Here is a 267,239-nt window from a genome sequence, read left to right as displayed (position 1 = left end):
GCCTACCTCTCTGAATTTAGCCTCTGTGTGTTAATCCAGAAACTAGTGGATTTAAGATAAGATAACTGGATTTATGCCTAAGTATGTCATGATTGCAATAGCCATTGGCCAGCCAGCCACCAGTAACACTGGATCTCTCATCTCTCTCTCCCCCAGTGGCAAATACCTAGGCTGACTTTCAACGCTGGGTATCTTTCAGGTGTGGTTACCCAGTGGTGGTCCAGAGTACGGGAACTCTCCATTTGAGGGACTCTGATGTCAAGTGTGCATGCATCAGTGGGAGTCTGCAGTCTCAGCATTAAATCGGCACCCAAAGACCCTGTGCAAATAGCATCCCCACCCCCAAACAGCAGAGTTTGATCCTGACCTCGACTCTGCAAGTTCTCTATATGACCATCCAGGTTCCCGTCAGGAGCTCCAGGTTCCTCCCAAAGAAGGATTGAGAGATTACTTGGCCACCGTAACACACCCCTTAAAGGCAGAAGAATTGAATCACGTGCATATGATGGGCATGTGAGAGGGATAAGTTGCTGGTCTCCAGGAGGGTGGGAATTGTGGAATTTCCCTCCCTGGAACCAGCTGAATCACTTTCTTCTGTGCCCTGATGAATAAACAAACTTCTCCACCTCTCTCCCTCATTGAAGTCGAAATCAGCCAATCTTTTGTTCATCTAATCCCAGATCTGGTGGCTTGCCACCATTTCCTCCCGTGGGGTTTGAGTTTGGGTGTGTTGGTTTAGACCTGGGTTCACGTGTCCTGGAGTTTCAAAGAGACCCGGTAATGTTCATTGATTTTCAGAGGTCATAGGGTCGTGCAGCACAGAAATGGGCCCTTCTGCCCATCATGCCCATGTTCATCTGCACTAATCCTATTTACCTGCATTAGGACTGTATCCTACAAACAGGCACGGTAGTGTAGCAGTTGGCATAATGCTATTACAGCGCCAGTGACCTGCGTTCAATTCCGGTCACTGTCTGTAAGGAGTTTGTATGTCCTCCCCGTGACTGCGTGGGTTTCCTCCGGGTTCTCCAGTTTCCTCCCACATTCCAAAGACGTACGGGTTAGGAAGTTGTGGGCGTGCTATGTTGGCGCCGGAAACGTGGTGACACTTGTGGGCTGCCCCCAGAACACTCTACGCAAAAGATGCATTTCACTGTGTGTTTCGATGTACATGTGACTAATAAAGATATCTTATCTTAAGCGTCTGTCTAAATGCCCCTTGAATGCAGTGACTATACCTGACTCCACCACCTCCCCTGGCAGCATATTCCAGAGATCAACCACTCTCTGTGTGTAAATACAACCTACCCCTCAGATCCCCTTTAAAACTCCTACCTCTCAGATCGAGCCTGGAGTTTCCCAGAGACCTGGTAATTGTCAGAGGTCTTGGCTCAAGTTGGAGCAATTCGAGGTGTGGCAGCTATGGTGCCTCTGCTCCCAGGGCTAGCTACCTCAGCTAACAAGGAAAGAGAACCAGAAATGCGACCTTGAGACCTGTATGACTCAGTTATCTACGGAGATCGCACTGGGGATCCTCTTGGAGCAAGAGCATCATTGCTGTGTCAGCAGCTTACTGGCTCCCATTTGCTGCCTCGAACTAATGGAATAATTGGCATGCTCACTGAACATTTATACTTTTTTTTCTTCAACCTCATTCATCAGACATAAATGTTACAACTCCAAGCATTTCCTGCATGTACACATCAAGGTGAAGATGTGGTGGCAGAGATTGGCACCCATGGCGGGTTTTGCACCGCCTGTGGTGAGACATTGCCCAAACAGGTGTGGCCGTCCAGTGGAACAGTTGCTGCTTCCATGGCCACAATTAGTCTTGGGCTGTCTGAATGGGACCGAGGCCTTTTTCAAATATGTTCCAGCACTTTTTGTCTCCTGATAGAAATTTTCTGAGAGATTTGACAAAGTGACGCATGCAAACCAGACTCCCAGAAACAAAATCAACAATGGCGTCACAGGTAGACAGGGTGGTGAAGGAGGCGTTTGGCACGCTGGCCTTCATCAGTTAGGGCATTGAATGTACAAGTTGGGACGTTATGTTGCAGTCATACAGGACATTGGTGAGACTGCACTGTGCAGTTTTGGTTACCCTGTTGTAGGAAAGACGTCACTAAGCTGGAAAGAGTGCAAAGAAGATTTACAAAAATGTTGACAGGACTTGAGGGCCTGAGTTATAAGGAAAGTTCGAGCAGGCTTGGATGTTATTGCTTGGAATGCAGGAGACAGAGGGGTGACCTTATAGAGGTGTATTAAACCATGAGGAGCATAGATAGGATGAAGGTCTTTTTCCCAGGGAAAGGGAATCATAAACTAGAGGCATAGGTTTAAGGTGAAAGATTTAAAAGGGACCTGAGGGGCAACTTCTTTACACAGAGGGTGATGCGTATGTGGAATGAGCTGCCAGAGGAAGTAGCTGAGGCAGGTACAACAGTAACTTTCAAATGACACTCAGACAGGTACATGGATGGGAAAGGTATAGAGGTATATGGGCCAAACGCAGGCAAATGGGATTAACTTAGATGGGCATCTTTGTCGGCATGGACAAGCTGGGCTGAAGGGCCTGTTTCTGTGCTGTATTACTCTACAACTCTATTTATGGGGCACCTTTAACATAGAACAGGATCACCAGGTTCACTCTATTCTCATACACCGAATAACATTATAGAAGACAGATGACCAGAGGCTTGGTCAGAGAGGCAGAGATGTTTTGAGAGACAATTCCAGAGCCAAGGGTGTTGGCTGTCAGATGTCACTGCCACTGGTGAATTGATTCATTCAAGGGTGAGCTAGGTGGTAGACTTTCAGATTACAGATACCGTGGAAGGCAGAAGCAGATTAGAAAGGACAGATTTCTAACCAACTCCATCACCATTCCCTTTACTGGGTGGGTCTAAAAGTTCCCATGGATCAAAGACTCCTTCAGGGTGACTGACTTGCTTTCATTGCATTTACCTTCACCAGGATGGATATTTAGTTACTGTGGAGTTAAATATCTATAAGAGATCACAGGACCTTTTTAAAGCAAACTTTAAAAAAATGTCTGTGAGGTAAACAAGCCAAGTCCTTTTCGATACAAACAAAATTAACCCAAGACCTATCTGCAGTACTTGCATAGAATAAACACAATTTATCCAGGTGCTGCTGAGCTCAGAGCTCTTCCCATCAAAGCAACATATCAGTGAAAGTTGATGACACAGGCTATTTGGATTAATTGGGCTAAACTGCAGCTGTCAATAAGGAATACACTTAGCATGATAAGGAGAATCATAAAGGGAGGGGTTTGCACCAATTGGTTGTCCCAGACATGATTCTTTTGTGCTCTGAAAAGGGGGCTTGAGGGTATATCTGGCCAACTAGCAAGGAAAATGTGAGAGTTCTGAGCTGTAAACAAGGGGAAACCAACTATTTTGTTAATCACTGGGGCAAGTTGTATCTAAAAACAGAACATATTACATGGGAGATGAAGTTACTGTTAAAGGTTAAACATTGTTGAAGATTGTGAGAGGACAAAGGCCACAGCAGTGATGTAGGAGGTAGGCTGAATTCATAGTGTAATGCTTCAAATTTATTAGTTTAAACACACATGCATCTATTCTGTCTTGGTCATAACATTATATGATTGCAGTGCATATTTAGAATTATAAACAATGGCATTATTTAATGACTATGGAGATCAGGAAATGGAATATGATATTCAATCAACTCAAAAATGATACTAATTACAGAGAGGAACTGAAGCAGGCATGTGTACAAATTGTGAAGATCAGAAAACGGGTGAAGGAATCGTTCTCAAAACAAGGGAATTTGGAGTTAGAGAACAAGGGAATTAGAAACTGTATCACTGGAGCAAGGGCATTTGTGGTAAAGTTTGAGGCTGGTAATGTGAAAAGCCCACATCTGGGGTAGGTAAGTCTGAGGAAGGAAGGGTACGGTGGTAAGAAATAAAACATGGATGTTCTATTGAGTGGAGAGATAAGATGCAAATAGTTTGTTATACAGGAGAAAAGATGCCTTGCTCTACTTCCTCAGGAGGCTAAGGAAATTCGGTATGTCCCCTTTGACACTCACCAACTTTTATCGATGCACCATAGAAAGCATCCTGTCTGGATGCGTCACGGCTTGGTTTGCAAACTGCTCTGCCCAGGACCACAAGAAACTGCAGGGAGTTGTGGACACAGCCCAGCGCATCACGGAAACCAGCCTCCCCTCCTTGGACTCTGTCTTTACCTCTCACTGCCTTGGTGAAGCAGCCAACATAATCAAAGACCTCACCCACCTGGGTCATTCTCTCTTCTCTCCTCTCCCATCAGGCAGAAGATACAGGCGCCTGAGGGCACGTACCACCAGACTTAAGGACAGCTTCTACCCCACAGTGATTAGACTATTAAACGGTTCCCTTATACAATGAGATGGACTCTGACCTCACGATCTACCTTGCTGTGACCTTGCACCTTATTGTCTACCTGCACTGCACTTCCTCTGCAGCTGTGACACTTTACTCTGTACTGTTATTGTTTTTACCTGTACTACTTCAATGCACTCTGTACTAACTCAATGTAACTGCACTGTGTAATGAATTGACCTGTACAATCAGTATGCAAGACAAGTTTTTCACTGTACGTCAGTACAAGTGACAATAATAAACCAATACCAATACCATACTTGGTGAGACCCCATCCACCGTATCATGTGCCATCTTGCTGTCTTTGTCTGGGGAAGGATACTCTTGCCATGGAGGGAGTGCAATGGAGGTTTACCTGCAGTGGGGAGTGTGGCGGAGCAGACTCGATGGGCTGAATGGCCTATTTCTGCTCCTATATTGTGTGGTCTACATTTTTTGGTGTTACTAGACTGATCCTGGGAAAGCAGAACTGATGTTTGAGGAGGGATTGGATCAGTTACGCCTTTATTCACCAGAGTTTAGAAGAATGAGAGGGGCTCTCGTAGAACCCTTAAAATTCTAATAGGACTAGACACAGGGAGAACGTTCCTGATGGCTGGACATTCCAGATTCAGGGACCACAGCCTCACCATTCAGAACAAAGAATAGGAGAAATGTCTTCACACAGAGGGTTGTGCACCTGTGGACTTCTAGCATAGATTTCTGTGTCATATAATTCTTTCATAGTTTCTTGTAATATCTTGTATAGCTCAGTGGTTAGATCACTGGTCTTGTAAAACCAGGGGTCATGAGTTCGATCCTCGCTGGGGCCTCCTTGAATAGGGGCAGGCATAGTAGTGTAGCGGTTAGCGTAACGCTATTACAGCACCATCAACCTGGGTTCAATTCTGGCCACTGTCTGTAAGGAGTTTGTACGTTCTCCCCGTGTCTGCGTGGGTTTCCTCCAGGTGCTCCGGTTTCCTCCCACATTCCAAAGACGTACGGGTTAGGAAGTTGCGGGCATGCTATGTTGGCACTGGAAGCGTGGCGACACTTGCGGGCTGCCCCCAGAACACTGTATGCAAAGATGCATTTCACTGTGTGTTTTGATGTACACATGACCAATAAAGATACCTTATCTTGTCTTATATGTAGTATTTTAATTTCTAAACTCTTAATAAGAATTTTAGGCTGCTCTGTCTCTTAACTAGTTGTTCAGGGCTGACAGGTCCAGGGCTGAACACAGATGATGGGAACCAAGTAAACTGACTGCGAATTGAACATTTTCAATGGAAATTGTTTGGTTTTGTGTCATTCCTTTAAAATAATAATGGTGGCTTGACTGGGAAAGGTACTCCATAAAGATAATGTATGAGAGATCCAAGTGTCAACGTTATTGCAGGCGTTTAAGGCATTCATGGAGATTGAAGAGGGACTGCTGTTGCATGCTTTAGTTTTATTTTATAAAAATATTATTTGTAAAATAGAAATACAATCAGTGCATATCTTGCTTTACATTTATTGTGCCATCAAATCAATACATTCTATTTACAATACATCAGTTGTGTGCAGTTCTGGTCACCCCATTACAGGAAGGACGTGGAGGCTTTGGAGAGGGTACAGAAGAGGTTCACCAGGATGCTGCCTGGATTAGAGGGTATGAGCTATAAACAGAGGTTGGAAAAACTTGGGTTGTTTTCTCTGGAGTGTCGCAGGCTGAGGGGAGACCTGATAGAGGTTTCTAAAATTATGAGAGGCACTTATGAGAAGATAGAGTCTTTTTCCAAGGGTAGCGATGGCAAGTACTAGAGGACATAGATTTAGGGTGAGAGGGGGAAAGTTTAAAGGCGGTGTGTGAGGTAAGTATTTTTACACAGAGAGTGGTGGGTGACTGGAACGTACTGCCGGGGTGGCGTTTAAGAGGAACTTAAGCACATGAACATACAGGGAATGGAGGAATATAGACTATGTGCAAGCTGATAGGTTTAGTTTAATTTGGCATCCTGGCTGGCACAGACATCATGAGCTGAAGGGCCTGATCCTGTGCTGTACTGTTCTAAGTTCTACTGCCACTTAAATAAAATGGTCACATGCAGCACTGAGACAGGCCACACCCCAGAGCAAAACGACTCAGTTGCAGTTATACAAATCATTGGTGAGGCTGCACTTGGAGTACTCTGTACAGTTTTGGTCACTCTGTTATAGGAAAAGTGTTACTAAACTAGAAAGAGTGCAGGAAATATTTACCAGGATGTTGCCTGGACTTGAGGAGAGTTACAAGGAGAGGTCACGTGGACTAGGACTTTAGTCCCTGGAACGTAGGAGATTGAGGGGTGACCTGATAGAGGTGTATAAGATCATGAGAGGCACAGGCATGGTGGAAGCACACAGTCTTTTTCCCAGGGAGGAGGTGATAACAACATAAGGGCATAGGTTTAGGATCAGGTGAGAGATTTAAAAGGGACATCAGGGGCAGCTTCTTCACACAAAGGGTGGTGCGTATTTGGAATGAGCTGCCAGAAATAGTGGTTGAGGCAGGCACATTAGCAACATTGAAGATTGGAATTGGTTTATTATTGTCACATGTACTGAGCTACAGTGAAAAACTTGTTTTGCATACCGTCCGTAAGATCAATTCATTACACAGTACATTGAGGTAGTACGAGATAGTACAATACAGAGTGCAGAATAAGGTGTAACAGCTACAGAGAAAGTGCAGTGCAGGTAAACAGTAAGGTGCAAGGTCATAACGAAGTGGATTGTGAGGTCAAGAGTCCATCTCATCGTACTAGGGAACTGTTCATTAGTCTTATAACAGCGGGATAGAAGCTGTCCTTGAGCCTGGTGGTACGTGCTTTCAGACTTTTGTATCTTCTGCTTGATGGGAGAAGGGAAAAGAGAGAACGTCCAGGGTAGGTGAGGCCTTCGATTATGCTGGCTGCTTTTCCTAGGCAGCGAGAAGTGTAGACAGAGTCCATGGAGGGGAGGCTGGTTTCCGTGATGTGCTGGGCTGTGTCCACAACTCTCTGCAATTTCTTGCAGTCCCGGGCAGAGCAGTTGTCATACCAAGCCATGATGCATCCAAATAGGATGCTTTCTATGGTGCATCAATAAAAATTAGTGAGGGTCAACGTGGACGTGACAAATTTCCTTAGTCTCCTGAGGAAGTAGAAGCTCTGGTGAGCTTTCTTGGCCGTGGCAGCTACATGGTTGGACCAGGACAGGCTATTGGAGATGTTCACTCCTACGAACTTGAAGTTCCTGACCCTCTCGACCTCAGCACTGTTGATGAAGATAAGTACATGGACAGGAGAGGTTTAGAGGGCTATGGGCCAAACAGATGGGACTAGCTCGCTGGGCAACACAGTCAGCATGGCCGAGTTGGGCCAAAGGGCCTGTTTCAATGCTATGACTCTAAAAGAATCGGAATCAGGTTTATTATCACTGTGTTATATTTTGTGAAATTTGTTGTTTTGCATCAGCAGTGCTGTGGAAAGACATAAAATTACTATATATTACAAAATAAATAATGCAAAAACAAGGAATAATGAGGTAGTGTTCATGGGTTCATGGACTATTCAGAAATCTGATGGCGGAGGGGAAGAAGCTGTTCCTGAAATGTTGAGTGTGGGTCTTCAGGCTCCTGTACCTCCTCCCCGATGGTAGTAACAAAAAGAGGGCACGTCCCGGCTGGTGAGGGTCCTTGGTGATGGATGCCGCCTTCCTGAGGTAACGCCTCTTGAAAATGTCCTCGATGGCAGGGACGGTTGTGCCCGTGAAGGAGCTGGCTGAGTCTGCAACCCTCTGCAGCCTCCTGTGATTCTGTACACTGGAGCCTCCATACCAGGCTGTGATGCAACCAGTCAGAATGCTCTCCACCGTGCATCTGTAGAAATTTGTAAGAGTCTTTGGTGACATACCAAATCTCCTCAAACTCCTAACGAAGTAGAGCCACTAGCCTTCTTCATGATTGCATCAACGTGCTGGGCTCAGGATAGATCCTCTGAGATGTTGACGCCCAGGGACTTGAAGCTGCTCACCCTTTCCACCGCTGACCCCTCAATGAGGACTGGTGTGTGTTCTCCCGACTTCCCCTTCCTGAAGTCCACAATCAGTTCCTTGGTCTTGCTGACGTTGAGTGTGAGGTTGTTGTTGCGACATCACTCAAACAGCCGATCTATCTCACTCCCGTACGCCTCCTCGTCGCCATCTGAGATTCTACCAACAACAGTGGTGTCACTGGTGAATTTATAGATGGCATTTGAGCTGTGCTTGGCCACACAGTCATGAGTGTTGAGAGAGTAAAGCAGTGGGCTAAGCACGCATCCTTGAGGTGCACCTGTGTTGACTGTCAGTGAGGAGGAGATGTTACTACCAATCTGCACTGACTGTGGTCTCCTGATAAGGAAATTGAGGATCCAGTCGCAGAGGGAGGTACAGAGGCTCAGGGCTTGAAGCTTGTTGATTAATACAATACAAGGTTAATGGCAGGACTCAGCAGTATGGAGGGACAGAGGGATCTTGAGGTCCACGTCCATAGATCCCTCAAGGTTGCCGCGCAGGTTGATAGGGTTGTTAAGAAGGTGTATGGTGTGTTGGCCTTCATTAGTCAGGGTATTGAGTTCAAGAGCCACCAGGTAATGTTACATCTCTATAGAACTCTGGTTAGACCACACTTGGAGTATTGTGTTCAGTTCTGGTCGCCTCATTATAGGAAGGATGTGGAAGCTTTCGGAAGGGTGCGGAGGAGATTTACCAGGATGTTGCCTGGATTGGAGAACATGTCTTATGAGGATAGGTTGAGTGAGCTAGGGCTTTTCTCTTTGGAGAGGAGGAGGATGAGAGGTGACTTGATAGAGGTGTACAAGATGATAAGAGGCATAGATCGAGTGGACAGTCAGAGACTTTTTCCCAGGGCAACAATGGCTAACACAAGGGGACATAATTTTAAGGTGATTGGAGGAAGGTATAAGGAGGGATGTCAGTGGTAAGTTTTTTACACAGAGAGTGGTGGGTGTGTGGAACGCACTGCTGGCAGAGGTTGTGGGGGCAGATTCATTGGGGACATTTAAGAGACTCTTAGATAGTCATATAATGATAGAGAAATGGGGGCTATGTGGGAGGGAAGGGTTCAATAGATCTTAGAGCAGGATAAAATGTCAGCACAACATTGTGGGCCAAAGGGCCTGTACTGTGCTGTAATGTTCTACGTTCTATGTTCCAATACTGAGGGGATGATGGTGTTGAATGCTGAGCTGTACAAGCATATCATTTCTGATTTTTCAAACATCACGCCCTTGCAAGCACAAGGTGGGGAGAAACAGATGATCAATTAAACCTTTATGTAGCTCTCATGTTTAGTGGACTTGCATAATTCTGCTATGTGTCACTCTTTATTACTGTGAATCACTGGGAACGTAAAATGGCAGAGCTGATTGTTTACAAAAAAAAGGTGTGGAAAAATTGTAAAACAATACCTTCCCAAACCTTTAAGGTTCCACATAGTTTCTCAGCAATCTGCAGGATTTGGTAAAAAAAAATTATACTTCAGTTGATGTGGACTACTTGTGCTCATTAAGGTTCGACGCAGGGTTTCCTGCACAAGTGGCCGCAGCTATCAGTTGTTACGGACTCAGTGAAAGTCCCTTTAAGATAGAGAGTGTGTGTGTATGTGTGTGTGGGGCGTGCTTACGTCAGTAGAAGATAAAGGACGTAATGACGTTGTTGAAGAAGTAAGAAGAAGAAGAAGGAGAGAGAGAGAGAGAGAGAAGGGAGAGAGACACCAGCCTGCTTGTTTTCTCTATCGATGGATGAGAAACAATAACTGTGTTTGCCACTGAAATCCATGTATGGAAGTTGGAAGTAATCCGGTGGAGTTCACTTTGTTGCTGACCTGTAGAAGGAAACAGGTATTTGTGTGTGTGGACGACCACGGTTCGGATGCTTTTCGGGGTGAGGAAGTCACTACCGAGTAAACACTGAAGTGTCGTTTGGGTTCCATCGTGGAACATTTGGATTTCGTATGTACTCTCTCTATGTTTTTTCTACATCTACATCTTATCTTCAGACAACGGTGGTTGTTGAAGAAGCCCTTGCTCATGTTACACCTTATGGCTTGCGGAACTGAACTTTAAGAACCATTCAGGAACTGGGAGTTTTGGACTTTGTCACACACACACACGAAGAGTTTAGTTTTGGGGTTAACGTTCGAGGTTTAACATTTTTGAATTCTAACATACTAACATTTTTACTTTTATTTTACGTATTATCATAAGTAGTGATTAATAAAATAGTTTTTAACACTGAATCATGCTCAGTGTGTTTCTTTTGTTGCTGGTTTGTGACAAAATTGGGGGCTCGTCCGGGACAGTTCCCAAGGTTAACGAGATTCGTCCGGGATAGTTCCCAAGGTTAACGAGATTTGTTCGGGATTCAATCCAAAGATTTTTGAGGGAGGTCTGATAAATTCTTTTTAATTGGCTTGTGTGTGTGGAAACCAGCAGCAATGGATATTAAGGCATTTTTGGAATCACCAACCCAAAAGGGATTGGAGGTGGCGAAAAAGGATGATTTGATAAAGATTGCTACAAGGTTAAACCTTACAGAAGTAAAGCAGTCTATGAGAAAGGCAGATATTCAGAGACTGATAGCTGGCCATTATGTGGAAAAGAAGGTGTTTGAGGAGGAAGTGTTAAAACAGTTTCCTGGCAGTGAAATAGCAATTTCTGAGGCACAGGTGCAGATAGCAAAGATGGAGTTAGAACAAACACGACTGAAGTTCGAGTTGGGACAAAAGAAATTAGAGGCCGAACGAGAACAGACCCAGTTAAAGATAGAGGCCGAACAAAAGCTAACTCAGATGAAGATAGAGGCTGATCTAGCAATGAAGCAGATGGAATTGAAGAGGATGGAGCTGGATAGTGAGGAGAAGGAAAAACAGAGGCAGCATGAGTTACAAATGAAGCGTAGGAGTTTGGAATCTGATTCTGATGATGGTTTTTCAGCCAGCAGGGAGGTTCGATTCGTCCCTCCTTTTGAGGAAGATCAGGTTGATCAGTATTTCCAACATTTTGAAAAGGTTGCTGTGAGTTCAAACTGGCCAAGGAAAGTATGGGCTCTTATGGTACAGAGTGTGATTAAAGGTAAAGCTCAAAAAGCTTATTCTGCTTTGTCTGCTGAGGATGCAGCTGATTATACCAAGGTAAAACAAGCTATATTGAAGGCCTATGAATTGGTACCTGAAGCTTATAGACAAAAATTTAGAGACTTGAGGAAATCTGCAGATCAGACTTATATGGAATTTGCCAATGGAAAGAGAATATGTTTTGAACGATGGTGCCTGGCTAAAAAATGTAGATGGGGATTATGATAAATTGACAGAATTGATACTGGTGGAAGACTTTAAAAGATGTGTTCCAGCTGAATTAACAACATATTTAAATGAAAAGGCAGTGGAAACTTTACAAGAAACTGCTAGGTTGGCAGATGATTATGCTTTAACCCATAAATCCAAATGGGGACAACCTACAACCTTTCAAAGAGTTACAAAGACAATCCAGGTAAACCGGAGATTAAATTGGGAGGTAATCAAAAAGGAAAAGATGAAAAGAAGCCAGGGCTGGAGAAACCTGTTGAGCGTACTTGTTATTACTGTAGGAAACCTGGCCACGTGATATCTAATTGTGCCCTTTTGAAGAAAAAGAAGGAAGCTGGGCCCAATGCTTGCTTTCAGGCAATTAAAAATCAAAAAGGTTTAGGAGATGCTGTTAAAGATCAGTCCTTGCAAGAGGGAAAAGCGGAAAAGTTGGAGGAGGTGAGAAAAGAATTCCGTTCGTATGTATCAGAGGGTTTTGTTTCACTGAATGATGAGTCACCCCAGGTGCCAGTGAAAATTCTTAGAGATACTGGGGCTAGTCAATCTCTCTTGCTGGACAGTGTTTTAAATTTTGGTGAAGAAAGTGACACTGGTGAGGTAAATCTAGTACGAGGCGTTACAGATGACACCATGTCTGTCCCTTTACACAGGGTGATTTTAAAGTCAAAGTTCGTAGAAGGACCAGTCGAGATAGGGATAAGACCTAGTTTGCCAGTGGAAGGAGTTTCTTTGTTATTGGGAAATGACCTTGCAGATGGAGAAAGTGATCCTGTGGTACAGTTAACGACCAAACCAAGGATTGATGAGTCTGAGAATGATCCAGATGTTTATCCATCATGTGCGGTGACTCGAGCTAGAGCTAGAGAATTAGCCAAGACAGACAGTCCGGTGCAGTCTGATGTGGTTCCTTGTGACAGTCCTAAACAGGAAGAAAATTATGATGCCTTATCTGAGACTTTTCTGTCTTCACTGGAGGATCAACATCCTTACAGTGAGCCTGAATTTAAAAGATTTGTCTTTGTCGAGGAAGGATTTTATGGTGGAACAGACAAAGGACCCTGAGTTGACAGAATTGAAAGAAAAAGCTCTCTCATGTGAGGAGATTGAGAAAGTGCCAACTGGATATTATGTCAAAAATTTTTCAACAAATAGTCTATGAGCTGGGAGCAAAGCAGATTGTATCATCTGCATATCACCCAGAATCTCAAGGAGCTCTGGAGAGATTTCATTCTACTCTCAAAAATATGCTGAAGACTTATTGCTTTGAAAACACCAAGGATTGGGACGAAGGTATCCATTACTTTTGTTTGCCGTTAGAGAATCGATCCAGGAGTCAATAGGATTTAGTCCGTTTGAGCTTGTGTTTGGACATAGGGTGAGAGGACCTTTGGAGTTGTTGAGAGAGCAATGGGTTAATGAGGAAGTTCACTTGAGTCTGTTGGACTATGTCCAAAAATTTAAAACTCGGTTGGAGAGAGTCTACCAGCTAGCGAGAGAGAATCTGAAAACAAGCCAGATAAGAATGAAGACATATTTTGATAGACGTGCTCGGCCTAGGACATTCGCAGTGGGGCAAAAGGTGTTGGTATTTTTCCCTAGCCAAAATAATCCCTTGCAATCTCGTTTTTCTGGACCCTATGTTATTGAATCTCGAGTGACTGATTTAATATATATAATCAAAACACCAGATAGATGCAAGAAAACACAACTCTGTCATGTAAATATGCTAAAACCTTATTATGAGAGGGATTCAGTTGTGGCCTTGGTGGATGATGTAAAGGTTGTTTCTAGAATGCCTGATGTTGATGTTGAGGAAGGCCAATTTAGACCAAATATTGTTCCATCGAAACTAAAAAACCAAAATATCATGGAGAACCTTGAAACGAAGTTGGACCATTTACAAGTTTCACAAAAACAACAGATGAGAGAATTAATTTTAAAATTTAAAAATCTGTTCCCAGATGTTCCAAACAGAACATCGATAATTACCCATGATGTGATGTTAGGGATGCAAAACCAATCAAACAACACCCATATCGAATGAATGTGGAAAAAAGTAAACTTGTTGATCAGGAAATAAAATACATGTTGGCAAATGATATTATTAGACATTCTACTTCAAATTGGAGTTCGCCCTGTGTTATTGTACCTAAACCTGATGGAACTGTTAGATTTTGCACAGATTACAGGAAAGTGAATGCTGTAACAAAGTCAGATGCTTACCCTATTCCTAGGGTGGATGATTGCATAGACAGAGTGGGAAAGGCAAAATTTCTTACAAAGATTGACCTATTAAAGGGTACTGGTGTGTTCCATTAACAGATAGAGGAAGGGAGATTTCAGCCTTTGTAACCCTTCTGGATTGTATGAATACAATGTTTTGCCATTTGGAATGAAAATTGCTCCGGCAACATTTCAAAGAATGATTAATTCAGTGATTCATGGGTTAAAACATACAGATGCCTACATTGACGGACTTAGTGACTGGGAATGATACTTGGGAAGATCACATCTCTGCGTTAGAAAGGTTGTTTGAAAAGCCTTTCCAAGGCTAACTTACAGTTAACTTGGCTAAAAGTGAATTTGGCCGTGCCACTGTGACGTATCTTGGTCATGTTGTAGATCAAGGCAAGCAAGCTCCTGTTCAGGCAAAGTTCAAGCAATATCTGAGTTCCCTATTCCCACAGGTACGAGGACTGGTTAGAAGATTTTTGGGAATGGTTGGATATTATCGAAATTTTGTAAAAATTTTTGCTGATATTGCTCTTCCCCTAACTAATCTTCTGAAGAAGGGAGTAAAGTTTGTTTGGACAGATTCTTGTCAAGAAGCATTTGAGAAGCTGAAAGCATTTTATGCTACCATCCTGTGCTCAAACACCTGACTTTGAAAAAGCCATTTTCATTAGCAGTAGATGCCAGTGATGAAGCTGCAGGAGCTGTGTTGTTGCAGAAGGGTGACCTTGATGATATTGACCATCCTGTAGCTTACTTTTCAAAGAAATTTAATGAGCATCAAAAGAATTATTGCACCATAGAGAAAGAATTACTGTCGCTTATTTTAGCCTTGCAACATTTCAGTGTATATGTTTGCACCGCTCAGAAACCATTGACTGTGTATACAGATCATAACCCATTGGTGTTTCTGAGCCGAGTCAAAAACAAGAACAGAAGGCTGTTAAACTGGAGTTTAATTTTGCAAGAGTTTGATCTCATGATAACTCACATTAAAGGCAAAGATAATGTGATTGCTGATTGTCTTTCTCGATGTTAAATGGGAAACATGTATCTGTACTAATCTGATAGTCTGTAGTTGTGTAGCATGATAATTATTAACATTACTAACTGTATGCGCGGTTAAAATTTTCTTGGGAAAATTTTTTTTTTAGGTGGGAGGTGTTACGGACTCAGTGAAAGTCCCTTAAGATAGAGAGTGTGTGTGTATGTGTGTGTGGGGCGTGCTTACGTCAATAGAAGATAAAGGACGTAATGACGTTGTTGAAGAAGTAAGAAGAAGAAGAAGGAGAGAGAGAGAGAGAGAGAAGGGAGAGAGACACCAGCCTGCTTGTTTTCTCTATCGATGGATGAGAAACAATAACTGTGTTTGCCACTGAAATCCATGTATGGAAGTTGGAAGTAATCCGGTGGAGTTCACTTTGTTGCTGACCTGTAGAAGGAAACAGGTATTTGTGTGTGGACGACCACGGTTCGGATGCTTTTCGGGGTGAGGAAGTCACTACCGAGTAAACACTGAAGTGTCGTTTGGGTTCCATCGTGGAACATTTGGATTTCGTATGTACTCTCTCTATGTTTTTCTACATCTACATCTTATCTTCAGACAACGGTGGTTGTTGAAGAAGCCCTTGCTCATGTTACACCTTATGGCTTGCGGAACTGAACTTTAAGAACCATTCAGGAACTGGGAGTTTTGGACTTTGTCACACACACACACGAAGAGTTTAGTTTTGGGGTTAACGTTCGAGGTTTAACATTTTTGAATTCTAACATACTAACATTTTTACTTTTATTTTACGTATATCATAAGTAGTGATTAATAAAATAGTTTTTAACACTGAATCATGCTCAGTGTGTTTCTTTTGTTGCTGGTTTGTGACACAGTAGAAAAACAAGCCCTTCTGGTGTTACGTGAGAGGTTGCAAACTGGCCCCGGGAGTATGTTGGGTATGGCAGCAGTGTGTAGACTGTCCTCTGCCACTGATGTCAAGTGACTGTATGTGAATCAATATGCTGGCCAGGTGTGTGGCAAACCTGCTGCACGTGAATGGATGTCAGATGTCAAGGTAATCCAAAGGTGCTGAGCATCTTCAACGTTTATTTCCTACTGCCAGTACTTATAAGCGCAGGTGATGTTGAGTCTGCGAAGCCGGGTAGTTGTCAGGGAAAGGGTGGACTCTGCTCTTGTGGAATATACTTCCAAACACAGCTTGCCATTTGAGCAGGGTTGTTTATCGAAGTGTCTGCGTGCGAACAACGTGCGTCGCAACCTCTACGGTATGCATGAGGAAGCGTGATCCACGAAGAATGGAGCTGTGGAAGAACGGGGCAGAGGTAGATGGCACAGTGGGAATCTTAAACTCCTTAAGTGCACGTGGTGTTGGGTCTGTGAGCAGAAATGTGGACAAGAAAGCCCACCAGTGCCTCTACTTCCTCAAGGGGCTAAAGAAATTTGGCATGTCCCCTTTGACGCTCACCAGGATTTATCAATGTACCATAGAAAGCATCCTATCCGGATGCGTCACGGCTTAGTATGGCAACTGCTCTGCCTGAGACTACAAGATACTACAGAGAGTTGTGGACACAGTTCAGCACATCACAGAAACCAGCCTCCCCTCCACGGACCCTGTTTACATTTCTCGCTGCTCTGCTGAAACAACTAACATAATCAAAGACCCCACCCACCCTGGACATTCTCTCTTCTGCCCCCCTCTGATCAGGCAGAAGATACAAAAGCCTGAAAGCACATACCACCAGACTCAAGGACAGCTTCTGTCCCACTGTTATAAGACTATTGAATGGTCCTCTAGTGCAATAAGATGGACTCTTGACCTCCCAATCTACCCTGTTATGACCTTGCACCTTATGGTCTGCCTGCACTACACTTTCTCTGTGACTGTAACACTTTATTCTGCATCCTTTGTACTACCTCAATTTACTGATGAGAGGGAAAAATAAATCAGTCATGATCGACTGGTGGTAAATTGATGGGCCGAATGGCCTGATTCTGCTCCTATGTCTTATGATGAAATGACTTGTAAGGATGGTGTGTTTTTCACTGCACCTCGGCACAAGTGACAATAATAAACCAATTTACCAAGTCTCAATCAATCGTTTATGAGCCTGACTGCAACAACTGTGAACTTATTTACCTGCCAAAGCCAATGAATAATGGATAATTCGGTGTGCAATGAAGAGAATTTGGGCAGAAATTCAACCTCAAAGGTATGAGCCAAAGGCACAATGTAGCAGCAGGTGCCAGTTATGTTTCATTTGCAAAATTCAGCTTCTTTGCATTTAGTACCCAAGAAGTTTGAAATGGAGTCAACTGATCTCTGAAGAAATTAACTCTTATTTACAGAGAGAGGGATTAAAAGAAACCAGTTCGGAGAGACACGTGAATGGGGAGCACAGTGGTACAGTGAGCAGAGCTCCTGTGACCCAGCTTCAATCTTCACCTCCGCTGCTGTCTGTGTGGAGTTTACACGTTCAGCCTGTGACCCCCTTAGGTTTCTGTGTGCTTTGGCTTCCTCCCACATACGTGCAGGTTGATAGGTTAATTGGCTGCTGTAAATTGCCCCTGCCCTGGTGTGGTGGAATCTGAGGGAGTTGATGGGGATGTGGGGAAAGTAAAAGGGTTGCTTTGCAGGACGTTTGTAGCTCTCAGCGCATGGCCTCAATACTATCCCAACTGCTCCTTCTCCACGCTGGGTGGTTATGGAACCGAGATTCCCAGGAATCAGTGGGGATGTTGCACTTCTTCAAGGAGGCTTTGAGCACATTTTTCCTCCATCCATTTGGTAATTTCTTCCTGTGACAGTGCAGGGAATAGAGGGCATGTTTCGGGAATCTGGTGATGGGCAGAATCTTAAAGATATCTTTAAGATATCTTTATTAGTCACATGTACATCGAAACACACAGTGAAATGCATCTTTGCGTAGAGTGTTCTGGGGGCAGCCCGCAAGTGTCGCCACGCTTCCGGCGCCAACATAGCATGTCCGCAACTTCCTAACCCGTATGTCTTTGGAATGTGGGAGGAAACCGGAGCACCCGGAGGAAACCCACGCAGACACGGGGAGAACGTACAAACTCCTTACAGACAGGGGCCGGATTTGAACCCGGGTTGCTGGCACTGTAAAGCGTTACGCTTTACAGTGCCTGTGAATGACTCAGACTCCACTGTCGGCCTCAGAGAGGACACTTATCTTTTGAGTGAATTTGCAGACACACCTTTGGTGTTTTTATTCCAAATCCTTGAGATGCCCACTAAATGTCCTCCAGAACTCAGAAACATGCCTAACGGCAGGGGTCACTGATGCCCAGTAAACCATGAATCTTCAGGTCTTGGTCTTAAAAATACCCCTTTCCTCAATCAAACAAAGGCAATGCTGGTGCATTGAAGGTGCTGGTGAATTCCATCACTGATGTCTACCTTTGCCACGGACCCACTCCCCAACATATGGGAAGCAATGGGTATTTTCCAAGGCCTTGCTGTGAACCTTCATTGTTGGAGAGTGGTATGGTGCAGCAGGGGCAGGTTAGGAGAGGACCTGGGTCGGTTGGATGTTGACTGTATGGCTCATTTTCTGGCAGGCTTTAGCAAAAGTGTCAACAATAGTTTGGAGTTCAGCCTCTGGGTGCGCAGAAACATCTCGCCGCCTCAGTAAAGCAGGCAACATAATCAAAGACCCTACCCACCGCAGACATTCTCTCTTCTCCCCTCTCCCTTTAGGCAGAAGATACAAAAGCCTGAAAGCATGTACCACCAGGCTCAAGGACAGCTTCTATCCCGCTGTTATAAGACTATTGAATGGTCCCCTAGTACAATAAGGTGGACTCTTGACTTCACAATCTACCTCGTTATGACCTTGCACCTTATTGTCTGCCTGTATTGCACTTCCTCTGTAACTGTAACACTTTATTCTGCACTCTGTTATCGTTTTACCTTGTACTATCTCAATGCCCTGTTGTAATGATTCAAGATAAGCTTTTCACATGTGACAATAATAAACCAATTAAAAAAAAACTTGAGCATCATCTACACATTGCAGCTCAACTATTGAGGTTTGAGTATCCTTGGTGTTGGAGGGCAGTTGCTGTGGGTTACAGAGCTCCCAATTAATTCTGAAGATCAGCCCCACTCATATAACAAGTTTGCTGGAGGTGAAATGTAACACTGAGGCAAGAAGTATTGGAACAATTTGCTACCAGTCTTCATTGCACTGGGGAGTCCTAGTTGCCCCAGGAGTGACCAACAGTGATTTCTCCTGGTGCAATTTAGTCCAAATTGCAAAAGGAATGATACGGGGGGGGGGTAGTGATGTCATCATGACTCTGAAGTTGTGTCAGCGTGTGAGGGTGAATCAGGCTTGAATGTTCCAGGTTGAATTTCTGGAGTGAACTGATCATTACCGCATTTCAACACAAAACCCTGGAGGAATTCAGTGGGTCAGGCAGCATCTGTAGAGGGAAGAGGACAGGCGACAATTCAGGTCAAGACCCTTCATCTGCACTGAAAGATAGAAGGGGAATGGCCTGCATATAAAAAAAAAGGTGGAGCAAGAGCTGGCTGGCGATAAGTGGATCCAGGTGAGCGGAGGGGGGAATAGGCAGATGGAGGAGGGGAGAGTGGAGATAGCGGCAGAGTCTGGAGATAGCGATCAGTGGAGGCGACAAAGATGGATTCTGGAGCATGGAATCAAGTGAGGGAGGTTGGGAGGGCAGGTAGAGCAGTGTGTAGGTGGTGATCCACTCTGGGAGAAAAATCAACTTCCAATTGTGTAATGCTAAAGGAAATGGCTTTGCACAGAAGAACTTAAACGCATAGTCTTGGCCTGCTCCATCATTAAATAAGGATCTTGGCCTTGACGACACTTTCCCGCTGGTCCCCGTAACCCTTGACTCCACCGTACCAAAGATAAATTCTGTCTCAGCTTTAAATGTGTTAAATGATTCAGCATCCACTGGTCTGGAGAGCAGAGAATTCCTAAGATTAATCATCTGGAACGCAAGAGACTGCAGATGCTGGAATCTGGATCAGCAAACAATCTGCTGGAGGAACTCAGCGGGTCGAGCAGCGTCTGTGGGAGGAAAGGAATTGTCGACGTTTTCAGGGTTTTGACCCAAAGCGTCGACAATTCCTTCCCTCCCACAGACGCTGCTCGACCAGCTGAGTTCCTCCAGCAGATTGCTTGTTGCCTAAGGTTAATAGAAGCTCTTCCTTATCTCCATCTTAAATAAATGCGACTCCTGCAGAAATTGTGCTCCAGAATTCAGATCCCCCCCAGTATCATCTCAGCAATCACCTTGTCAAACCCCCTTCATGATTGCGGATGTTTCAATCAGATCACTTCTCAATTTCATTGAGAATGGGTCCAAACTGCTCAACCTTTCGTCACAAGAAACCCCTACATCACTTGAACTTCTCTGTGCTATCTTCAATGCAAATACATCCTTCCTAAAATAAGATCAAAGTTGTACATAGTGCCCCAGTGTAGTCTCACTATTGCTCTTTACAGTTGTAGCAAGACTTTCCTACATTTACATTTTACTTCTCTTGCAATGAATGCAAACATTTTAGGTCTTACTAATTACTTGTTGTACCAACTTGCTAGCTTTCTGAGTTGTGTGTACAATACCCAATTCCTTTGTTACAGCAACATTTTGAAGTCTGTCTCTCTATTTAAGCAATGTTTTGCTTTTCTATTCTTCTTACCAAAAAGGATAATCTTCCATTTCCTTGTGTTATGTTCCATCTGCCAAATTCCTTCCAGTCACTTAACCTATTTATATCCCTTTGGTAGACTGTGTATTTGGAGGCCAGCGTTTCTTTTAAGACAAGTCCCCTGCAAGTTAAGTTTCACTGACGCTTATCTTCCATGTTTCTTACCAACAGGGAGTAAACCTGGTTCAAGAGTGTACACCAGTAATGTTGTACGGCACAGGCACAGCCAAGGAAGATGATTAAACTCCTCGAATTATTAAAAGAAACTTACAAATGATAACCTGTTCCCCACCAGACACACTCATGTTTGCAAAGTTCAGTTGGTAAATAATTCTGAACTGTTTACGTACACTGTTGTAACTGGTGGTGTATTCTACACATTGTAAATTCTTCAGGTCAAGATAAAAACCATTGCTGTCTAATCAAACTGATTTTTTTTATAATTTGATCTCTTCCCCATTGACTCCATCCATTTCCTGTCATTGTTCAGAAAAAAAGTTTTGTGTTCTAGATGGCATTTTTCCACAGAGGTTGTTATCGACCCTTCTCTCTCTGAGTCACTTCCTAGTTCTTCTTTCCCCCAATTAGTGTTGAAACCATAATGCCTTGTAGATTTGTGACTAAAACTGGGCACGTCGTCACTGGACACAGCATTGAACAATTTTAGCACACGTTCTCAAATTACCAGATACAAATTTAGACTCCGTGCATTCATTAAGAAGTCCTGTGAATGTTATACCACCCAGATATCTGACTGATCCAACTTAATTTCCATTGCAAATCAAAATGGGAATGGGCCTTAGGACAAAAGTTGTTAGTAGATCTGCAAACTGAGTTTCTTGGGGCTGTGGGGGATACGTGCATTGGTTTTAAGTAATCGCATTAAGCAAGACATTTCTACACAGGGGTTAAAACAAAATTTTCTACTAGAAGTTGCCTGTAAGCTTACTTTCACTTGCTCAAAAGCTCTTCTCCAATTTGAATCACATCTTTAGCAGTAGGAAAAATCCTTGTTACTTACAGAGTCAGCTGAAAGTGCTGTGGTCTAAAGCGCTCTCCAATGTAATCCAGGGGACACACAACTTCATGTCTCACAGCACATGGCCTTCTCTCTGTCAGCTGTAATCTACATTGCTCTCCTGCAAAAGCTGTTCTGATAAAAGCCAGAGCTGCCTATTATACAAACATGCCAGGTCCTTGGCCAATGTAATCAACACGATATCTGAAACGTGCTACTCTCTTTTACTTTACGTACCAACTGTTGCCATAATAGTATCTTAGACACTGCATGCCTTTCCTGGCTTTGTAATATCTCTAAAGGAAGTGAAGCTGTTTGGCTCACTTAAAGGCACAGTTCCTTTCAAACTCAATGCTGAAGTTGATAACTTGCTACAGTAACCACCCCACCAGGGCACTGTTCTATACATCAGCAACAAGCCTTTCTGATCTGAAGTTCAACTTGAACAATTGGAGAACTACTGCAAGCCCCCTGTGCAATAGATTCCGTCAAATTAAAAAGCTGCAGTGCAGTGAGTCCTGCGGTTTGTTGTGTTTGTTTGCCTGGGGCTGCTAGAGTCTGGTTTAGAGGTGGTTAACTGGCAAGGGGAGGAAGGAGAAAAAAGTAAAGATGGCTGCACATAAACGAACAGCGCATCTCTGTGTCATCATACCGAAAGTTGTCACTCCTACAGTTCCTTTCAAAGGCACAGTCGTTTTTGTTGTCGCCAAGCAGTAGAAGGCAAAAAGTATTTAGATTAGACACTTCCTCATAGAGTCATACAGTGCAGAAACAGGCTCTTTGGCCCAACCCACCCATTCCGATCTAAGCTAGTCCCACCTCCCCACGTTTGGCCCATGTCCTTCTAAACCCCTCCTATCCATGTACTTATCCAAATGTCATTTAAATGTTGTTACAGTATTGTATCTGCCTCAACCACTTCCTCTGGCAGTTCGTTCCATATGCGGACCACCCCCTGCGTTAAAAAAATTGCCCCTCAGGTTTCTAGTACATCTTTTCCCCTCACCTTAAACCTATGCCCTCTAGTTCTTGATTCCCAACCAGGGGGAAAAGACTGTGCGCATTCACCCTGTCTATGCCCCTCATGGTTTTATACACCTCTATAAGGTCACCCCTCAGTCTCCTACCCTCCAAGGAATAAAGTCCTAGCCTGTCCAACCTCTCCTCCTATGCTACTCAGTTTTATTTCATAGTCCTTCAGGATCAACTAATTATATTGAAGCGTGTGACAGTTATTAGCACATAGTAAGATTCCACATTTTTTTTACAAAATAAACTTTATTCATAATAAAAGACAAACTATATTCAATTACAAAACAGTGCAAACCTTTACATTCTTGTACAAATCATGCATTAGTGTTACCTTTTTATATAGAAAACAGCACTGATGCCACACGTGGCTCCCTGGAAGCTACCCGGTCCCGTATTTACAATATTTAGGGGCTTTCTCCCCTGTCCCTGCCCCCTCCCTCTCCAGTGGCAGAAGAACCCTAAACTGTAGTCCTTCCCCACCGAGCCTTTGCGTTGACTGCGCCCAGCTTCAGTGCGTCCCTCAGCACGTACTCCTGCAGCCTGGGATGTGCCAGCCGGCAGCATTCCCCTACAGACATCTCGCAGTGCTGGAAGACCAACAAGTTTCGGGCAGACCAAAGAGCATCTTCCACCGAGTTGATGACCTTCCAGCAGCAGTTGATGTCCGTCTCTGTGTGTGTCCCCGGGAACAGCCCGTAGATCAGAGAATCCTCTGTTATGCAGCTGCTGGGGATGAACCATGACAAGGACCCTTGCATCTTTCACCACACCCTCTTCACAAACCTACAGCCCGCAAAGAGGTGGGTGACCGTCTCGTCCCCAGCGCAGTCCTCCCGGGGGCAACGCGCGCTGGGAGTGAGGTTCCAACCATACGGGAAGGATCTGACTGGGAGGGCCCCTCTCACCGCCAGCCAAGCGAGGTCTTGGTGCTTGTTGGTGAGTTCCGGCGATGAGACATTTTGCCAGATGGTCTGGACAGTCTGCTCAGGGAACCACCCCACAGTGTCCATCGAGTCCTTCTCCTGCAGTGCCTGCAGGATGTTCCGTGCTGACCACTGCCTGATGGACTTGTGGTCAAAGGTATTGGTCTGGAAGAACTTTTCCACGAAGGACAGGTAGCATGGCAGCGTCCAGCTGACTGGGACGCCGTGTGGCCGTGGGGCCAGGCCTTCCCTTCGCGACACCGGGGACAGGTAGAACCTTGGCACGTAGTGACACTTGGTGCCCACATACTTGGGTTCTACGCACAGCCTGATGCAGCCACAGATGAAGGTGGTCATCAGGAGGAGGGCGACATTGGGGACACCTTTACCCCCATTGTCCAGGTGAACTTGTGCATGGTGGCCCGTCGGACCCGCTCCATCTTGGGTCCCCAGATGAACCGGAAGATGTTTGACTACAGTCCTTTGCTGGAAGTTAATGAAACATTAATAGCAGCTACCTGAGGTCTCTCTCACCTTAAGGTAAGGGTAATTGGTGCATGGGGAGACCAGTCCCTCCACATTCCCTATTGTGTCACACAATAGCAGTTTGGATATATGTTGCCTGTTCCTCCACGGACACCTTATCTAAATCCTGGAACTCCCTCCCCAACAGCACTACGGCAATGGCATTAATAAGTGGATTGCAGTGGTTGGAGAAAGTGACTCATCACCGCACTCTCAGACATGACTAAGAACAATGAGTAAATGCTGGCCTTAACTGGATATGTTCACGAGTTAAGGATGAATAAAAGGAAAACTTGAACACTCGACTCTGTTGAATAATTTCAGGAAACCTTGAATTTTCCGCAGAACATTTAGCCTGGGCTTCAGCTTAATAATTCACAGAAAGGAGGTACTCTCAATAGCTAGACCTTTCTGCTCAGGTGCTGGTGTGTAGAAGGAATACACAACCATCTGACACAAAGACAAGGCTCCAACCAACTAAGCCATGAAGTCCAAAATCACATTGTTGCAATAGTATTAAAGCCTTGCTAAGTTTAAAAAAAAAGCAGAAAATGCTGGAAATACTCTGCAGGTCAGGCAGTATCTGTAGAAAGAGAAACAAATTTCAGGTCCGGGACCTTCGCTAGAACTAGAAAAGAGAGTAAACAAGTTGGTTTTCAGCAGGAGAGAAGGTGGAACAGAACAAAGAGAAAACCTCTGATAGGGTGAGACTAAATAAGTGAATGTTCGGTTGCAGTTAGGATCAGATGTAAAGGGGTCACAAAGGGATAGAGACTGGGTAAGTTATAAGACAAGAAACACCGAAAAGTTACAGCATGGAGGGAGGCCATTTGGCCCATCATGTATGTGCCTGCTCCTTTTTAGCAGCGATCCAGATGGCTCCACTTAGCTATTCTCTCCTCACAGCCCTGCAAGTTCTTATCTTTTGGATTCTTCCCCAGCTCCCTGTTGGATGCTTTACTTGAATTTAGTTCCACTGCTCTCTCTGGCAGAGGTCATCGCGAGAGGACTAGAATATAAAAGCAAGGATGTACCGTTGAGGCTTTATAAAGTGATGGTCAGACTGCATTTAAAATATTGTGAGCAATTTTGGGCTGCATATCTAAGGAAGGAGGTGCTAGCCCTGGAGAGGGTCCGGAGGAGGCTCACAAGAATAATCCCAGGAATGAAAGGTTTAACATATGAGGAGTGTTTGATGGCTCTGGGCCTGTACCCAATGGAGTTCAGAAGGATGAGGGGGGGAATCTCATTGAAACCCACCAGATACTGAAAGGCCTGGATCGAGTGGACGTGGAGAGGATGTTTCCATTGGTAGAAGAGTCTAGGATCTGAAGCACAGCCTCAGAATAAAGGGACGTCCCTTTAAAACTTGAGGTGAGAAGGAATTTCTTTGGCCAGAGAATGGTGAAGCTGTGGAATTCGTTGCCACAGAGGGCTGTGGAGGCCAAGATATTGGGTGTATTTAAGGCAGAAACTGATAGGTTCTTGATTGGTAAGGGGGTTAGGGTGAGAAGGCAGGAGAACAGGGTTAGAAAATATCAGCCGTAATTGAATAGCGGAACAGACTCGATGGGACGAATGGCCTAATTCTGCTCATATATCTTACAATTTTATGAAAGAGAGAGACAGAAGATGGCAAGCGTGGAGAGATGGGAAATTATTGCTTTAGTTGGGTGGATAGAAAAGGTGAATTTTTTTGAACGCAGAGGGACAAATAAAAGTCAAGATATTGAGCAATGGGTGACCTTGTGCATTAAGGTCAGAAAGTGCAGCAAGCAAGTAGGAAGTAGCATAGGATTAAAAGAGCAAAAAACATAGAAAACAAACAACTTTATAAAATTCTGGTTAGACTGCATCTGGAGTATGGCATTCTATTCTGGTCGCCCCATTACAGGAAGGATGTGGAGGCATTGGAGAGGGCGCAGAAGAGGTTTACCAGGATGCTGCCTGGATTAGAGGGCATGTGCTGTAAGGAGAGATTGGACAAACCTGGGTTGTTTTCTCTGGAGCTGAGTGGGGACCTGATAGAGGTTTATAAGATTATGAGAGGCACAGACAGAGTAGACAGCCGGTATCTTTCTCCATGGTCAAAATATCTAATCCTAGAGGATATTTGAGAAGGGGTTAAGTTCAAAGGAGAAGTGCGGGGCAAGTTTTACACAGAGAGTGGTGGGTGCCTAGAATGTGCTGCCAGGGGTGGTGGTGGAGGCAAATACAATAGAGGTGTTTAAGAGGCTCTTAGATAGACACATAATATACAGAGAATGGAAGGATATGGATATTGCGTAGGCAGAAGGGATTAATATAGTTAAGCTTTTCATTACTAGATTAATTAGTTCGGCACAAGATTGTGGGCCAAAGGGCCTGTTCCTGTGCTGGACTGTTCTGTATTCTGTATAAGGGAGCCCATCAGGTCGGTGCAGGTTCTTGCAAAGATCCCTCTAGTTTGTCCCACTTTGTGCAATTTTTCTCCTTGAACTAATTATTTGGTTTGAAGGGTCTATCACTCCATCAGTGTCCGTCACTCTTTCAGGCTGAGCATTTCGAAGCTGAACCACTCTTGTTATCAAACAGTTAGGCATTGGGAGCAACTTCTCTTCGTTTACTTTAATTACACCTTCCAGGGGTTTGAATGCCTCCATCAAATCTCCTCTTAACCTTCCCTGCCTTAAAAGGAACAACCTCAGTTTAACCGCACATCAGTAACTCCTCATCCCGAGGAATCTCTTCTGTACCTTCTCCAAAACTTGTGTGTTCCCTCCTAAAGTGTGTGGTGTCCAGAGGAGGGGTACGGATGCTGAGCTGTTAAGTGTGCCGAGGCAGTAGCAGGGTCAAGGGTTTTGGGGATCAGGAGGGTGAGTGGATCTGAGGCCCAGGATCAGATTGGCTGTGATCTCACTGAATGGTGGAGCAGGCTGAGTGGACAATGTGGTCTTCTCTGCTCTCTAACTCTCCTCTGCTCTCTAACTCTCCTCTGCTCTCTAACTCTTCTCTGCTCTCTAACTCTCCTCTGCTCTCTAACTCTCCTCTGCTCTCTAACTCTTCTCTGCTCTCTAACTCTCCTCTGCTCTCTAACTCTCCTCTGCTCTCTAACTCTTCTCTGCTCTCTAACTCTCCTCTGCTCTCTAACTCTCCTCTGCTCTCTAACTCTTCTCTGCTCTCTAACTCTCCTCTGCTTTCCTTCCTTCACTCCCTTTGTTTTCCCTCATTCCTGTGACCTCTTCTCTTCCCCTTCCCCCACCCTCACGACCTGCCCACCTTCCCTTTATTCCATGGCCTACTGTCCTCTCCTATCAGATTCCTTCTTCTTCAGCCCTTTGCTCTCTTCTATCACCTCCCAACCTCATATTATTCCCTTTTACCGCCCCCCCCCAACAACCTACCCACCCCCCATCACCTGCCAGCTTGTGCTCCTCCCCCTCCCCTTATATTCTGGCTTCTGCCCTCTTCCTTTCCAGTCCTGATGAAGGGTCTCAGCCCGACTGTTCATTTCCCTCCACGGATGCTGCCTGACCTGCTGAGTTCCTCCAGCACTTTGTGTCCGTTGCCCCTGTGCTTCTCTAGTCTTTGTATAATAGAGGCCTGATCTGTGCAGAGTACTCAGCTGGGTATTTGTTTCAAACCAACAACTTTCACCATTTCTTTCTGGTTACTGTCCAAAAATGTGTCTAATTTGACAACATTCTGCTTAAAAGCAAAGTATCCCAGCTGCTGGAAACCCAAAATAAAAACAGAAAATGTGTGAAACACTCCTCAGGCCAGGCAGCACCTGATTCAGCGCTGTTCTGGAAACAGTAACAGAATAAATAAAGTGAGGATCTGGAGGTTTTGGCACTTATCTTGCATTTGTTCCAATACCAGAAAAGTCAATGCAGAACAATGTAAACTCAGTGGGTAGGGTTTGTATTCATACACTGTCTTGTGCATTGCCAGCTGGATATGTACCAGTATTCTCCCCACCCTTAATGGACGGTAATACTTATCAAGGTGCTATTCAACTGGACTATGCTCTGGAATAATGCAGTTATTTCAGGAGGTTCAGATTATTAGAAGTTGGAGAAAATACTGTGCTATCAAACAAACCCCTCTTGCTTTTAATTGTGAATAGTTGTAAAGCTGTAATTAGAAGGTTCAATGAAATGCATAGTTACGTTTTAAGGGTTAAAGAATTGTGCAGCGAGGATGCAAACTGTACACCCAATGGTTTTTGTTTATTCATTTTCAACATTTAACAATGCCAGCATTTATTGTCCATTCCTAACTGCCATTGAGAAGGTGGTGGCGAGGCACCTTCTTGACCTGCTGCAATCCTTCTGGGGAAGGTGATTCCACAATGCTTTGAGCAGGAAGTTCCGGGATTTCGATCCAGACAAGGTGAAGGACCGGCGATATATTTGCAAGTCAGAATGATGATGGACTCGGAAAGGGAAGGTCTTCCCGTCTGTCTGCTGCCCTTGTCCTACTTGGTGGTAGAGATGCTGGGTTTGGAAGGTATTGTTGGGAGTATCCTGGGCAATTACCTGAAATGACTTTGGTTAATTGTCACGTGTACCGAGATACAGTGAAAAGCTGTTTTGCGTGCCATCCAGATCATGCCGTACATAATTACATCAAGGATGCAGAATGCAGAATATTGTGTTTCAGTTACCAAGAAAGTGCAGTGGAAGTAGACGAAGTACAAGGGCCACAAGGAGGTAGAACTGAGAGATCAAGAGTTCATGGCATGAACATTACTTGCCAACTATCAGCCCATGTTTGAGTCTGGGTCTTCCTGCATGCAGGTACGGGCTGCTGCATTTGCTACAAAGTGGCAAATGGAATTGAATATCGTGCAATCATCAGTGAACACCCGACTTCTGACCTCAAAATAAAAGGTGATTGACCAAAACATTGGTTCTGTTTCTCTCACCACAGATGCTGCTTAACTTGATGAGTGTTTCAAATACTTTGTTTTTGTTTCAGATTTTGCTTTAAAAGTGCTGGTAATTTTGGTACTTCAGGAGTTCTGCATCGGGGGCAAGAAAAACATTTTGTTGATTTTGTTGGAAGGGAAACTTAGGCAAGAGTTTTGGAACTTAAAAATGCTTCAAATTTTATTTTTGAATCTTAAGATATTGTTTAAATGTTGTTAACATTTTTGAATGCATTTTAATGTCTTAAAAATATTCAATGTTTTCAGAAAGATTTAAGGCTCTTTTGGTGAGGTCTGATGATCCCACGGTCAAATTTTCTTCTGGTTTCCAAGGCTGGGCCTTATTTTGGCTGCTCCTTGTGATTCTCCTTCTGACAAGCAGGGTCCTTATAATGGAGAATGCCCCTTCACAAAGAATCCTCCGAAGGACTACATGTGTGCTAATACAGACTTTCATAAACTGTGGGATCGAGTTTAAGAGCTGCGAAGTAATGATGGAGCTTTACAAAACTCTGGTTAGACCACACTTGGAGTACTGTGTCCAGTTCTGGTCGCCTCATTATAGGAAGGATGTGGAGGCGATGGAGAAGCTGCAGAGGAGATTTACCAGGATGCTGCCTGGATTGGAGAGTATGCATTATGAGGAGAGACTAAAGGATCTGGGCTTTAGTCACTGGAGAGAAAGGGGATGAGGGGAGACATGATAGAGGTATACAAAATATTAAGAGGAATAGATAGAGTGGACAGCCAGCGCCTCTTTCCCAGGGCACCAATGCTCAATACAAGAGGGCATGGCTTTAAGGTAATGGGGGGGGGGGAGAGGAGTTCAAGGGAGACGTCAGAGGGAGGTTTTTCACCCAGAGAGTGGTTGGTGCATGGAATGCGCTGCCTGGGGTGGTGGTGGAGGCTGATACATTGGTCAAGTTCAAGAGATTGTTAGATAAGCATATGGAGGAATTTAAGATAGAGGGATATGTGGGAGGAAGGGGTTAGATAGTCTTAGGTGTGGTTTGAAGGGTGGCACAACATGGTGGGCCGAAGGGCCTGTATTGTGCTGTATTGTTCTATGGTTCTAATACAGCAGAACAGCACACAATAGACAGACCTTACAACCAATGGATCAGATTGGAACTCTGCATCCTACCACTTCCAGTCATGAATGGTGATGGAGGATTAAACAGCTAATGGGGGGAGGGGGGTGGAGAGAGGAGGCTCCAAGCACATGCCCATTCTCCATGATGGTGCAGCAAGCATATTAGTGCTAAAGTGAAGGCTGAAGCATTCACAGCCACATTTAGCACAAAGAATCCAGCAGTTTAGGTGCTGCTGGGGGGGGGGGGGGGGGGGTTGACAAATGGAAATCAAGTGACCATAGTTGTCAGCGGCGATGGGCGGGTAGGTGGATCGTTTGTGAGGTACTCTCCTCCTCCTGCTGTTTATATAGTGCTTCCCAGTACATGCACTTGAAGCCCACAATACCATCCCAAATGTCATGGGACAGAGATGATGAAATTGATGATGAAATTCAGCACTACCTTCAATGTGCTTTGGTTGATTAAGAAAAAAGTTTTTGAAGATCAAGACCTCAGGCCTGCCACATAACTCATGGTCTAATCCCTGCCATCCTATATGCTTCTGAGACCTGGACTACCTGCATTTCAAGGCATTGGAAAGATATAGCCACCTTTGTCGTTTCTCTGTGTTACATCCTCCACTTTATGCTGATGCCAGTGAAGAGAAAATCCCATATGTAGAGAAAATCTTCATTGACTAGTGTTTCTTTGTATTGGGTGCAACTTAACAAGTCTGTTGTGTTTATGACCAATACATCTGTACCTAAAGTGGTTTGTTGCATTAATGAACAAGTGCCATGAGGAAGGTCAAATTCAGTAAGCATTGGCAATTCTTCGACAAAAACCTGGTAAATGGAGTTGAATGTCAGGAAATATAAGGTCGCACACTTGGTTAAGAGGAATCAAAGGCAGATATTACCCAAATGAAGAGAAATTACAGAGTTCAGCAGAATCTCAAAAAAGTTAGCAGGGAGGTCCAACAAGGAGTTAAGAAGGAAATGGTACATTGGCCTTCATTGCAAAAGGGTTGGAGCTTAAAAACTGGGAGGTTTTGTTACAGTTCTACAGGGTGTAGGACTACCCTGGAATACTGTGCACGGTTTTGGACTCCTTACCCAAATAAAATGCAGTAGCATTGGAGGCAGTTTAAAGGAGATTCACCAGGATAATCCTGGAACGAGAGGGTTGTCCTCTCAATTGAGTCTGCATCCCTTGGTATTTATAGGAATGAGGGGTGACCTTATTCAAATGTATAAGATCCTAAGGGGGCTTGTTGAGATGTTTCCACTAGTGGGAGAGTCATGAACAAAGGGACCACTGCAATAGATGGAGATGGATGAATTGGTGGTTATGGGGAAGTGGCACAGAAGAGGAGTTGAGCCCAGCACAGATCAGCCATGATCCTGTTGAATGGCAGGGCAGGCTTGAAAGGCTGGGTGGCCTATTCCTGCTGCTAGTTTCTTTACCTCTTTTTCTTTCCAGCTTCTCCTGAAAAACTGCACCATGCTCCTGCTCCATATTCCCAATGACTCAGAATCTTTGACTGGTGATCGACAAGAGGAAACATTCTCTCCACCTCCACCCTGCCAGGCCCCTCAGGATCTTGCATGTTTTGGACAAGTTCCCATTCACTCCAAATTCCAACAGATACAAGCCTACCTTGTCCAACCTTTCTCAATAAGACATCCCACCATTTCGGGTATCTTCTCTAAAGTGCTTCAAATGTATTAACATCCTTTGTTAATCGAGGATACCAATACTATACACAGTTCTCTGCATGTGGTCTTGCCAGTGCCCTGTATAACTGAAGAATAACCTCCATAATTATGTTTTCAATTCTCCTTATAAGGAAATATATTCCATTAGTTTTCCTAATTACTTGTGGTACTTTTATACCATCTTTTCTTAAATAATAAGACCAATACTGTATCAATGATGCCTATATAACCAAATCATAACTTCTCTACTTTTGCAGTCAGTCCCCTTAGCAATAAACAATAACAGGCACGGTAGTGCAGCGGTTAGCTTAACACTATTACAGCGCCAGCAACCCAAGTTCAATCCCGGCTGCTGTCTGTAAGGAGTTTGTACGTTCTCCCTGTGACTGCGTGGGTTTCCTCCGGGTGCTCCGGTTTCCTCCCACATTCCAAAGACGTACGGGTTAGGAAGTTGTGGGCATGCTATGTTGGCGCAAGAAGCGTGGCATTACTTGCGGGCTGCCCCCAGAACACTCTACACAAAAGATACATTTCACCGTGTGTTTCGATGTACATGTGACTAATAAAGAAATCTTCTATTCTGTTAACTTTTCTATTTACCACGCCTGTAAACTAGGCTTTTCTGAATTAAACATCATGACATCCAGATCCCCTGGAGTCTCAGAGCTCTGCAATCTCTCATCATTTACATACTTTTGTAAAATTGTTCTAGTCTCATCTTCCACATTATACCCCATTTACCAAATCTTTGCCCACTCACTTAACCTACTTTTATCCCCTTGTACTCTCATGTCCTCTTTGTATCTTACTTTCCTCGCTATCTTTGTGTTATCAGCAAATTTAAAAACCATACCTTCATTCACATCTTCCAAGTCATTTATACAAAAAGGCCCCAGCAGCAAAAACTGTGACACATTGCACATTCCTTCTTACCAATCAGAAAGAGACTCATTTATGCCTGCTGTTTCCTGTGAGCCATTGTTTATCTCCTACATCATGTGCCTTTATTTTCCCACAGTAGCCTTTGATACAACACTTTTTCAAACGCCTTCTGAAAATTCAAGTTCGTACATCCATCTATTCTTTATCTGCAGCACATGGTCCATCAAAGAACGCCAATTAAATGATCAAACATAATTGCACTTTCACAAAACCATGTTGACTTTGCCTGATTACCCTGAATATTTCTACTGCTATAATGGCACCAATAGCTTCTAATATTTTCCTTATGACAGATGTTAAGCTAACTGCAGATTCCTATTGTCCTCTCCTCTTCACCAGAACAGTTGAACAAAAGGTGCTTTCTCTTCTGATATTCATTGAACAAAGTTAATACTTAACTTTCCTCATATGGCCTGGTTGCTAATATCTAGGGAGTATCTGGCCTCTCTAGCTTCTGGACGCTGCAAAATGCCATCTACAATCCCAGGTGAGGTAAAAGCAAAACCAAAGCAGCAAATACATTTGGCAGATTACACAACAGGCAACCAGTATAATTTACTTCCTTGGAAACAGAATTTCCATCTCATTTGTATTAGGCGAGCTCTGCACTTTGCAATTGCTGGATGCCCTACCCACACGCCTGTTGTTACTGGAGTAACCGTCAGTCAATGCCTTTGTTTCCAGAGGAGAGGCAGCCAAATCAGCAGACTGACTGCTACTCGCTGAGCAAGCCACCTACAAGACTGCCACTGGCCGGCAGAACCAGTCCCTCATAGTGCCTCTGGGAAGTGGAATCTCTTGGCTTTTACAACTGCAGTCAAACCCCTGCCATTTGGTGATCTGGCACTGCTGAGATTTTCTGGCACACCTGGGCGATTGAGTGGTGAGAAGCCCTGAGCTGGGACGGACCCTGGCAATTCTGGGACCTCTGACTGAGCCTGGGGTTCCAGGGGAGCGGTGGGTGGAGGAGAAACCTGGGAGGATTGGGGGAAAAGTGAATTTGGGGAAGTGGAGTCCCTGTAACCAACAACCCAACTCCCCATTCACCAACAATCCAATACTTCTTCCACACCATCATAGCATTAAGTAAACTTGAACTGATCCTGGACAAAGTAGCCTACTTGACTGGAACCGCCATACAATCTGACATTTTTGCAGCACGTACCTTCAACAGCACCTTCCAAACCTGCAAACTTTTGTTCCCTAAAAGAACAAAGGACGGTATAGGTGAACCAACACTGGAATTTACCTCCAAGTCACATCCCAGCATGATTTGGAGATTCACTCCCATTCATGCATTGACATCAATTCAAAATCCAGCTGGAGTACATGTATAGCATGGTCTACAATGGTTTAATCTGTGCTCATCACTTCTTCTCTGGAGCACTTATCAATGGGTGCTGTCTTGTGAATAAAAGACGACAAATGCAAAGGTTGTAACAGGTCTCTTTTCATTGTATGGAGGGAATTCATCGACCGTTCAGGGCAATATCTGTGTAATTTATTTCCATTCCTACCAGGGAACGTGTTCCTTGCTTAATCCTCATTGTCAAGCATCACCCATGGTTGCACTCACACCTCTGAGTCAGCAAGTAGTGAATTCAATTCCACTCAGAAATTTTGAGAATCAAAATCTTGACCAACATTCAATGCAGCACTGACGAAGATGCCACAGAGTTGTACAATATAGAAACAGGTCATCACATCTATGCCGACCATGTATATCAATACTAATCCCACTTGCCTGCTTTAATTTCATATCCCCCTATGTCTTACTCACTCAAGTACCTGCCCGGATGCCTCGAAAAATGCTCAGTTGACGTTTTGGGTCAAGAGCCTTTGTCTGGACTGTCTACAAATCCAGATGAAGGGTCTCGACCCGAAACATTGACTGTCTATTCCCCTCCACAGATGCTGATCGACCCGCTGAGTTCCTCCAGCAGTTTGTTTGTTGCTCCACGTATCAACTCTTGTATCAACTGTTCCTGCCTCCACCACTTCCTCTGGCAGCTCATTCCTGCCTGTGTGAAAAATGTACCTCTTATGACCCCTGTAAGCCTCCTCCCTCTCACCTTAAACCTATGCCCCCTAGTTTTAGATAACCCTACCATGGGAAACAGACACTGGCTATCTACCCTATCTATGCCTCTCGTAATCTTATATACCTCTATCATGTCACTGCTTGGGCTCCTTTGCTCCAGGGAAAACAGACCCAGCCTACCTAACCTCTCCCTATAACTCAGGCCCTCCAGTCCAGGCAATGTCCTTATGAATCCTTTCTGCACCCATTCTAGATTAATCAAAACTTTCCCGTGGTGCAGCGATATCAGATGAAATGCTGAAGTGAACCACCACTTGCTCTCCACGACTGCTTGCACTGTTCTGAGCGGCAGGAAAGAAGCACCCCAACCCCCTTCTGTCCTCCTCATCTCCCCCCACCACTTTTACCTGCCCAACATTTAAAAGATAATCAATTCATTATCATGTTGTATTTTGTGGAATCCTCCTGTGTGTAAAACGGCCACTGCATTTCCCTCATTATAACAGTAAGCACACTTCAAAAGTACACAGCTTAGTGGGAAGTGTCTTGGGGCATCCAGAGAGTACAAAAACATTTAAAGCAACCCTCCATTCTTTCAGTATGATCAAGTCAGCTGACGCCCTTGACACTGTGGATATGCCAACTTGCTATCTATTGCTGCTCGTTGCGCCTGCAGCTGCTGATTTCAGGAGCAAGACACGGTATCACAGTTGGTTAGGTATGACGGCGATGAGAAGCAGGAGGAAAAGGGTTCATATCAACTGCAACATATGTCATTTCTTTAGTAACACTTACATCGGCTTGGTGCTGAGTTCCTTGATACATTCTCCAATCAAAGTGTGTCATTTAATTACAGGAGGGGCTGTACAATACTGAAACCTGTTGACTTTTTTTTATATAAATTTCATCATGCTCCACTTTACAGCTAACATACAAAACAAAGACTGCAAATTGAGAAAATATTACAGTAGATAATGTAGAAAAATAAAAACCATTTTTTCTTTAAAAAGATTGTTTAGATAAACATATAATGCCTGATTTGGACAACTGAACTACAGTATGATTACTGATTGAAAACAAAAGTTATTCTGTTGCTACTCTGTTGACATCCTCACAAATGGATCACGCTTGTGCAGGTCACATGTACAACCCAACGGACTGAATGCTCCTTGTGTGATGGTTTTGCTGCCCAGGATTACAATGCCCTCTCCTATACACAGGCCTCCAATGTTCACTTTCCAAGGAGCTGTTTCCTCTGCTGTTCGAGCAGGGCTTCCAGATGGTCTGCTCTCTTAAGTGTTGCCTAATACATAAAAATGATGGACAATTAAAAGTAGCATCAACAAATGTCTGAAAAATGTCAGGACAACAATAAACACTAACATTTGACAACTGCCATTTTAATTTTTGCAACTCTAGACAATGATTAATATTGCTATATTGAATGAGTGAAATCTTTATGTTGAATTTTAGTCTAAAATTTCAAGTATGCAAGATATATTGCTATGTAAGCACACTTTATGCAAACAAACATCTATAAAATACCTGCTAATTTCACTGTAACCACTCACAGCAATAATAAAAACAGAAAATGCTGTAAATACTGTGGGAGGGGAAACAGCGTTGATGTTTCAGGTGGGAGGCCCTTTGTCAGTACGAACCTTATTCTTCTGGCTTCCTTACAAATGGATCACACTTGTGCAGATCACGTGTACAATCCAATAGAGTGAACGGTCTGACAAAGAGTCTTTGACGTAAAATGTTAACCATGCCTCTCTTCCCATAGATGCAGCCTGACATTGAGTATTTCCAGTATCTTCTGCTTTTTATTTTAAAATCATCGCTCCAGTCAATAAGCAGACTCAAATTCCAATTATCACATGCCTCCAGCAGCTTTAAAAGATAATACAGGTACCTGCTCCTTTTGGGAGGAGAATGAATAGTACGTGCAGAAATGTTAGGCACCTTACTTTATTGATAAATTCCATTTAAAACCATCATTTGCTTTTAGTGGGAGACCAGCCTCACAATCTACCTCATTATGGCCTTGCACCTTATGGTCTGCCTGCGCTGCACTTTCTCTGTAACTGTAACACTTTATTCTGCATTCTGTTATTGTTTACCCTTGTACTACCTCAATGCACTGATGTGATGAAACGAGAAACAAAGGACTGCAGATACTGGAATCTAGATGAAAAAAACAAGATACCAGAGGAACTCAGCAGGCCAGGTAGCATCTGTGGAGAAAAGCAGGCAGTCAACGTTTCCGGTCAGGACCCTTCTTCAGGACTGGGCAGATGGTCAATGTTTCAAGTCGGGACCCTTCGTCAGGACGCAGCAGAGAGTCAACGTTGAGTCAGGACCCTTCTTCAGGACAGGTCCTGACTCGAAACGTTGACCATCTGTTTTTCTCCACAGATGCTACCTGGCCTGCTGAGTTCCTCCAGCATCTTGTTGTAATGAAATGATCTGTATGGATGGCATGCAAAATAAAGTTTTTCACTGTACCTTGGTACTTGTGACAATTATAAACCAATTTACAGCTACTTAACATCAGTTATTAGGAAGCAGCTTCATTGGAGCCAACACTCAGTGATCTTCCTTCTCCCAGTGCTATCGGGTTCGGTACCACAAAGTCTGATGACCAGTCTGAGGTAAATTTGCCAAGCTCATCAAGAAAGATCAGGGGTTGAAGAAGTCCTTTGGAAATGCAGCAGTTTTAGTCAGTGGATGTGATGGGCTGCATGAGACCTTGTTATCTGAAACCAGTGGTTCTAGTCCCTCATTATGCCTAATACTAAAACATTTTTTAAAAGTTTGCTTCATTTTTTATTACTGGACCATAATAGTGGTGTATTTAGAAACAAAATGAAATCAAGGCCTACTATGTGCAGAATGTAAACTGGGAGCTTAGGCATGATGAGATAACTCTAATTATTTTCTTAGTGGTATAGTGGATATTTATTCTGGAATAGGAAAATGGAGGCAAGTATTTAAAAGTAGAATTATTGTACACTCATATTAAGTATTCACTTAACTAGACTTTCACTTTTATAAAGCCTCACAATTATGAGCCTAGACCAGCAACAGATTGATTTAATGATATTCATAATGCAATACAAATATAATTGAGCATCATGGATACTCTATGTTGAAATTTAAGAAGGCAGAGTCAAGTGAGGTCCTTAGCCGACTTCAACTCACCTCGTATTGTTTGCGAAGATTATTCACAGTCTCCTCTTTCTTCACAATTGCTGCTTTTACACTAAATAGACAAAAAAGTTTTGTGGTTATTCTGATACATGGTGAATCAGTTACAAGTGACGATGTGCTACAGAACTAAAAGGTTCTGAAGAAGAATTCCATCTCTCATATTAATCTTCCAATTTCATGTGTTGCCTGATCTGCTGTTAATTCAATTACACAGTGCAGAAATAGGTCATTTGCCTCAACTAGTGCGGTGCCAGCATTTAAGCTGTGATAACAGCCTCCTCCCACCTTAATTCTATAAGCATTTGCTTATCAACACATCTGTGCCTTTTGCCTCAACTATTCCTCATTGGCAACTATTCTATGATTTAATGATCATCTGGAATTTGGTCTCCTGCACAGGAGGATGTTTCCATTAGTAGGGGAGTCTGGGATCCGAGGGCACAGCCTCAAAATAAAGGGGTGTCCCTTTAAAATTGAGATGGGGAGGAATTTCTTCAGCCAGAGGGTGGTGAATCTGTGGAGTTTGTTGCCACAAAGGGCTGTAGAGGCCAAGTCATTGGGTGTATTTAAGGCAAAGGTTGACAGATTCTTGATGGGTAAGGGGGTTAAGCATTATGGGGAGAAGGCAGGAGAATGGGGTTCAAAAAAAAAAATCAGCCATGGTTGAATGGCAGAGCACTTCGATGGGTCTCTATCTTGTGGTAACATTTTCTTTAGGTCTACTCTTTGTTTTAAAAATCTCTAACAAGTCACCCCTCAGCTTCTGTTTTCCAAGAATGATACCTTTCTGCTTTTCAATTCTATTCCTCTAGAAGTAACCGTACAGGTATATGACAGAACTGACCAGAATACATGACGCATTCATCTCCAGCATATTGAGTCCATACAAGGGCTTCCTGGTATATATAAAGAATCCCTTACATACACCAGGACCTGATTAATTTTTAATTTGGAGTCATGATACAGCCCAAGAATTGTGCATTATCATGGCTCCAAATTTAAAAATTAATCAGGTCCTGGTGTATCCTAGGGCTTCTTTAAGAATGCACCAAATCCAACCTTGCTCCATCTCACCGTTTATGAACCTCCTCCAGCTCCTCCTCCTTCTCTTTGGTGATTCGTTCAATTTCCAAGCGTTGACGTGCACGCATCTCAGACATCTCAGTCTTTACCCGCTTATTTTCTTCTTCGGTGCTCACCAACCGGTCCGCAAACTCCTGACGAATGACCTCTGCTAAACTGTTTCGCTCTTCTGTAAGTCTATCTTTAATCTTCATCCAAAGCAACAAGAAAAATGACAATAAATTCTATAACCAAAATAATCCAAAATCACATTTTTATTATGTTTCATATACCCACAATGGGGTTCCCATAACGCACTTGACTTTTAAAAGGATAAGTGTGCAATATTAATAAATTGGTCCTTGCGCATTTTGCTAAAGGCACTGAGGATTTGTAATTGCAGAAACACCAAATACTTTAGGGCCTGCACTTGGACACTTAGTTCCTACAAACCCTCATTCTGAAAGTACTTCTGAAGAGCAGGAAACGAAACAGCAATAGAGGCAGGCAGGTGCAGTGCCCTAACCAAGAAAGCCAGACAAGGTCTTTGTAATTGCTAAGGGGGTGTGGAGAAGGATGCAAGGGTCCTTGTCTCAGTTCATCCCAAGCAGCCGCATAACAGAGGGCTCTCTGATCTATGGGCTGTTCCTAGGGGCACACACCAAGACAGACATCAAGTACTGCTGGAAGATCAACTCAGTAAAAGATGCCCTTTGGTCTACCTGAAACTTGTTGGTCTTTCAGCACAGTGGGATGTCTGTAAGGAAATGCTGCTGATTGGCACATTGCAGGCTGCAGGAGTACGTGCTGAGGGACGCACTGAAGCTCGGTGACGCTCTGTGGGGAAGGACCACAGTCTGGGCTCCTTCCACTACTACAAACGGAGGGCCTGAGTCAGGTGGGGAAGCCCTTCAAACATTGAAATAATAGATCTCAGGGGGCCACATGAGTGGCAATGGTTTAAAAAAAGTAAGTCAACACTACTGAATGTATTGACCACAAATGTAAAAAGGTTTTGCATTGTGTTTATCCTTTTACATATTTTTTATTATGAAAAAAGTTTATTTTTAAAATAAACTTTGTAATTGTTTATGAGATCTAACAGTTGGAACCCAGTTGTGAGAAGGTGGCACAGGTAATGCTGTGTAAGCACATGCAACATGTTAATTTTGGAAAATGGCTCTTTCGGAGGGTTTGAGAGAACTTCATCTCTTCTCACTAGCAGGAAAAACATGGAAAGCTGCTCTCGGCCGGTTGTACTCTGCGTCAGACATTTAATTCCAGTCAAATCAATGGAACTGAATGTTTTCTCCCAATTTCTCTTGATCATACTTTTATGTTAGCCATGGTTCAGTGGTCATCCTTCTGCCGTCGTCTCTAAAGAGTGCGTTTAAGGCAAGTAGATCGTACACCTGAGGCTGACACTTCAGTGCAATACTGAAACAGCAAGGGTCCTGTTGATGCCTTCTTTTGGACGAGATGAAAAACCAAGAGCAGGCTCCCCTTTCAGGGCAGCTGGAAGAACATTGTTGCAAGCAGAGTAAGAAACAAAGTAGGAAAAAATATATTAAGGTCTGCTCTGGTTTCAATTGCTTTGCAGAAACCAGACAGTAAATTTTCATCTTTGCTTCCACTCCCCGCAGCCCTTGCAATCCACAGAGGATTCTGATGGTCTAACCACCGAGAGTGGTGCAACTCTCAGAGTACTGCTTATGTAAATTGCACTATTTTAAAACTTCTCTTTTTAATAACAGACACACAATATTGAAAATAAAACTCTTGCAACCAAATATTTTTAGGGCAATTTGTCAAAAGTTTTTTTGAAGCAAGGATAAAATTATATTACTAACCACTGATCAAAGCCTTGAAGACAACTTAAATAAACTCAACAGTTGGACACAATTTCCTCAAATTACTGCAAGTAAAACTAACAATGGAAAATATTCATGCAAAGAAAAAGTCCCACTCTGTGTATCGTTCATAGAAGCAGTCTGCCAGTTGGTTTAAGTTTATAAAGGGGGCTCAGTAAATGAAAATAAAAAAAAACTGCAGATACTGGAAGTCTAAAATAAAAACAGAAAATGCTGGAAATACTCAGCAGCTCAGGCAGCATCTGTGAAAAGAGAAACTGTTAATGTTTCAGGTCCAGGAACCCTTATCAGAACTGGATTCCGTAATTGGCAGGCACGGTAGTGTAGCGGTTAGCATAACACTTTATGGCGCCAGCGAGGCCTGGCCAAGCTGGCCATCCACGGGACGCGTCGGCGGGCGGCCGAGGGTCCCAGCAGGTTGGCCTGCCTGCCCGTCTTCCGCGCTTACGTGCGCGCGCGGGTGCGTCTAGAGAGGGAGCACGCGGTTTCCGCGGGCACCCTAGCCGAGTTCCGCGCTCGGTGGGCCCCTCAGGGGATCGCGTGTGTCGTGGACGGTACGGACGCGATTCTTATTTGAAGTGTCGCGTTGACGGGTGTAGAGTCGCGTGTGTGTTTCGGTAGTATTAGTTTGCATTCTCTTCCGTAGTATGTCGTTGCGTAGTTTCTTCTTTTCTGTATTAGAAGTCATGTATTGACACTGGTTGTCTTTTGTAGTGCTTTTAGTGAATAAACGTTTATTATTTTTTTAAAAAATGGCACCAGCGACCCAGGTTCAATTCCTGCCACCGTCTGTAAGGAGTTTGTACGTTCTCCCCGTGACTGCGTGGGTTTCCTCCGGGCACTCCGGTTTCCTCCCACATTCCAAAGACGTACGGGTTAGGAAGTTGTGGGCATGCTATGTTGGCGTCAGAAGCGTGGCGACTCTTGCGGGCTGCCCCCAGAACACTCTACGCAAAAGATGTATTTCACTGTGTGTTTCAACGTACATGTGACTAATAAAGAAATCTTATCTCTTATCTTATCCTGGATCCGAAATGTTAACTGTTTCTCTTTCCACAGATGCTGCCTGAGTGTTTTCAGCATTTTCTGTTTTTATTTACATAAATGAGGCAACGTTTAAAGTACATATTTAAGTGTGGGGGAAATCCATGGGGAAAAACACAGGTCATGGTCACGAGTGGCACGTTTTATTTTTAGAATGCTTAGCAGTCTCGCTTGTAAATTGCAGGGTCTCAACGTGAAACATCGACAATTCCTTTCCCCCAACCCATGCTGCTCGACCTGCTGAGTTCTTCCAGCAGTTTGTTGTTTGCCTGTGAATGGTGGGATACTTGTTCAGCATTTCTAAGGCCGTAAAGAGAGGTGCAAAATAAGAAAAGCTGGCAGGCCAGTTTCAGCAATGTAATTTAAACTGGCAAAAGGAACAATCAGCAGCATTTTTAGAACTGTCTTCTCCCTTGCTGGTCACTGTAGCACCTGGCCATAGGTCTCCTCCCACCCTTCAGATACCAATGCCCAGCCGTACAAGAAAACGTGTGGTGGCCAACCCTTCTTCAATGTCCTTGATTCTGTGATTTCCAACAAAGTCAAACACTGGACAAGCTATAGTTTAATTCTACCCATGGATGTACAAGATCTGCCCAGACATTTCAGGTTTGTGCTCATTAATGATCTTATTGCATTGCCATTTTAACAAATAGTTTGAAGTTGAGCTGAGTAATTATGTATTGGCAATGTCCAGTCCTAAAGCTGATTGTTAAAGGTTTTTAAAACTGATATATTGTCGTTATGATGCAGTGTTCTCCCAAGATGAAGATGGCATACTTCTCTACCTCCTGTTCTGCTCATCTTTCAGTGTCGATCTTATTTAAGTGTTTTGGCCATGTATACTCACTTACTCACAAGGATTCAAAAGATCTCATGAAGTTGCCTGGTTAATAAAAAAAACAGGTGACCTCTCCCAGTGTGCTCACCAATAATCACTCCTCATCTAACACAACTTTTAACACCCCAAGTTCTATCCCTTCCTTGGTATTCAATCCTTCAGGGGCCTATGGATTTTCAAATGATTTTTTGCTGCTGATTGTGTAGATCACTTGCATGTGAAAAGTTACCAGTTTAAAAATGTTCCCTCTTAAGTAATTCATGATGTTATTTTGAGGCATTAACTTAGGATCATGCAATTCAAACACAACCTTCATTGTTTGTCAGGAGATCCATCTCAGAGATAGATAAGAACCAGGGAACAATGAAATTAGTGGTATGTGATGTACTTCATGCCGTCTCCAAATCAAATCTCCTTTTAAGTCAGACCTCCAATATTTCTAACAACTAACACAAGCTTGATCTGTGGCTTAAATCCTGGGAAAATTGTTTAATAATCCCTGTGAGGAAAATTGGTCAGCCAATGGTAACACCAGTGATTGTATCTTTCTTTGAGTTACTTTCAGAGGATTCAGGCGGTGCAGACAATTTCTTTGGATTAGCAAACAATGGATGGAATATTCACAAGAGGGCTAATGCCGGGTATGGTGTGGAAACAATATCAGGCAAAGGCTGTGACAAAATAAAAGACAATGGTGATATCAAGAAATGTAGGGGAAATACCAGCACTATGCTATGCAAGAGCTTCTAGGGGATAGGTCGCTACACAGACAGCGAGGTACATTTAAAGAGAAATCTGTAAAGTTAGCAACAAAAATGGCCAATGGAATGGCTCTATCTGCATAACCTTTTATTTTCTCCCTCTTGCACTTAATTAGTTTTCCCCTTAATTATATCAATGCAAAACAAGCTTCACAGAGTGCTGTAGACTTCAGACTCACATCTTACAATGGTGACACATGGCCTATGAAATTATTAAAGTAAGCAAAAGAAGAGATAAAAGGGATGGGAAGACATGGTGAACAGAGTTTAAAATGCAAATAAAGAATGTTCCTTTCAGAGATAATGCGACCATGCCTCCATTTGAATACATCAAATAAAAATTGCTATCAATAAAATTGGCCTGTTTCAATATTCCTATCTCCCATAAAATCCAATTGCAGATAACAATCACTAGAATGGCTCTTCAAGTGGTCAATTCAGATCCTTTTAAAATGTGGCAAAGGCTTGTCTTCCTTGTCTAGACCTCTCATAATTTTATATGCTTATTAGGAAAAGTTAATAAGATGGAGAGGAAAGGAATATACTGATTATCTGAAGAAATGGGTTAAATATCAACCTGCCAGATACAGGAAAAATCGATTGCAAATGATCCGAACAATTAAACTGATCACACGGTAAATGCACAAGACTGAAGCAGTAAAATAAGAGAAGTCATGTGACAAAAATCATAGCACCCACACAGAGACAGTGAAGCAGATGAAGAATCCCAAGTCAATATATTGGACTTGGAAGTTAGCTAAAACAATTCACAGGTCTCACATCCTTTGACTATAGCGCAATAGAACAACATACTAAAGGCTTCTGATAAATTTATCATGAGCTTGAGTTTATGTTCCAAAGATCTACTTTCAAAGTTAAAATTCACTTAATAATGAATTAATAATAAACCACAGGGTTGGTGCTAGGAAGTTCACAGTTTGTGATATATATTAACAACTTCGATGTGGATGTGAAGAGGAAGGAGTTTTCAAGGGGATCCCAAGGGGCAAGTTTAGTTTTACCCAGAGAGTGGTTGATAACTGGAATGCACTGCCAGAGGATGTAGTGGAACCAGATACAATTACCACGTTTAAGAGACATTTAGTGAGACATAAACAGGCAAGGCACAGAAGGATACGGACATAATGCGGAGAAATGGATTAGTGTAGATCGGCAAGAAGGTCGGTATGGATGTGGCAGGCTGAAGGACCCGTTCCTGTGGCTCTAATTTTGATCACCTGGTTGCTAAAATAAAATCAAGTTCAGCTGCCAGCTCTGAGCTGGTTTTATTGTTAAGCTCAGTTAACAACTTTCCTCCTCATTTCTCAAAATAGTGATACACTGCACTTGGAGGACCTAACACTTCTAATAACCTATCAATATCTGTGTGGCCATTATTATAGTGAGCACAATGCAGTTATCAGTAAGCATGTTTATTCACTCCCCACATTCAAAAATATACAGCTATGGCTCAGGTATGTAAACCATGAATGGAACTTTTCTCCTACCCTTAGCCAAGATCAACAAGAACCATGCAAAAGAGAGTCTTTAATGGAACCAGAGCCAAAATAAATTAACTATCAATCAGAAGATGCTTGGGAAGCTGAAAGGTCTGAAGGTGGATAAGTCAACTGGACCAGATGGACTACACCCCAGGATTCTGAAAGAGGTAGCTGAAGACATTGTGGAGGCATTAGCAGTAACCTTTCAAGAATCACTAGAGTCAGGAATGGTTCCAGAGGACTGGAAATTCACAAATGTCACTTCACTCTAAGAAGGGAGGGAGGCAAAAGACAAGAAATTATATGTCGGTTAGCCTGACTTCAGTGGTTGGTAAGATCTCAAGAGTCCATTATTAAGGATGAGGTTTCGGGGTACTTGGAAGAACATGATAAAATAGGCCAACATCAGCATGGTTTCCTTAAGGGGAGATCTTGCCTGACAAATCTGTTGGAATTCTTTGAGGAAGTAACAGGCAGGAAAAACAAAGGAGAGTCAGTGGATGTTGTTCTCTTAGATTTTCAGAAGGTCTTTGACAAGGTGCCGCACATAAGGCTGCTAAACAAGATAGGAGCCCATGGCTAAACAAGATAGGAGCCCATGGTATTACAGGAAAGGTACTAGCATGGATAGAAGATTGGCTGACTGGCAGAAGGCAAAGAGTGGGAATAATGGGGGCCTTTTCTGGTTGGCTGCTGGTGACTAGTGGTGTTCCGCAGGGGTTGGTGTTGGATCCGCTGCTTTTCACGTTATATGTTAATGATCTGGATGATGAAACTGATAGCTTTGTGGCCAAGTTTGCGGATGATACAAAGATGGGTGGAGGGGCAGGTAGTGTTGAGGAAGCAGGGAGTCTGCAGAAGGACTTGGACAGGTTGGGAGAATGGGCAAAGAAGTGGCAGATGGAATACAGCACAGGGAAGCGTATGGTCATGCACGTTGGTAGAAGGAATAAAGGTGCAAACTATTTTCTAAATGGGGAGAGAATTCAGAAATTGGTGGTGCAAAGGGACTTGGGAGTCCTTGTGCAGGATTCCCTAAAGGTTAACTTGCAGGTTGAGTTGGTAGTAAGGAAGGCAAATGCATTGTTAGCATTCATTTCGAGAGGACTTGAATATAAAAGCAAGGATGTAATGCTGAGGCTTTATAAGGCATTGGTCAGACCAAATTTGGAGTATTGGTTGTTGAAGGGTCGTATTCTGAGTGGAAGTCGGTGACCGGTGGTGTACCTCAGGGATCTGTACTGGGACCCTTACTATTTGTGATTTTTATAAATGACCTGGATGAGGAAGTGGAGGGGTGGGTTAGTAAGTTTGCGGACGACACGAAGGTTGGGGGTGTTGTGGATAGTTTGGAGGGCTGTCAGAGGTTACAGAGGGATATAGATAGGATGCAGAGTTGGGCTGAGAAGTGGCAGATGCAGTTCTACCCAGATAAGTGTGAAGTGGTTCATTTTGGTAGGTCAAATATGTTGGCAGAATATAGTCTTAATGGTAGGACTCTTGGCAGTGTGGAGGGTCAGAGGGATCTTGGGGTCCGAGTCCATAGGACGCTCAAAGCGGCTGCGCAGGTTGACTCTGTGGTTAAGAAGGCATATGGTGTATTGTCCTTCATCAGTCGGGGAATTGAATTTAGGAGCCGGGAGGTATTATTGCAGCTATCTAGGTCCCGGGTCAGACCCCCCTTGGAGTATTGTGCTCAGTTCTGGTCGCCTCACTACAGGAAGGATGTGGAAGCCATAGAGAGGGTGCAGAGGAGATTTACAAGGACGCTGCCTGGGATGCAGAGCATGCCTTATGAAAGCAGGTTGAGGGAACTCGGCCTTTTCTCCTTGGAGAGACGGAGGATGAGGGGGGACCTAACAGAGGCGTATAAGATGATGAGAGGTATTGATAGGGTAGATAGTCAGAGGCTTTTCCCCAGGGCTGCATTGATGGCCACAAGAGGACATAGCTTTAAGCTGCTGGGGAGTAGATATAGAGGAGATGTCAGGGGTAAGTTTTTTACTCAGAGAGTGGTGAGTGCGTGGAATGGGCTGCCGGAAATTGTGGTGGAGGCTGATACGTTAGGGTCTTTCAAGAGACTGTTAGATCGGTATATGGAGCTGAGTAAAATAGAGGGCTATGGGTAAGCCTAGTAATTTCTAGGGTAGGGACATGTTCGGCATAGCTTTGTGGGTCGAAGGGCCTGAATTGGGCCTGTACTCGCCGGAGTTTAGAAGGATGAAAGAACATCGAAAGGCCTGGATAAAGTGGACATGGAGAGGATATTTCCAGTAGTGGGAGAGTCTAGGACCAGAGAGCACAGCCTCAGAAGGATGAGATGAGCAGGAATTTCTTTAGCCAGAGGCTGGTGAATCTGTGGAATTCATTGCCACAGACGGCTGTAGAGGCCGTCACTGGGTATAATTAAAGCAGAGGTTGATAGGTTCTTCATTAGTAAGGGCGTCAAAGGTTACGGGGAGAAGGTGGGAGAATGGGGTTGAGCGGAAATATAAATCAGTCATGATCGAATGGCAGAGCAAACTCCATGGGCCGAATGGCCTAATTCTGCTCCTATGTCTTATGGCCTTCCTACAAATGAGGAACTCAATTGTCCGGCTTTGTTACTGAACGTCATTTATGAAGGAAGTGGATGACAGAATGTAACCTGGGAAGGAAATGACAAACAAGAGCAAATAAAGTTACCTTTCTTATATCTTCTATTTCCTGTTCTTTATATTTGAATAATCCCTTGAACCGGATGGCCTCTCCCTCTGCTTCCATCAATTGGGCCTTAAGTTCATTGCATCTTTCTTGCAGGTTCCGCTCTGAATGTTCCAGCTCCCTCAGTTCTGCTTCGTATTTGTGACGAACGTGCTTAATCCTAAAAAAAAAGTTGGTTTCACATGTTGGATGGCAGCTGCTTTTCATTCTGTATAATGCAACAGTGTTGGTACCCCATTGTTCCCATAATCTGCTGTAGTCAGGACAACACTGGTGCACATTTCCTGCAGTATGCTTTGGTTTGAATGTTTTTTCCTCTTTTCAAAAATACTTCGACTTGAGATTTCAATCGTTACAGATACCCACCATTTGCAGCTTTTTGAACAAAGTATTTACACAGGGTTTGGTCAACTACTTTTTCAAAATTGTCCGATGAGTTGCAAGTAAGTTCACAATTTAAAACTTAGAACTTCAGAAATTTGCAACAAAAAAGGCCATTCAGCCCTTCATTCCTGTGCCAACTCTGTGACAGACCAATTGTGCTTAATCCCACTACCACACCTTTAGTCCATGAATCTGCAAGTTATTCATCCTCCAGTATCTGCCCAATTTTCTTTTGTGGGTTCATCACCTCAATGAGAGTGTTCCAGGTCCTAATATATCTGAGCAAAAAAAAAGGCCTCATTTCCCCTCTAGATTGGTTGCCAACAATTTTAAATACTTGCAAAAGGAATAGTTTTGTTTTCCCTGTTAAAATCTACATCCTTATCAACACGTTCTCCCCAATTTCATAGGTTTCTGTCTTCTTAACAAATATCCTCCGTAGTATCTTGATGAACAACTTCCAAATGTTTTTATTTATACAGCTCTCACGTAGCTGGTGGTCAACCTTCTGTTACCTCAAAGAATTCAATCAAGTTAATCAGCCTTCAACAAATCCACATGGGCTCTCCTTGAGGAATCAACGGTTTTCCAAATTAACATTTATTTTGTTCCTGATCATGCTATTCAGTAATTTTCTCATCACTAATGCTGGGCTCACTGATCTGGTTTCCTAGTTTAACCATCTCCCTTTTCTTGAATAGTAGCACAACATTAGCAGCCCTTCAGTCCTCTGGCACCACTGGTGTACCAGTGAGGACTGAAGGATTGTGATCAACTCCTCTGCTATTGCTACGTTTCAGCAACTTAGGACTCGTTCCATTCCATCTAAACACATAATTCAGAATCATTTATTATCACTGAGTTATGTGACGTGAAATTTGTTGTTTTCCGGCAGCAGTACAGTGCAAAGACATAAAATTACAGAAGTAAATAAATAGTACACAAAAAAAACGAATAATGACGTAGTGTTCATGGACCGTTCACCTTGTTATACTCATCACCTTTCAGTTAGGCTAATCCTTTCAAATCTTCTATATTATCGTACTGTGCATAACTTCCTTTTCTTCTTTCAGTACAAGCTTCATATCATCCATTTCCTTTGAAAATATAGATGCTACATACTCATTTTATACTTCAACCATGCCCACTGCACCGGTCACCCCATCAGGCAGCTCCTGCCGTTATCTGTGGAAGAGTCTGCAGTCCCCACACTGGCCTCATCAGCCACCTCAGAACCCATGAAAGCAGTGTTGAAGCCAGCCGTCCTCTATGTCCAAGAAGGTGGTCTACCTGGGTCCTTAAAAGGCCTGATACTTTCCTAATAAACTCCCCGTACTATTTTAAAATATTTTAGTATACAATTTAAAGTTGCCTATGATTCTTACTTCTCATTTTAACACAATTTCCTCCCTTATCTTCCTAGTTAATCAATGAATACGGTTCCTGATACTATCATATGCCTGTTACATTTTAACTTTTAATTCCCTGGTGCTCCAGGATGCATCAGCTTTAAATGTGCTATCTCCTTTCAAAGCAATAAAACTAGTTTGTCCTTCGGCTGCATGTTACCTGCATGTTTTCCACTGTTGCTGTCATGCTTCACCTTGGACTCTCATTTTGCATTCCACCTTTCATATCAATGAAATTACTTCTGCATAGTTAGAACATTTTTGTACTTTGACATTTCTGGTTTCTTCACTCAGGGGGTAGAACGAGCTGCCAGCGGAAGTGGTAGGATTGAGTTCAATTGTAACATTTAAGAGAAGTTTGGATGGGTACATGGATGGGAGGGGTTTGGAGAGATATGGTCTGGGTGCAGGTAAATGGGACTAGGCAAAAAATCAGGTCAGCACAGACTAGAATGGCCTGTTTCTGTGCTGTAGTAGTCTATAATTATTCTAAACCAAATTATGCTGTGGTCACTGTTAGCTAGGTGTTCCCCCACTGTAAAACACTCCATGTGCCCTATTAAATTTCCCCGAATCGGATTCAACATTAAGGCTGGAGTCATATTGACTGAGGAAGTGCTACACAAACATGAAAAATTCATCTCCCTTCCTACCCTCAGCAGTGTATTTTTATTGATTAGTATTAGAGGAATGCAAGTCTCCCAATACCACCACTTTGTTCTTGTTAACTATCTGTGAAGCTTGGCAACAAATTTACCCATCTCCTTGTCACTGTTTGGAACTCTATTAAAAATCCCCACCAACAATCTACACTTCCCCCATTGTTTCTAAAGCCAACTGTAGCACTGATATATCATCCTTAATCAATACCGCCACCTTCCTCCACTTCATCGTTCTCTAAATTTCCTGAGTTCTAAACTGGGAATTTTTTGAACAATGACTCTGTTCACCTAACACGTCACAACCCCATGTGGTGACTTGTGCCATTGGCTTATCAGCCTGTGAGTAACATTATGGACAATTTTATATCTCTTCCTGGTGAAATGTTAACTTTGTTTCTTTCACCACAGATGGTTCCTGACCTGCCTAACATTTCCACCATTTTCTGATTTTTATTTAATATGTCTTCATCACTTCTTCTATATTCCCTCAATCTGGTCACCGTAATATTTAGAATATTAAAAAGTTTGCTGCTTTCGTACAAATCTTTGTCCTCTGATCTCAGTAATACTACTTCATGCTTTTCCTGGTGGCCACTCAACTCCCACCCTTCAAATTACATTGAGCCTTCACCAATTCCATAAGAGCACATAAGAGGTCATATACAGCCCAAGATAAATAGACTAATAAGGCCGTATGCAGCAGACCAGAAGATTGTTCCAATAAAAGACGTTCACTCTTACTGGTAAATCTCTCTCCATTGTGTATTGATATTAAACCTGCATTGTTATATTCCCACTTTCACCTCTCCATAATGTTGAGAACCTATGCAAAGGTGAAATAAATTGATTACACTTTAAGCCACTATTTAAAATGCAAGAAAAAAAATCCGATATTGTAAAAGAAACTTCAAAATGTTCTTACGTATTTTCAGCCACCCTCTCACATTCCTGCTTAGAAACTCTAACTTCTTCTTCTAGGCGTTGAATAACCAGTTCGATCTCCTTGTCCCGTCCTTTGCGTACCTCTTCTTTTAATCCTCGTTCGCGGGTAAGTAACCAAGCCTCCTACAGAAGAAGAAAATTGGTTGAATATTTCACAGTGCCACCTAAGGGTTCTTTACAAGATTCATTTGGCAATTGTAAACCAAATGATTTTTGATACAAATAACCAATTGTTCAACTTAAGCAAACATTCAGTTGTGAGCTGTCTCAATTAATTATTATCCCGACATGATATTTAATCCTGCCTTTACCTTTTAATGTGTTTCACAGAATCACTCCTTCCAATTAATATTATAGGAGAAAACTGCCATTCTATTTTAGAAATAAACCCATTTCCCTTTACAGGGTAGTAGTTGTGAATTCTCTAAGGGTAAATTTCTGTAACCTGAATGGCTGTTACCGAGGTTGGGGGGGGGGGGGGGGGTGGCGAGGGTCGCTTGTATTACTGTTAACTCTAAACAAGGAAGTTCTTCCTGGTGACAATTTGTAAGTGGTTAAGAGTTATACATTGGTACCCCACTTACCTCTCAGGATATATCCCCAGGAATCAGCACTAAGAAGGGTCATTACAGCATCATATATGAAAATTGCATTACTGACAGTGCTGGGAACCCAGCAAAAAACCTGATCTCCCCAATGCTGTGCCAGGAATCAGGCATGAACTCCTGATCTCCCTGCCTCTGTGCCAAGAATCAAATTGAGGGCTCAGTTCTCCACTGGCGTTCTCCAGGAGCAACGAAATGATTAAAGTGATCTCATCGCTGTATGGCTTTCATGGAACTGCTGGCTAACCAGCAATACAATTTGGTCTGTTAAACCTGCTTCTCTTTTCACGGATGCTGTCTAATGTAGCGAGCATATCCCTCAATTTCTCTTTTCTATTTCAGACTTTTGACATCTACCATATTTTATTATTGCAATACTTTGCCCACTTAACTTTTGCAATGTTAAATTTTGCTTGGCATATGTTGATTCAATCTAAATTCCTTTGTAGTTGTCTGTCTGTGCCTGCCTGTCCAGTTTAACATAAAGTGTATCTGATTATAGTTTGTTTTGGAATCCTCACTCAAAATATTTTAGAATCCAACCTCTATGCTTTAACAAAACATTTCTTTGGTCAAACATACTGTAATGAGAAGATGCAATCTCAACTGTATTAAAATACATCTTGTACACATTTTAACAACATTAAGTTACCTGTTTCTTCATATAATTTTCTTCCCAGGCCTGTTTCTCAATTTCTAATCTTTCTTTCAACGACTGAATTTCTGCCTGATCAAATTAACACACAGAAATATTAATATGTAGATCGAACTTCTGGTTACATATATTTGTCTGCAAACCAAATTAAATTAACTGAAAAGGTTCTCAATATTGCTGCAGTATATTAGTGGACCAAACAAAAAAAAAATCTGTAACATTCCCCCAGCAGTTTAAGTAATTAAGTCAGAAATCAGCTGGAATGAGCCAAGTTCAAGCTGGGCTGAAATTTGCTCTGAGCAAACAATGCCTTGAGTTGAGGAGAGGGGGTTAAGCCCATTAGAGTTCATTCTCATGAAGTTATTAGCTGTTGCTGCCAGAGTACATAAATGCATGAACAACACAGCCACAATAACTCCTGCCACTGAACAACCTCTCCATCGTCACAATCTACATGGACGAATGAACAAAAGCTATTTTGAAATGAAGTATCAGAAAACCTAGAACACATCACAGAATCACAGGAATTTATGACACAAGAGGTGGCTATTCAGCCCATTGTGTCCATGCCAGCCATAAATGGAATAATCCCTCATGGTCTATAGCTCTGCAGGTTATAGCTATTCAAGTGCTCATCCAAATGGCTTTTAAATGTGATGAGGGATTTGTCTCCTTTCAAGCAGCAAGTTCCAGATCCCTTCACTCATTGAGTGAAATAATTTCTCCCCCCCAATTCCTCTCCAATTAACTTAAATGCATGCTGACTTCTCTGTAAAGGGAAATGGGTTTATTTCTGACTACCCCATTCAGTCCTGTCCAAGGAAACACCCCCAACCTTGACAGCCTCTCATGGGCTAACAAAAGGATTTGCAGATCAAAAACAGACTCGTCTTGTTAACTAATCCACGTCAGCATTTATGCTCCACTCAAACCTTCAGCACCCTTTCTTCATCTAATTCTAACAGGATAACTCCCTATTTCTCATATGCTTGTCCAGTTACTCTCAAGTACACTGACACTATTCATTTCAACCAATCCCTGAGGTAACAACTTCCACAGACTTCTTGTTCTTTGGGTAAAGAAGTTTCTTCTGAATTCACTATTTGATTTCTTGGTAAATACTTTACACTGTTAGCTGGTTATGTTCTCCCCAGAAGTAGGGATATTCTCTCTGTATCCATCTTGCTTCATTTTAAAACCCGAATTAGATCACCTTCCGTCTTTTCTCAAGAGGTATGGTCTGTCTGTCCTTTGCACACATTTTCTCTCTCATTTCTGCTATAATGCTTGTAAATCTTCTCTGCACCTTCCCCAATGTCTCAATGCCCCTTTTTTCAAAAATGTGGTCTAACCAAGGATTGATACAGGTTTAACATTCATTCGATACTTTTCAATTCTAAATCTCAAGAAATAAACCCTAGTGTTTGGTCTTGTTTTCCCTTATGGCCTTACTAATTTGTGCCAGAACTTTTAGTGGTTAGTGAATTTTGTACTCCACTGACACTTGCACCTTCCAAGTAACAGGTTACCTCCCAATTCTTGTCAGCAAAATGCAATTCCTCACACTTATCTGTAGTGAACCTCATTTACAGATTATTTGTCCATTTTACAAATTCATTATCTCCTCCTGTAATTTGTTGCTGTCTTCCTCAGTACAGATTATCTCCCACTAATGCCGTATCATTCACAAAAGTAGAAATTGTGTTTTTGATGCTAAGGTCTAAATTATTATTGAAACTTTTGAACAGCAATAATCCCTATAACTATACCTCTCCAGCTATGGCTCAGAAATTTCAGTTCTCGGGAATCACCTCTGCACCCCCTATAGTTTTATCACATTCTTCCTGCAGTGTGGTAACCAAAACTATAGAGCCAATGGAACTGTAGCTCAGCAGGGATGGTGATGAGATAGTCGAAGTCAAAAAGGGAATGTTTACTTTAATGTCATCCACCCTCATAAATGCTGAGCCAAGAGAAGGAAGAAGTTCTCTCCCGCCCCCCACATTTCTTTGTGGTCAATGATGCAGTCGACCATACTGCCTCATACACACCTCAGCTCTACAAAAGGCTGGAGTTATTCCATGGTTAATTTCACCATCATTTACTTCCAATCAATTTAATTACTTCCAACCTGCTTAATGCAATTTGCCTGCATTCCAAGCTCTTATCTTGTGGCTAATGGTCACAAGCTGATGTTCCTCAAAAGGCCAGAGAGAAAATCAACTATTGTATGCCACCAGCAGACCCAAAGTTAAAGGGAGATCCTGAAGAGAAACCTATTCTAGCAGCTTAGAAAAACTTGGTACAAATGGTTGCTGGAAATTCTAGTGTATCGAAAAGGGTGTGCTGGTAGGACACACCTATAGGGCAAAAGTAACTATTTAGTCATTGGCTATCCATTGAAAACTACACTTGTGTCCAACATCTTGGGCACTTATTTTCAGTTGGAGTCTGCCAAACAGCTTGCAAAAATCCATGGGAGACGGTGGCAGAAGTGGCTGTTACTGAACCAGTAACCTGGACAAACAATCCAGAGGCACGGGTTCAAATCCACAGCAGCCATGAATTTTAAACTCAGCCACATAAATAAATAGGAATTAAATTTTAAAAGATGACTGTCAGTAACTGTACCACGAAGCTGCTGGATTGACATAAACAACTGACTCCAGATCCATGGCAATGTTGTTGACTCTTAACAAATCTATGCTGAAGGGCCCTTGATTAAATTGTGCCTTGCTAAGTTGATTTCTATCATCAGAATTTTTTCCGATACTTTAGGCTGACTGGCCTGTAATTAATGGATCTATCCCTTTCTCCCTCTTTCAACAATGCTATCATATTAGCAGCCTCCGAGTCCTATGGCACTAAATGGAATTTCCTCCCACAAAGAAAAGCAGTAAACGATAGCTCAGTTAATAATTTTAAATCCTGTTGACAGGTTCTTGCTGGACAAGGGAACAAGATATGGAGCCATGGTCGGGGAATGAAAGTACATATGAACTGGCAGAACAGGCTCAAAGGAGTGAGTACAAGACATCCAATAAGGAGAGCATCAAACTCTACTGTAATATTCCCTGCAATTGAATGATTTCCAAGAAACTCACGTCAGTCACCGTCTAATTCCTGGTCATGCAGGTGATAAGAGTACTTGCAAGAAAAAAATATTTTCAAGCATCATAAAATGGATTGGTATTAAAACAAGCCCTCAAGTACTTATCTTGAGAGAATTTTACCTGGTGGCGTCTTTCTTGCTCTTCCTTTGTCTTTTCAAATTCCTCTTTAAGGGCTTTGGTTACAAGGGAACAGTTCTCCTCCAGCTGACTTCGTAGCTCATCCAGCTCAGCTCGCTGCCTTTATAAAAAGTAATCAAATGTAAAATATTATGTGCTTAAAAGGAAAGAACCATTTTGAACAACAATGTTCAAAATGGTTCTTTCCTTTTAAGCACATAATCCAATAGTATAATCAATATGATACAGCATACAAGCTCAATTCATGCTATACTTGCTGCCGGAGAGTAGGATCAGAGTTGAAACAGCTCAAGGGAGCACTTGGCCCATCAAGTCCAAGCCAGCTCTTTGTACAACAATCTATTCAAATTCTTTCCTGCCACCCTTTCCCTGGGAGTCTACAAATTATTATAATTTATATGCTTATCCAATTCTCCTCTGAAAGCCCTAAAGAACTATTACAGGCAGGGAATTTCAGGTCATAACTATAGTCTGGGTAAAAAACAAAATTCTCAATGTTCCCTGATCTAACCTGCTGGGTGAAATCACTCACTCCTGGAATCAATCCTGTAAATCATCTCTGCATTCTCTCTATGCCTGCATCTTTCCTAAGCTGTTGTAGCCAAAATTGGGAGGCATGACCCCCTCCCTTCCCACCCCCCCACCCATCATCATCTCCGTTCTTTCTCTTACAATTAAAATATCTCACACTCTTCCACTAGAGGTATAAAGGTAGCAGACACATGGAAAGGCCATCATCTGGAAAATCCTTCCTGGCACACATTATTCTGAATGAAACATATTGGTGATCATCACTGTTAGCACAAAATTTCACAACAACTCCTGTAATAGCACAATGGGGACCACTTCATAGGGACTACTGTGTTTCAAAGATATAGCTTGACCCTACCTTCTCAAGGGAAAGAAAGAACTGTATTAAATGCTAGTCTTGTTAGTGATGTCCCCCATCTGCAAATTAAAAAGTGAAATATGTTTTTGATTTTCATTTCCATTTTGTTCTTGTCTCAACTTGGGGACCTAATAAGTGCCACATTGTACAGTCAATCTTTCAATAGAAATGGATCCATTAATTATTTACAAGTACAGGCCAAAGATTTCAGAAGTTGAGCTAATTCAGAAACTCCAGGTTTGACCCTTGACTCATGCAGAGTTACTGACTTCATGAAGGATGCCACTGACATAAATTGGTCTCAGCTTTCTGTCTCTAGTAACTCCTGCTAGGCCAAAAGCGGATGTCACAAGACTTTAGATTTGTGTTTTAATGTGATTATCTTTAAGGATATTTGAACTCAAAGGAAGACATCACTCATTAAACAATTCCACTTGGGATGGTTAGGAACCAGAAGGTTAAAGCGCTGTGCAAACAGCCACCAAGGAAAAATACCTTTCTGGAGAGAATTAAGGTTGATTTTAGAACATCAATAATAGGAGAAAAGGGTAACGGAGCTCTACTTGAATTCCCGATTGTAGTGATGTTCTCACCGAGCTGCCTGCTGATTCAGGCGTTCTTTCTCTTCAGACACCTCAGCATACAGTCTCCTTCGCTGTTGCTGGATGGCTTGCTCCTCCTGTTCAAGCTGCTTCTCATATCTGTTGACATGCAGTAATGGTCGATTTCATTATTTAATGCAAATAAAGTAATAAATATTTCTTTTTAATATTGTAAATATGTGCCTATTACACAGGTGAAAAGAAACCAATGAGTTGGGCAGTATTTGGTACATTTTCCACATTGAAAACATTCACTTAAAAAAATTCAGCACAGAAGTTTATGCGCTCATTTTGCCCTTTCTCATGGCATTCACAGAATCAATTTGTAAAAAGTCACGTTAATAAAACCGGAAGAGGACACACAAGGTCTTCCATAAAGCTTTATGATTCTAGCCAACAGATTTCAAAGTACTTAATTAAAAATAAATGCAACAGCACAATTTGGTACTTTATACGATCTTTTAATGAAACAAAGCTTTGGTTTAAAATTGTACTTCCTTCTCTGCCTTCCTTAGAATATCAGGAGGCATCCATGGACAACTGATTGGTCAAATAACCTCCCTCTACAATCAGCTGCAAAGAATTTTTATGCCCAAATGTAAATTTGAAGTAAAGCTCAAAACCCCAGTACAAGCAATGCTTAAATTTTAAAATAAAGTCAACAGTATCAGGGAATAATGCTGATGCAAATTTATTCAGTTGTGAAGTAGACAAAATATTGGACTCAAGTGACAGGCAGCAATTGAATTCATTTTTCTCCAAACCTCTGTCTGGCAAGATCTCGCTCCCTCTGGCAGAGGTCTTCTTTCTCCTTCTCCAGCTGTTCCCTCAGTTCCTCAGTCTGCCTAATATACCGACGAGCTGCACGTTCATCAGACTGCGCAAGTTCAGCCTCGTGCAATGCTTTTAGTTTTTTGATTTCTTGTTTGTGTTTAGCTATTAGCTTCTGAATCTCTGGCTCCAAACCTGGAAGTCAAACACTTCAGTTATACATGTCTCTGAGTAATGCCACTTCATGGAAATACTTTTCAAATGGAATTATACTACTTTCAACATCTTAAATACCTCATCTAAACTATTCCAAGACACTTCAAAAAAAGGCAGAAGCATGGAAATGAAGACAAGGAAGATGTTGGGGGAGGGTAAAGGAGGTGCAGTTGAGGAGGAACATTTGACCTCAAACTTGAATTGGAATTTGGAGGTGGCCTTGGTTTGTAAGGCTGGAGATAACAGAATAAGAAGCGGCGGACAAAATGCATGTTAACAATAACAGGGGCGATGATGAGCAGGTCAGGAATGTCGAGTAAATGGAAGTTTACACAGGATATCAGAGGAATAATTGGGAGATAACAAAGGCATGGACGAGGGCTGTGGTTGTGAGCAGAATGAGTAAGTGTGGAGATGGGCGTGGAAAGGATGTGGAAGTCAATTGCCTTCTCGGTCATGTGGGTATGAGTCAAAAGCTCTCCTTGGGCTTGAAAAGGAGAGTGTGGTCACCTAGAGTTCAGGTTAACTGATTAACTATTAGTTGCTGATTCTCTCGATTCCAAGACTGGAAACCAAACAGTTTCTTTATCAATCTCAAAAGAGAAATAATCTATCATTCCTGGAGTTAGGAACTGCCAGAAAAAGGCCTGCTGGCTTGTATTTGCATGAAGGTGCAATCTGTGCACAAGAAAATGTTCCCATGTTTAACACAGGGCAAGAAACAGGAGTATAACATTTTTGTGAAAGTGCAGATTTAATATTCTAAATAGGGAGAAGTACCCATTTAGTTAATGCAAAATTTTTGTACTTAACTGAGCAGAGCAGTTCACTTTCTAGGAAATACAGACTAAGACAGCAACAGCTTTTACCTTTTTTCATTCACTTCTGGGGTCTAGAGATTACTGGCAAGGCAAGCATTTATTGCCCATCCAAAATGCTGTTGAAGAGGTGGTGGTGAGCAGTCCTTCTGGTGACAGTACTCCCACAGTGTTTTAGGAGGGAGTTCAAGAACTTAGACCAAGTGATGAAGAAGGACCAGGGACATATTTCCAAGTCACGATGGTTTGCAACTTGGAGGGGGACCGGATAGTGATCCCATCCATCTATTGCCCTCAAATCTTCTTAGTAGTACAGGTTGCAGGTCTGGGAGGTGCTGGGTGCATTGTGGTGCATTTTATAGCTGATACACATTGCACCCATTGTGCAAAATTTGTCAGGGGAATGGTTTAGGAAGGTTGGTGGGGTTCCAACCAAGCAGGATGAGTTGTCCCAGATGGCAATAAGATTCTTGAGAATTGTTACAGTTGCATTCATCCAGGCAAATGGAGAGCATTCCATTGTGCTCCTGATCTGTGACCCTTTGATGGTCAAAAGGTCTTGGGGTATCAGGAAGTGAGTCACTTGTTGCAGGACATCCAGTCTCTGACCTGCTCCTGTGGCATGGTATTTATCTAGCTGAGCCAATTGTGCTTCCTTCTGTGGCAATGCCAATGAACATCAAGGGTGGGTGGTTAATCTCTCTCTTCCTGAGATGGTCATTGCCTTACACTTTTGTGGCACCAATGTTGCTTGCCACTTATCAGCCCATGTCTTTATGCCACACTAGATCTTTCTGCACACAGACATGAGCTGCTTCATTTGCTGAGAAATTGCAAATGGAATTGAACATGGTGTAATGATCAGGGAATACCCCACTTCTGACCTTGTGTTTGCTCTCACACAACCATAAGCATTTTCCCTTGTGCAGTGTATGACTTCAATCACTTCCTTTGATGCCCACTGAAGTGAGTTGCACCTGGCTGCCTTTATGCCACACTCAGTTAAATGTTCTCCTGATGTCAAGGGCAGTCAATCCCACCTCACCTCTGGAATTCAGCACTTTGGTCCACTTTTGGACCATGGCTGCAATAAGCTCTGGAGCCTGTAGTCCAAACAAAACCAAAACTGGCCATTGGTCAATAGGTTACTGGTGAGCAAGTGCCATCCACTGCACTATGTCACCTTGCATCACCTTGCTGACGAATGACAGTACGTCAATATGGGGTAATTAGCCAGATTGGACTTATTCTGCTTTTTGAGGCACAGCTGCTTCTGGAATCTAGATCTTTAGTTCTAAATCTCGGATGTTGTCTAGTCCCATTGTCTTTGGTACATGCAGTGCTCTCATTAGTTTCTTCTAATCGCATGGTGTGAATCAAACTGGCTGGAGATGGGATTCTGTGATGGTGGGTATCTCAGAAGGAAGCTGAGGAGGTTATCTACGACTCCAAGTGTTTTGGCCTTCTTTTTAGCGCTCACCTGCTTTTGGCGTTGAGTCAATTCCTCTTTATCCATTACAGCAAGGCTATTGTAATCCAAAACACCATTAAATTTCCCTTAACATCAAAGAGAACAATCTTTTCTGTTATTTCCACATTACTGAAATCTCTCCTCCCTGGTGCCATTCAAAGATTTGGTTAATCAAACAAAAACATTGATTATTTTTGTTAAATCAAATCTTCTCACCTGATCAAATTATACTAAATAATATAAAAATTAACAACACAATAGGTATTCCTATCTTCTTTGGTACCTTTAGCTTGTTATCCTTAACTAGAGCGGCTGTGAGGGTAGGGGGCAGAGGGTAAAAAGTCGTAGAGTGGAAGGCAGAAATTTTTAAAATGACAAGGAATAATGATGGAAGGCAAAAGGGGATGGAACTAGAACAGGGATGGCTCTAAAGGAGGTGTGTATAAAAGAGCAACAGAACTATTGTCACCAGCTGCTGTCCAAAATTATGGTTATAATCTGAAATATTAACCTTGTCTTTCTCTTTCCACATACTGGCAAATGTGTTCAGTTTTTCTTAGAGTTTCTGGTTTTATTTGCACTTCCAAACACCTGCAATATTTTGCTTTAGTTAAGAAGTATCAGCCTAGGTGGCTAAGAGATTAGTCACAAAGGTAGGTTTTATGGAACAACTGGGAAGAGCAGAGAGGGGAGGAGGAGGAGGGATATATTACTATGTCGCAACTTTTCCCTTTACTTGTGCTTGACCATTTCTGAACGTGCACAGAAATTATAAAGTAAGGAAATGTAATAAAATTGTTTCAATAAAAAAAAACTCTCTTAATTTGCAAACAAAAAGTAGCTAAATTATTTCATTTCATTTTGAAGATTGTTCTGTTGCCAAATGCTTGAACAGTTGTAGAGTTTACTGTATATCATATTTACTACAGTGGCTACTCACAAAATGCCCGACAATGATCAGAAATTTTGATTAAAACTGACAATTCTATATGCTGGTACCTTTTACAGTAATTTCTTTAATTTTCTTTGTTTTCTCATCTATCCATTTCTCTCTCCGGATTTTTTCTGTTGCACTCATTAATTCTTTTAAGTTCTTGATTTCCTACAAATAAAAAAATCATAAGGATTATAAGAAACACTGCATTTCAAAAAAGCTGATTTAAAAAAGAAACTTCTACCTCTGATTACAGAAACATTTAATGAGAGGAATGAAAGGCAAGGGTCTTTATATGTCTTTACATCTTTGAAGTAGAATCTTGAGATCTTTTGGATCTGTTTTGAGCACCAGGCAGAGCCTCGGTTTAATGTCTTGTCTGAGAGACAGTACCTTTGACAGTGAAGTTCTCCTTCAGTGCTGCAATGAATTATCAGCCTCGATTATACACTCAATTAAAGTAGAAATGTTTATTTCCAGTAGAAGAATATATAAACTGAAGGAGGATATGCGCGTTTAGCTTAGCAATGCTAATTTCCTTAAAAAGTACAAGTTAAATTGCAAGGGACTTTGAGATCTGATTACCTTACAAAGTGATGCAAGAAATTACTGAAGTCACTTATAAAGAAGGAATAGCTTTGAAAGGTTGGTGAATGAAAGAAAGACAGTATTCATGTGTGCAGTGGTGAATTGTTGATTAAATGTTATATTGTGTAACCAGAATGCTGTGCAATACTGGACGAGGATTTAAAAAAATAGGTATAATTTGTGTGTGATCAGCACGATTCTGAATTAACATCACTAAATAATTGAAACACACGAGAGAGAACAACCTACACAGGAAAAGGGAAGGGGAATGGAACTGATGATTTAAAAAGGAAACTCCTGGAAGAACTCAGTGGGTCCAGCAGCATCTATGGGGGCAAAGGGATGGTCAATGTCTTGGGCTGAGACCCTGCATCAGGACTGATGGATTGTTCTGCTGAGAGCTAGAGTGGATCTGATAGGCCTCCTTCAGTGCTGTAGTTAATAAGTAAGAGATAGAGTGTAAAAACTTGAATTGGATAAGAAAGCATTCTTTCTGCAGAGACTCAATGGCACAGAAATCCTAACTCTAAAGGTAGCCCAGATGGGGAACACCAATAGTTGCTTTGGTCATGGACAAGCTGCAAACCTCAGTACTACCAAGATCTCTGGTACCATTGAAAAGGCATTTCACATTTTCACAACTGAAAATGTGCTGCCTAAAACCACATTTGGCACAATGACGTGATAAGCACCATGCTTGCCTGACTTCTTACAGTTTTTTGTGCAACTGTAATCCAATAACTGTGAGAGTGAATGAGTGATAAGTTCAGGCTACATCCCCAATATTGAATATCAATGTATTTCTTGGTGGGGAGGGATGTACAGTCAGGAGAACCTGGCACCAGAAGGCATAGGATAAAAATTAAAGCAAAGCCTTTCAGGAGTGGTTAGGAAACACAAAACTGGCACGAATTTGGAACTTTTTACTACAAACAGCAATTGATGTTGGGTTAATTATTACATTGAATGTCGGGTTAATTATTACATTGAATGTCTGAGAATGATAAATGGAACAGGCTCGAGGAATGTAGTGACCTAATCCAGATCCAATGCCAACACAATTAAAATAGGCTTCAGCAGAACCTGACCTACTACATAAGTAGCAATGATAAGGAATTTTTTTAAAAAACTGCTAAAGGAACTCAGCAGGTCAGGCAGCACCTGTGGAGGGAAATGGACAGTTGATGTTTCGGGTCAAGACCCTTCATCTGGACTACCAGACTAGATCTGGTTGAGACCCTTCATCTGGACTAGGAGCTGCCTGTCCAGCTGAGATCCTCTAGCAGGTTGTTTCTCGCTCCAGATTCCAGCATCTGCAATCTTGTGTCTCCATGATAAGGAATTAGCCTGTCTGGATTTCTCAAACTGGCTACCTAATAGAAAATAAACATTGCTAATCTTGCCTTTTTCATTCTAGTAATTTTTCTAGTGTTAACTGAAGCCATAAGAAGGAAAAAGAACTGTGCTGGAGGGTGTTCATTTTTGGAATTTAAATGCAATTTCTGAGAGGGAGGACATCATTCAACAATCAAAAAATGCAATAGCAACATGTAGCAATCAAATATTGGGCACATTACCAAATTACAAAATCAATAAAAGATAAAATTGAATGCCTATTTTAGCAGGACCACTTAAGACATATCACACAAACGTATCATTAAATTATTTACTGAAGTAAATTACTGGGGTCAAAATAATTACAAAGTCAACAATAAGATTGTTACAGGGCAGATTAACTTCAAATTTAATTAAGCCTTCTCAATCTGAGACTATTAACTTGACAACCAACTTCGTAATTGAGGAAATGCTTGCTTTTATCAGTCAATGTAATTAGAGCACACCAGTTTTAATGGGCTACATGATGTTCTTCACACAAAGTAGAATACTAAAAAACTTATTATTCAGCTGAACATCTGTCACTGGGATATGCTAGATATTGTTATTAAGGACATTATAGCAGGGCACAGAAAAAGTTCCAGATAATCAGCAAGTCAACATGGTTTTGTAGAGTGAAATGGTTTGAAAATTCATTGATTTCTTTGAAAAAGTAATGTGTGCTATGCATGGACTATACTTGGATTTCCAGGAAGAATGTGATGTCATATCCAAGCTTATTGCAAAAAAGAAAATTTCATGAAGTAGGAGGTAGCATGTGTTATGGATACCATAGAACCATACAGCACAAAACAGGCCCTTCGGCCCACCATGTTGTGCCGTCCATCAGACCACCCTCACACTACCTAACCCCTTCCTCCCTCATATCCCTCTATCTCACATTCCTCCATATGCCTATCCAACAAGCTCTTGAATCTGTTCAATGTATCTGCCTCCACCACCACCCCAGGCAGTGCATTCCATGCACCAACCACTCTCTGGGTGAAAAACCTCCCTCTGACATCTCCCCTGAACCTCCCACCCATAACCTTAAAGCCATGACCTCTCGTCTTGAGCACTGGTGCCCTGGGAAGGAGGCGCTGACTGTCTACTCTATCTATTCCTCTCAATATTTTATATACCTCTATCATGTCTCCTCTCATCCTCCTCCTTTCCAGTGAATAAAGCCCTAGCACCTTAAGCCTCTCCTCATATTCAATACTCTCCAATCCAGGCAGCATCCTGGTAAATCTCCTCTGCACCCTCTCCAATGCCTCCACATCCTTCCTATAATGAGGCGACCAGAACTGAACTCAGTACTCTAAGTGTGGCCTAACTAGAGTTTTGTAAAGCTGCATCACCTCGCGGCTCTTAAAAATCCCGCGACTTATGAAAGCCAACATCCCATTGGCCTTCTTAACTGCTCTTTCCACCTGTGAGGCAACTTTCAATGAACTGTGAATATGAACCCCCAGATCCCTCTGCTCCTCCACACTGCCAAGTACCTTGCCATTCACCTAGTACTCTGCCCTGGAGTTTGTCCTTCCAGTGTACCACGTCACACTTCTCCGGATTGAACTCCATCTGCCACTTGTCAGCCCAGCTCTGCATCCTATCAATATCCCTCTGTAAGCTCTGACAGCCCTCCACACTATCCACAACACCGCCTATCTTAGTGTCGTCTGCAAACTTACTAACCCAGCCCTCCACCCCCTCATCTAAGTCATCTATAAATATCACAAAAAGTAGAGGTCCCAGAACCAATCCCTGTGGGACACCACTAGTCACTGCCTTCCAGTCCGAGGGCACTCCTTCCACCACAACCCTCTGCTTTCTACATGCAAGCCAATTCCTAATCCACACAGCCAAGCTTCCTTGGATCCCTTGGCCTCTGACCTTCTGAAGAAGCCTACCATGGGGAACCTTATCAAATGCCTTACTAAAATCCATGTAAACCACATCCACCGCACTGCCCTCATCAATCTTCCTGGTCACCTCCTCAAAGAACTCTATCAGGCTTGTGAGGCAAGATCTTCCCTTCACAAAGCCATGCTGGCTGTCCCTAATCAGTCCATGATTCTCAAGGTGTTCATAAATCCTATCCCTTAGAATCCTTTCTAACAGCTTACCCACCACAGACGTGAGACTCACCGGTCTATAATTCCCTGGCCTATCCCTATTACCTTTTTTGAACAAGGGGACAACATTCGCAACCCTCCAATCCTCCGGCACCACCCCCGTAGACAACGAGGACTCAAAGATCCTTACCAGTGGTTCAGCAATCTCCTCCCTAGCCTCTCGAAGCAGCCTGGGGAAAATCCCGTCAGGCCCCAGAGATTTATCTGTCTTAATATTATTTAACAACTTCAACACATCCTCTCTCTTGATATCAACAACCTCGAGAACATTACCCCTACCAGCACTCCCCTCCGCATCATCAAGACCCCTCTCCCTGGTGAATACCAAAGATAAGTACTCATTGAGAACTTCTCCCACTTCCACCGCCTCCAGGCAAATTCTCCCACCTTTGTCCTTAATCGGACCTACCTTCACCCTAGCCATCCTCCTACCCTTCACGTACTTGAAAAAGGCCTTGGGATTTTCCTTAACCCTACTAGCCAAAGCCTTTTCATGTCCCCTTCTAGCTCTCCTCAGCCCTTTCTTAAGTTCCTTCCTCGCTACCCTATATTCCTCACGGGCCCTGTCTGAACCTCACTGCTTATACCTCACGTATGTTACCTTCTTCTCCCTAACAAGTCGTTCCACCTCTCTCGTCACCCACGGTTCCTTCACCCTGCCATTCCTTCTCTGCCTCACCGGGACATATTTATCCCTAACATCCTGCATAAGATCCCTGAACATTGACCACATCTCCATGGTATATTTTCCTTCAAAAAGGACATCCCAATTTACACTCCCAAGTTCTCTCCTTATAGCCTCGTAGTTAGCTCTTCCCCAATTGAAAAACCTCTTGTCCTCTCTGCACCTGTCCCTGTCCATGACAATTTTAAAGGTTATGGAGCAATGGTCACTGTCCCCCAAATGCTCACCCACCAATAGATCCTTCACCTGTTCCGGTTCATTTCCTAAAACTAGATCTAACATGGCATTCCCTCTAGTCGGCCTGTCAACATACTGCGTCAGGAATCCCTCCTGGACACACTTAACAAATTCTGTCCCATCTAAACCTTGATACAAGATCGGTTAGCTAATAGGAAACAATTAGTAAGTGTAAATGGGTCTTTCTCTGGTCAGCAGGATGTAATATACTACAGGATCGGTGCTGGGGCCTCGACTTTTTGAGTTTATACAAATGATTTGAATGAAGGTACTGAAAGTATGATCACTAAATTTGTGGATGAAACAAAGATGGTTAAGTTTCATTGAGAACATAAGGGGGGTGCAAAGGGATACAGATAGATTGAGTGGATAAAAATCTTGCAAATGGCATTGTTCATTTTGGTAGGAAAAATAAGAAGAAAGTATATTATCTAAATGGCAAGAAATTGAAGAGTTCTGAGGTGCACAGGGATCTGGGTGTCTTTAAGCATAATTCGCAAAAGAGCTAGTCAGGTACAGCAAATTAGGAAAACTAGACTGATGTTATGTTAATTGCCAGGGGGATTGAATATAAAAGTAGAGAGGTTGTGCTTCAGTTATTTTGGGCATTGATGAGACAACATCTGTAGCATTGTTTACAGAATTGGCTTCCTTAGTTAAGGCTGGATGTCAATGCACTGAAATATACAAAATCTTGAATGGTTTTGAAAGGGTGGATATTCAAAGGTTGTTTCATCTTGTGGGAGAACCAAAAAATAGGAATTGTTTAAAAAATAAGCAATCTCCCAAATAACATGGAAATGAAGAGTTTTTTTTTTAACCTCAAACATTCAGAAGACCTTAGAAGTCTCTTCCTTATAGTGCAGTAGAAGCAGAGTCTTCAAATATTTTAAAGACAGGGGTAGATAGATACTTGCTAAGCAAGGGAGTGAAAGGTGATGGTGGGTGGAAGGGAATGCAGAACTGAGGTGACAATTAGATCAGAAATGATCACATTAAATGGTGGAGCAGGCTTGAAGGGCTGAGTGTCCATTCTTACTCCTAATTCATATATTGGTATTGGTTATATCTTCATCCTCTCCCCCTCTCCAATTTTCTTTTGGAGTGAAAGTAATAATCAGTAGGTTATTTATCTGCTGGCATGGCAATAAATTATATTCTGGTGTCAATCATCCAACAAAATGAATTCAGTAACAATATTAAGAAGAGATTACAGGCTTCAGATAGTTTTGGTCACATCATAAAGAAATCTTAATAAAACAGCTACTTTGGAAATTATTCATGAGAATAACATAAGACATTGTTCCATGTCAATAGCAATTTAAAAAGGTGATTCTCAGTCAGTACATGTAAAAATATTGCTAAACTTTCAAATCTGTATCTTAAATGACTGAATTCTTTGTAAAATGGTATGCACAAAAATAAGTTATATAAATAATATTTATAAATTATAGAAACTAAATTCCGTGGATTAACTGTAACAGGTGACATTGTTGTTTCTTATTTTATGTTTCATGTAATACTTTTCTAGAAGTCTGAATATGCAAAACAGAAAATAGTTCAAGTTTATGGATTGCTTCTCTTTTGTTTGCAGTTAAAGAAACAATGACATAAGCTGATTTATTCTGCAAGTGTCACCAATAATCAGAACATTGCAGTCACGATGAAATATCTAGGCAGAATTTGTACTTTGATTCTTGAACCAAACTTCGTTTGACCAAATCTTGTTGAGGGCAACATCATTTCCAAATTACGTTGACTCCTCGAAACAATCAGGGAAGTCTTACTTTTCATAGCAGTTCTGATTTAATAACGAGCATACTGCCAGAGAACTAGCCAATAGCTAATGTTATTCCTAATTTCAAGAGATTCAGAACAAACTCAGAAAGCAATAGATCAATTAGCTTAACAAGAGTAGTAATGAGGATTCTAATAGCTTTGCTCCAAGATGTTGTTAGAAATCTTTAGCAATCAACAATATAATAAAGAATCTCAGCGTGGACTTCAGAAGTCCTTGTTAAATAACCCTGTTGATTTCTTTTAAGTAATAATAGGAAGAGTAGACATGGATAATATTATAGATGGACTTCCAAAAAAAATCATTCAATGACATACAAACTATTAGAATTGTATTTAAACCATAGCAGGTGAAGTTGGGGAAACATCTGGCTGAATAAACAACCAGAGATATGCAGTGATTCAGAATGGAACACTTGCAAAACGTCAACAAACTTGCAAAATGGGTACATAAGTAAGCAAGTAAATTAGGTGAGTGAGGGATGGTACTTTCCAGTAGGGAAACAAATAAGGCCACCTGCTTATGAAATACACGAGTTTAAATTGGGTGGTGGCTCAAAAGCAATCCAAAGATCTGGATTCACAAATTAATAAAAGTTGCAATGCGGGTTAACAACTTTATAACAAGTGCTAATAAAGCAATGTAGTTCATTTTAAAGGAATAAAATTTAAAAGCTGAGAACTTGTGCTATAAGTATAGAACCTTGTCTTGACTATAAGGTAGAATACATTGTTCTAGTCTCCATATTATGAATGTAGAAGCACTAGAAAAAGAGCAAATAGAGATTTAAAAGGACGAAACCATGATTAAAATTATGAAGGGGCTTGTAAGGATTGAAGGTGTTATCACTTTCAGGAGAGTCTAGAACTAAATATGACAGTAACTAATAAATCCTAAAGGGATTTCAGGAAAATCTTTTATCCAAAGAGTAGTTTGAATGTGGAATCACAGTTGAGACAAATTACAGAGATCTATTCAGGGAGAAGAGAGAACAAGTACAAGAGGGAGAAAGAAATAAAAATATGCCTATAGGGGATGATGAAGTAAGGCAGGAAGAGGTTTGTGTGGGGTATAGATTTCATGTAGTCACAGCTGGAAATGCTCACCAGATCATGCTGATCCTGCATCTGCTGGATTTTCTTAGTGTATTTCTGGTCCACTTGCTTCAGTTCATTTACCACAGACTCACATTTTTCACTTAACCCCTTCTTGTCATCTATCAGCTGTTGAGAATAAATACAGAAAAGCTTAAACAAGTTCTAGAATAAGGAGTTTGGCACCAGAATGTCACTGCCTCCACTGCAGTTTAGAGAAGGTAGCACACCATCAAGCAAAAGCAAGAAACTAGGATATTAATTCATAGTATTTAAATTCGACCTGCAGGCACGGTAGTGTAGTGGTTAGTGTAACACTTTACAGCACCAGCGACCCGGGTTCAATTCCGGCCACTGTCTGTAAGGAGTTTGTAAGTTCTCCCCGTGTGTCTGCGTGGGTTTCCTCTGGGTGCTCTGGTTTCCTCCCACATTCCAAAGACGTACAGGTTAGGAAGTTGTGGGCATGCTACGTTGGCGCCAGAAACGTGGCAACACTTGCGGGCTGCCCCCAGAACACTCTACGCAAAAGATGCATTTCACTGTGTGTTTCGATGTACATGTGACTAACAAAGATATCTTAACAAAGCTCTTTATAGTCACTTTATTAATATCTAAAACTAAAGTACAACCTTTAACCTATCAAATACCACTGGCACCGGATTATCTATCAATGGAAAACAACGTGCATGACTAAATAATCAATGTTCTGTTTCCCTGCCTGATTGTGGCTTACTTTAGCCCAACTTAGGATCTTTTTCTTTGGATAAGCTTGATTGTAAAATGAAGCCAAGTGCAAAATGAGATTTTACCTGGTCAATGAAAGCTAGATGCCTTTGGATGGTTGATTCATACTGCTCCTTCTGCACTCTTAATCGTTGGCTCATTTCTTTTTCAGTCTCCTTCATGTGCCGCACAGTTAATTCCCTCTGTTGGGTCTAATAAGAAAATGCTTTGGTTACTCCGGGATAAAACAGAAACCATTCACACGGTTTACTTGTTTTATGCAAGTATTTACTGTGCAGTGACTTTGCAAACAAAATGGGGCAGAAATTTCTCCTCGCTCATATGGACTAAACACATGATTTAGTAACATCTGGGCATTGCATTCCACCTCCAAAATTCAGTTTTGTAGACTTCAATGAAACAGAATTTCAGAAGCTACATGTGACCGAGAACAAGTTTCAGCCCCAGTGAATCCAATTTAAAGCAAGTCCTACACTGATGCTTAAAAAGCAAACAAAAGAGACCATGTTTAGTAATGAGGACTTTCTAAAGAATCGAAATATCAATCTTGTGAAGGCATTTGTCAAGAACACTTTATTTATCAATCTGTTAAAACTAATCAATTGTAAAGCGAGAATATAAGACAATACAAATAGAAGAATGTATTGGTATTGGTTTATTATTGTCACTTGTACCGAGGTACAGTGAAAAACTTGTCTTGCATACTGATCATACAGGTCAATTCATTACACAGTGCAGTTACATTGAGGTAGTACAGAGTGCATTGCGGTAGTACAGGTAAAAACAATAACAGTACAGAGTAAAGTGTCACAGCTACAGAAAAAGTGCAGTGCAATAAGGTGCAAGGTCACAACAAGGTAGATTGTAAGGTCAGAGTCCATCTCACTGTATAGGGAACCGTTCAATAGTCTTATCACAGTGGGGTAGAAGCTGTCCTTAGATTTTAAAGCATTCCTGATATGTATTAATGGTTTAGTATAATTTCTGTAGTGGAACACGTAAACTGGAGGAGCACCGATATCCTTGGTAGTGCTACTCAGGAGAGTTTAACAAGCATGGCAGGGGATGGGAACCAGAGCATTAGGTCAACAAGGGGAGGGATTGAGGAAAAAGGTAGAGTTTAGGTCACACAAGTCCGAGAGGAAAGACAAGCAGAGCTAGGATAATGAACACGGTGGGACTAATGGACTAAAGTGCATTTATTTCAATGCAAGTATTATTACGGGTAAGGCAGATGAACTAAGAGCCTGGATTAGTGCATGGAACTATGATGTGTAGCCATTAGACTTGGCTGAGAGAAGGGCAGGACTGGTAGTTCAAAGTTCCTGGGTTTAGATGTTTTCAACTGTTGGATTCGACTATCTTAAGTAGTTTTTTTAACATGCATAGTGTTTAATACACCTCAAATGGCTGCACAAGGAATGGCCGCTTCTTAGCTTATTGGTTCGTCCATCAGGTGAATATGTGTTTTCCCATTAGTTGGTTTTGCCACAGGTATCTAATAGGTTTCCTGACTGGACTATTGTTAGCTAAGGAGTACCTCTTATCTCAGGTATAAAAGGTATTTTTTGTTAATCACTCTTGCTTATCTCTCTCTTGCCCCCCCCCTCTCTCTCTTTGATTTGCATAAATTGAACCCATACTGTTCATATGTGCACCTTCTCCTTTGGACGGTTTGGTCTCCACTCCTTGCTAATGTCCTCCATTCCTCAATTACCTCTGCAGTACCTCCTATCTAACCCCTTCCTGACCCTTCAAGCTCACACACAGCAATCTCTGTCCCAGCCCACTCCAACCTTCACTCAGCCCCAGCTCTGTGATCCTCTCCCCACCCTATCAATCTTCCTCCAGCCAATCACAATTGCCTCCTTAGCACTCTCTCCCGTTTCCAGCTCTGTCACAATGGAAGATTGTGGAGGAAGGGCCCTTGTGCACAACTGTGCAGGCAAAGCCAGTTTTAAAATGTGCAGTGCCTGGGTGTCATTCATGATAGAACATGTTATCTGGCACCAAAATGCTGCAGCACCTCCATCCCCCACCACCCCCAGGCAGTGCCTTGAAGCAGTTCCACCCCAATATTTGCAACTGAGTGCAACACCATCTCAAGGTGGTGTAAAGTCAGGTGATTTAATTACAAACCCAAGTGAGATTTCTGGAGATTACTTTACCCAGAGAGGTTTCAATATGGAATGAGCTACTGCAAAGAGTAATTGAGAGGAACAACATTAATGCATTCAAGGGGAAGCAGTCAAGCATACGAGGGGGAGAGAGAAACAGAAGGGCACATTAATGGGGATAAAGAAGGATAAGAGGTGGCCCTGTGGTGTATAAACTGGCAAGACCCTATTGTGTTCATTGGCCTGTTTTCGTGTAATAAAAATGTTGTAATTTTTGAAATGCTTAACTGCATTTAATTTAAATATTTGTACAGTGCAAAGGCTGCTGCCTATCCTAATAGGGTACAGGACTAAATCTGGAGATCCAATTTCGAAAACCCTTGTGTACAACTGTACTGACAAGGCCAGTGTTAACACGCACAAATTTAATTGAGATTTTTGAAGAGGTGACCAAGAGGATTCACATAGGTGAGGTGGTAGACGTTGCCTACATGGACTTTAGCAAGGCCCCTCACAAGGATCCGCTTGGTAGACTGGTCTGGAATACGAGATCACAAGGAGTCCAGAGTGAGCTAGCCAACTGGCTACAAAATTGGTTTGAATGAGAAAGTAGGTGGCATGATTAGTAAGTTTGCTGATGACACCAAAATTGGTGGTGTGGCGGACAGCGAAGAAGACTGTCTAAGGTTTCGACAGGATTGAGATAAACTGGGAAAGTGGTAAAGGAATGGCAAATTAAATTTAACTCAGACAAGTGCAAAGTGATGCACATTGGGAAGTTAAACCACAGCAGGACTTGCACAGTTAATGACTGGTCCCTGGGCAGTGTTGTAGAACAGAGAGACCTAGCCGTACGAGTACATTGTTCCCTCAAAGGTAGAAAAAGTGATGAAGGCGGCATATGGCATGCTTCCCTTCATTGTTCACGGCACTGACATTGGTGAGACCGCATTTGGAGTATTATGTGCAGTTCTGGTCACCCAGCTATAGGAAGGATGTCATTAAGCTAGCAAACATGCAGAAAAGATTCACAAGGATGTTAACAGGTCTGAAAGGCTCGAGTTACAAGGAGAGGCTGGGGCTTTTTTCCTTGGAGTGAAAAAGGCTGAGAGGTAACCTTATAGATGCTTATGAAATCATGAGGGGTGTAGATAAGGTGGATGGTCATAGTCTTTTCCCCAGGGTAGGGGAGTCTAAAACTAGAGAGCATAGGTTTGTGAGAGGGTGAGAGGGGAAAGATTCAAAGGGAACTTGAGGGGCAACCTTTTCACACAGAGGGTAGTGGGTTAATGGAACAAGTTGCCAGAGGATGTAGTAGAGGCAGATACAACTACAATGCTTAAAAGACATTTGGTCAGGTTCATGGATAGGGAAGGTTTAGAGGGAAATGGACCAAATGCAGGCAAATGGGACTAGCTCAGGTTGGCACCTTGATCGGCATGGATGAGTCAGGCTGAAGTCATCCATGCTGTTTGACTCTATGACCGTGATTCTAAAGCTCACCAAGCTAGCTGTGGATTATAAATTCAGTTCCTCATCAGGAATTTTAAAAAAAGGAACAGTTAGTCTGAGTAATGATGACCACAAAACTATTGGATTGCTGCAAAAACACATCCGGCTCACTGGCATCTGGCCTTTCTGCAGCTCCAGACCCACCGCAATGTGGTGGACCTTGTAAGCCATTTTGTGCGGATCAATGATTGCTGGACAGCATTAGAAAATTAAAATGCTGGAAATGCAGGCCACATGAGCAAGAAACATTTTAGACTGGTGACGTATTGAACACTCAGTTTCAATAAGCTAGGTTCATTTGCGGTTGTTTCCTTAGCATTGTAATACACAACAAAGCAGACCTTGGAAGAACCAAATGCTTTCCTGTTGCTTCTTTAGCACGGAAGGAAATGAATGTTCAGCTTGTTTCACAAACCAAAGCTGCAAGTATAAGTAAAGAGAACACGCAGTGGCTGGCACTATTGCCATAAAGTAGGAACTTCCATTTGTTTAGGTCCCAGTCCTTTCTAGTTCGGTTTTTTTAGTCAATCTACCAGCATAGGTGGCAGCCTCTGCACCAAACAAACATTTAAAATAATTGAAACTAGGGATTATAATTAGATTATCAGTGATGTTCAACAATGCACAAGATTTAAAATTTGTGAGCATCTAATGGAAGTGGAGTGTAACTATTACCTCAAGACTAACTTGTTCTGCTTCATCCTGGAGTGAAGTAGCACCAATTAAAATTTATTTTAAGATATAATATAAATTGAATTGGTACCTTTCACAACAGTTTCTATCCAGAAGTCTGGTCAATTGAGGAACTTTCAATACATTAGTTTGGCAGTGATCCACTTCCATCACCCTCCAAAGCCTTACCAACTATAAATATTATGGAGACGCACTCGCTATTTACCAAAGCAGTCTGTAACATAGCAACAGTACGCTTCTTCTCTTCACATTCCAGTTTTAACCTGATCATTGAGCTCGTCACCTCCGTTGCCATGACTGAAGCCTGCTCCAGGTGGGCCTGTTCCTCTTCAGATAATAAACCCTAGAGAGGACACAGCAAATTTTACTGTTCACAGGCAAGAGTTTCGATTAAACTTTAATTAAATTTGGAAGCGGTGAAGTATTTAACCACAGGTTTCTTCTCATCCTTCAACACAAGAGAATTTCCTGCATGCAGCTGTAACTTCCCTCTTGCACAACCAAAGTGTAAACTCGATCAGCAAGTACAAGAAGAATCAAAGCTGGAAACACTCATTAGATCAGACAACACAGGTGGAGAGATATAGAGTCAATATTTCAGGTCAATTATCCTTCATTACAAGGGTTCATTCAACCGAACTTTGCTCTGTTTCTCTTTCTGCAGATGATGCCTGACCTGCCGAGTGCTTCTGGCATTTTACGCTTTGTTTCAGATTTCCACCATCTGCAGTCTTTTGCATTAATTACAATAAGGACCAACTAGGTATAGCAAACTAAAGATAACGGAAGAGATCTTCCAATGACCAAGCAGCCTGCCCTTCGACCAGGTTGTTTCTTCCAGTATAGTCCAAGGTACAGTAGAAGGGCAGCATCCATCTGCTCAGTAAGAACAATAACCGAGCACGGGGCCTCTCAATATCGAGTCACTTTAATTCTCCATCTCTGACATACTCATCTGTGGCCTCCTGTACTCTTATAACACGACCTAATCCAGGCTTGAGGAACAACATCTCGGCTTCCATCTGGGCACACTGAAGTCTTCCAGACTCATATCGAACTCTACAACTTCAGGTAACTCACTTTCTCTGTTTGTATCAGAACTGGCCAGTTCTGCTGTAGATTATCCATCTATAATAAAGATTTTATTTTTCACTCACCTTGAAATGCTGGGTGCTTTCTACAGGCTTTGAATTCCACAACTTTTACACATCCATTTGTTTGTGTTCTCTCTCCCACTGCGCTCATTAATCCAAGAACCAAAAGGCTTCAGCGACAGCTCATCACCACAGGAACCCTGGCCTCAACCTATCAAAAATATCCCCTTTTCCCTATCCACTCCTTCCCTTCCCCCTCGGTAACTTAAAACCGACTTGTTTTCTTACTTCTCCAGTTTTAATGGCATAAGCTAACCTCAAATATTAACTCTGTTTCTCTTCCAACAGATGCTGCCTGACCTGCTGAGTATTTCTAGCATCTTCTGCTTTTACTTCAGGTTTCCAGTATCAGCAGTATACTTTTATATGCATCTGTCAAGGTCTGGCATGTTCTGGCTTACAGCTAGTTACTGAGAGACCTGTAGACAAAATTAAATATATTCTTGTACAGATAGATTATACAAATAAATTGAAGCCTAGAACAAAAGAAATCCGTGAACAAAATGCTGCAGATGCTTGAAAACAGAAATGAAAGCAGAAACTGCAAGAAACAAATCTTCGCCTGCTCTACTTCACCTCCATTTTTGCACAAAACAGGTTGAACATTATAATCTATCACATCCAATCTCTTCCCTGCTAAAGAAAGCATCAGGGAAGTACTGGTTCTTTCAAGATCTACTCTGTCACACACCAGACATGGATTTATAAAAGGAAAATCATGGTTATCAAATCTGATGGCTCCTTCAGGAGGAGACTAGTAGGATTGATAATGGGGAACCTGCAGATGCAAACTTAAGGAGCAGGAGTAGGCCTCCTGGCCCACTGTTCATTATGATCATGGCTAACCTACCCCAGGCCTCAACTCCTCCTCGGCGCCAGATCCCTATCATTCTCAATACCCCCAACCTTTCAAAAACTTACCTACCTCCATTTTAAATAGACGGACGTGTTAGGAAGTTGTGGGCGTGTTATGTTGGCACCAGAAGCATGGCGACACTTGCGGGCTGCCCCCCAGAACACTCTACGCAAAAGATGCATTTCATTGTGTGTTTCGATGTACATGTGACCAATAAAGACATCTAATCATCTAATGAGCTAACCTTCACAGCTCTCTGGGACAGAGAATTCCAGATGCCATCTGCATATCTGGATTTTTCAAAAGGCTTTCAATAAGGTCCCACACAGAATGTTGGTCAACAAAGCTCAAAGCACTGCTGGTAATGCACAGGCATGGATTGAGAACTGATTAACAGGCAGAAAGCAAAGAGTGGGAATAAAAGGTGTTTCTTTCAGGTTGGTGGTTCACTGCAGGGATCAATGCTTGAATCCCAACTATTCATTCAGTATACTGTATTTAGCGCTCACGATATGGTCCCTTCTGCACTGGGGAAACAAAACGTGGATTGGTGACCGTTTTCTAGATGATGACTGCAATGATGACCTGGGCCTTCTGCCTCAATATTTCATGGGCAGGCCATTTTTTTGGTCTATTAACTGGGTTAAAAATTGCCTCTTGTTCCTTCACAAAAATCAAACGTTTGAACAAGTAGGAAGCTGAAGTCCAGTTTCCAACATATCTTTATAGCTTATATTTTTATACCTTTACCAATGGAGGAACAAAAGCAGAAATATTGCATAGATTATTAAGTAAAATTATTTGCATTTTCCTCTAAAATTCCTTGGTTTTGATTGTAGAGCTGTAAGAAAATTGATCCTTTGACTTACCTCTCTAGGTGCCACTGAGGAACGGGACGTTGGGCGCTCTTGCTCAGAGTGCTCCATCTCATCCAGGAAACTCATAATGCTTTTCAGCTTTGCTTCAGACAGCAGAGTGCCACCCTCAGGTCGACCTGATGCCTCTTCAATTTGTCCTAGTTTCTCCAAGTTATCTGCTGTCAGAGATGTTGAGTCACAATCCTGTTTATTAAAAAGGGAGAGTAGGGCAATAGGAAGGTACTGCCAAATTATGCCTTTCAACCAAGTTGCACTTAATATTGTTGTTTGCTACCATATTAAGTAGCCCCAAAAGTACAAGGAATGGGGATTGAAGCAATCATTTGCATACCAGGTGACCATGTGTATTCAAATTGTTTGACCCTTGTGTTTTTGCTGTTGTTCAATTATTTCCGTGTGAAAGAGTTCTTTACTGACTATAACACAACCTTACAATCATGACAGAATCAACACTTGAGTAAACCATTGCTAATTTTACCCATATCATTGACATGAATACAATGTATTCCTACTGAAACTTCCTTCAATAGTTCTGTTATGGGGCTAAACCAGCTACAGTGAATAAAGTAACGCGTCTCTAAAGCAATAGTGAAGTGATTTAAATATCAGTGTGCTTTGCAAGTCACAGTGATACAATTATAGTTATTCCCCACTTTGAGAGGGAGTGAAATACAATAATTTTTCTTTTTATGTTAACTATCTCAACAAATACAAACTTCACAAATTTTGCATGTTGTTATAAATAGAGGCAAAGCTCAGTATCACTGACCTAGTGACCTGAATTAATAGAAGGGTATGAGTGTTAAAAACAGCCAGGCGTATTATTATTCCACACCATCTCTCACTATTTATGGACTCCCACTTGCTATACTCCCTTTTTCAAATTCAAGTTGCCCTGCAGCTTTGTCCTGAAAATAAATCAATGATCTGGGCAATGCCTGCTTTCAGACTGAATGAAAGAGGAGGAATCGTGTTGGTAAGATGGATCAGTGGCTGGACAGCTTTATCAGACAATCCCTTCTCTAGGGAGGCAACACTGACCTGGTGCACAGAAAGCAAATGTTTCTAGTGGTGATCGGTGCCTGGACTTTTGTTATTTGTCATATACACAAATGACTTGGATGATAACGTAAATGGTCTGATAAGCAAGTTTGCTGACGACACGAAGATTGGTAGCATTGTAGATAGTGAGGATGGTTGCCCAAGGATACTGAGGGATAGAATCCTTTGCTTTGTAAGTTGTTTTTACACCACCATCCGACAAAATGGACAGGTCTTGTACCCAGCATGCAAGAGTGAGCCTTGCTGGACAAGTGTCACTCTGAGCAGGGAAGGGTGGGTGGGTGTGTGCAAGCATTAGGTGTATTAAGGCATAAAACTTCTCAGAAGCTGGAGTTCATAATGCATAGTTGTATAGTCAGACACTGATCACTGCATCTGCATGATTTAGGCTAGGTTGATGTGGTTGGAGGGAAGAGTCTGCCAGTACTCAGTGGCCTTGGGGACAAGTATGGTTTGGAATCATTTATTATGGACCAAGACAGGATCTTTCAGAATTATGAGCTTAACATGTGTCAATAATATAAAAAAATACATTAATTTGCACTGCGTTAATCCTATGCATCAACTGAAATTAATTGGCAGCAATAATAATTTCTCATTAATGCCCAAACAATCTTATGTGCAGAGGACACTTGAATGCCATTCCTTGGCTCAGGAGAATAGTTGATCAAAATAAATCAGAAGCAGGCAATTCTTGGTTCAGGAAATCAGGTGGGAATAGTTCTAATGCACTATTTCAACAGCACTTCCCACAGCTAATGGCTTTCCATTTTCCTGATGATCCTCAAATGGAATACAAGGGTGAGGTTCCTTGCCCATTTTAAAGGCTATAGTCTCTACTGAACTTTACATCTGAGACATCCTTAAAGGTTGTAGGTCTTTAGGAATAGGGATGAAGTATATCAGCACCCTACGTGACTGTATAAGAATGACCCTGCCTGAGCATACCCTCTGGCATCTTCAAAAAAAAGTCAAAGATTACCTCATCTATCCAAGCATATTTATCCTTTTTGTAGACCTTTGGTTCTGGAAGTAATGCAGGTTCTTCCTCCAGCAGTTTGAGTGTGTCAAGCACGTCATTTAGCGTTGTTTTAGACTGGGTTACACTCAACGTCATTGTCTCTTGTTGCTCAACTGGCATCCCTCTCAGAATCATATCCTGTGTCTGGTTCTACAAAGTTTTTGAGATTAGTTGCTAAAGCCAAGACAGAATTACATTATATAGGATTCTTTGCATCAACAAGCTCTCCCAACTCAAGATACTACACAACTAATGGATTACTTTTAAAGATTGGGTACCATTATTCTGTAATCAAATGCAATAACCAAACTGTTTGCATCAAAGCACCCACAAATATTAGAAGAAGATAACTAGGCCATCTGGTTTTATGATTGAGGAAGGAATGTCAGAGGCCACATTGAGAGATGATATGCCCTCTGTTTGACTGTACCACATAATCTTTTGTATCCAGTTAAACAAGCAGATGGGACCTAGGTTTAATAACTCATCTGAAAGAAAACACCTCAGACAGTACAACATTCCCCTTGGTACAACACTGAATGATAGTCTGGTTCATCCCATGGAATACAGCTTGAACCTCAGATACAAAAGTCATACTACTGAGCCAAGTTATCAGAAATCAAAAGAGTAGGAAGAAGCACAATTACTACTTTTGATAAAAAAACAAAGTGGATTAACCTGGCAGGCAAAATAAACATCTACTTAATTTCTAGTGTCTCCACAGGAGCTGTCTGACTTGCCGTTTATGCAACTTTGGTCTTGATTCAGGTTTTCATCATCTTTTTTGTTTTGCAAAGGTTACTATAAAAGGTTACTATATGTAAAAAAAAATTACAACAACATTTTGGAGATTTTGGGATGATTACGATGTTTAGATATTTTTGGGAAAATAATGATAAAATTTTTAAGATTGTCGCAATATCCCTGCAACTTGATTTGCTGATGAGTTTGAGGAGTGGAGAGTGTAGGGCGAAACTGCCAGGATGCTGATACATCCTTTCCTATAAGGGATGTGCTGATTGGTATAAATATCCCCCTCACACAAGAACAGAATTAGGTATTAACACCATATAGACTTTCATGCTGTTTGTCGCAGGCACCTTAAGTATACCCAAAGTATAAGCCAGCATTTTAAATTGATTTGAGGCGGAAAAGGGTGAATGGGAGAGATATATGTAATTTAGTATCTCTCTGAAGGCTTCGGTGTCAATCAGGCTTTTTTCAAATTAAAGGTTTGTGTCATTGCATTAAGGAGGAACAGGACTTGGGTTCAAATAACATTCACCAATAAAACCTTTCTGAAGAAATAATAGGCACCAATTTAGTTTGGATGGCAATGTCCTTACAAAAAAATGATTTTGGTGCTTTTACAAATATGAAATTAGTAATTTCTTAATTGTTTTCTCCATGCCCTTAAGTATTGACTCCTTGCAAAGTTGTTGAGAGCCATTGCTACCTTCCAGTGTCTCAATTAACTCGTTCTTATACATTATAGACCTCAATAGAGCATGTTGGCAGGCTTTCTGACCGTGAAGAGGGGACAAAGTGAAGAAAAGAATTGCAAGGCTGGCCAATGTGCAATGCAATATCAGAAAGGAGAAATGTACACTCAACAGAGCAAGAGATTGATCAGAAGCAAAACAAAAACTAGAAACAAATTAGAATAGCATAACATAAAAGAGTTAAGAAAATGCTTACAAGGTAATATCACGTAGCCATAAAATGGGGACAGCTGAGCTCCCGTTGATAGCCTAAGATCATTCTTTGATTTTCAACTACAAAGAAGCTGCACTTCTTCCATGAATTCCTATTAAAATTTCATTCTGAAATAAGCCAACTAATGTGGAAAAATAACATAATTTTCTCCCTCTGACTTTAGCTGGTAAAACTGACCTCATCTTCATGTCTTTTGTCAATAGTCTCATTTACACCCTCGGCAATGATATAATATTCCTTCTGATGGGCCTACTGTCGATGAAAACATTTCCTCATCTGTTGGATGCTAAACAGATAAGTTCACCCCTAGGGTGTACTTCATCTACCTTTTAAACTTAGTCTCTTTATCCGAACCTTCTTCCCAGCACTACTGGAGTCCAACCTCTCTTTGTCAGCCCAGTTGGGCTTACTCAGAATATGTTCCCGTATCTCAGAAATGAGGAACTTCAGGATTCTCTCATCATAGCACAGGACACAACTAATATGGCCTAAGCCTATTATAAGCATTGATAACAATTGCCAAAATATTAGTGTGCATTAACTCTGTATGAACAAAATAAAACTAACTGCTCTGAACCATACTAGAAACAGTCAACAGGTCAGGCAGCATCTGTGAAAACAAAAACACTTAGCATTTCAGGTTGAAGACCCTTCATCAGAATTGATTTTCAATTAACCATACTCTTATCAGGTTGAATCAATAGCTCCATCAGAAGATTAAATCTTACAATAATTAAATTCATACCTGTAATTCTTCTGCCTTTATACAAGGTCCAAGAGGAGTCTCAGTTCCCTGGTTAGAATACACTTCTAGATCTGTAGCTGCATTAAGAAAGTTTAAAAAGGAATGAAGTAAAGATAAAATGCTGACTTACTGAAAACAACGTTCAGTCACAAGATTAAATAGTCTTTTTGAAGTGTGAAGAGCAGAAGGCTAATGCACACTGACATAGAGACAGAGTCACGCAATACGGAAATGGTTCCTTTAACCCACCAAGTCCGCACCAACCAACAAGCACCTATTTACACTAATCTGACACTAACCACATTTTGATTCTATCCTCATTCCCATCAGCTCCCCCCAGATTCTGCTACCCATCCACATTAGTGGTAATTCACCTACCAATCTGCATATCTCTGGGATGTGGAAGGAAACTGGAGCACCTGTGAGAAACCTACATTGTCACAGGGAGAATGTGCAAACTCCACACAGACAGCACCAGTGGTCAAGGCTGAACCAGTTCGCTGGAGCTGTGAGGCACTGCTGTACAACTTTGCCTCCCATGGATGAAGCCTCAGTGTGTAATGAATCTCACAGCTATTCTATTGGAAAAATAACTGAGTAGAGGATACTAGAGGACAACAAAAATAGATATGATCACACACGTGATCTGTACTCAGATACCCCATTACAGCAGGTTAATGGAAGACGGCAAAAATTGTTCCCTTTCATTGGGAAATTGTATATACAAAGAAAGAAAACTTGTTTGCATTTAGTGCTTTCAGAACCTCAATGTCCCCAAAAAACTTCACAACCAATAAAATATATTGTGTGGCACACGGATATCATTCAGTCAAATGAGGAAAATCTGCACATAAGCCGGTATATTTTAACAAAAAAATTAATGTGTACTTCTTTATGCTTTCATCAATGTCAGATATCACTAACTACTTCCCCACCTTTCAAAACGCTTTTTCCACCCTTGATAATACATCAAAGAGATTTGATGGAAGGTGAGCAGGGGGAGGGGTTGGGTTGGGAAGGTGGGTTTAACATTCACCCTTCATAAACATAATGAAAGCCCTGAGAAGTGCCATGAACACTACATCTTGGTTTTCCAGGATTTTTACATCAATTCTATTCCAAAATTACGGTAACTGACCTGGGCAACCCCTGGAGAAGTACACCCACATTCATTTGTGCTGCTTTTCTTTCCACTGCACAACTGTGTCAAAATTTTTTGATACTGAAACCATGGTGACACTAGACTAAAATATGGGAAGAATGGAAAGTAACCTAGTAAAATCATAAATAAATATTTAATCCAACAAATTTCTCTTTCTTATCATATTTTATTCGCCCCTTATCCACATTGATATAAGTGCTGTCCTATACCTGAATTTCTGGATTTGACTTGACTGTGAACTGGACTTGTATTATTTATGGGCACAGTCTTGGTTGCTTTTCTCTTAGTAACTTTTCCCCTTTCTTTCTGTGCAGCAACTTCTTCCTCACTAATTCTTTTGTCTTCTGCAGCCTTCACTGCCCGTTTCTGTTGAAGTTCCTATAATAAACATAATTTGAATTCATTAAATTTTAATCCACATTTTCAGATTGCTAGCAGGATAATACCACATTCATATTTCTAGAACTATTTTCTCATCTTTAAGTAAAACACCACTGACAATCATAGGAATGTATCAGTTCATCTGATGCAGCATCCAACTAACTTGGTGAATTAACATTACTTTGAAATTTTATAAGATGATTTTATTTCAATGCTGAGCTAGATAATGACCACCTCCTTAATCCATAAATTAAGACAGATATTTTGAAATTGTTGCCTCAGTGGTGTCAACTATTCATCCAGTCAACATTCACCCAGTCAGGCAAATATTAGGTGAAGTCTCAGGTCATTCCCAGAACTAACTTGGAAGAAAACAAACATGTATTAATGTTGTTACTTTCAGGTATCTGGGATAGTTGGATGCCCATTAAAAAAGTCACCATGTTATGCAGGTATAATTCCACTTAGCATAGTCCCACAAACGGCAAATAATATAAATAAAAAGTTAATACAATTTTTTTGGTGGTAATGGAAAAAGTAAACATCAGGTGGTCATCAGAAGAATAATGGTTTGAAGCAACAAACAACCTGCTGGAGGAACTCAGCAGGTCAAGCAGCATCTGTGGAGGGAAAGGAATCGTCAACGTTTCAGGTTGAAACCCTACATCAGGCCTGAGAATAGTGATTCAAGATTACTTATATCTATCCAAAAGCCAGCAACAGTGACAATGCATCTTTCTCTTCATGCTGCAGAGGGCATCGGTACAGAACTGGTTCACAATTCTTCACACTCTAAGATAGGCGTGCTAGCACTGAGGCAAATTTAAACCCATTATTGAATAGCACAAGCCACGATATAGAAAAAGTCATCAAGACAAGAAATAGTGCCCATGCAAGAGTTACCATGGAATAGAGGTGTCACAGAAATCATAAAATCTCATGGGCCATCCAGGATCTGAATCACAGGAACTTACAGCACAGAATGGGTGCATTCAATTTATCATGCCCATGCTTGTCAAACTAAAAAAGCTTTCTTTTAAAAAAAATGCTAATTCCAGTACCTGGCTAGGTGAATCAGGACCCTTAAACAATTCAAAACTCACTCAATTAGCTTTGACACCAAAGGGCACAATATGGAATTTAAAAAACTTGAAAAGATAAACAGGGGTGTGGGTGTAAATATCATGGTGCTTCCACACACAAAAAAACACTCTGTGCTATATAATGCTTTTTTATGAAGTTGCATTAGAGAGAGGACAGAGGAGATTCACCACGATGTTACCTGTATTGGAGAACTTTTGTTATGGGGAGAGATCTTTTTTCCATGATAAACGTATCAAAACCAAAAGGCCATAGGTATAAAGCCATAGGAAGGAGTTTTAAAAGAGATCTAAGGGGAAAGTGTTTTAGTGGTTGTTAGAGCTGTCAGAGGTGGTGGTGGTGGAATCAGACACAATCACTACATTTAAGAAGCACTGAGACAGGCACTTCAATGAGCAAGGATAAGAAGGATACTTAATGTAGTCAAATGGGATTAGAATAGATGGCAAAAAGATTGGAATGGATGTGGTGGGCCAAAGGGCCTGTTTGTGTGTTGTGCAACCCTGTGACTATGAAAAGCAAGTCCTTGATGAAGCAAATTCAAACTGACATTATCAAACTGTTTGTATTATAATCATATTAAAAGGCTATTGGAGTCAAATAAACTAAGGATATTAAAGGTAAAGTTAGTGTGAAACAAAAAAATCTATATATCTATAGATTTATAAACGTATCTACAGATTTAGAAATCTATAGATTTCTGCAATAAATCTATATGCAGAAACATATAGTACCTGTATAGCTGCCTTCCTAGCCTGTCGAGCTTTCTCTTCACGGATCTTTCTCCTCTCCTCACTTTTTTTCCTCTGGTACTCTTGGACACTTTCAGCCTGCATTTCTTGCTCTTTCTCCTGACAGTAAAAGGTACCAACAGATTATTAGTCATACACAGTGTTTTACTTGCCAACTAAACTGCATTTTCACACAGCTGAAAAGTGAACAAAAATTTGGCCTACTGTACAAATTATTTTAGTATATATTTATCCACAGGGGCACCAATATCCTGCAGTTTCAATAGTTAGTTTTTTACAAGTTAGAAACATACATTTTGATGAAATTATAATCCATGAAAGGGATGCCAACAATATTAAATAATTTATCAGATTTAAATTGTATTAAATATATATTATTGTTACACTTATTTTCACTTTCCTCTCTTTCATTCCCCATCCTACCAATGTCCAAATAAAACAGGCTGCCAATATACAGTACTTGTACGACTGCTTCTTGTTGTATGGAGGCTGAAATGTTCCTCAATTTTAAGGTTGTTCCTTTGGGGTTCCAGGAATGAAAGAATTATAAGGAAATAGTTAGAAAAACTGGGACTATTTTCCTTTGAGCAGAGGAGACTGAAAAGAGACATTATTATGGTACTCAAAAGAATGAGTGATCTAAACAGAACGAAACTGTTTCCTTCTGGTAGAAGAGTTGAAACCAAAAGGCAGTAGGAGGAAAACCTCATTATTTAACAAAGGAAAAATAAACATAATAATGAACAAGCTCAACAGGGTGGTGGACACAGATTCAATCATGACTTTTGGTAGGGAACAGGATCAGAGAATGAAAGAGATAAAAAAGTGTGACACTGAGCAAATAGAACAAGCTTCATTGATCTTGTAGACAGCCAGCTGAATGGACTGAATGATCTCTGTATTGATACCATTCTACTATTTTGCCTTGACTTTACTAGTTGCAACATCTATGGGAGACTTGACACCTAGCGAAGGTTAGATAATGCTGATCATGAAACCATTTCATTTTGTCCACACCACAGGACACATGCTGCATTTGAAAAGTGAATAAACAAAACCACTGTGGAAACATAATTTCAGTAAGCACGTTACATCTTAAAACACTGAAGCTACTTGTGGAGGCAAAGGATTGCATTGACTGATTAAAATGTAAGGTAGACAACTTTCAAAATGTTATATTTTGGGACGAAGCACATGAGTTAAAGAAACACGTAGGTTGCTTTGGATGATTCTCAAAACTTTTTTGAAAGTGATTTTCCTTGTCTCAAAACCAAATCAGTAATAGACTAATTGATAGCTATTATAAGACATAATTTTCAATAGTGCCACATCATGCAACTGCCAGGGTGACAGAGGGTGAACTAGATGAATCTGGATCTTTAATCACATAATATTCCTCGCTGTAGGCAGCTTCAATGAACTAAATGCCAATATCTAGTTACCTAGCGTGCTGCAAATTATCTGACAAATTGCCTTACAAAAGTTTGTTGGCACCTGTTTTTTTGCAGTAAGAAGTTGCTTAAGTGCAGCTTGACCTGCTGTGCGCCTCTGGAAATGCTGTCGGTACCAACGCTGAATGGTAATCGCTGCATGATTCACATGTTGTATAAACCTGTTGTGGGCAGAGGAGAAAGGGTGTGGAGAATGAGGGAGGTGATGTTAACAAAGAGCACATTCTTTTAAAAACAATCTGAAATTCATCATTTCCCGTTCTACAAAAAAGAATTCCTTTCTTCCTACTGGGTGTTAATTTATGGAGGTATTTTGTATTCATTCAGTTCATGATTCCTTAGCCAAATTTTGTTTTGGGATATCATGAATAATTCATCTCTACATGCTTTCTTCTTAAACACACCATAAAGTGCAGAAAGAAGCAATTATACCATTTTCCAAGGCATACTACAATAACCAACAATAAAGTAGGTAATCATTGCATTCATGCAGATAAACAAATCCACTTCAAAATCTCAATTGTCATGATTAAATTCTTGTCAAAAATGTGACAATTTCACCCACCATGATATTCTCATCTCTTCTCTAAGGAACATTCGCAAGTTTCTGAAATTCTTCACTTCTAATATCCTCCTCCATTTTACATAAAGCACAATAATTCTGAGGTGGAACACAAAATTCTGTGTTGGTCACAGAAGGCTGTAAGTACCATTTAGTCTCAGGATCTGGAACTCAGAGGTCAAGTACAACATAAGTTGTGTGTCGTGTAAAGGCCTTTGGCACTCCAATAATGCATTATGAAGTGATATTCCATGGGTCAATTTTAACTTTGGCTCATGCTGTTAAACTGGCATCTTTAAATGGAACAGAAAATTGGAAATGATGTACTAAGGGCCTGATTTCAACTCTTTTAATATCATCACCCAAATAAAAGTCACTCCCTAGGACTCCCCTAATGGTCTAATTGTGAAGTATTCACAGGTAAATAATATGAATCAGATGTTAGAAAGAAATAAACAAAACCTTATATCAGATCATCACTAAAAATGATTTCTACAAATACTTTACCTCCCCGTGTCTCTCAAGTCCTGTTCACTTCAGAATTAATGGTCTTTCAACCTACTGATGATCAATACAGATGGAGTAGTTCAAGTCTAAGCCTGACCTTGGGATTCGACAAACTAATTTCTGAGTTTATTCTTATAGCTCAGGGAAACAGCACGTAAATTGAAAAGAAAAGCACAAGGAGAGATTTCATCCCATCATTTTCACCAACATTAAACCCATCTGCTAGAAAATTACAGCACCGTGCCAACTAGACACAAATTTAGAATTTAAGTTTTTATTGCAAAGAACTTGAGAATAAATACAAGAAAAAACACACCTAGTAAAATCAGCAAGGAAACACTAAAACAATGCTACATATATTCTTCAAAACACACGCATCAGCTAGAACACACACTACAAATTCTAGCTATCAGCACAATACCATAAAAAAAGCAACACATTCCTTCATGTAAATATGTGCATACCCAAAATCAGGATGAATGAAATCTGGATTATCATTCTGAAGCACTTGGATAAAATCCTTTTTATCGTTAAGGTTTAAGTATTGGATTCTAAGGGTGGTAGAAAAACATATTTAGAGACAATTGAGTCAAAGTCCTTTCACTATTTAGGTAGGATATTGGGTACTGTTAGCATGGGCATTTTCAGATTATTACACTGCCACACCAAGCCATTCAGAATTGTGTGGAACCCACAAGTATATCAAACCTAACTTCAAAGCAAAATGATAATTTATACAGAAAATTAATAAATGAAATGTGGAAAATGCAGAGAACCACTGGGATAAAGCAATGTAACAGTCGTTTATGCTGGGCAGAAAACAAAAATTCAGCTGAACTGAAACTTGGCACTTGAAAATATAAATTCATTAAAAACTTCCAATTTTCCCCAACTAAGAAACAAAAAGAAACTGCCTCGATCTTTATTGTACTAGAGGTCTATTTGGGTGTAAAATCAAAATTCAACCCAATCATGGCTAATTCAAACTTGGCTCAAGCCACATACTTTTGTAATATTTTCCACACCAAACCTAACCATTGCCATAGATACAACAATCTCACATGTTATTGTTCTGTCCGAGGATGAAAACTAAAACACTGATCGAGAATAGGGAACACATGCAGTGGTACTAAGCAAATCATCCTAATTGGATAAATTACTTAGACAGTGAGCACAGTTTGATCCAATTAAACGTTTTATATACTGAACGCAACATATTTAGTAGGGTCTCATTGGGCTCAGACGAGGTAGTCAAATTCTAACTCTGACATTACTGTTAAGGTAGAGAATTCTCATTATGCTTTGTCAAAGTAGTTTGATACAACTAAGTGGCTGAGTACACTATTACCATTGAGTCAACAAACTGCTCTTTCTGGAGAAGGTGATGATGATGTTATGGGCCAAAGTTTGGGCTTTCTTGCTGTTGCTAATACAGAGATAAAATCCAGTCTTCCCATTGGTGACACATTTCATTGTATCGTGTGGCACTGCCATACAATAAGATAGATTCAAAACAGATTTAACAAGTCAAAACTTGGCACCCATAGGCACAGTAGATTGGCAGAAAGGCAACTGTATTCGACTACAAGGCAACAATCTCTAAGCTTAGCAAACTTCCAGCTTACGTCACAATCAAGCCAGGAAACTTAATTCTGCTTCACGAGTGTAGCAAGGACGTGGCAAACTACTGAAGCAACAACTTGTATTCATGAAAAAAAAAGCAGACAAAACACACAATAACCAAATCAAAGAAGCTCAGATCAAAGTCAAATGCCTTGCTATATTCAATAAGCAACTGATGGTGGAGATCCGTTGAGGGAAGAAGCTTCACGATAACAACGAAGTCCAGTGTGCCTGTGCAAGTGACTAAATTGAAGCATTTGCAACTACCTTCATAGAGGTTAAGTGGCAGCTCCATCTCTACTACAGCCTGTGAGCCCCACCAGCAAAGATACCAATTTCCACCCAATTCAATTCTCCACAAGGTGAAAAAAATAGACAGGTGCACTAAATGCAGCAAAGGCTTTAGGCCCTGATAATATCCGAATTGCAGGACTAAAGACTTGTGAATTAGTAGAAGCCCGACCTTGCCTATTCCAGTACAACACCAGCATCTATGGAAAAGTGCCCACATGTGCCCTCTCCACAAGGACAAACCTACTCCGACTTATTGCATTCCACTCCATCATGAGCAAAGTGGTGGAAGTTCTGGACAGTGCTACAGTGGCATGCAAAAGTTTGGGCACCCCGGTCAAATTTCTGTTACTGTGAATAATTGAGTAGAAGATGAACTGATCTCCAAAAGTCAAAGTTAAAGATGAAACATTCTTATCAACATTTTAAGCAAGATTAGAGTATTATTTTTGTTTTGTACAATTTTAGAGTGAAAAAAGAAAAGGAGCACCATGCAAAAGTTTGGGCACCCCAAGAGATTTGAGCTCTCAGATAACTTTAACCAAAGGTCTCAGACCTTCATTATCTTATTAGGGCTATGGCTTGTTCACAGTCATCGTTAGGAAAGGCCAGGTGATGCAAATTTCAAAGCTTTATAAATACCCTGACTCCTCAAACCTTGTCCCAACAATCAGCAGCCATGGGCTCCTCTAAGCAGCTGCCTAGCGCTCTGAAATTAAAATAAATGATGCCCACAAAGCAGAAGGCTATAAGAAAATAGCAAAGCGTTTTCAGGTAGCCGTTTCCTCAGTTCGTAATGTAATTAAGAAATGGCAGTTAACAGGAACGGTGGAGGTCAAGTTGAGGTCTGGAAGACCAAGAAAACTTCCCGGGGGAACTACTCGTAGGATTGCTAGAAAGGCAAATCAAAGCCCCCCTTTGACTGCAAAAAACCTTCGGGAAGATAGCAGACTCCGGAGTGGTGGTGCACTGTTCTACTGTGTAGCGACACCTGCACGGATATGACCTTCATGGAAGAGTCATCAGAAGAAAACCTTTCCTGCGCCCTCACCACAAAATTCAGCGTCAGAAGTTTGCAAAGGAACATCTAAACAAGCCCAATGCATTTTGGAAACAAGTCCTGTGGGCTGATGAAGTTAAAATAGAACTTTTTGGCCGCAATAAGTAAAGGTATGTTTGGAGGAAAAAAGGGTGCAGAATTTCATGAAAAGAACACCTCTCCAACTGTTAAGCACGGGGGTGGATCGATCATGCTTTGGGCTTGTGTTGCAGCCAGTGGCACGGGGAACATTTCACTGGTAGAGGGAAGAATGAATTCAATTAAATACCAGAAAATTCTAGAAGCAAACATCACACCATCTGTAAAAAAAAAAGCTGAAGATGAAAAGAGGATGGCTTCTACAACAGGATAACGATCCTAAATACACCTCAAAATCCACAATGGACTGCCTCAAGAGGCACAAGCTGAAGGTTTTGCCATGGCCCTCACAGCGCCCCGATCTAAATATCATTGAAAATCTGTGGATCGACCTCAAAAGAGCAGTGCATGCAAGACGGCCCAAGAATCTCACAGAACTAGAAGGCTTTTGCAAGGAGGAATGGGCGAAAAATCACCCAAATAAGAATTGAAAGACTCTTAGCTGGCTATAGAAAGCGTTTACAAGCTGTGATACTTGCCAAAGGGTGTGTTACTAAGTACTGACCATGCAAGCTGCCCTAATTTTTGCTTCGGGCCCTTTTCTTTTTTTGTTATTTTGAAACTGTAAAAGACGGAAATAAAAAAGTAATCTCGCTTAAAATATTAAAGAAATGTGTCATCTTTAACTTTATGCCTTTTGGAAATCAGGTCATCTTTTACTCGCTTAGCTATTCACAGTAACAGAAATTTTGACCAGGGGTGCCCAAACTTTTGAATGCCGCTGTATCAGTTGCTGTCACCAACAACTGCTCAGCAATACTCCAGCTGAACTCTGCCAGAAAAATCAGCTCTAGGCTTCAGTACAGTCGTAATCCAAACACGAACAAAAGTTTTCATTCATGAGGAGAGGTGAAACTGACTGCCCCTTTCCATCAAGATAGCAATAAGCCCAGGTAAAACTGGAAGTTCTCCATCCACTAAGGTCAAGCCTCACAGAAACGAAGATCATTGTTATTACAGAAGGTGAGTAAAGGATTCCATCAGGGCAGTGTGCTTGATCCTATCGCCTTCTGGTGCCTTCCCTCACAAGGTCAGAAATGAAGGTGTTTGTCAATAATTACAAAGTTCAATTCCATTCACAAAACACAAGAAAATGAAGATGATGCATGGAGTAAGATCTGTACTTCAAGTATAGTAGATAGATTGCAAGTAATCTTATAGAAATACAATAGTGGTGTTTAAGACACTTTTAGACAGACATGAATATAGAGGGATGTGGATCATGTCCAGACAGAAGAGATTAAATTTAATTTGGTATCATGTTCAGCACAGACATGGTGGGGGGAAGAGCCTGTTTCTGTGCTGCACTGTTCTATTTTCTATGTTCTAATCTTCATGACATTAAAGTTTGAGGCAATAACCATCTGCAACTCAAAAGTCTAACCACATCACCTTGACCTTAAAAGGATTTTACCTAAACAGGGTCCACCATTTAAGCGTTACCACTGACTGGAAACCATTGAAAATCCACATGTACTGAGGCTATACAGCAGGTCGAGGCTGGATATTCTACACCTAATGACTCATTTCAGAATCACAAAGGAATACACTCAACTTTCACAAACTGTTGAGTCATAGAGTTATAAAGCATGGAAACAGGCCCTTCAGCCCATCATTTCCATGCTGACCTTTTTGCCCATCTACACCAATCCCATCTGCCTGCATTAGGACCATGTCCTTCTATCCCTTACCTATTCAAGTGCCTGTCTAAATGCCTCTTAAATGTAGTGATTGTATCTGACTCCACCACCTCCTCTGGCCACTCTGACAACCACTCTGTGTAAAACACTTTCTCCTCTGATCCCCTTGAAAACTTCCTCTCACCTTAGACGTACGTCTTGTTTTTGAAAAAAATCCTACATACCCTCTAAATGCCTTTTATAGATTTCTCTCTCTCTCTCTCTCTCTCAGGATACCCCTCAGTTTCTTTTGCAAAATAAGCCCAGCCTATGCAATCTCTCCACATAACTAAAGTCCTCCAATCCTGTGAAGTTCCTCTGCACTCTCTCCAGTACAACTGCATGCTTCCCACAGTGTGGTGACCAGAATTACACATAATACTCCAAGTGCAGCTTAACAGGTGTTTTATAAAGTTGCAACATAATGTCCCAATTTTTATATGCCCCAAGCCATATGCCTTCTTCACCATCCTATCTACCCACCTTGCCGCTTTCAGGGAACTCTGGATTTGAACCTCCAAGGTCTCATCAACAGTGCACTACCATTTGCTGTATATATCCTACCCCTATTTGACTTCTTGAAATGCATCACCTCCCATTTGGGAGAGTCTTGAACAAGGGGCCCTTCAGCCCACTCTGTCTGTGCCGCACATGATGCCAAATTAAATGTCTATCTAAAAGCATCTTAAACACCACTATCATATTTCTATAAGACTACTTGCAATCCATCTACTATACTTGAAGTACAGATCTTACTCCATGCATCATCTTCATTTTCCTATGTTTTGTGAATGGAATTGAACTTTATGTAATTATTGACAAACATCTTCATTTCTGACCTTGTGAAGGAAGGCACCAGAAGGCAATAGTTTCAAAGAAAGGGGCTATTCATTTAAAACTGAGGTAGTTAGAAATTTCTTCAGAGAGCAGAGGGCAGTGAATTTCTGCCCTAGAGAGTTGTGGAAACTAGATCATTGGAGTGAAGGTAGATATATTTTTGAAATGAGGGATTGAGGGCAATGGGGATTTTGCACCCAGGAGGAGTTAAGGCCTGGGGTAGACAAACCATGATCATAATGAATGGCAGGGCAGGCTTGAGGGGCTAGATGACCTGCTCCTGCTCCTATTTTCTTGTGCTCTTGTGTGTTCATTTAGTTTTATGAGATTTACTTGAACAATAGTCAAGAAGCTTCAGCCATCCTGGATAAAGCAACCCATGTGACTGACACTCCCCTTCATGAACAGTGCAGAATGATTCCTGTCTGTATTATCCACAATAGTGAAGACCAAATTTTGGTCCATGGGCAAAATTTTTCTCAAAGCATCCTCTACTTAAGGTCCTGGATGAGTGCTTCCACTGCAGTGAAAAGTGAAAGATACCCATCCTTTTACCTTGAAAGCTCCCACAGTCTTGACAGAACTGGATATTCAATGGCAAGGAGGGGTTGGGGGTCAGGGGGCACACGATCAAGCCACGCACACTCTGACTGCTGAGGTTCAAGGTAGCTTACACGACCTTCTTAACAGAAATTAGAAACAGACTTTAAATGATTGTCAGCAGTGTCCAAACCCCACTAAGGCAATTCAAAACAAAATTACCTACCACTTTTTTTCCCTAAATCTTTTATTTATTTCCCCAAAAAATTAACAAAAAGTCAAAAACTTCTTCTCAGCTTTGAAGTTTACTAGAATTCCAGTGTTTTTGCAAGTATAAATCTCATGGAACAAATAAATGTTAAGGCAACTTGTCACAGAAGAAATGATTTAAAGGTAAATGAATTAATCAAAATGGTACCAAAAGTAAGTGTTGTCAATTAAAAAGCATTCAAGTCTTTAGTGCACATTGGAACATCATAAGCTGCATCTCCTCACTTATTGAGAAAAGTTAAAGAGCTTGAGGGGTCTTGACAGGGTGAATGGGGAAGAGGATGTTTCCCTACATGGGGGAAACCAGAACTAAATTTCACATAAGGAACTGCTCATAAAAACTGAGATAAGATGAATTCTTTTTCTTGGAAGGTGGTGAGTCTTTTAAAATCCCTTACTCAAAGGGAAGTGGAGGCAGAGCACAGGCTCACCTATCCAGAGACTGAATATTTTTTTAAGGCAGAAGTAGACCGATTCTTGACAGCAAGGGGTAGGCAGGAATCCAGAGTTGTGGTTACAATCAGATCAGCCACAATCTTCTTGAATGACAGAGCAGGTTTGAAGGGCAGAGTGGCCTACTTCTGCACCTAATTCATATGTATAACGCGCAGCGGAAAACAGATTGAGAGCTGGTCTGTTCATATACTTATCATTGGTTTCTGCTTCTTCCCTCCTACACTTGTTTAGCAAGAACTGACAGGTGAAGCACTGAGCTGTAGCATCATCAGACTGCACAGAATTCCCTTAAACTCAATAATATTAAATACTTCTCTAATCCAAAGGCTATTGGATATTCAGACTTTGTAAACCTTCATTCCCGAGACTGACAATTTGTTCATACCAGGATTCAAAGATTATGAGGATTAGACAACAAAATAATAGCAGAGCATATTTGTGGAGGCCTTTCTTCTATTTTTTTTATATTCTGGCATGCAAACAAAGCTCGGCAGCCAAAATTTCCAATTCTCTGGGAACAGAAAAACATCCCTGCTTTTACGGAAGTGACTAGGAGTTACAAGTTCAGGTACTACATATTTCTGTTCCTTCTTAACCTCAATGAGCTACGGATTAAAACTGACCTTTCTGCTTCCTCTTCAGTCACTTCCCTCTTTTTGTTCAGCATACTTGTGTTGTTTCTTGTTGCAACATTATTACTGGAGAGATTTTTTTGTGATTTCTTTAAGGAGTTTTGGTCCAAGCTGTTCTCATCGTGAGTTGGCACTTTAATCATGTTGCTGCCAAAAAGAAATACAAATATGCAGATAAATCTATTCAGAATCCACGAGCAAAGCAAACAGCCAGTTTTGAATCCTAATACACTTGCTAATTCTGGTGCAATTTTTATCGTCACAAGAGACAATTAAGAATATATCATAATATGTTCTCATCCCATGAAAACCTAGCAAGAGCTTATTCAAATAGCCACAGATGAAGAAAAACACGATGATGCTGGAGGAACTCAGCAGGCCAGGCAGCATCCGTGGAGAAAAGCAGTCTGAAGAAGGGTCCTGACCCGAAATGTTGACGGCCTGCTTTTCTCCACGGATGCTGCCTGGCCTGCTGAGTTCCTCCAGCATCATCGTGTTTTTCATCTAGATTCCAGCATCTGCAGCCCTTTGTTTCTCTAGCCACAGTTCAAGAGTGAGCCTGCACATTGTTAATGAAAACAGTTCTTTGTCACCTAGAGCAAGAGTGACCAAATCTACAGGTCCTCAGAAGGGCATACAATTATCTTCTAAAGCTCAAGAACCACAAGACTTACATATACATTTTTATTGCTAACATTTCAAATTAATGGTTAAAAAAAGTGAACACGTCCTTCTTCATGGCTACATACTGCTAGAAAAAGAGGCCTTGTGAGTCTCCATCTGGTTGTGTTTTTCAGAAATCAGAAGCTGCTTTACTAGTCACTGAAGTTTTCTGATATATGGATCTCAAGTTATAGAAACTTCTGCAATATTCTTAATAAGTTCTCCATCAGAATATGGGCTTTCAGCATGATCAACTTTCCATTAAATAGCAAAACCTGTTTCTTGCTGATGACTTTAATTTGTTATCCTGTTCTTCCCTAATTCTGATCTAGAAAGATGTACCAGCAGAACTCTGTGACTGTATTTGCAGTCCTTGCTTTGGTAAGTAATGCTATTTGATACATCTTTAACAGTGAATACAAATTCTTTTTCCTTTTTTTAGCCTAAAACCTCTCTTTTTCATACAGCATGGAAACAGGCCCTTTGGCCCAACTGGTCCACACCAACGAAAATGCCCACCTAAGCTAGTTCCGTCTGCCCGTGTTTGGCCCATAACCCTCTAAACCTTTCCAATCCAAGTGCCTTTTAAATGTTGTCAATGTACCTGTGTCAATCATTTCCTCTGGCAGCTCATTCCATATACTGACCACTCTCTGGGTGAAAAAGTTACCCTTCAGGTTCCTATTAAACCTCTCCCCTCTCACCTATGCCCTCTAGTTCTTGACTGCCCAACACTGGGAAAAAGACGGTGCACATTCACCCTATCTATACCGCTCATGATTCGATATGCCTCTAAAAGATCACCCCTTATTCTCCTACATTTCTTACAATTTAATGCTGTAAATATCATCCACAAAATTAATGTAGGACTACTAACACTCAAATATTATGGGCCTGTACACTGCAGAGATATGCTGCAGGAAGCAGGAAGATGGCAAGCTCTCCACACAATGTGATGAAAGGTGGCCATCTGGCCACAGTCCCATGATACTACAGGCAGGAATAAAATTAACTCAAACTTTTTAATGGGTGCAGTCATGTAAATTTTCAAACAGTACAGTCATATTAGAAACACAGCTTCGCCCACTTTCAGCACATCATACTGCCTCAAAATGGCTTATGTTCACCTCTGGCTACAAGCTTTCACATTGTTGGAAGGCTCTTTGAGATGGGCTGATTGGGATTGCATCAGCAGATGGTGATTGGATGCTGCAGGGTTACAAGGATGTAGTAATTAACTAATTACTAGAAGGATTAGAAGAGGGGTGTGGGGGAAGCAGAGATAAAAGAAAATGGCAAAAATACTCTTCAGTATTTATAGTGTGAAGTAATGAGTGACCTAAAAGTGCCAGGAACAGCAGAGGAAATAATTACATTGTCCAACAACACTTCTCAACCAGGTCCTCAGATAACAAAAGAGAAGGGTGGATGTGATATGATTCTGCATTGTAATCTTTGCGGTTGGGTGGTGTCTAGAACTGATACATTTACTGCAATAGGAGTAAAAAGGAAAATTTGAAAATGGTGTGTAATTTTTTTTAAGTGTTGGTGTTACATTGACTCCACTTCAGCTGTTAAAAAAAGAAAATCCAGCAGCCAGACCTGGAAATGCAATTAGTATTATACCACAAAATATTTAAATGTGTTGGAATTCTTGTAATATTGGTAAACTTGATTTTGTTGCTAACCTAGACAACTAGCTGGATCGATAGAAAGGTCACGTCAGGTAGGTCAGATACACTGTGAGCCGACTAACAGGTGAATGCAAGCTGTCCACTCACACAGGATGTTTGTAATGTCTTGTATTGTAAGCAACAAAACATCTGAAGAGGGTCTTTGGTATTAACCCCTTGACCTGCAAGTGGTTAAACAGAAGAAAACCCAAGGTAAAAAGAACAGTACAAAAAGACTGTGGAATCTACTTGAAGAACAATTTAAATTCACAAGGGAACACCATAAACTTTGCCATGCAAGACAAACCATTAAAGCAGCTCAGGCCAACAAAAGATAATGATGAAGAAAAACAGTATAGTTGGCCAGTCAACAAGGAGAGCATGGCCTACATGTCCAATACAGGAACTGATCATTCACCCACAAAAGTAGACAATTAGGATAAAGAGCAGATGCTGTGAGTATCAATACTACAGCTGAAGACAGTCAGCCTGATCAGCTGAGTTCCAGTCAGAGGAAGGGTTAGTCTATTCAATCAACTCAGATACAGAATGAATTTGAGAAAGTTTGAATCCTGCAACCATCAGCTAAGAAGAATGATTGAAGCTATTTCAAAGAATAGTGGTTTGTAATAACGGTTAGTGAGACTATGCTCTTACAATATATCTGCCAAGGCTAGAGAGCACCGTGCACTGGACATTACAGTCTACCAAAATATATCAGATGAAGTTATAAAACTACAGTATGGTTAAAACCAAAAAGTATGGTTACAATAAATCTCTGAGAGCTGTTCTTCAACAACATGAAAGCTACATGTGGCTCACAAGCTATGGTTTGGCCACCCCCGATACGAAGCAACTTCTTGCATTTTTTTTTAGCACTCGTCACTGGACAATGATTAAAGAACCATCACCATCCGATTTATTCCTTTCCGATACAGGAACAGAAATGTCAACTAGTATTTGCCGACTGCCAAAGGGTTTTGATTTAACTCTGCAAGATCAAGGATTGAAAAGTACTGTAGTAGTTAAGCATATGACTAGCAACCAAAGATCATCACAAGTGAACAAAATCTGATAATTTTTTTGGGTTCCTTGAGGCAAAACCACCATAAATACTACTACACTGTCATGAAGCTCCAGCTAGCCAATAAAGAACCACATCCGTCTTGGAAGGAAACCCCTGATCAGGTTGGCCCACATCTGACTATTAGGACAACTACTAAAAGTGGGATAATGAAATGACCTGCCCAATATAACAGTTCAGTTTGCCCTGGAACAAAGTCCAACATCAGAGGCACAACCATTTCATATCAAGGCAACAATGGATAAGTAATCAACATAACTTTGCCTGTGACATGTAAAAATAAGACATAATTTTTTAAAAAATTACTGTTCCAGTATATGCAAGGCAAAACGTTACAACTCTGTAATGTAGCCAAACTTGCCACAAGAAGCATGTTACGCTATGATGGAAAATTACTATGGAGACACAAGAGACTGTAGATGCTGGACTCTGGAGCAAAAAACAACAAACTGCTGCAGGAACTCAGTGGGTCGAGCAGCATCTGTTGGGGGAAAGGTAATAAACCATCAAGCAGACAAATCAAAGGACCATTTGGCAGCTTATCAATTGTGAACACCATCAAGTGATTGGCAAGATGTTCCAAACCTGGGAAATCACAGCCACAACTACCATTAAACACAATAATCAAATATGCTTTATACATTACAATGTGCAAATGATTAGATGAACAGATGACGAGATGGGACCAGTTTTAGAGGTTTTAGCTTTCTTGTTTTGTGAACAGGCTTGTGACTTGCAAGGGAACCATGGATAGGACTGATCATCTGTACATGTGGAAGTCAAATCCATATAGCCGATCAATGGGGTGAGCAGAGCTTAATGAAAATTAGCTCTTTAAACTTATGTGCAGCATATCTCTGAGCATAAATTAAAGGATTTGATTTAACTGAGCTCTTTTGTTCTGTAATTATCCTGATTCAACGCTAACAAAAGTTAACACAGTTAGAACTCTACCAGATCAGCAAAGGAACTGGGAGTGTTCCTACAATGAATAGCAAATGTACTTTAGAAAATTGCCAGTAAGATTACTGCATTTATATAATGTTCAGTAACACCAAGAAAAAATATACAGAGCTATATATGTTTACTCATTATCATGCAATACAAGAAGATAAGAATTAGGAGCAGGAGGAGGAGGCCATCTGGCCCATTGAGCCTGCTCTGCCATTCAATAAGATCATGGCTGATCTGGCCGTGGACTCAGCTCCACCTACCTGCCTTTTCCCCATAACCCTTAATTCCCTTACTATGCAAAAATCTAATTGTGTCTTAAATATATTTAATGAGGTAGCCTCTACTGCTTCCCTGGGCAGAGAATTCCACAGATTCACTACTCTCTGGCAAAAGCAGTTCCTCCTCATCTCCGTCCTAAATCTACTCCCCCAAATCTTGAGGCTAAGTCCAATAGTTCTAGTCTCAATAACTTTCCTGCCTCTTTCTTATCTATCCTTTTCATAATTTTATGTTTTTATAAGATCACCGCTCATTCTTCTGAATTCTAGCAAGTATAGTCCCAGGTGACTCAACCTCTCCTTATAGGCTAACCCCTTCATCTCCGGAATCAACCCGGTGAACCTCCTCTACACCACCTCTAAAGCCAGTATATCAGACATGTTAATATTCATGCAAGCTAATATTGTTCATCTTGATTAAGCTTATGTTTGTAAAATCTCCCTTTCAATTAATTACACCTAGCCATGGCATCATTTTCTGGATTCCACAATTCAGTGCAACTGGTTGGTAGTCAGACTCTCAGTTCACATTAACACCATTAAAACATATGCAAGTTCATTCAAAACCCATGCACACATTTGATACTAAGCACAAAGCACTGACGATTGTGCACCCACTTCTGGATCTCCACCCACTGAAGAGGGTTAACTAAACCTGGAATATGGTGCTGAGTTTCCAGAAAGATATTAATATCACGCTAAAGAGTTCACTTTTCATGTGGAAGATGAATTGGAGGCATCACAGTAATGGGATCCAGACATCTTGTACTTTTTCTAGTTGGGAGTCAATAGAAACCCTCCTATGTATATAGGACATTGAAGCTGACACTCCAAGGTCTAGATTTTTCATCATTTGACTATCAAAGGGTAGAAACCTAGAGGTAGAGAAGAACACCACCTGGATTCTGCTGGTAGGTGCCAACAGGGTATGGTATTCGTAGGTATTCCAGACACATTCAGAAATGTGTAAGAACCCTCAAAGTTGAGGAATGAGCTTGGCCAGCGATCAAAGACTTTCAGGAACAATATGGGGCTGGACTTTCTCAAAGCGCTACTCAGTCCTCGATGCTGGAGACCAAAACTCCTCAGATGCCAACATAGATCCTCCACATCCAACCAGTCAAAAAGATTGTGGGGTGACCATGATTGACAACTGGGGAAAGCAGGCTTGTGCCAGTAAGGTATAGTCTAGTGCAAGGCAGACAACAGTGGCATCAAGAATAACAAAATGGAGCAGGTCATAAGCTATGCATGAGATGTATACATCACAAAGGAAGATTTGAAATAAAATAACCATATCCACTCTACAAAAAAATAATAAATTTCATGTATACCTCCTTCATGTTCATTGGACCAATTTTTAAACCAAGTATGACAGCAAGGCACACAGGTGGTATTAGGACAGGAACCAAGACCTTGGGTAAAGAGCAATGTGATGTTTAAGGATTGTCCTTTAGAAAATGAGAAAAGTGGAGAGCTTTAAGAAGGGAATTCCAGGGCTTTGGGCCAATATTACTAGAACACTGCCTTCAGGTGATGCAGTAATTTAAAGTGGGGTTACACAAGAGCCCAATGACCTTAATAGGTTTAATACTGGAAGAGATTACACAAACAGGGAGAGACAAGGCTAAAGAAGGATTTGAAGTAAAGACATTGAAAAGGTATTGAATTTCAGTAGGCAGAGAGGTGACACATGACATAGCTATCTGGCTCTTTATGTACTACTAGTTAACAGGCTCTCTACATGACCCATTGCTTCAACGTATGCACCTACAAAAGCCAATTTTTAAAAACTTTACATTAGTTTTATTTGTTTTAGGCTGCAACAAAAATCATTTTAATTTGGATATGTATACATGAACTGACAATTTCACCCAAATACAGTGATACTGTACTGGGCTTTCATTCTGGATTTTATGCATGTTTTTGGGGTTGGGACTTGAATTCAATCTTGGGACACAGAAGGTAAGAGTGCTGTCAGCAGAGTCAATCACACATAGACAGTTTTGATTTTAAATGTCAAATGAGGAATTTCTAATAAGAAGTGTTGATGGCAATTATATAACAGCTTAAGATATTTGATATTGTTATTTTTGCTCAATTATTGGGAAAAAAATCAATTACCTAGCTTTAAAAAGCTAGATTTAGGGATGTATTATCACATATCGAATGGCGTAAACATTTTGACCGGACCAACCAGCTTTAAGATTTCCTTCTCTTACACAATACCACCACCCTTTTCCTAGCTCTTTCCATTATCATAGTGCAAATGTTGAGCTCCTAACAAACAGTTCCAGATACTGACTGATTGCTCAACAAGGAGCCAGCCTGGAATCAATGGGCTGAATAGTCTCCTTCTCTGTTGTAATGATTCTGTAAAGAATCTGATCTAAAGCAGTAATAATTTTGTTTTAATGAGGGATTTCTTCTGTTGCCCAATAAAGTTGAACCACCAAACCCAAAAGCTCTATCCTTCTCGTTGGCAATATCCACTGGATCAACTGTTCCAAAGAAAAGCTTCAAACTGGAATGTAGTACTGGAAACTCCTGATATTCCCTTTCATATACATCAATAAAGCTTGGCCTTACTGGAATAACATGTTTATAAACATTACCATATTATAATTGGTTGAATAGACTAGGACTTAAAGCTACTATTATTGAAAAGAATGAACTTACTTGAGAGATGTTGCTTTCTGGTTGGAGCTTTTTGGAGTCAAAGGTTTGTCAACAGTAGAGTAGTTGTTGTGCAACATTGTGGTGACAGAATTCCCAACAGTTCCCTTGTTGCTCCTAAAAGCAAGGCAAAGATGATTCATTCCACTAAAAACCTACAGCATAGTCAAATTAGGATAAAAAAAAAATTGGTCAACAGGTAGGCTCTAAACTACATCCACATTCATTATTCAGTTAAGCAAACTTAAGTAGTTTTGTTCCATATATAAATTAGAAAATCAAACAGTACTGCACAGGAACAGGCCCTTCTGCCCACCATGCTTGTGCCGACCATGATGCCAAATTAAACTAGTCCCATCTGCCTGCACACGATCTATATCCCTCCATTCCCTCTCTGTTCATGTGCCTGTCCAAATGTCTGTTAAATGTTGCTACTGTATCTGCTTCCACCACCTCTCCTGCTAGCATGTTCCAGGTACCTACAACTCTCTGTAGAAAACAAAACTTTCCTTGTGGACATTGTTTAAAATTTCCCCCTCTCACCTTAAAGCGATGCCCTCTGGTGTTTGAATCTCTCACCATTTCTTACACAGAGGACAAGCAGCAGTCGTGGGGATTGGTTGAAGTAGACAGTGGTGGCATCTCAAGCAATTCAGTTATTGGCTTCCCTGCTCTGAATTAAACTTCCTCTCATTTGACAAGTGGTAATAACATTGTTGAAGACACCATGACCCAGCTTCTTCTTTGGGTAGAGTTCCACGATTTTGACCCAGTGACAATGAAGGAACTAGGATATATTTCAAAGTCAAATCCATGAAACATTTTCCCCCTGCCATAATACATAGAGTATCCAGTACTCTATGGAATGATAATTAAGCTTGCATATAAACTTCAATGATCAGGCTGCTCAAAGCACTTCACAGTTCTTCAGAACTTCACTGTCTGCAGTTAATATTGTACAATAAGCAAGCTGCCAATGTAGTCACAAGCTCCCACAAACAGCTGTGTGACAATAACCAGATAATCTGTACTAGAGATGTTGAATAGAGGTATAAATATTGGCTGGCACACCTGGATATTATGATTGCTCCTCTCTTAGATAGAACTATCAACATTTTGTGCCTATTAAGAAAGCAGATGGGACATGGTTTAAACATCTCGTCTAAAAGATGGCACCTCCAGCACTGTATCATCCCCACAAACTGCACTGGAGCATCACCCTATATCCTTTTGTTCAAGTTTCTCGAATGGGGCTGTAACCGACAACTTTCTCACTCATAAGTCTGTAAAGTAAGTGCTACAAAGTGGGACACAGCTGACAATGCTGATAGGTGGATTAATTACAAAGACCTCACATCAGTTAGAGATTGTTAAAGGAAAACTTTGCAGGACTGTTCAGAATGATGACATGTTTTTCTGGTGCAGATAGAGAGAACACTGGTGGGGAGTAGATAACCAGATGGCAGGTGTTTTCAGATAACTGGCAAAGAAAAAAGATCCAGGGAAAAACAAGAAGATTTTAATTTAAACAGAGCGTTGCAATCTGGAACACACTGCCCAAGCAGGTGGTGGAAATGGATTCAAATGGGAATTGAGTAAATACTTGACAAGGAGAAGTCTGGAAGACAACAGAAAATAGCAGGGCAATAGGACTAGTAAGTGGTGAGTGGGATAGCCTCTGAATGAGATGGCACAGACGCAATGGCCTGAATTCCCCCCTCCTCTGCTGCATAATTCTATCCATTTAAATAATTAAATGTAATTCACCTACTATTGATAGGTGAATCACCTACAGTACATATTGATGCCTTGCATTCAAGACATTGGCCAAAAGTCATTCATGGCATTATTCATTTGTGAATTATTTGTTTAGTAAACACGAGGGATGGTGATCCACTTTGTACAGTTCAAACAACAAAAAAATGTATTCATTCTCTGAAAGCCTCTAGTGTTTTAGCTCACCTAGCCAAGCATCCAGACTACAACTGTTATAGCTTACTCTACCTCATCTGGTAGATAATTTCAACTACTGCACTACCTTTTCAGTACTGAAAATATCTACACACAAAATTGGAAAATGGAAACAACTAGTTAATATCATTAAATATCCCACAGCACAATAGAAGAGGGCAATCAAACACTATTTGATACTGAGAAATATTAGGACTGACAGCCAAGAAACTAGGTTTAAAGTACATCTTAAAAAGAAAATAAGTTAGAGGATAGAATGGTGGAATATGTTGATAAGGAACACCATAGGATAGACAAGTCTAGAGATAACAAGGGCCTGGATTTCAGCAGTACCATGAACTGAGACAGGGCAGGATTGGCCAATGTTAGAGGTAGAAATGTGGTCTCAATTTTATCACAGCCACTTGGTCTAAAAAGGATACCAATGTTGCAGTAAACTTACACAGTATCAGACACTTGCCTGCATAATGGACAGTGTCAGTGGCTAGGGATCAAAGTTTATGGCAGGGACTGAGGCAGTGGCTTTGAAATTCCTAATATTTAGCTGCAAGATATTTCTACTCTTACCATTCTACATGTCAGACAGTTTAGACACAGTGAATGGGTCGAGAGAGTTGGTAGTGAATTAAAGCTGGGTGTTGTCAGGATACGTGAAAACTAACACTGTCTTCACATGATATTGCCTAGGGCAGAATGAAGTTGAGAAATGAGACAGGGTCACAGATCCCTCAGTATACCATCACCATCAAGCTTTAGAACAAACCCATGTTCGATAAAGTGCATTAAAGAGAACACGATAATAGCACCAGCATACCATAAAAGATACCATTCTGTCAAAGTTGCAACTCAGTTCAACACATATACTAAAGAGCAGAACTGCATCTAACAGATCAAGCAAAATGATCCAACAACAGATCAAATCAAAACTCTGCAGTCCTGGCACATCTGATCATGAATGGTGTGAATTTCACAGCTAATAGGAGAAGGCGCCAAGAACAATAATGGTGGAGACGAGCACGTGATTTCTAAAGACAAGGCCAAGTGTTTGCAAGCATCATCAGTCAGAGTGCCAAATGGATAACACATCTGTATCTCCTCCCAAATTCCCCACTATCACAGAAGTGATAGCCTTTGATCAATTAACTTCATTTGGCATGATACCAAGAAACAGCTGATCACAAGATATAGCAAAGGCTCTGGATCCAATAACAGTGCAGTTGTTGTGCTTTAAATCTGTGCTCCAGAACCATCAGTGCCTCTAGCCAACTGTCTGAACTATTTCTGACAGTTACATCAGGAGGTATTTACCTGGAGTGCAGAATTTTGCCCAGTTGTGCTCTCCTCAAAAAAAGACTATTCCAATCTAGCTACTTACTACCTCAATAGTCTACTCTCAATGATGGACAATTTCATTAACTACCCAATCAAGCCTTAGGTTTTTGCCAGTATCAATTAACAGTAGATCATGTAAAAGCCTCAGCTCAAACATGGGTGAAAGAGCAGAATTCTGCGAGTGAAGTAGATCACTGACTTTGCTATCAAGCCAGCATTTGTGCAAATTAATAAAATTGAAGTTAGGGGGAAATCAAGGTGAAACCTCTCCATTGGCTGGAGTCACAATTGTACAGCACAGAAACAGGCCCTTCGGCCCACCATGTCCATGCCGACCTTTTCACGTTACACTACTCCTACTTGCCTGCATTAGGACCATATCATTCAATGCCTTGCCTATTTAAGTGTCTATTTAAATGTCTCTTAAACATAATAATTGTATCTGTTTCCACCACCTCCTCTGGCAGTGTTCCAGATATCACCCACTCGGTCTAAAACAAAACCTACCCTTCAGATCCCCTTTAAAAATTCTACCTCTCACATTAAACCTATGTCCTCTTGCTTTTGATACCCCTACCATGGGAAAAAGATTTTGACTATCTACCCAATCTCCGCCTCTTATAATCATACATCACCCCTCAATCAGTCACCCCTCAAGTTCCTTCGCTCCAGGAAAAACAAATACACCATATCCAATTCTCCCCATAATTAAAGTCCTCCGATCCAGGTGACACCCTGGTGAATCTCCTCTGCACTCTCTCTGGCACAATCACATCTAGCACGAAGGAAGAACAGCTGTCTCACTGGAAGTCAATCACTTCAGCTCCAGGACATCACAGTAGGGGTTCCGCCAAGGAGAGTTCCAGGCCCAACCATCTCAGCTGTTTCATCAACGAGTAGCTCTCCATAATAAGATAAAAATGAAGGATTTTTACTGATGTTTGCACAATATTCAGTTTTATTCACAACACCAGACATAATAAACAGTCCACACAGCATGATTCAGAAAACATTCCGGCATGGGCTCATGATCATCATCCCTCTTAGTCAATAACCATCTCCCACAAAAAAATCTCTCCTTGACCATAACTTCATTACTCAACAATTTCTTGGGGTCAATGTCAGAAATAACTGGACCAGTCACGTAAGCATTGTTGCTGAAAGAGGTCAAAGATTTGGTAGTCTGTTGTGTGATTGACTCACATACCAACTCTGCAAAACATTTCTATCATATACAAGGCTCAACTCAGGATTATGAAGGAATAAGGTCCACTTGTACAAGTTATTGCAGCTGCATTATATCCAAGAACCTCAACAACCTCTAGGAAGTGCTTCCTGCTATCTGGCATCTCAGTCACTACCCTCAACATCCACTCCCACCACCAGTAGAACCATATGGCCACATTCAGTACATTCCTGCACAATACAATGCAAGAATTAGCCTTCTTTAACAACACCTCCCAAACCCACAAGCTCTGCCACCTGGTGGGACAATGATAGCAAGCACGTGGAAATGCAAGAATATGCAAGCTCCCCTCCAAATCCCCTCCAAACCATCCTAACATGGAAACACAGAGATGCAAATTGTAGGTCTGTCCAATATCTTCAACAGATGGACTGCAACAGTTCAAGATAACAGCTCACTATCGCCTTTTCCAGGGCAATTAGGGAAAGGGAATAATTATTAACCTTGCTTACAGGTACAAAGATCCTTTGGATGATACAGCAATAAATGGGAATAAAGGGAGAGCACTGCAGGTGATTCTCTGGCTAATATTTAGATAGAAAAGGGTGGAACCTGGAGAGTATGGTTCACCCAGCTAGATTAACATGGGAAAACAATGCAAAAAAGGAAGGTGCTGTCAATAGTGACAAAGGCTGAGGACAGTTTTAGGAAAATGAAAAGGGAAAGATCACCTTTATCACAGTGGAAAGAACTTCGTAATTTGAGACAAGTGCACTTCTGGTCAAAGATTTTAGAGAGGAAATAGAAAATAAAAGTGGGGGACTAATTTAAGATGGAAGAGTCAAGTATTGGATTTTTGAGAGATGACTCTCACACTGGATAATCAGCCTAGTTTCTCATTAAGTTTCTATAACTGGTTGACTCAGGCCAGTGCTGTCAACAGTGCCAAAGTCAACACCAGCAGTAGAATTCATGCCAACGTCACCGATTGCTGTGTGACATGGATATCAAGGTTATCCATAAACTGTATGGGAAGCTCTACTTCCCATACAGTACATTAAACAGTGACAAATGCATGAGCTTCACCAACAAGGTAGTCAGTCTGGCAATAACGCAAGGAATAAATTGCTTAATCAGATAAAAATAAGTTGGAAACTGTCCCTTTATTATGAATGAGAACACATCATATCTCCCTTAAATTGTGTTATTCAGCACTATTTTAAAATTATTAATTCCATTGGACTGAAGTCACTCATGGTTGGCATGATCTTCTCATGATCGGCATGATCTTCTCATGATCAATCAAGTCACTATAAAGGTACATTGCTTCTGTCCTCTTTTACATTCACTGTTCATCATTGATCAAATAAATTGTAACAGTCACAATGCAAAGATGAAAAATATACTTGCACTACATAGGAATGAAGTAGCTTTGTTTCTGAATATTTTGTTTATATTTTTCCATATACGAACCGATTGTTGGCTGTAAAGTTGGCTGCTAGTGATACACCCGACTCCCTCCTTTTAGACAAGACTGGCACATCTATAGTACTAGTACTGCGGCCACTAATAGGAACTGGAAAAACTCTGGGCTCCTCATCCTGTCAAAAGACAAATAAAAAGGTGGGGTGGGTTTTGAAGGCACACATTATTATTCTACAAGCACTTGCATTAATATTTTTAACCAATGGTTTTGAAATGAATTGCACAGATTTGAAATAGGTAAATATTGGCTCTGCTGAATTATAATGCAAGGGTAAGAAGGCAACTCATTGATAGGCATCCCCCTTCTCCCACCTTCTTATTCTGGCCTCTGCCCTCTTCCTTTCCAGTCCTGATGAAGGGTCTCGGCCCGAAATGTCAACCGTTTATTTCCCTGACCTGCTGAGCTCCCCCAGCACTTTTTATGTATTTCTTCAAAATAAGTTTTTAAATAAAAAGTATGCCATATGACTAGGTTTAAGACTACCAAAACATTTTATTTAGGCAGATCCCATGCATCATGTAAAGAAAAACAACAGCATTGGATTGGAGAAGTACTGGATTTGTTTCTGAGACAGAAGGTATTAAGGTCATAAAACGCAAACCAATTCTTTCCAGAGCTCCAAATTAATTAGGAAACATACCAGCATTTCTGCAGAACCCAAGGGATCAAGATTAATTTACTAAACAATCAAACTAGTCTGAATTAATGTATAAAACCAATACACTTCTACAAAGGCAATAGAATAGTATTAAATAACATTCTGGCAGAAGATACAACTTTCAAATACATCCTGAAACTCATTTGGATCGCAACTTCATCTTGTTTTAACTAAATATTGCATGACAAGCTTGGTTGCGCATTTGGACTTTTTCATGCGTTAACTAAAGCAAGCTAATGATGCCTGCAACATTGCAAGAGAACAATGGTAAAATTTCCATCATCATTTTCTTATGACAACGCAGGGGGTACTTTAATACTTTACGACAAGGGTTGTCTGGATGTGCAATTGTTTATAAAAAAATATGTACCTCATGTTACAAGCACACAACCAAATTGGAATCATTCTAAAATATGCCTTTCAAAAACAGCAGGTGGAGAAACTTCATAGTTGGTGGAACGTGATGTTTAATGAAGATATTTTTCTTCCTAGAGTATGGGTCGGGATCAGATTATCACTGACATATGTCGTGAAATTTGTTGTTTTACGGCAGCAATACAGTGCATAAAAAGATATAAAAATTACTACAAGTTACAAAATAAATAGTGCAAAAGAGGAATAATGAGGTAGTGTTTATGGGTTCATGGACTGTTCAGAAAACTGATGGCAGAGGGAAAGAACCTGTTCCTAAAACATTGAGTGTACGTCTTCAGATTCCTGTACCTCCCTCCCGATGGTAGTAATGAGAAGAGAGCATAATGATTAAGTTTCTGGACAAGCAGCCAGAGTTCTGGGTCATTAATCCAAAAACATGAATTTGAATTCAATCATGGAATCTAGAGAACTTAAATTCAAGTAATTAAATAGTGCCGGAATTAAGAATTCATGTAACTATCAGATTGTTGTGAAAACCCATCTGGTTCACTAACATTTTTTGAGGAAGGAAATATGCCATCTTCACTCAATCTAGCATGTGCAACTCCAGACCTGCCAAATGTGACCGACTTTTAACTGCCTCCTATTCAGGGCAATTACAGATGGTTAATAAATACTGGCATTGTCAACCATGTCTACATCCCACGGATGAACAATTTTAAGAATAACGAAGCAACCACACTTTGCACACCAGTTTATATGAATTAAGTCATAAACTTTACACATGATACTTCAGGCCTGCTCAAAAAGCAGAATGGAGACACAAGAGACTGCAGATGCTATAATCTGGAACCAGACACAAAATGCTGGAGGAACTTCATGTGTGTCAGGCAGCATCTATGGAGGGAAATGGACAGTTGACCTTTCGGGTTGAGACCCTTCATCTGGATTAGACTACTCAAAAAAGCAAGACTGTACTGCAGGTTCTCCCACAGTGCTGTGTGGTAGGCAATTCCACAGTATTGACCAGGCAACAGAGGAAGATTGGCAATAAGTTTCCAAATAAGACAGATATGGGACGTGGAGAGGAACATGCTGGTAGTGAGCCTAATAGGCTTTTCATTTTAAGCAATATAGGTTGCTGATTGGCAAAGTGAGGTTGAAGAAGATTTGTCAAGTTAGGCAGCACATCTTGTACATGATTCACGTAGTTTTCAGAGGTCAAGCTGGTGAACTTGTAAGATAATGGTGAGGTACTGATCAAGCACACTGGCTTGCACAGGATGATTTTTGAGCTACTGAATCATTTGTGGAATTGTACTCACCCAGGTATGTGGACTTTCCCAGGCCAAGAGCCATTACTATATAAATTCAAGAGAGTCTGCCAAGCTTGATTAGTTCAGCACAACATCACAGGCCAAAGAGCCTGGTCCTGTGCTGCACTGTTTATGTTCTATGTTCGCTATGTTCTAAGTAATTTAAGATGGAAGGGTCAAGCAATGGATTTTCAGAAGTATTAGGAATGGCAGAGCAGGAGCAAGAGCAAGAGAAAAGACACAAAAGGCTAGCTACTATATAAAGCTACTACAGGTAGTTCATTCCTGTCAGCTGTCCGTCAGGTAATCTCACTGTCACTGTCACCTCTCAATAAACCAAAACTCATCCATTGGTTCTCAATCTGGTGAATGGATTTGGGAGCAGAGAAATCTTGTATAAAACTAGAAGTACATTCCCCTTTGACCTTAAAATTTACAAACTTATAAACTTAGCATCAGAAGTAACAGTCACAGATGGAAAAATAATGGAGGATGTTAGTTTTACAAAGTCTGATTGCCAGCACGTGATTTGTTCAGAAAGCTGTGTTGATGCAGACAAGAAGTTGGGGGCCCTGAAAATCAACAGAACATCAACTCACATGATTATCATGGTCAGAGAACATCGGTTACAATCTTGGTCAATTCTAGGAGATTGAACAGTAAACAGTTGATAAATGAAAAAACACTCAGGACATGGAGTTTCTGGAATTACTTTGTTTCAGCATTCCTTGTTTGTAAGTATGTATTCAAGTGTCTTTTGGAAGCATTCAGAGTAGTACTTCAGAGTCTGGAGTCACACTTTGGCTTTGAAGTAATTTTAAATGTGAGAGTATGTCATAAACTCCAAATGTTCTTTGAAATATGGAAACTCTTGAGTTCCTAACCCATTAAGTAAATTACTGTTTCCAAGTTGTACGAAAGTGATAAATGTGTGTTATTTTAAATTCTGTGGCAGACCAAAAGGAATAAGAAAAAGGCTCCATTCCTTTCCAGAAGTTATAGAAACCAAGACTCAAAGACAGGATCTCTTTAAAAATCTTCCTTTCCATTCACAGCATCACCTTTTGTTGTTCTATTTATCTCTCCCATGAGCCAAGTTATATGCTAATATTTACATAGTTTAAATTTTCTTTTGTCTCTTAAACAGTACACCAGCTGTTTATTTTGGCAAACAGAACTATTATTTTCCCTTCAGGAATATTAACCAGTTCTGTTTTAATTTTTGGTCATCCTTACAGGGAAAAAGATCAAACAGTGTGACCTCTGTGTTCTGCCAACATTCTTTGCAATGAACGTAGATTAAGACATGTATCACGTTCAGTGCTCCTATTTGCACTTAATCCCAAAAGTTTTCATGTCTGAAGGGTTTAGTTAGTTTATAATTACCAGAACATTCCAAGTGGTTCTCTTCTCTGGGGAGGTCTTGCTCAAACTGGACAGCTTTTTTCTTCCATCTGCACAGCTATCAAACAGAGCCAGGAAATCGTCTGCTCTTTCTTCACTAGGGAGAGACAGTACAATGAACAAAATTAATGGATTTATTTCCCTCAAACATTGTGACATCTTGAAAAAAAACAAATCACATTTAATGTTTATTTAACAACGTTTAGCCGCAAAACGACTTTTGCAATCTTTTCAGAAGCCCCCAAGGGACTTAGAAACTCTTGAAGTGTTGTAACTGCTGTAATGTAGAACATGCAGCAGCCAAAAATGCATACAGTAAGCTCTCACAGATAACAATCTGATATGACTAAACAATCTGATTTAGTGTTGCTGATTGATGGATAAATATTGGCCAGGACAGCAGGGGGAGCTCCAAGTAGGATTTTAACATGGACCTACAACAAAAGACTCAGTTTAGTGGCTCTTCTGAACTGTACTTACTTTATGCACTATGTGTGTCATCTCGTCTCTGACTTTCATGTCTATACAATGGAACATGGAAGCTGCAAAATAGCTGGAGGTCAGGTGTCAGTGCTAAGTTCAAGAATGGAGCCCTGAGTCAGATGCACTTTGTATTTATTTTACTTAACAATTAATTTTTAAAAATTAAGATTATGACTTTAAAGTATTTACATAAATTTATCTTTAATTCTTTAGTTCATTTGAACAATTTTCAAAATATCTTTGATTAGCAACATTTAAAATACATTCAAAGGAATCTGACAGTTCTAAGCCGGTAAAAGGCCATCAATCCAGTCCAGTGGCAGAACCTCAGGATTGATCAGCCGAGGCCTAGTAGGCAGTTTGAGAGATGGATACAGCAGCCAAGTCCACAGCTAGACCAGTCCAGTGAGATTGCGAAAATAAACATGGCCGTGGGAAAAGTGTGGATGGGTCACAGTGAATCTGGATGGTGGCCCAGACCAAATATGATCTGCCCTAACATCTCTGGCATTGTAATATTTAAACAAAATCACACTTGAATGTTAGCTGGTGTGATTTGAGCTCAAGTCTCCAACCCAAACTTCTGTCTAAGAAGCAAGAGTTCTGCCAAACAAACCACAGCACATACAGTTACTAGTCATGATTTTTGAGATGATATTCCATAAAAAGCACAGCAAATACTCCATAAAACACACATTAAATAAAGGGGATCAAAGAACAGAAATACTCCTTTAAAGAATGAAATATCATACAAAGGTTACAATGATGAGTTGTTAAATAAGATCTGGGCCAAAGTTGTGTAGTATGCACCACAATCAGCAACCTCAAGTGCACAGCATTGCCCTCTTTCTACCACTACAGTTAGGTCAGGGAATCAATCCTGGTGTGAAAAAGGGCATGAACGATCAGCATTATGCACACCTAATAATGAAGTCCCAACCTGGTGAAGCTGTAACACTGGACTACATGCATGATATGCAGCAAACAGAGTACACAACAGAGTTAAGTGATCTCAGAACCAACAGATCAGATCTAAACTTTGCAATTCTACCTCATCCAATCATGAATATACATGGACACCTGAACAGCCAACATGCCCATCAATGGCAGAACCCAGCAACTGAGGGATAAAAATAAGGCTGAACCATTACAGATATGATCAGCCCAAAGTACACAATCTTTGCCTCTTCTTTATGTTCTCACTATAGAAGAAACCAATATTCAGCTAATTCATTCCATGTACATCAAGAAATGCCTGACAGCACTGGGTATAACAAACTATTTGGGACCAGATAACATCATGGCTGAAGTACTAAAGGGTTACACTCTAAAACTAATCACAACTCCAGATAAGCTGTTCCAGTGAAATGACAACACCATCTTTTATTCAACAACATGCAGGTATGTTCAATCTACAAAAGAGAAAACAAATCCAAACCAGCCAATTATTACTCATTGGCCTACTTAATCAAGAAAGTGAGGGAGTGCATTCAGATTGGAGGGCTGTGACTAGTGGTGTCCCATAGGGATCGGTTCTGGGACCTCTACTTTTTGTGATATTTATTAATGACTTAGATGAGGGGGTGGAAGGGTGGGTTAGCAAGTTTGCCGATGACACGGAGATCGGTGGTGTTGTGGATAGTGTGGAGGGCTGTCGAAGCTTACAGAGGGATATTGATAGGATGCAGAGCTGGGCTGACAAGTGGCAGATGGAGTTCAATCCAGAGAAGTGTGAGGTAGTACACTTTGGAAGGACAAACTCCAAGGCGGAGTACAAGGTAAATGGCAGGATTCTGGGCAGTGTAGAGGAGCAGAGGGACCTGGGGGTTCATATCCACAGATCACTTAAAGTTGCCTCACAGGTAGATAGGGTAGTTAAGAAGGCTTATGGGATGTTAGCTTTCATAAGTCATGGGATTTTTAGAGAGTGGTTGGTGCATGGAATGTGCTGCCTGGGGTGGTGGTGGAGGCTGATACATTGGTCAAGTTCAAGAGATTGTTAGATAAGCATATGGAGGAATTTAAGATAGAGGGACATGTGGGAGGAAGGGGTTAGATAGTCTTTGGTGTGGTTTGAAGGGCAGCACAACATGGTGGTCTGAAGGGCCTGTATTGTGCTGTATTTTTCTATGGTTCACAGTGCTATCAAATGACACTTACTTAGCAACATCTTAAGATGCTCACCAATGATCTGTTTGGGTTTCACCCAGACCATGAAGCCATGGTCCAATTGCAAAGGTATGGTAAGAATGGCTGCATTTGACGTCACTGCATACTAATTTTTATATTCTTACTTCCTTGTGACTTAGGATGTCATTCAGTTCATCAAACCTATGCTGGTTCTCAGAGTAATTCCATGAGCTACTTATTTCCAGAAACCTATTCTCTCTTGCATGCCCATTAGCTCCACACAACACCGCCACCTGCCTCCCAATTTTATCACCTACTTACACCAGGTGGTAATTTATGACCCATGCAGTCGTACAAGGAATGTGCAACCACCACACAGACAGCATCGGAAGTCAGGATTGAACCGACATCACCGGCAGAGGCAGCAGCATCACCTGCTGCAACACTCTGCCACTTATTATGACACAGGATGCTGCCACTCTGTTCATGCCAAGTCCCAACAGAGCATTATTTCATAGAGTATGGCACCAAGGAGCCTTGGTAAAATTGAAGTAAATGGGGAACAAACTGATTCAAGGGAAAAACTCTCCATTGGTTGTAGAATGATGGAACTTGATCATCTCAGCCCCAAGATGTTGCTGCAGGAGTTTGTCACGTCAATGTCTGAGGTCCATCTTCAGCTGCTTCCATCGTCAGGTCAGAAGTGGGGATATTCACTGATAATTGCTTAATGTTCAATTCCACTGACAACTTCTCATAAAATGATGGAGCTTTGCAGGACCTAGCCAACATTCAAAGATGGGCTCATAAATGATAGATACAAGATATAAAGATATTACATCAGTGTAACATAAAACCCTGGTAATGATGATCTCCAGTGACAGAGACTCTAACCAGCTAACTTTGGCACAATTATTGATGGGTCCAGCACCATCTACACCTTGAGAAGATCAGGATGGGGTATATTTCCAGTGGCCAACATTGAAATACTGTAGCTGCAAAAGCAGGTCAGAGGCTGGGTAGTGTGCAGTGAGGAACTCTCCTGATTGCTCAAACAGTTTCCACCATCTATTCTCTCCAGCTGTCTGGACAAATGCAGCATTAGCATTACTCAAATAACTTGACACCACTGAGGACAAGGCAGGTAATGCATTGAGATCCTGCCTTTACCAAAAACATTTATCCCCTACACCAGAGCACCATGACTATAGAGCATACCAGCTACATATGCAATAGGCCCAACTACTCTGACAGCATTTTCAAAATCCAAACCCAGAAAACAAGGGCAGCTAGTATATGGAAACACCACCATCTGTAGGTTCCTCTCTAGTCATGAATATTCCTGGCTTGCAAATATTGCCATTCCTCCACATTTGCTGGGTCAAAATCCTGAAATTCTATGTCCTCTGCAGAAACTCTGCAGCAGTACTAGATTGATGAAAAACACAACGATGCTGGAGGAACTCAACAGGCCAGGCAGCATCCGTGGAGGAAAGCAGGCGGTCAACATTTCGGGTCAGGACCCTTCAGGACTGAAGATAGGAAAAGGGGAAGTCCAATATATAGGAGGGAAAAGCAGAGCAGTGATAGGTGGACAAAAGAGGGGAGGTGGGATTTTATTCCTAGTATTTGCAGTTTTTGCTTTTAGATTAACTTTATGATATCCACTTTAGGATTGTTTCCTTATCCTCCCATAATTAAACATCACACCATAATCAATGACCCCACCCACCACGGACATTCTTCTCCCCACCTCATCAGGCAGAAGATACAAAAGCCTGAGAGCACGTACCACCGGGCTCAAGGACTGCCTCCATCCTGCTCTTATAAGACTATTGAATAGTCCCCTAGTACAATAAAATGGACTCTTGCCCTCACAATCCACCTCGTTATGGCCTTGCACCTTATTGTCTGCCTGCACTGCACTTTCTCCGTAACTGTAACACTTTATTCTGCATTCTGTTATGGTTACTACCTCAATGCACTGATGTGATGAAACAATCTGTAAGGATGGCATGCAAAACAAAGCGTTTCACTGTACCTCAGTACATGTTACAATAATAAACCAAATTACCTCCCTCCCCACCCGTTCTCTGTGGTTCTCCTTCTGCAGTGATCAGGACCCTTGATCATGTCAACGGGATCCTTGATCACGTCCACCTCATTTCCCAGTAGTTTGATCTTAACCCAGATCATTCTTTCTTGATGTCATCTTCCACCCTACCAGTATATGCACGTGCCAGTTCACCATCTACATTATAAAACTTACTTCACCTTTTCCTTTCCTTCTGCCCTCACTCATTTATCTGTACAATCACATCAAGAATGCAGCAAGTAGCTGCAGCCTCACCAGTACCCGCAGCCTCACCAGTACCCTGTAAGGTTGCAGCAAACCAACCTTTTGCGATTCATGCACAAGCACTCCCGAGTCCCTTTGCACAACAGCATGCTACAATCTTTCACCATTTAAATAATCTGATATTCTATTTTTCCTTCCAAAGTGGATGACCTCACATTTACCAACATTGCATTCCATCTGCCAGACCTTTGCCCACTCACTTAACCAATCTATATCTCTCTGTAGACTCCCTGCATCCTCTGCTACATCTATTTCTTGGTTTATTGCCTGTGCCACTGTAATGTTATTATTTGGTGGCCTATAGACAACTCCCACAAGTTATTTTTTCCCTTTACCTAAAGGTAAAAAGGGCCAGGGCCAGGCACGGTAGTGTAGTGGTTAGCATAACGCTGTTACAGCACCAGCAATCCAAGTTCAATTCCGGCCACCATCTGTAAGGAGTTTGTACGTTGTCCCCATGACTGCGTGGGTTTCCTCCAGATGCTCTTGTTCCCTCCCACATTCCAAAGACATCTGGGTTAGGAAGTTGTGGGCATGTTATGCCGGCGCCAGAAGAGTGGCAACACTTGTGGGCTGCCCCCAGAACACTCTGCGCAAAAGATGCATTTCACTGAGTGTTTTGATGTACATGTGACTAATAAAGATGTCTTGTCCTGTCTAAATCCTCATCTCCCTCAGTCCCCTGGCATTCTACTTAATTCAAATCAAAAACTTACCGATCAAAATTTCTATATTAGTTTCCTGTTTCCTCTCTACCACCACACCCACAATGGATAGGATAAACCGTAGATTAACTCTTATCTGAAGTCTTTAATTTTGTCACAAAGATAGATTCTGGCCTTCCTCAGACAAACTATTGAAAGTCTTCCCTGTTCCTAACCTGATTTTAGCTTCGATCTGTACATAGTTCCACTGAAGATGATGCAAGAATTGAGAGCATGATTCTATCACATGTCCCATCAGCCTACTCTGTCATTCAGTACCTCTGATCAATCTAATCTCCTGCCTCAACTCTACTTTTCTGCCCAATCTCCAAAACCTTTAATTCCTTACAGTCCAAAACCAAAATTCAGGTCAATACAGGAAATGGTATTTCAATTTTCTGCTGGAGTTGTATATGCTAAAGATCTTAACTATCCACTCTCAATTTCTGCACAGTACAAAGTGATGATGATGATGCAAGGTGAAGCACCTTTCCAGAAATGTTCGGGAAGCAAGAATCTATTGAGGGTGTGGAACTAAGGGAAATTAGTATTTGTAAGAAAATAGTGATGGAAAAATTAAATGGAACTGGAAGTCAATATATCCCCAGAGTCCAATAATTTGCATCTCAAAATAATAAAGAGATAGCCATGGAAACCAGGATGCATTAGTTAACATTTTCCAAGTTCTATAGATAATGAATAGTTCCCACAAATTGGAGTGTGGCGTATTTAACTCTGCTATTTAAAAAGAGAGTGCGAAGATAGGAAGTTATAGACCAGTTGGCCTAATATCAGTAGTGGGGAAAATACTGGAGGCTAGTACAAAGTAAGAGATAATAGGACACTTGGAAAACATCAGCAGGATTAGCCAAAGTCAACATGGATTTATGGAAGTGAAATCATGTTTGACAAAGCTACTAAAGTTTTTGTTTGAGGATGTAACTGGTAAAAGGGATTTGGGGAAACCAGTGGGTATGGTGCAGGTGGACTTTCAGAAAGCCTTTGATAAAGGCCCAAATAAAAGATAAGTATATAAAAATATAAAGTGCATGGAATTTGGGGTTACGTATTGGCAAAGGTTGAAAACTAGCTAACTACAGGAAACAGTAGGAATCTATATTGGGGTAGGAAGCAGTAACTAGTGGAGAACTGTACATAACAGTGCTTTGGCCTCATCTGTTCATAATAATTTTATCTTTCAGATGCTGCAGAAAAAGGTTGCTACTTTATGTCCTATTTCAGTCATTGAAAAGAAACACTTCGTAATTCATATTAAATAAGGATTACCTTAAAGCTAAGCTTGGCACGCCATCAATTTCAAAGTTGGAGGTTACCATAATATTGTGACCATGTGTAAAATGCCAATGGTTATTCAGTCTGCTAATCTTCTACCATATGCTTCAAAAACTTTGTGGATATATTATTATTTAAATCTAAACTCTTAAAACAATTCTGAAAGCTATAATTCCAAATGTTCTCCTAGTCCCTATGAAAATTCAGACAGATAATTAGCAACATGGGACTTTGAGTAATTAAGATTTCTTACAACTAGTTTACTTTTATAATAAAGTGGCATTATGATGTCCTTTGCTTACCATGCATTCAGAGAACTCCAATGACAATGACTATCAGTTTTGTCGGGCCATACAAGTTTAGCAATATTGAGGGGGAGGAGAGTGGAATTGATGTTGGGAGAAGGATAAGCAAAGAGACAAGATTAGGAGTTGACTGTTATTTCATCAGCTGTAAATAAAATAATAACAATAACCATAACTTTTGATAATCAAAACACATCTCTCAGAATAAATTTAATCCATTCTGAAATGTAACTATTTCTACAATGCCCGAGGAGGAAAGAAAGGAGAGGAAGGTTTTATAAAAAGCAAGAAAAAGAGTTTGCAAGTCTTTTTTTTTGCAAACTATTTCTCAGTAAAGGAACTCTTGCAGGCAATCAACAAAATCTCAGTTTGACTTTCTTTAAAGTAGCATCACCTCAAAAACACAATCTATAACACTTTCAAATCGCTGAGATTGTATTCTTTTAAGTCTTAATTTTCCATTATTGATTCCTCCCTTTACATATATATTCTGTTGTTGTCATCACAAATCCCACTTTTTCCTGTCAATGCTGGAATAATAAAAGCTCTATTTTTCAACTCATATGATAAAAGCATGCTTAACAACAGACAAAATGGATATTATCATTCCTGAAACATCTTGCATTGCTGGAGAAGTTCCAGTATGCACAAGTAAAACCATTGTGGGGCTGGCATGAGGCAAGCCATGGTGAGAGAGGCTGGGAATATCATTGAACCTGCTGCCTTCACTTTCAATCCTTCCACTATCAATAGCAGAGGGAGAATAATTAAATGGGTTGCATACCTGCCTCATATTTCAAACTCCAAAAATACAAGGAAATCATATGGGGACATTTGATGCAGTATAATGGCACAGTTATTAATGAACCCATTTGCAAGCTCTCTCCTCTTACAGATTAAATTGCACTTAAGCATTGATCTGGTTCAGTTTCCTTCCATATAAATTAACTACATTACCTTGATGCGGCACTGGCTTTCTGATTGACTTGTGTGGTACTATTTGATCTTCGTAAATTGTTAATGGCTCGAGAATTACTGCCAGAGAGGTTTCCAAGACCAGCATCACCCTGGAAGGAGGTAAACAGCTTCAATATGACTTCTGCATGTGACACTTCAGATATATACTCTCACATGTACGCACTTACATGCACTCAATCCTACTTTCCAGTCATACCCAAGGATATTTGTGCCTATTTTGTGAACACTTCTAAAATGCAACAGCACTTTAGAAGTCTGCACCTCCCCATTTTTAATAATATTGATGGTTTAATGTAGGGAGCCAAGAAAGAAATCTTCCAGGACTGAGGTAGGCAATGACTACCACCAAAATCAACCTGACAGGGAAGTATAAATAACATTAATATAAACAAATAACTATATGCGCAGTTTGCCAAATAATTTAATGAACAGATCAGACATTGCTCACTGAGATGAATCTAGTCACAAATGATCGATTCAAGTGTTTTATCTCCCATTAAGCTGCAGCTATTCCCAAGGATTGGCTGGTAAACAGGCCAGCTAATACATTGAGATAAAAGGACTAAAAATGCCCTAAGGTTGGAATGACCAAAACAAAATGGCACTCCCTGAATGAGAGTGAAAGTCAAAAGCTGAGAATAATCCTCCAGGGTTCATGCTTCTAATAGCTATGCAGAATCCACACTGAAGAGTATACAAGATGGACAGGTGAGGGGAATGGGGACATGAATACATGGGTGTGATTCCAGAAAGCTGCTTGCTGGTGTGAATGGGTTACCTCAGCACAAACCATCAGATTCATGCCTCAGCATTTAAACCTTATTTGGTTCTGAGAAATCATTTGTCACATTGCAAGTTCCATATGCATTTACCAAAGAGTTTGTCTTGGACTTGTTTTCAGAGCTGACAGAGGTGGACCGTGCTAGCTGTTTGGCAGGCGAAGCACTGCTGGGGCGTTTGGATATAGATAATTGAGAGCCAGTCAAACTAAGATCAAATCCATCACCGAGGAATGAAGAACTGCTTCGTGAAGTATTCATAATGAATGTACATGAGAAAGCAACCTGGAACAAAATAAGAAAACAATATATAAATACATGCTTTCTGAATACAGTAGCTTAACATTCTAAAATAATTAAATCTTTCTGTGGGTTTCATTACGAACAAGTTAACATTTGCACTCTCAAGCTCTCTGCCAGCTTTTCAAGATAAAATAGTACAGCACAAAAGCTGGCATTCATCCCACCTAATCTCTGTCACCTCTTTCAAAAAGCAATCCAGTTAGTCCCACTATCAGTCAATAAATATTTTACCAGATAAAACACTCTATCAATGCATCTGCTAATGTCCTGACTCAGGACTTGGTTACAGCGTGTAAAAAAAGAAAACCGTTAACAGTAGGGTTAACATTTTAACTTTACCAGCTGAGGCCAATTAACAATATAGACAATATATTAATTCTTAGACCTTCTTGCCATGAACAAATTAGCTTGGAGACAAGCTTGGCTCATGTGGTAGTATTCTTGGAGTAGACATTTCATCCACACAAATTGACCATAAACCAGGCCGAGGAAGAGCTACACTGTCAAGAGCACTGCCCTTCAGATGATGATTAAACTAAGGCAATCTGTATCTGTTTCAATCAATATTATAGATATCCAAGCCAACATCAAATGCACTGCCCTCGTCCATTGTGTACTAGATTTCCTTCTCAAATCTTTCCTCTTCCTGTCCTCCTCCCCTTCCCAGTTACAGTTTTCCAAAACAGCTCCCTCTCGTGTTTCAGAGACATAATCAAAAACAAATGGCCAGTTTGAAGCATCTTTGCTGCATTAAAGGACAATATATAAGTACAGTTTGCCTTTGCTGATTCACTAATCCATCAGAGCGTTCCTTGACACGTTAACATGAGTAAATGATGCCATAGAAATAAATAATGAAAGCTTTTTTTTAATGAAAAGGTCAAAGGAATCAAATCTATACAGTTATGGTCAATGCAGATATAAAAAAATAAAATATGAAGGAACATTAACATACAGAGTGGGATAGAGGGGTCCGAGAAAGAAAATGAAACAGCAAAAGCAGAGGACGCAAGGCAGGCTGAGGGAAGACAAGAGGCAGTGAGATACAAGAGCAGTTGGCAACAAGAGGTGTGAGTACAGGTTGGAAAGAACTGCCCAAAATAGCGAGTAATTGAGATCTGATGTCACAAGGCAGAAGATAGATGAGTATTACTTTACTTTTCTCATTCATTAATTTAAAACATTAGTTTAAAACAAACTCATGGAAAAATATAAAATAACTTATTAAATCATTCACAGCAGATAAAGTCATTAGTTAAAATGAACTAGATGTTAAGGGAATTAAAAAGTGCTTTATTATTTGAATATATGAAATAAGATTTTATATGCTCATTCAAGGTGGTGCAATATTTTTTGGAATTCTTTATTCAAGAGAGCTGTGGAAACTCAATCATCAACTTCATTTGAAACTGAGATCAGTAGGTTTTCAGATATTATTCCAATTGAGGCAGATGGGATGGGGGTTGGAAAATGGGTTGAGGTACATCAGCCATGATCTCGCTAAATGGCAAAGCGGATACATGGGGCCAAATAGCCTCCTCCTTAAAGGAAGGAGATGTAATGAAACAACAAAGTCAGAGGAACTTCAGCTCTAAATGGCAGAGCCAACTGCCTTTTGCTGGGAACTGCTCAGTGTAAGTGTGCTTAATTTTTGGCACTCCCAAGAAAAATATGGAATTCCTGAATTTACTGACAAGCCTCCCCTGATCATTCTCCACCAGCATACCACTGCTAGATTCACCATGGAGTCTACAGCAATGCAGAATCTTGCTGATATTGCCCAGGATCTGCAAATCCATTCATTTGAGTTGGGATTACAGGGTAGCCCAGAACAAAGGAGAGACAAAGGCAAGTAACATTTTGTATCTGTCTTATTTTTGATTTTTTTTGTATTAAAAATGTTTTGATTTTTTTAAAACAACTTTAAATCATTTGTAACCAAATCATACTCATTTATTTCATTTTTAGTTTCTTATTGATTCCAAAATGTCAGAAGAGGGTATGTAGCTGACTGCTTTACAGAGTGACAATTCAAATTTGATGGCTCAAATGGCCCCTTCCTGAGCCATAATAATTCCATTTTAAATAAAAATATTAATAACACTGGCATTTGAGACACAAAAGACTGCAGATGCTGGAAATCTGGAGCAACACACAAAAAGCTGGAGGACCCAGTAGATCAGACAGCATATATGGAGGGAAATGGACAGTTGAGGTTTTCGGTTGAGACCCTTCATCTGGCCTGGAAAGAAGGGAGATAGCCAGTATAAGGGGGGAGGGGGAAGGGTAGAGCAAGAACTGGCGGGTAATAGGTGGATTCAGGTGAGGGGGGGGTGATAGACAGGTGAGGGAGAGGGAGAGTGGGAATGATGCAAGATATAAGCTGGCAAAGTCAGGAATAGGGAAAGCTGAACTCCAACAGAGTCAGCCACCTAATTGCATTGCCTTGTCATAACTAATACCCTGTTTTATCAGAAAGAGACCTTCGTGGCAAAACATCTGATCAGATTAAGTCATCATCCAAGCAAAAGCCCACAAGGATGTTTGTGTTAACCAGGCACAACAATTACCAATGACTAATTCAACTGACCATTTCCTAAACCACTCTGTTATTTTCATCAGCCTTGTCCCAAATCAACAGCATTAAAAACACTGCCGCAGGAAAATGAATTTGGAAGGAATCAAGAATCAGTTTAATATAGATCTTCACCAACTGCACCTCATGGACAAGCTGATGATCCCCACCCAACAGGTGGGCAGAGTGTCCATAATGTCTGAATTGCCCCAAAGTCCATCATAATTAGCATCTATGCAGAGACTCTTTTCTTCTCCATCTGAAAACTCCAGGACTGGTTTGACAAGATTAACCAGAAGATCCAGGAGCTAATTATTTGCAAAGTCATTCTTGGACAAGTGACCCCACCACAGCTCATCGGACACCTGAGGGCGAAGTCCTCAGAAAACACACGACCTAGAAAACAAGTAATAAGCAAAAAAAGTACAGGGCATCCGGCAACTCACTATTATTCATGGCATGCAGATGGTTCAACTGTGGCCCAATCACCAAAGAACCAACCCAGCTGCAAGCCAAAAGTGGAGGAAAGGTTTTCAACGAGAGAGAGGCTCTCAGCATTCTTCAACCTTGACAACTTAATACAGGTGTCCCTGACTCCATCCCACAGCAACCAATCTGGTCCAGCATCATTGCCAAATGAAAAACAACAAAACATCAGGAGCAGGTGATGTTGCTGTTAAAGTTCTAAAATCTGGCAGAAAGAAATTTCAGACAAAGTAACAACACATTTTCCACATCATGGCCAGTGACCTCAATCATGTCACAATTGTGACAACTTTCAAGATAGAGAACGAATCCAGTGCCATACCAACAGAGGGGTCTCCCTGCTGTCTGCCACAGGGGAAGTCAGTGCAAAGGTTTTCCTCAATTGTTTCTTGCCAGTGGACAAGGAATTGCTCAGGGTGTGCAGTGTTGAGTCTGTTCAAATAAAGACACAACGGATGTGATCTTCAGCACACAACAACTCCAGGAGAGCTGTAAGGAGCAAAAGCATCCACAATGCAGCACCTTTTCTGACCACCAATCGTGAGGGTCCGTAGGATGCTTCTCAAACTTGGCAGACCTCAAAAATTTGTCTCTTTGCAATAGCTACTACATGTCAGCACACAAGCAGTGACCTTAACCAAATGATCCGCAGCAAACCAAATCTCAGTGCAGTCTGGTGTCAAGCGAGAAATGGTTCTATTCACATCACCTCCACTCTAGGACCAAGGTCACTCCAACCTCAACCATAAAACTGCAGTAGACAGACAATGCTTGCGGTTCAGACGTCAAATTCTAACTCCACGTCAAAGCTTGAGAGAATGGACCTTGCCCTAAACACCGGCGAAGCAGAGGTTTTCTACCAACCTTCTACTGCCCTCCGCTCCCATACAACAATGCTTCCCAACAATAAAGTTCCACTAGACCCTGGAAAACATGGACCACTTCCTACATCTCTGAGCCATCTCTCTGGAAAGGCAGACATTGATTGTGAAATTCACCACCATCTTTAGTACACCAGCACAGCCCCTGGCCATTTGAGAATAAGAGTTTTTCAAGATCGAGATCAGAGAGGCAATACAAATGTCATAATTTACTGGGTAACTGATCCCAGCCCTACTCAACCCTTCGGAGACGTGGACCACCAACTGCACGTACATTAAAGCACTCAAGAGTTGTCTCCACAAAATCAGCATAATCCATTGACTGGATAAGTAAAACACAGTCAGCATCCTCCCCCAGGCCAATATCCTCAGCATCGAGGTTCTATTTACACATAGTCATCTCCAATGGGCAGGCAACATCATTCACGCATCCAAGACTGGCCTTTCAGTTTTGGCTAAAATAATTTTCTTTTAAAACAAAAAGAGGGCAAGTGGAGGCAACAAGTATAGTCAGTGAAACCCAGGCCACTGTGATGCATCTGAGAGGGAAAGTGTTGCTAGAGTGGTTTATCAAGCAGGTGACCCTTGGATTAGGTTTTAGTTTAGTTCTGGTTGGCGGTTTGGGAAGACATTATACAGGACTCTAAAACTTTGACAAACAGATAAAAGGTGCTTACTGTCTGTGAGATAAGATCAAAGACTGAAGGACAATGGATGGTCAACCAGACAACAGCATCAATGTACACAAAGTCACTCAGATAGTGGAGAATAAAAAAATAATGTGCTATCGAAAGGGGTCTATATAATCTGAGGAATAAAAAAGCTTTTCTCTGAAGCCACCATTGGGTATCCAGTGGGTTGCTTTGCTTCCAGTGGATCATTTCTTCTGCAACTCAGATGTTTCCACTTCTTTGCATCTTCACCTTTTCCTTGGTCTTCAACAAATGCTGCTTCAAGGTAAGGGAATGCTCCAACCACACTGCTAGGTAATTCCAAGAGTTCACATATTTCCTGAGTGGCAGTTTCATTGTTATTGTGGAATGCTCTTACTGGATGTGCAAGTAAACGCAGGCATGCATATCATTGGTGGAGCACCAATCGGTTCCTCACATTGACAAACGTTGGCTCTCTAAACTTTAGAAGGGAAGCTCCCACTATCCACTTTCCCATTCACATCTCCGATAATCCTTCACATCCAATCTGCCACAGGATTGAAGGCAGTCCAAGATTGTTACTCAAATCAAGAAAACCACATGGAGACACCAAAAATACATCTCACAATAGCAACGACTGAGCAACTAAAATCGGTGACAAAGATCACATCATTGATCTCATTGATATTACAGTACTAGTGCCTGGACTAGACCTTCCACACATCACAGGCAGCACTGAACTGATTACAAACTAGAAAAAGGAGGTATGGGAAAATTCAAAAAAAGCTGCAAAGCTGGAAATCTAACATAAAAACAGAAAATGCTGGAAATACTCAGCAGGTCAGACCACATCCATGGGAAGAGAAACAGAGCTAATTTTCAGATCAAAGACAGAGGAAAATATGGCCACCTTTAATGCCCATATAAACTCAAATCAGGTCTTAGCTGCACTACAACAACAAAAATAAAACAATGATAAACATTGTCAAAGAATAACCCCACCAAACTTTTCCAGATACCTGCCCAATACACCCAACTACAACATATAGCTCCAAAACCTGGACATTATATAAATTGCTATCACCATCATTCAATTAAAAAGTGTACATCAAATCAGAGAAAAATAATAAAAGATCAAAAATTTTAAAAAGTGCTTTATATGTATGTACAAAGTACTCACAACAGTGATAGTCAAACTAATGGCAAAAATGGAGAAAAGCTGGGAACTAGATATTCCAAAATATTTTAAATTTAGTGAGAGCTCACAAAATGGAAATAACAAACTATATTATTGCAGTTGTGAGGAAATATCTTGGGCTGAAAAAAACTGGAACTAGCATCAGTATAGAAAGAGTAAAAAGGGATAATAAGGGACAAAAATCACTGGTGGGAGCAGTTTGTTGGCTCCCAACCACAGATATCTAGTTGCACAGAGTATTACTCAAGTAATAAGAGGAACCTGTAGCCAAGGTAATATAATAAACATGGAGACTTCTTGAAGACTGGGAAAATCAAAGTGGCAGAAGCAATCTGGAAGATGAGTTCAAAGAATATATTAAAAAGTTTTCTTGGAGCTATGCATTAGGATGCAAAGATGCAACAAACTATTTTAGATAATAACACAGGGTTGATTAATAACCACAGAGTAAGGAATCCACTAGAGAAAAATTGAATACAACATGATAGAATTGAGTATGAACATAAAACCTTTCAGCTAGAAACTAGAGTCCTGAGAAAGCTAATTATATAGGTATGAGGAGTTTCCAAGGTATTTTGAGAAAATAGATCAAGAGATTTACTAGTGGACAAACAACAGTAAACATTTAAAAAGGAAATATTTCAGGATCCTTAAAAAGACATATTCCCTTGAAAATTTAAAACTCCACAAAAGTGATTTATTCATGGATAAGAGGAGGTTGATAGAAAGTTTTGAACAAAAAAAAACTCCATAATGTACCCACAAGCCAGAGCATTGAAAGTTTTAGAAACCAAAGGACTATTTGGAATTAATAAAAATATTGAAAGAGAAACCAAAGGATAACTAAAAAACTGACAGACAGAACAAGGGAGTACATTAGAATGGAATATACCAACAAAGATTCTTACAGAAATTCACTTTTTGTTGCAAAAGTTAAAAAGGGTCAAACTAATAAATGACAAACTAATAAATGCTGATGTACAGAAGGATCTAGAAGTGTATAATGCATGAAACACTGAAAGCCAACATGAATCTTGGTAATACTCGTTTATTACCATTATTATTATTATGGTATTATTGTTATTATTACCATTGTTATTATTATGGTAACACTCGTTTATTACCAAGATACACATGAAAAGCTTTTGTTTTGCGTGCCATCCAGACAGATCATGCCACATGTACTTACAGTGAGGTAGTCAAAAGAATGTAGAATACAGTGTTACAATTGCAGAGAAAGTTCAGTGCAGGTAGACAAATAAAGTGCAAGGGCCACAACAAGGTAGATTTGGAGATCAGTTCGTCTTTTAGCTTATGAGAGGTCCGTTCAAGAGTCTGATAACAGTGGGACAGAAGCTGTCCTTGAGTCTGGAAGTTTGTGCTCTCAGGCTTTTGTATCTTCTGCCACAATTAGAAAAGGAAATAGTATGCAAGACTTCTATTGCAAGGTAGTTGGAATATAAGAGTAAAGATGTCTTGCTTCAACTTACAGGAATTTGATAAGGCACATTTGCAATAGAGAGTGCAGTTTTGATCTCCATAAACAAGGAAGAATATATTTGGATAGGAGGGAGTGCAGCACAAATTTACTTGAGTGGCAAATGGGATAAGCTTTGTCCCAAAGGGAGAAACTGACTAGGATGGACCTACACTCAATGAGGTTTAGAACACCTATTAGCTGAGGTGTAGAATACAAGGGCACAGAAGTTATGATACAACTTGATAAACAACTATTAGGCCACAGCTAGAGTACTGTGTAGATTCACCAAAATGATGTAAGGGATAGAGTATTTCAGTTATGAAGAGAAGTGGTGGTGGGGGGAGGTGGGGAAGAGGCCTGATGGAGGTTTACAAAGTTACGAGTTGCATGGATAGGTAGATAGTAGAGAATTTTTCTGCATAGCAGAGATATCTAAAAGAAGGCATAGGTTTAGAGCAAGAGGCCAAGAGGTTTAGAGGGGATTTGTACCTTCTTATCCGGATGGTAGTTGGAATCTGGAGTGCTTTGACTGGTTGGGTGATGAAAGCAGGTACTCTCACAACATTTAGGAAGTATCTAGAGGAGCTGTTGAATCACGAATGTATAGAAGGCTATGGATCAAGTGTTGGTAAATGGGATTAGTATAGATAGACACTTGATCGTCTGTATGGAGATAGTGGACCAAAAGGCTTCTGTGCTGTATGACTCTATGACAATGAGATGTCTGCACACTGCAGGATCAAGAGGTATGGTGAATGGACACAGAGCAAAAGATCAACCACAATTTTATCAAATAATGAAGCAGGCTTCAATAGCTGTGCAGCCTTCTCCTGCTTAAGTACTGTATCAGGCATCAGAAACAACTGAAGATTTGCCAAGTTCATGAATACATAAATCAACAATCTCAGCCTCAAGGTAACCCAAGTCAAATAGACAGCAATAAAAGAACTTCAGCTGTTTAAATAAATTTTGCTACAGTTTTGTTTGGAAATGTAAATTTATGACAAAAGTCAAAGCAGACGTCATTCTTCGTGTTTTTTTTACTCCAAAAAAGTTTCACTAATTCCTTTCTGCATAAAACCACCAAAACGAAGTCTCTTACAACAGCACAGAACTCTGAACCATAGCTAGAACTCTGAAGTCATCTTAAAATTCCTGCAGCTGATATATAAAGACACTGCAAAACAAAACATTCCACATTACTGATTACATTTTCAACTCTTTATTGAGTGAACTTTATTCCATTTTTTGGTGTTCTTCAAACGAAAAGAGCCCCTTCATTGTCCCCCTCTCAGACCTAACACACATAGCCTATCTCAAGCCAGTCATCATACTCGAAACAAAGGAAAGGTATTTTAATTTTAGGCAATATTTGGGGACCTGCACCAAGTGGCTACAGTGTGGATTCAAAAATGATGGCCCTTATATCAAATAGTAAAGTAGAACTCTCATAATCTGCTAACCAACTACTCAGAAATTCTGATGGTTTGGCAGGGCCCCAGTTCCCACACTCCAGGGTTCCTGTTCCTGCACTCACATGAAACTCACTTGTTTCTGTTCCACACCCTTCCTTGAAACTTACCGGGGCCTTGTTTCCTGCGCTCCCTTTAAACTTACTGGGTTCACTGGGAAAATTATTATTCTGCTGTGTTAACATCTTTTAAAAAAAAGTGAATTGGAATATTAATACAAATAACATCCAATAATCTGGAAAATCTGATAATTCAGCACCAAAGTCCCAAGCATTCTGGATTAAAAGAGATTAACTGTACACCAAAGTGGGAACTAAGGGCAAGTTTTAAATTAATGTTAATATTCCACTAAAAAGCCATCAGTGTTATTAAATTAGCAATCTTTTGTTATTACTTAAGTTCCATCCTAGCTAATTCATCCAAACCAATGAACAAAATTCATTTGTCTTCTTTACTGCCACTGGAGCCAGAAATATTCTCTAGCAAAATCATCCCTAACAAAAGGTTACATCAGCAAAGACGTAGAAAGTTGCTATTTGTGTCAAATATAATTCAATAAGCTGTCTATTTTAAATGCCTACTAACACAATGGGTTTAACTGTTCTAAAACGAGAAAGTAGGAAATTAAAGCATCAATTTTAATAAAAATAAAGAAATGTAGCTTTGATTTAGAAAACACAACATGCATTAAAATTCATTCTGAATTGTCATCAAGAATCAAAATAGTACCTGGCATCAAACATTGATATGGTATTAACTGTACTCCAGAAAGATTTCTTATAATAATATTGCCAATAATCACAATTTTGTATGTGGGAAATTGCAGAAAGCACATGCATCCCATTGAACAGAGATATGCACTGGCTTTCCCCCAAGCACCACAAAACAAACAGAAGAAACTACCAAAATTAACGGTATCACAGGTCCACAGAGGAAGAAGTATGCATAATCTGTGTGTATGGCTATGTGAGAGCAAGTGTAACCTATCAATGCATATACGTACGCAATTATTGAACCTTCTTCCACTATCCTTTCAGGGAGTGCATTTCAGACCATGACAAACTGTTATATTAAAAAAAACATTTCCACATGATAGCTTGAACCTTCTGCTAATCATTATATGTGCCCTTGGGTCACCAACCCTGCTGCCACTGGGATACAGCTTTGCCTTATTACTCTGTCAAAATCATACATGATTGAGTCATTAGATTTTCTTTTAACCATTTCTACTTTAATAAACCCATCTTCTACCAGTCTTTGCACAAACTGAAACCCTTCATTCTCAGTACCATTCCTTTAAATCTCCTCTGTGCTCTTTCCAAAAACTTGACACAATTCCTAAACTGTAGTGTTCTGAAATGAGTACATTTGAGTCTTAACCAGAATTTTGTGGAGCTTTAACACAACTTTGTTTTTGTACTCAATTAATAAAGCCAAAGATTTTTTTTTAAATCGCCTTCGCAACTTGTCTTGCTATCTTCAAAAACATGTGGACTAAACTCCAACAATCCAATGACAAGCACAGATAGAACAGTCAGAATCTTTTTCCTAGGGCAGGGAAGTCTGGAACGCGAGGGCATAAAGGTGAGAGGGAAGAAATTTACAGAAGATCCGAGGAGCAAGTTTTTTCCCCCCACAGAGAGAGTGATGAATATTTGGAACGAGCTGCCAGAGGAAGCAGTGGAGGCAGATACTATTGCAACATTTAAAAAAGCATTTGGACAGGTACTTGGTAAAGAAAGGAATAGAGAGATATGGAACTATTACAGGCAGATGGGGTTACATAGACAAGCATCATGGTCAGCGTGGACGAGGTGGGCTCTATGGCCCATTTCTGTGCTGTATGTTTGTATGATTCTATGAAAAGAATGCATGGGCTTTAAAATAACACAATGCAATAATAATGCCTTCATAATACATCTGCTCCATTATTTTCAAGTGGGTTATTAACCCATTTGAAATAAAGTCAGTTAATCGCATCTTTGGAAGAGCAAAAGGGGATTCAATTTTTTTTAATCATTTATTTGTCAGGATCTCATTATATTCTACAAAACTTCATGATGCTAAAAATAAACATTCAATATAGACAATAACTGCAGCAAAAAAGATTGAAATCTACTGAAAGCTGTATAATAAAATGGCAAAGTAAAAGAATGCTCTACAAGAAAATTGTGGGGAAAAAGTTCATATGTCAGTCTTGGTTCAATGGTGACATCGTGCCTCCATGTCATTAGATCACAGATTCAGGTCCCACTCCAGGATTTAATCACATAAGAGTGGGCCAACATTACCAGTATACTGCTAGGGGCAGGCACGGCTGTGTAGCGGTTAACATAATGCTATTACAGCGCCAGCGACCCGGGTTCAATCCTGGCCACTGTCTAATGAGTTTGTACATTCTCCCCATGTCTGTGTGGGTTTCCTCCAGGTGCTCCGGTTTCCTCCAATATTCCAAAGACATACTGATTAGGAGCTGTGGGCATGCTATTTGGTGTTGGAAGCGTGGCGACACTTTCAGGCTGCCCCCAGAACACTCTATACAAAAGATGCATTTCACTGTGTGTTTCAATGTACATGTGACTAAAAAAGATATCTCATCTTATTGCATCAATGGACCAGATGCCTTTTGGATAAAACTTGAAATGAAAATCCCAACCATGCAGTCAGGTGAAAGTAAAAATAAAACAAATGGTAGTATCCAAGGAAGAATAGGGGAACTTGGCAATTGTCCCCAAGCCAATTAATATTCATCAATACCATTAGAGCAGACAAATTAATCATTTATCTCACTCCTGCTTGTAGGACATTGTATCCAAATTTGCTGCAGCTTTTTGTCTTAACTTTGACAATTACATGCACTTATACAGTGGGCTTCACACAGTAAAACATCCCAAAGTGCTTTGCAAAAACATCATCACAGTGCTTCATCAGTGATGTGATGTGACGTGACCTTGTTATATTTTTATGAAAGCAATTTACTTTTACCAAGGAAAATGCCACATTCCATTTCAATATTGTATTTCTGAGATATTTTTTATTTGTTTTCAGTTTTCTATGACAATATCACAGCTGCACTTAGAGGGAACATAATGGAAGGCTCGTCCAGCAAGTCTATATGGGTAGAACTCAAAAATAAGAAAAGTACGATCACTCTGATGGGATTATACTCCCCAAAAGCCACCAGGCCATTGAGGAACAGATATGCAGGCAGATTAGGGAAAGGTGTAAAACTAACAGGGTTGTTGTCATGGGGGACTTCAATTTCCCTAATATAATCTGGGACCTCCTTAGTGTAAGAGGTTTAGATGGGGCAGAATTGGTTGCATCCAGGAGGGTTTCTTAAATCAGTATGTAGATAGTCAAATGAGAGGAGGGGCTGTACTGGACCTGGTGTTGGGTAACGAGCCTGCCAAGGTGACCGACCTTTTGGTGGGAGAACAGTTAGGGAACAGTGATTACGACTCCTTAAGTTTTAAGATAGCCATAGATAAGGATAAGTACGGACCTTGTGGGAGAGTATTAGACTGGAGCAGGGAAAATTACGAGAGCATTAGGCAGGAAAGTAGGGAGAATTAATTAGGAACAGCTGTTTTTGGGCAAGTCCACATCTGACATGTGGAGGGTGTTTAAAGACCAGATGCACAGAGTACAGGACAGGTACGTTCCAGTAAGAAGGAAGGACAAAGATGGAGAACCTTGGATGACAAGCAAGGTGGTGAATTTAGTCAAGAAAAAGGAAAAGTATGTAAAGCCTAGGAGGCTAGGATCAAATAGAACCTTTGAGGATTATAAAGAAGCCAGAAAGGAACTCAAGAAGGGAATTAGGAAAGCCAGAAGGGGCCATGAAAAGTCCTTGGCAAGTAGGATTAAAGAGAATCCCAAGGCATTCTATACATACATCAAGAGCAAGAGGATAACTAGGGAGGGGGTAGAACCACTCAAGCATAGAGGAGGGAGAAATGGAGGATGTGGGTGAGGTCCTTAATGAGTACTTTGCATCAGTATTTACCAATGAGAAGGATGTGGAGGATAGGGAGATCAGTGTGGAGCATGCTAATACACCAGGGCATTTCGAGATAGAGGAGGAGGCAGTGTTGGGTCTCTTAACGAGCATTAAGGTGGATAAGTCCCCTGGGCCTGATGGGATATACCCCAGGTTATTGAGAAAGGTAAGAGACGAGATTGCTGGGGCCTTGACCAATATCTTCGTCTCCTCTCTAGCCGCAGCGAGATCCCGGAGGACTGGCAAGTAGCTAATGTTGTTCCATTATTCAAGAAGGGAAACAGGGATAACCCTGGTAACCATAGACCAACGAGACTCGCGTCAGTGATAGGGAAGTTACTGGAGAGGATTCTTAGGGATAGGATTTATGAGCATTTGGAAAACCATAGCCTAATTAGAGACAATCAGCATGGCTTTGTGCAAGGCAAGTCATGTCTTACTAACTTGATTGAGTTTTTTGACAAGGTGACGAGGGTAATTGATGAAAGTAGAGCTGTGGATGTTGTCTTACGTGGATTTTAGTAAAGCGTTTGACAAGGCCCCTCATAGGAGGCTCACCCGGAAGATTAAGATGCATAAGATGCACAAGATGCACAGTGAATTGGCCATTTGGATTCAGAACTGGCTTGCCTGTAGAAGACAGAGGGTAGTGGTCAATGGGATTTATTCTAGCTGGAGGTCTGTGACTGGTGGTGTTCCTCAGGGATCCGTACTGAGACCTCTGCTGTTTGTGATGTACATAAATGACCTGGATGAAAATATACATGGGTGGATTAGTAAATTTGCAGATGATACAAAGATTAGTGGTGGTGTGGATAGTGTAGAAGACTGGCAAAGGAGACAGTGGGATATACATCACTTGCAGATATGGGCAGAGAAATGGCAGGTGGCATTCAACCCGGCCAAATGTGAAGTGTTGCACCTTGGGAGATCAAATGTAAAGAGACAGTACACTGATAATGGCAAGATCCTTAACAGTGTTGATGAGCAGAGGGATCTTGGGGTCTAAGTTCATAGCTTCCTGAAAGTGGCTACACAGGTTGGTAGGTCAGTAAAGAAGGCATATGGCATCATTAGTTGAGGCATTGAGCTCAAGAGTCAGGAAGTTATGCTGCAGTTAGGCCGCATCTGGAGTATTGCATTCAGTTCTGGTTGCCCCATTATAGGAAGGATGTTGAGGCTTTGGAGAGGGTGCAGTAGAGGTTTACCAAGATGCTGCCCGGATTAAAGGGCATGTGCTACGAGGATAGGTTGGACAAACTTGGGTTGTTCTCTTTGGAGCAATGGAGGCTGAGGGGAGATCTGATGGAGGTTTATAAGATTATGAGAGGCATAGAGTAGGCAGCCAGTATCTTTTCCCCAGGGTTGAAATGTCTTGTATCAGAGGGCATGCATTTAAGGTGATAGGGGGTAAGTTCAAAGGAAATGGGAGGGGCAAGTTTTTGTTTACACAGATGGTGGGTGCCTGGAATGCACTACCTGGGATGATGGTGGAGGCAAATACAATAGGGTATTCAAGAAGCTCTTAGGCAGGCACATGAATGTGAGGGAAATGGTAGGATATGTATATTGTGTACGCAGAAGGGATTAGTTTAGTTGGGCACGTTATTACTAATGTAGTTGGTTCAGCACAACATTGTGGACCAAAGGGCCTGTTCCTGTGCTGTACTGTTCTGTGTTCTAGTGGCTACTTTTAGGACACTCTAAGTCATATCACATCTTGCCTTTTTACAGATGCTCCCACTGCCAATCAAGAGCCTCAAGGAAGAAAAGTGTTGAGACACAGGCTTACAACTTTGCTATCATCACCTAACAGTGAAGGATCTTTGCACTAGCTGCTTGAGATAATTGAACAAAATTTTCCATTTCAATGGGGATAGTACCTTGCTTGATACTTATTTAATGGATAGCCCATTAATGGCAATACAGCAACCACTCATCCCAATGGACTCTTGCCTATGCATCCTTTTGAAAGAATTCAATATGAAATCTATAATTTTTTTATCTTCCCAAAGCCACTAAGGGTTTACGTACCATGGATATTTTTGTCATGCTTAGAGGAAAGCTAGGCAGGAGGTCAAAAACAAAATAAAATAAACCTATAAAGAATTAAATATGTTTTTTTTATAAACTGGCTTACCTGACTCAGGACATCCCAATGTTCTGCTCAGCAAATAAGATATTTTTTGTAATGTAGTCATCATTGTAATGCATGCCAATCTGATGCTGCTTTAACACAACAACCCCCTAGAATGAGTTAATGTATCCTAATGCAAATTTCAGATGGTATTATCTTTCATGTAACTTATAAATTCAGTTTGCTTTAGAGGTTGTTCAAGGACTGTGACCTGCAAGAAAATTGCAGTCAAATAAAAACACAAAATTCTGGAAATACTCAAATTGTCAAACTGTGGAGAAAGAAGCTGCTAATGTTTTAGGTCCAGGACATTTTATCAGATTTCTCTCTTCACAGTTGCAACTTGACCTGCTAAGTTTTTCCAGCATTTTCTGCTATTTTTTCCAGATTTTCAGCATCTACAGTTCTTTTGCTTTCCAATACAGTAACATTCATGTTAGATGTTTAAAAACTTCCTTCAACTAGCAAAGAATTGAAGCTCACCCCATGACAAGGAGATGGGCATTAACATTCAGCAATAGTCCACGTGTTATTTCACCTACATCAGATTTTGAGACATTTTCTAAATGTTTTGGTTTAACAAAAACATCTGGGATGGGATGAACAATACTGAGATGACTGCAATCTATAAAATCTGATTTGTTAAATACCATGGACCCTAATACATTGATTATTGCAGGAAAGCCATTAAACAAAAAAGCTAACATTTACACGGTAATAAATCGATATGACTTTACATTTAAGAGTGTGGGCTTGCAAACACCTTTTGAAATAATTTGCGATGTACCAGACAGTAAATAACGTATCAAAAAGCCAGTTTCATTTTACAAAGAGAAGGAATAGGTTGCAAGCACGACAGCATCACTGCAGATTATCCACATAAACTATACCCCAAACAAAATCCATCTTATAAACGTCGTAAGTGAACTAGGGCCATATTCTTCTTGACTGAGTCAAGGGTTACCATAGGCAACGCTGGTAACAGCGACAAGCATGCTCCACTATCCACTCCCTTCCCACTACAGAGGATTAATCGTGAATGTCTTGCTGCAAAAATACTTGGGGTTCGAGCGCAAGGGCATGACAGAGATCCCACCTGAGTGCAACAGCTACAGCAGGAGGAGGTTGTTAAAATGCAGTTGATGCATGGTACTTTTTTTTGCATGCAAAGTCTTACGTTTTGTCCCACCTTACCAGTCTTGCAGATTGTGCAATGAGTCTTCATGCAACAGCCGAAGCTCAAAGTAACCAGCCCGGGCCTCTCTGATGTGTATCAAAGCGACTTGCAAGGCCTCGGGCCTAAGGTAACATAATAATAATGTGCACAAAGAAGCGATGCAATGCGACGAAATCCCCTTCCCGCGCCCACTCCGACGCCGACTCTCCACACAAAACGGATTCAAAGGCCTCCTGAGTCACCTCAGGCCCGAGCAACTTAGCAACCAAATCATCGCGCAACCAAACCTCACCTCAGCGGAGGGGCAGGACGCTTCTCCCATCGCCGATTGGTGCTCGGCCGGGACGGCGCCCCGCCCGCGACGGCTGATTGGTGGACGCCGACGTCAATTAGCCCGGCTCTGTTTCCGCTATCAGGTTAGGTTGAGCGGGCGCCCACAAAAGGAGTGCTGGTGTGTCCCTGCCTGGGTCAACTGGTCAAAGAGGCTGCCTCTCACCTCAGTCCAAGTGCACGGCCACCTCCAGAGCTATTGTGGAACCTTCTGCAAATGTTAATGACCTGGAGGAAGGTGCGGTAGAGATTAAGTAAACTGGTTTCGAGGATTTTTACCTGCAAGGTTAATCTGGGCGAACTGGAGGCAGAGAGATTCCATGGTGAGAGACACAGGAGACTGCAGATGTTGGAATCTGGAGCAACACACAAGATGCTGGAGGATCTCAGCTGGTCGAGCAGCATCTGGGGGGGGTGGGTGATGGAGATGGGAGGGTGGGTGTGAGGGATGGGGTGGAGGGGAATGGACAGTCAACATTTCGGGTGAAGGGTCTCGACCCGAGATGTCGACTGTCCATTTCACTCCATGGATGCTGCCTGAGTTCGTCCAATGTCTTGTTCGTCTGCAAGCATGTGACTGGTTTAGCTTGGATAAGTAGAGGAAAGAAGGGAGATTATGCTTGAGTTCTACTTTAGTGGTCCCTCCACTGAGGATGACTTGCATCCATTTTGGTTTTGTGGCTTCTGAACTGACTGACGAGGCCAGTGAGGGAACCACAGACTCTTCCATAGATGGGGCAGCAAGTGCCTGATAGGAGGGGCCGCATGTGAGTGATTTGTCAGGTGGTGTGATCCTTCCACTGGCCTCTGTGCTCCTGATGCATGGCCTCGAGGTTCTCAATTCCATCCCAAATGCTCCTCCACTTTGAGCGGTCTTGGGCCAGAGGTTCCCAGAAATCAGTGGGGATGTTGTCTTTCTTTGAGGAAGTTTTGACTCTTTGTGGAGACAGTGTCATTGGTATTTTTCCAATTTCTTTAGTTGTCTGCTGTAGGTAGTCCAGGTTTCAGAAACATAGAGGAAAACAGGGTTCTATGCTGCCCAGTAGACTGTTTTGTGCCAGGTTTGTGGTGTTGATCTTTAAATACCCTTTGCTTTAATTAACCAAAGACTCTGCTGACACACTGAATGCAGTAGTGAATTTCATTATAATTATCTACAACCAACAAACCTCCCTGGGAAGTGGAGCTAACCTTAAGGTCTAATGGGAAACTGTTCAACCTATGGTGACTAGATGCCAGAACCCTCAATAGTGGAGTTTCAGTGTCCAGACAGCACTTGCATTTGTGCACACTTGAAGTTGGAACTCCAAGTCATCATTAACTTGCTTATTAAAACATATAAGAGGGTGGGCCATACACTTGATGTCCCCAAGACAAAGGTCCTCAAACAACCTGGCCCTGCTGTATCATGCAGCCCTCCCAACAAAAAAGATTCACAGCAAGACCCTGGAAAATGTGGACTACTTTCCTTATCTCAGGAGTCACCACTTAGCAACAGCAACATCAGCGATGAAGTTCACTACTGCCTTCAATGCATTAGCGGAGCCTTAGAGTTATATAAGGACTTGATGAGATTGCACCCAGAGTACATTGGTCTCTTTATTTAAGGAGTGATGCCAATAAAGACACAAGATACTGTAGATGCTGAAACCTAATACAAATTACTGGAGGAACTTAGTGGGTCAGGCTGCATCTGCGGAGGCAAAGGGAGGGTCAATGTTTCGGGTCAAGACCCTGCACTAGGACTGAGAATGTATGTAGAGGGAAGATAGCCAATATAAAGAGGTGAGAGGAAGGGGTGAAACCGGCTGATAGGTGGAACCAGGTGAGATGAGGGATGATGGAGAGAGCGGGGGGGGGGGAAGAGGGGCAAAGCAGAGATAGAGGCTGGAAGGTGATGTGGAACCAGAAAAGGGAGGGACAATCGGCAGATGGAATCAGATGAGGAGAGGCGATAGGAAGGGTAAATCAAGGGAGAAGAAACCTTTACTGGTTTTAGCTATCAGTAAAAGTTAGGGTTGTTTAAGGTTAGCCTAAAATAAATATTTAAAATTATGGACCAATTGAATAGTTAGACAGAAAACATATTTCTGCTGATGGGTCATTCAAACCTGGGGAACATAAATATAAAATAGCTACAAAAAAACTCGTATTGCTACCACACTTAGCGTTTGAAGTGATGGTATTTGATATGCAAGGAGAAAACAGGTAAACACTTAAAGAAAAAATGGATTATTCTGAAAGAATGAGATGAATTAGGGTAGAGAAGAACAATATAAAGAACACCACCAGCATCTGGGACAAACAGCCAGTTAATGCATTGCAATTTCCATGTAATTCATAAGTCAAAACAATTTCTGATTATTCACAACAAAGTTTTTGTAGTTTTGAATAAAGTTATTGATAAAAGTTGCACATCTTCATATGATGTATTTTGTCTTGGTTTATTACCATTTCTGTGCCTTCTCCACTCAGTACTGATGAACTGTGCACCACGTAATTTAGGGGCTATTGGAAGGTTGGTTGGATCATCTCTGTTATGGAATAAGATGCCAGTTGGAGATGAGAGCTGCAGATATTACAAGCAATTGATACAATCATGCAGGAGAGAGCTCGAATGAGAAGCTGTGAGATGTTTTATACATTTTGAAACAAAGATGATGACCGGCAATCAATTGGATACTAATATATCCCTTTGTCTCCGTACTGTATACATCCGAGATAGAGGGTGCCCTTTTTATTTTGTTGTCTCATCTTCATGTCTATTGTAACTATGCTACCCAACCCATTCAAATGCTCATAGCCCATCAAGTTATTGTATCTCGTCCATCTGACGATTGATCACAGCCCAATCCCTATTGTTCCTTGTTCTCATCTATGGTCCTAGACCTCAAGGCTCCAATGCAGTTTACTGTTCCTATGGTGACTAACACCTTAAACCCTCCCAGGACTGAGCTGCTGAATCCTAAATTGGCCTGATGGGTTTCTATTTTGGTCAAACATTCCAGCATGCTCCACAGATAAGTTACATTCATAGCTTATTATAATGTTCAGTGTATTCTTCAAGACCAGAGTTTTTACCATTAGCATTTGAATACAATTCACAGTAATCACAAATAAAATTGGAGTTTTATATTTTACATTAAAATCTTTATTTATACAGCATGGTAACAGGCCAACGTCCGCACTGCCCATTTAAACCCATGTTAACCTATCCATACGTCTTTGGAATATGGGAGGAAACCGGAGCACCCGGAGGAAACCCATGCAGACGTGGGGAGAACGTACAAACTCCTTACAGACAGTGACGGGAATTGAACCCCGATCGCTGGTGCTGTAATAGCGTCACGCTAACCGCAATGCTACAGTGCTGCCCCTCCCAGTCCCTCTGGGAGGGATTGTAGTCCCTCCCCACTAAACTATATCTATAAGCTACATCTGCACCTAACGACCCCCAATTATACTTAACCATTCTCTTGATCTTCTAGTTTATCATCTTGCCAACAGTGGCAACAGCTTTCCTATTGACTCCCATCAGAATCAGATTTATTATCACTGACTTATGACGTGAAATTTGTTGTTTTGCAGCAGCAGTACAGTGCAAGACATAAAAACCTATAAATTACAAAAATAAACAGTGCAAAAAAAAAGAATAATGGGTTAGTGTTCATGGGCCGTTCGGAAATCTGATTGTGGAGGGGAAGAAGCTGTTCCTGAATTGTTGAGTTTGGGTCTTCAGGCTCCTCCCTGATGGTAATAACGAGAAGAGGCTGTGTCCCGCATGGTGAGGGTCCTTAATGATGAATGCCACCTTGAGGCGCCACCTCTTAAAGATATCCTCGATGGTGGGGAGGGTTGTGCCGGTGACGGAGCTGGCTGAGTCTATAAACCTCTGCAGCCTCTTAACAGATGTGCAGTTTGATCCCCTCCTGTCTTGAATTCTCTATCTGAAACTTCCAAAAGTCTGGTCTTTTTGGGAACATTACAAATTTCTTCTCTGGGCTGTGGAGACTCAGTTGTGTTAACTGTAAACAAAGATTGATAGATTTAAGGACATTAAAGAGATCAAAGCTAATGGGGATAGTGCTGGAAGATGACACTGGGGTTGAAGATAAGCTGTGATCTTAATTAATGTCAGAGCAGGGTTGAAGGTTGGATGGCCTACTGTTCTTATCTAATAATTTCCATAACCTCTTTGGTTAAACATAAATAAGTAGCACCAAGTGGAATGCACAGTTAAGAAAGTTTACTTGAGGGTTGCACACAAATAGACACTTGAAAATGCACCGCAGTAAAGGTAGCTGTATTTTCAACCCCTGCAATTAAAATCATTCCCATTGAAAATGCCGCCACATAACCTCGGGAATGGAAGAAATTTTTGTTGAGATCAAAACGACGTGAAAGCAATTAGTGTAAAATGCAAAGTCAGGCTTTGTTCCAGTTCATTCAAAGTGCTAAGGCAGCATTTCAGAGTGCGCATCAAATTTTTGGAAGTAAGACTTCAAGAATGTGATCTACAAACATTTTGCAAACAATAGGAATGTTTTCTAGAAACAAATTCAACCCCTGCATCAGTAAAAACCAATCATGAAGTTGTTCCTAGATTAGCTCTTGATTTCAGGCACATAGAAAATTATTTTTAAAACACTCTGTGCCTGTTGATCATGTCTAAGTCAATTTTTTTCCACTTTGATAGCATTCCGATCGAACTTCACATGCTCAGAAGCTAATGTTTGTCACAAGATTCCAAACCACCAGTTGATAAGAACAAAACCGTTCCAAAGTTGAAAAGCTTACCGCACAGGCTTCTTTGCACTCTGAAGGTGGAGAAGCCAGATCATTCTGACTATGAAAGTCGAAATAATTGCAGATGCAGGAAAGCTTAAATTAAAACAGAAAATGCTGCAAACTCTCAGCAGGTCAGGCAGCATCTGTGGAAAGAGAAACATAGTTAATGTTTCAGGTCTGAAATTCTTCATCGAAGGGCCCTGATGAAGAGAAATTTTGTTTCCCTTTCCACAGATGCTGCCTGATCTGCTGAGAGTCTGCAGCATTTTCTGTTTTAATTTAAACTTGCAATTATTTCAGGGCAGGCACAGTAGTGCAGTGGTTAGCGTAACACTTTACAGCGTCAGCGACCCGGGTTCAATTCCCGCCGCTGTCTGTAAGGAGTTTGCACGTTCTCCCTGTGTCTGCGTGGGTTTCCTCCGGGTGCTCCGGTTTCCTCCCACATTCCAAAGACGTACGGGTTAGGAAGTTGTGGGCGTGCTATGTTGACACTGGAAGCGTGGCGACACTTGCAGGCTGCCCCCAGAAGACTATGCAAAAGACGCATTCACTGTGTGTTTTGATGTATGTGTGACTAATAAAGATATCTGCTGAGTGTTCCTAGCATGTTCTGGTTTTATTTCATTCTGATTATTGTGGGTTTTGTTGAAACATTGAGCTAGATCTACGAGCTTTTCCATTTAGAACCACAGGTGTTTGACCATTGAAACTACAATGTGCTGGAACGTTGCAGATGCACTGTAAAATGCAGAAAACCAGGAAGGCTGTATCTGTCAGTTCACTGTGCTACTGGCCACCACATGAAGCCCTCAGTGGAGTCCAGTCCTGCTGGGATTCTTCAGTGTACACTGAGTCAAACCAGGCACATGAGCCAAGACCCTGTTGATTTCAGTGAGTATTGAAGAGTAAAGATTAAGGAGGCAAAAGGGAAGAAGATTAATTACTTTTAATTATTTTGCTTATAAATACAAGAGGCTCGTGAATGTTTTAACTTTTTGTTTAGGTATTTATTCCAATTTTGATCGTTTTTAAATGTCTCTACAGGTGTCTCACTGTGCTGCACAAGGCCTAGCCACTGCTGAGAGCTGACCACTGGATTCCAGAATGCTGAGGGCTGTAGGATGGGCTCTCGAGAGTTAAAAATAAGCCAGTTGGGTAAGTGTGGCAGATTTCAATCCCTGAAGGACTTTAGTACATAGGATAGATTTCTATGATAGTTGGGAATTTCATAGACATCATAACTGAAATCAGATTTATACAATAACTTTAGTTTAAATCTGTCACTGCCATCACGGGCTTTGAACCCATTCCTTCAGATCAATAATCCAGGCCCCTGGATTAACAACTGTGCCATTTTACCCTTATTGTAACCCACTGACCTTTACAATATTGTGTGCTTTTGCTTCAGATTTTCAAAACCCATTTTCTTTTCCAAAGTAATTTGAATTTATACTAATATTATCTAAAAAAAACAAATCCTTCTATAGAAATCTATATTGTTTATACAGCAACTTTCAAAGCATTTTTCAGCCAATGAGGTATTTTTGAAGTGCAGCCATTGCTAAGTTGTATAGAAAATACAACAGCTAATTTATTCAGAACCAGCTCTCACAAACAGCGAAGGCAATAAATATGAAATAAATCATTTTTTTAGGAAAATTGATTAAGGAATAAATATTGCATAGGCCACCAAGGTAATTCTCCAGTTCTTTAAAAATCACGGCATCCTTGGCATCAACCCGAGATGTCAAAAGGCCTTGTTTTAACATCTTATCTGAAAGAGTTCCAACTGTGCAGCACCCACTGCACTGGAGTGTTCGCCTAGATTATTGAGCACAGGTTACTTGAATAGGTCTTGTTATTAAGACAATTGTTAATTTTACATCCTAGATTTAGAGATTATTATGAATCAAGGTTATGGTAGGAAATGGGGTATAAAGGGCAGATATACTGAGTTGGGTCATAGACTGACCATGATATCTGTAAAACTAGAGAAACAAAGGCCTACAGATACTGGAATCTAGATGAAAAACACAATGATGCTGGAGGAACTCAGCAGGCCAGGCAGCATGACCACCTGCTTTTCTCCATGGATGCTGCCTGACCTGCTGGGTTCCTCCAGCATCATAGTGTTTTTCATCGTGATATCTGTAAATGTGAGAACAGGTTTGTGAGAACAAATGGTCTCTTCGTCCTCATGTTTCCTGTGCTAATTGCAGGAATCAAACCCCCTTATTTCTGTGTTGGGCCTGATGCAGGGTCTCAGCCTGAAATGTCAACCATCCCTTTGCCTCCACAAATACTGCCTAACCTGCTGAATTCCCCCAGCAGTTGGTATTTTGCTCCAGATTTCAGCATCTGCAGTCTCACGTCTCAATAAAGGCATGTTTTAATTTGTGATTAATCCTGCAAAGAAACAAGAGCTGAAACTGTATCTGTCCTTGCAAATAAGTACTGCACCTTCCTAGTGCCAAGCTTAGCACAAAATCTGTATTTTTATAGCACCTTTTACAATCTCAGCATTTATGGCCAGTTAAGTACTTTAGATGTGCAGTTGTACTATAAGAGATGTAGCAATCACTTTGCACATAACAAGCTTCCACAAAGCATGATATTAATGACCAGATGATTGAAAGATAAATATTGCTTAGAACACTTGGGTATAATCACCCCACCCCACTCCCCGCATTCTTAAAAACACCTAATCTTTTACACCCACCTGGGAGAACAGATGGGGCCCCAGTTTAATCCCTCGTCGGAAAGGGCAGCTCTGACAGTGCAGCACTCCCTCAGTGCTGCATTGTAGAGTCATAGAGTAACGCAGCACAAAAACAGGATCTTTAGCACAACTCACCCATGTCAACCAAGGTGCCCACCTAAGCAGGTCCCATTTGCCCACGTTTGGCCCTTATCCCTCCAAACCTTTCCTACCCACTAATTTATCCAAATGTCTTTTAAACGTCATTATTATACCTGCCTCAACTATTTTCTCTGGCAGTTCATTCCACATGCTCTCTCCGTGAAATTGCCACTCTTCAGGTCCCTTTTAAATCTTTCCCCTCTCACCTTTAATCTATGCCCTCTAGTTTTTGGTTCCTTTTCCCTGGGAGAAGGGCTGTGCATTCACCCTATCTATGCTCCTCTTGATTTTATACACCTATGCAAAGTCACCCCTCTATTCCTCGGAACATAGGAGATGAAGTTTAAGCCTGCCCAACCTCTAGCTCAGGCCCTCTTTGCACTCTTTCAAGCTAATGACATCTTTTCTATTAGCAGAGTGACCAAAATTGTACACAATATTCCAAGTGTGGCCTCACTGACATCTTGTACAACTACATCATAATGTCTCTCAACTATTATACTCAATACCCTAATGAAGGTTAGCATGCCAAGCACCTTCTTCACCGCCGTTAGCTGTGACACCACTTTCAGCGAACTATATACCTGTACTCCTGGGATCCTCTGTTCCACAATACTCCCCAGGGCACTACCATTCAACTGTACAAGACCTACGCTGATTTGACTTCCCAAAATGCAACACCTCACACTTACCTGGATTGAATGCCATTTGCAGATCTTCAGCCCACTTACCTAGCTGATCAAGATTCCCCTGTAAACTTTGATAACTTTCTTCACTGTCTACGATACCACCTATTTTATTATCATCTGCAAACTTACTAACCACGCATTGTTGTTCTCATCCAAATAACAAAGGTTCCAGCACCGATCCCTGCAGCACACTACCGGTCATAGGCATCCAGTCTGAGATACAACTTTCCACCATCACCCTCTGTTTCCTACCATCAAGCCAATTACAAATCCATTTAGTTGGCTCTCCCTGGATCCCTTGCGATCTAACCTTCCAGACTAGCCTATCATGTGGGGCCTTGTCAAATGTCTTGTTTTAAGTCCACATAGACAACATCCCCCATAGGGTCAGGTGAGATAACGGTGCACAACTGTCTGGAAGAGCGTCAGGCTAGGCCCAGTTCCCAACATCTCTGAAACACAACATGCCATCTTAAAACTAGAGGAAAACACACAAATGAAGAGTGATGTTCCAGCCTCACATTGAAGATCCAAAACTCATGATGAATATGCTGATTTAAGTGATGTGCTTTTGTGTGGAACAGAGAATCTACTTATGTATTTCAGAAAATATTTGTTTATTAAATATACATTGAAGCCGCATAGATACAAATTCCATTGTTGATTGTCATACTTTTATGTCGAGCTACAAAGCACTTAAAACTTACTGCTTTGCTGCTGGCTTTACTTTCAGAGAACCATAGTAACAATATTGTGTGACATATCACATTGTGGACAAGTTTACTCCCATTCTCAAAATGCATCTGCCATATGTACCGCTGTTTGCTGCTCACCAATTGCCCGAAAGCAATATGAAGGCCAAAAGGTCCAGGTTTAGCTGGTCCAATCTCTGGGGCAGATGAACTTGGTAGCAGTTTTCAAAATGCACATGAAATTGGAGAGGTAGTAGAGATTGTGAAAGTAAACATAAATCAAAAGGTGATTATCTATTGATTAAAAAAGTTAGGATACAACTCTAGAATTGCACAATTACAGACGTGTTTTTCCACACAGATTTATCCTATGAATAAATGCCCCCTAAGAAATCTTTTTGGTATTTAAATTGCAAATTTCCTGAAGTAGTGTATTCATCGATGTTGACTCAAAGAAAGTTCACCCTCACAGAATTATTTATCTGATGGTATATTGTACACATTGCTCCAGACCTTCAGGTAAATTGAGATAATTAAAAAATTATCATCTATCAAAATTACCAATGTTGCAAAGATTGATCTGATAAATTAACTAGGGACTACTTGTGCATATAACAATAAACTCAACATTCACTTTGCTGGATAATCCTGTAACTTGCTAATGCTTAAAAGAAGCAATGCTCTTAAGTATTAATAAACTGGGATAACAAACCAAGAGGCACTGTCCTGACACACATTTCAAATTTAGTACTACTAGTTTGCGAGTTTGCATTTTCTTCTAGAGTACCTGGAGGAAACCTGCAGTATTTTCCACTGACCACTAAGACATAAATGTACAGAATTTAAATTACTTTAGCTCACTCTTCTGAAATGCACAAGTATAGATCACTCCCAGCAGTTCACAGAATTCACTTTTGGTCAGGCTGCAAGATAGAAGTGTGGTTCAGCCATGTAGAATAAATATATCCACAACATTACAGTTTTACTAATGATCAAAAAAAAACAGTATTTGTAGCTGCATTACAGCTCAAGTGCATAAAGGACAGTCAGAACAGTTGTATTGCCATAAATACATAGGATTATCTCAATTGTTCTTTTAGGAGGTAAAAGGTTCTTGGTCCTTCCCTCATTAAACATGCTTCTCAAATCTACTCAATTTTCTGTGAATAATTTGATAGAAGATTCTGTAATGCCCCAAACCATCAAAGTTTCCATAAGAGTTACTGAATTAATGAAGAAATTCATCCTCCGTCCCAAATTCTAAACACAAATTATATTGTCCTCTGCTTCTAAAATGTGCTTTGATATTGCACATGTAATTTGGAACAAATTTCCAACCAGGTGTTTTTAATCCAAGGGAGGCAATTGAGAAGAAAATTAATTTTGGGAAAGATGCACCCTATCTCACACAATTGAAAGTCATTGATTGTACTTTTTGTTTTAAAGCCCCTTCAAGAAGTCCACTTGTTAAGAAATGAAGAACATGTTCTTTCCCAACAGACTAGCTATTGCCTTCATCACTCTGTAACCCATCCCTTAATCAAGAAACCCCCAAGTTATTCCTGTATATAACTGGACGAGGAAAGATTTATTTTCAAAGAAATTGTCCACTAATTTAGTATGATCTTCAGTGGTATTGTATTAAAATCCTTGCAGGTTGTACTTGCCTTGTTCATTGGGCCACATAATAAGGGCCAACTTCGCATCTTCCCATGCAAAGTTACCATGGAGAAATTTCTATGGTAGAATTGACAATGTATGGTCCCAGAATTTAAAAAAAAGAAACTGGGGTACATGTGTTTATCAAAAATGCGATAAGAAACAACAGCCAAAGCATTTGAAAAAGGCAAGTTACAACTATCAAATATAAACTTATTCTTCAATAACAAAGGGGTTGAGGAAAATTGAAGTGTATTTGGTAAAGTACCATGTAGCTTTAGCAGATTTTGTTTAAATTCATGCATAGATATGGGCATTGTTGGCAAGGTCAACATTTGTCAGCCTCCAGTAGATGCCTCCTTTAATCAATACAGTCAATGTGGTTAAACTCATGGGATTACAGGCCTACAGGTGCCTCCATATGAAACTGACTAAGAGGCAGAAAGAGAGCAATGATAAAAGTTGTTTCTCTAGTTTCTGCAGGAAAATTCACAAAAGGTGCCAAATGGTTTTGTAAACAAGGGAACAACATTAGAAAGAAAGGAAGAAAAAAAACTTCTGCTCAAATCGCCCTTTGCACAGCCTCATCACAAGTAAAAGCACTTTACAACAGTAAAGGAAAAAAAAACTTAATCCGCCGTAATGTAGGAAAAGTCAATTTGTGTCAGCAAATAAAACAAATTAAAACAACTTAATAATGGCTAGATATTTGAGATGCCGGTCAAGGGATAGGCATTAGGCAAGACACTGGGATAGTCCCCTTGTTCTTTCTCAATACAGTTACATCTCTACCCAAGGAAGGGAAAAACACATGTAACAGTGACCACTATATAGATAGCCAATGTTACTTATGTACAGTACACTCATCAACCCCTAACTTCTACAGGGCATGTTAAGTATGTACTCTGATCTCCACATTACCATTTTAAACTGCAGATTAAGCAGCAATAAAATGTGGTGACAAAGATAAAAGTCATTGTTCTTCCTCTAATGCATTTCATCTGTAGTTTGGTAACACTCTTCTTGTTTATTTCATCCACTTGCAAATGCCAGTTCCAATATTTAATGCCTCTTGCTTCCAGGGTACTTATGGTTGAAGAGGCTGATGCCAGCATTGGAGGCACTCTGTTTCACCTTGTTCAGCGTGGTCTTTTTAATGGCTGCTGGGGGAACAGTCTCCTGGTCTGCAAGAGACTGGAGCTCCCTAAACAGAGAAAAGCACAAACTTCATCTACCAGAGCAGAGCATTTGGTATGTGGATGAAGCCCCATAACAAGCAGGGAGAAGCAAGAAACTGCAGATGCTGGAAACCAAGCTCTCAGACCCTCAGAAACCAAACTCCCGAGAACTAATTTGATTTATATAAACTATTTGCTTTAATTACTTAACAGAATTGCAGCAGTTAACAAGTTGCTGAAGGTCACCAGTTAGGTTTCATCCAGTCAGCAAATGACACTCTTTGCTATTTCTACTTAGACCTACAACTAGAACAGCCATTGAGGATTCAAGAACCAGAAACAAAATCCAAGCACAATAGTGTAGCGGTTAGTGTAATGCTATTACAGCGCCAGCGACCCGGGTTCAATTCCAGCTGCTGCCTGTAAGGAGTTTGTACTTTGTCCTTGTGTCTGCGTTGGTTTCCTCCGGGTGCTCCAGTTTCCTCCCACATTCCAAAGACATACGGGTTAGGAAGTTGTGGGCGTGCTATGCTGGTGCCGGAAGTGTGGTGACACCTGTGGGCTGCCCCCAGAACACTCTACGCAGAGGTGTACATCGAAACACACAGTGAAATACATGTTAATGCCACTGATTTGTTACGTTCTCGTTTGCAGATGTCAACCGCTGATTAGCAATCAATAAAGTAAAAAAACACACACACACACACGCATCCACATGCACAGAACATGGATAGACAGACACACAGGACGTTAGACATGTGCACACACCATAGATATAATACACACACACACACCTCGTTCTTATACAGGAAGCTTCAACAGCATCGATGAGGAGACTGCGGAATCCCCCACTCTCCATTAAGTGAAGGGCATGGATGGTAGCACCACCTGGTGAACACACATTATCCTTCAGCTGCCCAGGATGCTGCTCAGACTCTAGCAACATCTTAGCTGCTCCCTGTCAATAGAAGATGACAAAATGAATGCCTCACTTCACAAGAAAACTCATAGCACACCAGAAATCTCAAATTCAAAGCTGCAAAGTCTATTCTGATGGTTTCAATTGAACAGTTCTTCAAATCCAAGATGCACAAGCCTCAGCGTTTCACTTTAGATACTTCATTTGCCGAGGAGGAATCTCTTTCTATCTACCAACCTAATGAAGTGATTTAAATGGAACAGCTAGTGGGATCAATAAAACTAACAGTTTCATTCACTGATTGGTTTAGACTCGGGTTCAGAAGTCAATTAAAGGTGCAATGTGATTTACTGACCAGCAATGCTTGAGCGCCAAGTCGAACTGCTAATCTACGAGTGAGACCCATCTTCACACCACCATCTGCCAAGGCGTCAATAGCTGTGAAAGCCTGGAAATAAAGCACAAGGATTAACCCACTTTTCTTTGGCAAACAGCAGAACAATTGAATATGCACACATCTTCCCAATGGATTATTTTTCCTATTAGCACCCATACCCATCCACCTCAAGATTCTGGGGATCCACTAGGGTTTCCCTCACTCTCCCTATGATGCAGCGACATCAGTAAGTCTTACATTGGCATGTTAAGCCTACTAAAATGCCCCAAATCCTTTCACAGAAGTTATTCTCAAACAAAACTTGACAGCAAGTCACACAGATAATATTACAAGTGAAAAACAGAATTTAAAGAGCAACAGTGGAGAAAGAGGGGTGGAGAGGTTTGGGGAGGGAATTCTAGTCTGGGCTCAGGCAAGTGAGGGTGATAAAGCAAGCTCGCAGAGATCTAGGGGATCGGGAACTGAAGCAGGGCTATCTATGCCTGAGATTGAAACAGCAGCCTCTCAGAGCAAGTTGAAAGCAATGGTATAAATTTCAAGTCAAGCCTTTGCTGAGCCTGGAACCTTGTAGGTCAGCGAGCATGGTGGTGATGGGCAAATGGCACTGGTGCAGTTTGGGATGTGCTGAAGTTTACATTGGGTATAAAATAGAAGGGAAATGACAAGAGCCTTAATGCCTACTGCTATCTCCAACCTTTCAGTGACCTGCTCTGTTATCCCCTTACATAACTCATGGCAAACTTCACGGGCACAACCCTTCCCAACATTGAGGACATCTTCAAGAGGTGGTGCCTCAAGAAGGTGGCGTCCATCACTAAGGACCCTCACCATCCAGGACATGGCCCCTTCTCTTTACTACCATTGGGCAGAAGGTACAGGAGCCTGAAGACCCACACGCAATGATTCAGAAACAGTTTCTTCCCTTCTGCCATCAGATTTCTGAATGGTCCATGAACACTACCTCATTATTTCTTTTTTTTGCACTATTTACTTCTGTAATTTATAGTAATTTTATGTCTTTTTGCACTGTACTGCTGCCGCAAAACAATAAATTTCACATCATCTAAGTCAGTGATAATAAGTCTGCTTCTGACTTGTTTCAATGGCATTCCTGTGAAGCACTGTGGGACACTTTCCTCAGTTAAGGGCTCTATACAATAGGCTGTGAGATTCAACCTCTCCAAACGTCCAGGTAAGAAATTCAGATGCTATTCAGAAAAGAGTTCCTGGGACTTGCCGTGTGAAAGGCCATAAAAATGAACAGTGGACAAACCACTGGAACAAGGGGACCAAATTCACATCTTGTGGTGCTCAGGTTTTTGTTGAATCATAGAGCACTTTATGGACAAAAACAAGGAAATACAAAAGGTGTTTTGATAAGAAGTAGCTGACATACAAAAATTTCCAATCAGAAATCACTTATACATGTGGTTTTATATATTTTATAAACTTACATGGAATTACAACATGGGACAGGTGCCACTCAATCCAGCCATGGTCCACATGGTGTTCCTCCCATTCACGCCATCAGCTGAAACTTTCTGCAACTGCCTCCTCACTTGTCCTTAGGAAATGATATTTCTGATAACCTTACAGGAAGTGTTTATGCCACTATCCCCTCCATTCTTGGTCGCTAACCCACTATGCACAATGAGACTAGCTAGTAGAGCCACTGACTCACAGCACCAGAGGCCAGGGTTCAATCCTGACCCTGGGTGCCGGGCGCAGTTTGTGGTTTCCTCCAGATGCTCCCGAAGATGTGCAGGTCAGTATGTTAATTGGCCACTGTAAATTGTTCCTGGTGTGTAGATGAGTGCTAGAATCAAGGGGGAGTAGATGAGAGCTAGAATCAAGGGGGAGTAGATGAGAAAGTGGGGAGAATAAAAAACAAATGGGATTAATGTAGGATTAGAGTAAATGGGTGTTTGACGGTCTGCACAGATTCAGGAGGAGGAAGGGCCCATTTCCGTTCTCTACAATTGGCAGTTCTTTGACAAGGTGTGACAGGCTTTGTACTTACATAGGCAGGGCCACTGCCGCTGAGGCCAGTGACTGCATCAATCAGGTCCTCCTCCACCTCTACACAGTAACCAACACTGGCCATCAACTGCTCCAGCAGGTTCCCATCCTCCACCTCTGCGTGCGTTCCTGTGGCGTACACCGTAGCACCCTCTCGCACTATCACCGGGGTGTTGGTCATTAAGCGAATCACTTTTGGAAACTGGCGCACAGTAGACAGTTTCTGCAAAAACCAAACAGCTCTGTGAAAATGGACGGCCAGGTCACCAAGGGCAAATGTTATCACCAATTGTATTGGACTGGCAGCAAAGCAGCACACCAAATGGCCAAAGTCCATGAACACTACCTCATTATTCCTTATTGTTTTACACTATTTATTTTCATAATTTATGGTAATTTTATGCCTTGCACTGTACTGCTGCTGCAAAACAACATTCACATCGTATGTCAGTGATAATAAACCTGATTCTGATTTTGAAGTGCTTGCCATCATTGTTTCCTTTCTGCCCTCCCCCCGCCACCCCTTCACTTTTTAAAATCAGCATATCCCAGCATATAAATGCATCCATGTTATTAGATTTTGATTTTTTTTTAAATTGCAGGTGGATCCCTTTAAGGTGTTCAAACAGAGACTGACAGAACATTTTAAAAGAAAGTACCTTGATTTGTAAGAATTATTTGAAAATGAACATGGAAGATAGAAGTATGAACTCATACAGAGTTGGCACAGCTCAATTGGCCATAAAATTCTGCACCCGTTGCCCTCCAAATAGTTCACCGCACTTCACACAATGATTTTTTAAGGGATATATAGTAACCATTTAGGGGAGAGCCCTACAAACACCAATGAGTTGAATTAATCCTCTTATTTGGCAGTCAAGAGTAAGTATTTTCCCAGAGCAACCCACATGCTGGTGAATGAAGTTGTTGCATTCAATGTTGTAGGTGGGTTTTAATCATCGTGGTCACATTTCCAGCCCACCAGGTGATGCGTTTGCACGTGTGGGCAGATTGCATTCGCCAACAGGGACAACCCACCTTCCAGTTTTTGATCCGTACCATTCTCAGCACACAGTCAAGCAGCAAAACATCCCTTTCACCCCACCCACTACTACACCAGTTAAAATGGTGAAGCTTCACAGAGCCAACCAGCACTCTACTCAGAGTGCACGTGGGAGTAATGAATCAAAAGTACTAAGATGCATAATTCTAATTCCAACCATGAACAACTGTGTATTGTGGAGGTAGCCTGCTTTAGCTGTTTACAGAGTTGTTCCAAATGCTTATGGTTAGTAAGCTGCCCTAATGCACTACCTACCATCAAGAAAATGTTCCACAGAGAAATAGAGACACCAGAGTTGTACAAATACCTGGCACAGACCAGGAAGTACTTCTCACACAGCACTGCTCTGTCTACTCAGGGCCACTAGAATAACTGCAGCCATTTAACTAAGCTGTACAGACAGCAAGGTCATCCTCCAGACATTTTGCAGTTAAGGACAAATAGCCTATTAATATCATATCGGCTCATATTCAAAACATGGGAATTAATAAAGACATGAGGAACTTTCACAGCAGGAGTATGGTAAATGCCCCGATCATTCCAGATGACTACAATGACACTGCATAGCTCATTTAGAAAGCAAAGCTTGTTTATCATGAGTGGCTAATGACTAGAAACTCTGATCAGTATAATCAAAGTCCGATGTGTTTTAATTAATTTAACAATGCAGTTCTTCTTTGAAGCGCTAACTGATGTAACCTTGTGAAATTATAAGGCTAATTTTCTTAACTCTTGGAATCTTTGTGCCTTTTAACATTTAGATCCTTCTCACAACAGTGAACCAGAAGCATCCTTTGAATCTTCCCATCTTGTGACCTTGATTACACTATCACCAGCACGTGTGCAAGTGGGACACCACTTCTCCCCTACTCATATCATTTAATAACAACTGAGGCGATGCTTGCTCACGTGAACAATGTGTGTGTGTGTGTGTGTGTGTGTGTGCGCGCGCCTTTATGAAAGCCAGCGGTTTTGAATTCTTGCAAACATCCCTGACCAGAATTGTACCTGCAGGACCATGCCAGGTAACAGAATTAAATAAAAACATGGCTGCATTTCCACTAGACATGACAGCCTCTGTGATAACTGCTTTCCGACCCACGTCAGGACTTTGCACTGTTCAAGTATCTCTACTTCTCTGTCTTACATTTTTTTGATGGTGGTTCTTTATTTAAGCTTTTCCATCCTTGAGCTCGTCCCTTACTTTGAATCTCACACCCTGTCTGTGTGTATGAAACTCCATCCAAAATAGCTGTTCTATATTCCTAAAAAAAAAGTCACTCACTCTGTAGAGTAGAGAGTATTTGGGAGGTAACAGGTGCAGAATTTACTACACAAGAGAAGGTTATTCAGTCCTTTGGACGTGTGGTACCCTTTTGAAAGAACAGCCCATTTTCCCCCATTCTTCATACAATTTTATTTATCTTCAAATAGCTCTTAGAAATTAAGGCACTTCCTTAAAATCTAGAGACCACAGCTCTATAAATGCCATAAAACACAGATCAGCATAATCCACAATGCCATTGCCATTTCAGTAACTACATGAACACAAATTAAGGTAAAAGTTCCCTGTAGGAGGGAGCCTGACCTTCTCTATGGAGCTAATTGTGACTCCAGCAGCACAAGACACAACCAAGTGGCGATCTTCAATGTCAGGAGCTATCTCATCCAGCACAAAAGGGATAATGGGAGGTTTGACTGCCAGAAACAGTACATCACACTTCTGAACTGCCTCCTTGTTGCTTGAAGTAAAATTGACACCCAGTTTCTACAAAATGAAATTTGAACAAAAGCAAGAGAAATACTGATATGAAAAGCCATTTCACGTTGTAAAGTGGATCTTCAGATCTCCTGTAATATGAATTGCATCCATGATTATTCAAAATCACTTCCCTAAAATACAATGGCTATATCATAATTACTACACAAACACAATCTGATCAGCTTCATGGCGTTTAACCATGCGATGTGATCATTACCATTGTACTATTAATGTGGAATCATGTTCCCAGGGACTCCCAGAATGTCCAGCAAGAACTGTGGCTGAAGAAAGTTATAGTAATTAAGAGACAGCTGTAAGATCTCAAACTTCTTCCATCCTCCAGTTATATCTGCACGCGTGATTAATTCCATCTATTCAAATTGGTGCCTTTAATTGCCTAATGAAAGCACATCAATCTTACTTTGGAATCTTCAATTGTCTCTCACAGTCACGACAGTTTTGTTCTGGAGAAGTTCAGATTTCTGTTATCATCACGTGTGAAGCAGTGTTTTCAAATATCACAAGTGAAAGCCCATTCCTTGTTTTTATTTTTCCTTGAGAAAACTGGAACTTCCTCTACATCCAATTTCAAAGCGGCACTGGAAAATAAGTCAACTGAAAATAAAGCACTGAGGCTTTTGCTTAAATCCAGGACACATTCACACTCAGGTACAAGAGAACTGTAGGAGGATCTAAGTGATACCTCCGAACCTCCCTTACATTCCCGAGAACGTTCCTGAAAGTTGCCTGCAAATCAGAATCTGCAGCCTCTTCTTAATATGTGCATAAATGAGCAAGTTCAGTTAGCTTTAAGAGGAAAAGATTGATCTTTTTAAAATTACTTACTACCTACTAACTAACAGAAGGAACAGTACTAAGAACATGGAATAAAAAACTTACAAGGGCAAAGGGCACTAGATCACTAAATCAACAGCAAAAGGGAAGTACATGTGCCAGTGTTTCCCATTCTGTTACCTTATCACATACAGCTTGACATTTAGGTAGGCATGAGTGCACATTTTCCCCTAATTGGGAAGCAGATAGGCCATCTGTACTTCTACTGCCTTTGGGTTAACATTTTAAAAGGAGTATTTTTCTTAAACTGCTCCCAAGCAAACATGATCCTTAGAAGGTAAAGCAAAACAGGCATAGCTAGTGGAGCCACTCCCTCACAGCTCCAGTGACCTGGGTTCAATCCTAACCTCCAGTGCTATTTGCGTGGAGTTTCATGTTCTCCCAGTGACTGCGTGGATTTCCTCCAGGTTCTCAAATTTCCTCCCACATTCCAAAGATGTGCGGGTTGGCTAGTTAAAGGTGTAGGTAAGCCGTAGAGTCTGTGGGGAGATGATAGGTATGTGGGGAGAATAAAATAGAATTAGTGTAGGATTGGTGTAAACGCATTCTTGATGGCTGAGACATGCGTAGGGCCGGAGGGTCTCTTTCCATGCTGTATGACTCTGCAATAAAGGAATAAAAAAAATGCCAGAAATACTCAAAATATTCGAGTACTCAAAGGCAGCATCTTACAGGGAGAAACAGAGTTAATGTTTCAGGTTGATGAACTGGGAAAAGTTAAAGATGTAAATGTTTTGGATAAGTTAAGTATCGAAATATTTGAAATGGAAATGTGCATAGGCCCAGCTACAATCAACTAAGCTTTCAGACAGGAACCAGTTGGTCCCAGCTCCAGGACTGTCTTTTGACTCAAAGTTTAATTTAGCTCTCAGTGCTGCTAGATACAGCACTGACATGGCACTGGGCTGGCTGTTTTCACCAATGCAAGCCAGCAAATGTAACTCCCACATTGCTGCAATGGGGCCCAGAGCCAACTAAAGATGTAACCCTTCAATGACTTCAATCAGACAAGGCTACTGGAACATCGATACAGTGGAAGCTATTCCATGCCAATTATTCACTTGAAATGATAAAAAAACTGCCCAACCTATCAGGCAACTGCAGCCACATCAGAGGTTCCCTCAATGATCTCTTGTTCAACCTAAGAACCCACAAAACTTTCTTGTTCCCAAAGGATAATAAAGCAAAGAGAGAATCCTACCCTCAAGCTTCCAACAGTGGGTAAATCATGATCTGGTGAACTTGCTGTGATCTTGTGTGCAGCCAGAACACCTGAGGAAGAAAAAATAGTTTCAGAAAATGAAGTCCTAGTAAATGGAATTCTCGATCGCAATTAAGCAACTTGCTTTAAAGGCGTATGTTTTTAATTTATTCATGGAATGCAGATGTCACTGGTGAGACTCATATTTACCATCAGTCCCTACTGCCTCTTGAATAGACTGCTGATCTGGTCTTTACAGAGCCAATCTGGAGTCACAAGGAGGCCAGACCAGATAAGGATATCAGATCTGCATCCATTAGTAAACTGCATGGCTTTTTACTGGGAATAGCAAGGTCATCATTAATGATTTTAACTTTGTATTCCAGACGTAATTCATTGAATTTAAAACCCCAACTGGGACTTGAACTCTTGTCTCTGATGTCTGGATTACTTGGCTAGTAACACAACATTGTGCTATGGCATACAGCCATATATGATGATGTACTGATTCTATGTCCCAACCACGTTGAATTAAGGTTCCCAAAAGCAATTCATAAGGGACAAGAAATCAGTTGGATTTTTACCACGGCTCAGTAGCTCTAATGGTCAGTAGTCTGGGAAGTAATAGACATTGAACTGACTTGTCATAACGGACTCGTACTCACACTTCTGGGTTACTTTCCTTCTATCGTGATATTATAGCATTCCACAGTAGCACAGAAAACTGGGAAACCGATTGGAAGTTTTGCTCACTTAGGTTAATATTCATCTTCATACTGCCAAAGGTTTAGCAAACCAATCTCTAGAGAGATCTCAAAGCCTCTGCAGCTATAAATATTTTAGCTCTTTTCTCCCAATGGAATGAATGACACCACTAGCAAATATCTTGCAATGCCAGATTCTGCAGTCTTCTGCACATGGAGGGTGACAGAAATCTGTCACCCTCCTTGGCAAATGGCAACCGATATTAGGTCAACTGTTAATTTTAAATCTCTGATTGATAAATTTTTGCTAATCAAAGTTATTATGGGCCAAAGAGTGGCACGAGCCAGGTTCAATTCCAGCCACTGTCTATAAGGAGTTTGTACATTCTCCCAGTGTCTCTGTGGGTTTCCTCCGGGTGCTCTGGTTTCCTCCCACATTCCAAAGACGTACAGGTTAGGAAGTTGTGGGCATGCTATGTTGGCGCCGGAAGCGTGGCAACACTTGCAGGCTGCCCCCAGAACACTCTACATAATAGATGTATTTCACTGTGTGTTTCAACGTACATGTGACTAATAAAGATATCTTATCTTATGTGGAATTAGGGCACAGATCAGCCTAGATCTCACTGAATGGCAGTGCAGACTTAAGGGGTTAAACAGCCTATGGTTCTATATTTCCTTCTGCATTAAAACACCTCACACTCTCTTCAGTTTCCTGTGACTGGCCTGTTGTGCATCCACCCCCCTTCCCACCTCTTCACCCCAGCACAGAGAATATAGTCTTCAATTACCTCGACTGTCTACTCTCTGGAAGCTCTCTGCCTCCAAGGATAGTTCTCAAAACTTCCATAAGCACAAAGGGACTTAATGGAGAGTAATTTATCTTTGATTACCAATGCTGTATGTGCACAAGGAGTATTGGCGCAATCAACTCCAATGACATCAGTGGAACCAAACATCAGGAGACGAGTACAATTGCCAGCCATTACCCTCCAAGCAACAAAAGACAAGCTTCTCCCTTAATGAGTTAATTACTTTAAAGTTCAGCCACTATCGTCACCCAGACATTCCTGAATGGCCATCCATCTGAAAACAGCAAAAAAAACAATACACCAAAACAATTTTTGTCATAAACCCTTCTTTTCAAGCAAAGCTTTACCACTCCAAACAGTTCATTGTTCACGTCTTTCCAACAGCTAACATTAGTACAGTACTTTCACTGCAAGAAAACTTCTGAAAGGAGGAAACTGCCAAGCCGGATGGAGAAACCATGAGTGATTACTGAAAAGGAACCATGGAAGCAGCACAGAGGAACACTGCCGTCAGTGATGTTGTTGGGGGGGGTGCCTGCAGAGGCAGGGAATGCATTGAACATGACAGCCACAGGAATGGAGAGCTCAAAGGAGACAGACAGCTGTGCAATACTGCATAAAAAGGGTATTTATAGTCAAAGACTTAAAATCTGATACACTGGGAAATCCAAAACCAAAGTAGACTGACGAGGGCCAAGGAGGTGCATATTGGGACAAGGGAGGTGGGTGCCACAGTGGTTAAATTCAAAGATTATAATGGATGGGGTTAGGAGCACATGGCACATTGAAGTAGCTGCTGTTGCAGGTAATAAGTGACTCAACTGCAAATCTAGTTCAATCGACAGAATGTGCTACATGAAGTCCTCAACTCAGGGACTGAATGTTGCAAAGCAGAACAAAGGTGAACTTAAAGTGCAGGGTTGAACAAGATGCTGAAATTACAGATGAAGTTTTCACGAGATGATGAGGAGGCAATGGAGATGGCAGTGTTTGTGATGGAGGACATGGGGGAGGGGTAAAGGATGGGATGGTGGTCAGCAAAGTGCAGGGACAAGGAATGGATAGCAGCAGATGTGGGCAGTAGGTAGATGGGAGGATGGGGAGGACAGGATGGTCAGGGTCAGGGCTGGGGTGATGCTGGTTGGGAATGGGGCTGGTGGTAAGAAGACACTTGTCAATGACAGGGAGACAGTGGCTTTAGAAGGACGAGAGGGAAAGGGGTAAGAAGTCAGAGAGGGTAAGGTGGGGGATAAGATGGGGTAACAGGATTGGTCAAAGGCAGGGTTAAGGGGTAGGAAATGGGAATTTGTTGGGAAGGGGAGATGATGATCAGGGATGGGGGCTGGCAGAGGACATTGGAGATTTTCAAATGCTACCCTGGTCCTGGATCACAATGTTGATGGTAATTGGATACCAATTATTTGGTACCCAAGTGTTGGGAGAAAGAGGGGTAAGGGGCAAGTAAATGAGGATATACAGGGTGGGGAGAGGTGGGATCAGATGGTAGTAGGGGTCAGTCAGGGACAGGGCGAGGGGATAGGGTGGACTAGATAGTGGGTAGAAGATGGTGGTGGTCAAAATCAGTTGGGAGAGATAGTAACTGGGTACCAGGGTGGAGACAGATGGCTATCAGGGACAGGATAGCAGATGGGGATAGGGATATGGGGGAAAGAGCAAGGTTGGTCAGGGATAGGCAGACCTAAGGGCAAGAGAGAGTGGTCGTGAAATTGGAGAGAGGGAGAGGAAGCGGACAGGGAATGGGGAAAGATGTTGGTTGGGTGCTGGCGGAGGGGATACATGGTGGTCAGGGACAGGAGGGCATGGTGAGGGATGGGGCGGTGGAAGATGTAGTAATCAGGTAGCAAAGTGGGTGAAGAGGAGAGCGTGATCAGAGCTATAGAAGCCAAGAAAGAGATGTTGGTCACAGAAAGGAGTGAGGGAGAAAAGCAAAGGGACAGTGCAGGGGGTGGGCATGGGGAGGAACCACATCAGAGAGCGGAGGAAGATGGCAGTCAGGAAAAGGTGAAGTTGGATCATGGTCATGGATTGGGGTGAAAGTGGTAGCGAGGATGGAATGGGGAGGTTGGTTGGGGACAGACATGGTTGGCAACCAGATGGCTATCAGGGACAGGATAGGAGATGGGGATAGGGATATTGGGGAAGAGCAAGGTTGGGAACCAACCTGGGGAGGTTGGTTGGGGTGATGGAAGATAGTGGTCCAAGATGGTGTGGGGTGGGGGGGGGGGGGGGGGGGGGGGGGAGGTGGAGAGGTGGAGAGGAGTATGGTAGTCAGGGATAGGGTATGAAATGGTAGTTAGGGATGGAGTGGGAGACAGTGGTCATACATGGGAAGAAGGTAGACAGCAGGGTTGGAGAATGATGGTTAGGCATGGAAAAGAGGTGGGGCAAGAGGTGGTTGGAACTGGGTGAGGATGGGGGTATATCATGCTCGGGGGTAGAGAGAGATGGTGGAGGACTGGATGATGGTGGGGCCCAAGGACAGTTCGGGAAGAACAATGTTCAGGGATGCAGTGAAAGGGGAGATGATGGTCAGGGGAAGGAACATGAGAGGCAGCATTCAGGTGCATGAGTCATGAGCAGTGGAGATCAGGGAGACCAAGGACGAAGAGAGAATAATCACAAAAGGGAAAGGAGAGAGAAATGGGCGCAGATAAACAAAGGGGTTAAGCTGGCCAGGACAACAGACAGGAGATGGTAGTCGGGGGTCAGAGCCCAGATGGTGGTCGGACCTCAGATGATCTGTGTGCTTCACAGAGAGAACAACAACACCTTTCCCCAGTTTGAATCGGAAGTTTTATGATGGGCATAATGCAGATGGTGTAGGGAAGGAGGGAGTAGTAGACCTGGTTAACATCGACAGCCGCATGAGAAGTGCCCTTGGTGTCATCTTTGTGGATCAGCCTCACCCCAGAACTCCGGGAGAAGTTGGACCCAGGCGCCCACTCCCCGCACTCACCTGCGGCGGTGAATCCGCGGGCCAAGGCGAAGGCCAGCTGGCCCGCTCCAATGAACCCAACACTCATCCTCTGTAACCTCCTTCGGGAGCAATGCAGAAAGCCAAGCAACGTGGAATCGACTCGGTCAACCGCGGGCACCGGAGACAAGGACAGGCACTTATACCCCAAGCCCCTGAAGAGGCTCCACTTGCGACCGGTTCCCGTCAACGTGGCTCGGAGCTACCAAGCCTGCTACCGACCGACAGCCGCACCCGCCAATGGTATCGAGAGCCGCAGCTAGAGCCCGCCCACTTTGCGTGCCTTGCACCAATAGATGGAGACCAAGGCAGGAGGTTCCTGCAACAAAGTTAGGTCGGCCTTGCAGAGCAGGTCCTCAGCATTGCATCATTCAGTCGCCAGTGTGTGTAGGAGGAAGGTGCCTCTGAGACCCTTAAAGTGATATTGCCTCTCCTTCCAGCTGAACAATTGACTTTGCCTTTTTTTCTTTCCAGGGTCATAAAGTTATACAGCATGGAAACAGGCCCTTCGGCCCAACTCGTCCACGCCAACCAAGTTGCCTGCCTGAGCTAGTCTCGTTTGCCCACGTTTGGCCCATATCCCTCCAAACACAGTAGTGTAGCGGCAGGCACGGTAGTGTAGCGGTTAGCGTAACGCTTTACAGCGCCAGCGACCCGGGTTCAAATCCGGCCACTATCTGTAAGGAGTTTGTACGTTCTCCCCGTGTCTGTGTGGGTTTCCTCCGGGTGCTCCGGTTTCCTCCCACATTCCAAAGACATACGGGTTAGGAAGTTGTGGGCATGCTATGTTGACGCCGGAAGCGTGGCGACATTTCCGGGCTGCCCCCAGAACGCTCTACATAATAGATATATTTCACTGTGTTTTGATGTACATGTGACTAATTAAGGTATCTTATTCTCTTATTGTAAACCTTTCCTCACCATGTACCAGTTCAAATGTCTTTTAAATGTTGTAATTGTACCCACCTCTGCCACCTCATTCCATATGCCCACCAGCCTCTGTGTGAAAAAGTTGCCCCTCAGGGCTCTTTTAAATCTTTCCCCTTGCACCTTAAACCTATGCCCTCTAGTTTTAGACTCTTCTAGTTTTAGACTGTGATCATTCACCTTATCTCTGCTCCTCATGATTTTAATAAACCTATATAAAGTCGCCCCCTCAGCCTCCTACACTCCAGGGGAAAAAAAGCCCCAACTTAGCCCACCCCTCCTTAAGCTCTCCAATCTCAGTAATATCCTTGTGAATCTTTTCAGAATCAGAATCAGGTTTCATTATCACTGAGATATATTGTGAAATTTCTCATTTTGCAACAGCAGTACAGTACAAGACAAAAACATAAAAAATGACTATAAATTACGAAAATAAATAGTGCAAAAGAGGAATGACAAGGTAGTGTTCATGGACCGTTCAGAAATCTGATGGCAGAGGGGAAGGAGCTGTTCCTGAAATGTTGAGTGTGGGTCTTCAGGCTCCTGTACCTCCTCCCTGAGGATATTAACGTGAAGAAGGCATGTCCCGGGTGCACCCTTTTCTGCATCTTTCCAACTTGAACATAAAATTCCAGCACATGCAAAGGGAAGTATGCTGGAAACCTGAAGTAAACATTGATGAAAGGTCCTGTGCACTCGGTATAACAGCAGTGTCTAGCGATTACATTACTAGATTAGTAATCCAAAACCCGTCTAAACCGCCAGAATATTCCTGTTAAATTTCACCTCAGCACCCAGAACATTTAGAAATTAAAAACTAAATGTTGTTGTTGCCTGTGAAATTATTAATTTTTTAAATGCCATCCAATTAATTCAAGTCAAGTCAGTTTGAGTTTATTGCCAGATGTACAAGTACAGTGAGGTACAGATACAATAAAAAACTTGCTTGCAGCAGCATCACAGGCATGTAGGTACAGACAACGCAAAGAATATAAATTATACATAAATTATACAAGACAGTGAAGAGAGAGAAAACAAGATTGTGCAAAAAAAAGACAATCAGAGATCAGTCCATGGTAGTGTGGGAAGTGATCCATAGTGTTCCGTTGCTGAGGTAGGGTTAGGGATGTGTAGGTCAGTTCAAAAACCTGATGGTTGTAGGAAAGTAGCTGTTCCTTCTGGAGTGAAGGACCCCCACCTATGCCATAATCCCCAATAACAGTGTCTTACCTGTTAAGTTCCAGCATTTCGCATACTTACTCTCAGTGTACCACCAAGGTGCCATCGTTTGGAAGAGCCATTAAAATTGAACTTTTTCATTTGAGTGTAAATATTCCCATGGCAAGACATCGTAAAGTGTGTCATGGCGCCTTACAGCAGCACCATCCAATAAATTCTGACCAAGTTACAGGACAGATGTCCAAAAAATGTGGACAAAGAGATGGATTTCAAGGATGAAAAGGACATTTAGGGAAGGAATTCCAAAGCAAGGCATTGGCTGCTGAAGGCATAGTACTTGAAGGACAATACTTGGGGATGGAGGATGTGGGGAAGGTTTGGAATAACAAGAAAAACAAAGGACTGCAGATGCTGGAATCTCGATGAAAAACACTCTGATGCTGGAGGAACTCAGCAGGCCGGGCAACATCCGTGGAGAAAAGCAGGCGGTCAACGTTTCGAGTCAGGACCCTTCTTCAGGAATGAAGATAGGAAAAGGGGAAGCCCAATATATAGGAGGGAAAAGCAGAGCAGTGATAGGTGGGCAAAAGAGGGGAGGCGGGGTGGGCACAGGGTGATGATAGGTAGATGCAGGTAAGAGATAGTGATAGGCAGGTGCGGGGGAGGAGGGGAGAGCAGATCCACTTGGGTGGCTGAAAGGTAAGGAGGAAAGGGGGGGGATAGAAAAAAGAGAGAGAGGCTAGGAAAGGGAGGAAAAGAAGAGGCATGGTTGGGGGTGGTGGGTGTGGGGCATGTGGAGATTACTTAAAGTGAGAGAGTTCAATGTTCATGATGTTAGGCTGCAAGGTTCCAAGATGGAAAATGAGGGGCTGTTCCTCCAGTTTGCGCTTGGAATTCTCCTGGCAGTGGAGGAGGCCGAGGACTGACATATCTGTGATGGAGTGGGAGGGGGAGTTGAAGTGACTGGCAACGGGGAGATGCAGATCGCAGTTACAGATGGAGCACAGGTGTTCTGCGAAATGGTCACCTAGTCTGCGTTTGGTCTCACCAATGTAGAGGAGGCCACACTTGGAGCACCGATTGCAGTAGATGATATTAAGGGAGGTGCAGGTGAATCTCTGTCTCACCTGAAAGGACTGTTTGGGTCCCTGGATGGAGGTGGTGGTCTCTCCGTGACTCCCTAGTTCACTCCTCCCCCCGCTCACACCCCAGTAATTTTCCACTGCCCCCGCCATAGGTGCAACACCTGCCCCTACACCACCTCCATCACCTCCATCCAGGGACCTAAACAGTCCTTTCATGTGAGACAGAGATTCACCTGCACCTCCCTTAATATCATCTGCTGCATTTTGTGCTCCAAGTGTGGCCTCCTCTACATTGGCGAGATCAAACGCAGACTAGGTGACCGTTTCGCAAAACACCTGTGCTCTGTCTGTAACTGTGATCTACATCCACCTATCCTCCCTCAGCTCCCACCTCCCAACTATCACTAATGGAATATTAGGAAAAAAATACCTGATGTCACTTTTTGACACCACTCACTATTTGCATTAAGCTATTCTTCAAACAAGTACTTTCCTCCTAACATTCCCCGAGACTGTGCAGACTATTAACGACTCATTCTTTACAGTAATCCTACACTAAACCGTTTTTTAAATTCTCCCCACATTTCCATCAACACCCCCAAGAATATATCCCTTAACTACACACTAAGGGCAACTTACAAGGGCCAATTAACCTACCAACTTGCACATCCTTGGGATGTGGGAGCAAACCAGAGCGCAATCAGTGGAAACCCACACAGTCACAAGGAGAATGTGCAAACATAAATAGATGAGCTCATCAAGGAAATCAGGCAAAGATGTTGCAATTATGCTCAACAACACCAGGGTATTAAATCACTAAGTCACTGGGGAATTTGATTTCAATATAAAATATACTTCAGACAAAGAACAGTACAGCACAGTAAGGGCCCTTCGGCCCATGATGTTGTGCTGACCTATATAAATCTACTCTACAATCAATCTCACCCTTCCCTCCTACACATCCCATAACCTTCCATTTTTCTTATATTCATGTGCCTATCTAAGGGTCTTTTAAATGTCCCTATTGCATCAGCCTCTACCACCACCTCCGGCAGTGCATTCCAGGCATCCACACTCTCTTTGTGAAAAACCTACCTCTGACATCTCCCCTAAACCTTCCTCCACTCACCTTAAACGGATGTCCTCTGATATTGGTCATTGCAGCCCTGGGAAAAAGGTGCTGGCTGTCCACTCTATCTATCCCCCTTATAATCTTATGCACCTCTATCAAGTCGCCTCTCATTCTCCATCGCTTCAAAGAGAAAAGCCCAAGTTCGCTCAACCTTTAGTCATAAGACATGTTCTCTAATCCAGGCAGCATCCTGGTAAATCTCCTCTGCACCGTCTCTAAAGCTTCCACATCCTTCCTATAATGAGGCGACCAGAACTGAACTCAATACTCTAACTGTGGTCTAACCAGAGCTCTATAGAGCTGCAACATCACCTCATGGCTCTTGAACTCAATCCCCTGACTGATGAAGGCCAACACACCATAGACCATCTTAACTACCCTATCAACTTGCACGGCAACTTTGAGGGATCTATGGACTTGGACCCCAAGATCCCTCTGTTTTTCCACACTGCTAAGAATCCTGCCATTAACCTTGTACTCTGCATTCAAGTTGGATCTTCCAAAGCGTTTCACTTCACACTTGCCTGGATTGAACTCCATCTGCCACTTCTCTGCCCAACTCTGTATTCTGTCTATCTCCCGCTGTAACCTACAACAACCTTCTACACTATCCACAACACCTCCAACCTTCGTGTCATTTGCAAAAATACTTCTTTATGTTTATTGACCTTTTGGATTCTACACACGCATGATCTAGAATACTTGTCCTATAACATGTGGGATTGTCCTAGGATTAAGTATCTTTGTGACCCAGAGGGATGGGTTGATCTTGCTTTTAAATGAATCCTCCACACCCACCCTATTCTTTCTTCTCCTGAACTTGGCAGTTGGGTAGGACATACCAAGCAGTATTTCCCGACACATCAAAGCAGAGAGAGGAAAGAATCAATTAAAATATCATAAAGATTTAAATATGCATTCCTCAAGGTATTTTAATTGAGAATATGTGTATGTTCATAATGGTGTGTACATGTCTAAGAGAGGATACTGTGGTGCCTCTAGCCATTCTCAAAGTTCATGAAGACTCACTTACTATCTTCAAACTCTTCTGTTGCTTTTCTGCCAAACAATTGTCAAGTTCACCTTTGAATCTGCAAAAGCGATCCACCTTCAGGCACTCTATTTCAAGTTTATCATCTTCAGTATGAACTAATTAATATAAATGGCCTGTTCATCTTCCCCTTTCCAGCTTGAATCCATCACTGTGGAGTCTGTAGCTACATTAAAGTGTTTAAGGAGTTCAGTTACTGTTGAGGACATTTGATAATTCATTGAGATCTCCTTATCTTGCTTTTCTCTGGTGCAAACCATCCAAGTTTTGTACCTCTCCTCAAAGCTAAGGTAGCCATTACAAGGTACAGTAAAATGCCAATAGTCCAGCACCCTCAGGACCTTGGTGGTTCTGGACTAGCAGATTTTCCGGACTATTAGATTACTATTCCAATTAGTACCCCAACACATTTTTAATTCACTATTTAGATGTTTACACGGTAGTATAATAAACTTTCAAGTGAACCCAGAGATTGTGGGAAATGGGGCTCTGGTGACTTTAAATGGAACGTGGGAAACTGAACCTGGTAAATCAGATGCTGAACTAATGGGATTTCTGAACAATACACAGAGGATTATCAGAGTTCTACTACAACAGTTTGTTTGCTGCCATTATACCAACCACGCTCAATCTGTAACACTAAACAGTAACCTACGTACTTTCCCAACTGACAAACAAATAGTAATAAAAGCTACAAGTCAGACTCATTCATGAACAAAACTACCAGAAGCAGAACTCAAACAGAAGATGTACTACCTTTTTCTCATCTGTGATCATTGATAGAAATCAAAGTCAGTATCATGGAATTTTTTCCTGAAAACTTATCATATGTTAAAAGATTACTGTAATTCTCACGTGACAACACTGGCTACACTTCAGGAGTACTTCATTAGCTGTGGAGCAACTCAGGATATTCTGTAGTTATTGTAATTGTTTATTGTTAAAACCTAATAGTTTGCTGAACTAATGTCGCAAACCAGTGAGTACCTTAACAATTCTCCGTAGATCTTTTGGTGACCTTGTCCTTAATGAAATACAATTAAGTGAAAAAGATAAGACACATTCAGCAGCACAGCAGAAAGAGAGGATCGATGGATGTTGTATGAACAACCAGTCTTGGGCAACTACTGCCAACAAAACAGTCAAAGTGGAATGCATTGGTGCTGAGTGGTCATCTAAAAAGCTTGTATCAAGCATTTCGTCTGTTCCCTTGGATAAAGCAGTGGTGTGAAATTTGTAATTAGTATCCCAATGTGGTAATATTCAGAGCTATTGGTCCTTCGAAGGATTAATTCAATGAAATGCAAAATAGAGTGCAAATTTAGGTAAACATAACTCAACATAGATCAGAACTTAATTCCATTATCTTCAAGTCCAGTATAGGTTAGTGTGGAAACAACTTAAGTCATGCTAGAACCAAAAATAAATTTGAACGGTTGTGAGTTCGAAAATAACCTACAGCTGTTCCACAAAGCTGATTATTTTGCAAGTTATTTTATCTGCATATTTCTTAGCTCACAAGTTGTTTTGTAGCAAAGATAACAATGTACAGGCATTGAATTTTTCAATTGTTTGGATCAAAGGAGAGGTCATGAGGGAGACGGTCTCACTGGATATGAGGAACGCTGAGGCTGGTGCCTTTCTCTTATCTCTCCAATTCAGAAGAATCAGTACACCGACATTTGCATTGCTTCTAACTGTAGACCGCTAGGTAAGCTAAGATAATTTGGATTTTAAATACAAAGTATAACTGAATGTATGAAGTAGTTTAATTGGGAGGCATATATTTATGAAGGTTTATCATTTATAACAAATCAAAGGATTTAAGGACTTTTACAAACAGAACTAAGCATAGGGGTCGTGTCAGAGACCTGGAACAGAATTCTTGCACAAAGAAATCTGAGTACAGAGTAGAATAAAGAAAAAAACACATTTGTAGCTATTTAGCACCTTTTCATATGTTCACACATTCACATAGTGCATTCTAACCAAAGAATGACTTTATTTTTCAGTGCAAAAATTGTTACACAGTCAAACACAGCAGCCAGTTTATATACATATCACAAACAGCACGTTAATAATCAAATAATCTTCATTATAGCAGGGTCTAAATCTGAAAGTCCCACTGCACTTTGGGAGCACCCTCACTCACAGAGCCAGCAGTTGAAGAAGGTAGCTCACCAGCACTTTCTCAAGGGCAATTAGGGATGGGATGGCTAGCTCATACCTGGCAGATAAGGAGAAAGGTTTTCTGATGGTACAATTTGAGGAATATGCGAGACCCAGTTCTGAGATCTTTTACATGAGGCTCCCTACAACAGTTCTCCTGTAAGCCACCATCTCCACAATGTGGCACTTACTTTGTAATGCACTGTAATGTCATCCCTGGGGTATAAATTCATCATCAGTTTTATGTGCTAAATAGCTGATTTTTTAAAGCAAGTTACAAGTACTACATATGACACATCTTTGGCACGTGTGACCAAGGATGAATTTCTATCCCACACACATTTAAAACTGTAGAGCAGAAAGCACAGAGATTAACAGAGCTGTATTGTACAACACTGCCCAAATTAACAACATAAGATTGCATTTATATAGCCTTTTAACACAAACAGATAGCCTCAGGTGCTTGATAGGAGCATTATCAAACAACATCATACACCAAAAACAAGATGAAAAAACAGGCTGTATGGGGAATTTTAATCAAAAAGCATAAAAGTGCAGATCTTGGAAGTCTGAAAAAAAAACCCAGAAAATGCTGGAAATAAAACTAGCTGTTTAGGAAGCATCTGTGAAGAGAGAAACAGAGTTAACGTTTTACCTTGCTGACCTTTCATTAGGGGGAATTTTAAAGCAGGTGAGAGAGGTAGAGAGGGAAAGTGTTCAGCAAGAACAAAGAACTAAACCAGATTAGCCTGAAATTAACAGTTACTTATGGGTTAAATTCAATGAAAAGGGATCAATTTGTATAGAAACATAAATTACTTCATCATTGCAAACTTGTAGCGAACACCCTCCACAGTTTAAAACTAATTTCCCAGTTCGGATGAAGGGTCCTTGCCCTAAAACATAAACTCTTTTCCTCTCCCCACAGATGCTGCTTGACCTGCTGAGTTTTACCTGCATTTTCTATTTTTATTTCTGAACATCACACTGTTGTTTATATAAATTTACAATGAAAAGAATATATCTTATATGAGGAGCCAAAAAGTCACTACAGCAAGAATGCCAATGCAGTGTCAGTAACAGGCAGGAGTAGTGTTGTTAAAAAAATTGAGTCACAAAGCTGTGGCATTAAACACCATACAAGACTGAAGCACATAAATCCAAGCTAACTTTTTAGTGCAGTATATCGTGAGTGTTCCTCTATCAGAGGTGCTTTGGTAGTTAGGTCAAATTAAAGCTCCATCTAAGTGTCCAAGTTGAAAAGACCAAAAGGACCATTTCAAGGGAGCATCAGGTGTGTTCTCCCAGTGACCTGACCAATTTGTTCCTCTGATTGACAGAAACAGGTAGGAAGTCCATTCATCGAATTGCAGGTGGTGAGACTTTACTGTGCAAATTGGCTATCATGTACAGGCAGGAGTGACTACACCAGGAGGAATTCATTGCTTGTGGCGTTCTTTGGGGGCATTCTCAGCATGTGAAAAGATGCTATTTAAAACAGTCTCCTTCCTCTATCTAAGGCAAGTGGCATCTTCACAGGTAAGGTTTGGCAGGAATAAGGAGGGAAACAACCACAGTGTCTGGGGGGAAAATTGCATTTTCCTTTCTTGCTTTAGTGTTCAGAAGACGTTCCAAGTTTGTTTCAGAGTCTCTGATCTCCTTGTTTCAAATGCCTGTTCACACCAGTTTGGACTGGAGATCCACACCAAACTATCAACCCCCTTCTGTCTTTCCACTTACACTGCTGGACTTGCTGACAGTTTCCAGCATGTTCAATTTTTGTTTCAAAATAATAGCATCCCCTGAACCTGCATAATCTGGCACAAAGTGTAAGATACAGGCACAAAGACAATAAATAAGTTTTATTTTCATTGCACAGTAAACAGGTTGATTATAAATGTTACCATTATTCCAGAATGGATTAAAGTTTCAATTGCAATTTTTACTGCATGGAGTTTTTTTTTCAAAATAGCATTAAATAATCTACACTTGATATTGCTATTAGAGTTAACTGCATTGTTGTAATGTTGTATGCTATGCCACATGTTATTTAATATCAATCCTAATGCACATGTCAAGGCACTAAATCTGAGCAGCTATACATTTAAATTGCATCCATGCATTCAAATGCAGAAGCCTTATTTTGCCCAGAAAATGAGAGTAACAATAGCTGTTAAGTATTTGAAAGTATTTAGGTTTCCAATCACACAATACGTGATGCATTCAGCAGATTCTGTTAAAAGGCCTGGTTGAACATACATTTCAGCTTCAGCCTCACTAATGCGCTGATTCAGCTAAAACACAACAAAGAAAATCTTTTTATCACAAGCTCTGGCTAAAAGCCAAGCTAAACAAAAACAGCAGAAGGCACGTGCAACACATGCTCGACCTTACCCAAATAAAATCTGCATCAGTGAGACATTGCACCTAATTCCTGAGATACACATTCATATCAGCTCTGTGAGACATTTATCTTGAGGTAAACACCCTTGGGAAATGTCAAGCTACTTTTACATATAATTATTGCTGCTGGTGGATTGGGTGTAACCTGCTATCATGTAGCAAAATAAAATTCTGCTTCTATGAATCTTATGCCTTACTTGATTTAAAGCATACAGTATTAGTCCTGTAAAAGCACCTTTCCAACATTTTACATATAAAATGCAAGTCAGAAAGAAGCCAACATTTTAATTCAACAATTTGGAATATTTAATGGAATATTTAACGGAATACTCTATATATTTGTAAGGTGTTGTGGGTGGGGTACAGATGGGGGCACAGGCATCCCAATAATAATTTTATGTAAGCTAATGAATGCACACACACACATTCACCCCATAGCATTAAAGAACTGGGTGCACGTCCTTCAATAAAACCTGGCAAATTTAAATTCCTGCATACTTCACCAGAAGCAGGAGTAGGATTAAAATGAGGCAGCCTGGTCCAAAGACCCAAACAAACTAATTCAGTGCTATAAAATACTACATTTGTATGCTGTAACATCACTGTTGCATTTGGTTCTAACTGTCAATGTGTTAACAGAATGGAAAATAATGACACAGGTGAATAGGTGAAAAGTATTGAGGTCTATTTCTAGAGTTATGTTAAATTACACCATGAATACTGTGTACAATTTTGGTCTCTATATTAGTAAAAAGTTATAGATCGATCGAAGAAGGGACAACAAAGACTTATTAGAATGAGAGGTAATACCTTTCAGGAAATCTTAAACAAGCTGGAGTTCTTTTAGCTTCACAATAGGAGACTCATACAGCTCTTCAAGTTTAAAGCATAGATTATTGTAGACAAAGAGATGATTCCACTTATGGGTGAGACCAGAACTAGGGCTCATAAATATAAGATAGTCACTAATCAAAACAATTGGGGAGACAGGAGAAACTGTTTTACCCGGAGTTTGGAGCTCATTACCAGAGGAAAGAGCTCAGGCAAAAGTGAATGGGTTACATAAGCGGAAGCAGGGTAAACACATGAGGGAGAAGGGAAGGGAAAGAAGTGACGAAAGGATGAAATACAGAGGGTGGGAGGAGGCTTGTGGAGCATGAACACTGGCATGGACCTCGAGAGTCAATCGATTATGTCCAGAACATACTTCATAATAACACACACTAAGATCATAACAATTAACACATACAATACTTTAACCTTCGATATAGTGGAGCAGTAATGGTGCTGCAGTCAGAACATTGGAGTTTAACTCGTCTGAACACTTCCAGCCTTTGAGTTCATCACAAGCGTATTGCTGCTGTCTATTTGAATTATCTGGGGATCATGCTTGGTGAACAAAACTCACTCTCTTCCTTTCCTTTACATCCATGGCACTTCTCATTTCAGATTCTTGTTAATACTCCATCGTGCCATTTAGATCCAAGCTAACAAATAGATTCTTCCTTTTCACACTGTCCTGTCCACCGTACAAAGCAGCAACAACATAATAAAGTATAAGCAGACGATGCTGGAATCACGGAAAATTTCCAACACAGAAGGAGGTTGTTCGGCCCATCATGCCTGTACCAGCCAATCTAATCCCAGTTTGCAGCACCTGAATTAAGTCTGTGTACAACTGAATACTTCTGACGTCCAATGTGCTGAGGCTCAGCCTTGTGTTCCATGCACAGATTTGAAGGAGCCATCACTGCGAAAGGATTAACCAGCCTCAAACTGGATTAATAATTGTTTCCAACCAGCCAAATGACAGCAGTTCCAATGAAAGATCGTCGGAAACTTTAACACCATTTCTTTCTCCACAGACGCTGAGCCTTCCAGCATTTTCTGTTTATATTTCAGATTCCCAACATCTGCAGTAAATCGAGCAACAAACACTCTGCTGGAAGAACCTGATGCAGGGTTTCGACCCAAAATGTTGACAATTCCTCCCCCCCCCACCACAAATGCTGCTCAACCCACTGAGTTCCCCCAGCAGATTGTTTGTTGCTCCAGATTCCAGCATCTGCAGTCTCTTGTGTCTCCACAGTAAGTTGCTTTGGCACCAAAGTCCCATCAAAAAAAAAGTCAGGGGCTTTTACATTTGAAATCAACAGGTCACCCGTCTCCTGGCCGTGACACACACATTGACTGGAAAAAAATACTTACGCCAAATCACCACCTGGTTGCATTGTTGCACCATTCTGTGGTTTTGTACTTGTCGTTGTATTTATTACTGTTTTATTGCTCTATGTTGCTTACTCTGTGAGCTTCATGCTAGCAAGGAATTTCATTGCACGCTGGTGTACTTGACAATAGACTAATCTGAATCTCAACAGGGGACCACTTACAGCTGACATTGAAGAGCAGGGCAACACCTCGGGGAACCAGGCAGGGGGAGCCCAACCGTCGGCATGGAGGTCGTCACCAACAGGTAACTGGAAGGAGCAACAGACAATCTGCTGGAGGAACTCAGTGGGTCGAGCAGCATCTGTGTGGGGGGGGGGGGGCGCGGGCGAAGGAATTGTCAAAAGGAACTCTTCCCACACATGCTGCTCGACCCGCTGAGTTCCTCTGGCAGATTGGAGACACGGGAGACGCCAGGTGCTGGAATCTGGAGCAACGCACCAGATGTTGGAGGAACTCAGCGGGTCGGGCAGCGACTATGGAGGGAAATGGGCAGTCGACGCTTCAGGGATCGAGACCTTTCATCTGGACTGAAGGATAGAGGGGAGATAGCCAGTATAGAAAGGTGGAGGGAAGGGATGGAGCAAGAGCTATACTGGCTACCTCCCCTCTGTCTTTCAGTTCAGATGAAGGGTGTCCACCCGCCTATCACTATCTCTTACCTGCATCCACCTATCACCACCCTGTGCCCACCCCGCCTCCCCTCTTTTGTCCACCTATCACTGCTCTGCTTTTCCCTCCTATATATTGGGCTTCCCCTTTTCCTATCTTCAGTCCTGAAGAAGGCTCCTGACCCCCAAACGTTGACCGCCTGCTTTTCTCCACAGATGCTGCCCGACCTTCTGAGTTCCTCCGGCATCTTGTGCGTTCCTTCATCGGATTGTTTGTTGCTCCAGAGTCTTGTGTCTCCAGCTAACTGGAAGTGGGGTGTGGGGGGGGGGGGGAGAGGTGTTGCTCAGGGCTGGGCGACGTACAGGATCTTCTGGGAGTACACCAGGTCGGCGACGTACAGGATGAGGTTGACATAGGTGAAGATGGCGATGATGAGCTGGCTATCCCAAGGGCAGTGGCTGCGGCTGCAGCTTGCCGGCCGCTCCATGGAGCCGTACTTATCATCGAAGCAGAAGATGGGCCAGATGATGGCAGCACTCAGGTAGACCAAGGTGGAGAAGAAGGTGTGCAGTACCACCATCCTGCCCAAGGGGCAGTGGACCAGGCCCGCCCTCCCCGACACATTGAGGCCGATGACGAGAACGGTGAGGATGAAACAGATGGAGTAGATCCCTACACACCACTGGGTGGCCGCGTAGCGACCGTACTCGCTGTCGTTTAGCAGGGCGCCGAAGATGATGCACGCTACGTACGCTTGGACTACCTTGAGCAGCCCGGGCGTGGTGGCCATGTAACCGGCCAAGTGTCCCGGTCTGGCCCGGGTCAGGTGCACCTCCACGCCGTAGACGATGCAAGCGACGGCCGAGCAGACGGTGGCCGAGATCCTGAAGTCTCTGGAGCGGCAGTCCTGACAATCCAAGTCGACGAAGTACACCGGGTAGACCACGCTGGCCGTCAGCTGCATGAGGGCGGCGAGCAGGGCGAAGGTGATGGTGAAGTTGTCCCAGGACAGGCTCAGGCAACCGTGCAGGCGGGTGAACTCGAAGCAGACGATCAGGGCGCTGAGAGCCAGGCAGAAGCACCAGGAGAACATGCAGAAGTGACCGGGAGCTCCTTCGGAGCCGCCGTCGTGAGCCACCAGGCTGAGGGCGATGCAGCAAGACACGCACTGCAGGACGCGCACCAGCCCCAGGGGCGAGAGCACGGCCGCCGGGTCCAGGAACGGACCCCGGGGCTCCATGCTCGGCGAGCGGCCCGAGAGTCAGGCAGGCAGCGCCCGCTGACCTTGCGGCTGCTGCCGTCCTGTTCTGGAGACCCGCTGGGGTTGACTATAAATAGACAAGCATGTCACACTCCAAGCCTGGCGCATCAGCGAATTCCCCGCTGCTGGCTCCCGGCACCGCAGGTTCTCCGCATCTCGGCGCCCGGCGCTCTAAAGGGGGCGTCCGTGCCTCCTGTCATCAGCTCTCGAAGGGGCAGGGGTGTTGCACTGGACAGCGTGGAGCATGGAACATACAACAATGCAGCAACCAATCACCAATTAGTTTAATTTATCATCATGGTCAGCAGAGACATGATGGACTGAAGGGCCTGTCCCTCTGCGGTACTGTTCTTTGGAGACACCGGAGACTGTAGATGCTGGAATCTGGAGCAACACACAATCTGCTGGAGGAACTCAGCGGGTCAGGCAGCATCTATGGAGGGAAATGGACAGGTAGAAGATACAGGAGCCTGAGGGCATGTACCACCAGGCTTAAGGACAGCTTCTACCCCACTGTGATAAGATTATTGAACGGTTCCCTTATACAATGAGATGGACTCTGACCTCACGATCTACCTTGTTGTGACCTTGCACCTAATTGCACTGCACTCTCTCTGTAGCTGTGACACTTTACTCTGTACTGTTATTGTTTTTACCTGGACTACATCAATGCACTCTGTACTAAGCCAACGTAACTGCACTGTGTAATGAATTGACCTGTACGATCAGTATGCAAGACAAGTTTTTCACTATACCTCGGTAAAAGTGACAATAATAAACCAATACCAATACATTTGACGTTTCGGGTTGAGACCCTTCATCTGGACTGAAAGATAGGGCGGAGAGAGCTGGTATATTTCTTGAACCACCCCTTCATCTTTTTATACCAGCTCTCTCCCCTCTGTCTTTCAGCCCAGATGAAGGGTCAACACCCTAAAAGACTCAACTGTCCATTTCCCTCCACAGATGCTGCCTGACCCGCTGAGTTCCTCCAGCATCTGGTGTGTTGCTCCAGATTCCAGCATTTGCAGTCTCCTGTGTCTCCATGGAACAGTACAGCAGAGAAACAGGCCCTTCAGCCCACAATGTCTGTGCTGAACATGATAAAGGCACGGTAGTGTAGCGGTTAGCGTAACGCTATTACAGCACCAGCAACCCGGGTTCAATTCCGGCCGCTGTCTGTAAGGAGTTTGTACGTTCTCCCCGTGTCTGCATGGGTTTCCTCCAGGTGCTCCGGTTTCCTCCCACATTCCAAAGACGTACAGGTTAGGAGGTTGTGGGCATGCTATGTTGGCACCAGAAGCGTGGCGACACTTGCGAGCTGCCCCCAGAGCACTCTATGCAAAAGGTGCATTTCACTGTGTGTTTCGATGTACATGTGACTGATAAAGAGATCTTATAACTAATTGGTGATTGGTTTATTATTGTCACATGTACCGCGATACATTGAAAAGCTTTATGTATGTGTGCCATCCAGACAGATCATTTCCAAATATTAAGTACATGGAGTTAGCACAAAAGAAAAAACACAGAATGCAGAATATAGTGTTACAGTTATCCCATCTGCCTACATGTGGGCCACATCCCTCCATTCCCTGCATGTTCATGTGCCTGTCTAGATGCCTGTTATCATACCTGCCTCCACCACTTCCCCGAGCCCGTTCCAGTCACCCACCACTCTCTGTGTGAGAAAACCTGCCCCGCACATCTCCTTTAAACTTTCCCCCTCTCACCTTAAAGCTGCATCCTTTAGTCTTTGGAGAGAAGGAGGATGATAGAGGTGTATAAAATATTAAGAGGAATAGGTGGAGTGGACAGCCAGCGCCTCTTTCCCAGGGCACCAATGCTCAATACAAGAGGGCATGGCTTTAAAGTAATGGGTGGGAAGTTCAAGGGAGATATCAGAGGGAGGTTTTTTACCCAGAGAGTGGTTGGGGCATGGAATGCGCTGCCTGGGGTGGTGGTGGAGGCAGGTACATTGGTCAAATTCAAGAGATTACTGGATAAGCATATGGAGGAAGTTAAAATGGAAGGATATGTGGGGGGAAGGAGTTAGATAGTCTTAGGCGAGGTTTAAAGGTCTGCACGACATTGTGGGCTGAAGGGCCTGTATTGTGCTGTACTGTTCTATGATTCTATATGAAGCATTCTCTAAAGTGACTGTCTCTCCCTCCCCCCCCCCCCCCCGAAACATTCACCCTGTTTCTCTACCCACAGACGCTGCCTGTCCCACTGGGACTTCCAGCACTCCCTGTTTATATCTTAGATCCCTGGCATATAGCGAATGGTGCAAATGAACTGCTGGGTTCAGCACAAACATTTGGGTGAGTTTACATTTGAACAGAACAGGCTGGCTGCCTCGCTGTCCACCGCCCCTGTCACCGACAGACACACTGACCGATAATACTGGAGTGAAATAGACCTGCATTTAAATAGCATCTTTTACATCAGTGGTGCAATGGTGAAGTGTAATTACTATTCTAGAAAACCTGCACACCGTTATCTCCCATTAAGATTTCTTAATTAGAAACATATACATCAAAACACACAGTGAAACCCATGTGGTCACAGGGACAACATGCAAACTCCGCACAGACAGAACCCAAGTTCAGGACTGGACCCAGATCTCTGGAGCTGTGAGGCAGCAGCTCCACCTCTGTGCCACCCTAGTGTAGCGGTTAGCACAGCGCCGGTGACCCGGGTTCAGTTCCTGCTGCTGTCTGTAAGTAGTTTGTACGTTCTCCCCGTGTCTGTGTGGGTTTCCTCCGGGTGCTCGGGTTTCTTCCCACATTCCAAAGACATACGGGTTAGGAAGTTTTGAACATGCTATGTTGGCGCCGGAAGCGTGGCGACATTTGTGGGCTGCCCCAGAACATTCTACGCAAAGGGTGCATTTCACTGTGTGTTTTGATGTATATGTAAGTAATGAAGGTATCTTATCTTATCTCCCCTTAACTCTTTCAATCCATATGAAGGGTCTTGACCTGAAATGTCCATTTCCCTCCCCTCCCCAGATGCTGTCTGCTCCACTGAGTTTCTCCAGCAGATTGTTTTTTACCAAAGACATGTGAGTTGGGAGGTTAATTGGCCACTGTAAATTGTATCTAGTGGGTAGATGAGTAGTAGGATCTGGGGAGACTTGTAGAGAATGTAGAGGAGAATAAAATGGGGCAAAAAAATGAGCTGCTGGAGGAACTCAGCGGGTCAGGCAGCATCTGTGGAGGGGAATGGACAGTTGCTGTCTCAGGTCGAAACCCTTCATCTGGACTCAATCCCTCTAGCAGCTCGTTTTTTGCTCCAGATTCCAGCATCTTCAATCTCTTGTGTCTCCAAGAATAAAATGAGATCAGATTGGTGTAATTGGGTGTTTAATGGTTAGTACAGACGCTGTGGGTGAAGAGCCTTGTTGTGTGATAATGAGCAGATTGTCTGTTTTCAATTATTGTCAGCTGAGGATAAATGGGACCAGCTTAGATGGGAGTCTGGTCGGCATGGACCAGTTGGACTGAAGGGCCTGTTTCTGTGCTGTATGATTCTATGACTCTAAGTATCAACCAAGACATCAGGAAGAACTCCCCCTCTCTTCAAAAAAGAGTCATGGGAACTGTCCCTCTGAAGAGGACTGATTCTCTCACAAACACCTTCTGCAGTGCAGCAGCCCATCAGTAATAAACTCAGTACATCACCTCAGGGTGTAAATTGGCAAAGTGGGGTCTCAAACCCACAAACCTCTGAGTCAGTGGGTGAGTGCTGACCACCTTCACCGAGAGCAGGGCATCAGAGTTCAACTAGTTGAGGGCTTGACAAGTGTCATTCTGACCAGCATCATCTCAGTACATGATGCCAGGTCATATGACACCAGGTCACAGGACTAAATCAAAAATTCTTTTTTTGCCAAGGCAGGGTCCTCTGCAGCTAAGTATTTTTGCCCTAGTGTTTCTGGGCAATAGCTGTACTATTATGCAGGAGGTTCTGGGAACCAGGAGACCCTTCACGAGTAAACCAAAGAGTGGCAAAGAGAAATGATGGCAGTGGTGAATGTGAGGGCAGGTATATGAGGGTAGGGAGTCCAGGTGGGGGGATGCGAGGACAGGAATCTGAGGGTTGGCATTCCAAGGGCAGGGAGTACAAAGGCAGGGATCCAAGGACAGGGATCAGAGGGCTCAAGATTCAAGGACAGGGATTGAAGGGCAGGAATCTGGGGGTTCTAGACTCAGCCAGCTCCATTACGGACACAACCCTCCCCACCATCAAGGACACCTTCAAGAGGTGGTGCCTCAAGAAGGTGGCATCCATCATGAAGGACCCTCACCATCCGGGACATAACCTCTTCTGAATTGACCTGTACGATTGGTATGCAAGACAAGTTTTTCACTGTACCTCAGTACAAGTGACAATAATAAACCAATACCAATATCATCGGGGAGGAGGTACAGGAGCCTGAAGACCCACACTCAACATTTCAGGAACAGCTTCTTCCCCTCCGCCATCAGATTTCTGAACGGTTTCATGAACCCATGAACACTACCTCGTTATTCCTCTTTTGCACTATTTATTTGTTTTTGTAACTTACAGTACTTCTTATGTCTTGCACTGTACGGCTGCCGCAAAGCATCAAATTTTACGTCATATGTCAGTGATAATAAATCTGATTCTGATTCTCAGGATTCAAGGATGGGAATCCAAGGCCATGGTATCCAGGATGGGAATCTGAAGGATGGAATGACGTGATAAAGCAGAAACCTCCCTTGTGATTCCACAGGTAATGAATGGTAATTTGCTGTAACTGCACTCTTACAGTAATGGTGGTCAAATTCAGATTACCCTCATAACAGCACATACAAATTAGGTGCAGTGGTCAGCTATTTGGCCACTCGAGACCATTCCACCATTCAATAGGATTGTGACTGATCTGGAAAATAAGACAAGAATTCTCTGATGATCCCTTTCCTCCTCCCATGCAGTCCCTTGGGGTTACTTCCACTCCGGTTCTGGGAGTTTTGATGCACCTAATGAAGCCAGTCTGGACCCACAGACTCATCCACAAGTGGGGCAAGAGGTGCTGGATGGGACAAGTGACTGGAAAGTATGTGAGATGGTGCGCTTCTTCTGCTGCTTTTGCTGGACTTCTGTGTCCACCCAATGAGAGTATCGAGGTCCTTAGTGTCATTCTGAACATGCTTCTCTATTTTGATCAGTCAGGAGGTAGGACTCATAGAGTCATAAAGCACAACAGCACAGAAACAGGCTCTCCGGCCCATCTGGTCCATGCCAATCTGATCTTCTGCCTAGTCCCATCTTCCTGCACCCGGACCATATCCCTCCAAACCCCTCCCATCCATGTACCTGTCCAAACCTTTCTTAAATCCACATCTACCACTTCCACTGGCAGCTCGTTCCACACTCGCACCACCCCCGAGTCAAGAAGTTTCCCGTCAGATTCCCCTTATATATTTCACCTTTCACCCTAAACCTATGACCTCTAGTTCTAGTCTCACCCAACCTGAGGGGAAAAAGCCTGCATGTATTTATCCTATCTATACCCTTCATAATTCTGTATACCTCTATAAGATCTCCCTTCATTTCCTGCGCTCCAGGGAATAAAGTCCTAACCTATTCAACCTTTCCTCATAACTCAGGTCCTCAAGTCCCGGCAATATCCTTGTAAATTTTCTCTGCACTCTTTCAAGCTTATTGATATCTTTCCTGTGGGTAGGTGACCAGAACTGCACACAATACCCTAAATTTGGCCTCACCAACAATTTGTACAACTTCAACATAACATCCCAACTCCTGCACTCAATGCCCTGATTTACGAAGGCCAAAGTGCCAAAAGCTCTCTTTACAACCCTATCTACTGGTGATACCACTTTCAAGGAACTATGGATCTGTATTCCCAGGTCCCACTGTTCTACCGCACACCTCAGAGCCCTACCATTCACTGTGTAATTCTTACCCTGGTTTGTCCTCCCAAAGTGCATCACCTCACACTTGCCTGCATTAAATTCCATCTGCCATTTCTCAGCCCATTTTCCCAGCTGGTCAAGATCACGCTGCAAGCTATGATAGCCTTCCTCGCTGTCCACTACGCCCCCAAATTAATGAGGATGGTACAATTTTTTCAATGCAGCTTTAATAATACCCATGAGGAACATGCTTGATGGTACATTTGTAACTTTTACTAATGGATGTAATGTCCCGATCATGCTAGGAACTAGCAGTAATGCTGTCATCATTCACCACGGAATGGTGGTCAGAATCCCCCTGCACTGCAGAATGTGTGACCTGGCTCTATGCTCAATGTCCTTTCACCTCTCCCAATCTCATTGTCTTTCTCTCTGGAGCCTGATTCTACGTGAAGTTGACATTGCTAAAATGGAGCCAGAGAAGGAACCCATCAGGAATTAGACGCAAGACACCAAATCCGGGGGACACAAACTAACCTGAACTGAGGTAAGAAATCGCTGAGGGGGCCCAATGTTTTGGTATGTAAAATTGGTAAATAAAATTGATTTATTATTATCACGTGTACAAAAGTACAGTGAAAAACTTTGTTTTGCATGCTATCCATACAGATCATTTTATCACATCTGTGCATTGAGGTAGTACAAGGGAAAACAATAACAGAATGTCCAATAAAGTGTTACAGTTACAGAGGAAGTGCAGTGCATGTAGACAATAAGGTGCAAGGTCATAATGAGGTAGATTGTGAGGTCAAGACTCCATCTTATTGTACTAGGGGACCGTTCAATAGTCTTATAAAAGTGGGATAGAAGCTGTCCTTGAGCCTGGTGGTACGTGCTTTCAGGCTTTCGTATCTTCTGCCCAATGGAAGGGGGGGAGAATAATGAGTGTCCGAGGTGGGTGGGGTCTTTGATTATGCTGGCTGCTTTACCGAGGCAGCAAGAAGTATAGACAGAGTCCATCGAGGGGAGGCTGGTTTCTGTGACGCATTGGGCTGTGTCCACAACTCTCTGCAGTTTCTTGTAGTCTCGGGCAGAGTAGTTGCCATACCAAGCCGTGATGCATCCGGATAGGATGCTTTCCATGGTGCATCAATAAAAGTTGTGAGGATCAAAGGGGACGTGCCGTATTTCTTCAGCCTCTTCAATGGGCTGGCAATTGGCAAGGAGAAGAAATCTAGGAAGGCTTATTTGTGAATTTCTCCACATTTCCAGCACCCACTGATTGCTGTTTTATAAGGTCATTAATTCACCGTGAAACTGTAGTCAGAATCCCCCTGCACGTGGTGCGGTCTAGTTCTCTGCTCAATGGCCCTTTTAACTGTCCCAATCTCATTCGCTCCTTCTCTTACTCATGGGACCCTGGTTCTGTGAAAGGGTGACGTTGCTGAATTGTTGCCTCAAACAGTTCAGCAATGATTGGGAATTAGGCATAAGATACCAAACCCAGGGGACACAAACTGAGCCAAACCAAGCCAAGAAATCACTGAGAGGGCCCAGTGTTTTGAGACATTTTTAAGGTCCCCACTTTGACATCTGTCCTAATACATGATAGAGGTAGATATCCCACAGCTAAAATCAGGAAACAGAGTGTTGTATCAAGGGGAACTGTCTTTAAGATGCTCTTTTAAATGGATGCAAAGAGCCCAAGCTACTGTTTCAGAGATTAGGAGAATTATCCTGGTGTTCTAGTCAATATTTTCTCTGAATCAACATTTCTGACACATCGGATGATCCTTATCACATGATTGATTTGGAGAACTTGCTGTGTTCAAATTAGCTGCTATATTTCTTCTGATACAACATCCATCTCTAATTGGCTCTAGAGCACTTTAGGGTATTCTGACAGTGACGTACAAGGTGCTATGTAAATGCAAGTACATTGTTTTACACATAGGAGGTAGCATGACATTCCAGTCTCGGCTTGACGGGTTTGGGGGGGTGTGTGGGGGGGGGGGGGGGGGGGGAGAGAGATTCCTGGAATCAGTATTACTGTCTCAGCTGTTCAGCTGCCCTGTTAAGAATTCATGGAATCTGAATGAAAAAAAGAAAGACTGTGAATGCTGAAAATCTGACTCAAGAATAGAATTTGCTGGGAGCTTTTTTCTAACTGAGAAACTAGGTTGAAAGGCAAATGAAGTGTGCCACTTATTCTGAAAGCAGTAAACAGAAAACCATGTAAGTTACAGACTAGTGACAAGGTAACAGCAAACTGAGGCTACAGATAGCTGGAGGAGAAGGGGCTAAATAAGGAAGTGAAGTGTTGTTCCAGTTTCCAGCATCTGCAGTCTCTTGTGCCTCCAGTGAAATATTCACCCTCCTTTGAGTTGTAGGAAATGAAGGGACTGCAACATATTAACGTCAAGGAAGATGAGTCCAATATGCTACTATGGTTCTAACTACTATTGTCCTTCTAAGCAATGGAAGTCATTGGCTTATGAGATCTGTCAAAGAAACCTTGGCAAGTTACTACCATGCATTTTATATCTGATGCACACACTGGTGATGAAGCTAATGACAGGTTAGAGTGGTGTATGGGTGCCACCCAAGTGGGCTGCATTGTACTTGGATGTTGTCGAGCTTCTTGAGAGTTGTTGGAGCAGCACTCTTCCGGGCTAAAGGAGAGTATTCCATTGCATTCCTGACATGTGCCTTGAGGATGGTAAGAAGGTATTGGGGTGTCACGAAGTGAATCACTTGCTGAAGGATACTCAGTCTCTGACCTCCCCTTGCAGCCACAGTATTTATGTGGCTGGTCCAGTTGCACTCCTGCTCAATATTTACTGCCAATACCCCAATGGTGTTGTGGGAATGGAGTGTCCGCCGTGAAAAAGGGGATCAAATTCCTTGGAGGAAGCTTCATCAATGGAAGAGATGTACAAGTTTCCTACAAGTTCAGAGGAGATTGTGAGATGAGCCAGTGTCCTCTTCTTGACAGCAAGACTAGCACCAATGCGCCAGTTACACTTCTGTTGGTGCATGGAATGCGCTGCCTGGGGTGGTGGTGGAGGCAGGTACATTGGTCAAGTTCAAGAGATCGTTAGATAAGTCTTAGGCGTGGTTTAAAGGTCGGCACGACATGGTGGGCTGAAGGGCCTGTATTGTGCTGTATTGTTCTATGGTTCTGTGGTAAAATTGTAAAGTGATGATTAAGGGTTAAAGGTAAAGTCATAATTGATTAGAGGAGCTTGTTGTTGGTAACACTGAGGTAAGGTGAAACTGCATGAAACACAGGGAATTATTTCTTAAGGATTTTCCCGATCTCCAAGTGTAATTTTATTGGAAATTCAACAGAAATTCTGAAGAAATGATGAAAGTGCCCATTTTCTCAGGGAGTTCTCCCAACTTTCCTTAGCAATCCATCAGGAGGACTAGGAAAAATTCCAACTGAAGGTGGCTTCAGGTGCGTTGGCCAAGGTACCAGAATTCCCTCACAAAACTACGCTCCTGCTCCCTTGCTTCCTTTCAGACACTTAAAACCTGTCATCTTGATCAAGCTCGGTCATCTGTCCTACATCCTGTTATGTGGCTCAGTGTCAGGTGGGTTGTGAAGTGCTTTCAACTGTCCTATCACATTAAAGGTGCAATGTTAAAGGTGTTTTTGTTTATCATTATTGTCTTTTCATATTATATAATTGTATAAAACAATTGTATCATTGTTTTTCAGCTTCAGTTGTGTACATTTTACAGAAATGCTCAGGTAATTCTTTCCAACACATGCTAAAAAAATAGTGTGCAGACAATCTCCACATGCATGTGAAAGGTTTACAATCATAATTATCCTCCAAATCCACTGGAAGGATAAGTGAACCGAAGTCAGTGTCCCCTTCTTGACAGCAAGACCAGGACCAATGCCCCAGTTACACTACTGTTAGGCAGACACATAGTTCACCTGCCTGACAACTGACTTCCAAAGCCAAGTTCCAATCTCTGTCATGGGCAGGGATGACCAGACAAACAGAAGAGATGATTCAAGGAGGTTCTCAAGGTCTCCTTGAGAAAATGCAATATTCCCACTGAATCCTGTGAATCTCTGAATCATGATCGAACAGAGTGAAAAGCATTTGGGATGGTACTTAGAACCTCAAGTCATGCATTGGGATCCCACAAAAGCCCAGCAAAGGAGTGCACCACTTAAACATAGAACATAGAACAGTACAGCACTGGACAGGCCATTTGGCCCATGATGTTGTGCCAATCTTGATGCCAATTTAGTTCTTTATTCTTGATCACAATGCCTCTTCCCAAACTAGTCACCTGGCAGCCCTGCCAGCTTCCTCCTGCCCCATGAGGAAGAGTCTAAGGCTACCACGTTGGCCTCAGCAGTCACCTCAGAACCAGGCTGAAAGCATTCCTGAGGAATTGCCTGAAGAGCAGGAAAAGAAGAAAGAGCCAGTATGGTAATGGCAGTCCAGCTATGTAAAGAATGAAGGTCAGATTCCTTCCCATAACAATTGCTTTGCATTTCAATAGCATTCCAATCTTTCTGTAGCCATTTGCTCAGACATACCTTTCTAACAGTGGGACAATGGTTTTGCAAACTGGAATAGAATATTCCTTGCAATAAATGAACCAAACACAATCAAATTTTTATAATTTGTTTTAGACTATAGATGCAACTTGGTGCAGAGCTCAACTGGATATCAATATTAATTCAACAATAACCACCACCTCCTTTAATATAGTTCCTTCAGAGATAAAAATGTCCCAAGTGCTTCACAGGAGTGTTATCAGACCTCAAATAATCATTATTGAGCTGAACTAGGAGATGTTAGGATAAATGACCAAGAGCTTGGTAAAAGAGGTAGGTTATAATCAGTGGCTTAACTGAGGGAACAGAAGGTTTAGGTAGGGAATTTCAGAGCTTAAGTCCTTGGCAGCTGAAGGCATGGCCATATATGGTGAAGTGATTAAATTAGGAGATGATCTAAAGGTTATTATGCAGATAAGCAGAGAGATCTTGGATCGACAGAGAAATGGAGAGATGGGCAGGTGCAAGACCATAAGGCACTGCAGACAAGAATGAGAATTTTAATGAAAAGCCCGATGATGCTGGAGGAACTCAGCAGGCCAGGCAGCATCCGTGGAGAAAAGCAGCCGGTCAACGTTTCGGGTCAGGACCCTTCTTCAGGACTGAAGATAAGAAAAGGGGAAGTCCAATATATAGGAGGGAAAAGCAGAGCAGTGATAGGTGGACAAAAGAGGGGAGGCGGGGTGGGCACAAGGTGGTGATAGGTCGATGCAGGTAAGAGCCGGTGATAGGCAGGTGCGGGGGAGGAGGGGAGAGCAGATCCACCGGGGGATGGGTCAAAGGTAAGGAGGGAAAAAGGGAGTAGAAAAAAAGAGATAGGCTAGGAAGAGGAAGAAGCGAAGAAGCATGGTGGGGGGGGGGGGAGGGTTTGTGGGGAAGGGGGCGGGGATTACTTAAAATGGGAGAATTCAATGTTCACGCTGTTAGGCTGCAAGGTTCCAAGACGGAAAATGAGGTGCTGTTCCTCAAGTCTGCGTTTGGAATTCTGGCAGTGGAGGAGGCCGAGGACTGACATATCAGTGATAGTGTGGGAGGGGGAGTTGAAGTGACTGGCAAAGGGGACATGCAGGTCGCAGTTACGGACGGAGCGCAGGTGTCCTGCGATATGGTCACCTAGTTAGCGTTTGGTCTCACCAGTGTAGAGGATGCCACTATCCCTTTATCTCAATTCCTCCGCCACATCTGCTCCCGTGATTAGGCTTTCCACTCCAGGACATCCAAGATGTCCAACTTCTTTTCTAACTGGGGCTGATGTAGGGAGGGAGTGGCTATGGAAGGATTTAAAAGAAAGGGTGTGAGATTTAAAATCAAGCCAGTGCCTAATAAGAAGTAAGTGTAAGTCAAAGGGGAGGGGGTGTGAGAGGGTTTATTTTTACACAGAGGATTATTGTGAAGGGTCTTCAACCTGAAACATAAGCTCTGTCTCTCTCCTTACAGATGCTGCCTGACCTGCTGAGTGTTTCCAGAATGTTCTGTTTTTATTTTGGATTTCCAGCAACTGCAGTTTGTTTGATGTTAATCAGTCTGAGTTGTGGACACAGCTCAGCACATCACAAAAACCAGCCTCCCCGCCATGGACTCTACAGTGGTAAAGCAACCAACACAATCAAAGACCCCTCTTACTCTGGACTTTCTCTCTTCTCCCCCCTCCCATCAGGCAGAAGACCCAAAAGCACGTACCACCAGGCTCAAGGACAGCTTCTGTCCCATTGTTATAAGACTATTGAATGGAGCTCTTTAAAGATAAGATGGACTCTTGACCTAAGATGGACTCAGAATCTACCTCATCATGGCCTTGCACCTTATTGTCTGCCTGCACTGCACTTTCTCTGTAACTGTAACACTTTATTCTGCATTCTGTTACTGTTTTCCCTTGTACCACCTCGATGCACTGATGCAATGAAATGATCTGTATGGATGGCATTCAGAACAAAGTTTTTCCCTGTACCTCGTTACATGACAGTAATAAACCAACTTACCAATTTTATCCTTAGCTTACGGAGTTAGTCAGTGATCGGTAACCAGGCCCTGCTGTGAATTCAGACACAGACAGCAGGACTTTGGGCTTCCTGTAGTTGGAGGATTGAACTTAGAGGCCAGGCTGAAACAGGCCCAGCTCAGTCTAGGAAAGGCATGGATGAAGGCTGCAGCAGGAGAAGAGCTGAGGCAGCCGTGAAGTCAGGCAATATTTGCTGAGATAGATTAGGCGTCATGGTGAGAGTGATCTCAGTAATTCCTCCCCTGCACCCGCCTATCACTATCTCTGACCTGCATCCACCTATCACCACCCTGTGCCCACCCCACCTCCCCTCTTCTGTCCACCCATCACTGCTCTGCTTTTCCCTCCTATATACTGGGCTTCCCCTTGTCCTATCTTCGGTCCTGAAGAAGGGTCCTGACCCGAAACGTTGACCGCCTGCTTTTCTCCACTGGCCTGCTGAGTTCCTCCGGCATCATCGTGTTTTTGATCTCAGTAATTGCTGAGATGTAAGGAGATTTGTGGTATCAGTGTTGATCGCACGGCATGAAACCACAGGTCAAGCCAAAGCTTCCAATTGACAATTAATTTTGCAAACGACAAACTGCTGGAGGAACTCAGTGGGTCAGGCAGCATCTGTGGAGGCAGAGGGATAGTCACCGTTTCGGGCCGAGACAGTTCCTCCAGCAGTTTGTTTTTGGTTCCAGATCCCAGCATCTGCCATCTCTGGTGTCTCCAATGAATTCTGTAAGCTGGATGGTGCCTTGAACTCTTAATACCACTAATACCACACCAGGAAATTCTCTGCCCAGGAAAGCAGTAGAGGCTACCTCATTAAATATATTTAAGACACAGTTAGATAGATTTTTGCATAGTAGGAGACTTAAGGATTATAGGGAAAAGGCAGGGAGGTGGATCTGAGTCCACGGCCAGATCAGCCATGATCTTATTGAATGGCAGAGCAGGCTCAACAGGCCAGATGGCCAACTCCTGGTCCTATTTCCTATGTTCTAATACCACACTGTAATACCACACTCTAAGTCTGTCACAGGCCCGTCACTTCCTTCCACCCAGTCCATCTTCACGGTGCATTGCTTCGGGAAGGCTAGCGTTATCGTCGAGGATGCCTGCCACCCTGGCCGTTCCCTTTTCTCTCTTCTGCCTTCTGGGAGACAATACAGGAGCTTGAAAGCCTGGACGTCCAGAACAGCTTCTTCCCCACTGCCGTCAGATTCCTGAACCAATCACCTCTCTCACATCCCCTTCCCTGTGGTGCTGCCATGTCCTCGAACTTTACCTCTCTCGGTTATTCCTTTATTGTCATTTTAGCATTTCTTTTTGCACTATTTCAGATTGCACAACCATCTTTACGCCATTCTGTTCTTTTGCACTCATTGCTGTTGGATTTATTATTATCATGTGCACTGTTTACTCTGTGAGCTTTACACAAGCAAGGGATTTCTTTGCACCCTGGTATACGTATATGACAATAAACTGATCTAATCTAATCTAATATAAAAATCACAAAGATATTCTTTAATTTATACTAAATGTTATAGTAATACCCTTGCTTTCTCCTTGGAGCAAAGAAGATGGAGAGGAGATTTTGTAAAGATTGGTTCAGAGAGGGTAGTGAAAGGGGAGCTGCCTCCATTAGTGGATGGTTCAAGGCCAGGGGGACATCTAAAACACTCAGCAAAAGATACAAAGGGATGTGAGGAAACTTTTCTTTTAACATGGAGGATAGAGGTGAAACCAGAGTTAATCAGAAGGATGATTGGATGGGTACTTGAGAGAGAATCCCTTGTAGGGCAGTGGGGAATGATGAGGCGGTACAGAGACTGCCAAGTTTGGTCAACTGGAAGCTGGCATAGACTCGATGGGTCAAATGGCCTCCTTCTTTGTCATAACATTTTCTATTCGTGGTCCATGCTAAATATTTCCTGTTGGTCTGACACTGCAATAGTTCCACCAGTGAAATGTCTGCACTTGCACTGTCCAAACATCACAAAAGGCACTACTCTGCACAAGCACAAGAGGGCAGCAACAGACAACCTCCCGACGTGCCACAGATTGAAAGAAGTCCTGGGATAAAGTTAGGCACAAGAGATTCTGCAGATCCCGGGAATCCCTGGAGCAACGCACACAAAATGCTGGAGGAACTCAGCAGGTCAGGCAGCGTCTATGGAGGGAAATAAACAGTCGACGTTTCGGGTTGAGACCCTTCATCAGGACTGGAAAGGAAGAGGGCAGAAGCCAGAATAAGAAGGTGGGGGGAGGGGGAGGAGCGCACGCAGGCAGGTGAGAGGTGAGTCCGGGTGAGAGGGGGAAGGTAGGTGGGTGGGGGAGAGGGGAGATGTAAGAAGCTGAGAGGTGATGGGTAGAAGAGGCAAAGTGCTGGAGAAGAAGTGTTGAGGCTTTCTACTCCAGGACATCTGAGATGTCCTCCCTTTTCATGAAACGGGGTTTCCCTTCCACCACCATCAATGCAGCCCTCACCCGTATCCTCCATTTCTTGCACGCCTGCCCTCACTCCATCCCATCCCCGACATAGCAGGGACAGGGTTCCCCTTGTCCTCACCTACCACCCCACGAGCCTCTGCATCTAACACATCATTCTCTGCAACTTCCGCCACCTCCAACGGGATCCCACCACTGGGCACATCTTCCCCTCCCCTACTCTCTCTGCTTTCCGCAGGGATCGCTCTCTCTGCGTCTCCCTTGTCCACTCGTCCCTCCCTGCAGATGACCCTCACGGCACTTATGCCTGCAACCGCACTAAGTGCCACACCTATCCCTACATCTCCTCCCTCACCGCCATTCAGGACCGTAAACAGTCCTTCCAGGTGAGGAAGCGCTTCACCTGTGAGTCCGTGGGGTTCATTTATTGCATCCGGTGCTCCAGGTGCGGCCTCCTCTACATCGGTGAGATCTGACGCAGATCGGGTGACCGCTTCGCCGAGCACCTTCATTCCGTCCACCACAAAAGTAAGGACCTCCCTGTGGGCATCCACTTCAAATCTACATCCCACTCCCATACTGACATGTCCATCCGTGGCCTCGTCTACTGCCACGTTGAGGCCAGATGCAGGTTGGAGGAACAACACCACATACCGCCTCGGGAGTCTCCAACCTGACGGCCTCAACATCGATTTCTCTAACTTCCGGTAACCCCTCCCCTCTTCTCCCCCCCTTTTTGTTCCTTTTCCCCTCCCCCTTTGTCTTCCCTCATTCCTGAGGCCCCCTCACCCCTTCTCTTTCCCCTTCCCCCACCCTCATGACCTGCCCGTCTATTCCCCACCTCCTTCCCTTTATTCCATGGTCCACTGCCCTCTCCGACCGGATTCCTTCTTAATTCTTACTAATCTATAATCTATCAACCTCCGCTTTAAATACACCCAATGACTTGGCCTCCACAGCCGTCTGTGGCAATGAATTCCACAGATTCACCACCCTCTGGCTGAAGAAATTCCTCCTCATCTCTGTTCTAAAGGGACGTCCTTCTATTCTGAGGCTGTGCCCTCTGGTCCTAGACTCTCCCACTGCTGGAAACATCCTCTCCACATCCACTCTATCCAGGCCTTTCAATGTTCAGTAGGGTTCAATGAAATCGGCCCTCATGATGTCATACACCTCTCTAAGGTCACTCTATAAGTATATGGGACAGTACGAACTAGCTGTGCCCATGCATTTGGAGTACATGTAAAGACCAGAAGGAGTGTACCACCTCCCCAAGTGCCCACCCACCTACCCACCCTCTCCCACACCTCCTGCTTCACCACTGGCGGACTCTGCAGATCCACGTTGGCTCGTCATTTCCCTCAGGGTACCCAGAATCAGAGTCCTCCTCGATCCCGAGGGTCCACCCAAGAAGAAGGGATGGCCCTCAAAGGGATATTAAAGCATTATCGAGCCCCTGTTCTATTTGTTGAGAGCCCAGGCCTCAACCGACACAGGTTAACAGCTTCCAGCAGGAGAGTCACTTGATAGTAACAGAGAGAAGCCAAGTTGGAATGTCTCCATCTGAGCCAAGTGCTTCTCATTTTTGTAACAGGCACTCAAAACCTTGATTAGGAATAGGCTGAAGCAAAGCTGTTTGGTGGGGAAGTCCCATTTCAAACCTGTCACCCAAGGACATATTGGAGTAAAACTTACATTTCTGTAGCATCTTCCACAACTCTCAGTTGTTTCGAAGCACTCTAATGGTAGCACAGTGGCACAGCGGTTAGTTCAGCTGAATTACAGCTCCAGCAACCCTGGCTGAAACCTGATCCCTGAGGCTGTATATATGGAGTTTGCACGTTCGCCTTGTGACCGCATGGGTTTCCTCTGAGTGCTCTGGTTTCCCTCTACGTTCCAGAGTTGTGCCAAGTTAGTAGATATCTGTAAGTGGCCTCTTGTGTAGGTGGGTGTGGCATGGACGGACACATGAGGAATAAGTGGGAAATTTAGATTTATGGGATTGTTCTGTGAATCAACATAGACTATTTGGGCCTATTTTCTGAGAAAACTAGTCAAAGAAGTTCCTTCTCAAGACACTGCCGATGCTGGAATCTAGAGTAAAAAACAATCTGCTGAGGGAACTCAGCGGGTCAGGCAGCATCTGTAGAGGGAAATGGACAGTCAACATTTCGGGTCAACTGACCCTCTGAGTTCCCCCAGCATCTTTTTTTTGCCCCACCTTCTGAAGTGTGCCCACTGTTGTTGAGTAGAATGCTGGTTGACTCTTAAATTTTAAGAATAAATTGGATAGATACATGGATGGGAGAGGTCTAGAGGGTTATGGACTGGGTGCAGGTCAATGGGACTAGCGGAATAAAGTTTCAGCACAGACTAGAAGGGCCAAGTGGCCTGTTTTCTGTGCTGTAGTGTTCTATGGTTCTATGGTTCTAGAAAAAAAGTCTCCAATTTGTGCATCAGTGATGTCATCATGACCAGGTACTCATCAAGCTGAGGGATAAGTTCTGACATTGACATTAAGTTACCTGCTTCCTGCCAGCAGGTGATCTTTACGTCCACACAAGAGAGAAGATAGGGCCTTGGATTAAGGTCTCAGTGGAAGGACTGCACCTCCAGATTGCCAGCGGTGTACATCAATGTGTACGTTGATGTAAACCTGTCTACATCAATGGTGCTGAGGTCGAGAGGGTTGAGAGCTTCAAGTTCCTTGGAGTGAACATCACCAACAGCCTGTCCTGGTCAAATCACATAGATGCCATGGCCAAGAAAGCTCACCAGCACCTCCTGCTTCTCAGGAGGCTAAAGAAATTTGGCATGTCCCCTTTGACACTCACCAATCTTTATTGATGCACCATAAAAAGCATCCTATCTGGGTGCATCACGGCTTGGTATGGCAACTGCTCTGCCCAGGACCACAATAAACTGCAGAGAGTTGTGGACACAGCCCAGCGCGTCATGGAAACCAGCCTCCCTTCCATGGACTCTATCTATACCTCTTGCTGCCTTGGTGAAGCAGCCAGCATAATCAAAGACCCCACCCAACCGGGCCATTCTCTCTTCTCTCCTCTCCCATCAGGTAGAAGATACAGGAGCCTGAGGGCACGTACCACCAGGCTCAAGGACACCTTCTACCCCACTATGATAAGACTATTGAACGGTTCCCTTATACGATGAGATGGACTCTTGATCTTGTTTGACCTTGCACCTTATTGTCTACCTGCAATGCTCTTCCTGTAGCTGTGACATTTTACTCTGTATTCTGTTATTGTTTTTACCCTGTACTAACTCAATGCACTGTGTAATGAATTGACCTGTACGATCGGTATGCAAGACAAGTTTTCACTGTACCTCTGTACAAGGGACAATAATAAACCAGTACCAATAACAATACCAATATTGTACCATGTGACCCTTACAATGCTGATATCATACCATGTGACTCCTACTGAATATTACACTCAGTTGCATTGCCTGTGGTGAATCCTAGCTTTGTAATAATAGGCAGAGTTTTAGTACAATCATCAATAGACTTTTTACATTTAGTTAAATCCAGGTGTAATAAGTTAAGTGTCCGATAACAAAATACCAAATATTGCTGTGCCCTCCTCAAAGTGCATTTGCAGTAGGATGTTGTGTGTGAGGTTGCATCTTTCAATGAATGGGTCAATGAAAGGTCAAAGTCAAGTTTATTGTCACGTGCACAAGTCCATGTGTGCACAGGTGCAATGAAAAACTTACTTGCAGCAGCATCACAGGCACAGAGCATCAGGTAAGCAGCGTTCACAAGAAAAACATGAGTTCCTCCAGTGCTTTTATGTTGCTTCAGATTCCAGCATCTGCAGTCTCTTGTTTCTCAGTGATGCTTGAAGCTTGCACTCTGAGCACAGGCAACACAAGTGTTGTCTGCGCACTGCAGTGGGACGCTTGAGTGTAATGATGACGCAAGAAAAACTGAAGAGCAACGTCCCACTGACTCCGGTAACCTCTGGCCCATGAATAGTCAAAGTGGAGAGGGAGCATTCAGGACGGTAGTGAGGATCTCGAGCCCATGCATTGGGAGCATGCAGAAATCCTGTGTAAATGATGGAAGGAGCCCCCCACCTCATTAACCATCCACCTGCCCACCCTGTCAGTCACCTCCTGCCCCACCCATGCAAGAGTCTGTCATTCCCACATTGATCCTTGAACCAACCCGCTCAACCCTATCCCTACTTCAGCAACAGAACATCACAGGACCACCTCTTACACAACTGTGGACTTATCTCTCATTGTGTATTTTTTTTGCTCTGAAGTCTTCATTGGCACTGTCTCTTTCTTCACTGTCTTTATGTATGTATAACTTTATATAAGAGATAAGATATTTATTAGTCACATGTACATCGAAACACACAGTGAAATGCGTCTCTGCGTTGCTAAGAATGTGCTGGGGGCAGCCCGCAAGTGTCGCCACTTTTCCAGCGCCAACATAACATGCCCACAGCTCCTAATCCGTACATCTTTGGAATGTGGGAAGGAACCAGAGCACCCGGATGAAACCCACGCAGACACACGGGGAGAACGTACAAACTCTTACAGGCAGCAGCGGGAATTGAACCCAGGTCGCTGGCGCTGTAACAGCGTTACACTAACCGCTATGCTACCGTACCTATGAGCCTGTGACACTGATGCAAGCAAGTTTTTCATTGTTCCAGTATCTCACTGTATTTGTGCATGCGACAGTAAGCTCATCTTGACTTGACCTCATCAGCTACCTCAGAACCCACCAAAATAGATTGGAAGCAAAATTGTCCTTGATCCTGAAGGATTACTAAAGAAGAAGTAGGAGAAAATCTGCAGTAGGACCAAACACGAACAATAGTGATTGAGATTGCTGAGGAGCAGTGTCGACCTTGCACATCCAGTGGTTGCAATGTTCCAGTTATAAGTGTTTCTTTCACACATAACTCACACATATCAATCTGTAAGTTTGTTCAAAAGGAGCAAGCATTTATTACCACTCACCATTTCTATCTACAAGTGGTCCGCGTTTAGTGTTTTAAATGCCTTTCACATAACATTAGGTCCAAACCAGTTGCAATTTGCCTTTGAGAGACAGGAATATTGCAGACGCTGGAAATCTGAAATAAAACCGGAAAATGCTGGAGGGGCCATTAAGGGTGCAGTCCCAGCCACACGCCACTGCGTGGTAGCACAGGACGTCAGAATGAGGTCCAATGTTACTCAAACGTGAACTTCAAAGCTATTTCTCAATAAACAGTACACTTGCAACAATTGTTCTTCAAAGGAGCTGGCAGAGACTGGAATGAATGGGCGGCCTCCTTCCATGCTGCATTAATCTAAAAAACTTGAGGTAAAACTTTAACTAAATCTCCTCGTGTATGGAGTCTCAACCCCAATGGTCCAATTGTAGACATTGCCTCAGGCTCCCTCACTGATCTGCTGTTAATGATATCAGTCCCCATCACCCACTCCACAGCATAACATCAGAACATCCCAAAGCACTTAACAGCCAATGGGATCATTTAAAGTGCTGTCCTTGGTGTGTGGGAACATGGCAGTCAATATGAACATCAGAACATCCCAAAGCACTTAACAGCCAATGGGATCATTTTAAAGTGCTGTCCTTGGTGTGTGGGAACATGGCAGTCAATATGTGCTCAGCCAGCTCCTACTGTAAACTATGTGCCCCTAGTGAGCTCTTAACCTTTTACTAATTTCCACTAATGAAGGTTCGGACCCTGGGAAAGGGGGGCATTGATGATAAAATACATCACCGGCCTACAATGTGCTGGCACATCTTCTGTTGATTGAGGGAAGGGTAACTGAAGATCAAGACTTCATAGCTGACAACAAACTCACGGTCTACCAAACTCATGGGCCAAGCGCAGGCAAATGGAACTAGCTTCTGGTTGGCATGGACGAGCTGAGATGAAGGGCCTGTATCTGTCCTGTATTACTCTACAACCTCTGACTGTAAACCAGGCAGCAGTGCTCCCTGCTCCTCCGATATGCTGTAGGCCAAGGACCATCCAAGGCACCTCCAGGCACTGGTAAAACCTCAGCCGCACTCTTCCACAAAATCCTCCGAATTCTCTGGAAAATGAATCAACAACAGCGGCTTCTCCCAGGCAACAGCTCCAGTGTGGAGGACCTGGTACTCTCAGTTACACCGGGCAGGACACATCATTCACATGCCCAACACCAGACCCCAGAAATAGACACCCTGTTACAAGTGGAGTAACAAAATGGAGACACAGGAGACTGCAGATGCTGGAATCTGGAGCAACACACAATGTGCTGGAGGAACTCAGCAGGTCGAGCAGCATCTGTGGAGAGAAATGGACAGTTGATGTTTCAGGCTGAGACCCTTCATCTGGACTCCACTCTGTCCTCCTCTTAACCTCTTCACCTGGATCCACCTATCAGCTGCCAGCTCTTGCTCCACCAACGGCCTTAAAATAACAACTGTTGTTTACAACCAATATGACATATGCTGCACTGTTTCCCCTTGCTCTGAAAATGAATGCATAGGCTGAGTTAACACACAGTGCAATCCTGGTGTAACACGGGTGTTGGGGGACAACGTTAGTACTTGTATTATAAGGTACCCACATCATAAGCAAAACTATTATTTATCTGACTTTGGAACCCCTCTCTTTTGTTTGGTACAGTGCACCAATATAGTACACAATGACAAGAAGAAACAAACTATATTTCATTTGATAAGATATCTTTATTAGTCACATGTACATTGAAACACAGTGAAATGCATCTTCTGCGTAGAGTGTTCTGGGGGCAACCCGCAAGTGTCGCCACGCTTCTGGCGCCAACATAGCATGCCCACAGCTTCCTAAGCCGTACGTTTCTGGAAAGTGGGAAGAAACCGGAGCACCCAGAGGAAACCCACACAGACACGGGGAGAACATACAAAGTCCTTACAGACAGCGGCCGGAATCGAACCTGGGTCACTGGCGCTGTGATAGCGTTACACTAACCGCTACACTACCATGTCTGCTGATTCTACTGATACAAAATTCTGTCACTTCATACCTCCTTTCCGGAATGGCGAATTTAGTTTGATGGAACCAACGACTGCATTTCCAGTACATCGTTCCTAATTTTGGTCAAACGCAATTAATGGTGTTCATTATCAGTGTGATATTCCATCCACCACATTTAGTTAAAGTTTTCAAGCACTTTGTTCCGTTTTGATACCACAACTGTACATGAATCATCACAGTGATCATCTGCATCATTGGCTTCATGTTTGTCGATCGTCCTCCCCACTCTTTGCAGGGCTTTCTCCTTCACTGAGGTGCTGTGCATGTGGAGTGTCTGCATCCGCCTCACCTCAAGTCCAAGGTCGGCATTGAACATACCACAAGCACCCTAGTTTCCAGTTCTGGGAATGGTTGCCTGTTCCAGGTTGCCCTTTGGTGATCTCATCTCTTCCAAGAAATGTTTTCCACCAATTTTGAATTGCAGTTGAACACTCTTTTCTCTGTGATAAGGCAACAAGGAACATTCTTTCAGTGTTAATGCCTCCTTAAATTCTGGAATTTGCAATTCTGAGTTTGTAACATCACTAAGCAACTCACCATGATAGTAGGCTTTACAATAAAGCCTTGATCCGTGGACTGCATCAGTGTAGTGGTATACTCTGATGGGGGCATGGCTTTGATCTTGCCAGCTTTCTTGACAATAGCTGGATAGTATAGAGTCACAGTGTCATAGAGTTGTACAGCACGGAAACAGGCCCTCTGGCCCAACTGGTCCATGCCGATCAAGATGTCTATCCAAGCTAGTCCCATTCGCCCACGTTTGGCCCATATCCCTCTAAACCTTTCCTATCCATGCACCTGTCCAAATGTTTTTTAAATGTTGTAATTCTAAATTGGTAAATTTATTTATTATTGTCACATGTACCGAGGTACAGTGAAAAACTTTGTTTTGCATGCCATCCATACAGATCATTTCATCACATCAGTGCATTGAGGTAGTACAGGGAAAACAGTAACAGAATGCAGAATAAAGTGTTACAGTTACAGAGAAACTGCAGTGCAGGTAGACAATAAGGTGAAAGGTTATAATGAGATAGATTGTGAGGTCAAGAGTACATCTTATCCTACTAGGGCACCATTCAACAGTCTTATAACAGCAGGGTAGAAGCTGTCCTTGAGCCCGGTAGTACGTGCTCTCAGGCTTTTGTATCTTCTGCCTGATGGGAGATTCTACCCACCTCTACCACTTCTCTGGCAGATTGTTCTATTTTCCCCCCTCTGTGTGAAAAAGTTTCCCCTCAGGTCTCTTTTAGTATTTTCCCCTCTCACCTTAAATCCACGACCTCCAGTTATCCAAGAGTAATGGAGCTTTTCCTCACGAACGCAGATGGCATCCAAGTGTTGGAACCACGTGTGCAATTGATAGGCAGGGGCTATGTTGATAAGCTTGAACACCGGGGACTTCAGCTTTTATCAGTGCTCAGTTGGGGTTATCTTGCAAATACCCTTTCGTCGGCGTAGGGAGTCTTCAGTGAGTGGGACGGTTTACAGCACAGTGCTGCTTCACTGCATTGTACAACTGTTCATCAACCTACTGCCCATCTTCAACCACTTTACGTGGAACTTCAGGAGACTATTTTACTGCCACTATATGCAGATTCACATTCCAGGCCAACGTGAGATACCCCTTGTCCAGCGTGACACCTCCAAAGCCACCCCTCACAAGAAATAATGTATCTTCTCCGCCAGTAGTTTATGAGATTTAATTGCTGATTTTCAAAATGACCCCGTTTACAGGCACCCCTTTTGTCGGAACTGCTTGTTCACACACCCGTCCACAAAGTCTTGTTTTCTCTCTTTGTTGCTCCACTTTACCCTTTACAGAGTTTACAAATGGACGTAATTTTCTCCTTTCATTCAACCGTGTATCCTTCCTTCTGGAATTCCATGCTCACACAACAAACTACCCTTGGATTCACTACTTTTAACTTGCAACTTTGAATATATATTTCTTCTGTTGTCGGTCATTACCTGATGAATTTACTAAAGAATTTACCATTGGGAAGCGCCACCATTCAACAGAAGAGTTCAAAGGAACATCTGACAAAGTTAGAGAAACCGACAACATAACCTCCGCATGCAGAGTGGACTGTAGATTTTGCTTTGAAATAAAACATACCCAATACTACATCCGAAACAGCGTTAGAACAGGGCTTGCTATATTGAGGCTGTACAGTGCTTACAAATTTAACTGAGAATTGGTCTTCATGATATTTTTTTCCATTACTTCACAAATTGTTCAAACTAAAGCAATCTCAATGGTGGACCATTAGCTAATAAATCTTCATGTGTGGCTCCTGTACTATGTTCAGCGATAGTGCTGCCCCCGACCAGCTTTACCTCCAATACTTCCAAGAGTTCTTAACGAATATGTCATCCACTCTTACCTTCGCAATAATCTACATGAACCACTGGAATGGTTTTGTGTGGCATTTCCACACCTGGACTGATGTTTTAGGAAGCTGCATTCTGGAATTGTGGCATACTATCCTTGTATTGACGAGGTTTTCTGTCTCCTTGCCAACTTTGAGGCAATAGTCAAGTCAAGTCACGTTTGTTGTCATGTGCACAAGTACGGTGAGGTACAGGTACAGTGAAAAACTTGCAGCAGCATCACAGGCACATAGGTACAGACAGCACACAGAGTATAAATTATACATAAATTATATAAGATAGTGAAGATAGTGAGAAAAAAAAAGTGCAAAAAACAAAGACAGTCAGAGACAAGTCCCTGGTAGTGCAAGAGGTGGTCCATAGTGTTCTGTTGCTGAGGTCGGGTTAGGGTTGTGCAGGTCAGTTCAAGAACCTGATGGTTGAAGGGAAGTAGCTGTTCTGAGCCTGGTGTGTGGGGACTTCAGGCTTCTGTACCTCCTGCCCGATGGTAGCAGCGAGAAGAGGGCATGGCCCTGGATGGTGGGGATCTTTGATGATAGATGCCACCTTCTTGAGGCAGCACCTCCTGTAGATGCTGTCAGTGGTGGGGAGGGCTGTGCCTGTGATGGACCGGGCTGTGACCACCACTCCCTGCAGCCTCTTGCGTTCTTATGTGTTGGAATCGCCATACCAGGCCGTGATGCAACCAGTCAGGTTACTTTCAACAGTGACAAACAATCTGCTGGAGGAACTCAGTGGGTCATGAAGCACCTGTGAGTGGAAAGGAATTGTCAACCCTTCGGGTTGAAACCCTGCACCCGGAACATTGACAATTTGATCCCCCCCCCCCCCACAGATGCTGCTCGACCCGCTGAGTTCCTACAGCAGATTGCTTGTTGCTCTGTATTCCAGCATCTGTAGTCTCTAGTGTCTCAACTTTCAACAGCGCATCTATCGAAGTTTGTTAGAGTATTTGGTGGCATTGCCAAATACCCTTAAGCTTCTAAGAAAGTCAAATCCTCAGCTTTCAGTTACTATACCCATGGGTTCCACACCCACTTCTGTCATAATCTTCATTTGCAATTCCTTCAGTCACTGAAGTTGGTGGACTTCATAGTGTCTGCAGTGAAATGGTTTCATGCCTTCACTCAGACCTCTGCCCACCTATCGTGTATTCACTGTGTTGCTTCTCCATGTGCAGCTCTAGCTACTTCTACTGCTGTGACAGGGAAATCATTGGAACCAGCTGTAGAACGTATATTTAGTTTTCTAAACTCTTTATGACATTTTCATAGGGTGATCTCAACAAGGCACCAGCTGTGTTGCGCTTGGACGTTCTGTACTCAGTATCATCGTCATACAGAGGTAAAGGATGGCTCACCTCAACATCCTTGATGCTGTCAGTTAGGGTATGGCAGACTTTGGTCCCAGAATGACCAATAATTGGTTTGTGGTCAGTAACCAGTGTGAATTGTCTTCCCAGGAAAAACTGGTGAAGCTGCGTAGCTCTGAATACAATCGTCAACAGCTTCTATTTTATGTTCAGCTTTGGTCAGTGTGGGACGTAAGCGATAGACTCATCAGAGCCGCTGGCCACAACATGGGAAATCACTGCCCTAACTCTGTGTTTATAAGCATCACAAACAAGTTCTTGTGCATTAATCCACCAGAAATGCCTCACTGTTGACTCTTTTCTTGCATAAGGAAGTATTTCTTTATAGCGTGCTAGAAGCCTGTTTAGTCATAGATATAGAATACATTTTTCCAAGACATTCTCAGCCCCTTCGTATTGCCTCTCACTGACAGAATGGGCAAAAGAATCCGTTATAAAGAACTGCACATTCTGCCTGCTCTAATATTGACAGAATCTCGTCAAAATACACGGTAGTGTAGCGGTTAGCGCAACGCTATTACAGCGCCAGCGACCCACGTTCAATTCCAGCCACTGTCTGTAAAGAGCTTGTACGTTCTCCCCGTGTCTGCGTGGGTGTCCTCCGGGTGCTCCGGTTTCCTCCCACATTCTAAAGATGTACGGGTTAGGAAGTTGTGGGCGTGCTACGTTGGCGCCAGAAGCGCGGCGACACTTGCGGGCTGCCCCCCAGAACACTCTACGCAAAAGGATGCATTTCACTGTGTGTTTCGATGTACATGTGACTAATAAAGAAATCTTATCTTATTCTCAACTTTAATCTCAATTCCCAATCCTACGATTAAAAGCTCTGCTGGTTGTTTGTGCTCATCATGTGGAGGAGTAACAGTGGCTGTGACAAAATTTATATCAATGTTTTGATTATTAACCTTTGATTTTGTTTTTTTTTGCATTCTTTTATCGCCACTAGTGGCATATATGTTATTTAAAGTGTGCTGCACAACATTATGTAAACTTCCCCTTCCTGTGGTTTGCTACTATAATTATTCCTCCTCCACTGGGACATGGCTTGACAGCCACTGTTTCAGCTTGTTGTCCACTGTTTAACCCCACATACAGCAGCTTTTGTCCTTTTGTTTTCTACAAATGGAACCTCCTGCTGCTCTGGGCTGAGGCATTGTGTTGTATGATTCACATTGCAACAGAGACAGTGCCTCCCGCCAATCTCACGTGACCCCGAGCTCCCGCTGTTGGCCTTTGCACCACGTTGATGCCGACATTTCTTCACGTCTAGGAGGCCAGTTGCATGGATGTAGCTCCCTTTAATAACCTAGCCTGCTCAAGTATTTTCCATGCACCAACTTATCCAGCAATGTGCGTATCAAGGATGTGCTGAAGTTGTGATTCCACAACAGGTTTTTCGGAATGACCGTGTAATTGTCTCTCCTAAGCCCTGATTACAAGTTCCGAACCTGCAACTCTTCACAATCTCAGACTGCGCTGGGTTTAGCAGCCTTTCCAGTACTTCATCAGGTGCAACATCAGTCAAGTAGGATAATTAGGATAATTAGGACTCTTAGATAGACACATGAATGATAGAAAAATAGAGGGCTATGTGGGAGGGAAGGGTTAGATAGATCTTAGAACAGGATAAACTGTCGGCACAACATTGTGGGCCGAAGGGCCTGTACTGTGGTGTAGTGTTCTATGTTCTATGATATGGCCCTACTTTGACTAATAGTATCGCCTTCTTGCAATCACAAGTGGTCTGATTCCAAGCACTTTCCCTCACACCATCTACTTCACAAATCCGAAAAAGAAACATCTCCATGAATTTGACATAAAAATGGAAGGACTCCCACTCTTTATTGTAATTACTGATGTTTTGAATGTAGCCATCCTGGGATTGGAATGCCATTTTGAACTATCTTCCACTTTATCACCTCCTACCCATTGTAACAGCTCAGTGAGGTTTGCACTGTGATTTTAACTCTAGTGGTTTCAGGGATGAGGGAATTCAAGGTTAGACTGGAAGTGCTGATGATGTTCTCTTTGGACCACAGAAGGTTTTGAGAAGATATTTTGAGAGTGGTCTACAAGATCATGGTTTGGATAGGATGTACCATGAGCAGGTGGTCCAAGGGACAGAGATTTGAAGTATGGGGCAAAAGTTATAAGGGAGATGTGAGGAGACACAGAGAGTGTGGTAGAGACAGTCAATCTTTCAAAAGGGAATTGGGTAGGCACTTGGGGGCAAATAATTTACCAGTCATCTAAGGAATGGAACTGCAAGGAATTGGCAAATGGCCCCAAATTGCTGTAATGATTCTGCAATTCTATGGTTATTAACAAAAATAATTTCTCATTTTCCCAAAGTAAACAGGACAAAGTAAACTCAGACAAATGTTAGTATGCCTCTGGTGTAATCCCACGTTTGGGCAATGAAATGTAAAAGTAGCTGAGCTAACAGACCAACTCACAGTTACTCTGTTAGTTAGGGTTCTGCTATGTTTCAGCTGCATCCATCAGCTTCCCTAACCGATATTTAGCAATGTTTGTACACTTGGCAAGTTTGCATAGGGATATTGGTAACCAGGATGATGCTGGAGGTATCCAGAGGCAGAAAGCTCTGCCTTTTCTTGAATGGCTGCTTTGAAGTTGTCTTACAAATGAGAACCTGACTCAATAGGAAACAGCAGATTGAAGGTGTTGAAGTCCAAATAAGTCAACAGCTGGGCATATGTTTAAAATGATGCGCACTGTGTGGGGCTTGCAATAAGCAGTGGCTCCACTAACTATGATAAATGCAGTGTTTCATGTCAGAATTATTTTCAACGTTAATAATATCTGGGTTTTTTGCAAACCTACTTAATGGTCAGACACTAGGACTTCAGGAAAGGGAGCATCTGGCCCCCTGCACCTGCTCAGCTATTCGATAGGATCATAGCTGATCTTCCAAGGAAGGAAAGAGCGGGCTCTGTTTCTATGATGCTTTGCTTAACCTCAGGACATTAAGCACGTTACAGCCAATGATATAGAGTGAAATGTAATCAGTGTTGCAATGTGAAAAACAGCGGCCAGTGTAGACACTGCAAGCTCACACCAAACAGCAATGTGACAGGCTTTAGTGACATTAATTGAGGGATAAGTATTGATTAAGATACTGAGGATAATTGCTCTTCTCTTCAAAATAGCAACGAGAGATTTTTTACATTCAAGCATGTAGTATTGTAACAACCACATCAAATACCAGTGATTTATTCACAAAGAGTGAGTACTCAAGCTGTGTGTGGAGTCCTCCAGCTCCTAGGAGAGTCTGATCTAATCACTTCCATCCAGCTGTGGTTAAGATGTAGATACCTCTATGATCTAATAAATGCGGTTGCAATAGACCAGTGTTGAGAACCAAAGTTATTGTTGGTGAACCTGAACTGTTGCTTTTTTGCTATTTAAGGTACAATAACCAAGGAGCTAAATGCTTATGATTGAAGAAAGCATGCAGGCAATTTATAACAAAGATTAAAGATAATGTCATAATGAATTTTTAAAGAAATGTGTGGAATGGGCTGGCAGGTGGGGGTGGCGTGCCTGGTCAGACAAGAATCGATGGAAACCTTGTCTGAGGAAGATGAGAAGCGACGATGAAAAGTGGTACTTTCTGGGCTCAGAGACTCGTGTAAAGCGAAGCTTGCATCTATGTGGTGATGTTCATAATCCTTGTCGCCTTAGAGTGAAAACATTACTTTGCAATGATGTCACTGTTAAGTAGCCCAGTGCGGTGAGCAACTGGTCCAAAGGAGAGTGCGTCCGTGAGGAGGGTGAATGGCTGGCGTGGCTGAGGAAGGGATATTGATCACTGGAAAGGGAACGCTTGCCTGCTCCTCCGTTAACAACACAGGATCTATTGCATCCTCAAAGTGACAGAACTCCAATCTCCTTCAAGAATTGCTCCGAAGCCATTACTGCAGAGGCTAACACAGGCTAATTCTGTTTCTATTGGCTGCACTGATAAGGAGGTAACCCTAACCCTGGTTCTTGTGGAGCCCATGTCGTGTCTTTCAGTGATAAGAAACCAGATTCTGATTCAAACTGGACTCGCCCCTGACTTTGCAGTTGCACTGCTGATGATAAAGGTTTCTAGCTAAGTGTAATTTCAGCAATTAAATGTGTGTTGAATTACTTTAATTTAATTCATTTGTTATCCCATTCAATGAGGTGTACCCTATCTCCCAAACCGTGTCCACGTAAAGGGAGCAGGGGGAGACAAGTCACAGCATAAACCCCAGTGCTTCATTTGTTTTTCCATCTCCATCCCTACTTAACCCTTCCAACTCTCCAACTCCCACACTTTCAGGAGCTGCAGCTTGAAGTCTCTGTAACGGCATCACCAGCATTTTAGCATTCCCACTAACCTTAGGTAATGGCAATGAATATTATACTTTATTTCTTCCAGTCCTGTCCTCTGTCTCTTCCAGGAACCCAAAACTCGAGTCCTGAGAGATAAGGTAGCCTCTAATAAATCCAATCGGGAATTCAGGAGAAACATCTTCGCCCAGAGAATGTGGAAATCCTTTCCAGGAGGAGGAGTTGAGGCAAATCAAAAGGATGTACTTAGGGGGCATACACCTGTACTACCTCAATGCACGCTGTACTAACTCAATGTAACCGCACTGTGTAATGAATTGACCTGTACGATCGGTGTGCAAGACAAGTCTTTCACTGTATCTCGGTACGAGTGACAATAATAAACCAAAACAAAACACCAGTGGGGCAGGAATATGAATGAGGATTGGCAGGAGGTATTCATGGAGCATAAATATCAGACTGCACTCTTCTATGCTATACACTCAACCTCAGGCCCTGGAAGTGTAAAAGGAATAAAAGGCTTGTGTCTCAGAGCAGCATGTAACACCTCAAAGTGGTTGTCATAAGATGATTTTAATTCCATTACAAAAAAACATGCGATTAGGAGACAGTATTTACAATTTATAAAGAAACATATTTAGCTCTCTGCCTGCATAACACTTATAAATATGATTTACATAATAAAATAAATATGTAAAATTACCAACTCAGCACGGGTTTTAGTTTGTTAAAAAATACACAGCATTATAGTTTGTGTCACTTTTGACCTCAGTGTTCCTGTGTGAATCCCGCTGTCCTGGTGTTACACTGTTAACTGATGGGAAAAGGAATACGTTTGTCTGTGTTTTATCTTCTTTGTGTTCTGTGATCCAATCCATGACAACCAGTAATTACTTCGAAAGGCTGCTCGTCCTTCTTTCACCTTTAATTAAACAATCCAGTGCTTTCCACCACTTTGAATTTTATTTTGTGTCCTTGCAGGTTTTCATTGTGAGAGGTTGTGAGGTTCCACAAGGTAAAGCCTGCCTGCTTCTCCTCAGTGTGGGCTTTGACTTCTTCTCCTCTTCTAAAGTCTTGTCAGTCCCGATGTGGGGATATCTTAGCTCCCACTGCTCAGCATCCCCAGTAGTTTACTAACCTCCAAGCCCTGTTGCTGGGCCATCTTCTGTATATCGAATCCCATGTGCATTAGAAACTGTATAACAGTCATCTCCTGACCTGTGTACTGGTCTCTGATAGTGGGGCAGGTAGGGTTACAGTGTGGCCAGTGACAGCTGTCAGTCAGGTGGACGGGACATCCCTTCAGGGAATTCTTGCCATTTTTGTTGCCCTCTTGAAGACTCCGGTCCCAGCAGTGCAGTGCCCGGGGGAGAGAGACTCCCTTCACTTGAAGGTTCAACCAGTAGCTGAAAACAGGAGATAAAAACTGGTGCTGAGCTTAAAGGGAAACATTTCAGTATCTTTCAATGACAATGTGAAGTGTGATTCTCAATTCCAGCTTCCAACCCACCCTCCTGATTCTGTTCTAGTTGATGAATGTTGAGCAAACTTCTGATGCATTCTTTAAAGGGGTACTCACCATTGGACAGGGAGGGGCTGGGCTCTGTGTAACAGCCTCTCAAACACTTCACTGTGGGGTTTTACCCTGTATAACAGCCTCTCAAATGCTTCACTGTGGGGTTTTACCCTGTATAACAGCCTCTCAAATACTTCACTGTGGGGCTTTACCCTGTATAACAGCCTCTCAAATACTTCACTGTGGGGCTTTACCCTGTATAACAGCCTCTCAAACGCTCCACTGTGGGGTTTTACCCTTTGTAACAGCCTCTCAAACACTTCATTGAGGGGTCGGCAAGTGCAATGTTAGCATCCATTTTGAGTGAACTCGAATATAAAAGCACGGATGTAATGCTGAGGCTTTATAAGGCTTTGGTCAGACCACATCTGGAGTATTGTGAGCAGTTTTGGGCCCCATATCTAAGGAAGGATGTGCTGGCACTGGAGAAAGTTCAGAGGAGATTTACAAGAATGATCCCAGGGATAAAAGAGTTAGTGTATGATGAGCGTTTGATGGCTCTGGGCTTGTTGCTGGAGCTTAGAAAGATGAGGGGGGGATCTCATTGAAACCTCAAGGTTGCCGCGCATGTTGATAGGATTACATAGATCTTAGAGCGGGATAAAATGTCGGCACAACATTATGGGCTGAAGGGCCTGTACTGTGCTGTAGTGTTCTATGTTCTATGTCTATATATATTTGATTAAAGTATATTTTTGGGGAAAAATATTGGGATGAAGCTTGTTGGCCCCCTCTCTATGCAATGGCATGTCTCATAGAATCACCGCATTAAACTCTGTAAGAAACGTGAGCAGCACTCTGGCGCATCTGGTAGTGCCTCTGCCTCATAGCACCAACAACATTGGTTCAACCCTGACCCCGCTGTGCTGTCTGTGCAGAGTTTGCACGTTCTCCCTGTGACCTCATGAGCGTCCTCAGGGTGCTCTGGTTTCCTCCCGCATTCTTGTGGGGTCTGTAGGTTAATTGGCCGCTGTAAATTGCCCCTTGTGTTGGGCGAGTGGTAGAATCTGGGAGGAGTAGATGAGAACGTGGGGAGAATAAGTTGGTTGGAATGGGATTGCTTTGAGAGCCATCATAGATCCAATGGGGCATCGTGGCTTCCTTCCATGTCATAAAGAAATGTGAGGATATAGGAAATAGGAACAGGTGTAGGCTTTACTGACCCCTCAAGCTCACTTCACCACTCTGAATAGATCTTGGCCTCAACTCTACCTTCCTGTCTGCTCCCTAATAACCTTTGCTTTTCTTGTTGTCGAAAAATCCAACCTAGCCTTCAAAATGATAACCAGGTTAAGTTAGGGAAGAGAATTCCAGAGATTTACAAGATGCTGAGAGAATAAATTCCATCTTATCTCAGTGCTAAGTGGCAGTCCCCTTCTCCAAAGAGTGTGCCCACCAGTTATAGACTGCCACCGAGAGAAACATGCCCTCAGCAATGACACTGTCAAGCTCCCTAAGGTTAAGTGTTTCATTGAGATTGCACCTCAATCTCCTACAGACAGTGTCGGTCCCATAAGCTTGATCTTTCCTCATAAGATAATCCTTTACTATTTGGAATCAATTTACTAAACAGGGGCAGGGCCCTCACCACAACTGGTCACTATGTCTGGTGACTTGTATACAAGATTCCTTTCTCCTTTGATAGCTGCCCCTCTTCCATTCTGATGAAGTGCCTTGACCTGAGCCGTTAACTCTGTTTCTCTCTCCACAGATGCTGCCCGACCTGCTGAGCGTTTCTAGAATTTTCTATTTTTGTTTCAGATTTTCAGCATCTACAGCTTTTATTATTTTTAGCCCTTTTCTATTATTTGCTAATTTATATCAAACTTTCCCCAGATCTTAAAATAATGAACTCATCTCTTTTCTTAATATCTCCAGGTATTATAACTCAGACAATGTTTCCCCTGTAACCACCTACTCCCCAGTTAATCCCAATTTACATCCCCTACAATTTTCATCTCTGCCCTTCTTCAGGAGGAATATAATTCAGTCTTCCAAGTCTCATTTTTAATTACACTGTTCCACTGATTCCAGGGAATGTAAGAGGCTGCATAACTCTTAAAATAACAAAGAAAGGCACCTTGGTCGGCATGGACGAGTTGGTCCGAAGGGCCTGTTTCTGTGCCGTATAACTCTATGAATCAATGACTATGATTAATTGCATTTTTTCCATTTTGCTTTCAACAACACTCAGCTGTCAGTAATCTAACTTCCGAGCCAAAACAGTGTAGCTTTAGCCACTTTGAATAACTGGAGATTGTAATAGTGATTGACAGTTTAGTGCAGCACTGAAAGAGTGCTGAATTGTTGCTGGCACACTTTTAAATAAGGTGTTAAGTCAGCATTGACAAGCAGGATTTAGCAAATTCTATTGTTAATGAAAGAGGGCATTAGATAAAGGTCTTTCTTTTTCCCTTTTTTTTGTCTTACCTTTTCGTGATAACTTCATGAGACAAGCATGCAGGTGCGAAAACAGCCCTAAAATCAAAAAATGTATTTAGAATCAATTATATAATAATATAAATATCCTGTACATATCATAAGTAAAACATACTGTGGTTTTAGCTCTCAAATTCGATGTACATGCAATTCCAGAGCTCCCTGAAAGTGGCAACACAAGTAGATAGGGTGGTAAAGAAGCTGTACTGCTTTTTTGCCTTCATCTGTCAGGGCACTGAGTATAAAAGTCGGCAAGTCATGTTGCAGCTGGATAAGGCTTTGGTTAGGCCTCATTCGGAGTATTGTGTGCAGTTCTGGTCACCGCATTACAGGAAGGATGTGGAGGCTTTGGAGAGGGTGCAGAAGAGGTTCACCAGGATAAGGAGAGGTTGGACAAATTTGGGATTTTTCTTCTCTGGAGCTTCAGAGACTGAGGGGCAACCTGACTGAAGTATATTAAATTGTGAGAGGCATAGATAGGACAGATAGTCAGTGTCTTTTCCCCAGGATGGATGGGTCAAAGGTAAGGAGGAAAAAAGGGTAGAAAAAAGATAGATAGACTAGGAAAGGGAAGAAAAGAACAGGCAGGGGTTGTGGGGGGTGAGGGGGTTACTTAAAGTGGGAGAATTCAATGTTCATGCCGTTAGGCTGCAAGGTTCCAAGATGGAAAATGAGCTGCTGTTCCTCCAGTTTGCGCTTGGAATTCTCGTGGCAATGGAGGAGGCCGAGGACTGACATATCAGTGATAGTGTGGGAGGGGGAGTTGAAGTGACTGGCAACGGGGAGATGCAGATCACGGTTACGGACAGAGCGCAGATGTTCTGCGATATGGTCACCTAGTCTGCCTTCTTCGCTCCTTACCTTTGACCCATCCCCCGGTGGATCTGCTCTCCCCTCCTCCTCCGCACCTGCCCATCACTATCTCTGACCTGCGTCTACCTATCACCACCCTGTGCCCACCCCGCCTCCCCTCTTTTGACGACCTATCACTGCTCTGCTTTTCCCTCCTATACATTGGGCTTCCCCTTTTCCTATCTTCAGTCCTGAAGAAGGGTCCTGACCCCAAACATTGACGGCCTGCTTTTCTCCACGGATGCTGCCTGGCCTGCTGAGTTCCTCCAGCATCATCGTGTTTTTCATCAAGATTCCAGCATCTGCAGTCCTTGGTTTCTTCAGCTACTGAAGCTAATAGCTTAAGATGTGGGTTTAGTGTACGCAAACAATTGTGGTGACAAGACTAAGTAAGAATGTTTGATTTACGCCCTGCACTTGCCGATATAAATTAACCTTGTCTGGCACAGTCTCCCAGCCAAACAAACTGAGGTTGCACTGACTAAACTCATTTAAGAAGGAGCAGGATAACAATATGTTTGGGAGTGAATTGCAGACTATGGATAGGTGTAGACTTAAAATAAGTATAGGCAAGGAAGGCAGCTCAGTCCTTTACACGACAACTATCTGGAAATACCTTCTGGCAGTCCCACCCCAAGACCAGAAGTGTGAATGGAAACAGACTCCATCGTTACAAATTAACTTTACTGTCCAAGCTTCCTGGGGTGACCAATCCACTTACAGTGGCTGGGATGCCACAGCCAATCTGTCTAAAGATCCCCAAGGTTCTTGTTGGCTTGAAGACAAATGTCCAGTTAAAAGTCTTCTGTATCACGGGACTTATCACCTCTGGGCCAACAAAGCCCCACTGCTTTTTGGGGAACTTGCTCAAATGCCCACCTGGTGTGCCCGTGTGCAGAGGTGGATGAAATTCCACATTATCCTGGCAACCTCCCCAAAAACACGGGAGCAAGATTCAGCCCCTCTGCCTCGGAAGTTTAAGGCAGGTGTTATACAAGGTAGAACCTGCTTCCATTACTCCAACCTCAGGAACTCAAAGCCCTTATGTTCTTCTTCAGGGCATTCAGCTGCCAATGGGAGATCACCTCCTGGTTTCGTAGGGACACACACATATTTTGGGCGTCACCACCTGTGAAGTGTGCAGGTTCATTTGCTGAGGGACTATTTTTTCATGCCAGCAGACAGTAAAATAAGTAGGAGCTCCACCCCAAACTCCCCCCACCCATATCACCCACCAGTCAATCAAGCATAATGCACGTCTTGCAATTAGTTCATGAACTTGTGCGTAAAATAAATAGGAGCTCCACCCCAAACTCCCCCCACCTGTATCACCCACCAGTCAATCAAGCATAATGCACGTCTTGCAATTAGTTCATGAACTTGTGCGTAAAATTCCTCACAGAGAAACGGATGCTACATCCAGGGATCTGACACAGTCACAGTGCCACAAAGCCGATTTGAACTTACGGAACGTCTTTAAGGGTATTCTTCAGCTCACGCCCCAGGTTCTGGATGTAGTTCCACTGGCCTTCTTGAACTGGTTGTCCAGTGAGATGCACGTTATCGACCGTAAGCTGCGCTTCATCAAACAGCCACTGAACCACGAACAACGGGCCTGTGGTTACAAAACTTGGTCAGGTTTCTTGGGACTTGTCTCCACATTCCCCTCCTCCTGACCTCTCCAAATATCTCGCCCTCCATTGGGAACACATGGATGACCGTCAGGAGAGTCTGGGATTAAACCTGCCTATCCCCAGTAAAGTGTAACTAAATCTCCATACATTATTTATAAATGTACTGGCACCCTGCCACCAACCTACCAGATGTCTTGGACATTGACAACATAATAACATTTGAAATCATGCAGCATAGAAGCAGGCCATTCAGCCCATCATGTCTATGCTGTTCCCTACCCCCACATCGTTTTTCTGTTCAGAGCCGCCCATTTTTCTTTTGTAAAGCATTAATCCAATTTCCTTTTCAAAGTTATTTCTGATTCTGCATTCCCCACCCTGTCAGGAAATATATTCCAAATTAAAAAAGAATTCTATCGCCTCTCTGGTTCCTTTGGTAATTATCTGAAATCGGTCCCCTCTGTTACCAGCCCTCCAACGAAAGCAGTTTCTCCCCATTATACGCTAAAAGGTGAACTCTTGATCTCACAATCTACCTTGTGTGGCCCTTGCACTTTATTTGTCTTGCACTTTCTCTGTAACCGCAACACTAGATTCTCCACTTTGTTTTTCTTTTTACTACTTCGGTGTACTTATGTATGGAATGATTTGTCTGGATGGCGCTCAAACAAAAGCTTTTCATTGTATCTTGGTACGTATGACAACAATAAACCAATTCCAATTCCATTAATCTTTATCAGAACCCCTTATCTTCAACAATTAACCTTGTCAATACGTTCTCATCTTGAACACCTGGACCTTTTGGTGTCAAGTGATCACATTAGAGCCTAGAACTTGTGGGCAGTATTAATAGACACAGGTTTAACAAGCTTCTGCCCATTGCTTTAAATGTATTCTTCAAATATTGTGGCTACTTAACATCCATCCTTGAGTCAGTGCCACATTATAGGACTGGAGAGATAACATTTAAGAGACTCGTAGATAGACACATGAATGATAGAAAAATAGGGGGCTATGTGGGAGGGAAGGGTTAGATAGATCTTAGAGCAGGATAAAATGTCAGCACAACATTGTGGGCCAAAGGATCTGTACTGTGCTGTAGTGCTCTATTAATCAGAGAACATAGACATGAATATTTCCATGCCTAAAGTAGCTCCACGAACCAGTCGCATTTTAACTTCAGTCCAACATTTCTAATCATTATCTTCTGCTGTCTCTGGCCCACAGGTTCCATTTCCAAATTTGGGATTTGAATCCACCTGCAGGTTACAATGATACCTGGGGTGAAGGTGTTAAACTGTCTAAACCAAATGGGTTGATATGTCTGTTAAAATATTAGAAAGAGGAAGGTCATAGCTAATGGTTGACCAATCCAGGGTTATGTGACATTTCTCCTCCCTCTGATTCAAAGTCAGTGGGGCACTATATCTCATGGGAAATTAGGGGGCATTTCCGTTCTTTCCTACCAGACTTACATTGCAGATATGATAGTGCGTTCAAGGGACCTTTAGGCAGGCACATGAATACGCAGCGAATGGAGGGATATGGACCACGTGCAGGCCGAAGGGATTAGTTTAATTTGGCATCATGGTCGGCACAGACATAGTGGGCCGAAGGGTCTGTTCTTGTGCTGCGCTGTTCGATGTTTTATGTTCTACTCCAGATATACGGGGTTGGTGTTTGGAGAAAATCTATATTGATGTTAACTTACTTCTTAACGTTGGATATATTTTGTATCCAAAGAAACAGTTCCACTCTTCCCCTTCTTTGAATTGTTGCTTGCAACGTTCTGGTACAACTCCATTCCAATAGCTGAAGACATAAAGAATGGTTCTAGTCACTTCACACCGACAAGCTCCCATCTTACTAAACCAAGCAGCCTACGAGGGAAGCAGTTATATGGAAACAGAGGCCTTGCATTTATAAAGTTCTCTTCAGAACCTCACAAGGTCCCAAAGCACTTAATGGCTGATGTGAATCTCCTCTGTAATATAGGAAACTTGGTAGCAAGTTTGCACACAGTAAGCTTTCATGTTATCAGGTAATCTGTTTTAATAAATATTGACCAAAACTCCACCATACTTTTAAAGATGTATCATCATGGGGTATGTTACATAGCTCCCTCAAAGTGGCTGTATAGGTTGATAGGGTGGTAAAGAAGGCATACGCATGCTTGCCTTTATTAGTCAAAGTACTGAGTTCAAGAGTGCAGCTTTATAAAACTCTAGTTCGGCCGCATCTGGAGTACTGCATTCAGTTCTGGTGGCCCCATTACAGGAAGGATGTGGAGGCTTTGGAGAGGGTGCAGAAGAGGTTCACCAGGATGCTGCTTGGATTAGAGGGCATGTGCTATAAGGAGAGGTTGGGTTGTTTTCTCTGGCGTGGCGGAGGCTGAGGGGAGATCTGATAGAGGTTTATAAGATTATAAGAGGCATAGACAGCCAATATCTTTCTCCCAGGGTCGAAATGTCTAATACTAGAGGGCACGCATTTAAGGTGAGAGGGGGTAAGTTCAAAGGAGATGTGCGGGGCAAGTTTCTTTACACAGAGGGTGGTGGGTGCCTGGAATGTGCTGCCTGGAGTGGCGGTGGAGATATGATAGAGGCATTTGAGAGGGTCTTAGATAGGCACAGAATGTGCAGGGAGTGGAGGGAGATGGACATTGTGTAGACAGAAAGGATTAGTTTAATTAGGCATTTAATTACTAGATTAAATAGTTCAGCACAACATCGTGGGTCAAAGGGTCTGTTCCTGTGCTGTACTGTTCTATGTTCTATGTTCTATGTTCTATGTTACATCCATCTGAGAGAGCAGTTGCTAAGCTGATTTAAGTTCCTTGATGTACCTATGTGGAGCCTTGCATGTTGCTGAGACCTAACCCTTGAAACTCCATCCCAACCATCAGAGCAATTGTATCTCTTGCTGTGGTTAGATCTATAGAGATAGTCCTAAATGACAAAGCATGGTAGTGTAGCAGTTAGCATAATGCCAGCAACCCGGGTTCAATTCCGGCCACTGTCTGCAAGGAGCTTGTACGTTCTCCCCGTGACTGCATGGGTTTCCTCTGGGTGCTCCGGTTTCCTCCCACATTCCAAAGACGTACGGGTTAGGAAGTTGTGGGCATGCTATGTTGGTGCCGGAAGCGTGGCGACACTTGTGGACTGCCCCCAGAACACTCTATGCAAAAGATGCATTTTGCTGTGTGTTTCAATGTACATGTGACTAATAAAGAAATCTTATCTTATCATCCGAAGAATATAATTCATGCCTTCTTTGTTCATAAGAATGATTTGGAGATAATATGTAATAATTCTCATTTGTTAGAAGCATAATGTATTGTGAATAAGACAATCAGATTCATTAGATTGACAGGAGACTATCAGGCCAAAAGGTGCTCAGTTAGACTTGGAATCAGCTCCTTCACACACGGGAATCACTCTTTCAAAAGAAACAATCAGAACTAACATGTGTTTCCTCTTCAACTTTCTATAATAAGTACAGGCCCACAACAGAAAAGTGTAGGGAGCAAAATGTCTTACCTTATCCCTTTCTTGATTGCTTCAGTGGGGGCGCACGATATTGTGTCGATGCAGTCCGTCCTCTGGTATTGTTTGTTGTCTAGGAACCAGCCTGAATCAGCCAATCCACGGACCTGCACTCCATGCAGACCCAGCTCTTCGAGCTGTTCAGCCACCCGGTCCACATTCAGGAGGACTCCAGTACCTCCCGCACTAAACAAACACAATCAGTTACACTGTGAATGCTAGAAACTGTTCATACAATTTCACAACCTCAGGATGTTCACAAGCTCTTTAAAGCTCAATAAAGTGCCTCAGACGAGTACTCAGCATTGTAATACAGGTAATGTGATAATGTCCAGATAATTCTTCAGTAGTAGTTGAGGGAGAAAATATTGGCCAGAACTTTCCTACCCTTCTTTATAATAACTTGAAGAGATACACTTTGGGACATCGAACTTGAAGGCAGAATACAAGGTTAATGGCAGGACTCTTAGCAGTGTGGAGGAACAGGGAGACCTTGGGGTCTACGTCCATAGATCCCTCAAGGTTGTCACGTGGGTCGATAGGGTTGTTAAGAAGGCGTATGATGTGTTGGCCTTCATTAGTCGGAGTATTGAGTTCAAGAGCCGCGAGGTACTGTTACAGTTCTATAGAACTCTGGTCAGACCACACTTGGAGTATTGTGTTCAGTTCTGGTCGCCTCATTATAGGAAGGATGTGGAAGCTTTAGAGAGAGTGCAGAGGAGATTTACCAGGATGCTGCCTGGATTGGCGAGCATGTCTTATGAGGATAGGTTGAGTGAGTTAGGGCTTTTCTCTTTGGAGAGAAAGAAGACAAGATGTGAATTGATAGAGGTGTACAAGATGATAAGAGGCATGGATCGAGTGGACAGTCAGAGACTTTTTCCCAGGGTGAAAATGATTAACATGAGTGGGCATAATTTTAAGGTGATTGGAGGAAGGTATAAGGGTGATGTCAGAGGTAAGTTTTTTTTTACACAGAGAGTGGTGGGTGCGTGGCACGCACTGCTGGCAGAGGTTGTGGGGGCAGATACATTAGGGACATTTAAGAGACTCTTAAATAGCCACATGAATGATAGAAAAATAGGGGGCTATGCGGGAGGGAAGGGTTAGATAGATATTAGAGCAGGGTAAAATGTCGGCACAACACTGTGGGCCGAAGGGCCTGTACTGTGCAGTACTGTTTTATGTTCTATAACTTCATGGGATTCCACAGAGAGGGCAGGCAGGGCCTCAAACAAGTGTCTCATTGGAATGGAAGGTTCTCCTGCTTTGAGAGGCGAGGGAGAAGATTGTTGAACCGCTGGTAAGGATCTTTGAGTCCTCGTTGTCCACGGGGATGGTGCCGGAGGATTGAAGGGTGGCGAATGTTGTCCCCTTGTTCAAAAAAGGTAGTAGGGATAGTCCAGGGAATTACAGACCGGTGAGTCTCATGTCTGTGGTGAGTAAGCTGTTAGAAAGGATTCTAAGGGATAGGATTTATGAACACCTAGAGAATCATGGACTGGTTAGGGACAGCCAGCATGGCTTTGTGAAGGGAAGATCTTGCCTGACAAACCTGATAGAGTTCTTTGAGGAGGTGACGAGGAAGATTGATGAGGGTAGTGCGGTGGATGTGGTCTATATGGATTTTAGTAAGGCGTTTGATAAGGTTCCTCATGGTAGGCTTCTTCAGAAGGTCAGAGGCTAAGGGATCCAGGGAAGCTTGGCTGTGTGGATTAGGAATTGGCTTGCCTGTAGAAAGCAGAGGGTTGTAGTGGAGGGAGTGCCCTCAGATTGGAGGGCAGTGACTAGTGGTGTCCCACAGGGATCGGTTCTGGGACCTCTACTTTTTGTGATATTTATAGATGACTTAGATGAGGGGGTGGAGGGCTGGGTTAGTAAGTTTGTGGACGACACTAAGATTGGCGGTGTTGTGGATCATGTGGAGGGCTGTCAAAGCTTACAGAGGGATATTGATAGGATGCAGAGCTGGGCTGACAAGTGGCAGATGGAGTTCAATCCGGAGAAGTGTGAGGTGGTACACTTTGGAAGGACAAACTCCAGGGCAGAGTACAGGGTAAATGGCAAGGTACTTGGCAGTGTGGAGGAGCAGAGGGATCTGGGGGTTCATATTCACAGTTCACTGAAAGTTGCCTCACAGGTGGATAGAACAGTTAATAAGGCCTATGGGATGTTAGCTTTCATAAGTCATGGGATTGAGTTTAAGAGCCATGAAGTGATGATGCAGCTTTACAAAACTCTAGTTAGACCACACTTAGAGTACTGTGTTCAGTTCTGGTCACCGCATTATAGGAAGGATGTGGAGGCATTGGAGAGGGTGCAGAGGAGATTTACCAGGATGCTGCCTGGATTAGAGCGCGTGGAATATGAGGAGAGGCTTAAGGTGCTAGGGCTTTATTCACTGGAAAGGAGGAGGATGAGAGGAGACATGATAGAGGTATATAAAATATTGGGAGGAATAGATAGAGTAGACAGTCAGCGCCTCCTTTCCAGGGCACCAATGCTCAAGACGAGAGGTCATGGCTTTAAGGTTATGGGTGGGAGGTTCAGGGGAGATGTCAGGGGGAGGTTTTTCACCCAGAGAGTGGTTGGTGCATGGAATGCACTGCCTGGGGTGGTGGTGGAGGCAGATACATTGGACAGGTTCAAGGGTTTGTTGGATAGGCACATGGAGGAATGTGAGATAGAGGGATATGAGGGAGGAAAGGGTTAGATAGTGTGAGGGTGGTTTGATGGACGGCACAACATGGTGGGCCGAAGGGCCTGTTTTGTGCTGTATGGTTCTATGGTTCTATTTTGTGCTAAGGTTGAGGCTGCAACACTGAATTTGTTGTAGAAAACAAAATGCTGGAGAAACTCAGCAGGTCAGGCAGCATCTGTGGAGGGAAATGGAGTTTGAGACCTTTCACCTGGACTTCTTTCCACGCAGAGGGTGGTGAGTATATGGAAGGAGCTGCCAGAGGAAGTGGTTGAGGCAGGTACAATGGTATCATTTCAGAAGCACATGGATAGGTACATGGCAGGGCGGGGCGGGACTTAACGCAGGAAATTGGGACTCTGGTCAGCATGGACTGGTTGGGCCAAAGGGCCTGTATCCGTGCTGTATTGCTATATTAATGAAAGATGGAGGGGAGATAGCCAGTATAAATTGATGAGAGGAAAGTGTGGAGCGAGAGTCTGTACTTCCCCACACAAGGAACAAAGATGCCGTATTATGAAATACACATTGTTCACTTCTCAGTGATCACCCCGTCACTTCATGGGTAAAATTATCCAGCCTATATCCACAGATATATTGCTTTCCTGAGCCATACCATGTCTGCTGCAGGACAAACACATCGCAAAATTTTTAATCAACAGGCATAAATTTCAAATCCATCTCAAATGATCATAGAATTTCTATTCCATATTTCCTTATGATATAGAAGGAGACCATTCAGCACATTGAATCTATGCCAGCTCTCAGGGCAATCCATTCCACCAGTCATTTTTCTCTATAATCTATTCTTCCCACCAACCCCCCCTAACCACAGACTCACACACTGGCAGCAATTTACAGTGGCCAATTAACCCACCAACCCAGTGTGGGTGGAGCCTGGAGAAAACCCACGCAATTAGGCGAGAACGTGCAAACTCCACACAGACGGTACGGGAGGTCGGGCTTGACCCCTGGTTGCCGGCACTGTGAGGCAGCAGCTTGACTAGCTGGAACACTGTGCACGGTGCTGTGACACAGGAGACAATGAGCCTCAGCTCTTTGTACAGAAATCCAGTCAAATGCAATCCCTTCCTTTTTACCAACAGCACTGCGGATTATTTCCTTTCAACTGTCCACTCTGACCACTTTTGGACTCCTGACTGACTGCATCCACTGGCTTTCTTTTGTTAAGTATTTTCATTCATTTGGACGGTATTGTCAAAACCTGTATATATTATTAAGCTCCCCTTGCGAGGCCATTTTAGAGGGCAGTTAAGATCCAACTACACTGACTAATCAGGGGCCACCCATAAGCCAGACTGGGATGAGCCAGCAGATTTCCTTCACTGAACACAACACTCAGGCACTTTCCACGTTATTAATGTTGGCCCAGTTTTTTATTCCAAATTTATATAATAACTTGAATTTAAAATTTCCCAGCTGCTCTGGAGGGAGTTGATCTCGCATCTTCGGATCAATGGACTAGTCTTTGGTCCAGTAACTCAACCATTCCACTGTTTTTCATTAAGAATGATTTAGTGCTAACGTATAGTAATCCCCACATGTCAGAAGAGCCTATCGTAATATATTGATGTACGCAGATGCATTAACCTGTTTTGAATGAGACCATAGGACCATAAATAAGACCATAAGACATAGAAGCAGAATTAGGCCATTTGGCCCATCGAGTCTGCTCCGCCATTCGATCATGGCTGATTTATTTTTCCCTCTCAAACCCATTCTCCTGCCTTCTTCCCTTAACCTTTGACACCCTTACTAATCAAGAACCTACCAACCTCCGCTTTAAATATACCCAATGACTTGGCCTCCACAGCTGTCTGTAGCAATGAATTTCACAGATTCACCACCCTCTGGCTAAAGAAATTCCTCCTCATCTCCGTTCTAAAGGGACATCCTTCTATTCTGAGGCTGTGCTCTCTGATTCCAGACTCTCCCACTACTGGAAACATCCTCTCCATGTCCACTGTATCCAGGCCTTTCAATATTCAGTAGGTTTCAATGAGATCCCCCCTCATCGTTCTAAACTCCAGTGAGTACAGGCTCAGAGCCATCAAATGCTCCTTGTACATTAACCATTTCATTCCCAGGATCATTCTCGTAAACCTCCTCTGGACCCTTTCCAATGCCAGCACACCCTTCCTTAGATATGGGGCCCAAAACTGCTCACAATACTCCAAATGTAGTCTGACCAACACCTTATTAAGCCTCAGCATTACATCCTTGTTTTTATATTCTAGTCCTCTCAAAATAAAAGGTCACTACAAATGCCTCCACAATCTCTTCAGCTACCTCTTTCAGAACCCTGGGGTGTAGTCCATCCGGTCCAGGTGATTTATCTACCTACAGACCTTTCAGCTTCCCAAGCACCTTCTCCTTAGTAATAGCGACTACACTCACTTCTGCCTCCGACTGTCTCGAATTTCTGGCATGTTGCTGGTGTCTTCCACAGTGAAGACCGACACAAAATACTTATTCAGTTCGTCCGCCATTTCTTTGTTCCCCATTACTACCTCTCCAGTGTCATTTTCCAGCGGTCCGATGTCCACTCTTGCCTCTCTTTTACTCTTTATATATCTGAAAAATCTTTTGGTATCCATTTTTATATTATTGGCCAGCTTACCTTCATGTTTCATCTTCTCTCCCCTTATTGCTTTTTCAGTTGCCTTCTGTTGGTTTTTAAAAGCTTCCCAATCCTTTAGCTTCCCATTAATTTTTACAACATTGTCTGCTCTCTCTTTTGCTTTTACGCTGTCTTTGACTTCCCTTCTCAGCCATGGTTTCCTCATCCTCCCTTTAGAATGCTTCTTCATCTTTGGGATGAAATGATCCTGTGTCTTCCAAATTACTCCTAGAAACTCCTGCCATTGCTGCTCTACTGCCATCCCTGCTAGGGTTCCCTTCCAATCAACTTTGGCCAGCTCCTCTCTCATGCCTCTGTGGTTACCTTTACTCAACTGTAATACTGAATCATCAGATTTTAGCTTCTCCCTCTCAAGCTGCAGGGTGAATTCCATCACATTATGATTACTGCCTCCTAAAGGGTTCCTTTACTTTAAACTCCCTAATCAAATCTGGTTCACTGCACAACACCAAATCCAGAATTGCCTTTTCCCTAGTGGGCTCGACCACAAGCTGCTCTAAAATGCTATGTTGTAGGCATTCTACAAATTCCTTCTCTCAGGATCCAGCACCAACCTGATTTTCCCAATCTACCTGTATATTGAAATCCCCCATGACCACCGTAACATTGCCCTTTTTAAATGCCTTTTCTATCTCCTGTTGTAATTTGTACCCCACATCCTGGCTACTATTCGGAAGCCTGTATATAATTCCCATCAGGGTCTTTTTACCCTTGCAGTTTCCTAACTCTACCCACAAGGACTCTACATCTTCTGATCCTATGTCACTTCTTGCCAAGGATTTGATTTCATTTTTTACCAACAGAGCCACCCCACCCCCTCTGCCCACCTGCCTGTCTTTTCGAGAGGATGTGTATCCTTGGACGTTCAACTCCCGGCTGTGATCTTCTTTCAGACGCAACTCTGTGACGCCACAACATCCTACCTGCCAATTCTAACTGCGCTATAAGCTCAGCTACCTTATCTCCTATACTGCGTGCTTTCAAATATAACACCTTCAGTCCTGTATTCACCACCCTTCTCAAATTTGTCTCCTTGTTGCTTGAAGTTAAATTCTTATCCCTTTCTAAACTTTCTCTCTCATTCTTTATTCTGGAGACTTTAACTTTATCCATACTTTTCCAGACTGTCGAACCCACCCCCCTACTATTTAGTTTAAAGCCCTATCCACAGCCCGAGTTATGCGATTCGCCAGGACCCTGGACCCAGCATGGTTTAGGTGGAGCACGTCCCATCGGAACAGCTCCCTCCTTCCCCAATACTGGTGCCAATGTCCCACGAATTCAAACCCACTTCTCCCACACCAATCTTTGAGTCACACATTTAACTCTCTGATCTTATTGACCCCGTGCCAATTTACACGTGGCTCAGGTAACAATCCAGAGATTATTACCTTTTTGGTTCTGCTTTTTAATTTAGTCCCTAGCTGCTCAAATTCCCTCAGCAGAAACTCTTTCCTTGTTCTACCTTCATCATTGGTACCCACATGGACTACAACAACTGGATCTTTCCCCTCCCATTCCAAATTCCTTTGCAGGTCAGATGAGATGTCCCGAACCCAGGCATCAGGCAGGCAACACAACCTTCGGGTCTCTCAATCCATGTGACCAAGAAATGTGTCCATTCCCCTGACTATACTATCCTCAATCACAACTACATTTCTCTTCTCTGCCCCTTCTTGAATGGCTCTCTGAACCATGGTGCCACGGTTCGGTTGCTCATCCTTCCTACAGTCCCCACTCTTGCCCACACGGGGAGCAAGAATCTCAGGCCTGTTGGACAAGCTCAAGCACTGAGACTCCTCCAGCACTCTCTCTTGGATCCCCCTACCTGCCTCACTCACAGTCACACCCTCCAGTCCCTGCCCACAGACCAAATTTGAAGTAGCTAATCTACTGGGTGTGACCGCCTCCTGAAACACAGCGCCCAGGTAACTTTCCCCCTCCCTGATGCATCACCAGTGTTTGAAGCTCAGATTCCAGGTCATCAACTTTGAGCTTGTGTTCCTCGAGCAACCAACACTTGCTGCAGATGTGGTCACCAGGAACCACAATGGGATCCACCAGCTCCCACATCATGCAGCTACAAATCACCCGATCCTGCATCCCTACTTTATTTAATTAGTTGTAATCTGATGTCTTTTTATTGAACTACTATAGTAACCTGTTCTTACCTGCTACTCACCTGTGCCTCTTGAGCCAAAGCCTCAGAATTCCCACTCCTACACTAACCCACTCTCACAATGGCCACTCCAAAATGCAGCAACTGGAGAAATGGCGGGAATGTCAATAAACAGCAAGCATGGATTTTTTTTTCAACCAGAGGACAGAAGAAGTCTGAAGAAACGGTAGAGGCAAAACCCTCATCCCACAGACAATTGCTCCAAGTGTCATTGTCAGTAAAGGTATGGATTATGCTGGTAGCTCTTCCTTGGCTGACATGAATAAGGTGGTCAAATGACTTTCTGCTGTGAATTAACATATACCTAAATGATCAGATGTGAGCACGTTTGATTAACTGTCAATTTGATCCAGTTTCGATCTTAACTTGAGAATTTGCAACTTGCTCAACCTCACAGCACATCAGATGATCCTAATCTCTTGGACCCCCTGGCTGGTCTCCTCTCGTGAGCTACCATAGACATTGCAGGAGGCACAAGTGACTGCAGATGCTGCAATCTGGAGCAACGGACAAAATGCTGGAGGAACTCAGCAGGTCGAGCAGCATCTGTGGAGTGAAAGCGACAGTTGGCGTTTTGGGTCGAGACCCTCCACTTTGCCTTCATCACCCTTGCAGGATCTATGATAACTCACGAGAGAACCCCATTGTCTATCCTACACAGCAGATATACAGCCAACCTAAACTGCTTCAAGTGGTAAATTGGTTTATTATTGTCACGTGTACCGTGGTACAGAGAAAAACTTTGTTTTGTATGCCATCCATACAGATCGTTTCATCACATCAGTACATCGAGGGAAGACAATAACAGAATGCAGCATAAAGTGTAGTAATTCTCAGAGTCATAGAATTTAGATTTTAAAGAGTAGAATCATTATAATAGAAGTAATGAGTAGATTTGCGGAGAGCAGCTTGCAACAAGTTGCCACACTCCAGCACCGTCTTGCTTGTGTTAGACCAAAACGATGCAAAAATACTGTAAGCACATTTCTTTTAACAGCCACCACTGTAAAGTCATGGACCTCTCCCTCCCCTCAGCAGAATGTGGCTTGTGAAGAAGTCACATGCACCAAGTTCTTCAATGCTATTCCCTTCCAAACAGTTGTCCATGTCCCTTGAATGGATGCTGAGAAGAGCTGGAATGTTAATGGTTGGGCGGGGAGATGGGAGGGAGATGGCGAACAGCTTCAAACTTCATTCATTTGGTCTGCGTTTTTCTTTTAATCCACATCTGGAGACTCAGGGGACCCACAAAGAGATAATTAGGACCACATGGACCATAAAAGAAAAAGGCAACAAAGACACACACACACACACACACACACACACACACACACACACACACACACACACACACACACACACACACACACACACACACACACACACACACACACACACACACACACACACACACACACACACACGCTTTGAAGCGCCAGTATGAAAAATGTAACTTAAACTATGGACAAGATCGTTATCATTATTTAGGCAGCAAAGAGTTATTTAAATACTGCTTATACAACTCAGGTCTTGCAGTAGGGTAGCATTGCTCAAGGTTTGTAGAGTTTGCACTCTGTACTTTAAGAAACCATATGTATTCAGCATTAGTTTGTACTTAGCAGCTCTAAGTTGGAAGAGTTTGTCTTGCGGAGCGTGCTTAAATCTTCTAGCCAAGTTAATGCTCTTGGAGTCTCTGGTTGGCATCACACCATTTGCACATTATGATAATATTCCATAATGGCAGAAGGCAGAAACTTTGAAGAAGAATTTCCTTCTTAGAAGGAGATTTCGCTGTGCCTTTTTAACTTGTTCGTAAACAGTTTAAGGCAGCATCTGAATTGCAGCTGAGTACCTGATCACAGCAGGCAGAGGAGTGTGCGACGATAAAGTGGAGCAGAATTTGTGCCTGTGCCACCCACCACCCACTAGATCGTAAGAGTATCAGAAACAGGAGCAGGATTTGGGTTACGTGATCCCCTGAACCTACTCCACCATTCAATACAGTCATGGTAGATCTAATCATGGCCTCTAATCTACCCTTCTACCAGCTCGTCATGATCCTGAATTCTCTGGTAATCCAGAAAACCGTTCTATCTCAAACTTCAACAAACTTAATGACTCAACGTCCACAGCTCTGTGGGGTAAAGATCTCTGAAGATTCACAACCCTCAGGCCTGAAATTCCTCCTGGGATACAGGTTTTCTTGTGCGTGAATCACAAAAAGTTAACAGGCAAGTAGTTAAGAGGGCAAATGATATGTTGCCCTTTATTGCAAGGTGATTGGAGTTTAGAAATAGGAGAGTTGTACAGGGTGTTGGTGAGGTTACACCTGGAGTACTGCGCACAGTTTTGGTTCCCTTACATAAGAAAGGATATAACGGCATTGGAGGCAGTCCAACGGAGATTCCCCAGGCTAATTCCTGGGATGAAAGGGTTGTCCTGTCAAGAGAGGTTAGACAGTTTGGGTCTGTATTCCTTGAAGTTCAGAAGAATGAGGGGTGACCTTATTCAAACATACAAGATCCTAAGGGGCCATAACAGGATACTTGTCGAGACACTTTCACCACTGGGAGAATCTAGAATGAGGAGACAGAGTTTCAAAGGGCTGGTCATTTAAAACTAAGGTATGTAGAAATTTCTTCTCTCAGAGGGCAGTGAATCTCTAGAATTCACAGGGTGCTGGAGGCCAGATCATCAGATATATTTAAGATGGAGAAGGATAAATATTTGAAAGATTGAGGAATTGGGGGCTATGGGGAACTAGCACAGAACATAGAACATAGGACAGTACAGCACAGAACAGGTCCAATGGCCCACAATGGTGTGCCGACATAGCTAATCCCGTCATAGCTAATGCCTGTATCCCTCTATTTTCCTCTCATTCATGTGCCCATCCAAGCCCCTCTTAAAAGCCCCCAGTGAATTTGCCTCCACCACCCTATCAGGCAACGCATTCCAGGCATCCACCACTCTCAGTAAAAAATGTACCCCTCATGTCTGTTCTGAACCTACCCCCTCTCACCTTAAATGCATGCCCTCTGGTATTGGATCGCTCAATAATGGGAAAAAGATATTGAAGAGGAATCAAGGCCAGCATAGATCAGCCATGATCGTATTGAATGGTGAGGCAGGCTTGAGGGGCCAAGGGTCTACTACTGCTCCTTTTTCATTGTGTGCTCATGAAGTGGGCAGTCTCTTAACTTGATAGAATGATCTCTGACTCTCCCACCAAAGAGAAAAATCCTATCAACACCAACCCCTGTTGTATCCCCTCAGGAGGTCAGGTCTCAAGCTCACCTTTTGTTATTCTTTATTTATCATTAACTTTGAGCGCTGGTTTTTGAGGTGGTTATGGGGTGGAGTGTGGAGGAAACAAAATGTCTGCTGAAATTTCTCCAGTTATGAGCTTCACATCCTGTTGCCTGAAAGCAAGTTATTATGAATTCTGTTGCCTTTTTAAGGACCTGATTTTGAGAAAAGGTTTTGACTTGCAGACTTCGTTTGTCCAAAGGACTTTAATGTTGCAGAAGTACAACAATGAACAGAGACACAAGAGGCTGCAGATGCTGGCATCTGAAGCAAAAAAAAAACCAAACTGCTGGAAGAACTCAGCGGGTCAGGCAGCAGCTGTAGAGGTAATAGGATGGTCGACATTTCGGGTTGAGACCCTATATCAGGACGGAGAGTGTAGAGGTCAGTATAAAGAGGTGAGAGGGAGGGGTGAGATAGGGGCTGGTAGGTGATAGGTGGAACCAGATGAGGTAGATATGATTGGCAGATGGAACCAGGTTTGGGGAGGGGGGGGGAAGATAACACTCTTTGACCCTCTGAGTTCATCCAGCAGATTATTTTTAGCAGAAATGAATACTTCCATTAGGTAACTTAGCTTCTTTTAATGAAAGACAGGAAGACAGGCCACAGGTTTGCATTTATATGGAATGTTTCATGATACTCCAAGCCGCTATACAGCCTGTGAAGAAGTCTGGACTACAATAGTGATTACCGTTTAAGTTATTGCATTTCATAGATTCCTACAGCACAAAAGCAGGCTCACTGGCCCAAGTCCACACTGACCATCAAGCACCCACCTACATTCATTCCATTTTATTCTCCGCACATTCCCATCAGATTCTACCACTCACCTAAACACCAGGGGCAAATTAACCTACCAACCAGCACGTCTTTGGAAGGTGGGAGGAAACCCAAGCACCCAGGGGAAACCCACTCAGTCTCAGGGAGAACTTGCAAACCCCACACAGACGGTACCCAAGGTCAGGATTGAACCTGGGTCGTTGGAGCTGTGAGGCAGCAGCTCTGCTCACTGCGCCACTGTGTTGCCCCAATGGCTGTAAAGATCTTTGCACCAAGGCCACAACAGGTACTGTTTTAATGCATTGTACCTTAGACAAGGTAGTTCTTCAGTTAAAGTTGCTTTCTCAGACACAGAGCTTTGTAAATAAATATCTCAAAGGATATGTTTTGCTCCGTTCAATACCTTAGATTTCTGGACATTAAGAGAATCAGCAGTTGTGAGGATTGGTTGGGAAAGTGGAGGTGAGGTACAGGATTGGCCATCATCTCATCGATTAATAAAACAGGCTCAAGGGCCCAATGGACCCAATTCTGCTTCTGCTTCTTATGATCTTCCACAATCTAACAAAAAATATGCACAAACCAAAGTTTTGGCACTAACAAGCCACTTCCAGCAACCATACAAACTCTCCTCGATCCATGCACCTCTCTTTCAGCATCAAAAAACTGCAATGAACAAAGCTCAGATCTCCAACCTGCCAAAGTCATTTCCACACCCCTGTCCCCACCATGTTACCTTCCTGTCCACTTCATTATTGAAAAGCTTGACCAAGCCTAATACAACGGCGCTACATCTTGGGACCTAACTCAGTCATATAAAATAAAAGCGGAAAATGCTGGAAATACTCAGCAGGTCAAGCCACATCTGCGGAAAGAGAAACAGAATTAACATTTCGGTTGTCAGTTCATCTTCCCACAGATAGGCCTGATCTGCTGAATATTTCCAGCGTTTTCTGTTTTTATTTTGGATTTCCAGTGTCTGCAGTTTTTTTGACTTTCATTGACCTAACTCAGTGACTGCGCGTTCTCGATTGCATGACGCAGTTACGGTTCCTGCAGAAAAGTAGTGCCTGTGCAACAAAGGAGAGGATGAATGAAAAACAGCTGAGGTACATTCTCAGCAGTTAAAGGAAGGGCTTGGGTCCTGTAATGAAAAGAATGACGACCTGCTGTGCACTAGTCCCCTTCCAAGAAATATCAAAACAGCTCTCTGGCTCCTTTTCAACGTGTGTGTACCAGCTGTTGTGGCAAGCATTCGATTGGAAATTCCACCAACATCAATCAGTTGGTGGAATGATGTCACGTATTGCATGCATGCATGGAAGTCACATCACACAGGATTAAAAGTTCTTATACACTCTGTGATGATTTTAAAACCTGCACCTAAAGAACAAACTACAAATCGATGGCATCAATTGTTGGCTAGTTTTGCAGGGACAAATCTTCCCTATCAACAAGTTGTTGCTTTCTGCTGCTAGACATATGTGCTAAGCTGTCAACAGATGAAACCAAGATGGTACCCTTGTGTGCTTCTCACAATTTTCTCCAACGTTCTTACTTAGTATTGAGGTGCTGTGCATGTTAAATAACAAACATCTTGCAGAAGCTTAACGAAGGTGCTCTGTTATATATTTCACAAGCTTAGAAGCTACATCTTTTGAGTTAGATGATTCAAAAGTTTGCGGTCCAGAAACGTGGACCACTGAGTCCATTTTGGTCAGAGACAGACGGTGGGTAAGTGGTTGTTTCCCAACTCTTCCCATCTCTGTAGCTCTGCAAGTCACTGCTCTGCAAGTACTCACCCAGGTATGTTTTAATGTAAGAGAGTTCCATCATGCAGTGAGTTCCAGACCCCCAGTCCTCATTGAGTGGAATAATATTTTCTCAAATCCCCTCTAATCCTTCATCCAGTTAGCTTTAAATCTATGCCCCCCCCCCAAGTTAAGGACCTCTCTGCCAAAGGAAATGTCTTTTCTGTTTATCCACGCCTCTCCATAATTTTAATGAACAAAAACATTTTCTACTATTTCAAAAGCCTTTGTGCATTAAGTGTGTAATAATGGTGATTACAACACGGCCACATAAAACAATGTTTTCTCATAGGAAGAGTTACCAGATCATTTGTGGCAATTCCACAATAAAAACAAATATAATCCTGGGCTGGGTAGCAGAGCATCCTTTAATCTCCAAGACCTCACTTTGAAGCCAGCCCACAATGTTGGGACAGCTCCTCTTCCTAACAGTCGTTCAAGGTCCCATAAGAAACTGGAAGGGTGTGGTGACATAACCTTCCCGTTTGATGTCGCTTCAACTATTTCACCAGCTTGCTGGTGTTCCTAATGGGGTATAAAGCAGTAAGGCAGCCTACTGAGTTCCTTAGTCATTAAACCAAATGCTCATGTTGAACTTGGAAAAAGTGACTACTCCCATTACTGAACTCAACTGCTGTGAAGGTGTTAATCTTAGTCCTAAACATATGGGTACCAAATGAAGTGAGAACAGCTCTGATGCCCCCACAGTTGAATAGCTTGCCAGCGCTCCCCATTTAGATTCCCACATGAGGAACTGTTATTTGGCCAAGGTACGGAATGCTTCCAGGGTATGTTAGTTTGAGGGGGAAGCAAAGGCTTCACAGGGAGAAGGAGAAGGCAGGGGAAAGGAGGAGAGGACAGGAGAGAGTTGGGGCAAAAAAGAAAACAAAATGCTTGTTATAATCCTTAATATTCCCAAAAAAATTAGAAAAACTGGCAACTTCTGATAATAAAAGCTGCACAGAGTGATGTGGTGGTCCGCACTTCCAGGAAGCTGGGTTTGATCCTGACTTCTTCTGCTGTTGTTGTTGAGTTTGCATGCTCTCCCTGTGAACGCATGGGTTTACACCCAGGGTGCTCCAGTTTCCTCCCACATCCCAAAGTCGTGCTGGCAGGCTAATTCATCGCCATGAGTTGCCCCTGGTGTAGGTGGGTGGCAGAGAGAATCGAAGGGGAGTTGGTGGGACGTTTCAGGGAAATAAGGGGAGGTGGAGCAGGACTCAGGGGATTGCTCTACCAGGAGCTAGCAGTATCAATGGGCTGAATGGCCTCCTTCTGTGTCGTGATACGTAAGTAAGTGAAATTCTGGAAACAGTTAAGTCAGGTATTTGTAAAACTGGAAAGAGAAGGTAGGATTCACATCTCGAGGCTATAACCTTTCATCACAACGATTTCCAACACCTGCAGTATCTTACTTTTTACGATTGTCTATAATAACTTAAAGCAATTTATTGTCCACCATTAAATCCACACTCCAACCGCCAGTTATCAATTGCAGAATTTCGGAATTTAACCCATTAATTTAACCTCAGCCATGTTCCAGGGCAGTGAATTCATCAGAATTGCTTTGATGTGTTGGCCAAAGTTTCATATCATGGGTGAAAAGGATCAGTGATTTCCACTAAGTGCTAGCACCCCAGCGCATACATGAAGCAGAAAAATAATGTGATGGATAAGCTGGCATCTCTCTGACACCTTACTATTTAGCCATAAAACCTTTCTCCCCCTCACTCGGGTATTAAAACTGCACTGCATTTCCATTGTATACTTTATGACTTCAGGATATCTCCCAAAGCATCTTCTGCACAGTAATAAGGTAAACGCTGCTGCCAGTTTGTACACAGCAAACTCCCAAAAGCAGCAACATGTATGTGAAGTTGAGAGAGGACTAAGTTTTGTCCTGGATGTAGGGAACTCCCCTTCTCTTCTTTGAATGTTCCATAGGATCTGTTTTGCCCTTCTGAGAGGGTGTAGTCTCAAAGCAAAACCATTGCATCCTGAGACACCCTGTACAATTAGAGATTAGTGATTGCAACCAAACAGACCTCCATTCCCATCACAAGTTCCCCTGATGTCTCTTCCATTCCCCTACCCAAGCACCAGACCATCACTAATGTGAGCACTTAATGCAGATACACGCTCTAGTACTTTTTCAACTCTTATATCACAGTGTTGTGCCTCAGTTATCCTCTCTCTCTGCATTCCATTTCAGAGAGTCAGAATTGTTGGAAATGGACATCATCAAAAAAAACCCAGTAGCTTTACTTTTCTATCGTCAAGCTCAAACTCGCCTAGACTGGACAAGCTATTTTGCTCCCAGTTTTATCTAACAATCATTGTTGACAATTGTTTATCATGTTGCCATAGAAACTATACATCCTCATTTCCAGTTATAGTCCCATTCATGTACAGGCAGCTAACTTTTTGAGCCTGATCACCATAGCTCAAAGAATTTCAACATTATGAAGGCCACAATGTGTTCTCAAGCCGAATTAGGACTTCCTCCCGTTGCTAAGTTGTAAATATCTCTGTTGAAAATTCCCTTTGTTCGGTATTTCCATCGCAAGTGATGGCACGAACTAAAAGAACATGTTTACAACTTCAAAAAAATATAGTCAGCAGGCAAACCTGACGTGAATGTGCTGCACATACAGTGTTCAAACATGATCTACCCCACTGCATTATTGCACAGAACAGTAGGGCAAATCAAATCTGACCAGTTATCATCCTACCACCCAGCTTTTCACTGCAAGGTGTCATCGATGGTGCCAACAAGCATCATTCATTCACCAGCCTAGCTCACTGATGATCTGTTATGGGTTTTGCTGAGACCTCTTGGCTCCAGAGGTCGGTACAAAGATGACAGAGAAGCCAAATTCCATAGATAAGGCAACATTGTCAAGGAGTCCTGTTAAAACTGAAGTCAACTGAGGGGATGGGAGACAGACTCTCCACTGGCTGAAGTCATGCCAAGCTCAAAGGAAGATGGTTCTGGTTGTTCAGCCCCAGCCTAGAGTTGTAGGAATTCCTCAGGGCAGTTTCATAGCTCCTACCATTCATAGCTCTTCATCGGTGACCTTCCCAGAAGTGGCAATGTCCACAGATGACTGCAATGTCTGCTTTCATTCAATATACCTGGGATAATGAAGTCCAGCCCACATCCAGTAAGATCAGGACAACCCACAGGCTTGGGCTGAGATGTGGCAAGTAACATTTGTACAACGCAAGTATCTAGGCTGTGACAATCCTCTTAGCATTCATTACCATTACCATCACTGAGGCCCAAGCCATTGACATCCTGAGAGTCAGCCATGTACTGTGGGTCAGGAGGACAAGTCAGGGGCTGGGTATCCTGTGGCAAATGACTCACCAAGACCTTTTCACTACCTACAAGGACCTTGACGGAATTCTCTCCCCTTGCCATATGAATGCAGCTCCAGCACCTCTCAAGAAGCTCCTTACCATTCAGGACCAAGCAGCTCACACACATCCTCCACCACTGGCACACCACAGCTGCCATTTACAAGACGCAGCAGAGGAACTCACCATTACTTCTGCAGCAACATCTCCCAAAGCTGCAGCCTCAGTACCTCACACAAGCACAGGACGTGTGTGGGAACCACCACCACCCACAGGGCCGCCTCCACTTTCTCTGTAGCCGTGACACTTTACTCTGTACTGTTATTGTTTTTACCTGTACTACCTCAACGCACTGTGTACTAACTCAGTGTAACTGCACTGTGTAATGAATCGACCTGTACGATCGGTACGCAAGACATGTTTTTCACTGTACCTTGGTACAGATGACAATAATAAACCAATACCAACACACCTAGTCTGACAATTCCAAAGGTCCGAGCTTTAACCAATGGATGTGTCTATGGTAGTGTTGGTAGAGGAAGGTATGCTGGTCAGGACATCGAGAAAGTCCCCACCCTTCTAAATGGGCTCATGTTTAACCCAACAGAGTTATAGAGACATACAGCACAGAAACAGACCCTTCGGCCCACCAAGTCTGTGCTGACCATCACCCACCTGTTTACTCTAATCCTACATCAATCCCATTTCCCATTATTTTTAGTCGTATCGATTCCCCTCTCCCCAGATTCCACCACTCACCTACACACTAGAGGCGATGTAGAGTGGCCGACAGCAGCCAGGGTCGGGATCGAACCCAGGTCTCCGGCACCGTGAGGCAGCGGATCTACTAGCTGCGCCACTAATGTCTGCAGGGACAACTAGGAAAGAAATAGCTGAGGCATTCCCACTATAATTTTGCAAAACTATTTGGGAAGGTAAGTTGAACAAGAGACCTGAAGGGCAGGAAATGTGTTCTTTTTCTTGCATATAAAATTCTTCACGTTTTATTAGGAATATAACACTGACCGCCCGATATTTTGTGCTTTTATTTGTCAATACTGGAATGCCTACCCTCTGGCACAATGGAAGTGCCCTCAGCACACTGACTGCAACATTCCAAAAAGGCAGCTCACTGTCACTTTCACAGAAGGAAAGATGAGCAACATACACAGGCCTCACCAGCAAACCAGCAACGTACACAGGCCTCACCAGCAAACCAGCAACGTACACAGGCCTCACCAGCAAACCAGCAACGTACACAGGCCTCACCAGCAAACCAGCAACGTACACAGGCATCACCAGCAAACCAGCAACGTACACACGCCTCACCAGCAAACCAGCAATGTACACACGCCTCACCAGCAAACCAGCAACGTACACAGGCCTCACCAGCAAACCAGCAACGTACACACGCCTCACCAGCAAACCAGCAACGTACACACGCCTCACCAGCAAACTAGCAACGTACACAGGCCTCACCAGCAAACTAGCAACGTACACACGCCTCACCAGCAAACTAGCAACGTACACACGCCTCACCAGCAAACCAGCAACGTACACAGGCCTCACCAGCAAACCAGCAACGTACACACGCCTCACCAGCAAACCAGCAACGTACACAGGCCTCACCAGCAAACCAGCAACGTACACACGCCTCACCAGCAAACCAGCAACGTACACACGCCTCACCAGCAAACCAGCAACGTACACAGGCCTCACCAGCAAACCAGCAACGTACACAGGCATCACCAGCAAACCAGCAACGTACACACGCCTCACCAGCAAACCAGCAACGTACACAGGCCTCACCAGCAAACGACAGAATGAATAAAGAAAAAGAATAATTTCCACTTGCACTGACACCTTCATTTATCCTTGTACCTTCATATTAATGTCTCTGCTTAAACTCTGACCCACAAATTGTGTGCTCCCTTGAAATATATTCTTTCACTTTATTTTCTACCATTTGAACTGGGTCCACCATCTATCTCCCATTTTGTGTCCATCAGGAAACTTCTGTAATGGTAGTCTAGCGGTTAGCGTAACGTTATTACGGCGCCAGCGACTGGGGTTCAATTCCCGCCGCTGTCTGTAAGGAGCTTGTACGTTCTCCCCGTGTGTCTGCGTGGGTTTCCTCCGGGTGCTCCGGTTCCCTCCCACATTCCAAAGACGTACGGGTTAGGGAGTTGTTGGCGCCGGAAGAGTGGCGACACCTGCGGGCTGCCCCCAGCGTTCTCAGTAACGCAAAAAGATGCATTTCACTATGTGTTTCAATGTACATGTGACTAATAAATAAATATCTATCTATCTAATTTGCTGTTAGCAATTTCCAGCTTTATATCCTCAGTTTCTAGGACATTTGTGTATGTTTCGTAAAGAAGGATCTACCATGTGGAACATATCGTAACATATTTTTCCAGTTATGGAAACTTCCATTTACCTGCCCCCACCTTCTTCTTCCTAACTGGTAGCCATTGCTCCATCCCTGTGAATCCATGCCAATTACTTCCATGTGTTACTATCTTTGCCGTAGGTCTCTATGCTTTTATGAAAATTCACATAAACTACATTCATTGCATTTCCTGAATCTAATCTATCTGCTGCTTCTTCAAAGAATTCAGTATGTTGGCCAAAGATAATCAGCTACTCGGGAATCTATGCTGAATAGCCTTGAATGCCTATCCTGTATCTAATAAGGGCAGCAGAATGGTGCAGCTAGTAGAGCCACTGCCTCACAGCTCCAGTGACACGGGTTCGATTCTGACCTCTGGTGCTGTGTGTGTCCACTTGGGTATCCTGCATGTGCTCCGGTTTCCTCCCACATCCCAAAGACATGCAGGTTGGTAAGTTAGTTAGAACATAGAACGGCACACCACAGGAACAGGCCCTCTGCTGACAATCTAAACAAATCCATCTCTCTGCATCTGGTCTGTTTCCCTCCATTCCCTATCTGTTCATGTGCTTGTCTAAATGCCTCTTAAACGTTGCTGTCATACCTTCACTGGCAGCGTGTTCCAACACCCACCAACCTCTGTGCAAAAAAACTTGCCTTGCAATTCTCCTTTAAACATTCCCCCTCTCACCTTAAACCTATGCCCTCTTGTATTTGACATTTCCACCCTGGGAATAAGTCTCTGACTGTCTACCCTATCTATACCTCTCATAATTTTATAAACTTCTAACAGATCTCCACTGAGCCTCCAGAGAAAACAATCCAAGTTTGCCCAACCTCTCCTTATAGTTAATGCACTCCAATTCAGTCCATTGACTGCTGTAAATTGACCCTACAATGTATATGTGGGCAGTTGATGAGATTAATGTAGTATTAGTGTAAATGAGCGGTTGGTGGTTGGCACAAACTCAATGGGCCGAAGGGCCTGTTTCTGTGCTGTATCTCCCTTTATTTCCTAATTTCAGCCAATACTGAGTTAACTCTCCTGCAGACGGTAAAATCCAGTAGATAATCAACAATGGATAGAAAACTAAAAGCAAAATGCTTCTAGTGCCAGAGATGTGAAATGAAAACAGAAATTTCTTATTTAGTTATGACAACACTGATGGGAGTATTCGCCCTGGCAAGTCCATGCCGGCTGCTAGCAGAGCAACCCCATCAGCCTCTTTCCCCCACTTCCTAACACTCTGTAGCTTTATTTTCTCTCACTTGCCTATTAATTCCCCTTTAATTCTTTTGCAGTAGGCAATTAACCTACCAGGGGGAAGAAACCTGTGCATCTGGGGGAAACTCCCATGGTTACGGGGAAAAGTTTCATGTGGGCAGCACTGAAGGTCAGGATTAAACCCTTGTCCCTGGGGCTGTGAGGCAGCAGCACTAACTGCTGCACCAGTCTGAAAATACTCAGCCACCCAGATGAAGGGAGGAACAGATTTAAAATTTCAGTTTGGTAAAAGATGCTGGTGAAAGGTCATTAGTTAACACTGCTTCTGTCTCCAACTAAGCAAATAAGAAACAGAAGCATCACCTTGATTCCCTCAATGTTCAAACACCTATCTACCTCTGCTTTCATCCTACTGAGTGAATGAACCTCCATGTCTTCTTGGATGGAGGATTCCAATGTTTCACTACCCTCTGGGTGAAATTTCTTCTGAATTTGGCCTTGAATGTCCAATCTTGCTCTGAGACCCTAATTCCAGACATCCCAGTCAGGAGAAACCTCATTCCTGTCAAGCCCCATAAAGATTTTGGAGACACAAGAGACTGCAGATGCTGGAATCTGGAGCAACAAACAATCTGCTGGAGGAACCCAGCAGGTCGAGCAGCGTCTGTGGGAGGAAAGGAATTGTTGACGTTTCGGGTCGAAACCCTGCATCGGGACTGAGAGTGGAGAGGCAAAATGGCTGGTATAAAGAGGGGAAGGGGAGTAGTGAGACAGGAGCCCAAGTGGTGGACTGATGAGGGGTGTAGGATGCGTAGCGAGTCTTGCTAAGGATGTGGTTGAAGAGCCAGAGGCCATCTCCCCTCTCAGTCCTGATGCAGGATTTTGACCTGAAACATCGACAGTTCCTTTCCTCCCACAGATGCTGCTTGATCTGCTGAGTTCCTCCAGCAGAATGTTTGCTGCCCCATAAGAATTTTGCATGTTTCACTGAGATCATCTCTCCTAAATTCTACAGTCTGTTTAATCTCTCCTCATAGGAACCACCTCCCCCCCCCACCCCCCCCCCATTCCAGAAGTCAATCTGATGAATCTTTGTTGTGCTCCCTCCGCCACAACTATATGCTTCCTTAGGTAAGGAGATCAGACCTGTTCACAATAGTCCAGAGGCAGTCTCAGGCACAGTAGTGCAGTGGTTAGCATAACGCTATCACAGCGCCAGCGACCCGGGTTCAATTCTGGCCGCTGCCTGTAAGGAGTTTGTACATTCTCCCCGTGTCTGTGTGGGTTTCCTCCGGGTGCTCCGGTTTCCTCCCACATTCCAAAGACGTACGGGTTAGGAAGTTGTGGGCATGCTATGTTGGCGCCAGAAGCGTGGCGACACTTGCGGGCTGCCCCCAGAACACTCTATGCAAAAGGTGCATTTCACTGTGTGCTTCAATGTACATGTGACCAATAAAGATATATCATGATATCATCATCATCAAGGCCCTATATAAATGCAGTAAGATGTCTTTATTTTTACACTCAAGTTTACCTTGCAATATAGGCCAACGTACCATTTACCTTCCCAATTGCTTGCTGCCTGACTTTGCTGAGAATCTCCAGCATTTTCATAGACTCCTAGAGTCACAGCACAGAAACAGGCCCTTCGGCCCACCACGTCCATACTGGCCACCTAATGCCCATCTATACTAATCCCATTTACCAGCACTTGGTCGATAGCCTCCTATGCATTGGTGATTCAAGTACTCGTCCAGATACTTCTTAAATGTTCTGAGAATACCTGCCTCCACCACCCGGTCCAGCAGTGCGTTCCAGGTTCCAATCAGCCTCTGTGTAAAATAATTCTTCCTCAGGTCCCCTCTAAACCACTCACGCCTTACCCTAAACCTACTTTTAGAAACTTCTGCCATGGGAAGATACTCTGCTATAGGTTGTCTCCCCAAAGCAGAGGTATCTATTTTCTGCTTTAATTATGAATATAACATTGACTGGCTTATTATTTCTTAGTTTATCTTTGCTCATTTATGCAAGAAAAGGGCAGTAACTGTTGCTACCCTTCCCCAGGTCTTTATTTCCTAGTTGTCCCGGGGATCCTCTAAGCACATCCATGTCATTTGAAGCTTTGAGTTTTGAGTATCTGTGTCTGTATCCTGTGTCTTTGAACTGTAGCCTTTACTCAGGAATACTGCACCCTCAGGACAGACCCCTCCTCTGTGGGAGTGGTAACCAATCCTGCTTCTCCCACCCCTTCATTTGGTTCCTTAGTGTCTCAATGGCCTTTCCCTATTTTGCCTATTAATCATCAATATCCTTCCTTTTTGTGACTGCAATATATTTAATTTGTACTCTTTCTGCTTCCTGTTTATTTCCTGTTAAGTACAGTCCCGTTCGCCAGTTTTTCTCTCCCTTTAATCTAGGCAAGGTTCCTCTTTTCTCCCAGTATAATTAGCTATTTCCAGTCAAATGCACATCCCTCTCGCTTTTCTTATTCCTTGCTATTCTTATTTTGAGCATAATTATATTGTGGTCACTGTTTCCCAAGTGTTCCCCTAATTTAATATGGCTTGCCTGTTCCATTTCAAAAACAGAAACAAGTGAAGTAGCTCATTTCTTGGCTGCCAAAGTAGCAATGTACTCCCAATATAAAACAAGCTGTAAAGTGCCTGTTCTCACTATCACATCAAGTGCTTCTCTACCCCTACTTTGATATAACATAAATACTGTTGCCACAAAACAACAAATTTCACATCATATGTCAGGTGGCACAGTAGTGCAGCAGTTAGCGTAACACTATTACAGAGACAGTGATCAGAGTCCAATTCCCACCACTGTCTGTAAGGACTTTGTACGTTCTCCCCATGCCTGCGTGGGTTTCCTCCGGGTGCTCCGGTTTCCTCCCACATTCCAAAGGTGTACGGGTTAGTAGGTTAACATGAGTGCAATTGGACAGCGTGGGCTCGTTGGGGAAGGGCCTGTTACCGTGCTGTATAAATAAAGTTTAAAGTTTTAAATAAATCTAATACTGATTCTGACAAACAAAACCTCCAACACTTCTAATTCTATTGTTAATACTGTCCCTTCCTATTCTCCTCTTATTATTTTGCTCTCCCTAAAAGTTTAGCATTCAGGTATATTTAGTTACTGATCCTCAAATTTCCACGCTCAAATTTCAGTTCCCGGTCCATGCCTATTTTAATCTGTGATGTTTGTTTCCCAATTTTATATTTGGCAGTGCAGTCAGTAACTGTATCTCATGCAGCAGTGAATGTTCCAACTCTCCAGACTGTTGTTACTATCTTCCTGAGCTCTTCTCTAACCAATCATAAGTTAAGGGGTACACCACAAGATCGCAATTTGAAATATGAGAATATAAAATAGTAGATAACACAGGATTTCCTGTGTTGGATTAACTGTTCTGTGCTCAAGATTAACATTGGATGGCACAGATTTTTTGAACACCAACATTAAGTGTCAAATAACCTGGGGAAAGGGGACCAGGTTCTATTTAGAATAGATTAGGTTAGTTTATTGTCATATACACTAGGGTGTAATGAAATTCCTTGTTCTCATGAAGTTCACAGGGTTAACAGTATACATGGTAATGATAAATACAATGATAAGTGCAAAACAGCAGTATATAGCAAAGATTGCAGTGCAGACACAAGAGACTGCAGATGCTGGATCTGGTAGTGCAATCTGCAGTAGAAAATACTAAAGTGACGTTTTCAGAATAACAGAGAGAGGGAGAGTTAAGAGTCTGAGAATGTGGCAGCACCACCAAGAAGTGGGTGTGAAAGAGGTGATTGGTTGAATAGTCTGAGAGCAGTGGGGAAGAAGCTGTTCTTAGGTCTGGACAAATGGGCTTTCAATCTCCTGCATCTGCTCCCAGTCCAAAGACGTACGGGTTAGGAAGTTGTGGGCATGCTATGTTGGCGCCGGAAGCGTGGCGACACTTGTGGGCTGCCCCCAGAACACTCTACGCAAAAGATGCATTTCACTGTGTGTTTCGATGTACATGTGACTAATAAAGATATCTTATCTTAAGAGAGAAGAGGGAACGGCCAGGGTGGCAGGCATCCTTGACGATACCGTCAGCCTTCCCAAAGCAATGCACCGTGAAGATGGACTGAATGGAAGGAAGTGATGAGCCGATGGACTGGGCAGTGTTTAATTCTGTCGCATCAATGTGATTCCTTTACTCATTCACAGGTTGGGGGTATCACTGGCAGAGCCAGCACTTATTGTCTGTCCCTCATGCCTTTGACAAGGTGGTGGGGAGTCACTTCTCGAATTGCTGCAGTCTGCCTGATAAGGTACTCACTCTGTGGTTCAGTACAACCAAACAAATTACTAGCCCATTTCAGAGAGCAGTTCAAAGTCACCCACTTTGCTGTGGGTCTCGGATCATATACAGGGAAACGACTGCACATTTCCATCCACAAAAAGCATTAGTGAAATGTGTGGTTTTTGGCAACTAAATAAATCAATTCAAATTTCTCAGCTGCTACTTGAATACATGTATCTGGATCATTAGTTTAGACTCTGGACTAGCAAATCAGTAAGTTGACGATGGCACCACCATCTCTGATGGAGGAAATGGGAAGTTACCACAGCAAAAGAGTTTGGGATGGTATTATGGAGACAGTATCACACGTAATTACTTTCTTTAATTTCAATAGTTCCTTTATATTATTTTCTGTTTCAATTGGTATATATATGCATCAAACCATGAAGTGTGCTTGGTCATAGTGTATAAACATATTGAGGTTTTGATATGCTGCCTTTTCCTGTGACATATCATGTCAGGAAAGGCCAAGAGATTTAAGTTTTGCTCAGTGGATCAAGAAAAGCTTTGTAACATTGGAAGTAAGTCATTTTCATTCTGTTGAGCAGATGACAACTATGTATGTCAACCTCCAATTGCTCTGTACCAACACAGCCAGCCATACGCCCAAACCTGTGCAAAATATTCCAGATGTGGTCTCATCAGGACCCTACATAAATGCAACTAAACATCTTTACTCTTGTACTCAAATTGTCTCAGCCAATGTATTGTTTGACTTCCAAGCTGCTTGCTGTACCTGCATGTTAACTTTCAGTGATCTGTGTTTCAGCAAACCCAAGTCCCTCTGAACACCAACATCTTCAAATATCTTACTTCTTAAAAAATGCACATTTTATTTTTTTCTATCGGGTAATGGCCTTAGATTTTTGCACATAGTTACCTATCTGCCTTGCTGTTACTCATTCACTTGGCTTGAATAAATTCCCATTAAGCCTCTCTGCACCCACTGGAACCCAACCCTGTATCATCGGCACACTTGGACAATATTACACTCTGTCTTCTCGTCCAAATCATTGACATAGATTGTGTACAACTGGAGCCACTACACCATACCCTACTGAACCCCACTGGTCACAGACTCCCAACCCAAAAATGATCCATTTAATCCAACTCTCCATTTTCTTTCCCGTATCTCAATTCATTCCAATGTGTTCTAATTTTGTTTAATAACCTCCTGTGTAGCACGTATCAAAGCCTTCTTAAAGTTCACCGGTTGACCCTTACCTTCTCTGCTACATACAACCTCAAAACCTCCCAACAGATTTGCCGCTCATCAATCCCCAGTGACTCTGCCCAATCCTGTTGTTATTTTATAAGACCCCTTTTACCACTTCATTAATAATAGATTCTAGCATTTTTCCCAGGCTAACTCGTCTATAGTTCCCCATTGTCTATCTCCCTCCTTTTTCATAAAGTGCAGTTACATTTGCTGCCGTCCAGTCTGTGGGAGTCATTCTAAAATCAATGGAAGATGACGACCAGAGCATCCACTATTTCCATAGCCACCTCTTTCAAAACTTAGTGCTTCAGGTCATCTTGTCCTGGGGATATATTGGCTTTTGAGTCCATTAATTATTACATTCAGTTCCCTGCTTACTTTAAACCTATGATCCTCCACTATTTCCAGGAGTTTTTTGGACTCCTCCCAGAAGACAGACACAAAATATTTTCCCTGCCTTTTCCTCACCCTCCAATATAACTTCTCCTGTGTCTGTAAGGGACCCACATTAACTTCATTTCCTTTGTACATATCTATTGAAACTTTTACAGTCTATCACTTGGCTTGAAACAATATGAAATGTTCGACAATGGGGGGGGGGGAAAGAGGGGCAAAGGTTGTCAGAAATATGTAGTGGGACCTCAACATCACTGTGTGTGGCAGGGAGCAATGCACCAGTGTTTCTGTTGCACTTCCTGTGTGCACTCGGTTAAGCAAACTCAATCCTAGTCAGTGCTAAAGACCAGCTGGGAATCGGGATTCAGTGAACCTATGGCAAATTGATCCAACCAGCAGAATTAATGCAAAAGTGTGTCAATTGCATTGCGTGTGCCAAATAAACCATTAGTTATAGCGAAGCCCTATCATTTTCCAGTTACATTACTTTGGAAAGTTCCTTAAAAAATCCTTGCCAGCCTCTTTTAAAAATAGGCATAGTGCATACTACTAAACATGTATCCGATGCTTTGATTCCCTGTAACCATTCAGTCTCACTTATTAAACACCAGTTAAATGAATGAAGCTGTGGGTAGCACAGATGAGATCTAGGTAGCCATGTGGTTTTGTAAAGCCTTCGGGCTTTGATCTCAGTTTTGCCTTATCACAGAGAAGCAGTAACTCACCTCATGGTTGGCGTGGCTGTGGCAGTTAGCAGGGCAGAGCACGATGACCACTGTGTGGTTCAAAGGTGCTGAGATAACAGGTTTCAAATGCCAGGAAACAGGAGAAGGCTTACAAGCTCTTATCTCTGAGCCAGAGAATGAGAAATCATCCAGCTCCCCCGCTGCTTTATTCTATCTGATTTCAATTTTATGAGACCCACTGACCTTCTCGGTATTTTCAGCATTCTCTGTTCTAACAGAAGCGGCTTGAAAGTTCCAAACTCAAGGAACAATGCCTCATCTGCCAACTAAAGCTGTCCAAACTCTACAAATAATCTCATGTAATTAAAAGCTTTTACATTTCACATGTCCAGCATTCACGCTTTGTTTTCTGGTGAATTAGGATTTGATTCAACTTCTGTTGCTCATACCTCCCCTGGACTCTTCAGAGGGTGGTTGGTGCTGTACATAACAAGCCCACTGGTGTTCATCACCCTCTTTCAGTAGAACCACCTCTGCGTGTCATTCACTCTCTCTACAGAAATGCTGTCCAACCTGCTGAGCACTTCTTGCATTATTTCAATGTTAGAAGTATCCCTGTGAACTTGAATCGCTCGGATCAAGAAGAGACCAGCCTGTCCTTCAAACCAGTTCCACCTTTCAATTAAGTCATGGCTACTGTGTCTTAGCCGTATCCATTCGCTGTAGTTACATATCCATTTATTTCCTTATACAGGTACTTGGGTTAACAAAGTTACTCCCCTTCCCCTTATTTGATGAATGATTCAACGTTTCATGTCTAGATTTGAGAATGAGGAGCTTTAATTAGACTGTGAAACTTCAGAAGGAAGTTAATATCTAAATACCTTCATTCAAAAGCAACAACTGCTAACCATTTAGTCGATTTGAGGCAAAGATTAATTAATCCACACTATCATTTGATTTTATCAAATTGCAGGTGAGATGGAATGGAATTTAATCTTTAAGGACCATGGGCAGTATTTAAGATCTAAAATAAGATCTGATCGTAACCAGGATAATTTCCACGGCAGGAGCAGGGCACTGTTCTCTACACGGAATTCACTTTTATCTTTAAGAAGCATTCGATCCGATCTCAAGAGGAGGTGGGGGCCTCAGCACTGGGGCCCCACAAACACAAACAACATACCTGGTGCCTGCTAGCAGAAGGATCTTGGCATTTTCAAGGCCTTTAGTCAACAGCTCTTTGACAACCTCTTGTATTATCAGTGCTCCCATGAAAGCATATTCACCTTTAACAAAGAACAGGGAGAGAAATTTGAGGGAACACAGAATGATTCTATGAGAAAAATCATATTATTGTTTAGAATGGAGGTATACAGCATAGGACAGACCCTTCAGCCCATTGGGTCCATAGGGACCATCTAGCAGCCATTTACACTTATCCTACACCGATCCCATTTTATTCCCACTGCATTCCCATCAACTCCCCCCAGATTCTATCACTCACCCACACACTAGGGGCGGTTTTAACCTACCAACCCTCGCGTTTTTGAGACCTGAGAGGAAACCCAAGCTGTCACAGGGAGAACATGCAAACTCCACACTGACAGCACGGTGGGGGGGGGGGGGGGGGGGGGGGGGGGGGGGGGGGGAGGGCGCGGGGTTGGGGTCAGGATTGAACCCGAGTCTCTGGCGCAGTGATGCAGCGGCTCTACCAGCTACGCCGCCCTGGGACCATCGCCTAATGCTAAGAATCAAAAATCAAAGTGGTTAATCTTCCTGCTCAACTCTTCGGAGAGTGCTCCGTGCTGTGCACATCAAGACCAAGTGCAAGCTGACACAACATCAACATGCACAGGACGTTCTGATGAGGACCAAGGGCAGAAATCATGGAACTATACCCTCTGGAACAGAGCAGAACTGATGACTTTTTGCAGCTAATCACCAGGTTGAAAGGTTCTGATGGAGGGAAAGAGGAAAGACTATTTACAACCGTCACTAGGAGAGTGGGAAGAGAGGTTAGGCGTTGTTCATTCACTGAGTCATTGCTTCGCCACAGGGAGTTGTTCAGACAGAGACTTTTTAAAGGAACATACTTGAAGTAGAGGAAGATGATAAGGGACTGTAGGGAGAGGGGAAGAGCAGTGAGATTAAGTTTGGATTGCTATGCCACAAGGGTTAGGGTTAGGTGAACCTTAACCCTACACATGCTCACTGAAGCCTTAACTACAGAACACTCTGGGTAACTGCACAGTGCCTCTTCTTCCCTGGGAGTCATCAGGTAACTAAATTCCAGTCAGTCATCAACCTTCTGAATACATTCAGCGCAGCACCATTCCTGACAGTGAGTTTACCCAATGAGTCATTTGAACATCTCCAATTCAGCTGCTTAAAGGTGAGTTCTGCTTAAATCAGCACAGAAGCAGAGAAGAGCTTACTTTTCTCAGATTTCTGGGATGCTCCGCTCCAAACATCACTTGAGCAGTAAGGAATGAAGCTGAAATGGAAAGCAGAAGCTCAATTAACAGAAGTGCTCAATGCAATCAAGTGGAGATACGTCAAGTAGAATATAGATAATTACATAGAGAATTATCTGTGGAACACACCCTCGTGCCTCTGCTATTTATATCTATTGAACCATCAGCTAAATCACTCATTAGCACGTCGCAGTTTGTGGGATCTTGCTGTGTGCAAATCAGCCGCTCTGATTCTGATGTTGCAGCAGTGACTAGACTTCACAAGAGCTTCGTTGGCTGTGAAGTACTCTGGGATGCCCCAAGGCTAGGGAAGGTATAAACAGAAGTCTTTCCTTCTATAATAACCCATGGAGCCCATCTCAGATTTCAGCTGTGGTTACGACGAGCCAATAAAAAACAGACCTCAGGCACTTCAGCTGAGGTCGGGAATGAGAGCCAAGGGGGACATTCACCCTGGTAATCGCATTCTTAAACCTCTCCAGGTCACCAAAGCAAGAGTGGCTGGGGTCAAGGAGCATGTCAATGTGGCCTCCTGCTCTGGGCACGGTAAGTGGTGAAGACAGAGGGTGAAAAATAACTTCAAAATCAGAGAGACAGATGCATTCATGGCTCCCAGCCTCTGACTGTTCTATTTATACACTCCGTGTGGCTTCCAGGAGTGGTCGGAATGATTACACCTCCTGTGCTTGATGCCCGTTCTACTTTCTTGCAGGTGACCCTGTTACATCACCGCAAAGGAAAACGGACTAGAATTTAAAACACTGGAAAATACTCAGATTGTCAGGCAGCATCTGTGGTGAGAGTTAGGGTTTCAACTTGATAAACTGGGATGCGTTAACACTCTTTTCTCTCTCCCACACCTCCTGTCTGAGCATTGTAGCCCAGTACATTGTAACATGACTGCATGTAACCTGTGCATACATGTAGTTGTGCATATGATAATAAACTCAACTTTGAGCAATTCCAACATTTTCTTTCTTTATTTCATATTTTCAGCATCCACAGTCCTTTCTTTTAGTAAATATAATTTACTTCCACCGTAAGAAGTCATATATTAAGTCTCAATGTGAATGCAAGCAAATTTGTAGGGATCCCACACAAGGAGTGGTGTTAGCAGTTCTGGTGTATACAACTGTCCTTGGGTTTGTTTCCATGGATCTATTATGTTTAATAGAATTATGTTATTAGGCATTTTTCCTGCTTCTTTTACAATGGTCACCTCTTCAGTGAATGGCACTAATTCTTGCTTGCAGTGTGGGAAGGTTACAACCGCAGTGCACTCACACTTCACTCCAAACGTAGAGTCATACAGCACAGTAACAGGCCCATCAGCCCACCAAGTTCATACCGACCATCAAACACCTATTGACACTAACCCTACACCAATCCCATGTTATCCTCCTCACATTCCCTTCAACACCACACACAGCCCCCTGAATTCTACCACTCATCTACACATTGGGGGCAATTTACAGTAGGTCAATTGACCTACCAAGCTGCATAACTTTGGGATGTGGTAGGAAACCAAAGCATCTGGAGGAAGCCCATGCAGTCCAAGGAGAACGTGCAAACTCCATATAGACAGCACCAGGGGTCGGGATCGAACTGGGTCAACGGAACTGTGAGGCAGCAGCTCCACTGGCTGCACCAATGACTGTTATCCTCTAACTAATGAAACTGGGAGGTTACCCGACAGGTGCAATGGAGGTGAATCTCATCCTATCTTTGATTCAGAAGTATCATCCCTCTCTCTCTCTTTCTCCCGGAATATTGGCACAGCGTTTACGTTGGAACTGACACCCACTGGTCAAGGGACATGGTCTCAGTAACAGGATCCACCAGAAACATATCTGGTTCACAATCTGCTAACAGTACCTCGCCTGGCCAAGATGTGAGTCCAGATCCACGTGTGTGGTTGACTCCCAGCTCCCCCCACAGTTTGGGGGCAATTAGGGATGGACAATGAATGCTGGAGATTTATGGATGGGGAAGGGATGGGTAAAACAAAGGTATTATCTCTGATAGAGTGAGACCAGATGACTTAAAGTGCCAGTTAAGATCAGCTTGATCTTCTTCATCTGTGTATACGTTATGTCATCTGGTCTCACCCTATCAGATACTGTATATTCCTTTTGTTCTAACCATCCCTGCCCCTTCTTCACTGATACATAAAACTAACTTGTTTTCTCTCTTTCCCAGTTCTGATGAAGGGTCCCCGACGCAGAGCACATTAACTGTCTTTCTTTTCACAGACACTGCCTGACTTCTGAGAGTTTCTAGTGTTTTCTAGTTTATTTTGTCTTTCCAGCATCTGCAGTTTTTTGGTTTTCATTTGCAGTGGTTTTATGTTGCTACATACATGGTGCAACACTTCCTTTTCCTACTTCTGTCCCGGTTAACTGAGCTGACCAAAACTTACACTATATTAGCGTTCCACCAGTAAGGGTTTTCTTCCGGCTGTGCAGATAGCATTCCAGTTCCTGTTGAAAGAAAATCCCGAGAGGTCATGTCCACGTCTACAACTTTGCCAATATGACAGACTTTGTTGCAAGTAAGTACTAAAGCTTGTCAGAAGTATAACAAAACGACTATGTGTGCAGGGTAAATGTATCAGGAAATTCCAACCACAATTCGTCGCACTTGGAAAATCACGGTCGGGAATGTGGGCATTCTCAGTTTGAGATATGATTTGTTGAATGTTAAGGCTAAACTACAAGTGATGACACACCTGCAAGGGCTGTTTTCTGTCAGAGTCGTTACTTGTAATGGATCATATAATGTACAGAGACTTACTGATGCTAACCTGCATTAAATCATGGACCTCATTCATTACAATTGATACTCAGATACAAAGGTAATCTTATTGATGTTGGATCTACACAGCCAGAGAAAGCATGAGAGGGGAGAATTGGCAAGCAAGAGTTGGATTGGTACTTTATCCAAATAAAATGAGGAGAGGATTTTATGGACCCTGGCTACACACTATATCTGAGCTTGGGTGATTTTCAAAGGGGTGTGTTGTGAATGCATTGACAGTTTGTTAGGGAACCAAATGCAGGCACCCCATCCAATAATAAATAATTTTTACATATGTCCATAGGTTTTATCAATATGATTCATCAGTCGCACAAATATATAATTTACACGTGTTGTCTGTACCTATGTGTCTGAAATGCTGCTGCGAGCAAGTTCTTCATTGTACCTGTCCCTCACCGTACTTGGGCACATGACAATAAACTTGACTGGTACTCGGTCTAAAAAAAGATTATTTTAATGTGCCACCGGTTTCCCTTTGTTGTACTTCAAGGTACAACATTCCTTCAAGGTACTTACCTTTCCCTGGCTGTTCCATAAGGAACCGCCATTTTAGTCCTCCTTGCAGCACAACTCACTGCAACCTTGGGAGTCAGAGATGAACTGGAGGTTAGAGATCAGTGCAGCCAACCTCCCTCTCCACCTCTGCATCAACCACTGAATGCAAGGGCAAAGCACAAGAGTCTAAGCTGAGGGATCAAATGCAAAGGAGGGATGTTTGAAGAGCATCGCTGACTTTTATTGAAAAAGATATTACCAGTAAGTGGCTTGTTTATTTTACTTCATCTTTATGTTTTTAATTAGATTCCAATATCTTCAGACATTTTAGCAGGAATTATTGTTAGGTTACCTTAATATATTTTATTCTTTTGATTATTTAAAATCTGTTTGAGCTCTTAAGTGTCTCTGATTATCTGAGACATTTAATAACAATGCAAAAGACTTTGGTATCAAAAGGCCATCAAAGCTATCAGGGAGGGACCTCAGGATCCACCACGTGAGGCTGTGTGGGGTAGCCATGGCAACTAGGCCTCAAGGTCGTTAGAACCATGAGGCCACAAAGTAAATGTTTTTTTTAAGTGTTTCTTTTTGGTTTTCTGTAATATAATTCACCAAATGATCACAAACAAATCTATTGCTTTCTTTTAATGCTTCACTGATTTCCCTTTATTACTGACCTTACGTTGGTTGTTCCATGAAAGAACCGCCATTGGGAAGAGTGTGGGGATTGAGTGCAGGCTCTAGGCCACTGTCAAAACTAGTAACGTGGAATCCAACCTTCATTGTCAACATAAGCTCAAGGAACAGCACTCCATCTTTCAATAGGCACCCACAGGTTTCCAGACTCAGTAAGGAGTTTGACCATTTTGGACGATGTTGCACTGTTCCCATTAGCCCTTCCTCAGTACCTGTCTTTTAGTTCTTTACTTATCCCATCTCTATCTTCCGGGAAGTAGGAGCAGGGATAGGCTGTTTGGCTCCTCAGAACTGCTCCTCCGTTCAATAAGATCTCAGTTAATCAGATCGGGGCCTCAACAACTTTCTGCCTGGTTTCTCTAACCTTGATTTCCCCAAAACCAAAAAATCTATCTATCTCAACTTTGATTAGTTTTAATGACTTAGCCTATGCAGCTTTTTGGGATTGAGAGAAGAATTTTTCCCTATCCTTTATTGGGAGGATATGCCCCCAAGTCCTACATTACCCCCCCCTCACCCTGCCAACCGGGCTCCATCTGCCCATCATCACTCCCCCCCCACCATCTGCTTCCACCTATCACCTACCAGCCTCTGTCTCACCCCTCCCTCTCACCTCTACATACTGCCGATCTTTCCTTTACACTCTCAGTCCTGATGCAGCTTCTTGACCCAAAACGTCGACCATCCCTCTGCCTCCACAGATTCTGCCTGACCTGCTGAGTTCCTCCACAGTTTGTTCTTTGCCCCTTAGTCTTAGGTTTCTCTCTGAGGAGCAACATCTTTCCAACAGCTACCTTTCTTAAGACCATACCCATTTCGAACAGATCCCCTCTCATTCCTTTATACTCCAGAGGCCATAATCCCAACCTACTTCACCTTTTCTCTCAACACACTTCTTCCATCCTCGGAATCAACCTAGGGAATTTTCTCTGCACTGTCTTCTTGCACTTCAAACCTTCTGCCTCTTCTGTGTTCCGCCCTCCCCCAGATCTTCCCTTTTATTCTTTACTCCCACTCAAATACTCCATCTTCTCCCTGCCTCTGAGCTTGCTGAAAATAATCTCTCTAATAGAGATTTTATAATCTCTAACTACTGGTCCTCGACCTGAAACATTTCTCCTTCCACAGACGCTGCCTGACCTGCCGAGCATTTGCAACATTCCCGATTTCCAGCACAGGCAATATTTACTTTGGAATTGCCGACACACACCTGTTTTACTGCGAGGCCAGTTGGTGGAGCTCATCAACCGATGCATGGTGTCGTATCGGGTGTCACAGTTCTCTTTGCTGAAACAGTACCAGCCCCCTGGCAGAACAAAAGAAGGAACAATCAATAGGTACAAATAGGACAAGCAGTCATGGAGTAATGGAGAGATGCAGCATGGAAACAGGACTTTCAGCCCATCGAGTCCATGCCAACCATCAACACTAATTAACACTAATTCTCCCCAGATTCTCATCAACTCCCTGCAGGTTCTACCGCTCAGCCACACACTAGGGGCAATTTACAGCGGCCAATTAACCCGTTTGTGAGGGAGGGGAGAATGTCCAGCACTATTAATGCACTATGAAGCCCAAGCAAGTCCAGTTATAACTAGCAGAACAGACCGATATTTTTTAAGTTACTTTAGTATTTTGTTAGTCACGGGTTGCCTTGGGCTTATTTTATTCAGACATCACTTATTTGGACTTCTTCACGGCAGTGTAGTGGTTAGCATGACACTATTACAGCGCCAGCGACCTGGGTTCAATTCCCGCCGCTGTCTGTAAGGAGTTTATACGTTCTCCCCTTGTCTGCGTGGGTTTCCTCCGGGTGCTCCAGTTTCCTCCCACATTCCAAAGATGTACGGGTTAGGAAGTTGTGGGTGTGCTATGTTGGCGCTGGAAGCCTTGCGACTTGCGGGCTGCCCCCAGAACACTCTACGCAAAAGATGCATTTCACTGTGTGTTTCGAGGTACATGTGACTAATAAAGATATCTTATCTTATCTTCTCTTGTAATACTGACGAAGAACTGGTTGTGGGGATAAGGCTGTGGGACAACCCCGCTCCAATCAATCAGCCACTTTGCCATCCAATGGGATGTCTTAAGTCATGAAATGGGTGGGGTTTCTCACCCCTCACAAAGAAGGTGATGGCTGTGACAAATGGAGGTGTGTGGAACCCACATTGGGAGTGAACCACTTGTTGTGGGCCTGTTTTAAACAATTTTTCCTAGGAGATTTGTCTCCCCCCTCCTATCAAAAAGCTGCAATTGTCTGGAAGTCTTATAGCAATGACCAAGCTCTTCAGCATCATGGCATGCTGACACTTGGATGCAAAATGTTCATCAGAACTAGGAACATCCAAGAGAAATGGAGAGACATTTGATCCTGATCGATACAGTGGGCAAGAATAGGGAACAACAAAGAGGAGAGAATGGGCTGAATATCCTGGCAAAGTTTTGAAGGAAGACTGCTGATGAATTGTGGAGATCATGAGCGAAGCAAAAGGCACCAATAAATCAGAATCTCACTGCAGACAGATCACTGGTGAAAAGATACAGGAAGGGAAATTGGGAAAAAGGTACTGGTAAAAAGCAGTTGGCCCACTGGTACCTGGGAAGAAAAAAGGCAGATTGACCTGGGAGCAAATAAAACCAGATTAGGCAGCAAATGTGGAAGTAGGAACAGAGCTAAAGTTTCACATTGAAGACCTTTCTGTTTTTATTTCAGATTTCTAGTATCTGCAGAATTTTGACTTCATGACCTGGGAGCAAACCTCCAGCTGTCTGAAGACAACAAGGGAGTTGCAATCCAACCCCAGTCCTTGTTGGAACATGGAACATAGAACAATGCAGCACAGGAACAGGTGTTTCAGCCCACGATGTCTGTACAGAACTAATTTAGCTAATGGCAGGCACAGTGGTGTAGCGGTTAGCGTAACACTATTACAGTGCCAGCAACCCAGGTTCAATTCCCGCCGCTGTCTGTAAGGAGTTTGTACGTTCTCCCTGTGCTTGCATGGGTTTCTTCCGGGTGCTCCGGTTTCCTCCCACATTCCAAAAAGACATACGGGTTAGGAAGTTGTGGGCATGCTATGTTGGCGCCGGAAGCGTAGCAACACTTGCGGGCTGCCCCCAGAACCCTCTACACAAAAGATGCATCTCACTGTGTGTTTCGATGTACATGGGACTAACGAAGATAAAGATATCTACATCTAATCCCTCTGCCTTCTCATTGTCCATCTTCCTCCACTCCCTGTTGTAAGAAGCTAGCAAGAACGTGAGTATTAAAGACACTCCAATATTTGTTTATATTTTATTAGATTGACTTTAATCTAATTAATATTAAGATTTTTTTTAAAAAGGGATACACTGATGTCATTCATTTTATTGTGTCAACTATTTTTAGGCTTTATGCCACATTTTATATTAATCCCAAAATGAATGAACTTTGAGTCCTTGAACAAATTGCCACAATTGATGGATTAAAGTTGACCCAGTGACCAATCTGAAACCCTCTGCCTGGAAAAGCAGGACGTCACAATACCTCATCAACCCTCCCTGAAATATCTCGTCCCCTGATACACGGTGTATGGTGCGTGCAGTGATAGTTGTGCTAAGATTTCTTGGGAGAGGAGAACATTGAGGATGACAACAGCAAGGAAATATTTGTTTCCTTCATGAGTTATTCCAAGGCCATTAATTGTCAACTGCATTATGTGAGACAGGTTAGCCAGAGCAGGCGGGGAATGTGTATTCCCTCCTTAAAAGGGCACCAGTGAACCAGTTGATGTTTACAACGATCTTTCATGATCATTTTCTGTTACTGGTTCAGGAATGACATGATGGTTCTAATACACAGTAAGAAAACTTTTTTAACTCAATATACTTTGCCATTGTGCCAGCATACTTTCTGATTCTATTACTATTACTGGCTCAAGTGTCTTCACCTCTGCAGTCAACAATGATTGGCGCTAAAAGGTGTAAAGTTTTAACAGGGGTCTTCCAGATTAGTCATGTCAGCCTAAGGAAGGGGTTGTGTGGGCAAGTCCCTGTTGGATGCTGAAAGCTCAAGGATTATGAAATCTGGGAAGGTTATTGGGCCCAACATATCCTGTTAAATTCATCCAGAAGTTCTTACAGTCTGTAATGTATAATGTGCAGTGTATAATTTATGTTTAATTTATGTTTTTCTTGTGAATGCTGCTTATCTGATGCTATGTGCTTGTGATGCTGCTGCAAGTAAGTTTTTCATTGCCCCATGCACACATAGACTTGTGCATGTGACAATAAACTCGACTTTGACTTTGTCTCGCATCAAACCGCCCATCCAACTATTTCCAATTTGGGTGGCACATTGGCACAGCTGGCAGAGGTGCTGCCTCACAGCTCCAGCAACCTGGGTTCGATCCCGACCTCCAGTGCTGTCTGTGTGGAGTTTGCAAGTTCTCTTTGTGGCCGCGTGGGATTCCTCCCACACCCCTGGATGGTAGATTAATTGGCTACTGCAAACTGTACCTGGTGTGCAGGTGAGCAGTAGAGTCCAGTGGAAGTTGATGGTAATATGGAGAGGATAAGCTGGAATCAGTGTAGGATGGCGTAGATGGCTGCTTGATGGTCCATGTGGACACAATAGACCAAAAGGCCTGTTTCCCTCCCCTTTGATTCTATGATGTTACGAAAATGATGAGAAGGCTTATTCCTCCATGAACTGCTGTCTGTTGCTCAGTGTCCAGGTCACCACACCAGGATTGACTGAGCTGTTACATGCAAAGCCCTTGTGGAATCATTGCCCACACTGACTTGTCACTGATTGAAAGAATAACCATAGAAAACTAGGCTGGTGAAGATTAATGTAAAAAAGAAACTACACAATCTACAACCACCACTAAAACCGCACGCATTCGTGTAGCACCTTAAACATAATATAATGTCCCATTCTAGTTCAAGGGACTGAAGTCAGGCTAGATTAGACACCAAGGTTTTTAAAGGAGATGCAGAGGTACTGCTGGGTAGAGCTAGGGAAGGGAGTTGGGGGAGTGTGTAGAGAGGTTGAGGTTTTGGAACATAGGGCGTTAGCGGCCAAAGGCACAGCAGCCAATGATAAAAAGGAAAACTGAAGACATGTGAGTGAAAGACAAAGGTACAGAGACTGGGGGAGACAGGTCCTTGCTTTGCTGGGACCTGCTGTCAGTCCATGAACACTGAGTGAATGGGGTTTCAGGCATGTCAGGGTGAAAGGGCATTGACCCGAAACATTAACCCTGTTTCTCTCTCCTCAGATGCTGCCTGGTCACCTGAAGATTTCCAATGTGTTCTACTTCTATCCTTGCACAAGAGAAGGTTTTGTTCCCCAATTTCCCTAACAGAAATAATGCCCATTACCTGTCAGACCACCCTCTGGAAACTTTGTCCTGCATAAGTGGATTATGGATCTCATGAAACTTTTCCACATATTTTTAAGTCTATTTTTCAGGACCTCAGTGTTGTTGGCAAGACCAACACTTAATGCTCATCCCCAATTGCAGAGCTTGGATGAATGAGTGGCTCATTAGGCCATATCAGAGGGCATGTAAGAGCCAACCATGCGGCATGGTCTGGAGTCACATTCAGGGCTAACTGGATAAGGATGGCGGATTCCCTCCCTTGAAATCTTAACAACACTATTAAGATTCACATCACAAAAACCAACCTCCCCTCCACACTTCTCGCTGTCTCGGTAAAGCAGCCAACATAATCAAAGACCCCACCCACCCCGGACATTCTCTCTTCTCCCCTCTTCCATCAGGCAGAAGATACAAAAGCCTGAAAGCACGTACCACCAGGCTCAAGGACAGCTTCTGTCTCACTATTATAAGACTCTTGAATGGACCTCTTGTACCATAAATTGGACTTTTGACCTCACAATCTACATCAGCATGGCCTTGCACCTTATTGTCTGCCTGCACTGCACTTTCTCTGTAACTGTAACACTTTATTCTGCGTTCTGTTATTGTTTTACCTCGTACTACCTCCATGTATTGATGTGATGAAATGATCTGTATGGATGGCATGCAAAGCAAAGTTTTTCACTGTACCTCGGTACATGTGACAACAATAAACCAATTACCAATTAGTTGATGCTCCAAAGTCCGGATTGGTAACTGAATTTCAGTTCCACAGTGGCCGTGGGGGAATCAAAAAGTGAATAAAACGTGAGTTATTCCCGTTATCCCTATCAAAACATCCTCAAAATATTGTGCCAATGCAAATGACTCGCTCTCAGCCTGAAATAAAATTCGGAACCTGCATTAGGATTCTGGAAGTGTAAATCCGGGTTGGATTCGCTGCAGATGGTGCGGTGCTGCCGGGAGCTGGTCAAAGATCTGCATCCGGAGTGACCCAGCTCAGTCCCAGCATCACCGCCGGGGACTGTTGGCACGGTCTGACACAGTGCGTCTCCCGGGCGGTTTGGGGCGGGAGTCGGGCAAGACAACGGAGGAAGGGGAAGGTGGGAGTTGGGGGAGGGGGTTAAAATAAATGGGTGCTTGCACTCGAGGGGCCGAAGGGCCTGTAGTTATTGGAACAGAAGCAAGAAATTATTGCAATGCAAAATAGTCTTCTTCACTACACAGTTAACTAGACGTGGTCCTGGGTGTTCTGAACTCAGGGGAGAGTGGAGATACTAAACAGCTGTCACGCTTGGAAAGTGCGTCCTCGGGCGCGGAGCCCTCCTTGGAAACTCTTTTCAGTACACGGTCCACACAGATCTTCACACACGGTCCCATTAGAAAACCCAAACTCACCTTCTAAAAAGATAAGCCATCGCCTGCTACCCTTGGACTCCTTAATGTAGTACCTGTGAAGACAAACCCAGGAATACCAGTTAGCCAGTTGAATGTCAGTGTAAGGAATCTAGTTCAATAGCTGAAGGTCGAGCGGTGTGAAAGGGGAGTTCGAACTCCCTCGGATATGAGGTCCCGTGTTCTACAGACCAGAGAGTTGAAAGTCCGCAGCCAGAACCAGGGGCGAGAGTGACACCGAGCCCCCAGCCACAGCGTGAACTGAGGAGATATTTGGGGCAAACTGTGCATCGATAAGCGCCCGACCCTTAAAAGTGATTCCTTTTAACGAACGGATCCGCCTTCTAACGAGGGTGCGTGTGTGTCTGATTATAGAGACGCCTTTGAGATTAAATCTTCGAAGTTAAATCTCAGCCGGCGCGGGGACGAAACGTGGTTTGGGGAACCGGGGGTGGGGGAAGTGGTTATAAACAGTCGGTGTTTGGACCGTAAATAACCCGCAGGGTATTGTACATAGGAGAGGTTTAGATCATGCCGGTTACTGACAGAGCAAAACAAAAGGGCTTCTTGGTTTGCAGATTGAGGTTGAGGATTATGAGGTGTGTAAGTGTGATAACAGCGAGCGCCCAAAAGCAGCTCGCTAATTTATTTTATCTTCCTCACCCACCCCCCGGTTCTGACGACCTGAAACTTTAACTCTGGCTCTCCGTCCACAGATGCTGCCTGACCTGCTGAGTGTTTCCAGCATTTTCTGATTTCATTTCAGATTTCCAGCATCTGCGCGGTTTTGCTTTGTTCCATAGGCAACTTTCATACGTTCACAAGATATCCCAGTCTAGGGTTTCCTTAAGGTATCGGGGAAATGTATCCACCGTTGCTGTCTGATGTTGCAGTGACTCAGTACACCGGGTGTCTGAAACTGACCGGGGCGTCTGTTTCACAAAGGGCAGAGGGTTAAAACTGCAGAGTCCATGTACCCTGGGATAGAGTTTCCCACCAAGTGAGTGTCGGGTAGCAAGAGCCAGGCCGGCTCCTTCACACCCGATCCGCAGTCCCCCAACGAAACTTTAAGATAGCTGACAGGCCTGCAATCAAGGGAAGGAGAGTGGATTCATCCCCTCTCCGAGAAATGAGAGGGGCTTGTCGGGGTTCGGCATCTGGGCTGCGGGATTCCCTCGCAGCGGGTTCAAAACCCAACTACCTGGAGCACTGCGAACTTACAGCATTTTACTTGCGAGACAAGTTTGAGGGTCCGAAATTGAAATGGGGGGATAGATACCCCTTTAGTTTAAATTATAATTGACATGCGATGTAGTGAGGTCTGGCAGTCGCCCCTTGGAAGTCTGCAGAACTCTCTTCACCTTTGGCGGTAACTCTCAAGTTGCGGGTATTTTGGAGAGTTAGCACTGAGCCGAATGGCCGTCTCTGGGGCTGTTCGTTATCTACGGTTCTATGGCAAGTGCTAGTGTGGCCGAGGGAGGGTCTGAGCGACGTGAAGGGCGCCAGTCAGACTGAGAGGTGATACATACCCGGCTGGGGTGCCATCATTGCAGGTAACGGAGGAATTCGCCAGAAAGTGAAGCTTCATGTCGTCGTTCAGCTTCTGGGAGGAACACGGATAGAGAGACTGAGCCAAGCTCTTGATCTGAGCCATGAAGTTATCGATGTTGCCCTCGACGGCGGTGAAATCCAGAGTGAAACTTTCCTCGGTGGCTGCCGCGCCGGGGTGATGTTGCTGGTTCCAGCCGGGCGCCTGGTTCCTGTCGCGGGCAGCCAAGCCCTGCGCCCGGCGGTAGTGCGAGTTCTGACGGCCAGCTCTCCAGCCTTTCCTCCCGTCGGAGAAGCCCCCGAACTGGAGCAGGACGACGAGAAAAAGCAGCGGGCGCCACAGTCCAGTGCTGGCCTGCCACTTCAGGTCAGATCCCATTCTCTCTCTCTGCCTCTCTGGAATATGTAGGATCAGCTCCCGCTATCCCGGGGCAACCGAGGATGAGAAGTGAGGTTAAAGTATAGAACAACAGCCGAAAGTTAACGATAGGGAAAAGTGCCACCCAAATATTTTAATTTACAAGGCACAGTAAACTTCTTCCAATTAAATAAAGGGGTTCCTTCGTTCAAACCTTCCTCAGATTTACTTAACACAAGAAGCTCTGTATAATTGCTAAACTAAACCTCCTGTGATCTGTTCAGAAACTTTGTTCAGCCTGGGTTGGGGTCTAACACATTCGCTCACTCTCCCTCGCCGCTTACCCCAGCCTCGTTAAATACTCAGCTTCAAGCCCAGTGCATTTAGATAACTAATATGGGACGGAGGATTTTAGTGTTCCCTCTCCCCCCCTCCCCTCTCTCTCTCTCTCTCTCTCTCTCTCTCTCTACTTAGTTCATTATCCCTCTGACTCACTGCCAATGAAGGCGCTCTCAAATCCCTAGGTTGAAAATGGGCGTACTTTATTTATACCGTTTGTAGATGCAGATATTTTTTCCCCCGAGGGCGAGGTGCTTCCACGTATGCCGTTTGATGTTTTTGAAGAGAGAGAGAGAGAGAGAGAAAGGGGGAAGGAGGGGTGAGGGTCCTTGGTGTGACTCCGCGTTTCGTTTCGTTGTGCAGTTACGGCAGCGCAATTCGTCCCCCTCCCCTCCCCTCCCCTCCCCTCCCCTCCCCTCCCCTCCACACACACACACGCACACTACAGAGATTGAACCTTGCAGGAGAGATTCCTTTGATATCGCCGCTCCCGGAGATCGGACGCGGCGGGGCGTCGATGGAGAGGCAGAGTCGGGGGGGGGGGGGGGGGGGGGACAAACGAAAATCCTACCTGCTCGCTTCCACAGCGATTTATAATATATATATTTTTAAAAATCCCCCCCCCCCCCCCCTTTTTCCCCCGGCCCTTAGTATCTACAGATAAGCGGATCTCGTTGAGCGAGATTGCAGTGGGTCCGGTTATCAGTATTGGTCTCGCTGACGGCGTCTGCACCGTACATTTGTGTTTAAAATATGCTCCCGTTAGTTTGAATCGTTTGCAATCTCAGCCAGACTTAATCCGGTCCCCCGCCTTTGCAATCGAATTATTTCACCACCCCAACAGTGCGGAAGATGTGCCTTATTACTCCTGGCGGATTCTCCAGCATCTTCCTCCCCAGTTAGTAGATATTTTATTGCGGGCGAGCGGTCAGATTCTCCGGAGACGCTGGGCGATGCACCGCTAGTTGCACAAAAAAAAACAGGCGGCTTCTTCAATAACCCAGCAACGCAGGCAGTCTCAGACTGTCATCCCGCTATTATTTTTCAGTCGTGACTTGTTTACACACAGTTTAGAAAACAATATCAAAGGAAATAATGTGTAATGATTACTGTTAAATTGTCTGCGTTTGACCGGCGCGGATACTTCGTTCTAAAGCAAACAGGTTGTGCGTTGTCTGTTTTCAATTAACAATCAAACGTGTCCTTTTGAAGTGATTGATTCAGATAAGGGCATGCGGACTCGAGATAAGGTGTGTTTATTCAAGGAACAACGAGGGGGCGTACACAAGTTAACGTTCACGCGTTTGGTTCTGCCTGGGATGGAGGGCGCGGTTGAGAAGTCCTCTTCTTGGCCACGGGCGGGTAGTGAGACACGCGAGGAAGGAGGGGGAGTGGTTCAGGGAGAGAGGGATGTGCGAAGCGAGGGAGATAGCGGCGGAGAAATGTGAATGGAAGGTAGGAGGAGGAGGGAGAGAGATTTTGGACGGGCTTTGGGGAGGAGGAGGAGTGGAGGGATGGAGGGAAGAGAGGAGCTAGAGATGGAGGGAAGGGTTCGAGAGAGGGGCGAAGAGAAAGAGGCGGAGGGAAATGGAAGAGGAGAGGTAGGGGAGTAGGTGAAGGGGAGAGGTTGGGAGGGGCGGAGGGGAGAGGTTGGGAGGGGCGGAGGGGAGAGGTGAAAGGACACTGGATTCTGTGGAGGGGGAAGGGAGATGCCAAAAGAGGGCAGAGTCATAGAGTCATACAGTTATGCAGGACGGAAACAGGCCCTTCGGCCCAACTCATCCATGCTGACCAACATGTCTATCTGAGTTAGTCCCATTTGCCTGCATTTGGCCCATATACATCTCACCCTTTCCGACACTTGAATCTGTCTAAATGTCTTTTAAGCGTTGTAATTGTACCTGCTTCAACAGCTCCATGTGGCAGCTCCATATACCCACCACCCCTGCCTGGAAAAGTTGCCCCTCAGGTCCCCTTTAAATCTCTCCCCTCTCACCTTAAACCTGTACCCTCACCTACCTTGGGGAAAAAAAGAGATGAAGGGTGAATGTGTGGGGGTGAGGGGGAGGGGAGGAGAGGTGGAGGGGAGGGGAGGGGAGGAGAGGTGGAGGGGAGGTGGAGGTAGAGGGGTGAGGTAAAGAGTGGAGTGGAGGGAAGGTGGGGTGGAGGGATGGAAATGGAGGGTGAGGGGAGGTGGGGATACATTAGTCAAAGGTTTTGATTGTTTCTTCTTCAGGACTGGATTAAAATAAACTGTGCGATGCTCTCTGGTCCAAGAAGTTCACATTATCGATGCCTGAGCTGTGCTGTGTCCAGGCCAGTGATTCCCAGGAAAAGAATAGTCAAGACCATTCTCAAAGGCTCATTGAAAATATGGAACATCCCTCCACTCAGTGAAAACCTGGTCCATGACTCCTGGAACTTTCAGTCTCTCAGAAGGGAGGATACAGAAGACCAATGTAAACCATGGAAGGGACACACCACCTCCCAAACAATCATTTATAGATGCGCCATAGAAGGCATCCTATCCAGATACATCACGGCTTGGTATGGCAACTGCTCTGCCCAAGATCGCAAGGAACTGCAGAGAGTTGGATGGACACAGCTCAGTGCGTCACGGAAGCCAGCCTCCCCTCCATGGATTCTGCCTACACATCTCACTGTCACAGAAAAACAGCCATGACCCCACCTACCCCAGACATTTTCTCTTCCACCTCCCCTCCCCCCCCCCCCCATCGGGCAGAAGATACAAAAGCCTGAAAGCACGTACCACCAGGCTCAAGGGCAGCTTCTATCCCACTGTTAAAACACTATTAAATGGACCTCTTGTACAATAAGATGGACCCTTGATCTCACAATCAATGACTTTGCACCTTATTGTCTTCCGGCACTGCACTCTCTCTGTAACTGTAACACTCTATTCTGCATTCTGTTATTGTTTTCCCTTGTACTGCCTCAGTGCACTGATGTGATGAATTGATCTGTATGGATGGCATGCAAAACAAAGTTTTTCACTGTATGTCAGTATATGTGACAATGATAAACTAAGTTACCAATTTAAATTTACCAGTTCACCACCCACCAAATCTAACACCTCCTGCCCTGCCTAAGGCAAGGTACACAGGTCTCACATTGGCCTCATCACCACCTCAGTGCTCACAGAACCGGCATGGAAGAAAGTCATCCTCAATTCCAAGGGCCTGCCCAAGGAGAAGAAGATATGAACATGTTATGCAAACTCATAAGTAATCAGGTCCAGTGGATTCAAGGAAGTATGTGACTGCTACAAGCATAGACCTTTATCGTAAAGATTGTTAAAATATAAAAGTTCATCAGCATCATGAAGGTAAAACAGACTCTGCTACAGATACTCAGTGAGGCCAGCTCCTGTCAGATGGACAGTGGCTCTCGAGAATAAATTGGTAAATTAGTTTATTATTGTCACATGTACTGGGGTACAGTGAAAAACTTTGTTTTGCATGCCATCCATACAGATCATTTCATCACATCAGTACATCAAGGTAGTACAAGGGAAAACAATAACAGAATGCAGAATAAAGTGTTACAATTACAGAGAAAGTGCAGTGCAGGCAGACAATATGGTGGAAGGCCATAACGAGGTAGACTGTGAGGTCAATAGTCCATCTTTTCGTACTAGGGGCCTGTTCAATAGTCTTATAACAGCGGGATAGAAGCTGTCCTTGAGACTGATGGAACATGCTTTCAGGCTTTTGTATCTTCTGCCTGATGGGAGACGGGAGAAGAGAGAATGTCTGGGGTGGGAGGGGTCTTTGTGAAAAGTGGTCCACATTTTCCAGGGTGTTTACAATGCCTAGAGATGCCTACTGTAGGTATTCCAGGTAGGTCCTCCAGGAGGGCAAGGATCACTGCTGCCCAGTAGACCTTGCATTTTGTGCAGGTCTGAGATACCCTGTTCCTCAATCGACCAAAGGCACATTGATGGTGAATTTCATCACTGATGTCGACCTCTTGCACAGAGAAGTACAGTGCAAACTGGGGAAAGAGCAGACCACCTCACTAACAACACACCCGTCTGCCCCATATGACACCTTCTGCTTCATCTATGGAAGAGTCTGCAGGCTCCATGTTGACCAAGCTGTCCCCTCAGATCCCACAAAACATGGACAAGATGTTGGTGAGACTGCATTTACAGTATTGTGTGCAGTTCTGGTCACCTTACTATAGGGAGGATTAAGCTGGAAAGGTTCAGAAAAGATTCACAAGGATGTTACTGAGATTGGAGGGCTTGAGTGACAAGGAGAGACTGGATAGGCTGGGGCTTTTTTCCCTGGAGCATTGGAGGCTGAGGGATGACTTTACAGAGGTATATAAAATCATGAGGGGGGTGTACAGTAGATAAGGTGAATGGTCACAATCTTTTCTCCAGGGTAGGGAGTCTAAAACTAGAGGTTTAAGGTGAGAGGGGAGAGATTCAAAGGGGACCTGAGGGGCAAGTTTTTCACACAGAGGGTGGTGGGTATATGGAATGAGCTGCCAGAGGAAATGGTAGAGGCAGGTACCATTACAGACATTTCGACAGGTACATGGATAGGAAGGGTTTAGAGGGCTATGGGCCAAATGCAGGCTAATGGGACTAGCAGGCAGGCAATCCGGTTGGCATGGACCAGTTGGGCTGAAGGGTCTGTTTCCATGCTGTATAACTCTATGACTCTAAAGCTGGAGTGGAAGCAAGTCATCCTTGATCCTGAGGGACCACTGAGGAGAAGAAGACAGATATGGACAGGAGAAGCTGCGGTTGTTCTTGGAGCGGAGGAGGTTGAAAGACGATGCGACGGGAGTGTTCAAAATCATACAAGTTCGAGACAGAATCAGGAACTCTTCCGACTGGTCCAAGGGCTGGCAACCTGAGGGCACAGGCTCGAAGGAACAATAGCCCAAAACTTCTTGGCACAATCTTGAGGGAAGCTGATATTTAAGCTTTAAAGTGATTGGATAAAGAACCAGGGGCTTAACAGGGAAAAGCTTTCACCCAGTCACCTGAGAGAGGCAACGTGTACAGAACCATGGGATTCAAAAAGGAATTGAATAGATACAGGAGATCAAATCAACTTGCAAGGCTACGGGGGAAGAGCCAGGTCAACGGGGAATGACCTTACTTCTACAAAGTGGCAGTATCAGGACTGAGGGCCGAGCGTGTGCTGGGGAAGAGAATCCAACTCCAGGGGTAAGGACTATCACCGACTGAGTTCCAGAGATCCTTCCAGCCAATGTTTGCCGTTTTGTAAATACAACCTCATGTGACTTAATTCCAACCAGCCAGGGTTTGACGTTACCCGGTGGAAGGTTGGAGTCTCTTCCTCGGAACCCAACGTCCAGAGCCCACGGACAGTCTATTCGGCCCAGCTGCGATTGGCAGGTGTTGATGAACCTCACCGGGACCCTTCATTCCAGCACCCCACCCTGCCCCTGAACAGTACATCCTTCAAAGTCCTTTGAAATAAATAAGACATCATTTTCCTGACTAGCTCCAGGCTGTCTATCTGTTCCAACGTGATTTGAATTTGGCTCGCTTTTACTTCCGATTGACAAGGATTATTCTGTCGCGTTTCCCCCCATGTATCGTTTATTCCGGGCTGTCTGGATTACACCTTTGACAATCAGTCACCGTCTGCAGAAGAGGGAAAGTGATAGCCGAGAGGGAGGAATATTTCACTCTAAACCGAACCACACGTTGGTCTGACCTGGTTTACCACACCCTGCCTAAAGAAAATACCACCTCACAGGGAGGGCGGAGTACTTAGCAACAATATCATCAAAGTCCAGCAGGGAGCTTCACCGAAATTTGACGTGGGTTTTGAAGTCTTGCCAACACGTTAATGACAGGAACCATTTCTTTTGGTGGCGATACAACGGCGTTATCGAAGATTGTATGGAGAATTGTATTAAAATAAAACTACAAATTATGGAAATCTGAAATAAAAAAATGCCAGAAACACGCAGCAGGTCAGGCAGCATCTGTGGAGAGAGAAACAGAGCTTCAGTTCGTAGTTCTGACCAAGGGTCCCGGAGCTGAAATGTCAAAGTGGGGGAGAATGAGTCCCGATGCGGGATTTCAATCCGACGGTTCCTTTCCCTCCACAGGATGCTGCTCGACCTGCGGAAATCTTCCAGCAGGTTGTTTGTTACTCCTGAAATGGGAACTGTTCCTCATTCCACGGACGCTGCCTGAGTGTTTCCCTTGTTTTCTGCTTGTATGGAGGACGGGTTTCCTCAGAGTATCGAAGTTGTAGGAAGTCCAGAGGGAACTAAGAAGGCGCGCTTGTCCAGATCATGTCAATCTCCCCCTCCACTTTGCCAGATTCTTTCCCCCTTGTCAACGTCGCCCCTCCCTCCCTGCCCGTCTTTCGCTGCCTTTTCCCGTCAGTTTCGGCATTGTCATGACGCTCAACTTTAGCCAAGTTCAACAGCCTGGGGTTGGACCATTTGGCCCCAAAATGCAACGGAAAAGTGTTGGGAAGCTACACACACGTGAACCATTAGGACGTGGCGGTCCACAAGGGAAGCTAACGGTGTTTTGACAGTTACCCATTCGAAGATTGCTGTTCAAAGTGACACCCTATAATGATCGATCCCCATCTGTTTCCCATTGGCATTTTAAAGTTAAATTTCAATCCAAAACATTACTCAGAGCTCAGACCCGGTGTCAATCATCTGTCAAAGATCCAGCCATGATCCATAAATCCAACCTTTCCTGCCAACCCAGGTCACCACAGAATTGGAAGAACTCCTTGATGTGAAATTTGTAAGGACATAACCCGTTGCTCAGAGCAGCACCTCCTTCAGGAATGGCGCAGAATTACACCAGTTCTAAAGAGAAGTGGCTTGAGGTTCTCAGTGCCCGTCACCGTGAGAAAGGCCCCCGCAAACACTGGAACATTTTTCCGCTCTGAAGGCGACCAATTCATGGCTGCAGATTAAAATACATCGTCCTGTGCTTCACCAATGCTCCCTCAGTCTAGTTTTGGGAAGGAATACCCATTGTACCAGAGTGCCTTGGAGTGAGATTTGTTGGTCAATAGTTATGGCGTTGAGTGTCCCAAATTCATGCCAGCTGGCCCCAGGTTCCCAGAGGGTGTAAGCTTTCATCCCATTGATTTGAGATGGTGTCAGACATCCAAGGTAATATAGCCCCGTGTTAACCATCTGCACAATCCTTTCCCGCAGCCAAAGTTCTTCAGTAGGAGTGACCAATCTACAGGTGTCAGAGCCACTAGAGATAACAGTCAGAAGCTCCAAACACTCACAAGTTTTATACATCAATTTTTATTCCTAACTCTCTGGCCTATAAAAGGAATGCAGTTACATTTTTTTTCCTGTCATTCTGATCTCAGAGGATATTCAGACAGGACATTTCATGTTGCTTGCTTTGTAGTGATGGTTGGCAGATAAAGGCACAGGAGTTGCCGGGATTTGAGGACCTGACTTACAGGGGTAGGTTGAATAGGTTAGGACTTTATTCCTTGAAGCGCAGGAGAATGAAGGGAGGTCTTATAGAAGTGTACAAAATTATGAGGGGTATAGATAGGGTGAATGCCTGCAGGCTTTTTCCCCTCAGGTTGGGTGAGACTAGAACTAGAGGTCATAGGTTTAGGGTGAAAGATGAAATATTTAAGGGAGATCTGAGGGGAAACTTTTTCACTCAGAGGGTGGTGCGAGTGTGGAACGAGCTGCCAGTGGAAGTGGTGGACGTGGGT

General features: G+C 42.9%; 4 protein-coding genes across 9 annotated transcripts; all 4 read right to left on the bottom strand.

Moving 5' to 3' along the window:
- Window positions 1-34,350: 34,350 nt before the first annotated feature.
- On the bottom strand, window positions 34,351-138,088 carry cep131 (centrosomal protein 131). 5 transcript variants are annotated; one of them, XM_052032784.1, is made up of 26 exons: window positions 137,837-138,088; window positions 121,553-121,744; window positions 120,660-120,769; window positions 112,411-112,525; window positions 108,663-108,790; window positions 102,704-102,817; window positions 95,364-95,519; window positions 86,821-86,938; window positions 85,309-85,425; window positions 83,302-83,470; window positions 81,931-82,007; window positions 79,431-79,619; window positions 77,378-77,569; window positions 74,704-74,841; window positions 70,242-70,367; window positions 69,445-69,561; window positions 61,584-61,686; window positions 58,073-58,274; window positions 57,300-57,407; window positions 55,800-55,917; window positions 52,564-52,638; window positions 51,287-51,429; window positions 47,892-48,069; window positions 39,200-39,396; window positions 38,117-38,177; window positions 34,351-36,215 (listed from the first exon to the last, which is right to left on the bottom strand). In XM_052032784.1, the coding sequence occupies exons 1-26, from the start codon at window positions 137,870-137,872 to the stop codon at window positions 36,144-36,146; spliced, it is 3,351 nt and encodes a 1,116-aa protein (XP_051888744.1). In that variant the 5' UTR covers window positions 137,873-138,088; the 3' UTR covers window positions 34,351-36,143. The 5 variants fall into 5 exon arrangements, with proteins under 5 accessions (XP_051888744.1, XP_051888745.1, XP_051888746.1 ...); XM_052032785.1 differs by having other exon boundaries at window positions 137,842-138,088; XM_052032786.1 differs by lacking the exon at window positions 52,564-52,638.
- Window positions 138,089-141,260: 3,172 nt separating this feature from the next.
- On the bottom strand, window positions 141,261-162,963 carry LOC127579953 (pyrroline-5-carboxylate reductase 1, mitochondrial-like). Of its 2 annotated transcripts, none has more exons than XM_052033038.1 (7): window positions 162,730-162,963; window positions 158,237-158,307; window positions 156,007-156,186; window positions 153,357-153,578; window positions 151,295-151,387; window positions 150,815-150,978; window positions 141,261-142,179 (listed from the first exon to the last, which is right to left on the bottom strand). In XM_052033038.1, the coding sequence occupies exons 1-7, from the start codon at window positions 162,794-162,796 to the stop codon at window positions 142,176-142,178; spliced, it is 801 nt and encodes a 266-aa protein (XP_051888998.1). In that variant the 5' UTR covers window positions 162,797-162,963; the 3' UTR covers window positions 141,261-142,175. The 2 variants fall into 2 exon arrangements, with proteins under 2 accessions (XP_051888998.1, XP_051888997.1); XM_052033037.1 differs by lacking the exon at window positions 141,261-142,179 and adding an exon at window positions 147,099-150,046.
- A 9,174-nt stretch (window positions 162,964-172,137) lies between these two features.
- Window positions 172,138-178,973, bottom strand: LOC127580048 (myeloid-associated differentiation marker-like protein 2). Its single transcript, XM_052033193.1, has one exon. It carries the CDS (start codon window positions 176,769-176,771, stop codon window positions 175,875-175,877), a length of 897 nt encoding a protein of 298 aa, XP_051889153.1. The 5' UTR covers window positions 176,772-178,973; the 3' UTR covers window positions 172,138-175,874.
- Window positions 178,974-207,469: 28,496 nt separating this feature from the next.
- On the bottom strand, window positions 207,470-259,709 carry LOC127579915 (palmitoleoyl-protein carboxylesterase NOTUM-like). Its single transcript, XM_052032973.1, has 11 exons — window positions 258,788-259,709; window positions 257,262-257,314; window positions 251,705-251,800; window positions 248,903-248,963; window positions 246,445-246,503; window positions 245,193-245,295; window positions 216,933-217,124; window positions 215,105-215,205; window positions 213,227-213,374; window positions 210,899-210,946; window positions 207,470-208,298 (listed from the first exon to the last, which is right to left on the bottom strand). The coding sequence occupies exons 1-11, from the start codon at window positions 259,183-259,185 to the stop codon at window positions 207,992-207,994; spliced, it is 1,566 nt and encodes a 521-aa protein (XP_051888933.1). The 5' UTR covers window positions 259,186-259,709; the 3' UTR covers window positions 207,470-207,991.
- Between the last annotated feature and the right edge of the window lie 7,530 nt (window positions 259,710-267,239).

The sequence above is a fragment of the Pristis pectinata genome, chromosome 18 (genome assembly GCF_009764475.1).
Source record: "Pristis pectinata isolate sPriPec2 chromosome 18, sPriPec2.1.pri, whole genome shotgun sequence".
Lineage (NCBI taxonomy): Eukaryota > Metazoa > Chordata > Chondrichthyes > Rhinopristiformes > Pristidae > Pristis > Pristis pectinata.
The sequence above is the reverse complement of the archived record's forward strand: the minus strand, read 5'-3'. Positions and strand labels throughout refer to the sequence as shown.

What these genes read in the sequence shown, in the direction of transcription:
- cep131 (XM_052032784.1), bottom strand. Translation starts at nt 137,872, where the DNA reads ATGAAGACTCATTGCACAATCTGCAAGACTGGTAAG. An exon ending in TGCAGGATCAGCATGATCTG is followed by an intron (nt 61,687 to 69,444) that starts GTGAGCATTTCC and finishes TTTTATTTGTAG; the next exon opens with GAAATCAAGAACTTAAAAGA. An exon ending in ATCTTCGCAAACAATACGAG is followed by an intron (nt 36,216 to 38,116) that starts GTGAGTTGAAGT and finishes TTTATGTATTAG; the next exon opens with GCAACACTTAAGAGAGCAGA.
- LOC127579953 (XM_052033037.1), bottom strand. Translation starts at nt 162,796, where the DNA reads ATGAGTGTTGGGTTCATTGGAGCGGGCCAGCTGGCCTTCGCCTTGGCC. An exon ending in CCGCGGATTCACCGCCGCAG is followed by an intron (nt 158,308 to 162,729) that starts GTGAGTGCGGGG and finishes TTTCTTCCTCAG; the next exon opens with GTGTTCTGGCTGCACACAAG. An exon ending in CAATTAGCTCCATAGAGAAG is followed by an intron (nt 153,579 to 156,006) that starts GTCAGGCTCCCT and finishes TGGTTTTTGCAG; the next exon opens with AAACTGTCTACTGTGCGCCA.
- LOC127580048 (XM_052033193.1), bottom strand. Translation starts at nt 176,771, where the DNA reads ATGGAGCCCCGGGGTCCGTTCCTGGACCCGGCGGCCGTGCTCTCGCCC.
- LOC127579915 (XM_052032973.1), bottom strand. Translation starts at nt 259,185, where the DNA reads ATGGGATCTGACCTGAAGTGGCAGGCCAGCACTGGACTGTGGCGCCCG. An exon ending in CTGGCCTCGCAGTAAAACAG is followed by an intron (nt 248,964 to 251,704) that starts GTGTGTGTCGGC and finishes TTCTTTCAACAG; the next exon opens with GAACTGGAATGCTATCTGCA. An exon ending in GCAATCAAGAAAGGGATAAG is followed by an intron (nt 215,206 to 216,932) that starts GTAAGACATTTT and finishes TTATGTCTTCAG; the next exon opens with CTATTGGAATGGAGTTGTAC.